Source organism: Camelus dromedarius, chromosome 19 (assembly GCF_036321535.1).
Source record: "Camelus dromedarius isolate mCamDro1 chromosome 19, mCamDro1.pat, whole genome shotgun sequence".
In the NCBI taxonomy this organism is placed as follows: domain Eukaryota; kingdom Metazoa; phylum Chordata; class Mammalia; order Artiodactyla; family Camelidae; genus Camelus; species Camelus dromedarius.
Genome location: NC_087454.1, coordinates 36,592,602 through 36,821,359, shown reverse-complemented (window position 1 = coordinate 36,821,359; position 228,758 = coordinate 36,592,602). Strand labels below are relative to the sequence as shown.

The window sequence follows — 228,758 nt, the reverse complement described above, 5'->3', positions numbered from 1 at the left end:
TGGCTAAGGAGGCTGGGTTTGTAGGAGTCGATGGAGATGAGGTGCAGGAGGTTTTGGCATCCCGTGAGCCAGAACTGACAAATAAAGAGTGGATGCGGGAGCGAAAAGAAAGGATACAAACTGAAACCAGAAGCAACAGCGAGCAACCGGCAAGTGGAGTCGTCCAGGGAACGGGACAAGAAGCACCGAGTGCGATTATCGCTAGGATTGCCAGTGCTCTAAGGATGGCCGGAAAGTATGACTTTAATTTTGAAAGGACATGTATGTTTAGGGAGGTTTGCAGGATGTTTTCAGTGCATACAAAGAATTGTATGCTTGAAAAATGCATGGGAGTAAGCAGTCAAGCGACCTGTCCTGTTTCAAGCGTCCACACCAGCCACACCAGCCACACCAGCCATGGCAGACAGTGAACCACCTTCGACATAGATGGTGTAGACATCAGTGAGCTACCTGCCCTGATGGGTTCAGACGACGATGAGATGTTAGTAGATGGCCCTCTTCCCCTCTCTCCTACACTTCGGTCTCCTGTACGTCCCGCTACCCCACCCTCCAATGAGTGAGCCTAACACGCCATCATCAGCACCGCTCAGCCTCCCAGCGTGCTGGCTGTCTTCCCGATTCTGGTGAGTGACACAACACTGCACACACGTTATTTCTGCTTCGTACAGCCTGGATATTTACCCCATCACTCCTGCTTTTACTGTATGTTAGTGTTACGTTACATCTTGTGTGTTATTTTTGTATGACTTGTATGACTTGGTGGGTTATTTGGGGGGTTTGGAAAGGCTCAAAAATTTTTCCGTAGAAATTGGTAGAAAGTCTATACCTTCTATGTCTCCAATGGTAGTTGCTTCTTCGCTTTATACCATTTTCACTTACCGAAGGGTTTTAGAAATGCTCTACTTTTGGGTAAGGGGGAAACTTGTGTATACACACAGATATGTACATATCTGTATGGACACAGACAGAGCTGTGTATATTGATTATAATTATTAATTATATAGTATAATTAATTGTATTAATATCCATAGATGTACGGATGGAGATATATACAGTCTATATTTACCTTTGTACAATGTGTATATTTATACAGCTGTAAGCACATGAAGTAAAGCACAACAAAGCTCCGTCATAATCATCTGTACTACAGGTCCATTTGAAAATGACTTTGTCAAGGTCCAATACTCTCATGAAAATACGGATGGTAGTTTTTCCCTGCCCCCCATTACAAGGGGCTCCAGAGCATCCTCAGTGTTCTCCATCCTGTTTGGTGTTTATCTGACAAGGAAACAGAGAAAGCGTAAACATTAGCAGGGGAGCACTGCAGGGGCTCACGGGACTCCTTGCCAAGGGGCTGGGATCTGGACCACTCCTGGCATCACATCCAGAACGCATGGTTTCAAATAAATGTCCTCGTGGGACAAGTCAGATCCGGGAACTCGTTTCTACTCACGAATCCAAGAGTTGTGTTCTCTGGTTTGTTCTTTTTTGCTCCCAGTCTTCGTGCTTTCATCTTGTCCAGGAAAAGGGTCACTGTGTTCTGTGGAACTGGTGTGATGGGCTCGCATGAGGAGTTTGGGAAGTTTTCTTTTCAAGGAAACGATGCTTTTGAAATACATTGGCATTTCATTGCTAAGCCCACATCATCCCTTTTAAAAACTCATAGCTGTTTATTAGTCCTGGCTTTTGGGAGTAAAGCCTCTGTTCATTTGCCACATCTGTGCCAAGTTCAAAACCCATGTTTTCAGCGTCTAGTCCCGAAGTGTGCCCGTGGGCCAGTCACACAGATTTCTGGTGAAAGGGGAAAAAAAATTGATCTGTATACTAATATGTTAGTATATGTTTGTATGGTGGATTTTAAATGTTCTAAAACAATATGGAGAGGTTTTTGCCATGAGACTACTTAACTAGTCAGATAAGCTATTCTTGTTTATTTTTTCAATTGAGGTCCCGGGGGATTGAACCCAGGACCACGTGCATGCTAAGCATGCGCTCTGCCCCTGAGCTAGACCCTCCCCACCTCAGATAACCTATTCTGGCTGCAATTATGTACCTTTAAGTGGCCCTCAAGTAACTTTTATAAGACTAAAAAGAAAGACTGTTCAGTACCAGAAGACATACATCTAAATAACATTACTCTCCAGTAACAATGCTATTAAATAGCTCCGGGACCCAGCTCTCACGTGGTGAATTTCTTTCTCCTCTGGGAACCTCCCTCCTTGTCAGATATTAACATGCCTTTAAGACAGAGGTTCTCAATCTCGGGTGGGTATTGGCGTTATCTGGGGAGCATTAAAAATACTGATACTCAAACACCTTTCCTAGAGATTCTAGCTCTGTTGATTTGGATGGGCATTCGTATTATAAAAGGCTCCCCGGTGCCTTCCGATGGGCAGACAGGAAGGTAATGAAAGGCTGAGTGTGATTAACAAGCAACTGAAGGTCAAGAGGAAACCTCTGTATTTGCCCCATCCCTCTGCCCTCCACCCCGGCCAAGAGAGTAAATCAAAAGTGCGTCACAGCTCTGGAGAATGACAGAAATCGTGTCACTTGTAAGAATCTAAAGCCAGGTGGCCCAATAGAGTTTTCTGTAGTGACAGGAATGTTCTCTGCCCATCCTGTCCAATAGGGCACCATTAGCCCCTTGTGACCGTTGAATGCTTGGCCAGCGTAGTTGAGAAAGTGAATTAAAAATTTCATTTTTAAAGTTTAAATTTGAACAGCCACATGTCTTCAGCAGCTGCTGTCCTGGACAGTACAGACCCAAAGGATGCAGAGCGGGGACTCTGTCATATTTTCATTTAGTCTGCAGGAAATGTTTCCTGGCAGAGTAATCTTGTTCCTTCCTATCTGCATGTGTCCTACTGCTGCTAAACAAGTTGCTACCAACATAGTGGCTTAGAAGAACACACATTTAGGACCGTAGGTTCTTAGGTCTGGAGCTTCTGGAGATCAGGAATCCAAAATGGGTCTTAGGAGGCTAAAAGCAAGGTGTTGGCAGGGGCTGTGTGCCTTCTGGGAGCTCCAGGAGTGAATCTATTTCCTTGCCTTTTCCGTCTTCTGGAGGTCACCTGTGTTCCTTGGCTTGTGGCCACTTTGTCCATCTTGCCAACTGCAAATTGTCACTTGCCATCTGCTTTTACAAGGACAAAATCAGAAGCCACTGGGGTCGCTGACCTTTGACACACCCTGAAAGGAGTTCAGGGCAGAGATCAGGAGTGAGGCGCTCGGTGCTCTGGGAGAACTGGCTGAGGAGGCCTTCAGGTAGTCGGATATTTTCAGGAGAAGATTTTATGAGCCCCAATTCTTGCATCTTCTTATATCTACAAAAGCACTAAAATCATTTACAGAGACACCTGCTCTTCCTGATTTAGCAGCAAACTTCTGCCAAAACGTGTGCTTGACTGCATGTGTCCCCCTTCACTGAAATCACATCTATACTGACCTCCTTGCTGCCTCTTCTGAGCAGCTCCTCAGAGCTTTCTGAGATGCTGTCTCCTTGGCTGTAGTCCTCAGTTTGCCCCAAATAAAACTTGACTCGCAATTCTCACATTGTAGATTATGTTTTTCAGTCGACAGTCTTCAGAATCAGCAATGTAAGGTCTTCAAATCTCTGACTCTGACGTTTCTGCCTCTCTCTTTCACTTGAATCACACTGGACCCACTTGGCTCATCCAGATAATCGCCTCATCTCAAAACTCTTAATTTAATCACACCTTCCAGAGAGGGGAGGGAGTTCGGTTGGTGTTTGCAGACTTCCTACTGTCAGAATCCTTTGTTCTTGCGGCTGTCCACGTGGGTCAGATCGTGGTGTCCCTGTAAACCTCCAGCAAAACAAATGTTATATTCTATTCTGCAACTTTTTATCTTCATGTGAATGGAAAAGTATTAATACTCTTAAAAATCAGAGCCTTGAGAATGGGCTCTCCTGTCTACTTCAGGCTCTAGGAACAGTCTTTTACAAAAGGTGCAGAACCAGCATGGCTGAGCCCAGGAAACAGAGCACAGGATGAGAGCTAAAGGAACAGATCTCATATGGAGTCAGATTTGTTCTTTTCTATTACAAGGTGGGGGGGGGGGTCCTGATGCAGCAAATGAATTTTGAGAACTTCATGAAATAGTCACCAATCAATTGATCCACCAGCCCAGAGACTAGACTTTAGAACAGAATTCATCAATCACCAATCAAATGTAGACTGAATAATTGTGCCCTGGTCTGTTCATTTTGGCTAGATATGCGTCTTGGGCTAATGAGGAAATGGAAGCCACAGGCTGTTTGCCTGATTCTCTAGGAATTAAGTCAAGAACAAGGAGGGTGAAGGCCAGTTAATGGCTTCTGTCTCCCAATGCATTCCACAGTATCACCAGAACATTTTAAAGCTAATACCTTATTTGACGAAGGAAATTGGTGTATGAAAATCTGTATGGTTATGTTAGTAAGCATTTACATCTGAGTGAACAACTTAGATTTTTTTTAAAGACAATCCATAAAAAATGTCCAGTTTAGTTTCTTTTCCCTTTTTAAAATTGATGTATAGTTGGTTTACACTGTTGTGTTGATTTCTGGTGTACAGCATAGTGATTCAGTTTTATATATGTGTGTATATATATTTTTTCATTATAGGCTATTACAAGCATTCAGGTGTTGAATATAGTTCCCTGTGCTGTACAGTGGGACCTTGTTGTTTATCTCGTTTATGTACAGTAGTGTGGATCTGCAAAAGCGGGAGATGGAGGGATAAAGTGGGAGTTTGGGATGCAGATTCTAACTACTATACAGCTTAATTATTATACCCACAAAATTTAAACATAGAAAAAGTAGAAAAGATCGTATAACACACCTCATATACCCAGCAACCCCGTTTAGACAGGGTCGTCCCACAGCCCATGTCATTTTAATCTGTGCTTCTTGTCCCCTCCTCCACCCCAACCCTGATTATTTTCAAGCAAATCCCAGAACTGTATCATTTTTATCCATAAATTTAATCACAGATAAGCACATTTGGGCAAATTTGTTAACGAATTTCCTCTTATTCATGCTGGTTTCCTGCGTGTTTTGGCTGCTCCATCATCTTGCTGACACTTGCTCTCTTTTCTTTACCTTTTGTGGACTTTTGTGCTGAAGGGCGAAACATAGCAACTAAATATGGAAAAGGCTAAGCTGGCCAGCCTTGTTTAAGTTTCCTATTATTTTAATTCACATTTTAGAAAGTAGCTTACAAAATGGGAACATATGAGAATGCATATTAGTTAGAACAATATTTGCATTTTTATTTAGGGGAAGAAAGGAGAGCTTTAACCCCATGGAAAATGTGAGGGAATAACCAAGCTGTTTCATTTCCAAGTAACCAAGCTTACTTTCATTTTAGGAACGTATTAAATAATGTTAAGGTAAGACATATATAATCCAGTTTAAGAAGACACATAGCTCCCAGAATTGCAGAAAATTCTGAGGGAAAATTTCTCACAGGAATAATTAGGCGAAGTCAAAACTAGAAGTGAGAAATAAGATATTGTTGAAGATGACCGTTAGGTCAGTAAATATAAAGCTATATCAAATATGGTTTGATAAAATACAAAAATAGAAAATGTTTCTTTTGGAGACTAGCATACTATCTTTTCTTACATATCTGTACACGATGGTTGTAAATCACCTTCCTCAACACATGAAATATATCAAAGTGCACACCATCAGGATTGGCTGGGCTGGAGGAGGAGGTTAACACCATCTCCAGTTGCCTCTGTCTTTCTGCCGTCTTTCTGTTTGTCTTTAACTACCAACCAGAGCTAATTTATCCACTTGATGGATAAGTTGCAGTACTTTATTCATAAGGATACAAATTAAACATGTGGAGTAACCAGGAAAATCAATTTCTGATTTTCAAACCCAGATCTAGCATCCTGAAATGTATCAAGCTGAAATTCCCTGTTACTTCACTGTTCCAAAGCAGAAAGTTTCCATGTACCTGTTCCATTCCCAGACTGGTAATGCGTTTTCGCTGAATGGAGTATACGAAGTGAGCTAATTCAGCTTCATGTTTGGACCCGGAGGTCTCTGGATTACATGAATTTTTAAAGGTCACGCAGTTGAAAAGTGCCAGTTCAGAGACAAGACATTAACTTTCTTGCCTTCGAAGTTGGTGACACCCTCCCAAATGTTACAAAAGGTGGGCTTGTATCCCCAGTGACAAATGAAGAAAATAATGAGATTCTGTTAACCATGATAGTATAGAAATCTTGGCTTTAATAAAATGACTTTGAATGCAAGTTGTTTGTTTCAAGGAGTGATGTGAGTGTTAAGGTCCCTTCAAGCTGTAAGATGATGAATTTATAAGAAGAGGTCTCAGTTTGCATTTTTTAAAAGTTGAACATCGTATTTTTAAAATTATTAATGGAGGTACTGGGGATTCAACCCAGGACCTCATACATGCTAAGTGTGCATTCTACCACTGAGCTATCCCCTCCCCACTGAATACCGTATTTTGCATAAACTCATGTAATAAAACTTTGCCAAATATTTCCAAAAGATCAAATATAAATAGAGGAAAGAAGAAGGGATCGGGAGTCTGCTTCTGGTCTCTATTTTTGGTATTGGAGAAGGTGGTGGTACGTTCACATTGCTGAGCTGATAACAGCAATCTCCCCGCACCCTCAACTTTGCCCGGAAGACTTCCTCCACCTCTTAGCCTTTAATTCAAACTTGGTTCTACCTTGAATCCAGCTCTAGACTCAGGGCTGTGGGTCTGGGGCAGGGAGGGCCTCCTCACTCCCCCATCACTATGTTCAGATCATTTCTCCTCCATCCTCAGACCATACATCCAGCTTCTAATCACACATGTAGGTTTCCTGCAAAATAATCTGCTCCCAACTCCCATCCCCCATCACCCCACTGTCAAATCTACCCTTGACCCATGTTCACTGTCTCAGAGGACGATGCTCCAAGTTTGCAATTGCCCAAGACAAAGCCTGGAGACCCTACTGGGCCCCTCCCGACATCACCTCATTCAGGCAAATTCACATTCTGCTAATACTGCCTGATAACTGTATCTCCAATCTGCTTGGAGCTGTTGAAACCTGGGACTCACATGATGTCCAGTCACCACCATCTCTTTCATGAACTGTGGCCATAGCCTCCCTTGCCGTTAGACTCTGCCTCTTCCAATCTCTTTATCTGCTTGGTGGTGACAACCAACCACAAGCAAGGTATCGTTTTCTTTTAGCATCCATACTACTTTCATAATAGAAACTGAACATCATGACAACCAAAACATTTGCTCACCCTGACACAAATCTTGAGAGTGAAAACAAGATTGTCTGACTCCCTAACTAGGGTTCCACTGACTTCCAGAGGGTCCTTCTGCAAGTCTGGAGAGGTGTGCAGCCCTGAGGGATAAACAGCAGACCTCATCACAGAATGAAAGGATAGAGGCTGTCAACTTTTTTTTTAATTGAAGTACAGCCAATTACAATGTGTCAATTTCTGGTGCACAGCGCAGTGTCCCAGTCATGCAGATACGTACATATATTCATTTTCATATTTTTTCCATTAAAGGTCATTATAAGATATTGAACATAGTTCCCTGTGCTATACAGAAGAAACTTAAAAAAAACCCTATTTTTATATATAGTGGCTAACATTTGTAAATCTCAAACTCCCAAATTTATCCCTTCCCACCCCTTTCCCTGGTAACCATAAGATTGTTTACTAAGTCTGCAAGTCTGTTTCTATTTTGTAGAGGAGTTCATAGTGTCCCCCCCTTACTTTTTTAGATTCCACATATAAGCGATATCATATGGTATTTTTCTTTCTCTTTCTGGCTCACTTCACTTAGAATTTCGATCTCTAGGTCCATCCATGTTGCTGCAAATGGCATTCTTTTACTCTTTTATTATTTCTTTTATTCTTTCGTTATTATTTTAGTCTCAGTAGGTCAGGGTATAAATAAACTATGGTACATCTAGACAGTAGAGGATTACTCAGTGATAAAATGAGCTATCAAGCCACAAAGACACAGAGGGACCTGAAATGCATATTGTGATGTAAAAGAAGCCAGTCTAAAAATACCTCACGATTACAAGTACATGGCGTTCTGGAGAAGGAAAAACCATGGAGACAGAAGGACCAGTGGTTTCTAGGGATTCGAGGGGAAGGAGGGAGGGATGAAATACATCAGTTGTAAGAAATGTATCCCACTAAATAGGATGTTAATAATAGGGGACACTGTGTGTGTGTGTGTGTGTGTGTGTGTGTGTGTAGGAGGAGGAGGGGGTGGATGGAAACTCTCTCTACTTTCTACTCAATTTTCTGTAAATTGAAAAAGGAAGATTGTGAACTTACTTTTCTTCTGGTGGTGCGTTATGGATTTTTGAATCTTAGGCATTGTTTCTGTTTTAACACAAATTTTCTGAGGTCTAATTAATGTATAAGGAACTGCACATATCTAGTTTGTACGGGTTGCAGAGTCTGGACAACTGCAAACACCCGTGATGCCATCCCCACAGTCAAGGTAACAGACATGTCCAACACTTCCCAGTTTTCTTGTGTCCCATTTTTTTTTCCCTTGAACACGTAACATGAGATCTATCTACCCTCTTACATTTTGAAGTGAACTATACTGGATTTTAACAATTATAGGCACTAGGTTGTATGGCAGATCCCCGGGACTTATTCCTCTAGCAGAACTGAAACTTAATACCCATCGAGCAAGTCCCCATTTAATATCCAAAATATGTAAGATATTTCTTATTTTCTTATGGAATGGGAGAAAATGTTTGCAAACCATATGTCTGATATGCATTTTTCCCCAGACCCTTTAAAGTTCTGGTTCCATGGAATTGATTGATTGATGTGAAATTTTGACTGAAAGGGCACAAAATTTCAGCCCTCACACATTGTTGTAAACTCACAAAGATAGCAGAGATCCACTACTTAATTCCTTCTTGCCCTCTTTAATGATTCACTATCAAAATAGAATTGTAACGATAGCTTTATGTAGCTTAGTCAAGTGAAGGTAGGTGCTTCAAATGATTATGATTGGTAGAGAAACAAAATAATTCAGGGTCCAGTTCTGGTTCAACTAAATTGCCATTTCAAATCAATTTTCTGGTTTTATTTTAATTGAGTTTGATTTACCACATGCAGTTTTCACCACACGCACTTTGCAGTGAACCAGGAGAAATTCGGAAAGGAGCCAGCGCCTTTCAGCTGTTACAGTTCAAGTTCAGTTGAAACTTAAAACAGTAGAAACCTTTACCCTTTCATGAAAGTTTCTCATGCCTGAATGCACTTGCTGTAACTAGCCAGCTGTTTGGAAATTGTCTTGTACCTTTCACTTATTGTAATGAAACTTAAAACTTCAAATAATCCGCTTTCATGTGGCTTCTCAATCTTAAATTTTTCTTAATTATTCTTAGATTTCTCTGATAATTTTCCTTTTTAAGTAGGAGCAGGATTTCTACGGTTGTTAGTAACATTGCCTAAGGAAATGAGAATTTCAGAAGGCTTTTAATCTATGATCTCATATTTTATTAACTATCAAAAATTAATAACACATTTATAAGATGGTTTAACACTGGGATTTTTTTCCTTTTAATATAGGCTATCTGGTTTTTTAGTTCCTTCATAGGAAATGTATGGTTATTGTGAGTTACACTTTTAAAAACTGTTCTCTGAAGAATGTCATATGTTTTTGTCAGTATATTTACCCATCAACTTACTTAAATAAAAGAATTCCTAAATGTTATATGTCATGTATAGTTTTAAAGAACTTGAGAATCTCAGAATCTAGGGCTGATAAAATTTTTGTTGAAAATCACCCCATCCACAAGCAAAGGCAATCTGATAAAATCTATGTGTTCTCCCAAGCCTATAGCAGAAATGCCAACCTTTGAATCAAAATCATTGACACCTTTAAGTCTTACTTAATTTTTTTTTTTACTTCAAATTGAAAGAGAATTTTTAATGTTTGGACCTAAAAACTGAACACGTAGGTATATGTATATGGAATGGGATTCTCTTAGTGTATCTTTAAGCTATAAATTTAAAGATGAATCTTCCTGCATTTGAAAAAGGTCATTTTGTTTTCCTTCATATTTTCATGAGTTCTCATCATAGAAGTATACTATAAATTTCCATTCATATAAAATTGTATATTTTATATAAATGTAGAGTTATGCTAGCCCAGATGTGGGTTGATACTCCATTTTAAATGAAGTTTTAATACACCGATGGGAAGGATTGGCAGTTTTCAGGAACAATTATACTTAAGCCTTCAGTGAATTCAAAATGCTAGACTTCACAATGAAAGTTAGGACATCCACTGGGTGGCAGAAGCGCACCAGGAACGTCCTCAAGCCGCCCCGGCCCTGGGGACGCAGGGCGATGCCACCGGCAAGACATCCGGCCACTCGCAGGGAGGACATCTGCTGGCCGGGTACTGTCCCCAGCTGTGCCCCGTGTGGACGCTGAGCCCCGTGCTCGCCCACCTGCTCTCCCTTGGGACGAACGGGCACGTTCGCCAGGTGCCTGCGAGAGCGATTTGAGTTCCCGGACTCACCAGTGCCCCCCGCTGGCGAGTCAGAGGACCCCAGCGTCTCCTTGACCGTCCCTGTTTTGCTGCTATGAGCTGCCCAACCGAAGCTTTAGCATTTTACTCAGTTACTCAAAGAAGGATGAGGAAACAAAAGGATGACAATTTGCTTTTGTTTGTAATACTTTGAAATGGAAGGGGAGAAACAGACAAGGAAATTCTTGGCTTTTAAGAGAACACAGAGCCTGCATTCATCTCTTTCTCCCCCTGAAAACACTCTTTATCTGCAAGACGGTAAACCACCGTGAAGCAGTGGTTTGTATCGTTGGGCGTTGGGGAGCGAATTGCGATTGTTTTAAAGTAGGGTTTGCTGCCAAGCTGTGAACTGAATTGAGGCAACTTGTCTCGAAGTCAGGACGGAGGCAAGAAGCGGGTCTCTGAAGCAGAACCTCTCCTGCTATGATGTGCATAGGAATCCCCTGCGGATCTTGCAGAAATGCAGCGTCTGAATCACCACATGTGCGGGTTATTAAGCTATCGGCTCTCAACTCCAAAACCGCCCCTCCACGCCTGACTATGCCACGCTGGACTGGACTCTGCAAACAGCCTTTGCGCTTTGCTCGCTGGCGCTATACTCAGCTTTTCCAGTAGGAGGCGCTTGAGGGAGCCTGCGAAGCCAGAGGCGGGGGAGGGGACCCGTCTGCCCGCTGGCGCCTCCTTCCTTGCACCAACTTCCAGTTTTCAGTGTCCCAACTCTCTTGGAAGTATGATTTTCAAAACTTGTGAATCACCATGTTGTACACCTGTAGCATATAATATTGTACAGCAAATATACTTTAATTAAAAAAAAAAGGACAGGTCAAAGTGGACAGAAAGCTGAGGCTTCTCTGAGCCTACATTTAGCGGCTAGCCTGGTGCCCAACGCATATCCTTAAGGACTGAGGAACTGGTTCACTTGAGTGAGAATGAATGCATCCACACTAAAGAGTAACGGTTTCCGTTGGCTGGGCCTATACTATGTCGGGGGAGCTTTGCTGGGCACTTTGCATAGGTCATTTCTAATCCTTTGAGGGAAAGTCTGTTAGCTCTGTTGTAAAGTTAGTGGGACCAAGACTCACAGAAGATAAATCACAAGCCAATTTTCCATAGCTAATAAGAGTCAGAGTTTCTGTCCCGTTAGAAAGTGATATCTCTGGATATATTCCATTAAGAATACTAAGGATTTCCATCCCAGCAGTGATTTTGCATTTGCATCGTTTACAGGGGCACAGGCACTGGGATACCAGTGTTGGAGGTGGACCACGGTTGCTAACGAGTACCCATAATGCCCTTCACCGTGGTCCTGCATCCCTGCCCTGTATCCCTGCCCTGCATCCCTGCCCTGCATCACTGCCCGGCATCCCTGCCCAGCATCCCTGCCCTGTATCCCTGCCCTGCATCACTGCCCTACATCACTGCCCTGTATCACTGCCCCCAGTGTTGTGAGCACGGGCTTCTGTTGGGAGGTGGCCAACAGGAAAGTGCTAGCGGGCTCTCAGACAGCTGACCCGGGCCTCCTCAGCGCTTGACTTGCACGGTACACCGAACCCGCACCCGAGACCAGTGGCTATGGTGGGCGTCCGCTTCCTCAGCTGTCCTCTCGACTGTCCCACTGACCCTTATCCTCTGCTGGCCCCTGGCAAGTGAACATGTGTGCAAACAGGCAGCCTGTCTTCAAAGGCAGTGAACACTAAGTCATTTTAAAGTTCATCCATCTCATAAGCATGGCTGCAGCAACCATTTTGATGATGTCAAAACTGTAACACCTTCTCTCCTTTCCTTCTATTTACACCCTCGCAGAGCAGTCCTTACTTACACCCTTATGGCGATGTTTTCCAAATCAGAAGTGCTGTGAAACTCGTGGTGGGCCATGCAGTCAAATGGCCAGCCTTTCTCCCTTCCTTCTTTCCTTCTTTCTTTTTTCCTTTTTCTTTCTTTCTTTCTTTTTTAATGAAGTATGGGAAAGGGGGTGGGAAGGGATAAATCTGGGAGTTTGAGATTTACAGATGTTAGCCACTGTATATAAAAATAAATAAAAAACAAATTTCTGTACAGCACAGGGAACTATAGTCAATATCTTTTAATAACCTTTAATGAAAAAGAATATGCAAATGAATGTATGTATGTATGACTGGGACACTGTGCTGTACACCAGAAATTGATACACTGTAACTGACTAAGTGTCAATAAAAAATGAAGTAAACTGGAATAGAATGAAAAATATCAGAGAGCATTCATGCAGTGCTATTTCATGGAACTTTTGCTTCATGAATATATTTGTATACGGGGCCTGGATTAGGTTCTTGTCTCTCCTGGAACAAACTGCCAAACTTTTTCATGGCTTAAAACAATGCAGATTTATTGTCTTTTAGTTCTGTGGGTTAGAACTCTCATGGGGCTGAAATCAAGGTGTCTGCTGGCTGCATGCCTCCTGGAGGTTCTAAGGAGAGCCCACCTGGCCTTTTCCAGCTCAGAAGGCTGCCTGCCTTCCTCGGCTCATCTCCGCCACTCCCCCATCACCTTCAGAGCTGCAAAGCTGGGTTGACTGCCTCTCACAGCCCGTCACTCTGACCGTCTGTCTCGTCCATCCACTGCTTTTAGGGACTGTGTGATCACACTGGGCTCTTTGTCTCAAAGCCAGTTGATCAGAGTCTTATTCCTCTTTGACCTTTAACCTAACATATTCACAGTCCTAAATATTAGGATGTAGACATTTTTGGGGGGTTATTCAACCCTCGACAGGGTTACAATGTCAGAGTTTGAAAAACACAGCCTGATGATAAATTATTCTGCTTCAAACATAGCAAGTAGCTTTGAAGGGCTTCCCTGTAGTTGGAGATCAGGTTCAACTTCACGTCTCCCATGACTTTGGGTCTCGAGCTGAGCACGGTTTTTGGTTTCTACTAACCTGCCTGTGGCCAGTCCATCCACTCCCAGGCCTGGATGTCGGCAGTAATTCTCAACTTTCTGCCTATTCTTTTCCTGAGAACAATTAGTATGAAACTGTAACATGGAACTCTGAGGTCAAGCCATCATTGTCTTTCAACAAAGTAAAAGCCAAGAAGGAAGCAAAAGGCTACTCTTTTCAGAAAAGAAAATCTGAACTTGTGACCCTTCTGTCTCTCTGTGAACGTTCTTGTTAACTCACACCTTGTCGTGGCTAAAACTGTGTGAGCTTATGGACCCTTCTCACACTTGCCCACGCCTTTACGTCATGCCCTCAGACATCACCAGCTTTGAGCATCCCTGTGACCCAATGAGATCAGCAGGGGTTATTCTCCATAGATTTCAGTTGGGGGAAAACAAGACATTCAGTGATTTGGATAAGGTAGACATACTGATGTTTGAAAACTGTGTGAACATTTTGAGCGACCTTGTATGTACCGAGTACTCAGTGTGGGCTCAGCCTGGCCGATCGCTATGGGCATAGATGAGTAGATGGCATGGTACCAGCCTCATGGAACTTAGAGTCTTGTCTGGGCAGTAAGATGTGAGTGTGTGGACTTGTGCCAGCGTGCACATGCGTGTGTGTACGAGGGCATGAGCAGGTGTGTGTGTGGATGTGTGTGTGCACGTGTGCCTTTGCAACCATGTGTACGCACGTGTGCACACATCTGCACGTGTGCGCATGTCAGTGTGCGCATGTTTTGGTGTTCGTGTACCTGTGACAACGTCAGTGGTGCCAGGTATTCAGGGATGTGCATGCAGCTTGGCATCAAGCTGACGTCCCCTCACTTCCTCTCTTATGAACTTCCTCTTCTCTAACTTGTTTGCAACTTGCCCTGTTTAAACTTTGCGGAAAATCATACCACAGTCTCATTAGAATCCTAAACACTAGCACAATTTCTGATTGGCCCGTTAATGAAGATTCATCAAGGGAGACTTGAAGTCTGCGGCGCTTTTTGAATTTTCCTGTTTTCTGAAACAGACTGAGCTGGTGAAATGCACATTTAATTAACTGCCAGTATAAAAGCCTTAGGGAGAGGCAAAATAATAATGATAATGATGATGATGATAATGATGATAATAAATCAGCATTCCTGTTACCTTTTCATGGAAGAGTCAAAAAGGGAATGGAGTGTGTTGTAGGAAGGAAGGAGTAAGCACGCCGCGTGGGGGAGATTTGCAGACTTGATTGCCTGCCGGATGCTGAGAAGGTGGGCGGCGCAGGGAGGGGGGTGCGGGAGAGCGCTGTCCTGGAGGAGGGTTGTGGGTGGGATGAGCACTTGGATTTGCTCGACAGTGGAAACCAGGGGGCTGCCGGAGGGGAGAGGCTGGGAACCTTTCTATTTAAATATGACATCCCGTGATCTCTTTCTCCTCCGTCTTCGCGGTGGCTGCAGTTCCTTTGCAGGCGTGCGGCTGGTTATCCGCGCCCAGAAGCTACACACCCTCCAGGGGACCGGCCTGGAGATGGCTGGTCACCCGCATCAAGGCTCAGGTGGCCTCGCTGGAGGGCATCGCTCCAGAGAATGGAGTTGTGCTCGAGGCAGACAGGGCCTCGGAGGATGAGGCTGCGTGGCCGGGATGGGGTGGTGGTTCTGACCACCGGGAGGTTCCCGGCTGCAGGCTAGGAGGTCAAGGTACAGCACAAGGAAGAGACCAGACCCTCAAGGCGGCCAAACGGGAGAAAAGGAAAAGCAGCCGGGCCAGGAGGCCAAGGCAGGTCAAGCCCGCGTGGTCAGTGGTGTGACCACCTGGGACGAAGAAGGGCCCCGATGCCAACGCTTCGATCCTTTGTGATCCGGCTGCCCCTCTACAGCCACTTAGCCCTGCCCCCCCAAATAAACCCAAATAAATTCTGCATCACGTGGGTACCAGAGAAGGCTTCACACTCATTTCACAGAGTCCCCTTTTTGGCCTATGTTTTTTCTTCTTGCTGTCCTCACCAAAAAGAAATGAGCAGATTCGACTTCCTGTTTAAAAAAATACATATTCTTCCCTGAAGGAATGGTTGTTCAGACTCAAACTGACCAAGAATAAACCCATTTGGAAATGAAAGTTTTCAAAACTGTGTATTCCTTGTGTTGTCTTTGGAACAAACTCAGAGTTCTAACCCTAAGGACCCTGGATTGTAAGATCCTTTCCGGATCTAAAATATTAAAATTTAGGATAAAGTTAAAGAGAGGTAAGGGTCTGCGATTTTACTGATAACTCTTTAAGAAGAAGCTATTTGAGAGCATGATTCACAGCTGGAGGGTCCTCGCGGAGATTTCAGCGACACAGAACATGGTTTTAATTGAGTTCTTATTCCCTGCCAGGCTTTCTGTTAAGTGCTGGGCGGGCGGGAAAGAGGAGGAGGGGGAAGTCTGATATAAAGATGCAAATGCTTGGCACATAAAAGACACATAATAAATAGTCACTGGATGAATGAATGAACAGCCGAGACCCTGCTGTTGATTGACTGTTTGTCTGGGAGGGGAGGTGCTGGGGAGATGGACACAGAGATAAATGGAGTGGGTGGAGACCAGATCAGTGGTTCTCAACATTTGCCTGCACATTGGAATCATCGGGGAATCAAAAAAAAAAAAAAAAAAACCAAACAAACAAAAAACAAAAAACACACAAAACACTGATGTCCAGACACCACCCTCAGTGAGTCTGATTTGGTTTGAAGGCAAAGGAAAGAGGTGGGGGGAACCACACCTGCTGTTTTGGAGAAGGAGGAGTGTTTTGGAGTAGAAAAAGTGCAGGTGAGCCCATCTTAGCCAGAGGGTGGAACTTCTGGGCAGAAGATGGACAGGTGGGTGGAATTCAGCTCCCGAAAGCACTGGCTTGCCATTGTAACGAGATGGATTTTCTCCTGCAGCCATCTGGGAGCCGAGGCTGTAAGGAAGGGACACCAGGTGATTTGTACCTTGGAGTGGCAGTGCTGGAGTGGGTGCGGCTCGTGGCTGGGGAGGGACCGACACCATTGCCAGGAGGCTGCTGCGCTAGTCCAGATGAGAAAAAGCCTTGCACTGGGGATGGAGGCGGAAAGGCACCCTCGGTGGACACTCTGGGACAGGCTCCCATGGTCCTGCTATCCAGCCCGCTGAGGTCAATGAAGGAAAAAGAAGATCCCAAGATAACACATATTCCAGACTATGCTTTCAAGTCTAAAGGTCACTTTTTAACATCAACCAAGAAACTTCAATGGTCCACATCCTAGGAATTAAGAGTTTTAGTATCTGTTGATTGCGAAAATCAAAATATTTGGCAAGCTGGCTCCAGCTGGGGACTGGTGTGTGTGTGTGAGTGTCTGTGAGAGTTTGTGTGTGTGTGTGTGTGTGTGTGTGTGTGTGTGTGTGTGACCTGCCTTCCTGAGCTTCCTGAGCTTCCTGAGGCTGGATCTCTTTTATTGGCATTGCTGAGTTCTAGCACGCTCTTCCGCTGGGTTTGTTTAAAACGCGATTCTCCCTGCAGATGGCTACTCACCTTTGTGTAGCGTTTTCATTCATGTCTCTTGGAGAGCACTTTATTTCCTTCTCTGCGGTCCTCACACATCGCCCACCAGGATGCCTATCTTTCTGTCCCTGGGTACCAACTGACAGGAATGACTGGCTTTTGGTCCATGTCTTCCTTTGAACGAATAGTACACGTTCATCATAAATAGCTATGAAAAGTAGACGAGCTGAAGGAGAAGTATTCGTAACAGAGCTCTCTCGTCTGGTTAGCGTCTCAGTTTCAAGCATGGCTCTGGTTCACGCCTATATTTATTAATAAACTTATGAGATGGCTTCTCAGTGGATTTTTTATTCTCCCTGTTTTTTTCTCTTAACCTTGGCACTATGAGAATTTCTCCACGTGATTAAATCTTTGTTAAAAAAACAAATTCAATATTTGTGAGTGACCTATTATTCCAATAAATGGATAAATAATATTTTGTTGAATAATGCTCCTTTACTTTTTTCACTTGTATAATAAATCATGCTACCCCGAGAAACTTGCACGTAAATCTTTATGCAAGCTCCGATTCCCTTAAGATAGATGATTAAACGGGGGAATGACTAGGTTAAAGTATATTTATCTTTGAAAATCTTTCATCCAGATTGCTCAGTTACTTTGCAATAATTTTGAGCATATCTCCTGAACTTTAGAATATACTTTGCTTATGTCCATAATGAGTGAATTTCTAGTGAAAATTTTTGAAATGAGAGTAATCCAAAAAAGGATAATTCTGTTGAGAAAGCTGTGGGGAAAAATAGGCATGGGGGAAAAATATGAATAGCCTGGTAAGTGGATACAGCATATTCTTATTTTTTTATAGTAATGAAGGGGATTATTGACAAATGTTTTTTAAGAACTGTAGTTCATTAACTCAGTGGCCCTGCAATAGGTCTGCAGTAGATAAGGAAACCTTCTTACTGAGGAAGGAATGGTCATTTTTGTGGAAGGAACATAATCTATCATCCAGGTTACTAGTGTCCAGACAACAGCCTTCTCTGAAAGATAACAATCAACCTATATATTTCTCGGGAAGCCTTTCTTTTTTTTTTTTTCTCTCTCTCTCTCTTTTTTAAAAAAATTTCTTAACACGTTTGTTGTGGTCTGGTTCCTGTACAGCAAACTACACATATCTCAGGTGTACAATTGGATGAATTTTGGTAGATGTCTACACCCATGAAACCACCACCACAGTCAAGACAGCTCACATTTCCATCACTCCCCAAGAGGTGCAATTTTAAAATTTCCAATTTATCCCTTCCCACCCCCTTTAACCCCTGGTAGCCATAAGTGTGTTCTCTATGTCTGTGAGTCTGTTTCTGTTTTGTAGATAAGTTCATTTGTGTCCTTTTTTATAGATTCCACATATAAGTGATACCATATGGGCTTTTTCTTTCTCTTTCTGGCTGACTTCACTTAGGATGACCATCTCCAGGTCCATCCATGTTGCTGCAAATGGCATTAGTTTTTATGGCTGAGTAGTATTCCATTGTATAAATATACCACAGCTTCTTTATCCAGGCCTCTGTTGATGGACATTTAGGTTGCTTCCATGTCTTGGCTATTGGAAATAGTGCTGCTATGAACATTGGGGTGCATGTATCTTTTTGCATTAAGGTTCCCTCTGGATATATGCCCAAGAGTGGGATTGCTGGATCATATGGTAACTGTATTTTTAGTTTTTAAAGAAATCTCCATACTGTTTTCCACAGTGGCTGCACCAAACTACATTCCCACCAACAGTGTAGGAGGGTTCCTTTTTCTCCGTATACTGTCCAACATTTATCATTTGTAGACTTTTTAATGATGGCTGTTCTGACTGGTGTGAGGTGATACCTCTTTGTAGTTTTGATTTGCATTTCTCTAACAACTAGTGATGTTGAGAATCTTTTTATGTGCTTGTTGGCCATCTGGATGTCTTCTTTGGAGAGATGTCTGTTTAGGTCTTCTGCCCGTTTTTTGATTGGTTTGCTTGTTTCTTTGATATTAAGCTGTATGAGCTGTTTGTTTATTTTGGAAATGAGTCTCTTGCTGGCTGCATCATTCGCAAATATTTTCTCCCATTCTGTAGGTTGTCTTTTTGTTTTATTGATTGTATGCTTAGCTGTGCAAAAGCTTTTAAGTTTAATTGGATCCCATTTGTTTATTTTTGCTTTTATTTCCATTACTCTAGGAGCTGGTTCAAAAAAATACATTGCCGTGATTTATGTCCAAGATTTTTCTGACTGTGTTTTCCTCTAGGAGTTTTATAGTCTCTGGTCTTACATTTAAGTCTTTAATCCATTTTGAGTTTATTTTTGTCTATGGTGTTTGAGAAGGCTCTAATTTCAGTCTTTACAGGTCGTTGTCCAGTTTTCCCAGCACCACTTATTATGAAGCCTTTCTATACTGAGAATTGTGTGAGGCTAGCCAGTGTCTGGAGCTGATTTATTTAATCCAACACACACACACACACACACACACACACACCCCATGCATCTGGAAGACGTCTTCATGTTGTGCTTGCTGGTCTGACCACAGAGGAGTTTTCCCATCATAAGCTTGTACCGGACACACTTTGAACCATTTATACCATGTATCTGGCATTCAGGGTTCCGTCCAGCCGCCCATATTTCGTGGTAACAGTACGATAGAAATATGTCTCTAGTCTTTGTACTTTTGTTTGCAGTCTTTTTTTTTTTTTCCTGGGACTATTTGCTCTAAAATTATTTTCTCTAATTATGGAAAACGAAATTTTATTTAAAAATAAAATTTACCACCATCCCCCACCAGGAGCTGGTGCATCCTTTCCAGCTGAAAATGTTCCAATTTTTTCCTTCAAAGTTCCAACAAAATCCTCACTGCTATCTCTAATACCAACCAACACTGTGATGGAACCAACATTTCTGAGGTGCTTCTGTAATCTGGGAACCCAGACTTTTAAGTATGACTTCAGTCAACAGCTCCTCATCTGACATGCCTGAAAGTGTAATTGGAAAGCACCAGAGTATTTAGAATTCCTCCCAAATATTTAGGATGGAAACTTAGCACTTAGGAAATAGCAATTGTAAAAACCCAGTCTGGACACGTCATCTCTCAAAACAACAGCAAAGTTATTCCATATACTGAAGAAGATTTTTTGAAGAGTTTTTAGAATTCACTATTTCTCCTTTTTGTGGAATTCCCAGATGATTTTTACCACATCTTTTTTATGACACTGAGCCTTTCCTTGGGGAATTGGAGTTATTTACCCACAGATTTTATCTCCCAAGTCTAGGCACTATCTGATTCATACCTCTACTTAGCCTCCCACAGAATCTGTGTTTAATCAGTGTAAGAATTGCGTCCTTCCTTAATCATACAAATCTATTATTTCTTAATTTTTCAACTTGAGACCTGGAGGCAACACTCAACTCACAGGTCCTGGAGGCGATGCCTCAGGTTAGCAGCAGGAAGTTAACTGAGATAAAGAAGGACATGGCGGGGGAGGGTGTAGCTCAGTGGTAGAGAGCATGCCTAGCATGCACGAGGTCCTGGGTTCCATCCCCAAGAAGGAAGGAAGGAGGGAAGGAAGGAAGGAAGGAAGGAAGAGAAAGAAACCTAATTACCCCCTCCAAAATAAATTATATGTATAAAAAAAAGGACATGGATAACTTAGTGCCACAATGGTAAAACATTCACTGTCCGTGATGAGGAAGAAATCAGCAGAATTGGACATTTCATTTTTATAAAATTCTGAAAGTATTTTTGAAGTTCAGATCATGTGAGTGCTTGTTTGGGCTGATGATGATAATGTTGGTGGTGGTTGGGGGTGGAGTTTCTCTCTTGCTTTTTCTCATTACCAAACTAATTAAAAAAAAAAAAAAACTTCCCGAGTGCCCTCCCACAGCGTTGCCACAGTGGGCATTAAATGTGAAATGGCCTCGTAAAGTGTAACTTTATCACTGTTATTTACCATTGTCATTGTCCATGAAAAGGAAGCTATCTTCAAAGACATAAAAAGGCTCCCATTTGCTTTCTTGCTGTTGGACCCATCATGCCAGGCAGTGGTCCTGCATCTGAAGTCTTCCCAGCTGGGAACACCTGGGCTATGAAAGTTGCCAGGAACACAGAGGGCAAGGATGCTGAGCCACGAGGATGCTGGGAGAGAAAGTATGGGGCGGGCAGGGATGCTGAGCCACGAGGATGCTGGGAGAGGAAGTATGGGGCGGGCAGGGATGCTGAGCCACGAGGATGCTGGGAGAGGAAGTATGGGGCGGGCAGGGATGCTGAGCCACGAGGATGCTGGGAGAGGAAGTATGGGGTGGTGGAGTGAAATTTACCTTGGAATCAGACAGACGGGGGAAGTGATTTCACCCCTCGGAGCCTCAGTTGCCGCCCCTCTAGAATGAAGATAATACCGCCTCTCTCAGATGCATTAAGTCCTGGCCTGCTCACACAGTGTGCAAGCTGCAAGGGTTTCTAGCCTCCTTCCCGAGATACCCGTGGCCTTTGTCTGGGCTTCATTCAGCATATCATAGTCACCTCCTGGAATGCGGAGTCCTTCCAGGGCAGGGATGATCTCCGGTCCACTTTTCATCTCCAGTGACCTGTTCAGTTCTGGGCAGAAACTGGAGGCTCTGAAAGGAGCAGTTACAGTGCAATGCATTAAACTGTGCTGGAGAATCCACAATCACATCAGGAATTTGGAGAAGTGTGGAGAAACTTGGACGGGAGAACAGAGCCTAAAAACCTGTCCCAACGCCACTGATTCCGATTTATCTCTGGAGAGCTTAGTCAATCCCTGTGATGTTAATAAGAGCATTTGTAAGTGAGCCCCACAGTGAAGGTGTGTCCAGTTGAGATTAGATGACTTGGCTGAGTGCTTGGCGTGTACTGGACACGGAATAAATCAATATTCCGTGATCCATGAAAAGGTGGTTAAGTAAATAGAAGACAGACAAGAAACTCACGGCTGGTGGTTAGTAAACAGATTATTTGGAAGATAATGTGTGTAGTGGAAGGTGATAACCATTTGTATGTCACCTACAATGTGAGTGTGTGTATGTGTGAGTGTGTGTATGTGTGTATATATGTGTGAGTGTGTAATTGTGTGTGTATATATATGAGTGTGTATGCGAGTGTTTATGTGTGTATGTGAATGTGTATATATGAGTGTGTATGAGTGTCTATGTGTATGTGAGTCTATATGCATGTCAGTGTCTGTGTGTGTATGTGTGAGTATCTTTGTGTATATGAGTCTGTATGCATGTGTCTGTATATGTGTGTGTATGTATGTGAGTGTGCATGTGTGTGTGTATGCATATGAGTGTGTACGTGAGTGTCTATGTGTATGTGAGTGTGTGTGTGCATGTGTGTGCCTGTGCGTGTGTGTGAGTGTATGTGTGTGTGTTGGTCTATAACAGAGAGAGATAGACAGGAGCTGGGGGTGGGGAGAGGAGGGAGGAGGGAAGGGGCGCCCAGGTGAACCACTGAGGGGATGGGTGATTTTTCAGGTTGTGTTTCCTTTCACTGCTGCTAAATGTTAATTTCGGTCCATGGAAGCGGCTGGAGGTCTCAGAGAGCGGGAGAACTGTCACCTGGCTCAGACAGCAGAACGCCACGCTCTGGGCCCTGGTGGGCAGGGAAGAGAGGACGGCTTGTCATTCCTGTGAATATCCCTTGCTGTCTTGCCTGCTCGCAGACAGCTTCATCTACCAGCATGAACTCAGAGAGAGGAGAAAGAACTCCATCTGATTTTCTAAGCAAGGAAATGAACGCAGCTTTTATTTTGCACCTGAGGTTTCTGAGTCACCCATGAATATTTCCAGTGCTCTTCCTGCACAAGCCTGGAGTTATCAAACCTGGCAATGGGAATGAATGGGTCTCCCGAGGCTGCATGGGAGGGGAGTGGCCGCTGCCTCCTGCCAAGAGAGAGATGCTCCTGGCCCCTGCTGCTGCTGTCGGCGATTCCAGGAACCGCAGGGGCCTGGCTGGGGCGTCAGCAGCCAGCACGGCTTCAAACAAGCCCCGGAATCCACTCCAGCCTCATCCTGCTGCCACTCGTTCCTGGCTCGGGGCTGAGCAACTCCGCTGCCCTGCGCGAGCACAGTCTCTCCAAGGACCGGGAGATCAGAGGATATCATTTCCCTCTCAGCGTGTTTAGGGAGGTCTGTGGAGGTTGGAGCAGTGTTGCCACCGTCCCCCAGCCTCATTTCTTCATCTGGATTGTTGTAAAATGTGCCCTGCTTTTCACTGTTCTTGTAAAGTGTACAATGCAGTGTGAGTGCACAGTGTGTATATTTTACACTGTGCATATCTGGAGGAAGGGGAAAGGGGGCCGTGAGAGGGGAGCCTCTCCTGCCGTGATCAGGAATTTGACCCATTGTGGGGATTGTGGGGTGCAGAATTTATAGGCTCCTTGTGGGCAGCAAATCCTGAAAGGAGGACAAGGAGGGATGAACTTAGAAGACCGGGCTTCCAATCAAAAAGTGGGCAAAAGACCTAAACAGACATTTCACTAAAAAGACATACAGATGGTCAACAGGCACATGAAAGGATGCTCAACATTGCTAATTACTAATATCTACTAAGAGAAATGCAAATCAAAACTACAAGGTATCACTCAAACTGGTCAGAATGGCCATCATTAAGAAGTCTACAAATAATAAACGCTGGAGAGGGTGCGGAGAAAAGGGAACCCTCCTACACTGTAGGTGGAAATGTAAATTGGTGTAGCTGTTATGGAAAACAGTATGGAGATTCCTTAAAAAACTAAAAATAGACTTACCATATGGTCCAGAAATCCTACTCTTCGGCATATATCCAGAGAAAACTCTAATTCAAAAAGATACATGCACCTCAGTGTTCATGGCAGCACTATTTCCAATGGCCAAGACAAGGAAGCAGCCTAAATGTCCACTGACAGATGACTGGATAAAGAAGAGGTGGTATATTTATACAATGGAACATTACTCAGCCATAAAAAAGAATGAAATAATGCCATTTACATATTACATGGATGGACCTAGAGATTATCATATTAAGTAAAGTAAGTCAGACAGAGAAAGACAAATATCATGTGATGTCAATCATATGTGGAGTCTAAAAAAAAGACACCCATGAACTTATTTACAAACCAGAAACAGACTCACAGACATAGAAAACAAACTTATGGTTACCAGGGGAAAGCGGGGAGGCATAAATTAGGAGTTTGGGATTAGCAGATACAAACTACTACATATAAAATAGATAAACAACAAGGACCTACAGTATAGCACAGGGAACTGTGTTCAGTATTGTGTAATAACCTATAATAAAAAAGAATCTGAAAAAGAATATATATATATATGTGTGTATGTGTAACTGAATCACTGTGCTGCACAGCGGAAACTAACACAGCATTGTAACTCAACTATACTGCAATTAAAGCAAATTAAAGCAACTGGGCTTCCTTCTCTTCCTTTGCACCCCTCCTCCCATCAAATCTCCTGCTCCCTGTGGCGTCTCCCTGGGCCCAAGTCGGCCGGGATGCTTCTTGAGATCACGAAGGGTGACCCCTAGCGGTTATTTCAGGATTTTTTGACCATCGCCCCATTTATTGTAGCCTATTCGCATGCACTGTGAGGCGGACTTCACGCTCCGTGGGGAGGATGGGGTCGGTAAGAACGCTTACGGGGGAGGGAAGGTGACAGCTGCTGGCGCTTGTTTAATATTGTGTTGGCCAAATGGAAAATGTGCAAGAGAAAACTGCAATCTAAGCGACACAAAGTGTCCAAAATTGTTGTGAAATAAAGCCCAGATTCGGAGGACATAATTTGCCACTTTGAACAGTATTATTATTTCGTGTGCCTACAAATTAAGAGATGCTCCAGAGGCCTTTCCTGTCAACCAGAATGACTTAAAAACATGAGAATTAACATAGAATAATTTCAGTGGGGTCCCTGTTGCCTTCGTACAACTAGTACAAACACCATTTCCTCGTCAGGTTTTAAGTACGTCTGTGCCTTGTCAGCACCTTCACATCTTATCATCTGAATTCACAAATGGTTATTGGCTTCACATCCTGTCTGAATCCACAAACCACTATTGGCATTGCTTTAGTTCCTGTGTTTATCTGGCACATAGCATTCTCTAGTTTTAACGAGGACATTTAAATGTCTGAAATGACTCAACCCAAAGGTGATACAAAGTGGTGCGTGGGTTTCTAAGATCAAGGAGTTTCAGGACATTTAAAAAATCTGCTACACAGTTGGAAAGTATCTACAGGCATTAGCATATTTTATAACTTATTGTGGTCAGTTGTAACAAACAAGTCTCCAAGTGAATGACGGGCTGCGTCTCACAGAGTCTCATTTCCTCACTCACCTGAAGCCCGAAACAGGGAAGTTCTATAGGCAGGGGGGCTCTGTTCCCAAATGTGACTGGGGATCCAAGTTTCTTCCATCTTGGGGTTCTCCCCTCTCTGATAGTGGTTTCTTGGGTTGCTGGGCTCGTCTCCAGCAAATCAGTGAAAAGGGAAAGAGGGAGGGGTTTTCTCTGGACCAGGATGAGTCTGTTGGCTAGAACTCAGGCTGTACCCCTACCAAGAGGGGAGAGCAGCTTTGATGGAGACCTAGACAGTCTGCTCTTGCCACACTCGCCCATTGTTAGCGCTCAGTCAGCGTTGGCTATTATGATTATGATTATGATTATTTTGAATGTCAGTGCATAGCTTTTATAACTCCTTTGTACTTTGGGTGATGTGCAGGATAAAAGGTTTTTGTGTGTGTGAAAGTGTGCCCAGTTGAGAACCAGGACTGCTAATCTAAACCCCTGTTTGGAAGAGAAGTTGAAGAGGACACTCATAATCTGTTTCTTAGACTGAGTCAAGTTTAAGTTAGTGGGATTTTAAAATAAAGTAGATACTTTCAGGCCTTAGCTGTGTGCTATGGAAAATAGATAGACACGACTGAATCAGTAGGAGCTACTAAAGTTAACTTCACCAAGGAGGAGGATGGTGAAATAATTTCCCTTCCTTGGACATAGTTTGAGGTAGGTAACCTCCGTCAAATACATTCTTTAAGGATGATACTTAAAATGAGTTTAATAAAGCACTGTCTTTTATTCATTTCTGTTAGATACTGTAAATGAAAATGTTACATGTGGATAGAAATTCCCTATATCTGTTTGTATCCATCCATCCATCAATCTATCCATCCTTCCATCCATCCATCCATCCATCCTGTATAGATGTCTGTCTGTCTGTCTATGTATCTGTCTATGTATCTATCATCCATCCATCCACCCAACCATCCATCCATCCATCCATCCTGTATATCTATCTGTCTGTCTATCTATCCATCATCTATCCATTCACCCATCCATCTACCTACCTACCTATCCACCATCCATTCATCCACCTACCTACTTATCCATTCATCCATCCATCCATCCATCCATCCATCCATCTACCTACCTATCCATTCATCCACCTACCTACATATCCATCCATCCATCCATGCTGTGTATCTATCTATCCATCCATCCATCCATCCTGTATATCTATATCTATATATATATCCATCCATCCATATGTAAATCATCTGTCTATGTGTATATGCAAGTATGACCTATGTACGCATGTGTATATGCATGTATACACGTATGTGTACAGATACATGTATTGTGTGCACATATGCAGTAGGTATGTGTGCATGTGTCTACCACCTTGTATGCATTGTGTATCTGTCAGCCGTGGATCTATGTATGTACTGTGTATCATCTCTGTGTGTATGTATATATGCATGTATGTATGTGTGTATCTAAATGAGCCCTACAGAAAAGGTTCAAGTATATTTTCTTTCAAAGGAGAGCAGCCGCTCTGGCACAACGAGATTTTGCTTTGCCGCTGGAGCAGAAGTCAGTAACATTTTCTGTAAAACACCAGGTACTAAATATTTCAAACTTCACAGGCCACATAGTGTCTGTCAGTTATCACTGCTCAGCTGTGCTCTTTTCATGGGAAGGCGTCTGTAGATGCTCTGTAAACCCCATCTTGGGGGCTGTGTTCAATAAAGGTTTATTTGTAAACACAGGCAGCAGCTCAGATTTGGTCCATGGGTTGGGGTTTACCCAGAATGTTCAGCACTTTCTAAGAAGGTGACATTTTCTAATTTCAGGTTAGATGCTTATGACCCTTAAGAAGCTGACTTCTCTCTTATGGAGTTTGGGATTTTACTTTCACTTTGATTTTTGGCGGCAAGGAGAACCATGACCTAAGATAGCATTGACTAATACACCATGTCTTTTTTTTAATTAAAAAATTAAAGTATAGTCAGTTTACAGTGTTGGGTCGATTTCTGGTGCACAGCATAAAGTTTCAGTCATATTTATACAGACATATATTCCTTTTCAGATTCTTTTTCATTATAGGCTACTACAAGAGATTCAATATAGCTCCCTGTGCTGTACAGTAGAAATGTGTTGCTTATCTAGTCTATTTATAGTAGTTAGTATTTGCAAATCTCAAACTCCCAGTTTATCCCTTCCCAACTTCTTTCCCCTCTAGTAACCATGAGTTTGTTTTCCATGTCTGTGAGTCTGTTTCTGTTTTGTATATAAGCTCATTTGTGTCTTTTTTTTAGACTCCACATGTGAGTGATATCATATGGTATTTTTCTTTCTCTTTCTGGCTGACTTCACTTAGAATGACAATCTCAGGTCCATCCATGTTGCTGCAAATGGCATTATTTTTTATGGCTGAGTAGTATTCCACTGTATAAATATACCACAACTTCTTTATCCACTCATCTGTTGGTGGACATTTAGGTTGTTTCCATGTCTTGGCTATCGTAAATAATGCTGCCATGAGCATTGGGGTGCATGCATATTTTCGCATTAAGGTTCCCTCTGGGTATATGCCCAAGAGTGGGATTGCTGGATCATATGTTAAGTCTATTTTTAGTTTTTTAAGGAATCCCCATACTGTTCTCCACAGTGGCTGCATCAAACTGCATTCCCACCAGCAGTGTAGGAGGGTTCCCTTTTCTCCACACCCTCTCCAGCATTTATCATTTGTGGACTGTTTGATTCATGGCCATTCTGACGTTTACCATGTCTTGTATTATCCGCATTAGTGAAGCTATGAATCAGAATTGTGTTGCTTGCTTTGTTAGACCTCAGGCGTGTAAAGACTCTCGGTGACCCAGGGTAAAACTGCCCTGTGAAAAACTCTGGGAGAAAAGCTTCTGTGACTCCTAAAGAAATACTCTTTCAGCCTTTCTTGTGAAGTTCAGTCTTTAATGAAACTTTAGTTGTAGGTATTTGCTTGCTTTTCCTTCTCATTGGCAGACAGACTTTAATTTTCTTCCTTCAAAGGCTTTGCAGCTTAAGACTCCAGGCAGCATCAGTCATTTTACTTCATGTCCTCCGACCGTCTAGGAGGGGACTGTTTCTTAAAATGTGGTCATCAGCAAGTCGAGTGAAAAAATTCAAAAGAACCCTGTGCACCTGCCAGAAGTCCATAAAGAGACAGAATTAAATGCTTCAGGTGGAAATAGGCCTCCTGCCCACGGCGTAAAGATGGCGTTATCTGTCTTCTTTAAGTAAGGGGATTTGGACTTGTGATACCCCTGCACTCATTTATATAACAAATGTTTTTGAACTAGACCTTAGACCCACCTTGCAGTGGGTGGGGAGCCTCGTTGCCTGTCCTCGGACCAGACCCTTCTGTAGGTGGGGTAGGGGATGGGTTGGGAGGGGACAGCGTCCTTCCGCTGAAGCTCTTGAGTCGCCGGTTCATTCTTCTTCTTGCACCTTTTTTTTTTTTCGGTTGGGGGAGGTAATTAGACTTATTTATTTATTCCTTTATTCATTTTTAATGGAGGTGCTGGGGCTTGAACCCAGGACCTCGCGCATGCGGTGTGCATGTTCTACCGCTGAGCTACACCCCCCCCCCCCCCCGCTCCTTCTTCTTGGACTGACACTGACCAGCCTCTGGTGACCGACATGTGAAAGGCAACCACATTCTGGCTCCTCGTGAAGAACTTGCGTGCCTTCTATGACCTCTTCCAACTCCTCACTTAGCATCTGCCCAGCGTAGGCCGCTCCAGAGCGTCTTGTGCTTGGGGTCCCCATCAAACATTGTGTGACGTCCACTTGCCCCGTGGCAAACGACAAGCTCTTTATTCCTCCAAGCAGCTTGTAGACTGTTTCACTGCCGGCCCTGTCTGAGCCGTGTCTTACTCCAACTGTCTTCTCCTCATGCTCAGATAAGCCCAGTGGGAAATCCACAAGGCCTCTGTGTAAGCTGACATCCAGCCTCCTCTTCGCGGCGGCATCTCCCATCTCTGCATCTTTTATAGTCTCTCCCTCCCTGGATTGTGAGGAGTACCTTCCCTCCCCCCCGTGTGTAGAGGGAACCCCTTCATCAAGAGTCACTGATGACCTCCGGGCAGCAAGAAAGTCCTTCTCAACATCCTGTTTCAGTATCTTGGACGAGGTTAATGGTGGCCGCGTAGGATAGACGTGGATAGATTAGAAGTATTCAGAACACAGTAATGATCATGGTAAGTAGATTATTCTGGTGGATGAGGTTGAGCGAGTAGAGGGGCCAGGGATGAGAGATGGAGAACACCAGAGTTGGGAGTTCATTATCACAAATTCAGTTCTGATACATGGAGCTCCACGTGCTACTACAGGCAGTTGGATGGAAATGTTAGGCAGGCAGCTAGTTACATGGACTTCAGGGATCTTGGAGAAGATGTACCTTTATGGGTCTTCGGAACAAAATCTTCTAGGGAGACAGTATTGAGTGGAAAGAGAGTGTCCAGAGTTGATCTTTAAGGAGTTCTGATACTTAATGGTTGGTGGACAGGAATAGCATTCCAAGGAGATGAAGAAGCAGTCAGAAGGGTAGAAGGAATACCAGGAGGTAACTTCCAAGGTGGTCAAGATGCTGAAGTCTGCGCGAAGGAGCGGGGTCAGGAGTGAGTGGTGGACGGATGACTTGTGGTTATTCTACAGGTGTTGCTCCTATGGATGCAAGAGGACGTTAACCAAATGGAAATGCAAATACAAATGGAAGCAGTATGAGACTTGTGGATCTTTTTGGGATGTTTATGCTCCTGAGTAAAAATTTATTTCTGTGGTTTGCTTCCCACGTGTGTGATAATCAGTTCCAGAGAGAATTTATTTATCATAAAGACAATACTTTATGTATCACAAGGAAAACATTAGAAGTGGAGGAATAGTCCCATAAAGGAAACAATTTCATCCTTTATAGATTATTAAAAATCTTTGTGTGCATGTGTGCGTGCGTGCATGTGATTCTCTTTATAAAGCCAACGTTATCATTTGTTCTCAGATTTCTTAGAGTATCACTCATGCTGTGTGCTAGGGTAATGATCAAATGTCAGGAACATGTTAAAATAACTGCCTGAATTGTGTAAAGCTTATTATACAGAGAATGGTTAAGCAGCTGTTTTCCATTTCTCCTGATGGAAAGCAAGAACACAGCTTCATCTTAAGCCGCAGAAACTTGGGGAACAACAAGGAAAATGGACATTTGCCTAGAACAGAGCAAACGATGGCGGGTTCCTGGTAGACGGAGTAAGACACGGCTTAGTGGAACCACGGTGTGGCGATCTCCTGGGGCACGCTCGGTTTCCATGGCTGCAGACATCGCCACACATGGGGCTTTCTTTTGAAATACACACAGTTCTGAACGTCTGTCTGACTTAGGCATCTTGTCCACTTTGAAGGTGGCAAAGCTTCCACAATTTTATTCCAAAGTCCTTTTTAAGCCTTATTTCCCACTACTGCCCTCTGTCCTCCATCGCAGTAACATTGCATTCTTCATGCCATTCGGTCAGGTTTTCTCAAAATCCTCTGAATATTTGGCTCGGGTGTCCCTTCTGGAACCTTCCAGAGCGCCCCAATAAAATGTAGTTTCTCCTTCTCATCGATTTCCTCAGGCTTCCTTGAAATTTAAACTTAAATCTCATTCCTGTACTCACTAAATGTTCATTGAATGTCTGTGGTGCCAGACTGTTCATTGTGATGGGTGCTGGGGATGAAGGGTTCTTGCTTTTGGGGAGTCTGCATGCTTGTGGGGGTGTCGTGGCTGAAGACTGCGTGCTTCGAGGCCCGCGCTCCTGGTTTGCATACTGTTATGTTACTCTCTGGCTGTGTCATCTTGTCCAGAGCTTTATATTTCTGTGCATCCGTGAGCCCATCCGAAAACGGGAAGTGAGTCACAGCTACCTGAACCGCCCCAGACCCACGTCTTTGCCTTGCTTTCCAGCTGGAGCCGTCCCTGTGATGGCGCGACGTCTCCTCTCGGGCAGGGAGCCGGGCTGCGGCCACGATGGAGAAACTGGGCTCCTGCAGAGAGGCTGCTTCTGGAGATGGGATGGACTTTTCAGAGACAGTGTTCTTCTGCCTCTCTGAGTGTCTCCTGCGTGCCTGAGAGCACCCAGCTTGTCGCAAAGCCGCAGCCAGCTCTGCACCTGAGACCCTCGTGTATGGCCCCCTTCTTCCCCACCCCACTGCCCCGTCCTTGCCCTCCCTCTTCCCTGGGACTGTCCTCCAAGTACAGGGCTGGCGCGTGCGATTTGGCTGTTTTCTAGGCACGCTTGGGCGAGGATGCCACTTCCTCGTGTTGGCTGATTGTAAGGATTTTGAGTGAGAAGTACCTGGCATCAAGTAGATGATAAATTATTATTTATTACCATTATATAATATACCAATATATTAATTAATATATTGGTATATAAATATATCATATCAACACATTAATATTAATATTAAGCCAACATTTATATTAACATATTGATATGATCAATATATATATTATCAACATACTATAATATATATTATATTATTATATCATACCAATTTATTGATATTAATTTAATATTGATATCAAAATATTGATATATTAACATAATATATAATATATTATTATATAATACACTCTTATTGTATTATATTATATTATATACTATTATTGTGGGAAAAGAGGAGGGTCTAGGTTGAGGGGAGGAGGGTCTAGGGTGAGGGCAGAAGGGTTATTTAAGGGTCCTCAGAAGAAATGCTGTCTAAGCCAAGGCCTGAGGGTTGAGGGGGTGGGATACATACCAGGCAGAAAGGAGCATTATGTTTGAGAGCCTGGGGATAAGAAAGAGCCTAGGTTTGAGGAATTGGATGCAATAATAATGAAAATTTGTGTCTGTTGTATTCAGTTGTGGTTACTTATATACATGCATTTAGCAGGACAGAGAGGTTCATCTCCCTTGGTCCTCCGTCCCCCAAGTTCCCCGCTGTCCTTTTGTGGTTCTGGATAATGAACTGTGAGGGGGTGATGACCTGTGTCCCCTCTGGGTGGGGGCAGGGCAAAGTCCACACTCGTCCTCTGCTACGGGGAATCAGAGAGCTTGTGTTCCAGAGGGACGGGGTATGAGCAGGAGAGCATCCTTTGTGGAGTGAAGCCCTCCAGAATTTTGGGCTTGGTTTGTTAGTGCCGCGTAACCCAGCTTATCCTGACTGATACAGTGATGAATCTCCCTGGTCACCACATTAGCTTCTGGATCAAGGCTGTGCCTGAGATGAGGCAAGAGAGGTGCCCTTGGTACAAGATGGAAGGAGGCACTTACTCTCGGGTTTGTGCAAGTGAGTGACAGCGTGGCCTGGGCAGAGTGAGCAGGTAGGAGGTGAGGTCCGAGATGTGCAGCTTCAAAGACCATTGAACGATCTTTGGATTTGTGGTGGAGTTATAGTTACCTCTTTATTTTCCGTAACATAAGACAAGGAAATTTCAAAAGCCAGAAGACTTCAGATAGACAGTGACAACTTTCTTTCATTGTTTAAAGCAAAACTGTGCTCTAAAAAGGGGCTTCTTTGGGAAGAAAATTATCTTCTGCTTCTTCTTTCTTAAAAATCCTCCCTGGAGAGTCCACAGTATCTGTAATAATATAATGACACCTAAACTTTCATTATTTCCACCTAAGACTTTCTTGAGTTAAGTCCATGGTTACAGAAGGACCACTCTGTCAAGTTTAAAGTTGCTTCTAGAGGGAGGATGAAAAATAAGTTAGCTTAAGTCTAGATTCCTGAATAATATTCTCCTATTAAACCAGACTTCTTATTGGTTTGAGCTCTCTTTTTTGCTGTTTTTTCTTTTTTTTTTGGTTTTGGCTTTTAATTGAAGTGTAGGTGATTGACAATGTTGTGTTAGTTTCTGGTGTACAGCAAAGTGATTCAGTTGTACATACACATATATTCTTTTTCATTATAGGTTATTACAAGATTCTTTTTTCACTGCTGAATTTGAAACACACTGTGTGTGTGTGGCGGGGTGATGTGGGTCACGCCTACACTCTGGGTTAGAATCCAATTGTTCATGTGAGAAAGTATGTCATGCTTTTGCTCCTTGATACAGAGGCTTATCTGAAAATGCCCAGAACGAATCCGGGATTTCATTTTGTGACTTGGAAACCAACAAATGCTGAACTGACCATGCATTTCTTTAAGCACAAGTTATCACTGGCACATACTTGTCTTCTGAAATAATTGGTTTTGCAAAAGCCATGCAAAGCAGCAGCAGTATTCTCTCCTGTGTCCTTTGTAGAAATCTGCTTTTGGGAAGAGTACATGTTTTTCTAAGAAGTTATTAATTGACTTAAAAGTTCCTGTGTAATTGTCCCTGGTGATTGGATATTTGCAAGATACTGCCAAAAAAGAAACAATGAGATGCATTCAGAGAAAACTGTCCATTGGATGTGCTCAATTCTTAGAAAAATAAACGTGGGGACATCTAATCTCACCACAGTTGGATACATATGTTTTTGCAGATGGAATGTAATTTTCTTAAAAAATATCAGCTGGGTATGGCTCATAAATACTGAGAACATACGCTAATGTTTGGCAGTGGCCAAGGGAAGCCATGGTACTTTAAATTTAAGTTTGAATTTAAACCCTCAGTAATGGGAATGTATCAGAGTGACAGCACGGGTGGCGTGGAGTCAGAGATTGATGGGAGGAAAAGCAGCAAGTGGAGAAAGAGGGTGCTGACTACACTCAGTGGTCTGAGTAGGAATGCAGATGGCACACAGCCGAAGGAGGGTGCAGTGGTCCTCGGGCCAGGATGGGGCTGAGTCAGAGTCTGAGACCATCACAGTCCCATACAGAGTGACTTGAGGGACCCTAGAGCATATTATCCCACCCCCCTTCCCCAATCAGCTTTTCTATTGGGGGGGCAGGGTACCCCCAAGAGTATTCTTGGGGACCACAGCTTGTCCTAGACATATTGGGTGTTTATGTGCTCCTAGCAAAGCAAAGGGCAGAGGGGAGGGGATAGCTCAGTGGTAGAGTGCGTGCTTTGCATGCTCAAGGTCCTGGGTTCAATCTCCAGTACCTCCATTAAAAATAAATAAGTAAAGCTTATAAAAAAAAAAGAAAGAAAACAAAACAAAGGGCAGAGGGCAGGGAGTGGGGGAAGGGAGGCTGAAAATAAGTTTAGGATACAATGAATTGAACAACGTTAAATGGGTATCTTTACTTTTGGACTTTGCGAAACCCTAAATATATGTGTGTGTATATATATATATATAAATTCATATTAGCATATACAAATTGTGAGTCTCTAAAATGGAATATTGTCTACAGCATCTCTCAAAATGATCTAAACACAGATATTTCACTCCCTGGCAATATCTCATAGGACAAGTGTTTGTAAAATAGGCTTGGGAAATACCAGCTTGGATGCCTGAAATTTGCCTGTCAGCTAATTATTCAATTGAGTTAAGATATGAAGATTCCAAACCTCCTTTGAAAATAAATATGAAGATATTTCTGAAGGTCCTACAGAGTGAGACATTGTCTGGTGTGTATACCACAGCACTGATACAGCAAGCGACGGGCTGCTTGTGAACTGATAGGAAGTCAGTAGTAACAAGTGAGCTGGAGGGGAGGGGAGGGGCTTTGAATGGCCAGCTTCTGAGGCTGGAAGGGTGCATCTGAGATGCCGAGCTGGATGCAGGCGAGGGGAGATGTTTGGACGTGTTACAGTGCGGTTGGGGGAGGGAGGGCTGCGTGCTCTTGGCGAGAGGTTGGAGGGTGTGCCTGGCTGGGAGAGAAATGATCTGGAGGGAACTCAAATTCAGAAAGATACATGCACCCCAGTGTTCAAAGGAGAACTATATACAATAGCCAAGACATGGAGGCAACCTAAATGTCCATCGACAGATGACTAGATAAAGAAGCTATGGTATATTTATACAATGGAATAGTACTCAGCCATAAAAAGAATAAAATAATGCCATATGCAGCAACATGGATTAACTTGGAGGTTGTCACTCTAAGAAGTAAGCCAGAAAGAGAAAGAAAAATACCGTATGATATCACTCATACGTGGAACCAAAAAAAAAAGAAAAAGAAAAGAGGCCACTGAAACTCATCTAGAAAACAGAAACAGACTCACAGACATAGTAAACAATCTTATGGTTACTGGGGGAAAGGGAGTGGGAAGGGATAAATTTGGGATTTTGAGATTTGCAAATGATAACCACTATTTATAAAACTAGATTTAAAAAATTCTTCTGAATAGCACAGGGAACTATATTTAATATCTTATAATATCCTTTAAAGAAAAAGAATATGAAAATGAATATATGTATGTACATGTATGACTGGGATATGATGCTGTGCACCAGAAACTGACACACTGTAACTGACTATACTTCAATTAAAAAAAAGTAAGGGAGACAGACTGATTTAGGGGCTAACATCTAAGTACTTAAAAAGTACATGCCCCTGAAAGTAAATGAACTGTCAGCTTCTGCTTAAAAAATGGTGTTGCTTAAAAGTTATTCCTAAAAGACAGTGTGGGCTTTGTCAAGAATTTCCAAACGTCCGAAGTCTCTGAGTAATGTCTAAAGAATGAGGGGGGAAAAATGAACGTTTTTAGCCAAAAAAAAGTTGTCCTTAAAATATCATTTTAATCATAAAATCACATACACTTCTTGTAGAAAAGTCCAAAAATATAAAAAATAAAGAATAAAAGAAAAATCATCCTTATCATCCACAGTCTCTTGATCTAGAAGAAAACTCCCATAAATCTTTTAGCATTTTTATCATTGTCTTCCCTCCCCTCCTGTCTCTTCACCTCTGACTCTCTCTGTTTCTCAACTATGTAGTTTTGACTGATACTAAATAATGAACGTAACATTTTAATGATGATACTGTAACTTAATTGAGGGGTCAGCAAATCTGGCATGCCCCCTCTTTTTTTGTCCCATACCTGAGCTAAGAATGGTTTTTACATTTTTAAATTGCTGAAAAGAGTCAAAAGAACACTATATCATGATATTTGAAAATTATATGAATTCACCATTCAGGGTCCATTAGTAAAGTTTTGTTGAGACCCGGCCATGCCCACTTCTTTAGTACTTCTGTGTCACTTTTCTACAATAAGGACAGGGCAGATAGAGACAGCCTCGTCTGCAAGGCCTACAATATTTACTCTTTGGGTCTTTATAACAAATGTTTGCTGACCTCGAGTTGAACCATTTCACAGTCTGGGGGCTTTTGTTTGTTTCCTATTCTTTTGCCCATTATAAATTATGTTTTAACTGACACATTGGCAGATAAATCTTTGCCTGCTTTTCAAATTATTCTATCGGGTATTTTCCTAAAAACAGAATTACTATGTCCATAGGTATGAATATTTTAAGGTTCCTAATGCGTAATACCAAATCTTTCCAGAAAGCTCGAATGAAATTTTACTCCCAGCAGAAATACACAAGAGTTGTAAAGATTTTCCTCTTTACTACCCTGACTTAAACAATTTTTTTTTTTTGGTGGGAGGGTAATTAGGTTTATTTATTTATTATTTTTTTAGTGGTGGTACTGGGGATTGAACCCAGGACCTCAAGCATGCGCTCTGCCACTGAGTTTTACTCTCCTCCCCTTAAGTTTAATAATGAAACAGAGTGTTAATCAAGTCCAGCTTGGCTAGTAGTGAGGATTTGCTGGGATGTAAGTTTCTCATGCTTTGTAATTTTTAGCCCTCCTTTCAATGCAGCGCTGACTGCTTATAACGCGTCCTGCCGTGAGACCTCATGCAAGCTGCATCCTCAGTCATTGTAAACAGGAGTGTTTAATGGAGAAATAGCTCTCGATATTAGGGGAAATTAATGCTTCATCAGAGTTGTAAACCTGAGGTTACGTCTCCTTTTCCTGACTGCATGAATATACTTGGATTTTGCACGATTGATTTTAGACTCAGCATTACAGATTCCACCTGCACCTGCCCATGCTCATTTCTCCTTGGACTGATAACTATTCTTACCCTCTGAACAGGGAGGCGTTGTCAGTTCCACTCCCACGTGGGGCTGACAGGGATGTATCTGTGCCCATGCAAAGGTCTTAGTCACCCTCATTTTACTGTTATTTGGTTGTGCGAGAATAGATATTTAGGCTTCAAAACCTTAAGTCTAGATTTTACCCGTCCTTAATATGAAACTAACCTATGCACAGTGGATACCGTTTGGAGTTTCCTCCTGGTCAAGCTGTACTTTCGACACCGCACGGAAGTTGTGCCTTCGTCCTGTTTCTGTTTCCTTGACAGGTTTTCAAAGATCGAATTGGACACTAATTAAAAACTCTTCATTTTTTTCTATTCGTAGGGGAGATCTATGCTTTTAAGTAAGAAATTTTTTTGGACACAAAACAGATTTTCATCCAGAAAGAAAGTGCAGGGATTAAGATGCATTCTAGGAGAATTTGGAGGGAAAACACACTGTTCTTCATGAAATGAGTACTTCCCACCTCTGTGCACATCCCTGTATCCACCAGGAATAGAGACATGGATCTGAAGCCCTATAAGATCATCCTCGGATTAAATTCCCAGATTTGTAAAGAAGAGCAGGGAGAGAGTGACTGGGACTGAAAAGTGTTATGAGACCATTGAGTTGCCTGTAATCACTTTAGCCTGGACTTGGTCTGGTGGTCGCCTAGAAGACCTCATTCCTTTATTCAGCAACGATTTAATGGGTTAGTCTCTACTAAAAATACTCTAGAGCTCCTTAACTTTTCCTTTAGGAAAAAAAATCAGAGAAACATCATGGGGAGACTGTGGAAGTATCGCCCTACATCCGTCCTTGCGCAGGTTCATCCATCACTAGACGAGAGCCCTGGGTGAGGGTCTTCCCTTGGGCTGAGCCAAGCAGATCTCCAGGAATCGTCACAGTTCAGGTTTGGAGGGAGAGGGTGGAGATCCCCCTGGGCACCCCCCCCCCCCCCATCCCAGGCACCAGCAGAGGTGAGAGACGGAGCTGGACCTTTTTTAAACCTTGTTTTTAGCAGGTGCGTTGCCATTTCCCCCAATTCCGCCCTGAAGGCGTTATCCACTCTGAGCTTTCGGAAGGGCTGAGGCCGATGCCACGTCTCGCCCGCACATGGATTCTGGCAGACGGCTGACTCTGCCCCAGCAGAGGGACCGCTCCCTTTGAGTAACTTGGCATCTTTGAAAACCGCATGCAGCCAGCCAAGGCTTCACCCCCACCCTTTGCTGCCCCAGGAGGCTTCCCAAGGATGCTTTTAGTCAGGGAGAAACCTTGGCAGAGGGTGAGGGGGAGATTTGTCTCCCTGCTCCTTCCAACAGGACGTCATGCAGGCAGGTGGTCTAATTTATGATGGCAAGTTCTAGAGATAGTATCTAATAAAAAAGGCACGTACATTTAGCTTCGCAGGGCTCTGTGCAGCTAGACGGAGACAAAATTATACAAACACTAAATACACAGACACTCTCCCTTTTAAGGGCAATGATCAGTCTGGAAGGTTAGGAAAGAAAGATTTTATACCCAGAACTGAAAAAGAAAGTGATGAATCTAGAAGACAGTTCATTAAAATAAGCTACAATTACTGAGGCATTATGCTAGCATTACCAGAAATGGACACATTGTAAGCTGTGTAAACCTCAATAAAACATATTGAAAAAATAAGCTACGATTTACAGAACATGGGAAGTAAGAAAAATGCAGGTTATAATGTGATTGTAACTATGACCTGACTGTTGCCACAGAGAAAACAGAGGTTCAAGCACTTTAGATCTGGAAAAGGGACCACAGACATCATTTCATCCATCAGCCTAGTTTTTCATATGACATACGATGAAATATCTCTTAAATATGATCAAAGTGACCTTTATAAAAAAGCTTTTGAATTAAAACAGAATTAAAATTGAGGAGACTGAGTGCTGAGTCATTTACCTGGGGAAAAAAATGCAAGTTGGATAATAAATGACTTATTATGACAGAAAAAAAACCATCTAGGGATGATTGGCATGAACTGTGAAGCCACGTAGCATAGGATTTTTTTTAAAGCAAGCCGAATACTGTGGGATGTCTTCTCCAAGTCATCACTGATAATTTCCTGTATGAATTATTACTCAGGGATGTATGCAGCACTGGAAGAAATCTCAGAAGAGTGCCAGAATATGATCGGGGGAATGAAAATATGACCTTTAAGAAATATTAAGGAACTGGGATTGTTAGAATTTAGAAAAATATATTAAATAACTTCAATATCTTCAAATATTTCTCTCTCTCTCACACACACATTCATTGGAACCTGAAACAATTATTTTGTTGTATATTGATATATTAACTTCAAAGTTAATGGAAAGTGAACTCTTCATTACCTATACCAGTGTGTTACGAACCACACCAATTAAGAATTCAGGGACTTTTTGGGGGGAGGGTGTAGCTCAAGTGGAAGAGCGCATGCTTAGCATGCATAAGGTCCTGGGTTCAATACCCAGCACCTCCTCTAAGAATAAATCAATGAATAAACCTAAATACCTCCCCAACCAAAACAAAATACAAAAGAATTCAGGGACTTAAAGAATTCTTGTAGATAGGATTCTATTTCCAATTTTTAAATGTAACTGAACAGAAAACTAGTAATGAATATGTTTTCACTTCAGATACAACATTTCAATCATTAATTAACCAACAAAGAATGTGTCTTCCTTCTACTTTGGAAGATGCCCATGTGTAAATGACTCCAGCACAGAGGACAGTCACATCTTGACTTCCCTCTTCACTGGGATAACCAGAATGAAACATCTTTTGAATGATCTTTTGGATCATAGGGTTAGCCTATTTTCAGTTTTTTAAGGAACCTCCATACTGTTTTCCATAGTGGCCGCACCAATTTACATTCCCTCCAACAGGGTAGGAAGGTTCCCTTTTCTCCACACCCTCTCCAGCATTTACTCTTTGTGGACATTTTACTGATGGCCATTCTGACTGGTGTGAGGCGACACCTCCTTATAGTTTTGACTTGAATTTCTTTGATAATTACTGATACTGAACATTTTTTCACATGCCTCTTGGCCACCTGTATGTCTTCATTGGAGAAATGTCTATTTAAGTCTTCTACCCATTTTTTGATTGGTTTTTTTGTTGTTGTTGTTACTGAGTTGTATAAGCTATTTGTATATTTTGGAAATTAAGCCCTTGTTGGTCATACTGTTTGCAAATATTTTCCCCCAGTCCTTAGGTTGTCTTTTCGTTTTGCTTATGGTTTCCTTTGCTGTGCAAAAGCTTGTACGTTTAATTAGATCCATTTGTTTATTTTTGCTTTTGTTTCTATTGCCTTGGTACACTGACCTAGGAAAACACTGCTATGATTTATGTCAGAGAATGTTTTGTCTATATTTTCTTCTAGGAGATTTATGGTGTCTTGTCTTATGTTTAAGTCTTTAAGCCATCTTGAGTTTATTTTTGTGTACGATGTGAGGGAGTGTTCGAACTTCATTGATTTACATGCAGCTGTCCAGTCTTCCCAATGCCGTTTGCCAAAGAGACTGTCTTTTCTCCATTGGGTATTCTTACCTCCTTTGTGGAAGATTAATTGAGCGTAGGTGTGTGGGTTTATTTCTGGGCTCTTTGTTCTGTTCCATTGGTCCATATGTCTGCTTTTGTGCCAATACCACAGTTTTGATGACTGTAGTCTGTAGTATTGTCTGAACTCTGGGAGGGTTATGCCTCCAGCTTCGTTCTTTTTCCTTGGGATTGCTTTGGCAATTCTGAGTCTTTTATGGTTCCATATAAATTTGTTTTTGTTCTGTGAAAAATGTCGTTAAGTGATTTCATAGTGATCACTTTAAATCTGTAGATTGCTTTGGATAGTATGGTTATTTTAACAATATTAATTCTTCCAATCCAAGAGCATGGGATATCTTTCCATTTCTTTGAATAATCTTCTTTGAATTGATAAATAATCTTTTATCAATGTTTTATAGTTCTCAGCATATAAGTCTTTCACCTCCTTGATTAGATTTATTTCTATTTTTTTGATGCAATTTAAAAAGGAATTTTTTTTTTACTTTCCTTTTTTGATATTTCATTGTTAGTGTAAAGAAATGCAACAGATTTCTGCATGTTCATCTGATATTCTGCTACTTTGCTGAATTTGTTTATCATTCCTCACAGTTTTTGTGCAGAAATTGTAGGGTTTTCTGTATATAGTATCATATACAGACAACTGCATATAGTGACAATTTTATCTCTTCTCTTCCAGTTTGGATATCTTTGATTTCTTTTTCTTATCTGATTGCTGTGACTAGGACTTCCAGTACCATGTTGAATGGAAGTGGTGAGAGTGGGCATCCTTTTCTTGTTCCAGATTTTATCAGGAAGTCTTTTAGCTTTTCACGGTTGAGTGCTATGTTGGCTGTGGGCTTGTCATAAATAGCTTTTGTTATGTTGAGATATGTCCCTCTATACCCACTTTGGTGAGTTTTTTTTTTTTTTTTAAATCAGGAGTGGATATTGAATTGTATCAGATGCTTTTTCGGCATCTATTGAGATCATCATGTAGTTTTTGTCCTTTGTCTTGCTGCTGTGGTGGAGCACATTGATTGGTTTGTGTATGTTGAACCATCCTTGTGACCCTGGGATGAATCTAACTTGATTGTGGTGTATGATCTTTTTTTCTGTATGGTTGGATTTGGTTTGCTAATATCTTGTTGAAAATTTTTGCATCTATATCTATTAAAGACATTGGCCTGTAATTTTCTTTATTCGTAGTGTTTTTGTCAGGTTTTGATATCAGGATGATGATGGCTTCATAGAATGACTTTGGGAGTGATCCCTCCTTTTCAATCTTTTGGAAGAGTTTAAGAAGGGTTGGTATAAATTCTTCTTTGTATATTTGGTAGAATTCCCCATTGAAGCCATCTGGTCCTGGGCTTTTGTTTGCAGAGAGGTTTTTTTTTTTTTTTTATTTAAATTACAGATTCTGTTTCACTTCTAGTGATCAGTTTATACAAATTATCTATTTCTTCTTGATTCAGCTTTGGAAGACTATATGTTTATAGAAACTTGTCCATTTCTTTTAGGTTGTCCAATTTGTACTTAGTTTTCGCTCATTCTGTAACAAGTTACCACAAACTCAGAAGTGTAAAACAACACATAGGAGTTAGATCACAGCTTTTGTAGGTTAGAAATCTGGGCTTGGAGGATTTGAGGCAGCAGAAGTTCAGTGTGGCTGGTGTTCAGAGGATAAGGGGGTGGGGAGATGGGGAGGAAGTGGCAAGTCTGGAGGGTGGAGAGGTAAGAGTCTTGGAGACCATTCAGGGGTTCAGACCTGATTTTAAGAGCAGTAGGAACCATGTCAGCTTTTTAATCGGGAGAGGGTCAGATTTACTTTAGAGAGGACTTTGGCAAAATCTGATCTTGAGCAATTGGACATATGGTGGTGCCTTTGAGAAAGAAAGGGGAACAGGCTGTTTTGGAAGGACAGAAAGATAATAAACACAGGTTTGACCACATTTTATTCCCACGGCCTGTCATTGACATAAGTGAAGATGTCCAGTGGGCAGTTGGGATACTGGCCAAAAGTTGGAGAAAGAGACCTGGGTTAGAGAGGTAGACATGGGACTGGATGAAGGCCTTTTAACATTTTTATGGGGTCAGAGGGCCATGCTCTGAGAACCTAAAATGTCTTCCAGGTTAAGAGTGAAGCCATGCAAAAGGATAACATGGTTCAAGGAGAGTTCGCTGGGAGAAGAGAAGGCTGAGGGATGGGCACCTGGAGGTGAGCAGAAGAGGAGGACCTGCAGCAGAGAGGAGTAGGTAGGCACAGAGCCAATAAGGGCAGGGGAAGAACGTATGTCAGGGATGGGGTAGGAGCTAACTAGGTAAAGAACTGATGAGAGATTAAGAAAAAAAGAACTGATATGTAGTCTTTGCAACAGTTCTTAACAAACCGTATGTACTAGGATAACCTAAAGGAGAGTGTCTGCAAACTCCTCCCGAGGCCCCGTCACCAGCATCCTGAATCAGTACCGGCATCCTGAATCAGTACCGGCATCCTGAATCAGGACCGGCATCCTGAATCAGGATCGGCATCCTGAATCAGGACCAACATCCTCAATCAGGACCAACATTCTCAATCAGGACCAGCATCCTGAATCAGGATCAGCATCCTGAATCAGGACCAACATCCTCAATCAGGACCAACATCCTCAATCAGGACCAACATTCTCAATCAGGACCAGCATCCTCAATCAGGATCAGCATCCTCAATTAGGACCAACATTCTCAATCAGGACCAACATTTTCAATCAGGACCAACATTCTCAATCAGGACCAACATTCTCAATCAGGACCAGCATCCTGAATCAGGATCAGCATCCTGAATCAGAATCTGGTAAAGTACCCCTGGTCCATTGATACATTTAACCCTCTGCATCCATGGGTTCTGCATCTTTGGATTCAGCTAACCATGGACATAAAATATTTGAAAAAAAAATTCCAGAAAGTTTCAAAAAGCAAAACTTGAATTTGCTGTGCGCTGGCAAATCTATATAGCATTTACATTGCATTTACAACTATTTGCTTAGCATTTGCCTATTAGGTATTACAGGTAATGTATAGATGATTCAAAGTATATGGGAGGATATGAGTGTGTTATATGCACATACTACGTCATTCTACATAAGGGACTTGAGCATCCGTGGATTTTGGTATCTGCTGGGGTCCTGGAACAAATTCCCTGGAGATAACCCAGGGGTGACTTCATAAGAGATCATTAGCAAACTTGACTGGAGCATTTCAGGGAGTGGTAAGAGCACAAGCGTGTAACCAGTTGGGATGGAAGAGCCTGGAGTGTGTTCAAATAAGCTCTTTAAGAGGAAGAGGTTAAAGATACAAGACGAGATGGAATCATCAATAAGGTGGTTCCTAAGGAGACAGAAGGAGGTGGTACACAGAGCGGAAGTGGAGGTACCCTTTGTCTATTTTAATGAATGGGAAGCAGAAACAATTGGGGCCAGAGCTGGTCTTGGCAGGCTTCAGTTTCCTCTGCAAAGTAGGGAAGAGGCCATTTGTTACAGAGAGATTGGGATGTATCCTCTTCGTTAGTAGGACTATTACTAGGAAATATTATTGTTCTCCATGTCTTCATATTAGAAAATCAGCTTATTACATTTTCATTGAAAAACACACTTGCATAACAACGTACTCTAACGTGAACAAGTGAATGGGGAGATGAGGGAAATGGTGAGTATCCCAAGAGGTTTGCATCTGACCTGAAATCAGTAGGCTTCAGTTATGGACAGAAGGCATTTCTTTGTGAAGGCTCTCCCCCTGGGGAGAAATCAGTTCACGCACTCACTCAGCCCCTACTTACTGAGCGCCTGCTACATTCCATATACTGAGGATAAAGCTAGAAGGAAGACCAAGCCTGTGTCCTCATGGAATTTCCCTTGAGATGGACGCGAGACGCAAGAACAGCTAGCAGAGAGTCAAGTTTCAGGTCGTGTTAAGTGATCTGTTGAAAACGGAGTGGGGTCAGGGGATGGGAGTGGTGGCGGGGGTTCCATCTGGAGGGAACGTGCAGGAAGGGCTCTCTGGAGGTGACACTTGGGACCTGCATGAAGAGACGGAGGCACCTGTGAGGTCTGGTACAGCGCTTTGGAAGCATAAGAAATAACTATACTAGAACCCACCGGTGTGGATGAGGAGAGCCAAAAAGCCCTATTAGGGGCAGGGTGGGGGGTGGGAGGAGAAACTTGGTGAAAAGTGGGGAGAGTGACAGGTAAGGGCCAGCCAGAGCCAGAGCACGCTGGGGTCTAAGCACATGAAAATTCAAGAGCTTTCTGGATGCTCCGTGTGGAATGGACTGAAAGGGGCAGAGCATCCCTTTATGGTCTGAAGTCAGTCAGGAGACTTCCAGGAGACTTCCCTGTAACTCCTCAGTTCTCGAAGGGAACTGCCTGCCCACCTATTTGAACTTGAACTCCCCTCAGGCTGCTACAACCTTAGGTCCAAGGCAAGTCCACCGTCCGCGGCGGGGCGGACCGGGTGGCTGACCTCGGCGCCCAGAGGTCGGGGAGGGGGCCTCCTTGGATCTGCGCAGGTGCGGCTCGCGGGTCCTGCCTCCCTCCGCGCTCGCCCCGGCCACCTCCGCGTGGCCTTTCTCCCTTCAGCTCCCCGGAGTGCCTCATCCCGCCTCTCCCCAGTCCCAGCTGGACGTGATCCGAGCGTGTTTCTACCCGGGTTCCCTCGCAGCTCGCACTGGGGATCCAGTTCCAAAACCCACCCTCTGGCCGCGGCCCCCGGAAAGGGGGCGGGTGGGGGCGCGAACCTTATCTCGGGCTCCGCCTCCAGGGGCCGGGAGCGTCCCGCGCGCTCTGCACCGGCCGCTGCGGGCAGACGGGCTCCGGGCTCCTGGAGGGCGGCCGCCTCGCTTCCAGCCCAGGTTCGGTCCAGGGGCTGCGGCCGGTCACTCCTGGGACACCCGGCCCCCCGCGGAGCGCGCAGCGGCTGCGAGGGCACCCCTGACCCGGGACGCGCGCCAGGTACGGTGGCATCTCCTCTTCCTCCTCTGTCCCCCCAAGAATGACAAATAGGGGACTTCAGGCTGGCCCTCCCGCAAACGCAGTTTGCATTTTGCAGCCCCGAGGGTGCAGTTACTTCCCCCGCGCGCGCGGAGGCGGTGGGTGAACCGTGAGGTAAAGCCCGCGCTCAGGCCGGAGGCTGGGGCTCAGGATTTGTCTTGCAAAGTGACCGGGCGGTAGGTAATGTAATCTCCGGAGTCTCCCCGGGCGCTGATTTCTGCTCGGAGGGTTTGGCCTCCGGGAATGAAGAGTGCGCGGCGATTGACTCCCCTGGGCTCCTCCTCCTCGGCCTCGGACTTCTGCAAGGGGCTGCGGCGTCCACACGTGGGGCCCCCCGGGGCGTGCCGCCGAGCGCGCGGGGCCGGGGGCCGTGCGGGCTGCACGCGGGGTCCTTGGAGGCTGCGGCCCAGGAAGCGCACTTCGCGAAGCTTAAAAAATCTGGTGCAGACCAATTAAATCAGGATCTCGGGGAGTGGGGTTTAGGGCACCCACAGTTTAAAAACTTCCCAGGTGATGCCACGTGGAGTGGTTTGGGAGCCAGTGAGTTAGAGCAGAGGGTCTAGGTGCGGGTGGGGTGGGTCTCTGGTCTCTCCTTGGTGAGTCACCACGGAACTTTTAGAAATGCAAAATCTAGGAGCCGGCTCCTCCCTAGATCTCCTGAATCAGAAACTCTGGGGGTGGGAGCCCCGTCGCCTGTGTTTTAATGGGCTCTCCAGGTGATGCTAGGGGTTGCTCACGTCTGAAAATGACTGGGCTGGATCCCTGTGGAGGAAAGGGCAAACATCTTCGAAATCCCCCTCCAGAGGGAGGAGGAAAGAGATCACTTTTCAGAACATCTTAGGTATTTATCAGTAGGATTTTACCCATATAAAAAAAAGACTTTGGAGGATCCTGTAAAGGACTGAGACTTAGCCATCATCTTGAGCAATTTTTACATAGTAGAGAATATTTTCTTTTCTTTTGTTTTTTTTTTTTTCAGTGAGTTGAAAGGAAGCCAAAGAAGAAATGTTCATACGTCTTCTGGTTGTAATAACATGCATGTTTGGCCCCTGATACCTGTCCTCAGTGCACATTACAGGACTCAGATGAAGTTTTTGTTTGTTTGTTTGTTTTAGCAATTGGAAGTTGAAGAGATTCATGCCAATTCTCCAGAGTAAAAGGGAATTCAGCATTGCAGGTCTCTGGATTATCTGAGTGACTCTTTTTTTTTTTTCCTTTTAATAAAGATCTGAGATTTAAGAATTTTGGCTAAAAAAATTCCAGCTGTTCCTAAGTCGTTAGTACAGAAATAGAATGACTTTGCAAATAAGCTTACATGGATTAGAAAATCTGCAGTTGGAATAAAAAGCTAGATGAGGCATGACTCCAGTCCCAGCCCATGTGTGCCGGGGTGAACACCGTGCTGACTGTGCCAAGACTTTCTGTGCAGAGAATGCTTACCTTCCAAGCTTCTGAGCATCACAAATTTCAGTGCCAGTCTGTGAAGAGGTACATAGACTTATGGGACAGGTACTGAAGTTGTGTTTAGAGATCTGGGGGAAATATAGGTGCTGGTTAGAATGAAGTGCCTTGATCTGAGGCCCCAGCTGCGGGTTCCGCCTTTCCATGCTCTGAGACAGGCGCCTAACTCCCGGAGCCTTACTTTCCTCATCTGTAAAATGGGGACTCTTGTAGTACAATGCGTACTCTGTAACTCTCCTGTTGTCCGAGTGAAAGGAAACAATGCTTCTAAAAGTATCTAGCATAGTAAATTAAATATTTGTTAGCTCAAGATGTTCACACACAAATACACAAACTAAAAAACAAAACCGAAACCCAATCCCCAAACACCTTGGAATGAAAAATCTGTTGCTAACATGGTCACATTCTTTATTGACATGTATTTACGTACTAACTTCTTCCTTAGAATGTACAGATTCTCCTTCTTCCTAGAATGTGAACATATGGACACCATCGAATTATCTTCATACTTTCATAGCATATTTTATATAGAACATTCTAGAAAAAAATTTTTTTTAGTAGATTATCTTCAAATCAACAGCCTAGTTCTTTATCTACTCAGTGTCTATGGTAATGGTTTTCACCATCTGGTGGAATTTATGCTCTATTACCCTTCACTTTTAAATAGCCTTAAAATTTGGCTCTCCAGAATATCATTCCTCATAAGAGAAAATTCAGATGGTAAGAGTGGCATGCTCTGGGCTCCAGGAGAACCAGTTTAAGAAGCACTATCTGATGTTTTGTAGGTTCCTGAGAGTGAGAAAAAAATGAAACCGTATCCAGTTCCATCAAGGTTTGTTTAAGACAGTGTAAGAGAGAACAAAATGAGGGCACAGAGCAAGGACAGGCCCAAACTGGCAGAAGGGGTAGGTGAGGAAATTTAAGTGTCCTTTTCCTCCTTCACTGTCATCATTTCAAAATGCTTCGAAACCACATACAGAAGAAGCAGTTCTTTTCATGGTGTTTGAGTGGAACTGAGCTGGATGGTCCTCTTAGGATCAAATAGTTCTCATAAAAAAAATTTATGGGGATTACTTCCAAAAAGGGTGCCAAGTAATTCTGGACTTTGAAATTAGTCTGGATTCTCCTTCCATTCCAGGGACGCTAGTGATCTGAGATTTAGGACCCATCTCCCATCTTTAAATGTAAGAGGTTGTACTCTTCCTGTTACCAATCTTCTGCGCAGATTATGCGCAGATTCCAGCGCATAAACATCTTAGTAACGCCTCCATGTGAGAAATCCGGTCTTCATTAGGATCCTTTGGAGATGACAATTTAATGCTATTAAATTGAATATAATTGGAATGTCATGTTGTTAAATGAAATGTAATTATCGTTTAATGTAAGGAGGGTTTTCTTTTTGGCTCACTCCGGTAGAAGTGAGAAGCAGCCCTGGGCAGGAAAAGGAAAGACCAGAGGCACATCTCTTGATGGGAAAAATGAAGGTGCTTGGAAGCAAATTCAAACGCTCAGTAGTCAAGTTATACATTCTGGATAATGTAACTCAAGAGCTGAGAGTCTGTGATGTCGCAGGGTAGTGACAGGCTGTCACTGTGTCGCAGCAGAGTGGCCCATTAGGAGTGATCGTTCTTACAATGCCCCACAATGATCTTATGATTCTCCATTAAGAGACACAAAGGCCGGGAGCAGAGACAGCCATAAAGAGGTGAGCGTAATTGCATTTGATTTCCATAACCTGGCTCATGGAGAAAGGCTGAGAAGGCATTCATTTAGCTTCCCTTATTTGGAGGGCCCCAGTTGTTCCAAAGTTGATGGTTTTACCCTTAAGGCCAATATGGAAAGTCTCATGAATTAAACCCATCACAGGAAATGGATACAAGTCCCTTTGTATTTGTTATCTTTGGATTGTGTTTCTCAGCCTGAGGTAGTAATTCTTTACCTTGATTCATTATCATTCTTGGGAGGAACAAAGCTGAGATGTTTATTTCTGGCAGGTGAGCCGGTCTCAGGCAAAGAGAATTGTCCATGGAGGTTGGGTTCGCCAGCTTCCTCTGTCTCATGGTTAAGGGCACACACTCTTCAGCCAGACTGCCAGGCCTTGAATCCTGATTCTGTCACCTAGTTGTTTGAACTTGGACGAGTCGCATAACCTTTCTTTGCTTCTGTTTCCTCATTAGTAAAATTGGGGTAATGGTGCCTACCTCAGTGGGATTGTCATAAGGACTAAAGTTAACTTACAGAAAGTTCTACCAACAGCGCCTGGCTCATGGTAAACGCTTAATAAGAATTTGCTCTCATCTCACGTTGGACGTTAACGAATGGTTTAAGCTAAAATTTGCTTTACTATTTTCACCTCTGAAAATTGGGATCCTAAAAAGGAAGCCATCGTTTAGGTTATGTTCATTGGATGGTTTTTCTGTTTTTGCAAGGGGGACACTTTGTTTCCGAATAAGTGAACTACTTCAAGTTTCTCAGAAAATATTACAGCCTTTTGAACAATGTTCTAGAAGTTTCCAGATGCTGGCCTGAGGCCATACTTTGAGAGTCACTGCTTCAACCCCCTAGTCCCCCAACTGGACTGCACATTAAAATCACCCGGGAACAGTTTTCTAGCATGTTGACGCCCAAGCTGATTAGAAAAATTAATCAGTTTGGTTAACTTATTGTGAAAAGAGTCAAGTAGTCACATACCTTACAAAAGAGAGATTACTTAGCATTACATATTAACTCTATACATGGGATTCCCATGGCCTCATGGAATTTTTAGAACGATAAGGAATACTAGAATCTTTCTAACGCAAATGAGGAAACAGAGGCTTGGAGATTGTCACTCTAGTCTAAGGGCTCAGGAAGAGTCAGTGGTGACACCAGGTGACGACTCAGGTTTCCTGCGTTCTACTCGGGACATTTTCCATTCAGTTATCTTGTCTTCTGAAAAACCAAGTAAGGTGACAGAGTCACAAATCCAACTTAGCAATCCCATTCAGTAGTGGGGCTGCTGTAGACCTGCCTGTCCCACTTGGCCCAGACTCATTTTGGGGTTATTTATTGAAAAGTTTTTCTAAATGAGAAAAAAAAAAACTGCTGAAGCCAATATGGCCAACATGTTTAGAAAATAACTTGATAGCTCTCAGTCGTGTAAAGGATAATTTTTGTTTTTCACTGGTGTATCATCTCGAAGGATTCAATCTAGCTTTTTTTCTCTCTGCTCTTTCTTTAGCATTTTGGTTTTTACTAATGAAAAACCTGAGAGATAGCTCTGAAAATTTCAGGAAACCTTGACAGTTTCCTCAAGTCCAAGTTTGGTGACCTGGGAATCCCGCCAGTTGCCTGCGCTGGATTCAGGGCTGAATTTTTGCTTTGACTTGTCTTGTTTGGATCTAGGTGGATTTCCCCATGATTGCAGTGTTACACTATCCATTAACTGTTTGTTTTTATGGTTATTGGTGTCATGAAAAGGTTAAGGACCAACAAAATTTTCTTTTTAAATTCGAAGTCAGAAAGAAGTTCTAGCGAAGTTTGAGCTTTATAGGAAGTCCTTCTAAAAACGTTCTTTGGAAATTTAATCTTTTACCTTTTTTCTGATGTAACAGGGGTAAATAAAAAACAACGCTTGCAATATGTGTATTATATTTTTATGGTAACTTTCAAATCCATAGGTGATTCAAGGATTGAAACAGCTTATTGAATTATGTACTTGTAAAAATGCTAAACCTTGCTCAATATGTATTTTTTACCTAGTTAGGGAGAGTTAGATTCTGCCTCCTGGGGAGTGTCCAGGCACGTGTTTTCCAGTGGTCCTGAGAATTAGATGCTTACAGATAAGACAGGGAGGAACATTCCTTGTGAGTGGTCAGCCGTTCACCATACAGCAATGAAGTGCTTACCAAGTGCTTGGTTCTCCTGGGGGATTCAGAGAAGTTGCTATGTTCGGTTTACTAAGTCTATTAATTGCCAAGTGGCCTTTTTCTTTTTCTTTTTTTTTTTAAATGGAAAACTCCCTGGAATTTACTATACAAAAATAACACTTTGTGCATATTTTCAAGTGAAAAACTGTATAAGGCACAACGAGTTCTGATTTAAATTTAGAAAATGCAACCAGCCTAGCGTGATGTGTCACTTCGTGTCTTCTCAAACCATTTTTGAGTCTCATTTCACAGAATGTCAAGGATCAGTCTTTAGAAAGGGCTGACTACGATTTGAGTTTATATCTTGGTGAGATGTGGAGAGGTTGTCCCAGAGAGAGGTGCCGCGGAGAAGAGACGTACCCGTATTGAGAATGGAGAGAGATCTTCTGCCTCCCTGTAGAAGCCCCCCCACTTCCCTCTGGCAGCCTGCCTTTTTCATCTTTTCATAGTTCCTTTGTTTTCATGTCCCATTCAAATCGCATGTTAGCCAGCACCTCTGAACTGAAGTTTGAAATGAGAGAGAATGAGACGTAAGCTATGGGAAGCAGGGATGCCCTGGTACCTGTCTCAGCTCGGATGGTACAGGCAGTTTCCACGTAGGTCCCTTTGGAATGAGGAGGGAGCAGGGATGGAAAGAAAAGGTGGGATGGGATATGGAGGCACATGGAACCTAATTCAAGCCCCTCTGTATTTTGTGGCTGTAAGCACATAAATGTGGAGTGTGAGTGAGTAGGTAGGTACCTACCATCTAAGTTAGTGTCATTTCTATTCAAGCATTTGAATAATAGTCATGATGATAATTAATGTCTGTGGCATCCTAAATAAATGGACACTCATTGTTTCCAAGAAGGCTGTGGACCAGGAAATGGGAAACCTTGTTTTTCATCCCAGCCCACCACCAACTTAACTGAGAAGTTGGTATCTCAGAGAAGCCTGCCGTCGTGGGGAGCTGGGCAGGTGTGATTGCGAAGTCTTCTTTTCACATATTTATCTTTTTCTTGGTGAAAAGCACCATTTAAGACCATCACGGAACTGTAAAGAATTGCAGCTTTAGAGCATCTGTGTACAGATTTCAAGTCAACTCCAAGTAGCGTCCTTCAGGGAATTAGTCTCCTGAGAAGTGGCACATTCATTCCTAAAATTCCTATAACATACTTCTGGAATGTTCACTGAAAATGGACGCTACTGTGAATGAGAAATAATGAGAAAATGGATCTTTTTATTTCAAGAGAATTGTATTTTCCTTTCACAATACCTAAACGAAAGTTTTTTTGGCCTCCATGTGGGGATCATATAAAAAATATGTTCATTGGGCCTTTCAACATTTGAAAAAAATTTTTTCTGATTCTTAATTATGGGTTTTGTGAGGGCAATCATGTTTATATGAGCAATCAAATTATTTTTGAGCTCTAAATTGCATGTTTCCCAAAAATGTTAACAATTGTATTTTGGGGAGAGCATGATAAATATTTTCCTTCCTGCTTTTCTTGGTGTTCTTTATTTTTTAACACACACTTTACTTTTATAATGCAAAAATGAATGCATAACTATGTGCTTTGTAGATGAGACCATCTGAAATTGACATTGTGAATTCCCATACACATGAGACTGATGTTCCAGTGTGATTAATTTATGTTCCTATAATTCACAAAGCACACATTGTGCCAGATGGACTTTTAAATACCAGACACACTAATTACAGAGAGTAAAACTTGGCTAAAATGATACAATAATTTTTTTTAACAGCAGAAAGTCACTTTATGGCTCCTTGAATGCCAAAAGAGTGTTTGACTCTGATATCTTAAAGCTATAGAAGGTCAGTGCTGAGATCAGGGGTGCTCTGTGGGCGTGGCCCTGGCCCTTAGCACCTGTGTGACCTTCTACACGGTATTTAACCTTTTTAAGCTGAATTTGCCCATCTGTCAAGAGAGGATCACAGGACCTACTTCAAAGTGGGGTCAGGAAGGTTAAATGGATTAACGTCCATGAACCCTTTAGCATAAGCGCTTGGCAGTTAAAAATCCTCAAATTAGCTCAAATAAGTATAATGGTCTCCCTACATCGAAGCCTCTTCATGCTTGTGAGTGGCTTATCCATCTCGTGGAGAGTGTGTTGCTTCTTTCAACGAGAATCTCCTTCATGCAGCCTGGGCCCCGGCCCCGGAGGAGAGGCAATTCCGGATTCTCACCATTCTCCGTGTCGTGCTGGGGGGAGAGGAGCCTGCGTGCAGGTGAGGGTGTCTGCAGAGGCTGGCAGTGCACTTGCAGCGACAACAGAGGCTCTCACGAGCAGCTCCTGTGTGAGTGTTGGTCCTGGAGTCCTGAGGCTGTCATCCTCTGCCGTATGGCCCACGCCGCAGTCACTGTGGTTGTTGGGTGGGGTTGACGGTGCCCTCGGGTCTGTCTTGCAGCTGCAGGTGGTTTGTCATGAGCTCTTGGACTTAGCAATCGTAGAGGTCCCTTTGATCAGGGCACATGTCCGGCTTTGTGACATTAGAACATAGCTTTTCTTTGGGTGGATGCAGCCCTGGCTTTCGGTATCAATTTGCCTCCTCGATCAGGTGCCTTGATGCTGCTGCAGCCCAGACTTCGGTGCATCCGTGTAGGGTATGCATTAATTCATCCACTGGGCAAACCGCATTTCAGCTCTTTCTATAGGTTAATTTAGATCCTAGGGATGCAGCAGTATACAAGACAGGATCCCTGTCCTCAAGGACCCACAACCTCTTTGCAAATTTCCCCATGGCCGCTTTGTATGTCAGGGCTGGTTGTCAGACCACAGAGCTCCTAACCCTATTCCCTTGATGCCTCAAAGAGTTCCTTGTGGTTGAGTTCATGTGTTAATTGCCCCCACACCCACTAATCTGAAGATTTATTATTAGGGTCCCTATTGGATCTATGTTCTCCTTAAAACTGTGATGAAATCTACATATACAACGTACCTTAGTAAGTTTCTACAAAGTATTTAGATTAGGCATGTGGTCGACTAATCCAAAAACTAAACGAAAACCGTGATGCACTGAACTGAATGGACTGAGACAGAAGGAAGTTACGGAGACACTGGGAAAACCAGAGTCAATTATTTTTAGACTACACGTGTCACAGCCCTGGAAAAAGTGTAAATACTTTCTGAGCTCTGATTCATTCTCCATTAGTTAATTAAATGAACGCTTGGCCAGTTAGCGGTATAGGATAGTCAGAGCCATTTGTGCATCTGTGTTTCCTTAACTGTGTCTCTAAATATTTTTAATTTTTCAGTTAGGTAATGTAATTTCACATTGGACTTTTTTTTGGCTAGCCCTATGACATCATTCATTACATGCTAAGCTTGAGTAGTGCAATGAGTTTGTGCATTTTACTATTTCCTTATTTTTTATTGCAGGATGGTTGATTGACAGTGTTAGTTTCTGGTGCACAGCATAGTGAGTTCAGTTATACATATATATATTTCATATTCTTTTTTATTATAGCTTATTACAAGATATTGAATGTGGTTCCCTGTGCTATACAGTAGGACCTTGTTGTTTATCTATTTTTATATATAGTAGTTTATAACTGCTAATCCCAAACTCCTAATTTATCCCTCCCCCACCTTTCCCCTTTGGTAACTGTAAGTTTGTTTTCTACGTAGTCTGTGCATTTTAAATGTTTACATCATTTTGGATAAGATTGCCGAGTTGAATTCCGCATCTCCCCTCTAATATCCTGCCATGTTTTTGATCTTTGGGCTTAAAGCAGAATAAGTAAGACGAAGGGAAGCAATTATAATTTCATATTTTCAAACTTGATTTGAATACTAATGACTTGAATTTAAAAATAAACGTGTGCGTGCTTTCCACTTTATCCCCTCTTCCAGATTTTCCCCAAAGATGAGCACTTACCATAAAGTTGGCTGCGGAAGCAGCCTTTGATTTTCCTTTCATCATTTTAGCTTTGCCAGTCCTTAGGCAAGACCTATCTGTTTTACCCTCAGGACAGCGTCCTCCGCGAATCCATTTGTTACAGGGCCGCAGTCTTCCCACAGGGCAATGAAGAGGAGACGCAGCGCTGCTTCTCCAGAGTGCAAGACTTTACTCCAGACTCTAGGGAACTTCAGATTTTGACTTGTTTTCCTTCAAAGTCTTTCTCCTGGGATTTCTGTTTTCTCAGAACCATCTATGGGTATGTTCTAAGGCAAAGCAGGAGGGAAGAAGGCATATCTTCTTATCTGCAAAAGCTGCAGAATGTGTTTCAGTGACCATAACCATGGTCCTCATTGGGGAGTTGGGAAATGTTATATGGAAAAGACAGGAATTTTGATCTATCAAGAGGGAAGAGGGGGCAGAGGAACTCCCCAGGAAGCTGTTTCTGTGCATTTCATCAGTTTCACAACAGGGACCTGTGGGTGACTGTAAGAATGTTGATTCCGTGCTATATGGGGGAAAAAAAAGCATCGATGAGTCAGCAAGTTAAATTTCAGTGGCTCCTAGGGTGCCTGGTAGATTATGGACATGACCCTGGGTCGCTTATGATATGCTTGAGAGATGGGCTGTTTGAAATGTAATTTTTGGAAGCAAAGCAAGACTCTAACTGAGTTCCGAATGGTCTAATACGGAGGTGGGCATTGTGGAAGATACGGTCTGTCGTGATTTGCTTTGCCTTGAAACTGCTTCTTGAAACATGGTTCGGTTTAGACACACTCTAGTCAACGTCAATCATAGGGCTGGAAATTCACTTACAAGTAATTGTGGCTTATAGTACAAATAGTGTTTTAACCTCTCTCTATAGCATCCCTAATGAGCACACGATCTGATGCCGGACACCTCCAGTGATGGGAAATTTTTAGTTTTAGGGACATCCCTATTTATGGAAGACTGTTTTCTTAAATTCAACTGAAAATCCCTCCCTGGGGTTTCCAAGCACTGGTCCTAATTCTGTGCTCTGGGAGTGACAAGGACAAAAAAAAAATCTTTTCCACATGGCAGTCTTGCCGGAATTTGAAGACACGTAGAACCTCATATTCTGAAACTCTTTTGCTTTTTTTTTTTTTTTTTTTGCAGTGGTTTGGAGTTACATCTCCAGTCTGGACAGCTTTCCCTGGACACGCTGAGTTTTGATTCTTTCTTACCATTGGTTGCTGAATAGAAAGGGTGTAGCTCTGTTCTTTTCTTGCTGTAGCCCAAGAGCAAACTAATTGTTGGCAGCCAGTTCACTCTAATGACTTCAGTTTACCATTAGCTAAGGCCTTTTTGTCTGCTCAGCCCTCCTGCTGTTAGGCCAACTGACTCCTCTTAAGCATTCTACAGTCCAGATTTTGGATCCCAGGATTTTTGTGTGTTTCTTTGGAATTCCGTCTTATGGCAGTTGGTTCATTATGGATCCAGGTGAGATCTTTTGAAATTGACAGGCTTGCACTCAGTCAGTTAGAAATCTTCCTTAGCTTTGCTTTGTCTGGAAATTTGATTTGCAGACCATCATTCTCCTCACTCAAATTGTGAATAACCAATGAGCGGGACAGGGCAGATGGCAGAAGGCTAAACCCTGCCTCTAGAAACCTCCTGCTGGGTTGTCGTCAGCTGTTACTCTCCACTGGGGAGCCAGTTAATTACTTTTATATCCAGATTACACTTATCTGCTTTCATTGTGGAAGAACAGTTTTCTCCTGATGTCAGCCTAGTACTCCGATCAAAAAACTACAGGTCGGTGTGATGTGATCTCTTCTTGGCAGGTAACAAGCACTGTGTAGTGTTTACAGCACAGTCCGTTTGTAGGTTTTGCAAGTGCTCACAGACAGGAGTGTGGTTTAGAATTATTTAACGACCAGAAAAGCCAGGGCATCAACCGCCCAGCGTGGGCACAGGGCAGTCAGGAGAGATCACTGCTGTACAGCCTGCACATCAGTACTGCTCTGTGCTGGCTGACAGGCTGGGCTCACGCCTGCCCTTAACCATCAGCCTTGTGGGTTTCCCAGAGGCCCATGTGCTCTTGGTCTTCAGATCTTAATTTCTTCTCTCCTTTCTGTAAGTTTCTCCTGTTTATTGCTCAGACCCTGAGCCCTGGTCTACATTTCACAAATTAAGATGTGTCGTTGAAAAGAGGCTTAGAACTGGGGATGGGCATGGCTTATGGATGGGGTTTGGAGTGACTTGCCTGATGGGAGTGGAGGGTTTAGTGTGGGGAGAGTAGGAAATAAGAGTCCATACATGGGACCTGGAGCCCTTCTGTAGAAGTGGTCACTGAAGCAGTGAGGGTGTTGTCATTTCTGGATGCAAGGCCATGGTCAGTTGGCTGAGCACAGATCTGTCAATAGCCAACCAAAGAGGAAAAATCCAGAAGATGACCCATCAAAACATGGGATATCTTTCAAGAGATACGGAAGAAAAACTGCCAAGTGTACTGTAAAAGGAGGGTATCTCGAAGAGGAATAACTCTCATGCAGTGTATTTCTTAAGCAGAAGGTGATAAAGGTGAGGGATGCAGGTGATGGAAGCCATTCGTTGGGAGAGAAGGAGGTCATCAATATTCAGGTGCACCTGTCCACTGGTGATGAGTAAGTGCAATTTTATTGAATTTTAGGAAAAATGAACGATGCGCTTTGGAAGCTGTAAGAAGTGTGTGGTAATTGCTCGGAATGTTTAGTCAACGAGAGCAATAGGGAAAATCTCGAGAGGGCAGATTTCAGCAGAGAAACATACCCTTTCTGCCTTTCAAGTTATCATTACAGTGTCATTCCTAGAACAGATTCCTTCATTAAAGAAAACGATGCACGTGTCAGTGTGAATGCTCAGTTCCCCTGACAGACTACACCTTGCTTGAAAAACCCTTGCAGCTCAGCTGTTCCAGTGCTGATTAATTTGTGGAATCTCCTCCAAGCAAAAGTACCAGGCACTTGTGCCCCTCCAGTTGGAGAAATACTCAGTTGTGGCCATCTCTGAATCTGCGAAGGAGAAGGGATTTTGAGCAGAAGGAAGAAGGAGGGCAGGTATGAGGACCCACTGGAGGAGCTGTGGAAAGTTTTCTGTGGACCACTGTGAATTTCCAATAAGTCTTCCCCAGTGGTTCTAGGCAATGGTGGTATCTCGCTTTAATACCTGAGCTAGAGTCCTCTTCTCCCCGAATATTTGCCTTGTGTTTACTTTACAGAGCTGGTATTCTTATGAAAAGAAATGTTAAGAGGGAAGACAAAGGTTTGCAATGCATTGTTCAGCTTTCCAACATACTAGTAGAGACAGTACCGTTCATGGGGAAGAGCACGTGTCTGCCATTAACTGTTGCCTGGTGTGCGTGTTGTGGCTCTGAGCTCTTCAGAAGTGTCCGGGCTGAGCTGGAGAAGACCAGTCAGTTCCCGTGTTACCAGTGCCAGTTTATCTTTCTGGGGGTCTGAGGATCTGAGGCTCCTTTGGTTGGTGGATCTGTCAGTTGTGTTGTCAATTTCACCACATCTGTATTCTTTCTTTTTTTTTTTTTTCCCCAGACAGACTACTTCTAGAGGTGTTTATTATTGTACTATTTGTGTAAGTTAGATACAGAAAATATCCTAAATGTGCAAGACTAGAGAGAGAAGGTTGATGTTTACATTGATTATGCAACAGTGTTAAAAATGATGTTTAACGGTGAATGTGTCTTTAGACATAATAGGTAGGGAATAAAGTAAACAAATTTATATACAGAAATGTTCATGTCAAAATAATCAGATACAAATGGATACAGTTTTATAACTTATTTCTTAGGAAACGGATCTCTTATAGATGTGAAATATTCCTTTCTTGGTCTTGTTTAATGCTTTTTTTGCCTTCAGTTCTATTTTATGTGCTCTATTTTGTTTTATTAGCATTATTTCTAATAAATGCTTTCTAATAAGTAATATAATATTTATAGGCATATTTTTCTGCCATTTTATTTTCATCATTTGTTGTTACTGAATTATAAGTGGGTTTCTTGTAAGAAGCATATAGGTGGGCTTAAAAACAATCAAATATTTCTGAATTCTAAATAGTCGAATTTAATGCATTAAATGTTATTATGATTACTAATATGTTTGAACTCCTTCTTTGCATTTTCCTTTCTATTTTTATCATGTTTTCTTATTCTTCATTGTAACGGTTACTGTTAGTTTTTCCGTCTGTTTAGAATTACTTAAGTTTACTTCATTTTCTTCCTCTACCAGTTATCTCTGGAAGTTATATTCCTATTTATAGAATAGTGATTGCTGTATCATTTCTATATATCAGTTAAAACTTGCATATTCCTACTAATAGCTAGTTGGTATCTATCTCCTCCCTCAAGATAATTTACTCATCTTGTTCACATTTGCATCCTGTGATACACTGCTCCCATCCCCCATTCCATAGCCAGCTCACCATCTGAGAGCTTGTGTTTTATTTCTAGAATGTTATTAACTTTTTTTTTTTTAGTAACAATGTTAGAATGAAGTTTATTTTGAAGGAATGCTTAGGAGAGGGCAGCCAGTTTTGTTGATTTTTTTAAAAAACAGTTTCTATCCCACAAATAGCCCTTAGTTTTATTTTCTGGTAATTTTTCTGGAGAGTGACTAGATGGTAGACTTACGAGTTCTTTAATGTTCAGATGTTCAAAATGTTCAAAAATGAATGTTTCTTTGGCTAGGTCCAAAACTGTCTTCCTGCAGAACTTTGAAGATTTTTGACCCATTGTCTTTTAGCTTTTCTTTTGTGATAATAGACTTTAGACAATCTGAATTTTATTTTTTTTGAGATTTCCTTCCCATCCCTCCTCCCTCCCACGACCCCTCCCCCACACTAGAAACTCTTAGGATTTTTTGCTTTATCCTTTGAATTATGATTTTTCATCATTATGTGTCTAGAAGGTTTCCCCTGACTTCCCGCCCCATTCAAGCAATTTGGTACTTGTGAGACCCTCTCAATCTGAAGGTTCAAATCATTATTTAGCTCAGGAAGGTTTTCTTTGACTTTTTCTTCTATTATTTCTTCAATATATATGTCACTGTATTTTTTTTCTCTTCTGGACACTCTTTTTTAATATTTTGTAAGATCTGCATCCTTCTGCATTGAAACCTGGTAGAATTCTTCAGCTTGCTTTTTCCATCTGGCTACCTCCCTCTTCAATCATTCTCACATATACCTCTGAATGTATTAATATACATACTCAAATATTCTTACACATCTCTCTAATTACATGAACGACAGTGAAGCTAGGCTTCTTTGTGCTGTTGTTAACTCTGCTTCTGTGGCTGTTAGTCACTGTGTTTGCTGAGTTTCTGGGCTTCCTCCACGATGCGGGTTTTTTTTGCTCCATCTTTGTGTTTGCAGTTTCGTGTTTCCTGCTTCCGGGGTCTGTTCTCTTTCCTGTAGCTTGCCCCTAATGATTGTGGGTCAGACAGAGTACAGTGCCATGTCGTCTGGACACGGCTGCTTCCTGTTCCTCTTGGGTTTGTTCGCGGGGGAACCCACCTGAGACCGGCTCTGCCCATCCAGTCCAAGAGCCCAGACTCATGGCTTCCCGAGAGCTGCATAGTGTCCAGGAGGCCACGGTTCTTCCTCATTTGCGCAAACCACTTCCTTCTTAGTCTGAGAGGCACCCACCTCTGTCAGGGTGTTTTTCCTTCTCCTGCTCTGAGCATCTTTGTTCTTCCAGCTCTGAGAACACTGTTCCACTGACCTCCCCAGCAATACAGGCCGTGGAGTTCAGGGTCACACCAAGTATTCATCTGACAGTCTTCTAAAATACCTGTAATTGTGGAAAGGAACAAAAGTCATTTTGGTGTCTGCTTTATTACTTCTGAACATTCTGGACCAAGCAAATATGTGGACAGCCATTTGGCTCCTTTGGGCCATGGGTGATATGGCTTTAGAGATCTCATTCGCAATTTCTTCTGAACAGCATTTGGATGATATAGAAAAGAAAAAAAAAAAAGAACATCTCCTTTTGGATAATGTCGGACTGTAATTCTGAGCCTGTACTTGGCACTTGCTAGAAAAAAGTCAGTTTCCAGCAGGGACAGACCAGTGCAGCTGTTTCTGCTTTCACCGTGGAATTTGGAAGTCTGCATGAGAGACTGTAACCGACCAGCTTTGGAGTGAACAACAAGGGATGAGAATTTCCCTCCTGACTTTCTTGCCTTGCAGATGGACAATCTGGTGATAAAAATACTATCTTGAGTTTGGGTCTTACGTTCCCTTTTAGGGCCCCTTTCTGCAAGAATTTTTATAATGATTTAATGACAGTGTCACCTCCTCTAATTCAGTCTCTTAATCCCCCTGGTCTCACATAACAGGGATTGAAAGATAATCTTTTTAAACATTGCTCCCTGTTCTCGTTGGCCAAGGTGTGACCCAAAATATTTATAGAGTGGAACGTTTTCTAGTTCCCTGGGGTTGGTTTTTCCTAGGAAAGTTTCATTATGTACGCCATCTGAAGTACAGTATTGTCACCTTCCAGAATGCCAGGCATACTTTTTTTCCCCCCCAGATATAAGAGTAAAAGGCATTCCAGTGCCTGATTGCACATGTCCCTCCACTCTCTGCCGTTTAAGATTATCAGGACTAGTTCTCTCTCACCATCCGAGTTGGCAAATAATCCGAATTTGACTGTGGTATTTATTTGCTAACTTTTGTGTGTGTGTGCGTGTGTGTGTGTGTGTGTTGGGGAGAACAATATAAAACAGTTCAAGAAATCCCACATTTTAGGATCCGAAACCATACTTGAGGCATTCAGTTGGATTGGTGTGGTACTTGTCAGTTGTTTGACAGGAGGACGGTTTTCAGGGGATTATTTTTTGTCTGAAATCTTGGCAGCAATGACAATGAAACTTTCATGGGAAGAGAATGATCAGAATGGTACCGGGCATCTCTCTGGAGCTCTTTGAATACCATAGAAATAGACATGATCATTTGAGTACAAAATGCGCACTTACAGAAAATTCAGAATGTATTAGATCTAGTAGATTCAGTTGGGAAAAGTGGAAAGAAATGACCGCCGGGGGAGGTCGGCTTTAAGAAGCTAATTATTAGCCTTGTACTTAGTGGCAAACGTAAGAAGATAAATTTCAAGAGAACAGAACCATGGCCAATTTGAAATGGAAGAGCTCCTTTGACTCACTCATGTCTTCCCCTTGGGACTTTATAGAGGAGGTACTGAAGTCCAGCCAGGCTTAAAGTTGTCTTGCCCAGATTCCTTTGGTGTCTTAGTGGCCTCGCCGGGCCTGGGAAACAGATGGTCCAGCTGCCAGGACAAGCCTTTTCCTCCACACCTAACTGAGTAAGTCCAGGAAGGAACTGGGTATGGTGAGTCATCACTTTCAGACAAGTCGCTATTCTTGATCTGAATATAATGCTGCTTTAATTAACAAATGCAGGATGTTCATCGGCTTTCCCTGCCCGGGGTTCCTTTTACATGGTAAGAAAGTGCACACGAGCGTATTTTTGAGGATGGTCTTTCCATTTTCCGTTCTTTCAGCACAGCTGGTCATGTTTTATCTGGTTCTCTTGAACGTCAGGATGGTCGATTGTATTAGTTTGTGTCGGCTCGTTTTTCCCCTCCGGAAACCTCTCTGACCTACCTAGGGAGGCAGTGGGGCATCTGGGAGAGAAGGGAAGGCTGGATTGCATGAGGCATTTGTCTGTGATTCTTGGCAGTTTAGCAAGCATTTTCCCTGTAAAACAAAAGGCTGTCTTTTGAACTGGCAGTGCTGTGATGGGTGGGTAAGAAAAAGCATGGCAGTGTATTTGAAGGGAAGGGAGAAAACACTGAAATGGGTTGAAATGCTGGCTTTTTAGTCAGTGCTTTATAAACATTTCACATGGAAGATAGAAAGTAAGAGTTAAGATGAATTCACTTTGGAAAGGAGAAATTTAAAACTCAATAAATACTGCACCCCCCTCAACCCCACATAGAATGTGCATATTTCAAATTTGAATTTTGTTAGCTGGCCATATAAAGTAGAATGTTGGAAATTGGGAATATTGTCTGTGACAAGGAGTTAGAGGCAATAGGTATTTTCCAATTTTGAAATACGCATTCTGCCCTGAACATAAGCCTGATAAAGCTCATCCATGACGTTGTGTTTTAAGTTTATCAACTTACAGCAAGACAAAGTAAAAGAATTTTTATTACCATTCATCTTGGTCATGGATGCCATTTGATTAATGTAAGAATTGTATATATTCCTACCAAATAAAACGAGGCTCTGTAGAATTATCTGCAGAAGTGTGGAAAAATCTTTCGAAGCTTGAAATCTTCTTATCCATGATAATGACCACATTTATTGCTAACACTGAGTGTTTATTATGTGCAAGGCACAGGAGGAAATAATATAACACATATGAATATTCAATATCATATCCACAACACCCCTACGAGATAAGGACTGTTAGTTGTTCCTTTCTTATTGACATATAGGTAATTTATGTTTTGTTAGTTTCAGGTGTACAGCAAAGTTACTCTTTTTGGATTCTTTTTGGATTCTTTTCCATGATAGGTTATTACAAGGTATTGAATATAGCTCCCAGTCCTATACAGTAGGTCCTTGAAATTTTTTGTTTTAGGAGAAATAAAAAGGTATGGAATTCTTAATACTTGAAAAGTGTTAAAAAACAAGTCTCTTTATTTACTTATTATTGAGAGAGCATTATATTTAAAGAAAGGGTAAAACTTGGACTCCGTTCTTTGACATTGACACTATGGAGGAAGACCAAATTTCCCTTCCAGGGTAGTCACAGAACATTGCATCAGAAGAGCCAGTTTGGAAACTATTATGTTTCTATGTATCTGGCCTAATTGGGGCTCCCATAGAACAATGGCTTTAAAATTTTATTTTTTTTTTACAGGACCCACAGGAGGCTGTTTTACATTGTGGCACAATCTGTACTTTTTGATAGATGTGTATCGAATCTTGTTTCATGATAAATACCTACCTTTTCTACATGCATTATGTTCTGACATTTCCTCTTCCACTGATTCTGTTGGAAAAAAACACTGGTTATGACACATTGAATTGATTTCACATCCTACTGATGGGTCAGGGTTTGCAGTTTGAACAACACTGCCATAAAGTTCCCTCCATGGTTTCTTTTCTGGAGGTGGGGGGTGATGAATTTGTAGTTATATGTGATCCTTACTAATTCTCTTTGCCCAGTATATTTCAGGCACACGATAGGTTGACCTCTCCTGGCCCCATGTTAGTTCCGGTCAATGAGTTCAGTGGAAATCAACATGTTTTTCTGGACTGGAACATTTAATTGCTCGTTTGAGACCCTCCAGAGGTCTTTATCTATGCCAAGGTAAATGGCCGTGCTCCTCAGGATGGGTCCTAACATGAGTGATATGAATAAGCAGAGCCCCTGGCCAGCCCATGGTGGAAATATAATATGAGCACAAAATAAACCTTTGTTGTTAAAAGGCACTACCATTTTTGGATATATTTGCCATTCAGCACAGCTTAACCTTTCCTGATTGGAAGAGAATAATTCAACTATGTGTTCTGCTGGTGGCGGGAGAAACCCTCCTTTTGACATATATTACCCGTGCCTAAAAACATTTAGAAGTTTAAATGTAAGTTAATTATTTCTGATTTTAAAACAAGATATGTTCTTTATAAAAATACTGGGAAAACACAGGAAAACACAATGAAAAAATTATGTTGATAATGCTACTATCTAGAAAATAATTTTTGACATTTCTAGAAAGAGATATATATATATATATATATCTACGCAATCAGCTTACTGTATAGTTTTGTATTTTGAATTTTGTTCTTATTTTTTACAATATTAAATGTTCTTGGAACACATGCATTTCATGCCTCTATATGTGTGTGTATCCAGCATGCACATGAACCGGCGTTTAGTTATTCTTGCACTGTTAGAAATTTATTTTTGTTTAATACAGAGATTTTATTTTATTTATTTATTTTTATTGAAGTATAGTTGACTTACAGTGTTGTGTTAGTTTCTCGTGTACAGCATAGTGGCTCAGATACACACACACACACACACACACACACACATTCTTTTTCATTATAGGCTGTTACAAGTTCCCTGTGCTCTACAGTAGGGCCTTGTTGTTTATCTCTTTTATATACAGTAGTTTTTCACAGGGACCTTTCTGTTTTCTGAACATCCTCCTCTCTTTTGCTGCCATAGGGAGCTTTCTAAAATTTGAATCAGAATCTGTCCCCCTCTACCGAAAATCTGTGTAGAATCCTAGAATGATCTTTAAAGACAAAGTCCATTCCTCTTCAGTCTATTTAGAAGGTTTGTTTGCTCAGTACCTGCTCCACCATCGTCATTTGTGTCCCTCACCGCCTGCTGTGGACTGAATTGTGTCCCCTCCACATTCAGGTGTCAAAGCCCTCACCTGTGTCTGGAGAATGGTCCCATGAAGAAAGAACTGAAGACGTAAAGTGAACATGAGGACATAAGGGTGGGGCTCCAATACTACAGGATTAGTGTTCTTAGAAGAAGAGACGTCAGAGAGCTTGTCCCCCATCGCCCAGCACAGACACACAGCCAAGCAAGATGGCGGCCAAGCCACAGAGAGCTTGACCAGAGCCCAGCCATGCTGGCGCCCTGATCTCGGACTGCCAGCCTCCACAGCTGTGAGGAAATACATGTCAGTTGTTTAAACCACGCCCAGGCTCTGGTATTTTGTTACAGCAGCCTGAGCTGACCAAGACACTGCCCCTCTTCCCCCTCCAGGGACTTCACTCCAGAACTCCTACTTCAGGGAGGCTGTTTCAGTGAGTGCGTCCTGCTCGCTAATGTTCTGGGGCATAATCAGGTACTGTCTTCCTCTCCTGAGGTTATCTCCAAATCCCTGGCTCTCCTTCCAGTCGTGAGTCAAACTTAATCTTCTCTTGGAAAATTTCCCTTTTTCCTTTCTTTCTTTTAAATGGACGTACTGGGGATCGAACCAACTAGCTCACACGTGCTGAGCATGCGCCCTACCAACTGCGCTATACCCACCCCCCCAAAAATAAATTTTCTCTTTCCTTTCTTATTTTCCTCTTGGAGAACTCTGCCGTCTCCTCTCTGGTGGGTGGATTTAGGTCTTCATTTCTCTGAGTTCCCCTTGCACACAACTCCTTTCACATCTCTCTTCTTTGATGGGAACTGCCTAGTTGTTGTGTTCCCCTAAACCCCACGTGTTTAAAGGCCATTAACTAAGCTTTTCCGTCTTTGAATTCCCAACGCTTCAGATTAATGCCACGTTGCCTGAAATGTGGAAGTCGTAAATATTGTTGAATGAACAGACAAATAAGAGTGGTAAAAGAGTCATTCCTTTATTAACTTCTCTCTCTTGAAGACTTTTCCCCCTCTCTGTTACAATCCAAACAACCAAGCTTCATGTATTCTTATCAAAACCAGCTGTCAAGACAGGATTTCAAATTCATTTACTGAAGTATAAATAACTGATTAACAATTTATGTCTCCTAAGGGAGCTTTCGTTTTAACAGGGATAGAATTCCTCATCTGAAGAAGTAAATCTTTCTTGGCGGAGTTGCAGGCTCACCAAGGATCTGGGCTTGGTTTTAATTGGGGGGTGGGGGTGGGGCTTAAGAGGGTTCCTGTGCTTCCAAATCACACCTCATCAGCTCTGCCTAAAGGTGAGACCGGGCCTCTCACCTGCCAACCCACTGAGGGACTGGCGCGTCAGATTACACAGCAAATTCCCGTTTTGTTTCTACTGCTCAGCCTAGATCATAGGAATCCCACATCTGGTAAATGTTTGCACATGAAATGTGCATCTGCCCAGAGTTGTGGTTTCCTGGTACGTCCCAGTGGCTCCAAGTCAAGGTCACAAAACCAGCATTGCAGGGTTTCGGTGATCTGGAGGGGCGCTATGCTCTTAGTTATTGAGAAAGTTGCTTCCCCAGTGCCTTTGAAGACCCTCCATGTTGCTGTTACAGGCTTGGAAAAGCCGTCGGATGATTCAGAGTCCATTCAACTGTTGGAAGCCATTCCACAAAGATGAGAAACTGGTCTTAAAAAAAAAAAAAGCCAGAGAAAGCGTTTCTCAGTTTTTCTTAATGACCCATTTTCACGTCTAATCGTCTCATCAGAGGCTTCCTTCTCCTGCTAACATAAATCTTGCCTCTGTGAGCTTTGTTGCCTTGTTCTGTTCTTCGTGGAAGTGAGGACCGTCTGATTTTCACATAAACGGTGACACTGAAGACACCAGGCGGCAGACAGTGTCCCGTAAAAGCAAAACAAAGCAGAGAACACATCGCACAAACAACGCAAACTAAATTAAGTTAGGAAAATGGGGTTTTCTGATTACTGTGTGACTCAAAACAGACCTGCTAGTTAGCAAATCTGCTGGTTAGACTGCAAGGCTGATGTTTTGGTGTGTTGTTCATCTTCTCAATGTCCCCAGTGACTCCTGTCCTGAAAAGCCAGATAACATCAGTATGATGGAAGAACTGGTTTATTTCATGTTGTTTCAATTCAGAAAGCAGTGAAGACATCTCAGAGGGGTTATCTTTCCCCTCCAGGATTATGAAGGAGAGGGACAAACACTTATCTCTCAAAAAGTGGAAAAATTTAGTAGATGGATCCGTGTCAATTAAATGATGAGGGAAATTTGGTAAAAAGGTACCATTCTCTAGTTTCTAGAAAGAAATAATACAACGTTCCTATTATTCCAGGTGAAGAAATCAAAGTGATTTATCTTACTATAGACCTGACCGAAAGCTACCCGGTGGGGTATCCTGCTCTGCTGATGGGTTCAGCACTTTGCTACTGGGTGAGTGAGTTAGCGACGGGTAGCACTTCTGATGTTGGGTGTGAATTCTCCTGGGAAGCTTCTGTACAGTGAAGGAGATCATTGCAGCGTGGAGGGGCAGCCTACTGAGTGGGAGAGGATGTTTTCAAGTTGTACATCCAATCGAGGTTAATGTCCAAATACATACAGAACTCACGCAACTCAAGAACAGCGACAAAATAATCCGACTGAAAAATGCGCAGAGGATCTGAATAAACGTTCTTCCAAAGAAGACGTGCAGATGGCCAACAGGCACACGAAGAGATGCCCAACATCACTAACTATCAGGGAAATGCAAATCGGGACCACAATGAGATGTGGTCAGAATGGCTGTTACCAAGGGGATGAGAAACGAGTGTTGAAGAGGATGAGGAGAAAGGAAAAAAAGTGAAATTCAAGACATAGGGATTCTTCAGACAGTTCTGTTTAGTATTTGTTCTGTTTGGTGTTTGTACACTGTTGGTTCTTGGGAAGAGTATTTAAAAAATGGTGAAGAAAAGCACAAAATACCAGGCGTAATACTGATTGTAACGTCTAGAAATATAGACAACCTTAAAAAAGATAAGAGGATCTGTTAAATGATCAATATGTTTAAAAATGAAAAGCCATGAATATATTGAACATTTTCAAAATTGTGCCTGTGATTTATTTCAGTGACACTTTCTTACCCTTTGAAGTCCTTTTTTTTTTTTTAAATGATCTTTTGTGCCAAGTCCTTACCAGATTCTCTTATAACGTAGATGATTTTCTTTTCCGTGAGTACCCGAACCAGCATCTTCCTTTGGCCAGGAACAAGCTGAAAATTCATGCAAGTAGTGACTTCGAGGCAGCTGGGTGCCAGGCTCTGCGGTCAGAGTGGAAACCTACTGGCCCTCATTCCACCGATTACTGTAGGTTCTCTCTGACTTGAGCAGAGACTTTAGCCACGTCAAGCTGTCCAGTTTCCTTACTGATGAACTAGTAGCAACCACCGAAAGTGAGTTTTGGAAAGCGCTGCAAACCCTTGGCATCGTTGCCTCACTCAGCAGCAGGTGTTCTGCATCAGTGCGATCAGTCAATCAAGTGGTTAGATAGTTTCTTGTGAGCTCAGGGTTTCAAAATGACTGAAAGACACGGCCAGTTAGCACAGAGGAAGTTGTTTGCTTTACTAACAGCCTTATTGTAACTTGCATCATGTTAAAGGAAGATGGAATATTTTGAGGGTTTTGTGGGGGGAAAATTGAAATTGTGGTTTTGAAGGAGTCAGTGGTGTTTAAACTAGTTTAGTGGTTAGGGTGATCATTTTTAGAATTTTGAGAAAAGGGAAATCTTTCTGATTTTGTTTTCCTGGAGGGTCAGGATTTTGTCTTCCTTTCCCTGTTTATTGACTTAAGTGTTTGTTTTATGTTATAATTTGCATTGCATGGTGTCTTTGCTATTCCCATCACTGTCAGAGGGGGTTAGGGAAAGGGCTGGGCGTGATTTGGTTCACTAGCTGTCGAAGTTAAAACAGTATTTTTGTTAAATACCTTGAATACATTAAATGTTAAATACATTTAAATAATAATCTATGGAGTTACATAGATGGGAGACTGTCCAATGGTAGCATTTCATTATGGTTGTCCAAATGACATCTCCCATTCTTTTCATCAGATGGCTCCTACTGATGTATTTTTTTCCAGTAAAGGACTTGGTAAAATAGAGCCATGTCAAGAAAACAGCAGCCCATGGTGTTACTGTTTTTAATGTTTTGATTCAGTCAAATCTATCGATTCTTAGAAACACAATCTTTTTTGAGCGTTAAATACGATTTTTTGTTTATGTCGACCATGTTCCAAAGAGATTGAGACTTGAGTAGCAGTCACTTATTGAAATCAAGTATGTAGATAACAGAATGGAAAACATTAAAATCATTAGAATTTTGTGTTTTAATTGTATCTAGCACAAAGTATAGGCTATCATAGATACTTTTGCTAAAGAAGATTGTAAATATACATAGTAAATAATGGAGTTCAGTTTTATATGTAGTGATTTGGCTTGCTTATTTAACAAACAATTATTATTTTTTCTTTTTTTTAATAGACTTTATTCTTTTAGAGCAGTTTCAGGTTCACAACAGTACTGAGCAGAAAATACAGTGTTTGCACACAGCCCTCCCCCCTACTCATATATACTGCCCTACCCTCAGCCTCCCTCATCAGTGTGTCATATTTGGTACAATCAGTGAACCAACATGGACACATTATTATCAACCAAAGTCCATAGTTTACATTAGGGTTCACTTGCTGTCCATTCTATGGGCTTTGACAAATGCATAATGACATGTAGCCACTATAGTATCATACAGAATAATTTCATTGCCCTAAAAATCCCTTGTACTCCATCTGTTCATTCCTTGCTCCCTCCCTCTCCTCAAACCCCTGGAAACCATGATCTTTTCATTGTTTCTGTAGCTGGGCCTTGTCCAGAATGTCATTTGGTTGGCATGGTATAGTTTGTAGCCTTTTCAGACTGGCTTCTTTAATTTAGTAATATTTCTTTTAAGTTTCTTCTATGTCTTTCATGGCTTGATAGATCATTTCTTTTTTACTGCATATATTTTTTTAATTTACATATATGTACTGTTCATTTTTTTTAACATTTTTTACTGATTTATAATCATTTTACAATGTTGTGTCAAATTCCAGTGTAGAGCACAATTTTTCAGTTACACATGAACATATATATATATTCATTGTCACATTTTTTTCTCTGTGAGCTACCATAAGACCTTGTATATATTTCCTTGTGCTATACAGTATAATCTTGTTTATCTATTTTACAATCTTGAAATCCCAGTCTCTCTCTTCCCACCCCTCACCCCCTTGGCAACCACAAGTTTGTATTCTATAACAAATAATTATTGTGCATTGACCATACTTATGTCAAGAATTGTGAAGAGGCTGAGATTTTTACCCTACTTGGAATCTAACAAGTTAGTCTGCCATGGTTTTAGGTTGGCAGAGAAGAGATTCTTGGGTCAGAGACAGAGGACTTTATTACTTACAACACAGCAAACAGTATGGGCTTCAGATTGGTTTGCATTGGTTTGTCTTGCCCTCCCAACCCCAAGTCCCATAAGAGTGATGTGGAGGGACCCAGGTACACAGCGGTTTATGTCACAGCTGAGGAACCCTGAGCTTGAGAAATCCTTTCATAAAAAGGGTACGAGAAAACTTGCCCAGTGTTTGTACTGGAGGAAGAAATCATCTTTACTCTGCCAGCCAGGAAACAAGTTTGCCCTTGTCCCACAAGGCAGATATCCCCCAAGGCTATCTGGGTATCTCCCAGCATCCTTGGAAGTAGTCCAGAGAAAAGCGGATTTAAGAGTTTCAGAAACACCATGCAGAATTGTCTCCCAGTGCTTTACGGTTGAAAGTCAAAATGCAAAATTTGAATCTATTTTGCATATCCATTAATTTAGTTCTTATTGGGGGAAACATTTTTGGTGACTATCAAGAGGAACCAGGCTGCATTTTGTTACCCTGGCAATAGCTAACGATATCATTTCCCTGAGCATCTTTGATTTAAAGGTGGTTTACCATGAATACCTTGTGCAAATATAGCTTTACACTGACTAAGACGTTTATGTAGTTTTTGAATTATTAGAATTATTCCTTCACCCATGAAAGCCCAATGGAATAACTGTACCAGAAACCATTTACTCCAGGAAATTTTAATGCACGTCGTTTGCCAACATATACAGAAAGTGACGTAAACCTGGTACCTAAATTCTTAGAAGAATTCCGTATATTTTTTTATTTTAAAAATGGAATGATTGAGTTATTTGGAAAAGCAAGTAAGTGGGTGTTTCTGCAAGGCATGTCGCAGAATGAGGAATATTGCCTGTGGCATCCACATAGAGCCTGAAGAAAAATATGACATAAGAAATGACAGGCCTTTTCCCTCATCTTGCCTTTCGTGGAGGACACTTGGCAGAGAAAAGGGAAAGATAAAATCAAGATGATAATTAAAGAAGCAAAGAATATAGAAAACACATGTTTCTAGTTCTCCCTTCTACTGGTATCGCTGTGACCACCTGCCTGTGTTCAGATGAACACAACTATTCTATGACTGATTATTATGGGAAGTAATATTGGGAGGACCATTGATTATCCCAGAAGTGACTGGCCCCACCCTACCTTAGCTAAGGATGGCAAAAGTTTTTTTTTTTTAAATTTTGACTAGACCAAGAATATTTCTTCCATCACTATATACCTTCTCAGCATTTAATAAAACATAAATGTATGAGCCACTCACACGAGATCTCTTGGGTATGACAACAAAAATGGGAAAGAGGAGACAAAGACAGGACAGAGTTCACTGACCTGCCATAGCCAAAGTCATCAAGTAGGCTTAGTTTTTGTTTTTTGAAATATGGGAGTTCTCATCTGTGTGATCCACTCTGAAATTCCCCCAGCCGCCTCCCTGGGAGTACCCCCCCACCCCTTTTTTTGAAAAAAATATAGATTAAAACTGAATGAAAATATATCCAATTGACAATCACGTGAAAATCCTCCAGGCTGAAAGCCAGAGAATCCTTTTGTACATGCCTTTTTCTGAACCTTAAATGCAGCCAGATGAATTTTCCTTCAGTACTATCCTCCTCGACTGATTTAAATGAATGCTGTGTCTTCTGAGGGGAAATCTGCATCTCATCACAGAGATGAATTATAAGCCTTAATCTTTACTCCCTAGAGAGGCAGTACCTCCTTTGTATTACATTCTTTAAATGTACCAAAGACTCAGTTTATGTAACAGTTTCACTCTAGGCATGCGATGTTAGAGCTTCGCAGATGTATGGATTGAGAAACATGAAAAAACACAACCACCAGGCGACTAAGTGAAGTATAATAAGAATTCTCATTGGCAACACTGTTACAACGTTTTACAATTAGTTGTATATGAAACCGGAATAAAATAGAAGGGAAACACTCCCAGTTTTAAAAGGACTCTCTTGTTCATGGCCAAAAAATGACGAGCAAATACAAGCAGTGAAATTGTGTGGCGTAGGCTTATTTATTTCTCTTTAGATTATGATTATTTGTTGAAATATCTGATCTACTGTTTTAAGAACATTTGATTCTGAAATAGAAGCAAAACCCCAGAAACACTGATAGTCAAAGAGTAGAGTTTATATCAAGTCTGAAACAGAAAGGCGAACATCACGTTCTTTTTAATATCTTAACTAAACATAACTTTTTACCTCGTTGCCTTATTCTTTGGGCAGAGGATTATGATCGTGGTGGTTGAGTCCTGCTAGGAAATCTAAGACTTACAAAGTTCAGATGCATTTTCATTCATTAAGATCTTCTAATTGCCAATCCTTGAGGCGAGTCTCTATTGATGAAATCAGTGATTTTCAGTGGGGTTGATTTGGTCCCCAACTACATTTATGCCTGGAAATAATGTTGGAGAAGAGTTAGGAGTAAAAAATTATTGAATATTCATTAAGTGTGTGTTTTCTATACTTTGAGAGAGCGCCGAATCCTAACCACTAGACCACCAGGGAGCGTCGTGTTTTCTATACTTTGAAAGCATGGTACCTTAGAAAAGTTTGGGTACCTTTCTCATATTTTGTACCAAGCTAGTGTTTTCTATGTATATTTTAAATACATTCTTCTTTAAAGAAAAAGGTACTAAATTGTATTCATATAGTTTTTTCTGTTTTTCTTTTTTTACTGAAGTATAGTCAGTTTACAGTGTTGTGTCAATTTCTGGTGTACAGCATAATGATTCAGTCATACATAAACATACATATATTCATTTTTGTATTCTTTTTCATTACAGGTTACTACAAGATATTGAATATAGTCCTCTGTGCTATACAGTAGAAATGTGTTGTTTATCTACTTAATACATAGTAGTTAGTATCTGCAAATCTCAAACTCCCAATTTATCCCTTCCCACCCCCTTCCCCCACTGGTAACTGTAAGTTTGTTTTCTATGTCTGTGAGTCTATTTCTGTTTTGTAAATAAGTTCATTTGTGTCATTTTTTTAGATCCCACATATAAGTGATATCATATGGTATTTGTTTTTCTCTTTCTGACTTACTTTAGTATGATGATCTCCAGGTCCATCCATGTTGCTGCAAATGGCATTATTTCATTCTTTTTAATGGCTGAGTAGTACTCCATTGTATAAATATACCACCTCTTCTTTATCCAGTCGTCTGTTGATGGACATCTAGGTTGTTTCCATGCCTTGGCTATTGTAAATAGTGCTGCTATGAGCATTGGGGTGCATGTGTCTTTTCAAATTAGAGTTTTCTCCAGATATATGCTCAGGAGTGGGATTACTGGATCATATGGTAACTCAGTTTTTAGTTTTTTAAGGAATTGCCATCCTATTCAGATAGTTTAATAGTACAGATCAAAGACTGGGCATCCTCTCATTTGGGGACATACACTTTTCAGTACTTTGTAGAGCATGTCTGTCATAGCAAGAGAAACTCTTGAGCTTTCCTGATCACATTTGGTCCTCATGGAGTAGGGCGGGCCGCCCCTCTCTGTGCACAGGGGGCCTGCAGCTCTCATTGAGATCCAGTGACCAGGAGGATTACGGAGCGGACGCTTTGCAGAGCCAGGACAAGAGGGCGACGGTGCTGCTCCGGGTTAAGCAGTGGGTGGAGTCTTCTTGAGATTCCTAATGCCGCATGTGATTAAGCCAGAGGCTGACTCCGATGGGAAGCTTCTGGAACAATAACATTAAACCTTTTCCCAGTTAAGGGAGGCAGTATGCTCAGTGGAGAAGAACACTGTTCCGGGGACACAGTTTCTGACATTGGCTCTGTCACTGCATTTTATGTTGGTTAGAATATTTAATTTCATCGAGCTCCAGATGCTCATCTGTTAAACAATGAAATTGGGTCAGAGGGACATTCTAGAACCTTTCAGTTCATTGGTTAATTTTCCTTAAGGGCCATTCCCTTGATTTTCCTCTTTCTAGGGAGTTTCTTGTTCATTAAATGTATTTAAGGCATCTTCTTCTGAGTCTCTGAGGAAAGTCAATCCTTGGTTGTCACTGCTGTGGAAGCCACAGTTGGGCTGGATTTCTGGGCTAACGCGGTGATTGGGTTAACTGAGATGAAGCTGGACTTAATCAGTGGTTTGTTTTCAGATGACCCAGCAGTGGGACCCTGCCAACGGGGGCTCTCTTCACTCGCTGGTCCAGTTGTCCAGACAGAGGACACCATTCAGTGAAACTCACAGAATGTCCATTCATAGAACTCTCATTTTAATTAAAAAGCTAACATCATGTTTCGATCACTTTTGAGATTATTACTCTCCAACACTATTTCTTCTTATTTTGAAACTTAATATATTTCATAATTGGCACTCAAACTCTACATCTTAAAAATGTGACTGGCCATATTTTTAGAAAAACTCAGACATATGAAGAACCTGTGTACCCCTGAATAGGACCTATTTGCTTAATACAGGAAATACTTATAAATTAGTTTGAATCTGTAATTAGGACTCACGTTCTAAACATACAGATTTATTTTCTCATGTACTTAATTTTCAGAAAGAAATGACTACATATCTTGTTATTTTAAACATGTGAGAGATGCTGAGGCAAAGGATCTCATACTATTTATCTTGTAGTAACTTGTGAAAAAGAATATAACAATGAATATGTGTGTGTTCATGTATGACTGAAGCATTGTGCTGTACACCAGAAATTGACATGACATTGTAAACTGACTATACTTCAATAAAAATATATATACAAAGGATCTCATACTTTTTAAAGATTATTTAGTTTACACCTGCAAACAGATGTGGAAAAATGCAGCTTAGGTAAGAAGTTTTGACCTGGGTGAAAAGGCAGTGTCAAGAAAATAGAGCTCCAGGACTCTGCAGGTACTAGAGATGGGACTTGAACTGGAATGTTCCCGGAGTCAGAGGCAGCGAATAATGCTGACCTAGCACTGGCTTCGTACAGCTGTCCACCCTCACATCTGTGTGAGGGTGACCGTAATCCAGAGGCTTTGGTGATGATTCCAGTGGGGATTATCTGGCTCACAAAGCGCACAGTAGAAGGAGAGAAAATGTGGGCTTCTCAGCATCTCTCTGAGTCATCCTAGCGTGGATGGGGTTCTAAGGGACCTCCTTGGCCAGAATGGAAGATTCTCTGGATGTAAACAGGGAATGGCTATCTTTTTGCTGTTTTTTTTTTTAACACTTTTTTTTTATTGAGTTATAGTCATTTTACAATCTTGTGTCAAATTCCAATGTAGAGCACGATTTTTCAGTTATACACGAACATACATATATTCACTGTCACATTTTTTTGCGCTGTGAGCTACCACTCTTTTTGCTGTTTTGATATTTTTGTTGTTATCACCACTTTTTGGCCCTACTTGGTTCACAATTTCAAAGCTAAAATACAGATTTTTCTAAAAATCAACTCTTCTCCAAAAATAATAATGTTTGTCTTCTCTGTGGGGTTGGATGGTATCTCGGCTGGCTTGGTTGGTCGATTGGAACCAAGGTCCCACATGCCAGTTGACTCTGTAGAGCTCCATAAACCATAGTCTGTACACTTTGTCTTAGCCAGTCATCCCGCTGATGTGTGACCCCAAAAGAAGGCATCTCGGAAAGTGTAGAGGATTAGCATAACTCTACCACCACTGTGAAAACAGATACAATGAAATAGCTTACCAATGGTGGATGGGCCATCAAAATATTTAACTGATTGCTTACATATAACATGAAAAGCATAGCGTGGCTTAGGGAATTAGTGGCTTTAAACCCTGCCCTCTAGGAACTCACACACATCAGCCAACTAGGAAATACACATGCACGTGAATTACAGGAAACACACTTACAGGAACGTGAAGGATGCCTGCTTAAAATGTGCAGATAATGGCCTATGAATATTCAGGGAATGGGGTATTCTTTTCAACTGTAGCAATCATTGCTTTTTCCACTCATTTTTGTAAATCCTGGTGTTAAAAAATTCAAGGAGAATGGAAGAAAAATATTATTGAGTCTTTCCAATGGTGAGAGCAGCTTTACAAGGTGCTTTTATGCCATTTTGTGCAGCATTTATAACAACACTTCAAGGTAGGTAGGGTAGCTCTTTTTTTAAAAATCAAATATAGGTAGTTTATTGATCTGATGTTTAAGGCAAAACAAGCATTTAGAAGACAGTATACAAAAATATTTTAATAATTTTTTTGGGAAACAAAGTTTATTCTTGGAAGTCCAACTCGTTGAGAGATAAAACCGTTTTAAAAGGTAGCTTTATTTCTGATTTTAGAGAGGAGAAAAGTAAGCCCCAGAGAGATTAAGAAACTTGTTTTAAGTCACACAGTAAGTGGTAGATTAAGAATTTAAATCTGTTTTCACTAAAAACCTGTACTCTTTCAACTATGCCATGGTTTCCAGCAGGATGTAGATGAAAACACAGAAGCGCCTAGATTTGGGCCGGTCTCCCAAAACGTCTCCCTCTTGATCTGTAGGTAACCACACTTCTGTGGTTAGATGGTATGGTCCAAGAGTGAAAGTATATGTGCAGCTACAGTGCAAGCAGTAGCGCCAGGTTTTGCAAACATGCAATCTGGGATAAGTGGGCATGTAGGAGGGGCATGTAGAACCCCAGGGATGGACAAGAGTGATGTCCAATACTTGACGGACAAAGAACGTCTCTCCAAGAACCAAAAGCTGGTGGGAAACAGGGCTGACATTCAGCAGTGGATGTCTGTCTATATCCATCCATCCGCCATTTATTGAATTTCTAATATATGAAAGCTTTATGAAATACCGTTGGGAAGGGGAGAAATCCAGATATATCTCTGTTCTCAAGAAACTCATGAACAAACTAGTGGTTACCAGTGGGGAGAGGGAAGAGTGGAGGGGGCAGAATAAGGAGAGGGGATTAAGAGATGGAAACTATTTTGTTTTTTCAGTTACTGGAAGTTTATTGAGTTTCTTTGATGGTGTCATATTTCCCTGATTTTTTTTTTTAACATTTTTAAATTGATTTATAATCATTTTACAATGTTGTGTCAAATTCAACTTGTAGAGCACAATTTTTCAGTTATACATGAACATATATATATATTCATTGTCACATTTTTTTCTCTGTGAGCTACCATAAGATCTTGTATATATTTCCCTGTGCTATACAGTATAATCTTGTTTATCTATTCTACATTTTTGAAATCCCGTCTATCCCTTCCCACCCTCTGCCCCCTTGGCAACCACAAGTTTGTATTCTATGTCTATGAGTCTATTTCTGTTTTGTATTTATGCTTTATTTTTTGTTTTTGTTTTTTAGATTCCACATATGAGTGATCTCATATGGTATTTTTCTTTCTCTTTCTGGCTTACTTCACTTAGAATGACATTCTCCAGGAGCAACCATGTTGCTGCAAATGGCATTATGTTGTCGGTTTTTATGGCTGAATAGTATTCCATTGTATAAATATACCACATCTTCTTTATCCAGTCATCCGTTGATGGACATTTAGGCTGTCTCCATGTCTTGGCTATTGTAAATAGTGCTGCTATGAACATTGGGGTGCAGGTGTCTTTTTGAAGTAGGGTTCCTTCTGGATATAAGCCCAGGAGCGGGATTCCTGGGTCATATGGTAAGTCTTTTCCTAGTCTTTTGAGGAATCTCCATATTGTTTTCCATAGTGGCTGCACCAAACTGCATTTCCACCAGCAGTGTAGGAGGGTTCCCATTTCTCCACAGCCTCTCCAGCATTTGTCATTTGTGGATTTTTGAATGATGGCCATTCTGACTGGTGTGAGGTGATACCTCATTGTAGTTTTGATTTGCATTAAGAGATGGAAACTATTATGTGTAAAATAAACTACAAGGATATATTGTACAACACAGGGAATAGAGCCAATATTTTACAATAACTATAAATGGACTATAACTTTGAAAAATAGTGAATCACTATGTTGTACACCTGTAAGTTATATCATATTGCACATCAACTGTATCTCAATAAAAAATTACACAATTAAAAAAAAGAAACTCACATTTTGGTGGGAGAAGATGGACATGTAAACCAGAAATTATTGCATCAGAAGTCATCTGAAGTTTCCATGTGAGACAGAATCCTAATTCTCTTTGAGTTGGGAAAGATACCACCATGGAAGGTACCACAAGGACTGTGGACACGGAGGATTCCTGAATGGTAGATGGGAACACATCATGAAAGGGCTTGTTTGAGAAGGAGCTAGAACTCTGTCCTGAAGGCAATAGGAAACCATTAAAGGATTTAAATAAAAAATATTAATTAGAGACTATTTTAAACACATAGGAAAAGAACAGAAAGCCGCAACAAACCCATCACTCATAGTTGCAGATGAACCACTAAAGATCTACCCTCATGTCTTCAAACCCAGAAATAATCACTGTCTGAAGCTTGCTGTGTATTATTCCAATGTATACCTTTGTGCTTTTGCTATATATGTATGTACCTCCAAACAACATATATTATTATTTTGTAAATTAAAAATTTACATAGATAGCGTCTTGTTTATTTCCTCCCAGAACTTCCTGTATTCGCTTAACATATTGGCACGCATAGCTCTAAAACAACCATTTTTACTGCCTTAAAATAGATGGGGTTTGTTTATTCCCCTTTTTACTGACGGAAAATTAAGCTGTGTCCATTTTTTTCTGATGACACACCATGCTGCAGTGACACACACGTCTCCTCCGTGTCTCCTTGTGGACACAGGTCAGTTTTTCAGAGTGTACTCCATAAAATAGAAGCATGAGATTGTAAGACTTTTTTTTTTTTTTTTTTAAATTCTCAGCTTTACTGTAAGCATTGGGAATTGGTTCTCAGAGTGGCTGTGCCACTATATTCATTCTCTCTTTAGGAACAAGGATTTCGATTTTCCTATATCCTCTCTAGCTTTTGGTGTTAATGTATTTTTGTGGGTGTGAGTAGTATTTTGCTTTAGTTGGTATTTTCCTAGTATCAGGGTGGCTCAAGGGGAGGGTCTAGCTCAGTGGGTAAGCGCATGCTTAGCATGCATGAGGTCATGGGTTCGATCCCCAGTACCTCCGTTAAAAAACAAAAAAACAAAAAAAAATCACCTCCCCCATAAATAAAAAAAAAAAAAATCAGCTGAAATAAGAAAAAAAAAAGATGGCTCAATATTTTCCTATTGGGTATTTGGGTTTCTCTTATTTGAGTTTCTTGTTTGTAATCTTTACCCATTGCCCTGTTCGATTATTTGTATTTTTCTTATTGAGTGTAGTCTTATAAAATATATCCAAGGCACCAATCTTTGGTTAGAAATATACATGGCGAATATTTCATTCCGGGTTAGATTTGTCTTGATTTTTAAAATTTATTTAAATTTTTTTTTTTGTGTGTGAGTGTGTGGGAGAAGGTAATTAGGTTTATTTATTTATTTGATGGAAGGACTGGGGATGGAACCCAGGACCTTGTGCCTGCTAGGCATGTGCTCTGCCACTGAGCACTACCCTCCCCTCTTAGGTTTTGTCTTTTAATTTTATGATACCTTTTTAATGAAAATGTAAATTTCTTCCTTTCCCAATGTTAAAAAGATACCTTATATAGTCCCCCAAGAGTTTTACAGTTTCGCCTTACACATTTAGGTCTCTAACCCAGCTGTACTTGGCTTTTGTATATTACACAGCGTAACAGGGCTATGGTTTTATTCACATTAACCCTCTCCTGTGTGATTACCAATTACAGCACATTTATGCAACTGTGCATCTCTTCACAGCTCATTTATAGTGTGACTTCTCTCCTATAACAAGTTCCCGTGTATAGCTGGGTTTGTTTCTTGAATCTTTCTTTAGACCCACTATTCTACTATAATCTTTTATCAATACTGATTCTTTATAATTACTGTAGTTTTTAAGCAAAATTTACGAGCTGGTAGTACAAAGTGATTCCTTCCTTATTTTCCTTCCTCCAAATTGTTTCAGCTGAATTTGGCCTGTTTTTCTTCCATTTAAATTTTTTGATCAGCTTATCCATTCCACAGTCACACTCAGACACGAAACATCTCGGTTTTGATGAGAATTGCATTGAATGCACAGATTAATTGGATGGAAAATCTGTCATCTTTATGATATGAAGTCTTGCCATATGAATGCACATATTTTTCCATATCTTTAGAACATTTTCTCCTTCAACTATAATTTTGTTCTATTGACATGCCATTATTTTATGGCTACTGTGAATAGTATTTTCAAAAATACATTTTGGAATTTCTTGCTGCTGGAATAAGGGAACAGTGTTTGGTTTTAAAAAGCTTAGTTGTGTTTGCAACAACTTTGCTGACATCTGTTGTTATTTTAGATGATTTTTTATGGAAGTTTCTTTATTTAGATAATTTTCCCTAATAATATTGATAATTTTGTTTCTTTCTCAATCCTTTTACCTTATTTTTGTTATCTTATTTTCTTAGAGTGTCTGTTACAGTGCTAAGTAGAGGTGATTGCAGACATGTATTATTTCTAACTTTATTCAAAGAGGATTCTTCTCACATTTCACCGTTAAATACTATGTTTACTCATGGTTTTTGGTTTTGTCATATTTAAAAAACTTGTCTTTTCATTTTAAAATCAGGAATGGGTGTTGTATATTTAGAAATAATGAATACGTGTTGAAATTAGCAAATGTTTTCTTCTGCGTCTATGTCAGTAGCATGGGTGGATGTAGCATGATAAATCCGCAAGCCTACAGCAGTGGCAGTGGATGCAGTTGTTAGCTGTGAGAGAGGAGGGACAGAAAATTGCTTGGGAAGACACTCATGGTTGTGATTTAGGGTAGCGGAGTAAATGGTAGAGTCGTTACTTGAAGAGAGGATGGGAAGAGAGGAGCAACTTCTTACAAATAGACTTTGAGCTCACGGAAAGGTTTGTTGGAACTGAGACGCACGTCAGCCGTGTGAAAGCTGATGTTCGTTACATTTCTGGATATAATTATTTGAAAATCGACTCTTGACTGAAAGAGTGAAGTGTGCTCTGAAGATAAAAATTTGTGATTCAGTGGTATCAACATGGTAGTTAAAGATGTAGGGGAGGCTAAATTTCTCCAGTGAGAGTTTGCAGAATCGGAAAAGTAGAGGCAGACATAGGAAACAAACTTGTGGTTACCAGGGGGTGAGGAGGGATAAATTGGAAGCTTGGGATTCGCAGATATACACTATTATATGTAAGACAGATAAACAACAAGGTCCCACTGTACAGCACAGGGAACTATATTCAATACCTTGTAATAGCCTATAATGAAAAAGAATATGAAAAGGAATATATATGTGTATATATATGTGTGTGTCTGTATATATATATGTATGTATATATATGTGTGTGTGTATATATATAACTGAATCACTATGCTGTACCCTGGAAATTAACACAACATTGTAAGCTGACTTTATTTCAATTAAAAAAATTATTAAAAAAACTCCCATTAAAATAACCATAGAAAAAAAAAAAACAAAGAGAAGGTAGAGGCTCTGGCTAAACCTCAGGAACCCAAATCCATATCGGACAGCAGAGGGGACCCGCAGAGAAGTCTGAAAGTAAGTCAGGAAGCCTTAAGGAGAAAGTTCCAATTAAAGAAGAAAAAAAAAAAAGCCATCTGTCTGAGCCAAACGCAGGCAGGCACGTTAAGAAAGATGGCCAGACAGAGCTGACTGACTTTGGCAGCTGGGAAGTCACCGGAGCCCTTACACGGGAGCAGTTTCCACAGCCCGCTGGAGTCAGGCGCGGGGCTGGCGGGGGTGCAGCTGCAGCGGGAGGTGGGGAAACGGAGGGAGCGGGTCGGAGACCCTGGTCGGGAAGCCTGGCCGTGTCGGGAGGGAGAGAACTTGCAAGCAAGAGAGTCGAGGCAAGAATGATCCTTCCAGAATGAATTGCCAGTTTCCCAGTTTTGAAATTGTCGGGTGCATAAAGTGTAGAAGATGAAGCTTCAGTGAAATGTGATTGTGAGAGAGTTACCGGATGTGATGAAGAGCCGAACAAGGCTGTGTGACAGTTTTAATTCAGAATTGATTGTTCGGGTACATATTTGTCTCTTACGTCTGAAAGCTCGGAGTCACGCCAAAGAAATTCATAAGATGCAAATTCAGAGGCTGGAGCTATCCCTGTATGACAGTGAAGTCCTTAAAGAAGGGTAAATCTCTACAGATTCCATTTTCAAACCAAGGAGACTCGCAGACATAGAAAACAAACTATGGTTACCAAAGGGGAAAGGCGGGAGAGGGATGAATTTAGGGGCTGGGGAGTAACAGACACACACTACTAGATACAAAACAGGTAAACAACAAGGACCTACCCTAGGGCATAGGGAGCTCTATTCAATTTCTTGTAATAACATATAATAGAAAAGAATCTGAAAAGAAAAAATGTATATGCATGTGTATGTATAACTGAATCATTTTGCTGTACACCTGAAACCAACATTGTAAATCAACTACACTTTAATAAAAAAAATTTTAAAAAATAAGACATGGGGCAAAAATATATAAAAAATCATTTTCATGTCTTATTTGTGGCATAACAACTATATACCAATGATCGAATAGATCTCTAATTTGGAAAAAATAATAATCTAAATGAAAAAAAAGTAGCCTTGTCTGTGAGGGATTGGACTTTGAGTCTGTTTTTGATACCGTGATTCAGTAAAGGCTGTTGAGCCCACAGACTCGGCGAGTCTGGGATGGAGGAAGCCCTTGGTCCAGCACTGGGATCAGGAGAACCATTTTCTGGATGCTGTTTGTCCTGGCACAGTTCGGTTCACCGGATTTGTTTCCAATTTAAATGATTTCTCTGCCAGGTGAAGTTGGTAATGATTAAAGAAATTTTAAAAGATGTCTTTAATCCGGTGAGGTGCTTTCCATGTCTTTGGTTGTCACTTGAAAATGATATTCATGGTAAGCTGGGGTACATTTCTGAAGGTGCCAGATGTGTTTTTTGTCGTTGAAATTATCACCAAAATCTCCAACAAACCAGTTCAGGGTTTCCATGGAAATATGATTTCACCCCGTCTATGAAAACCCCTTTTCTTTTTTTTTAACCTCCTTATCATGGAACTTGAATCTCGGCAATGTTTTTCCTGCGATTCCTGCTCCAAGAAAAAGAAAACAGGTTTCCAGTTAGACAAAAATGCACATTTTGCCCATTAAAGTTTAACTCCAAGGGACCTTTTCATTTAGGGAGGTGAACAATGGCCATAGCCTAAAATCTTTCCTATTTAGGTACTAATATGCATTTTTTGGTTACTTTTGTCTTGTAGTTTTTAAATACTTGGTCAACCTCTAGTTAAAGTTGACCCAAGTTATGTTAAAATGACTTCATACTTCTAGTAACCAACTACGTGGTATCTAGCTGGTCTAGAAATCTTCAAAAAGCTGTCACCTTCTTCATTTTAATTTTTTCCCCATGCCTACCCCAAAGCCTGACACAGGTTGATCGTCAATACATTCTTCTCGAGCCAGCGATGCTACCAATATTTCCGTGCCTTCTGTGGACTTAGCACTGGGAAGGACTCTGCAGGGTAAAAACACATAGATAAGAAACTCTCCTGTTGGTCATTAGGGATTAGGAAGGGTAAAGAATGACTATAAATTCGCTTTTCACTATTTAACCTCACATGAGCCAGAGTTTTACTGTCTCATTTAATTTTTTGTAATAGTCCTAGGAGGGCTGTTGGTTGTTTCAGATGAGGAAACTGTGACCAAGCCAGGGTTGAGAACATGCCCAGGCTAGTGATCGATAGACCAGGATGTGAATACCAGCGGCACATTAACAAGATACTTACTAGTTGGAGAGATGATTCTTCACAGTAAACGATTAGTGAATTAGTAGATGTGACTGGTCGTGAGGATCTTGGACAAGGAACGATTGTGTGGATGAGAATAATCGTGCACAGTTGAAAATGAAAGCACTGCTTACCATGCGGTGAACTTTACACAGTATCTCTAATCAACACCCCATATTTGTATTTTATCCGCTGGAATACAGCATCTGAGCTCTTAGACTTGTTTCTTAAATGTCTATGATTTGCTTTTTTTTTAAAAAAGCCAGCAATGCAATGGTATAGTTATACTTTTGTTTAAAAAATACAAAAGAAATCCATGTAAATTGATTTTGCTGATTATCACAGACTCGCAGAATGTCAGGCTGGTCAATCCTTTTCTTTTTGTAGAAAAGAAACCAAGGCCCAGAGACAGTTCCAGCTGAGTTTTTCCTTCCGTCTTGCTTACATTTAAATGATGGCAGAATCAGGCTAAATATTGCCTTCCAACACCCGGGCTATGTTTTTTAAGCCCCATAATGCTTTCACTCATTGATTTGTAGCAGAGAGATATTCATCATTCATGGATAAAAACAATTCTAATAATTTTTGAGTAGATATCCCTTATTTGTCCTACTTTGATAAGCTAGTGTAGAAATTCCTAACTGTGGAAACCATGCATTCAACGTCTTTCTATAAAGTATTCTTAGAAATCCCTAAGGACTTTCAAGTACATTATTAAACTAGGTGATAATGACGCTTCGTATCTATCCTTTGCCTGTTTTTGCGTGTCTTTTCCTTGGTGATATTTTGTTCCTTTGTCAATGATTTTGAATTCTAGTTTTCCCTTGTCTTCTCTTGGGTTTCACACAAGTGCCATGCGTTTTAATTTTCTCCGATTAGTTGTTTTCCTTGAAAGGGAAAAGTTGTAAGTGCAGGAAGATAATTATAATCATTCTTCTACTTAAATGCTGCCTTTATGGATGTGTTACTCATTTAACAAACCTAGAATTTCTCCTGTAAACCTAGGATACCTTAGAGGAGGATCAGTTACTGTATTTGTAACAAAACTATATTATAAAATCGCTTATTAAGTGGCTCTTTTTTGTTATAGGAATCTTGTTATTTTGTAAGGGGCTCTGTTCCTGACTGGCAATTAACACTAGATAATACGTCAATGGTTATCTCACAGTCACAGTCCTAGAGCCATGATAATTAGACAAATAATGATCTAAACCTTTAAAAATGAACCTAAGGACACAGTACATACCAAATTATATGAGGCCCCAAGTTACCATGACGTATTTCCAGGAAACCCTCCAGTGTATCATAACTATGGTTTGAACATAAGAAATGTTAATGAAACGCTTAGCACTGATTCTCTTAGAATTAAGAATGATTTCGGAGTAAGTTATTCAGGTTATACACCACGTCTCTTAAACTCTCCAGGAAATTTGAATTGGCGCCATCTTTTTCTCCAGTGTTCGCTTGACAATTTCACAATCTTTGAAACTCATCAGACTTGGTGACAAAAAAATCAGAAAAATAACTTCTCATATAACATCATGCTTAAAATTGCAGATAGAGGCATGACCATTCACTGAGTTTTAATAAAAGTATAGAAGTGTTTTATTAATTAGGCAGTTTTGAATTAGTTGAATGTGGAACTAGAAATTGTATGTGGGGGGCAACTTAATGAAGAAAAATAAATTTGTATTTTTGGAGCATAACCCAGTGAAATAACATTTGTTTTTAAAAAGGGGGGATTGCACTCATTACTGTGTGTATCACACACACATTTAAGCGACAGCCCCCCTACCCTCCAATTTGGTTAATTAGTCTAGAATAGAAACACTGCAAACCAGAGGAGGGTTTTTTTTTTTTTTTTTTTTTGGCATGGAGGTAAATAACTCACTATAGTTTCTTCCCTCCATGGCTTGGTGTCTACATTATTATCACGTGTGCTCTGTAAGTGTACTGCTGCTGTTAGCCACACCTAGGAATTTAGTTTGCAACATATGTCTTTTAGTAAACTCTGACCATTAAAATGGTTTAAAGTAAGAAAAAGACAGATGAAACAGACTGGGCTTACTATTCATCTTAGAAAAAATGTAGAGCATTTGTGTTCTGGGTACAATGTTTTGTTGATTATGTCTGTTACAAATTTTCTTTCCCCACTGGGTGACTGGTACTTTTATTATTTTTGTATCTATTTATATTGTATCTATTTTTATATTACTTTTATTCTTTGAATACATAAGAAGCTAAAGCAAACAAACCACCATGCTCCTATCACACCCAGTGAATTTTTTAAAACGGTGAATATCACCTAATATCCAGTCCACGTACAATTTTCTCTGTCTCAGAAATATCTACCATTTGTTGTTTGATTTAGGATTCCAACAACTTTCACCATTGCATGTAATTGATCTGTCTCTTAAGTCCCCCTACTTGTGTTTTTGTGACATTTGTTAATTGTACAAGTTTTCATTCTGGCTAATTTCATCCTCTTGGTGTCGTTGAACACAGTCCCGAATTTCTTATAATTGGGTAAATACCAAGACTTGGGTAGATTCAAGTTTTCCTTTTTATTGGCCAAAAATAACTCACAGATGGAAATGTGCTCCATTATGTCATGTCTGGAGGAACATACGTCTTGCCCTGCTTTAATGATGCTGAAGTAGGTGAGTGTGTTCAGGCGTAGTCAAGCCCGGTGCACTTGTCCCGGTTTCCCCTCTCACCTTTCACCCAGTCGCGCTGTAGCAAGGGTGAGCCTCTGCTAGACCTCGTATGTCATTAGCGCTTGCAAAATGTGGTTTCTCTCATTCTGTTGTAGTCCTCTGGCATTTGTTATCTCTTGCCTCATTAACTGTTTTTTTAACCTTAAGTATTATCCATTGTAAGAAAAGGAGGAGAAATGCTAGATGCTTTTTGTTTATTTGAGTCCTAGCAACCTTGAAAGTGATCAAGGGTGGTTGGGTTTTTTTTTTTTTTAATGTTTGTTTTTGTTTTTATGTATCTTTTTTGGACTCAAAGGTTGAGTAAATTGTTATACTTCCAATTCATTGTAGTTCTTCTTTTTCTTATTATTTTATTGAGTTATAGTCAGTTATAGTCAGTCTTTAGCTAATAGGAGCACCTCAGCTTAGCTCTTGGGTCCTTTTGATCTAATCCGGGTAGCTTTTGAGACTTCCTTTGTTTTTAGAATGGCAAGATTTCTCTGTCTCATGTCCTCCAGATCTGGAATCTGCTATTCTCCCTAAGGAGCCCTGGTTTCTTTTAATGGGAAATGGTATTTAGAAGCCACAGCTGGGGGGCCAGAGTTGCGTTTTGATGGTTTTATTTGTATCACCTGAGTATGAATTGCTCATTTCCACCCATTTTCTTTCACCCTGGCTCCTCTTCTGTCTGTGCCATTTATTGTCTGTTTATTACCCTGGATTGCTATTTAGCTTTGCATATGCCTATATTTTATTTTCCAAGTAGGCGCACATCTAAGACGAGAATCACATCGTGTGACTTGTTACTCGGCATTCTTCGTGGTGGATCATGGAAGAAATGGAAGATTAGGAGGTTGGAGAACAATTTGACCTGGGTTAGATGTTTAAAATTTTATTAGCTTTTCCTTTGGGGATGTCTTTGCTTTTCTGATATGATAATTGCAAAAATACGAGCTGTGTTAAGAAAAAAAAATTAGGCTAATATATATTAATATAAGAGGAATTCCGGGATAGAAAAAAAGAGCTGCATTCATAAGCACACTTAAAATGACCAGCGGAGTCCCATGGCCTGATTTCAGCGGACTTGGTGCCACAGGCAAATAAAATACTCTGTACGGCGTGTTCCTTGGGCGTCTTTTACTGGTCTCATTTCGAATGATTACACAGACACGTATATTCTTTCTTTGCTTGACTATTTAGAAGCTGCTATGGCCAGATGGGATTTTAAACCACTCTCCCAAACTACAGACAATCAAATTACTGTCATTCACTTTTTCTTTTGCAGCTTAAATGGATGCTATGTAACGTGTCCCACAAACAGATTAAGAAAGCGGTCTCCCACTTTGCAGTGTACGAAGCAAACTCTGCAAAGCACAAAACAGAAGCTCCCTGAAATCTGTTAGCCTCCTGTCTATTAAATGGGGATTTATAATTACCTGTCTGCCTACCATGCTAAGTTGTTGTCTAGAGAAATAGGATAACAAATGTCAGTTGTGTAGTTAACCGTTAATTGTTACCCACTATCGAGGTGGCATTGATGAATTACATATTTTGGAGGGCAATATTTGATGTATGAAATTCCGAAAGTTCTAAATGTAGTTCTGCTGTTTTAATGATAACTCGAACAAACCAAACTCTACACACAGACGTATATACAAGAACTCATTCTTAATCCTTTCACTGGTTTGCCAGCATTTTGCCCTTCTCACTTCCACCTGTCCCATCTGGCGCTTCCTTCTATTACCTTGATGTTAGAAATACGGAACACAATACATGTGTGTTTGTAAAACCGTGGGGACCAGAATTTCTCTTTCCTCTCCTTTCCTTCTTTTACAGTTTAGTTCAAAGATGAGGGTTGATGTCTCACGAGGGGACTTTTTTTAGTCTTCAAATTTATCTGAAGGTTTTACAACCAAGCTCAGCAATCACATTTGGAGATGGCATTTTTCAGGATAGTCCCTTGTTTTCAAAGCATTTCTGCATTCCTGGTGGTGCCTTTCCAGCCAGTGGACCCAAGGAAAGATACATTAATTGCAAGGAGACAAGGCGTTTGCTTTCATTTGTATCCAGTGTTCTCAGAAATTTACTTATAAGTATCTATTTTGATTTTAATAAAATATTAGTGGTGGTGGCAGTAGACTATGATACAGCAGATAAAGAAATGGAAGAGAGAAGAAAAATAAATAGGATAATCATCAGTTGACAGTTTCTCTGGGAATCACCTAATTTTTTAAATTTTTTATTGAACTGTAATCAGTTTACAATGTGTCCATTTCTGGTTTACAGCATAATGTGCCAGTCATACATATACATACATATATTCGTTTTCATACTTTTTTTCATTAAAGGTTACTACAAGATATTGAATATAGTTCCCTGTGCTCTACAGTATCAACTTGTTGTTTATTTTACATATAGTAGTTAGTATTTGCAAACTTCGAACCAATTCTTAAATGCTGGAGAATTTTGATTTTGAAAGTGGGATGCTCTACTCAGTGTGAAAACCTCGTGGTAATGCACACATGCCTAACACCCTCCAGGATTCATGCTGCATTTAGAGGAAACCGTTCTGAAGGTAACAGACCATGTGGGGTCCTCCTACCTCACTGCAGCCCCTGCCTTTCTTCCTCCTGCTCCCTCACTCCGGTTCCTGGACCTTCCTTCTGTTCCTAGAACCAGCCGCACGTGCTCCATCCGCAGGGGGCAGGGTGGTCCTCAGTTCTGGGCAAGGATGTCTCCTTCCCGTCGGTCAAGATGCTCAGGGTCCCATCGCAGATGCCGTCTCTGACCTCCAAGTGGGAAGCAGCCCTTCCTCTGCTCCTGGCCCAAGTTCTACGTTACTGTTTCCATTTCTTGGTAGCTCCCACCACTATCTGAAATGATGTCACCCAATCATTTATTTAGTCTCTGGCTCATGAACGGCATGAAAGCAGATTCCTTGTCTAGCTGGGTCACTTCCGAATTCCCAGCCCGTAGAAGAGTTATCCGTCACACCATAGGCACTTGATAAATATTTGTCGTTGTATGAATATAGTGGGAAGAATTCAGGAGTGAGAGAAGCTGAGTTGGAGTTGTGGGTCTGTTACCGATGCCTGTGGCAGGCAAGCCGTGGTACCTAAGTCAGAGTCACATTCCTCCACTCTTGCTCAGGTTAAATGACGCACTGTTGTCTCCAGCATTGTAGATTGTAAAATTTCATCATGACAATCCTGTGAGGTTGTGGAAGATGAATCATTGTCTCTGTAGTTGAAAGAAAGGTTACAGATAGCCAGTTTCATCCTTTTTTTTTTTTGAACAGTAGACCACTATAAGAAAGATATTAAATTATAGCTGGTTGGTGGCGGTGTTAAATCTATAACCTGGGTTGCCTGGTGTATAGTTTGCCTCATGCATATTCCACATGAACAGGCGAGCTCAGTTTGATTTTTACAGTCTGTTAAAAGTAATTTCCTCCTTTTTCATTATCCATAAAGAACTCTTTGGATTGAAAGAGTAGCATTGAAAGGTTCCATTTTTCCAAAACAGAATCTTCCATGTCTAAAGCATCACCTGGGAGCTGTTAGATGTGAATGATCCTAGGTTGTTAACCAAACCTACTGAATCAGATTCTGCAGCTTAACAAGATCTCTAAGTGGCTTGTGTGCATGTTACCATTCAAAATATGGGGATGCTAAGGTTGCCTGACCACACATCTAGTAGCCAACTCTTAGAAATTTTGCATGTAAAGATTTTCTGAGTTGGGCTTTCCTATTTGGGGTTGCTACCTTGCTCTACTGGGGGATAGGAGGTTAATTTTTTTCTTATCGTTTCTGCTTTGCCTTATACCAGAATTCCTAGAACTTTGGGGCACATTAGCAAGTGGGAGCATTTCACTGCACTTCACTTCACTTCACTTCATTTCATTTTATATGTTTGGCCCCTTGCCCTGCAATCTGAAACTAATGCGTAGGTGGGGCTAGGGCATCTGTATGTTAACCAGCTCCTCAGGTGACTGAAGTAAATGGTAAAACTGGTTATGCCTCAGTATATATGCATTGTACAATAAAATAGCTGTAAAATACATTTATGGAATATCCCAGTTATGTCTTTCAATGGTTAAATCACATGGCTGTAGTATGTATTTAAAGCCCTTTTCATATAATCTGCTTTAATGGCTGTCAATCTCAAATATAATGCAGTGAGACATTCACTGTAGCCCAAGAATTCTGAAGGAATTAGATGGTGCATACAAATCATGAGGGTTTTTTTGTTTTTTTGTTTTTTTTGGTAGAGGAGCAGAATAACTTAATTTTGAGGCTTTTGGGGAGGAAGTTAGTCAATTTTTATTAGTACACACTGTTGCCATAAAACAGTACATCCTGGTAATGACTCACCAAAAATGCCTCTCGCTGACATTTTTTGACCTTTATAGCTCTTTGTCCAGACAACCAGCCTCATTTTAAAAACGACAGTGATGATTTTGGATTGATTGTTTTTTATTGAGGCATAAATTATATACAACAAATTATACAGGTTTTAAGCCTTCTGCTGAGTGGCTTTAGACCAATTTATGCTCCCGACTATATCACTGCAAATGTAGAATATTTCTCACACCCAGCAAGTTTATTTGTACCACGTTCCAGTTGACTTCTCTCATCAAAGGCAAATGTTTACTGATTTCTAACACCACAGATTGGTTTTGTATCTTGGGACTTCATATTGCTGAAATCATGCTCTCAGTATTCTTTTGTGTTTGGCTTCTCTAATTTAACTAAATGCATTTAAAATTACTCATGTTCTTGGGTATAACAATAGTTCATTATTTTTTTTTTGTTGCTGTGTTCCTTTCTGTGACTATAACCAAACAACTTGTTTATCCATTTTCCTGGGGCTAGCATTTGAGTTATTTTTAGTTTGGCACTATTACGAATCAAACTACTACAAACATTGTTAGAGTCTTTTTGTTGGCACATGTTTTCATTTCTCTAAGTTTTATACTTAGCAGAAGGATTGCTGGTCATAGTTTAATTTTATAAGAAACTGAACCTAACAGTTCTCTGAAGTGGTTACATCATTTTTAACTCTCACCAAAAGTGTGTGAGTTCCAATTTCTCCAATAGCCTCATAAACATTTGATATTGCCAGTCTTTTAATTTAGCCATTTTAGTGAGTGTGAAATGATATCTTATTTTGGTTTTAAGATACTTTTCTCTGATGACTAACGATGAGAAACATTTAATATGCTTAATGGCCGTTTCTGTATTTTCTTATGTGACATGTCTGTTCAAGACTTTTACTCATTAAAAAAATAATTGGATTGTTTTTCTTTTTATTGTTGACTTTTAAAAAAATATTTGCATTCTGTATGTGAGTCATGTTTCATAAGTATTTTATTCTGAATATGGGCTTGTCTTCTTAATGATATCTTTGGAGGAACAGAAATGTTTAATTTTGGTGAAATCTAATGTGTATCCATTTTTAAAATTCATAGTGGTTTTAGTGTCCTAAGAAGATTTGCCCAGTCCCAAGGTTGGGAAGATATTCTCTTATGTTTTCTCCCAGAAGAAGCCTTATTGTAGCTTTTACCTTTAGATCTATGCTTCATCTAGTTTCTATATGTGGAATGAGATGGGGTCAAGACTCATTTTAGTGTTTATACAGTTGATCTGGCACCATTTATTGAAAAGCCTTTCCTTTCCCATTCAATGACCTTGACACTAATGCAAATCAATTGACCATATAAGTGTGGGTCTATTTTTGAACTGTCTTGTGTTCTATTCTATATATTTATCCTTATATCAACAGCACACTTTCTTGATTACTGTAGCTTTATAGTAAGTCAAAATCAGATGGTGCAAATTCAATTTAGCTCTTCTTAATCGTGACTGTTCTTTATCCAGATTGTTCTTCATTTAAAATTGTTCTTGTAATTCAAAATCATTTGCATTTTATAAGAATTTTACAATAAGTTTGTCAATTTCTTTTAAAAATCTGCTGGGGTGTTGACTGGTATTGTGTTGAGTCTGTAGGTCAATTTGAGGAGGATTAATGTGTGACCAATATTGAATCTTTTAACCCATGAGTATAGATCTCTCTATTCGCATTCCTTAATTTCTCTCGATAACGTATTATTGTATAGTTTGATGTAGAGGCCCTTCACATTTTTCACTTGTTTTATTTCTAGGTTTATGATGCTTTTGCTAGTATTTGATATATTACATCCACCGCTCTATTTTGTTGCTAGTATATAGATTACACTTAAAAAAAAAAACAACTATTAACCTTGTGTCCTGTGACCTTGCTAAGTTCACTTGTTAGTTCTACTAGTATTTTGGTAGATTTCAAAAAGTTTTCTATGGAGATAATTATGTTGTCTGTGAATAATTAACAGTTTTCTTTCTTTTTAAATAGTCTTTGTATCTTTTATTCTCATTTTGAATGTGGCGCTGCCTAAGACTTCCTGTACAGTTTTGAAAAGAAGTGATTTGAGAATATATCCTTAACTTTCTACTGATATGGGGGAGAAAGCTTTTAGTCTTTCACCATTCAATATGATTTAAGCTGTCGATTTTTTTCGTAGATGGCATCCATTTATAAAGTTGAAGAAGTCCCTTCTACTGTTAGTTTGCCGAGAGTTTTATCATGAATGGTTGTTGAATTTTATTCAATGCCTTTCCTGCATAAATTGAGGTATTCAGGTGATTTTTCTTTTTTCGTTCCTTAGCAATGTGAATTGTATCAGTTGAGTTTTAAATGTTAAACCAATCTTGCATCTCTAGGCTAACCCTCACTTGGTCATGATCTTTTGTCTATATTGCTAGATTTGACTTGCTAATAATTCATTATGTATTTCTACGCCCTGTTCGTGAAAGATAATGAACTATACTTTTCTTGTAATATCTTTGTCTAGTTTTCCATTAGGGTTATGTTGATCTCATACTAGAAGTTGGGGAGATGGGGAGATTCTTCCTCTATTTTCATTTCATTTCATTTCATCAAAGTATTTGATTATTACTATCATTACTTTCTTTAAATGTTTGGTAGAAATTACTGATGAAACTATTGGAAACTGGAGTTTTCTTTGTGGGAAAGTTTTTGGTTAAAAATTCAATTTCTTTAATAATTTCCATTTAGATCCATTTCAGTAAATAGTGTATTATAAGACTGTCCATTCCATCTGTCTACTCATTGTCCTTTTAATGTCTGTAGGGTCTGTAGTGGCATCTCCTTTTTCAATATTGACTTAGGTAATTTATGTTTTCTGTCTTATTTCTTGATTATTCTTTCTAGGGTTTTTAAGAATATCTATTTGCTCAAAGAACTCTAATTTTATTGTAGGGCTGGAATGCCTTGGAGCGACTTTTCTCCATTCTGTTGCTTCTCCCCTAACGTTCAGCAAGAGAAGGATTTGTACCTGAGGGATTCCCTGGGTTCTTGAACAGGGGGAGGGAGGAAGTGGGTGTCTCTAGACTGTTTTGCACTGCTCTCAATTTTCTGTGCTACCTGTTTATTCCATGTACCCAGTTAAAAGGTGCGGGGAGGAATTGCTGGATGGGGGCATCCTTTCTCTGCAGCCTGGACCTTTCGGGATTCTAAGCTGTCACACCAGCTTTGACTGATTTCTTTCACACTGTAGCAAATTCTCCCTCCTCTTGAAGGACGGCTCCCTTTCTGCTAGAGACAAAAGCACCTCTGAATCTTTTCTGTCCTATGAAGGATTAATAACTTTTGGAATTTAGGTCTTTTAGGTTTCTTTCAACCTTGTTTTTTTCTTCTGTGTTTTAAAAGACTATAGGTTTACAGTTTATCTGACATGTTTGGGAGTGATAGTCTTTTGTAACGTTCCACATTCTAACCAGGAGTGAAGCTCTTGGACTAACTTAGAAGATGTATTAAACTGAGTGTTTCTGAGTTACATAAAATAGATCTTATTGTTTATAATTAACACCCCATTAAAAAAGTTCACTCTTGCCATTCAGCTTTATCATACAGATATTTTTACCAGATACCCTTTGAGTGTTTCTTAAATGAAAATCCATATTTAAAAGAAGGATGTTTGCTACCATTGAGATAATAAAAAATGCGCTAAGGTTCTACAGACTGCTTAAAAGGGGCGATTCTAGCAAATATTTTGAGCAAAGCCCAAAGTTTTAGATAAGTTTTGCTTTCCCAGGGTAATTGTGAATTAAAAGCTAATCACGGGCGTTCCTTAGCTCCCAACCACTGTCGTGTTGTCCTGCATCAATACATTTGCAATGTGGCTATTTTGGGTGCGTAAGTTAATTCCAAGGTTAGTAACTATACTTCGACCGGATATTGTGTTTAAACAATTAAATTTATCACAGTTAGGTATTTGTCTTTATTTTTCTGATATATTTAACTTTTTTTTTTCTTTTTAGGAATCCTAAAACCAAAATATTGGAAGGAAAACAGAAACATGGCTCATCACATTACATTCCTTTGGATAGTTTTGCTTCTTCAGAATTCTGCCTTAGCTGATGATGGGGAGATAAGATCAAGTAAGAACCCTCAACATTGTCTTTTTTGTTATCAACAAATTAATTGTGCAAATCAGATTAGAGGAGCTCAAGCAATGGCTTTAAGAAGCTTAACTTATTCTTCATGTCTTTGATGCTGTGATCCCCCAACATTGATGAATTGCTATGTTACCCATTAACTGAGAGGAAAAGCTGTGAGAGGTCATTCAGAGAAAATTCTATGCGAATCGTTCATTTTATTAACCCATCAGGGTTTGGAGCAAACCATCTGGTATTGAGTCCAAGTTCAGCTGTTGATAAGCTTCATGACATGGAGATAAAGAAGGACAGTTATCAGGACCTCATCCTATGAGGTCATTGCGTAGAGATAATAAGACAGTCCTTGTAAATAAGGTAAGGTATATAAACGTCTCAGCACACAGTGACTAGTACTCTGCCTGTAGGAGGTCTTGTGTTGGAGAAGGTAGGCTCTGTGAGTGGCAGTTTGCTACCCAGGCCATCCTTCACAGATACCATACTTCTGTTTAAAAGTTTGCTTAGATTCATATTTTAAAACTCATAAACATAAACCCTCTGCTGTAAATGAATTATGGTTTCTATCACAGTTAAATCAGACGGTTTGACAGTTTGGTTCAGCTTGGCTTAAAACTTATTGACAATAATATTTAATGTCTGCATAAACACTTTTATAGTTCGGTTCCCCCCCCTCCCCCCGCCAAGCACTCTACAAGGCAGATACTCTTTATTTTTTTTGAGTGGGAAAAGAGAGTCGTCACATTTAAGGGGCTTGCTTAGTGTCATACCTATGTCTGGTTAGAGCTGTAATGACTATTTGAACTACGCCTTGATCTTCGGTGCATCCCTTCCCTCCAGTGATTGCCTCTCTAAGAAGGAGGTCTCTTGGAGTGGCAGTTTGGCTGGGGTTTATAAATGGCAGTGCTTGCTTTCGTAGCCATGTGCTTGGCTAACCTTGCAGTTATGAAATACATGCCCCATGGCTTTGGAAAGGGGTGGAAAGAGCCCAAGAATAACTCTGCAAGAATTTATAACCACTGAATCGAGTGGTACACAAACACTCGCAGGTCCAGGCAGTAACAGATCGCACAGGGTTGAGGAAAGGCAACACTGAGGAATCCTACAAACACGATCTTCCTGTCTGTCTGTCTGTTGCACAGAACTCCAATAAAAGCATAACCCTGTCATCCTGTTATTCCAAAAATAACAGGTGAACTGGATTCCCTTGGGTTAGAAAATTTGCCTCTGGGCTGAATTCCACTTGTGCTGTCCCTGCCTTGAACTCCGGCGGTGGCCACCGTGGCCAGGCAGTTAGACTAGTGTCCCTCACGCCTGTCTACATTCTTCGACACCTCCTGCCATATAGCATCTGAGGAGGGACATCATGATCACAGTTACAGTTTTTAGGCAAATCCATATTTTGGCAAATTTTTAGGGGGGGTGGGTAACTTCTTGGCTGTTAATACGTGTTTGCCTGACAATAGTGTTTGCTTTTGCTGGTTACTGTGATGGATGAGTTGAGATCACTGTAAAATTGAGGCCTCTCCATGTGAGCTTTGTCAATATCCCAGATACATAATTGACAAAGATAAGGAAAAGAATGGAAAGGAGAGGAAGGCGGGAGTGAGGGAGGTGAAGAGAGGGAGAGGTTGATTGATTGATTGGTTTACTCCAAAGAGAGACAAAAATACTAGTACTAATTGTCACCAAGCAACTTTTTTCACCAGTACCATCCTTTGCAATTATGATACCTTATTGGCAATATATACAGAAAGTAAATCATCCTTATTATAACTTTAAATTGGGCATCTGACCATTACTTAAGGGAGACCCTGAGTAAAACCATAGGTTTTAAAAGTTGCCATCTCATTTTCTTCCAACTCATCATCTCCAGGGACATGGGATCCTTATCCTATGGGCCAAAAACAGCAGTATTCTTGCTGCTTTGAGTGCAGAAGTTGGGGAAGGAAAGGGCCAGTACGGTTGTTCCCTCCTGGACCTCTTGTTGGCCACTACAAACCCTTGGAGTTACCCAAACAAACCAGTTTGTCTCTTGGGCTGTGTCTGTCTCTCACCTCTGGACCTTTGCACATGCTGTTCTGATTAGAATGGCCTCCTCTTGACCTGGTTAAAGCTCTCTCCTTTCACGTCTCAGGCTGCCTGTCACCTTTCCCTCAAAATCATCCTGTCTTTCCATAATTAAGTGGCCACCCCCTCCTAAATGTTCTCCAAATTCTCTGAAATTTCTCTAACCAGCCACTTGTCCATCTTCCTAGGCTGTGAGCATTTTGAGGTGTCTCTTGTAGGCTTGAAGCCAGTGCCTCGCATGATGTCAGGCACAGAGTAGGTATTCAATATATGCATCCCGAAAGAATGAAATCAGATTAGGGGCATGTTGTGTACTGGGGAAATGAGAATGAAGTGTTTTTTGTTTTCCGCAGGTGTTTAGAACTCGTCTGGTTATAACTTGCACCCTGGATAGTCTTTTTTTTTTTCCCGGTCGAGTTCTAAGATGTGCCGATCACATATGTTTCCTGGTATCTTGAAACAAGAATCTATCTCTACAGAGAAAGAAAGAGCTTTACAGCCTTGGACACAGATTCACTTCGCACAGGCTAATGTTTTGACTATTTTAGTGGCTGTAGATGAGAGATCAGACCTTCAAAAATTCATCTTGCATGGAGTGCAAGAGTGACTGCTTTTGTGATTTTGGTTCATTAACTTTTATCAACTCAGTCAAGAATATGTACACCAGAAACCGGCACAACACTGTAAATCAACTATACTTCAGTAATAAAAAAGAAAGAATATGGATCTTTGTTGGCTAGTTGAGTCCTGAAGTTGGCAGAAAGTTTGTTTTTAATTTCTTCCCCCCGACTCATTGATTTATATACATTTTATACATATTTCAGGTTAAAATAAGCATATTTTATTGATAAACAATGATGTTAGTGTAGAGCTTAAATCATGCATTTATTTGTTAAGTTTTTTTGTGTTTTTTTAATTCAGTAGAGAACTAGAATAAAATGTCACTTCATGGTAATACCTACCCCTGCAAAGAGATATCTAGATCCCATATCCACTTACAGCTTCCACTTTTTATTCCCTATTTTAAGAGCTGAATCATTCATCCTTAAAATGTAACAAGATAATTCAAACATCTCAACAAAAATCATAGCCTCATTTGTAAAGAATTTTCCCAGGCTAGGCAGTGTATCTTACTTAATCTTCACAAAACTTCTATGAACTGATTACTATTATTTTTTTCTATTTAAAAAAAAAGTCAACTTTCTTGATGTATAATTGACATATAAAATTGTAAGATGTTTAAAGTACACATCGTGGTGACTTTATGTACGCATACGTTGTGAAAAGATTCTCTCCATCTGGTTAGTTAAAACAATCATGCATTTGAAACCTCTCACTTTCTGTTTCTGTTTTTTTTTTTTTTTTTTTTTTTAACGTAGTGAATAAACTCTGATGGTTTTTTTCACCCAGGTTGCCGTACGGCTCCAACAGACTTAGTTTTCATCTTGGATGGCTCTTACAGCGTCGGCCCAGAAAACTTTGAAATAGTGAAGAAATGGCTTGTCAATATCACAAAAAACTTTGACATCGGGCCGAAGTTTATTCAGGTCGGGGTGGTTCAGTACAGTGACTACCCGGTGCTGGAGATCCCCCTGGGCAGCCAGGACTCAGGAGGGAAGCTGGTGGCCGCGATGGAAGCCATTCACTACTTGGGAGGCAACACGAGGACCGGAAAAGCCATCCAGTTTGCACTTGATTACCTCTTCGCCAAGTCCTCGCGGTTTCTGACCAAGATCGCGGTGGTCCTCACTGACGGTAAATCCCAGGACGAAGTCAAGGATGCCGCAGAAGCCGCAAGAGACAGTAAGATCACCTTGTTTGCCATCGGTGTTGGTTCTGAAACAGAAGATGCGGAACTCAGAGCCATAGCCAACAAGCCTTCATCTACTTACGTGTTTTATGTGGAAGATTATATCGCAATATCCAAAATAAGGGAGGTGATGAAGCAGAAGCTTTGTGAAGGTAAGCCGTCATTTCATTTGGAAACGATTAGTAATTCCTTTTTCCTACATTTGGTGTAACCTGTTCATTGTTTTTACACGGGGGGAGATAGGTACATTTAATGTCGAAGTATTTCCGTTAGAATTGAGGTGAGTGCACATTTTCGTGGTGTTATTTATTCTGGATAAGTTTTGTTTTTAGAAACTGCTTCTTATAAAATCTACAGCTGGAATATGTAAAATTTTGTTTTATTGTTTTTTTCTTTTCAGTGACAATGTGTTTATTGTGGAGAAGGTAGAAAAGAAAGATATACAAAGGATAAAAACATATGTAAACCACACATGATCATTTCACTCCTGTTAACAAATTTTTCTGTCTTTTTCATTCCAGTCCTTTCCTTTTTTATTTCAGTGTGTCTGAGAGTTTATTCAAATGCATAAATAAGGACAATATTGTATATGTAATGTCAAACTCTATTTTCATTTTATTATGTACTTTATTGTTTTGTATGTAATTTTTTTCCTCTTTTAACATAAGAGCAGACAATCTTTTCTGGTAAGTTATTTAATAATTTCTCCATTTTTGTATGTTTGGTTTATTTTTCTAATACAAATACCAGTGAATATCTTTGTACCTAATTCTGGATTGGAATCTTTCATCATTTCTTCAGAAAACAAAGATCACATTGCTAACAGTTTTAAAACTTTGGAATTATGTTAAAAATTCTACTTGAGAAAAACTTAAACTCCCACCAGCAGGAGGGAACATTTGAAAATATAGTACTTACCAGTCTATTGATTATGTTTATATTATTTCATAAAAATCTAACTTCATGTTTATGAAGCTCCTTGATGTGGGAAATTTCCAATTCTTGGTAAACATTAATCCTGTCAGGGTATAGACATACTTGTGTTCAGATTACTTTGGGAGAGAATTGTTTATTCATATCTTTTATTTTTAATATTATAGGCATTTTTATACCTAAAAAATAATACCCATGTAAAACAGAAAGGCTTTTTTTCCAGTTTACTTCTGAAAACTCCAAAAAAGTTTGGCTCACATTTGATAGAAAAATCTCTAAATGATTGTGGCTTAGAAAAAAAATGAATTCCTCTATTTTCTTCCTATTTTGGGGAGATATGGTAGAGAAAAACATTTGAAAGTTTTTTAGATTTGTTTATTTTTAATAGTATGGAAATTAAGGATTTTCTTTAATAAAACTTTGTAAAAAGGTGCTAACAAGTACAAATGATCGTTACGGTCATTCTTTTCATAACAGTAAGAATGTGTTGCCTTTTGTTGTGTTGGACACGTCAAAAGGGTTTTTGATTTTTAGTATGTTGTTAGAAGTTTTTCATTTTGAAGCTAGGTATTTCACTGTTAAAATAGACTCTTTATGGTGAAATTTCACTTACCATCCATTTTTTATCCTAAAATAGAAATTTGATATAAATATGTCTGTGTGGTATTTGCTTCAGAGACTTTTTCTGTCGATAAGTATTTTGTTAACTACATTCTCTCCATTTAAAAGCTTAAAAATACACATGAAAGAGTAGAGTCTGTTAATAGGGGTAAAAATTTTTTCAGCTAAAATGTACAGTCTGTAAAAAAAAAAAATCGGATTGGAAATCTTGCCAAATATTTCTTCCTCCACACTCAAAGAAAGAATGTAAGTAATGTCTGTCTATTCAGTTCACATACACACTGTACAATGGTCATCTTTCAAAGTGTGCTTTTTGAAATTGCACTAATGGAAAATATGGGCTTTTTTGCACTTGACTTTTTATGCTGTGTTGGATTATGATTAATGCGCCACATTAAAGCATCGCTGTGCTGCAGCAGCCTCAGAGCATGTGATCTATACTTGATTCTTTGACAATTTCACTTTCTTTTTGGACGTACAGTTAACTTCTACTTTGAGATGCTCATTAGCATATACGATTACCATTTTCCAATACTGTTCCTCTTTATACTCTGCTGTGGTTGATCCACAGTGAACAAAACATTATCCATCCCTTTGTTCCATGTGGATTATTTCATCTTCATGGACGTGCCATTTTCCTGGAGGTGTATTCTGCAATGCATTCCTTATTTCAGGACCACCTTTTTGAGATGGGTAATGATTCCATTATCTGAGAGTCTAATTTTTTTTTTATTTTTTATTTTTTTACTGTGTTAAAAAAACACATAATATGAGACCTACTCTCAACATATTTAAGTGTATAACACAGTATTGTTAACAAGTACCATCTTGTGTGTCAGATCTAGAACCTTCCCTGTGGCGTGACTGAAACTCTATGCCCATCGGACAGCAGCTCCCATTTCCTCTTTCCCCCAACCCTTGTGTTTCGGTGAGTTTGACTACTTTTGATGCTTCATAAAGGTAGAATGGTATTTGTCCTTCTGGGACTGGCCCCTGGGGTTCTGATAGGGATTGCTGTGAATCTGTAGATCACTCTGCGTGATAAGGAGACTTCTACAACAGAAGTTTTTCAATCCAGAACATGAGACATCTTTTTGTGTGTATGTGTTTTATTTCATTTCTTTGAGCTGTGTTTTGTAGTTTTTAGTATTCAAGTCTTCTGCCTCCTTGGTTAAGTATTTTCCATAGTATTTTTATATTATTTTTGATACTCAGGCTAGTACTTCCAATACGATGTTGAATAGAAGTGGTGAGAGTGGGCATCCTTGTCTGGTTCCAGATCTTAGAGAAAGGGCCTTCAGTTTTTCCCCACTGGTATGACGTTAGCTGTGGGCTTTTCATATATATGGCTTTTACTGTGTTAAAGTAAATTCCTTCTATACTTAACTTTGGTGTGTGTTTTTATCATGAAGAGATGTTGAATTTTTTCAAGTGCTTTTTCTGCATGTTGAGTCCATCATATGACTTTTATCCTTCATTCTGTTACAGTGTTGTGTCCCATTGATTGATTTCATGGGCGAAATCATCTTTGCATCCCCAAAATAAATCCCGCTTGGTCATAGTGTATGATCCATTTTCATCCTTTTGATACGTTCTTGTATTCAAATTGCTAGTGTTTGGGGGAGGATTTTTTGCATCTATATTCATCAGGAATGTTTACCTGCAGTTTTCTTTTCTTGTGTCTTTTTCTAGCTTTGGTATCAAGTGATGCTGATATTCTTTTTTTAAATTGAAGCACCGTCAGTTATAATGTGTCAATTTCTGGTGTACAGCACAATGTCCCAGTCGTGTGTGTGTGTGTGTGTGTGTGTGTGTGTATTCGTTTTCATATTCTTTTTCATTAAAGGTCATTGTAAGATACTGAATACAGTTCCCTGTGCTCTACAGAAGGAATTTGTTTTTTTATCTCTTTTTATATGTAGTGGTTAATGTTTGCAAATCTCAAACTCCCAAATTTATCCCTTCCCACCCCCTTTCCCCTGGTAACCATAAAATTGTTTACCATGTCTGCGGGTCTGCTTCTGTTTTGTAGATGAGTTCATTAGTATCCTCTTTTTTCTTTCTTTCTGTTTTGTTTTAGATTCCACATATGATATTCTTATTTTGTTCATGCATCATTTCTTGAGTTCATAGATCATTTTTATGGGGTTATTTTGCATTCTTCATCAGATAATATACCTCCCTTTCTTCAGAGTCAGTATCTGGGGAGTTAGTTTGTTCCTTTGATGGGGTCATGTATTTCATAGCTTTGTTTTGGGTTTCACACATCTGAAAAAACAGTCCCCTCTCAGTTTTTACCCACTGGCTTTGCACAGGGAGAAGTCCCTTAGCAATCAGTCTCACTGGAGATTCTGAAACCTTTTTGAAATGGATGTGATTTCTCTGGGACGATGTGAGCCATTGTGAATTAGAGGGGCCGGTTTCTTTTTCAGTAGCTCTTAATCTTTCACTGCCTTTGGGGTCTGCCTGCACCACTCCAAGTTCTCTGGTTCTGTAGCCATGAGCTTCGCACTCTTCCTTGCTCTCAGTGGTCCCCAAGTGTCCAAGTGTGCTGGTTCCCTGTCAGCAGCCTTAGTCAGGCAAGACCAGTATCATCCCCTCAGGCAGCCCTTTGAAAAGCTGGAATGCTGGGTACATGCTTCCCTCTTTTCTCTTCCTGCGGGAGAAGCTTCAAGGGATGTGTCTTTTGATCACGCTGAACCATGCCAGCCACAACAAGCCACCGCCCTGCTCCATTTTGTTCTCACCAGTCACCAGGCATCCAAGTAATTCTGGTCCCTTCAGTGCTGCAGGTGAGGTGCGAATGGCACCGGTCTCTTGGGCAGCCCTCCAGAAAGCTGGGGCATCGGATGCCCTGCTCTGCTTTTCTCGTTCCCTCCTGAAGGGGGCATTACGCGCTGGTGCGCTCTCTCTGGGCGCTGATTTATGTCATCTTGGGAGGGACTGATGTGGGTGAAGCGATAGTGCTCTTATTACCTGTTTCAGTGAGGCTTTTCTTGGCTTTGTCCTCGCCGGGGGCCTTCAGCTTTCCTACCTGGAATCTGGAACTCGCCTAAAGGAATTCTGGTCCATATGTCATTGTTGGTCAGTGTTCCAGTTGGAGAACGTGGGTTGGGACTTTCCATTCTGCCACCTCGGTGGCATCACTCTTCTGTGCTTTTTATGAATCAGCCAGGCATGGGCTTGGTACAACAGAATGAGGACGGAAAAAGAAAGTAATTTCCCCTGTATTCTGTAAGATACCTTCATACCTTACTTAGATGCCTTCAAGGGCTTCCAACAGCTTGTGGCTTGAGTGACTGGGTTTCTGGACCCATATTTTATTCAGGTGAGCTGAATTTACCTGTACACAGGTGTGGGTAGTTAAAAGAGCCGACCCTCGAAACCTGCCTGTGTGTTCCTACTGTTCCGTTTTCCCACCATCTTGACTTTTGGATGAAGCAGGAAACTTATCTACTTCTTAAAAGAGCATATGGGGTTGACTGAAGGGAAGCCAGAGGTCAGAAGGCAACTAACTGTGTAACTGTGGGCTTACCTTCTTTGAGAAAGAGAGAGAGAGAGAGAGAGAGAGATAAAGACTGCTTGCCTGAGTGGAACTTCGGTGTCTCTCATCCCCTACAACTCTGGGGCTTTTTTCTCTCCAGCACTTTCCACCGTGGTGCACTCTAACTCGGAATGCTGCTCACGGCTTCTCCTGAATTTCTTTTCCTCCCGTCAAAAATTACTACTACTTTGTACGCCCCTTTCCCTTGGCTTGGAGATTGCTGGATAATTTGATTATCTAACTCAAGCCTTATAATACTTGGTAATAATGGCCTGATATTTTACTCCACCCTACTCAGTTTAACTTGCATTTCGATAGAAGCCATAAAAGGTAAAGATACACCTTTCAGGAGTGGTGGCCAGGACAACTGGGATGTTTTTGGAGGTGGTGAGTATTTTGGGTTCCATGATTTCATAACATATATGTGATTAATTTCTCTGCCCTGACATGAAACTGATCTCCTTCCATTCTGCCTCCCCATTGTTGGTACACATACACTTGAATTCCCATCCACTGAGATGGGGCAGGGAGAAATGAGGGGTGGGAGGTGGGGCGAGGTTTGGCAGACGGGACAGGATCTAGTCTACTAGTTCCTAAAGCCTCCTCAGGTATTCAGAGGAATCACTTTGTATTCTAGCTGTAGATTGCGAGAATTTAAATCTAATCTGAAATGGAGGCAACCTACATTGTCAAGGGCTTGTAGTATATCCGCAAGTGTGAATTTTCCATTCATTTAATTAGAGAGGCTGGAGCTATGTTTCAAATAAAGAAACATAATCTGTTTATATTTTATGTAAAAAGTGATGTTTGGGAAAAGCAGAATAACTGTGGCATGATTCAGAAAATTCACCAATTACAGCATGCAGACTTTGCTGACAGTGTTTATGATCTTGATGCAGCTGTGCAAGATCATTATTTCTAGGAAAGGAATAAACAAGAAAACGTGCAGAATAATTTTCTTAGGAATGATAAAACTTGTATGAACAGCTCATTCTCCCATCCTTTCTCTTTCTCTAAAATACTGTGTGTAGTAGCTGTCAACTAATTACATACTTTATTCTCATAGCAGCTTCGTCCTTTGTAAGTCACAGTTGGCATGCTAGTTGGAATGAAAATTGGTACATCCACCTTGGAAAAGCCTTTGACATTATCTACCAGGGCAAAGCATACTGCTATCCTATGAAATAGCAGTTCTTCTCCCAGATACTTAACTATGAGAAATAAATTTGTATGTTCACCAAATGACTATCCAAGAGTGTTCATAGCAGCTTTATTAAAAATAGACCCAAACTGGAAACAGCTCCAATGATTACCCACAGGAAGATGGATAAACACATCATAGTATAATTCATACGGTAGAATCCTTCACAGCAACACACCACCACCACCACCAACAAAACAAATCACTGTTATGTGCAAAAACGTGGCATTATGTTGAGCAAGAGAAGTCAAATTAAAAAACAAAAAGATACTGCTTGGTTCATTTACATGACGTTCAGGAACAGACAAAACTAGGGGAGGGTATAGCTCCAGGGGTAGAGCGCATGCTCAGTTAGCACACACAAGGTCCTGGGTTCAATCCCCAGTACCTTCTCCAAAAACCACTAAGTAAACCTAACTACCCCCCACCTCCAAAAAAAAAATTAAAAATAAAGAACAGACAAAACTAAACAAATTAATGGGGATAGAATTTGTTTAACAGTGGTGGCTTCTGGTGGTGGTGGTTTTTCTCCGTGAAGGAACATGAGATAACTTTCAAGGTGTTGGACATTCCTTGTCTTGTCTGGTGCTAGTTCTTTGATTGTATGCATATGTGCCAGTTGAGCTGTTGAACCCTTGAGATTAGGGCATTTTACTGAATGGAGATTGTATCTTAATAAATGTTTTTTTTAAAAAGTCAGTAAGTGCAGTGTCTATTAAAGTAAAGCACTTGATTTTTTTTTTTTGCTACACCTGAGGCCATATGATTTTATGGTGGTCCAACCCTGTCTCTGGAGTCAGGCCCAGATGCGGGTTTGTTTCCTGACTTTGTCAACATCACTTTCTTGATGCGTGATCTTATGCCAAGTGATGGACTCCAACCTTGGTGGAGAGAGACTACATTTTTAAATTTTGTTTTTGCAGTTTACATAATAGTAATATGTATTATCTTGTACATTTTCTGTGGTTCAGCGACATGGGTGAAGCTGGGCTGAATGGTCCTAACTCAGGTCCTCTTAAGGAATTGAAGTCAAGATGTCATTTGGGGCAGCAGTCAGCTGAAGGCTTGACTGGGGCTGGAGGATCTGCTTTTAAGGTGACTCACAAGGTTGGCAGGTCAGTCCTGGCTGTTGGCAGGTCTCGGTTCCTGGTCACATGGACCTCCCCCCGTTGCTGCTTGAGTGTCCTTACAACATGGCGTCTGGCTTCTTCCAGAGTGAGTGGTCCAAGAGCACAAAGGGGAGCTCAGTGTCTTTGATGGTCGAGTGGAAGTCACATTCCTTTACTTCTACAATACCCTATTGGTTACTCAGGTCAGCGAGACCACATTTTAGGAACATTAATATCAGTCTGCTAGAGAAGTGTAGGGACATGTTAAGATGCCTGGATGTCTGGTTAAAAAAAAAAAAACAGTAGAGTTTGTATGTTAAAATGATGCATAACTAATATCTGACAAAAACTCTTCCCATTCAAATTAAAAATGAAAAAGAGAAGGAGTAAAGAATGAGTTAAAGGATTTGGACACATACTATTGTCTGGACATGTGTAAAGCCAAAACACATTACCTTTCTCCACCCATACTGTTCAGTCAGAGGAAAGATTGACTTAAAAATTTTCATCACATAATCAATGCTTTTAAAATGAAAAATGGCAAAAACAGATGAGTTATTTTTGTAATTTTGTAAGCCTTTTTTTCCAAGTGTTTTCAAGTTCTCTTTATTTTATTTTTTAGTTTTGCTTTTGTTGGGGGGGGGTGTAAATTAGGTGTATTTATTTATTTATTTAATTTTTGAATGGAGGGACTGGGGATTGAACCCAGGACCTTCTGCATGCTAGGCATGCACTTTATCACTGAGCTCTACCCTCCCCCCATAAGCCTTTAAAACTGTATTCTCCTTAACTATTTTCTAAGCCAAGGGTGGATTTCCATTTCTTATGTGTTTTCTTATTGTTAAAAAATAATATATTCGATGTTACTGAGGCCACTTAGCTCGTGAAAAAGATTTTGACTTCTGTTTTGTGCACAAATTGTACCTAAGGCTGGTTGGAGTTTATTGTTCCTATTGACTCATCACTGTAAGGACTGTTGTCAAAAATCTATGCTTACTGTGTCCCACTGTCGGGTGGCCATGTGTTTGCTGGACATCTTCCTCTGATGAAGGACTGTTGACTCCAGATCAGCCTATATTTTAAGGCAGTAGGATTCCTTGCTATTAAAAGAGGATGAGATCATTCAATCTGTAATGCGACAAGAAAACTTGTGAATTTGGGCTCTGGTAAGAGGATGTCTGCTTGGATAATTTATTTTGGGTTTGCTATTGTTATTTTATTGTATTTCCAATAAGTTTCACAATCTTTGCACTAAATTGCAACAGTGGTGCATGTGCCTCCTTTTTTTACGGATGTATACATGACGTTAAAGCACGTGATGGTGTAATAGACCTTCAGGAAGGCACGTGTATCACTTGCCGCTGAACACCATTGAAGGATGTGTGTCAGTGGCACGTGTCCTCATGTTTGCCTTCCCATTAAAACCAGGTTCATCCCAGGAAAGTTTAAAGAAGTCGGCTTGCACAGATCTGAGCTGCACCAGAGGCACCATAGACAACTACGTCTTATTGGGCTGCATCAGTAAAGTTACTTTTGGTCTCTGACCACAAATCTTGTTAGAATTCCCCAGTTCTCAATAAGATATGCGACTTCTGCAGAAGGTGACTTACAAGCAATGGAAGTGTGGAATTGGATTGAATAGGCACTTGTAAACTAGGCTAGGTATGTTCTGGAATAATGTGTACATCAGTGGCCCTGTTATATTAACTTATAAGTAGCAAGGTGTAGCTGGACACATTTGATTGCCCTGGTTAGACGCAAGATATATACAGTTTTTGTGTCCCTCTTCATGGTGGGATTTTTAAATAAAACACATTTTTTTTTTATGATCCCGAGAAGACTGAATTAACTTATACTGCTAAGCCTTGAGATTGGACAGAAAAGCAATTATTACTGGACTTCAGTGTTTAAAATAAGTGGGATAATCTGTACTCATCTCATAAAGCCTTCCTTTTCTGGATGTTCTCTGAACATATTGGAGTGAAAATAAAATTGTAGCCGTGTAGTCCGTGTAGGGAACCAGTTGTGAACCTAGGTCTTCCAAGTTGGGCTTTTTTTTTTTTTCCCATCCTTGCTCCTGAACACACTCCTTTAAATTAACTTGGTTTATCTAGATTGTTCTACTTACCCTGCTGTAGGTGTTATAACAAGCCCCAGCTGACTCTCTTTTAGCGTTTTATTTTCCTGGTCCTTAAAATTATACCTTCAAGTTTCAGTTTTTATTTCCAGTTTCCATGCCCCTCTCTGGATGCTGTTGTATATTTATACATATATTTCTTTTGTTTTTTTTTCTGCACAATGGGGAAGTTAATTATTTACCTCTGTTTCCCTGGAAGTTTGTGGGGAAATTGTTGTTTGGAGATCAAAGAAGTATTTTATATGTGGAAACTTTCTTTTACCTGTCTTTCATAGCTAGGCATACAAACCATATATTTGAGCATTTTAACTACATTTTACTTTTCAATTCCCATGTGTAAGGATATCTTGTTGTTCTTGTAGGTGAGCCAACTGGGAAGAAAAATTACTCCTTGGAAAAAATATTAATTATTTAAGTAGATTTTCCCTAATGAGATGTGCTAGGTAGTCATGAAAACATGGCTACACTGTGACTATTAGTTTACATTCCTGATTTGACAAACCATGCCGCACTGTTTCCTACAGAATTCTAGAGATTAGGGTACAGCACAAAAGATTTTATTATAGAAAAGGGATGAACACAATACTTGCTTTGTCCCCTCCCATTGCGTGCCGTTGTGGAGTTACAAGGCAGTTTCACACACACCATCTCATTTGATCCTCCGACAAACCCCGTGAAGGAGATCATTATTCTCATTTCACAGATGGGAATCCAGAGGTTCATGAGAGGTTAAGAGAAAGGCTTCGTCTAAAACCTCAGGTTCTGGTCTAAAGTTAGAGCTCTTTGTCCAACATCTTATAACTTCTCTTTTGTAAAGCAAATCAAAGGAGCAATTCAAATCTGAATATTCTTATGATGTCATGTTTAACACATTTTCTTTGCAGCTGAACTTCTTTCTTTTGCAGTTTTAAATCAAAATGCATTTGAAGTGAGGCTTCATTTTATTCTGTATTACCCCCCCCCCCAAAAGCAAAGCCTGCATCATAATGACAAAAAAATTAATTTCTTTTATTGATTTATGATTTAAACGGCATAATACAGCATTATTGAGACACTTATGCCCTGCTTCTTATGTTTTCATGTGGAGGGACTTCAGCTGGACTATTTTTTTTTTTGAGTAAGTCATCTTTTAAAACTATTAAAATGAATTTTAAAATTATAACAAATCCCAGTTTTAAGTACAGGTGGAAAATGTTTGCTAAAAAAATACTAGCAAATCCAGTAATGTCGTAAAGGATTAATATTTATCAGAATAAGGATTATTTCAGAATGCAAAGATGGTTCAATATTGAAGTCCAATTTGTCACTCTTCTGCTCCAAATTCACCTGAATTGGCTTTTCCCTTGACTCAGGCAATTTGGTTTTTGGTTCTCATTTTTCAAAATGAAAAGCAGTGCTGCAAGGAGTATGTAGACTGACTTTTCTGATCTCTCCTCACCTTCTTTCACTCCTCACCACTAACGGGAAAGTGTGTTTTTGGGCCAGGGAGTTTGATAAAAGTAGCTGGTCATTGTTTGCAAAATTTTTTCAGCTTTCTTCTCTTTGAATCAGCAGGTCTCTGGAGGTGGTATTCTGTTTCCTCTTTAGACCATGTGTGAGGTTAGTGGCCAGGTCCTGCTCCTGAGATGGGTGGGGAATAAATCAGCCCTGCTGGGTTGCCTGGCGACAGATGTGGTTGATTATGTTGCAGAGTCTCATCAGACTCAGTGGGTCACACCTCTAACCAGCATCCTCTGCCTGGTTCCTATACCTTCCCATCAGTTAGCTCAAAACTTACCAGAGGAAGAAGGGTGTGATTGATTAGGTCCCTTCCCAACTCAACATCTTCAGACCTGAAGGGAAACATACCCACTCCCTTCCAAGGAATACATCTGATTTTATTTATATCAAACCTTTATTTTATTTCCAATATTCCATAGTACACATTATGACGGTATGTTTTGGGCTAATTAAACCCATCTCATTATTTTTTATTGTATTATAAATATGATACCTTTCCCTCTCCTTAACATCATGTAAGAGTGATTCTCGTAAAGTTTGTTTAGTGGAGTTTGTTCTCGTTTTATTCTGTTAGCTGCTCTATAAAATATAAGCAGTCATGCTCATTGTGTATGTTATGTGATGGCTTTGGAAGAATCTGAAAATATTGCAACATTCCTATGGTATAACAGGAACAGCATTTCAGCTGTACAAAATTTTCCACATAATTTGAGACACTCATTTCCCAGAGAAGTGAAAAGCGTAAGATATTTTATAATTTCTACAGATGACTGTATAATGTAAACCTTCATGATTCTTCATAAGGAAAATCTTTATTCATTTATAAATATGATTAATATAATATATAATATAATTAATCATAGATGAGCCAATAGTCCTGTGTAAAGAGTTTCCATGAAAAGAAAGGACCCACAGTTAAGTTTTTTCCAAAGGGAAAGAACCAAGGTAATTGAACTGTAAGATTATAAACTTCTAGAACTAGAAAGACTAAAAGAGCAACACATTTTTTTCCCCCTCAAATGCTGGGATTCCAAGAAAGCAATCAGAGTTCATCTCCTAGATGCAAGAAATATAAGAGTGTTAACCGAGAACACATGACTGACTGACAGCAAATCCTGGATGAGCATCACGAATCTGCTCCATTGCTCTCCTAGCTGACAGGTGTTAGGTTGCCTCATATTCAAATAGTGAATTATAAATTTTGGCGTAGCACTGCCCTTAAAACGATCCATTAACAATGGTTCCTTTTACATTTCTGTTTCGCTTTAATCCTCTTTTTTGGGGGAAAAAGACTAATGAGACTTCATTCTCAAATGCCAAAAACACTTCCACATGTTTTCTCTGAAAATACATTTATATCCTTTCGTGAGCATGTAGAGATTTTATAATTCTATGTTTTCTAAGAGTCCTCCCTTGAGTCTCCTTTCTTGTTGAATAACCCATGATTGATCACCTTTTAGATGATTGTCTTTTGCTTTTGCTTTGTAGAATCTGTCTGTCCAACACGAATCCCGGTGGCAGCTCGTGATGAGAAGGGGTTCGATATTCTTTTGGGTTTGGGTGTCAAGAAGAAGGCAAAGAAAAGAATCCAACTTTCGCCAACAAAGATAAAGGGATATGAAATAACATCAAAAGTTGATTTATCAGAATTCACCAGGTAAACGTTACATGTTGATACAGCTTTTTTCTGATATGTCTGGAGATGTGTTGAGAATTCTTTAAGCTCATACGTGTTCTTTTTTCCAGCAATGTTTTCCCAGAAGGTCTTCCTCCATCCTATGTCTTTGTCTCCACTCAGAGATTTAAGGTCAAGAAAATGTGGGATTTATGGAGAATTTTAACCTTTGATGGAAGGCCACAAATAGCAGTTACCTTAAATGGAGTGGATAAAACATTAGTATTTACAACTACCAGCATAATTAATGGCTCACAAGTGGTCACCTTTGCTGACCCTCGAGTTAAGGTAAAGATGCCTGGGTTATTGACTCTGGTACTCAGGGGGAATTGCCATCAGGTTTAGGGGACGAGAGGCATGATTTTAACATGACTGGAAAGATACTGACTTTACATTTTAACTTTGCTTTACCAAGTTAAAGCAAGAAAAGGAGAAAATGTGTTTCTTTTTAAAAATTTTATTTATTTTTATATTTGAAATTCAATACTTTTTGTCGAAGTATGATTGATTTACAATGTTATTGTGTTAGTTTCTGGTGTACAGCATAGTGATTTAGTTATACATATATACGTATTTCTTTTCATATTCTTTCTCATTATAGGCTATTATAAGATTTTTTTAATTGAAATATAGTCAGTTACAGTGTGTCAATTTCTGTGTATAGCAGTGTCCCAGTTATGCATCTATATACATATATTCATTTTCATATTCTTTTTCATTAAAGGTTATTACAAGATATTGAATATAGTTCCCTGTGCTCTACAGAACAAATTTACTTTTTGTCTATTTTTATATGTAGTGGTTAATTAAAATTTATTTCTTAATTTGTATGAGATTAAGGGGTGGGGAAACTAACATTTTTTGAGTGCCTGCTACGAGGTGGCAGGAACATTTCATTATAACAGCCATCCAAGGAAGAAGTTATTGCTCTCATTTTACAGACAAAGAAACCAAGGTTCAACGATATTAAGTTCCGCTCAAAGTAACACGGCTACTAAGAGGTGACATCAGGAATTTAATTTAGGTCTGGTCAATTTCAAAGTCCCTGTGGGTCTATTTTATACTGCCATTGTCTTACAGGATATTGAGACAAAGTCATATTTGTCATTACATTAAATATAGGTAGATAATGGGTACAGAATTCACATTTATTAGGAAGATATTTTATTTCCCCCGAAGGAACATATATTTAATAAAATTGCAAAATTGAAAGTAAAAGTGTATTTCCCAGGTCAAATGTATTCAGAAGACAGATGCAATGTAAAAGCAATTATGTTTTGATCATTACTTTCATGATGATAGTCTAATGGTACATTATGTAATTTAGGGAATAGACAAGGCTGTATATGAAATGATGTATTTATGCAATTTCTTCGCTTGGTAAATAGATTAAATTAAAAAAATTGTCAGCCATTCTCATTAAAGGCAATGTGCTAGGTTCTGTAGGAAGTGACAAATGAATAAGGCCTATTTCTCACCTTCAGGGAACTAACTTATGATGGGATAGTCAGTGCTTCTGGTATTTAACAGAAGTCCAACGTGTTAGTGGAGCTGTGAAAGAAGTGGATTCTCGTACATGTGGGAAAGTCTTCATAAATGAGATGGTTTTTGGAGTGGACCTTGAAGGATGTATAGGATTTTGATGGAGAGAGATAAGGACGTGTAAGTCCGTGGTTCACTGCTGAGTAGTCATGTGTAGTAAAATGCAGGGTTTTTGTTCAGAGAGTAGGAAGTGGTGGCCCCTGTGTTTGTGGAGTATAAGGTACAGGAAAGAAAAAGCTAGAAAGCCCTAAGCTTAATTTGCAGGGACCTGGGAACCATACAAAGGGTTTTGGACTTCATTCAGTGGGTGGCAGAATTCCATCAAAAGGTCTTGATTACAGGCGTGTCATGGTCAAAGTAACTCTCTCCTCACCTTTTTTTCCTTCTTCTTTTGCAAAGAATACTTTTGACTCTTTCATGGAATTGGGCGAGGTCCTGGAATATAGAAATTAATAAGATGTGGCTTCTTCTCTGACAAAACTCTAATGAGAGAGGTTAATTCTAGTAGTGATAAGGATGACTTGGAGAAGGAAGGGTTAAGGATAGAGGTATGTTTGAAAAGTATTCAGATAAAGCAAGATAGCTATGGACCTAACTCATGGTGATGAGAAAGGAAATGGAGAAGTGAATTTGAGTCATATTTAAGAGACAGACTTGGTAGAATTTTGTATCTAGTTGTTAGTAACGGAGGGAAGGGGCAGGACGTGAAGGCATATGGACACTATTATCCCGGGGAAATCAGGAAGTTTGGGGGGATAGTTCAAGTTCATCTTGTTACACACGCTGTCAGACTGACTGTGAAACATCCTGGTGAAAAGATTCTAGCCGGTGTTAGAGTTCTGGGTACCACATGTGGGAAGGAGGTCCAGGCTGTTGATGGAAGTTATTCCATAAAAGGAATAATTGAGTGGATGAGATCCACTCAAAGGGAAAATGAAAGGTGAAGGACAGACCTGTGTGGAACACCCTCATCAAAGGGCAGATGGAGGGCGCTGGGCCCTCAGAAGGATGGAGAAGGGACAGTTGGAGAAGAAGGAATGAAATGATCAAGATGGTTTGAGTCGTGGAAGTTGCGACTATGAAAGAGCATGGACGAGTTACAGAGCACTTCGGATGAGGGAATGAGAGAAGCCATTTGGATCAGGACCATTTTGGAACTCATTTGTGACCTGGAAGGAGTTGTTTCAGTAAATAGTTTGGTCCAGCTGCTTTGGGCTATGCAATGGGAGCTCCACGAGGGAGTCATAAAATCATTGGTGGGTGGCCTTTGAGGCCCAGCGTGGATCAGGATGAATTAGAATGTAATGCAGCCAGTTTGTGCAGTGTGGATTTATGGTTGATGGCAAAGGAATAGAAACAAAGAAAACGACAGATTGTAAGGGATTTTACTTATGAAATCTTCCATATTTTCTTCCTGTAGACGTTGTTTGATGAAGGCTGGCATCAGATCCGTCTCCTGGTGACAGAGCAAGATGTAACTCTCTACATCGATGATCAACAAATCGAAGACAAGCCCTTGCATCCAGTCCTAGGGATTTTCATCAGCGGGCAAACCCAAATCGGAAAGTACTCTGGGAAAGAAGAAACTGTTCAGGTGGATTAAAAATCATCTGCTTTTCGCATGTATAGAACGGAGCTTTTGTGATAGCGTGTATCGCACTTAACTGTATTTAACTGATTGCCTTTAAGAAGCTTAAGCAACATGTGGCCCAGTTCGTTTGTCAAATTGCATATTTGTGTGTGTGCATGAAAATGAAAAATCAAACTTAATATAATAACTCATAGAAATCCGTTCCCCTGGGCTCAGGGTTGAATTCTATGTTCTCGTGAAATGTTAGTTTCATATTTCCCAGGAGAAGCATAGATTATATCATAAATTTGGAAAAGTGAATAGGATTAAAGCTGTGAGTGAGGGAGTTATAAAAATGTCTTTGCAGCTGTGAGGATACAATTAGATTAATGCATGTCAGGGTTCTTCATGAACAAAACTGTGACCTTTTTAGTTCTCTCTTTAAACTAGAATATCTATGTGTGGGTTGTGAAGTGTGTATGTAAAAGATAGCCGTTTCTTGAAAAATCTTGTATTTGAAAAGGTATGTCTTCCCCACTCTGTTTTCTATTAAGGGAAGACGGTGACATATTCAAATGTATGATTATACACATGGTTTTTATATGTTAATGTCACATATCAAATTATAGTAAATATTTAAAGAGTGGCAGGTGCCGGGAGTACTCATCATACAGAACTCCGTGCCAACGACTGAATCTCTGAAACTAAAGGTGACTTCTTGAGCCCACCCTGTGCAATCAGGGATGTTGGGACATGTTGGCTAAACACAGAAAGCCTGGGAGAGCTTTTAAGTGGTTCATGAAATGCTCTCTAGACTAGCTGTTAATGTAAAGCTACAACAGAAGCTCCATGGGTTTCCCAGAGAAACCAGAGACTTGTCTTTGGTGCCAGGCGAGTTTTCCTTCGGAGTTCTGTGGTATCACATCTTTATACTGTATGTTAAGTATTCACATTTTGTATTTTTATTGTTTCAGCTTAAATTGAAATCTTACACGATTGCTAATTATAGTGGCCACTTCTATATATCCGAGTTTGCTTTTGTGAAACAGTTTGCTTGTGCCTCCAGTTTAATTGGGATGGTTTTACGTTTCCAGTTTGATGTCCAAAAGCTGCGAATCTACTGTGACCCAGAACAGAACAACCGGGAGACGGCATGTGAGATTCCTGGATTTGTGAGTAGGACGGATGATTTTTTTCCCAATTTTTGCTTCAGGTCTTTCAGAGCAATCGATAAAAAGCAGATAATTCGTGAGCTTTCATTTAACATATGGGGTTCTTTTGTTTCTTAATTGTCAATGCAAATGAAACTGCATCGATTAAAACATATTTTGAGGTTCATCACTGAAATAAAATTATAATGAATTATTCTTCAAGTGCAAACGAAGACCACAGGACATATTCTCCCATTGTCTTGGGTTATGATTGTTCCATTACTTGAGTGAAGCAGGGCTGTTCCTGCTTTAGAAAAATAGAATTTGTTGTCTGAATGTCTAGTGTGTGAAATCCATTTCTAGGAGTCATTAAACGTGTGGGGAGAATACCTCAACATGGCACGATTTTCTGAAGAGTAGATGGTACTTCAATTAAAAAAAAAAAGGATTCATTTTCCTGTTCCCCAGCACGTTTTCTTAAACCATAATGAATGTAAATTTTTCTTTTTGTTGCCATTAGCCAAGTAAGATTTTCTTGTATTTCTAGGACACAAGCAACTTTCTATTAATTTAGCTATTTTTATTAATGCATTAGGAAGGAAAAGATTGTAAGCTGAAATGTTACAGGATCTGATTATAAATGTGTGTGTGTATGATTAAATCCCTTTTCCCTTGGGCACAAAAAAAAGGCATATGTTGCTAGTGCAGATAAGGTAGAACGTTGTAAAATTTTTTGAGAGTGTGGATTCTCAGTGATTTTTGTGCCCTACATGGTTCCTTTAGTTGGTACAGTTATACTGTTGTCTTCTTTTTTTTTCTATCAAACTGAACAACTTACGAATCCACATGTTCTGAAAATTTGAGGCCACAGAGCAGGACATTTAAGGGATCTATAATAAAATCAAAGATGGGAATGTTTAGAAATGATTCATTCTGGGTTTTTTTTACCTAGGTAATTGTTTAAACACTGATTTTTATTTTAGAGGCTTATAACTTGGAATATAAATCTCTTTTGTTTAGACACTCTAACGTTTATTGTAGAGACTTATAACTTGGATGATCAGTCTCTTTTGTTTAAACACTATAATGTTTATTTTAAGTACTTATAACCTGGAACATAAATCTCTCCTAAGACCATTAAGTTATTGCATTTTGAGAGTGCGTTATGCATACTTGTTTCATTGCTTTTTCTCCATCAACGTTATGACCGTCCTTTACCCCCTCGTATAATTGAAGTGCAGCATGAGATGGGGGACTCTGGGTTCTCACAAGCACGTTTCTGTGTTTTCACGGCCCCTTCCTTACTCTCAGGTGTGACTTCTGGCTCATTTACTTTTCCATCTTCCTTCCCACCTTCTCCTTTCCTGATCTAATTTGTTATTGTTCAGAAAGATTATTAACCTATTTAAAGTTGTGTTATTCGGTAAGACATAGATTGTTCAGCAAGATGCTCTCCGAAAGTCAAGTGCATAAAATTGAATGCGTGTCATCTGTGACTTGCTTAGTTAGATGCCTTTTGGCTTTTTCTCTGGTTCTGATGGTTTCCAGAAAGTTCAAGAGAGCGTCTAAGTCCCTCATTGTGGCATTTTTGCCCTGCGGGGCCGTCACGCTAAGAATCTTTGATGTTTTCATTTTCCCTCCAATTCTTCACTATTGCTAATTTCCTTCCTTTATCCTATATCTAAATGTAGGAATAACGTATAAATAAATAGTTTTTTAGGACGGTGGCAAGCACATGTTCTATCTCTTGCTGGTTTTGATACATCATTTATCTCTACCCTGGACAAGAGAATGTAAATTAGGAAGCTAACTTAGGACTGCAATTAAAAACGTATTTTAAAACACATTTGTTGCTGTTTCTCTTTCAGAATGGTGAGGTAGGCCTGGAAACGATTATTCTCCTTAAGGTAGTATTTGCATTGTGGGGCTGTTTGTCTTCCTCCCATCAATTGTGAGTATATTAGATACGTAGAACCCATTTTCATGTAGTTTCAGTGTATTTAGTATGCATAGCTTTTTTGTTGATTTGGAATTACTTATTGGCTTATAAATTGGATAAATAAAAATTGGATAGTAAGTGTACGACACGGTTACCATTTCTCACACACCTACAGACACACCTGTGCACGCGAACACGTCGAGCTGCGTCTTTCCGTGTGGCTTAATGTCCATTTTTGTCTTTCAGTGCCTCAACGGTCCCAGCGATGTAGGTTCAACTGCAGCCCCGTGTGTATGTCCTCCGGGAAAACCAGGACTGCCAGGCCCCAAAGTGAGTAAGACCTCACGTGCTGGCTTTGTCAGATCGAGAGCTGAGCAAGGACAAAATCCCCATCACCGTTGGCCCTGCTGTGAAATTTCTGCCTAATACGTTACAGTAGTTTAACACATGAGTTTAGTTGTTTTTTTTTAAAGTGTATTCTAATGTGCAGCTCCTTTTGAACCTAAGACTGGTACCGCAGTTAAGTGAGGGAGCATCACTAATTTACTTGTGCGTTTTTTTTTCCCTCAAATACCGCTGCCGTGTCCCAAGAATGGTACCTCCTTATAACCGGGTGAAAAAAACTGAAGAAAGGGCATTGGTTAAGATATGTTCTACATCCTTCAATGTCTAAATTTTTAATCTGAAAAACTGATTTTCAGGTAGAAAAATGAAGCAAAAATTTGAAGTTAGTTTGGATGATGTGTTGGATGTCCATTCTAAAAATCGAGGCGCGTGTGTGTGCATTTATCTATTTCACTTAATAATGTAATAATTACTTTTAGGAAGTATATTCTTTTAGCCATATTCATATATATGTATGTCCCAGTTGCATTTATATCTTTGTGTATGTGTATATATATTATCTCGGTGTATATGTATTTATGTGTGTATGTGTGTAAGTAAATATTTACCTATTTGTGTGCACGTTTGTATATGATTGGAACTGTGATGTGCATACTATTTTATAACTAGTTACATTTTACATAACAAAATGTTCTGAATAGGTTTCTATGTTATTAAATATGAATGGCTAAACATTTTTAAACAAGTTGACGCTCAGCCTAAGATGCTGTGAAGTGAAGTGATTTGTCCATTATGGATAAATCTTGCTTATTTAATATTATTTTAAAATAGCATGTAAGTAAAAATAGTGTCTAACTTGAAAGCAAGTATGACTGCCTAGCCAGAAAGACTGTTTTGTGTATTGATCACCTATTACTTGAAGTGGCCATAATCAGTTTTGATAAGTATGAATTATAATGTTCATTTAGGTGGAATTTTCTGAGAGTTTCAGTCATCACAACTAAGACATTTCAGCATTTAGACTGCTGACCTGGGATAATTTAATTCTTCCAGTCTTTTGTATATGCTTCTCCATCCATTTTTCGGGTGCTGGTTCATGACCTACTTCATACCTAGCTGTTAAAATCAAGAAAGAAATGCAACTTAAGAAATAAAAATACACATCCAGTACTTCCTTCAAAGTAAACCTATTTGGCTTAGAATTTGATGTCCATACATTATAATCAATTTACTGTTGTAAACTATTTTTAGATTGCATTTAGGAAAGTTCATGCAAATGTTCTTCTGTTAAAGTAACCGTGTTTTTAAGATGCCTTGGCAGAAATGAAACATGCCGATTAAGATGCTCCTGGGAGAATACACCTTGCAAGGCAGCCTGGTGTGACCCACCAGCACACTTTTAAAACATATTTAGACAGCTGATTCATCCTGGAATATTAAATAGAAATGATTTGATCTGCAAGAGATACAATGTGGAAATCAGAGTCCCGTCACTTCTGACCTCCAAGCCCAGAGCATCTTCCAGCCCCTCAGTGAGGTTCAGGCCACCCCCAGGGGCTCCAGGGGGCTGCCCGCTTTGGGAGCGGCCGCACCAGATGCGTCTGATCTTTCCTGATTCTTCATCAGTGGTTTATTAGGTGTCTCACAGTGATGCTGATGTTTATGCGCATATGTTTCTATAGCAAGTTTTTAGCACACCCTTTGCCTAATCTGGTAAAGCCTCTGCTTTTCGGCCTTTCCCAGTTTCATGTGTTCCTCATTTTCCTTCTCTTTTCTTAGTCATAATCCAGCCCCATTGCCACCTCCTACTTTAAGTGAAATCGCAGTTTTCCACCAGTCTTCGAGTTGGCATGCCTGCTTAATCTGCTTTCCATTTTCTTCGGAAAACCTGGCAGGAGGACAGGAACACACACACAGTCTTCCATCCTTTCAGGGCTCTTTCCCCCTGGAGGTGGTTCCTTACCCGCCTCAGGGACCTGGATGTGAAAAACAGAAGCCCTAGCAACACACTGAGGTGTGCTTCCTCTAGAGAATTTCTGGCCTGGAAAGTTGATAGGGTTTTAATTAGTTCCACAGAATCAGATCTGAAACAGATGAGGTGATTTTACTATAGATCTGACCGAGACTCCTTGGCCATTTTTGTTAGGTGCGCTCAGGAAAGTTTTACACATTTCCTTCAACAGAATTACCCGTGCAGAACATTCTAGTCTTCTGATAAGCCAGAAAGAGAGTTCTGGGAGCTGAGAGTTGAGTTGTGAGACTGAAACAGAGGAGAAATTCTTGGGTCGATGGGTGGATAAGTACCTATTCTAAGATAGTCATCTTCAAGTTCATTCAATTTCCAACAAATATGACAACCCTATTGCAAAACCAGGTTAACTCTGGTGTCCCACACTTAGATGTATCATGGCATTTTAACTTTCCAGTAAACATAGAAAAATCTATCTGTCACTGGGCTGTGAGCCCCTGAATAAGGCTGGCTTGCTCATTCTATGTCCCTAATGTCAAACAAAGGGAATGATTAAATTCACGAATCTCTTAGAGTGATTTTTATACACAAGTACTTCACACTGAAGGTTAATACAAACTGAATTCTCCTTTGGAATTCCAGTGGCTAGTGCAGGGCTGAATAGTAATAGTCTTTTATTTAATGAATTATGAAATGGTTGAAAAAATTAAAACTCACCCCTCTGCCGATTAAGCTGTGCTGAACGCCTTTGTTTTACACAAAAGATCCAGACAATCCCCAATTTGCAAACCAGCTCCCTTCCAAAAGATCTATCCATGCCAGTGGTTGCTTCTCCCCCACTTTGAAGCTACAGGAATGGTTGTGGGGACAAACTCCCCGCATTTGATGTAATCTTAAGTGTTTGATCTGTTAGTGCAGAAGTGGAAAGAAAGCGTCCCCCCCCCTTTCTATTTTAGGAAGGAGGCATTTCTTTCTTTTTTTAAAAGTATTTATTTATTTTTTACCTTTTTTTTTTTTTAAGTTGAAGTGCAGTCAGTTACAATGTGTCAATTTCTGGTGTACGGCACAATGTCCCAGTCATGCATGTACATGCATATATTTGTCGGAGCCATTTCTTAATAACTTATTTGCTCTGAAATACCACTCTTTCTGCAACTCTGTTCCTGCTCATGCCCTTTGTTTCACCCTGATAACTCTACCGATTAAAGATTCATTTGGCTTATCAAAGTATCCTCTGTCTAAAATACAAAAACCTTTGGAAAATTTCAGGGGCCACTGGGCATTCAGAGTTTTCTGTTAATTTTCCCAAACGAAGTGGATTCCTTCTAGTCAAAGAGGGTTGGTGGAGACACAGGGTTTTGAGAAGAGAGCTCATAAGCATGGGATTTGGGCTTAGGAGACATTTGTTTTAGAATGAGCATCTTAAAATATTAGCTGACTTTTGCAAGCCCAGCCATTTCTCACTTTAATTATTCATACTTGCACACTTGAGAGGCCACGTGCAGGGATGTTTTAGCTAAGTCCATGAGGTTCCCTGTCAACAACTCAGAAATCCCATGGTGCAGAGTCAGTTCAACATAAGTCAAGATTGCTTTTCAGCTGAATACTTATTTTTTAAAATTGCAAATGTTTCAACTAAAGTAGAAGAAAATAGATTGGAAATGTAGTCACGGTTTTACAATAATAGGTCATATGTCTGATTTATTGTATTTGGAAATTCTTTCCATGTTAAATTTGCTGGCTGCCCCCAGATTGGGTTCTGATCAGTGTATGTATTTTGATGTGGGCAGAGAGAATAGTGTTTAGGAGCATGAATTAAATCAGCATGCAGCCGAATTAGCTGAGCTCAAGTCCCATCTCTGCTGCTGCTGTGTGACCTTGCGTAAGTTACCCCACCTTTCTGGGCCTCAGTTTTCTCACATATACAAAATGAGAATAGTAAAATTACCTGCTTCGTGGAGTTATTGTGAGGATCAAGTTATTTCATCCATGTAAATCTCTTAGAGCAATGCTTAGCATATAATAAACAATCAGTAAAGACTGGGTGTCAGCTTTTATTACAGTAATAAAATTGAATTTTTATTCTAATTGGCCTTGTCTTCAAAGTCAGTTAGAGTTTTACTTTATTCTTCCAATTTTATGGAAACAACAGCAAATCTACCTGAGTTTTTGCAAACAAACCAGTGGAGCAACAGTCAAAATAACCAATAAAACCTACACCTGCAATAATAGAACCTGCAAAAGAGATCACTTTCCCTCTTGGGGCTGTTGGCCAGCGTTACGGTCCTTAAGAAGTCACATTGGATTTGTCTTGCAGGTAATTTTTTCCCCCAACCTGGAAACTTCATTTTGATTCTTTTAAAATGTTATCGTTAAGTCTATTTTGTACTTTTATGCATCATAAAAACACAAATCCCATTTCTCCTTGTGCCAAAGCTTTATTTCAGCCTCATCGTAGTAGAATTTAAACCCTCTCAGATCGTTCTGATAGGCTGGGTTTTGCTGATAATATTCTGCAAGTCAAGAGGTCATTAACAGGAGATCTGATTGGAAGCAATCAGCAAATGGTTACTGAACCTCTGTTTGATAACCCAGCATTGTCCAAAAAAAAAAAGGAAGAAAGGAAAAAAAAGTAGAAAATGTTGACATGCTTTCAAGAAGTCTCAATCCAAATGAGAAATGAGGACCCACCAAGGGAAAACTTTGAGAAGATGCTAGTTGTGCATAAGTGGTCAGTGACAGAGGAGCCACTGTCGCATTTCAGTAGAAAAAGTCTTCAGGAGAAGATGTGTGAACAAGGGAGGTGCGGTTGTAAGAAATCTTGTCATACTGACTCTTCAGTGGAAAAGAAAGAACATCTTCCCATGAGAAAACCAAAGACGGGGTTTGTTGAAAGCCAGTGAGTCCAGTCTGAACACGGTTAAAGAAGGACGGCAGGGAGGCCAGAAATGAATGTGAGTCCTCTGAAAAAAGGAAGAAAAACTTTGAACACCCTGGAGAACGGGAAAATTGCTCCCTCGTGTCCTGCTGACGCTGGACGGCTTTGGATCAGAGTCAACAAATGTACCTCTTCAGCGAGAAATTACACGTTTCTGTGTCATTCTTCTCCCTGGATTTGCAGCCAGTCTTTTTCTATCTCTTTTAAAAATGGCGTTTCCCTTTCCACGGGCTCGACCTCTTGGGCAGCCCCAAGCGAAGAGCCCATCCCTCTTTCATTGGCTCCTTAATAGAGTTCACATAGTACTTTCCACTTTTCCAGTTATATTTCAGGAACAAACCTCCCGACCCAGGAGCCTGAAGTCATATTTCAGACCAGCACATCTGGCTCCGTGCGAGAACCCTTAGCCTGGTGTTCGGTTAACACCACTGGGTTATCACTGGGGTGCGTGTGAGCGATGCCATCGTGCAACGTGCTGCAGTTCCGCAGAATGTACCCGGGCTCGTTGCCAGGCTGTACGGAATAACATCCTCTGGAGAGCTCTAGTTTGTGGTGGCAAAGGTCATTTCTTTGGTATTACACGTATTCAGGGACTATGGGGCTTGGGCAGAGTTGTTTGGCATGGGCCTCGCTCTGATGAAAATATTTGAATTTTAGGAGTCAAAATGAGATTATAAATACAGGCAGAGATGCACTGACAGTAAAACGAAATAACTCTTGTACAGCTTTCAACTTGAGTCCCACGTGTGAGATCGCGTGTCCTGGGCACTGTTTTTCTTTTTTTTAGAATCATGAACTGAATTATTCCATCATAGGTCACTGATATCTGTAGTGTAACATTAAGAACAGAATTAAATCTATACATTTCTGAGTGAAGGGTTGCCGTCATGGAAACCGTGGTTGCTGTGACATTGTGCAGTTTATTCCAAATTCTAAAAAACATCTCCTGCCATAAATACTGACATTTTACACCAGTGAAAAGTACTTCCCTTGGTATATCTGTCATGCTCACAGAATTAAATCATTGAAAGTTTTACATAAGAGAAAGCCTTTCACTATTAAGGTAGATATAGTGTCATTTTTCTAACCCTACTTTGAGATTTCTGGTTTTTGTTTCTGTTTGTTTGTTTGTTTGTTTTCTCAATATATAAAAGCTCCCGGTAATGAAATTGGCTTTGAACCTTGATGGATTCTGCCTGAAACAGTGTGGCTGGTGGTTTTGTGCTGAGAAGTTTTTTTTTTTTCCCTCTCTAGGGGGACCCCGGACAGCCTGGGAACCCTGGCTACCCTGGACAACCCGGTCAAGATGGTAAGCCTGTGAGTACTGAAAGCTTAGTCATCTCCAGTCCTGGGATCACAGTGTCAAAATAAAATTGCACTGGGTGAAGCTGAACGGGCAAGGAAGACTTTATTCAGTACTATTGTAATAGGGGAGAGAGCCAACTCCATTCAGCTGAAACAGAGGAGGGAGGGGCTGGAGTGCTGGGCTGAGCTGGGAGAAGCGTCCTGGAGGGCTTCAGGGGGGAGGGCTGGTCAGTGAGATGGAGCAAATGGAGTTATTCCTGAGCGTGTCAAGTGCCTCCCTTTCCTCTGCAGGTAGGCCACCTGCGTTCGCTAAGTGGCACCTGTCAAGGCTAGGCTCCACCCCCTCACGGAGACGCGGGCACCTGGGGGCTGTTTTCCTAATGGTTACACTTCAGATAGATGGCTCCCGGGTCCTGGAGAAAGCCTTGGGCTGGAAAACTGGCAAGAAGCTTTTAAAAAGATTCACATCTCAAAGGGGGCAGAGAAAGAACAAATTTTCTAAAGTAAATGCTCCAAGAAAAAGGGAGATTAGGGGCCTAGAGGCAGGAAGAAGGCTGTCTAAAGTTTACTCAGGCTGAGGACATCGTGCGGGCCAACCTGGGTGGTAGAATTAGTGTTCGAGTTGCCTTTTAGGTATCTTAAAAATTGCATACATCTTGGCTACATTTAAAAAAATTGGAGGGTATAGCACAGTGGTAGATGTGTGCGTAGCAAGCACGAAGTCCTGGGTTCAATCCCCAGAACCTCCATTAAAGTAAATAAATAAATAAATAAATAAATAAATAAATAAATAAATAAATAAATAAATAAATTTGAATTACCTCCCCCTGCCAAAAAAAAAAAAAAAAAAAAAGAAAAAAAAGTATATGGGGCTAGATGTCAATTATCTCACAATAAAACTGGAAGGAAAAAATTTTTTTTTAATTGTCCAGCCAGTATTCTCAGTATCAATGAATAGTGAGCTCAGAAATCCTTTTATTTATTTATTTTTCCCCTTCCTGACTTGAAGTCTTCAAGCTAAAAGTCTTTTTAAAGGGGCTCTTAGTTACCTAAGAATATATGCACTGGTGTTATAATCAGACTTAAAAAGATCTCCTCTAAGGTTCAAGAGAACTTCAGGGATATTTATGAATTAAGGAAACATAAAGCAAAACCATTTGAAAGCAATTTAGGCAAATATTTACCGGTAAGTTATCTGTCAGCATGTTTATCACAGTAACTAAACATTAGGAATTAGCTTTTGAATATTTAATAATTGTCACCAAGAAAACAAAAAAAACCCCCCGATATCTCCTAAGAGACTTTATCATGAGACATCAACTCTTGCCGTGAAGAATAGGGGGATATATACTGTGAGTCAGCAATTTTCAAGGCATGGAAGAACCACAGGCCTAATGTTAAACCACCAATACCCCAACCATCAGGGCAGAAGAAGAGCTTGCTAAGTCCCTGAGAGAGGTTTGCTGACATATTTAATTCAGAAATACAGCCAAATTTTGAAGTAGCGATGTACGGGCATCTTGTACAACGGGCTGCGTGGAAAAGGGATTAAATAGACAAGTGAGCCTCTCTAGAGAGAGGGTCAAAGAAAGGATCTGAAGGTGACAGACTGGGTGACCAGCTGGGGCTGCGGAGAGCGGAGGAGCCCCTGGGAGGTGGGCCAGTCCTGCTGGACCCACCCACTGGGATTGCTAGCAGGCAGGGGAGCCCCCTAAAAGGGGGAGAACCCCAAAGAGTGGGTTCCTGTCTTCTGGCTGTGAAAGAATTCACAGTGGAGACAAAGGGGCAGGGTGAAAACTGTTTTATTGCCCAGAAAAGGAAAAGATGCTTGAGTGGGGGAGCCTTAAGCCCAGGCGGCTTGATGTCAGAACTCCCGCTCTTGGGGTCTTCGCAGGGTCTTTCTGTCTGTCTTCTTTGGTGTTTCTTGTCTTCTTTCCATGGGCTCCTCTTTTCTGCTTGGTTTCTAGCTCGTTTTGCTCTGTGGTGCAAACACACCGCAGAAACAAGATCAGGTAACTTGGGACCTTCCAACACGGTAGTCAGGCCAAAATTAGGAAACGAGGGACCCCCAGGCAACGTGGTCAAGCTAATGCAACATGGTCAAGCTAGCTCGAGCAGGCGAGACCCTTAAACTAGGTGGTGCTGTAGGTTAGATGTAGCCAGGGCTTTGTAGACCTTCAGGGTGGCTTTTTCCATGACTCAAGCAAAAGTGTCACCTAAGGCCAACTCGAAGTTAATTTTAAACCTTTAACGAAGTCTCTAGGCAACAGGTCCTGGTTCCGGTTCCCTGGCTCCCTGCCTCCTTCAGGATGGCTGCCGTGTGGGGGCTTGGGGAGAGGAAGCGACTTGAACTGGCTCACTGCTAGGAAGAGAAATAGGAATGTTCTGTGGAGAGCAGGTCACACAGGGCGAGAGTGGGAACAGGAGACCAGAGACCACGGAGGAGGTTAGTTCAAGATTCTGAGTGAAAAGAAAGACTGGCCTGGACCAGGGTGATGTGGCGGAAGGGAAGGGAAGTGATCAGATTCTGGCTGATTTCTTTTTTAAAAGTTTTTTTAGAGGGGAGGTAATTTAGGTTTATTTATGTATTTTTTTTTAGAGGAGGTACTGGGGATTGAACCCAGGACCTTGTGCTTGCTAAGCATGCGCTCTACCACTGAGCTATACCCTCCCACCTTGGATGATTTCTTAATGTAAAGAGGGGCAGACTCTCCATCAAATGAAATGTGAGAAGAGTCAAGGGAGCCTCAGAGGATCTGAGCTTGAGCAGCGGGGTGAGTGGTGGTACCATTTCCTGAGCTGGCAACACTGGGGGAGACGGAAGTTTTGCGGGGGAAATTGAGCATGCATTTGTGGACCTGCCGAAGGCGTCTCCGAGGATAGTAGAGGCCGGCATCTTGAGTCAGGAATGTGTTGGAGAATGACAGCACACGGGCTGGACCCTAGCACATAGGTGGATCTAAACCCACCTGGGCTGAGGCGATCATTCAGGAAGGAAGCACGGAGAACTGGAGAAGAGAAGAGGGCAGGGGACTGAGCGCTGGGCTCTCTTACATGGGAAAAACAGGAGAGGGATCCAGCCAAGGAAGCTGGGAAAGAACTCTCAGTGGAGAAGGAGGAACACGGAGAGTGAGGCATCCCAGAAGCCAAGGAAGGAACGCATCTGAAGGAGGGAGTGATCCATTGTGTCACTCACTGCTGCTGTGAGGTTGATAAAAATGAGTTCTATGCCTAGCCCGCTTTTGGATTTGCTTTATAGAATTAATTGAGGACCTTGGTAAATGGGGTTTTGAGGAGACGCTGGATTGAAATGGGTTCAGGAGAGAGTGGGAGATAACAGTGACAGTGACTATAGATGCTTCTGAGGGATGTAGCAGGAAACAGAAATGGAGCAGTAGCGTGGGGAAGATGAAGGTCTTTTTTTTTAAGATAGGAGATGTTATCAGCATCATAAAAAATATGATGATGAAAATGAGGCAGAAGGGGACAACTGGATGATTTGGGAGCAAAGGGATATTTGCAGGAAGAAAATCCTTTGGTAGGTGAGAGGGCACTGGTTCCAGCCACAAGAGGGAAAGTGTGGACTGGATAAGGGCATGGGTAGGCCAACCTTTATATGGGGTGCCGCTCAAGGCAGTAAGTTTGGAAGTAGCGAGGTAGTGTGTTTGCAGGGAGGAGGGGGAGAAGTCTATCATGAGACGGCTTCTATTTGGATTGAATGAAATGCATAGATTCCAAACCCAGCATCTCCCCTTTGCCTTCCTCCTCAACTCCCATGATGGGCCAGCTCTTGCCTTGTAGTTCCTCTTATGACCCATCCCTTTATCGCGACAGCCACAAATGTCATGTGATGGTGCATTTCCTCGATGCAACGCCTCACTCCCGCTGAAGACACGGCCCCGGGGACTGGGGGGGTTCTGCCCTAATCACACTGAGGGGGATGAGTTTTATGAAGGTAGTAGCCTTGTCTGCCTGGAGACCCGTGCCACGGGATACGGAACACTTGGCCTGAAATGTCATCTGCTGGTACCTCTTAACGTCACTGAGACCCTCTGAGAGCGCTGCCAGGTTACTTAGGGTTTTGTTTTCTTCATGGTGAAAAGTCCTGGGCAGTATTGAGAGCTGAGTGCCTTCCACAGGCTATCAGCTCTGGTTGGACCTTTTTTGCCATGAATGTAGTACTGGAAATTAGTTATAATCAGCCCAAGGCAAAATCATACACATTACTCTATGACTCTTATTTGAGCTATCATTGACTTATTGTCTCATCTCATCCAGTACATCTATATTTGTGTTTTTGTGTGTGTGTATATACAAATATGGCCCTTTGGTATCTACTGATTTATTTAAATTGTTTAAATCTTTATTTTATTTTTTAAGATTTATTAAAAATCTTCTAATGGGTATATAGTTGACTTACATTGTTTCAGGTGTACAGCAGGGTGATTCACTTACACATATGTAGCATCGATTTAGATGTTAGATGGTATTGGGGTATCTGATGTCAGAGGAAGACCTAACCAACTGTAGTTGACAGAATAATGTCACATCCTCATCTCCAAGATCTGTGAATATGTTACCTTTCAGGGCAAAGGGACATTGACATGCAGATCTTTTCCTGGTTAAATTGAGTGGCCTGGTGTAATCACAGTCCGAGGAGGAGACGCAATGATGGAAACAGAGATGGGAGTGAGGCTGCCATGAGCCAAGGAATGCAGGCAGCCTCCTTTCCAAAGCTGCAAAAGGGTAGGAGGAGATTCTCCCCGAGAGCCTCTGGAAGGAACACAGCCCCAGAAACACCAAGAGTTTAGCCCCCTATACCTATTTTGGACTTCCGACCTCCAGAACCAGAAGTAGGTGCTGTGTTAAGCCTCTGAGTCTGGGGTCATTTGTTACAGCAGCAACGGGAAACTGATACACAGCTCCTAACCCAGTTTACCCAATGGGATGACTTTTTTCTTAAATATCTCCCTTCCCCCGTGTTTTTTTCCCCTCTGCAGGAGATAGGAGGTTGGGTGGCCAGGCAGGAAGAGAAAGTCAACCTGGGAGCCAGAACAGCTGAGGGTCATTAGCGTGTGTCCAGGGCCAGCGCACAGTAGGGGTGGGAAGGTGTGGGCAGAGCCTCTGGCTGGTGATTGAAGCCATCTGGCCAAGGGAACTTGGCCGAACAATTTGAAGGGAATTCTGCTTTGTTTGGATTTGGTTCTGTGCAACCCCCCCTCAGTAAGCAATCTGGATCTTTTTCACGTTATAACCCGGCCAAGTCAACTGAAGCTTTAAATAGGAAATTATTCCACCCTGGAGAAATACTCATTTTCATAAGGAAAATGCCTTCAACCCAAATTAAAGAGCTCTTTTTCAAACGCTTCCACTGCTTTTTAATTTCTCTATCAGTGAAATAACTTCTGTCAGCTCAGTGTCCAAGCTTATGACTGTTTTATTCTTTTATCCTGATAAAAAGAGGGGCAGAGGAACTATATATCTGTCCTGCTCAATAATTCAGAGTAGCACACCTATTTAAGGCCTCGTGCTGCTGTGACACTGATTTTTTTAAAGAAGGCCATTTACTGAAACATAATAGGGCTATTTTATGATTTGGTAGAAGTTCATGTTTTCATGGTGCTCATTCCTTGTCTTTTTTCGGTCATTGTTAGTTACTTTTTGAGAAGGGGACGACTTCGCTGAAACCAGAGCCCAGCTAGTTGCTGGAAAGATCTGGGGCTGTGTCACCCTCTGCTTTGCTGTTAAAGGTTGCCTTGCTTTCATGGGCCTCAGGTTTCTCATCTGGAAAATAAGAAGACGGTGCCAGATGAGGCCAACGCCGATTTTTCTAAGATTTCAGGAAAGCCATCGTATTTGCGAAGAAGGCAGGCTGACCTGGACCGAGCTGTGGAATTCTGGAGGGGATTTTCCATACTGGCCTTAAGAAGGGGCTTAGGAAGACTGGCCAGCAGTGATGCCAACAGCCAAAAGAGTGGATGGGTCAACAGTCACGCCAGTGATGCAGTGCCCCCTGCCCCCAGGGCGCCTCCGAGTGGTCTAGAGATTCCAGAAGGGGCCAGCTGTCTCCGGAGGAGTAAACCCTACAGGAGTGGTAGTCAGCACGGATGGGGAGTATCAGTCAGAGGAGGAGATGCAAAGATGGAAATGATGGTCAAAGTTACATGAGCTTCTCAGGTGAAAAGAGGATGGGGCAGGTGCTCGGAGGGGAAGGTGTGAGGTAGGAGGGAGGTGGGCGGGGACCCCCCAGAGCTCTCTACGACCTTGTGATGGCTTGACTTTGACTTTCCATTGAGGGGACCTCGGGAGCCTCCTGAGAGGGTCTTAAATAAAGGAATGATGTGATGTAACTTATTTTTAAAGGAAATCACTCCAACTTCCGAGTTGAAAGACTTCTGAGTTGAAAATAGATTTTAGGGCGATAAGGACCAAAGCAAGGGGGCTCTTGAAATAATCTAGGAATGAGATAATGGTGACTAGCGTCAGGATGGTGGGAGTGAGGTGAAGGGAACCTCTTATGTTCCAGGGATATTTGGAAGGTAGAGCCGACAGGATTTGCTGATGTAGAGGGTGGGTTGGATGTGAGTCTGAGACGGAGAAGTCAAGGGTGACTCCAATGAGACATGGAAGGATGGGGTCGAGAAAAATTGGGCAGGGGAGTCAGGAGGATGCTTTTGGATGTATCAGGGTTTTATGTTAGACATTCAGGTAGATATTTTAAGTGAGAGGCTGAATATAGAAGTCTGGCATTCAGAGGGAGTTCTCTTTTTGTGAACTGTCCTTTCTTGGCCTCCACCTGCTTTCTGTTGATGTCATGGTATTTTGAGTATCGATTAATGAGCTTCTTACACTCCAAGATAATCTATCCTTTGATATATATGTCGGAAATGTCCTATGTCTTTATTTGGTTTAGACATTTGTTTTTAAATTTTAGAAATGTTAAAATTTCCCCACAATCAAATATTTCTCTTTTTGTTTCTTCTAGGATTCTTTTTTTTTTTTAAGCATTAGATGGTCTACTATATGCTCATTTACTTGATATGATTTTTAAGAATTTTAAAGTCTTGATTTCATTTCTGGAATTTATTTTGGCCTTTAGGGTGACACAAAGATCCAAAAAGATTTGGCCAACTGGGAGGATGGCTACTCTAACGGAGTGAAATTGAATTCTACCAGAAGACTGGTCTGGGAGATGGGACTTACATGTAACCTCGTTAAAAGAGGAATTAGCATACGTAATGGGCAGCCTGAAAGAATAATGCAAATTTTGGCAACTGTTAGTAAAATAATGATGTCTGTATTAAGAAAAATTACAGTTCTGCTTTTGGAGTGTTGGATTCGGTTTAGGATTCTATGCTTTGAGGGTATATAGGATCTGGAATTCATTCAGAAGAGGGAAGTGCTCAGAAGATGGTCCGTGCGGGGAGGAGTTCAGTAGCTTGGGGTGTAATCTATGCAAGGATGCTGTTCTGGAATTCTCAAATCCTCAAGAATGGTGGTGCAGAAAGGGTGGAAAGGGCGGAAAACTAGCACTCAGTCCTGCTGAGTAAGCTTGACAGGGGCCAGTTGCTAATAACAGAACAATAGGACCCACACACGAGACACGCTTTTTGTGTTTTCCTCTTTTCAGACACTTCAGTGAATATGGTACCAATTGTGGACCCGATGGTTTAAGAGCTGTGGGGAATTTGGGGCTGACTGCCATGGAGATGAAGGATTTGGAAAATGGGATACATTAGAATAAAAGCCAAAGGAATGACTATTATGTAGCTTGGAAAAGAGATTTACAAGAAGCGGTCCGATTATGAAGTGTATGAAACATCCTTCTAGAGAGAACAGTTTCTACCTGAAACTCCTACTTCTCCTCAGTCTGGGTTCCTTATCCGAGATGTTCGTTGTCTCACTGTCTCCCACTGCCATTAAACACACACACAGACAGACGCAGACACACACACACACACACACACACACACACACACACACACACAGACCCACACACAAAACTCCAATGAGAGTGTCACTGATGAACCAAAATGTGGCCCCTTTGCCTCAAACGAAGTATCCACTGCTTGGCCAGTTCACTTTCTTTCTCGCTAATAAAATGATTTTGCCCCACTGTAGGCTGATGCAAGTATTCTGAGCAAATTTAGGGGAGGCTGGACTGTTATGATGCTGGATAGGTTAGGTGTATTCAATGCATTTTCAACTTAACGATATTTTAACCTAAGATGGATTTTTTTCTGGACGCAGCCCCATTATAAGTCGAAGAAGATCTCTATAGTAAATAGAGTTTGCTTTAATTTGAAGTAGAAATTCTGTTTTTTTATTCCACAGAAACATATACCTTCTCATTGTCAAATAGAAATATTAGTCCATGAAAACATTTTTAGACGTTTGTGCTACTTCATATTTTGCAACCAGTTCAACTGTCTTTTCCTCCAGATTCTCTCTCGGTCAGTGACATCAGTAGCCAGAAACCTGGACACCATCCCCAAACTCCAGGCTCCTCCCCTTCTGTTACCCATCGTCAGGGCAGACTAAATACCCTTGAAGGGACTCAGGTTCTGCCTCCCATTGTCTCCCCTGCAGAATCTCCCACCTCCTTGCTGTGTTTTTCCTGCCCCCTCTAGTTTCCCCTCCGCAGCACAGCAAGTGAGCTTTTCAAAACTCAAGTCTGACTGTGTGACCCCCTGGTTGAGTGGCTTGGATAAAGATCGAAGTCCTTCATCATCCTCTCAAGCTGAGCGTGTAGCCCCCAGCTGCCCATTTCGGTCCTGTTTTGCAGCCTGCATCTCCGGGGGTGTGGGCACCCTGCCATGACGCAGGGCACAGTGAAGGGCTTCCTCTGATGTGCTGTGTTCCTTTCCTGTTCCTTTGAGCTTGTCCCTTCGGAAAGCTCCCCTGACTGCCTCCCACAGCATCGCAATTCTTTCTTAGATCTTCGCGCAGGTGTAATTTGACATCTGTTCATTTGATCTATGACTCAAGTACTTTGAGCAATCGCTTAAAGCGTATAAACTCCTTGACTCATATTTGGTGGCCAACAAACTGATACACCTGGAAGGACACAGACCGTATGAATATTCCTAGCATATCGTTGTGTAGAGCTGTAACGTCTGCCAATGACTGGAAAAATCCACTGTGGACGTTAAAACCATACACTTGATTTCGGTTACCTAGCTACCCTGGCTGGGTACCTAAGAGAATGTGTTGGAATTCTGGGAAACATTGACGACAATTATGTAATAATTGAATAAACTTTAAATCACATTCTTACATTTTAAAAAGAAGAGTGACATCCAAAATGATTTCTCTAGATTTCATTCTCATTTTTAAGTTGAGAGAATTTAAAGGAAATGAAATACTCTAGCCTCACTACTTAAAAAAAGGATACGTTTAGATTGGCAGCATATTCTATGGTACAATGAGAATTAGGCTCAAAAGAGATCGTGACCCTTGCACATTCGATGGTTTTCTTAATTTCCTTTTCAAAGCTATACATCTTTCCTGGAGCATCGTAACTTTGAATCATGGAATAAAATAAATTGATTCTGTACTCTTCAACCCTACAATTTGGCAGCGAGAACATTTTTTTCCCCTAAAAAATGACTCATTTACAAAGAGACTTGTGTGAACATGGAAAAGACAGTGTCAGGAATCTTGCAGTCGGGGGTAGGGTGGGTAATTGGACCTGCTAGTAATTGCAAAACGGCGCAATTAACGTTGAGCAGGATTAATCAGTCAACGATCATGGGAAAGTTACAATTCTACAAGAAAACACAGACTTGTATAGTTAGAAAAATAAAAGCTGAGGAAGCTATATAAAAAACGGATCGTTTTTCCCGTTTCGGGGCATTTTCTTGTTCTAGTGTACCCTGCTATGAGTCAGCCGATGTTTGATTTCTTGCTCCTCTTGGAAATTGTTCTGTGTTGTAATAGTCCTCCCTATTAACCTTTATTTTCCTGATTTTTATTTCCAAACCTTGTTTTTCTGAATTTCATCCAGTTTCTTCTGGTGATTTGCCCTGGGATCCCCCAGCTTGGATGCGGTTTTGCTTTTTCCTTATTTTGTTACTAATCATGCCTCCTCTAGCTTCTAAGATAACCTTTGAATTTCTTTATACGACTAAGTTTTCAAGAATGCGTCTCATTGTAAGTTAGAAAAACAACAATCTGGTTCTCACACGGTAGGAAGCTATTATTCCTGTACTGCAGTCTTCCAAAGACAAAGCGAACGGGACCATTGGGAAACACATGTATTCAACATGAGATCCGTACGAAGGCTGAGAAGAGGCCACGTCAGGATGTGATGCCCCGACCTGCTATTCCTCACCCACCAACGGTGGCCATGAAGGCTACAGAACAGTGTTCTGCACGAGTGTTCTTGTGCTCCGTGCAACAGTCGCTGAGTGTGAGGGGAAGGAAGGAGCACACGTGTACTGAGTTCCTAACACCTGCCAGACGTTTTCACCTGTGAGTCCGTGCATTTCTTTCCAGAAGTGACGCGGGGATTGTCATCCCGGCTGATGGGGAGAAGCTCAGGCTTCGCTGGGCAGGATGACTCAGCCCAGGTCCCACAGAAAGTGAAGGGAGGAGCGAAGATCCAGCCCATGGTCTTTTCCAATTTCAGAATTCATTGTCTTTCCATTCCACGGTGTGGCCTCCCAGGACTTGGGGATTTGATGACTTTGCCTGAGGTCACGGTATGAGTCAGAGGTGAGCTGGGAACACTGTCTGGGGCATCTCCACGTTGCCTTAACTCACCAGAACGTGATGTGTCCTCTCTCAGAGATGCACACGTGAACTCCTTCGGCGGGGAGCGATGGCATGGCAGCTTTTAATCTTCTACAAAAGATTAGCTCTTTGCAAAATGCCATAAAGCTGATGTGCCATTTGACTTCACTTTTGAAAACCTGTGAAAGAAAACAGTTCATGAAGTGGGAACTTTGCTGATGACTGACCATTCTGATATGTTGCCAGTCTCCGTGGTAACTTTCTTTTGAGGAATTTTATGAACATTCTTTTCCTCTGGGTCTTCAGAATTCTAAATGATTTCAAAGTAGTCTGGCAAATGGACTTCGAATCTGATGAATCATTCTCGAATCAAAAAGTGTCTTCTGATGAGGGTGTTTCCACCTGTTCTTTCCACGTACGAGTGATGTAACTGTGGGCAAGTTATTTAACTTTCGGTACCTCAGTTTCCTCATCTGAAGATGGGGATAAGGTAGAACCTACAATAAAGGACGGTCGTGAGGATTAAGGGAATTAGCAAAGGTGATGTACTTAGTCTGGAACATGATAAATAATTATATAAATCAGTGCTACATTGATTTCTGTCAATCACAATGGCATGTCGTAAGTCATGTCAGCCTTTAGACTGTGCACACAGGGCGTTGACCCATCTGAGTGGCGTCATTTATAAGTAAGCTAGCTGTGTGCAGGGATGTGGTGGCAGTGACAATTGAAGTACAATTCTAATCCCCTCTGATTCCAAAGTGGTTGCATGGAAGAGATTCTGTGTTAACTGGAGCGGCCGAGCGAACTGTGTAGATTGACTTTCTTCTTTCTTCTCACCCGTCGTGAGACCATGAACCACATAGTATTACTTGGAGTTTCCATTCGAGACCAGAAGCAGCCCACGTATAATGTGGTTCCTTGGGGAAAGAGGTTGTTCACCCTTGTGTTCGGCGTGGATGGGAGGTGGATTTTTCCAGTGTCTGATTAACACAGAATGTGACAGATGCTCTGTTTGGTGCTAGAAATATAGAGATGATACATGAGCCGTCATCTCAAGGGGGCACATAATTCAGTGACAGAGACAGTGCCAACCCAGACAGCACAGGGTGGGTTTGAAAACTGCAGGTTGTTTTGTATGAAATATGTAATGGTTGGCTATGAGACTTCACAAGTACAATATTTAAAGTTTGGGCAGTTGGATTCAAGAGAAATACTTGAGTTTGAGGAACACTAGAGAAGGCATAATGATCCATTCTATGAACAACCGAATGGGATGTGAAGGGACAGATGGTGGCTGATGATAGAAATTATATAGGCATCCTTCTGGGAGTGGCTGAGCCCACTTTACAAAATGAGAAATGTATGCATCAAAGGAGAAAAAGCAATGATGTAAGACCGGTCTCTCTGAGACAACCATTATTATTATTGTGGCTATTATTGTTATTAGAGCTAGCAAAGAGGAGTAAAAGGAATATTTGAAAGTGGGAGTGGAAGACCAGGGAATGGTGATGGCTCTAAAATTGCAGCTAAACATGTAGTGACGAGTGAGTGAATGCCAAGGTCAGTGCAGACACATGGAAAGGAAGCTTCTGGAAGGAAGAATGAAGCTATAATTGGAAACAAGAATTAGACCTGTGTTCGTAACTGTTGACAATAAAAAAGCTGTACCCAAACTGTAGGATCCGAGAAAGATGGGACGTGGATGAGAAAGGTGAATATTTGCAGGGGCCAGGTGGTCCAAGTCAACGTGACATTGACCCGGGGAAACCTACATAAATGTTGAGAGCCTGCAGGTTTGCTCTGGAGTTTAGTTGCTGCGTGCTGAGTAAAGAATGGTTTGCCTGTCTCTGAAAAAAAGTTGTGCTCTTTTACCAAGGCTCCAGTTTCTGGAGGGATGTGTAGGAAGCAGTGGAGAGGAAGGTGACCCTCACCTCGGCAGAATGCTCAGCCTTGGGAGGTGGGGGGACGTGTCCCAGCCACGGTCCTGGGGTAAACATGAGCAGGTTTCTGAACTGGGCAACCCAAAGGCTGTTCTAGACTTACCCTGAAGAATAACACTCATCAAGATGTAATTTATTCCAGAAGTTAACTCGGATGGTCATTCATCAGGTAGTTTAAAAAAATGTGTTACATTTGTTTAATTCTCCAATCTTACATGTTTTTCTCTTGAATATATTGAATCTATTTCTCATGGGCAGAACATTTCTCTAGGAACTGTGAACAGTGGCCCTGTATTTCCCTCCCGCAGCTTTCCTTTTAATGGAAGCATTTCTGGATTTTTTTTTTTTCTTGAACTAGGGGATATTTCAGACTGAGGGATATGAATTCCTTATGAAGCATTTACTATTTGATATTTTGGTTTTTTAAACAGTCCCCAAGTGAAGTCTTTGTGGAAGAAACGTGAGAGGGAGTGAATTCTGAAATGGGGAGCCCGTTCTTTGTGGATATGATAAAACAGTAATTATTTCTTGTTTACTTTTCTTCAGGGATACCAGGGAATGGCAGGGTCACCCGGTGTTCCAGGAACCCCAGGAATACAAGTATGTGCAGCGTTTATACGTATTTTAGAAGCACCATTTCTAGTGAACCGAAAAAACGTAATTAACAGGATTTTATTTTGTGGTTAATTTAGGGAGCACGAGGACTACCGGGTTACAAAGGAGAACCAGGAAGAGACGGTGAAAAGGTAAATACACACAAACAAAAGTGCAGCCAGTCATTGCAGTCACTCACAGTCGAAGGACACGATCTGGGGCGACACCCACTGAACAGTGCTCACCTTGGTGAGTTCTGAGATGTGGGCTCAGACCTTTGCTGGTGGCCATCGCCCGTCAAGCTCCCGGAAGGCTGTTATCACCAGATCGAAGTGGTTGTCATTAGATGCCCACTGTCAAATGGGACAGGGATTGACATTGCCCTGGTACCATGTTCTCTCTCCATGGTTAAGCCGTATAGGAAGCTCCCCCTTTAAAGGAGAGAGAATTAGGTGAATGGAATGTGTTCCTAGGTTAGCCACTGGGCTAGCCCAAAAGCCACATGTCCATCGCCACAGTGGGAACCTGTCTCAGCCTTACTGGACTTATTTCTCTCGTAGGGGTTCAGTGGGTTCAGACAACACTCGTATTGCTAACTTCCTTTTTCTACAACTCTGAGATTTGCCAAGCTTCCTATTGAAGTACAATGTTCTGTAAATATGTTCATTATGTCAGTCCCTCCATGTGGATTCAGTCATGAGTACAGGCAGCTGGTCCACCTCCAAGATGCCCAGTTGAATTTACTCGGATCTCCATAGTGATTGGTTAGCTTGATCCGTAAAGCTGGATCTTATTTCTAAATTCTCTGAAGGCATTCTGCTATTTGCTGATTTAAAAAAAAAAAAAAAAGATGTGAATTTTCTCGCTACTATTCTGGCAAAATTATTACCTTTTTTAGAATAGCGTGCCCAGCACTCACATCTGAGAAACACGGACGTGGACTCCATCCATTGTACGGTTGCTCATGTTGGTTGCAAAAAATTGTAGCAGCTACAGTACCATCTCTGGATGGACCTCTGGCAGATCTCATGATGGCTGGGCTGCTTTTAAGGGTTTTGATCTTGGGCACGCTACTTCATGTGTTTGAATCTTATTTTCTTCATTGAGACAGTGGGGATTTCTTTATAGATTTGTGGTAAGGATTAAATGCGGTGATGTATGAAGAATACTTAGTTTGGTCCCTGGTACAGGGTCTTTCTCACGTAAGCTGTTTCTTTAACATCCTCACAAATTGCCTGATTCGAAGGTGGAGGGGGTATATAAGTGTATGTATGTTTGAGTGAATATACTTAGGAATGGATGAATGAATATCTTAATTTATTTTTTTGCCATTACTTGGGTTTTAGAGACCAAAGATAAAAAGGAGGCTTTTTATTTGTTCATCTTAAAAGAGTTGGAGTAAAATATCTTATTTAAAAATAAAGAGCCGTAATGTGTCTGCTGCGTCTTTAACAGCTCTGTCGTGATGGGTCGTTGCGCTGCCTTGAAAAGAGAAGTGTGTGAATTTTACAAAGCCGTGCTTCTGTGGACTCAGATAGAGTGCGCAAGGTCTATGTTTATGTAAAGTTCTCTGTTTTCAGTCCAGTGCTGATTTCGTGCAGAGTTGTTTCCTGCAGTCCGTTGTCGGGGCGTAAGCTCTGGTTGATGCAGCCCCTGTGGGGGCAAAGTCACCACGTGCTGCTGTCTGAGTCCCTGCCCCCCATTCCGTGTGGCTGCAGGGAATTCTTTATCCAGGTCTACAGTCCCTTTGTGAGTAAGTTAAGCCTTTTCCTTGGTTCTTCCTCCATCGTGCAGTTTCTTAACTTTCAGAAAAGAGGAAAACACACCCCGGTGATGGTCTTGACTTGTGGGAGCTCAGGGCACTTTTTCCGGGCATCGCACCATAGCCTTTGGGGACTGTTCCACACAGTGTGTTCTCTGTTAGGATATTTTCCCAGAATAAATTTCCATCTTGTGGATTTCCTCCGAAAACTCCCATAGTAGGAATTTCCACTTAAGATAATTAAAATGACATGTACTTTCTTGCCGACTGTGACATTTGTTCCTCAGACAACAGAATGTGTATAGATTTTGCAGGGGTCCCCCACCCCAAATTTACAAAATTTACGAATTTACAAAATTGGTTACTCATTTTATAACATGCCTTAAGGCTATTCTTTGGATGCTAAGAAATACTTTTAGGACTTCCAAACACTTCCTCAGCTTGTATGTTTAAATTGTGTGGAGAAACATATTTTGTTAAGACTTACATTCGGCTGTGTTGGTTAACTGATACGTATTTACAGGTTTTCTCATTGAGTATTCTGGGGAAACAGGAAATATTAATAATTTATGTTTTTTATTGAAGTATAGTTGATTTACAATGCTGTGTTAATTTCTGGTATACAGCATAGTGACTCATTCATACATTTATACATATATTCCTTTTCATTCCTTTTCCATTAGAGGCCATTACAAGATACTGAATATAGTTCCCTGTGTAATAGCATCGGATCTTGTTGTTTATCTAATAATTTACGTTCCAATTTAGCCAGACCTTGTACAAACTCATCACTTGGGTTTTCTGGGTTTAAGACATAAAATCTATTAATTCTCCCTGAGGTTTCACTATGGAACAAATGATGCGTTCTGTATGGTTTCTTCGTTAGAGCACTGAGCGTCTGAGTTGTCCTTTGAGGACCTCATTGTTCCGTGGCTCTCAGCATCGGTCCCTGAACATCCTGTGCTGCGTGTCAGCCGTTCTTATGTGCACAAGCCCTGTGACCTGCGCTTCGAAAGGCAAACAATGAAGTGGTATTGCAGGATATCTGTCACGCAGTTGGTTAGACTCCAGGAACTTCAATATACACGCTGAAACAACAGTAATAAAGGACCAAGTATGAGGGTTGTTTGGGGCGGATACGTTAACATTTAGCATATTAGTGGCTTTTCTTCTTGCAGTGTATCTGAAGACACACAATTTTTTTTTTCTTAAATTAACACAAAGCCAAGAGCAACCTAAGAGGGAGAAATGGAACTGGCTTGGTAAAGTGGCCACTATTTTTCCTTCTTTCTCAAACAGGGAGAGTGATCTACCCATGATGCTGTCTGGTGGCACCATGGCCCAGACACAGGTGTACGTCTGTGTGTGTGTGTGTATCTCTGTCTGTGTGTGTTGTGGGGTGAGGAGGCTTAATGCAGTTACGGGTTCCAGGCTGTGCTCGGAGTTCAGACTGCTTAAACCTCCTAGTCATGCTTCTTAATCTCTTCTTTAAAATTATTTATTTATTCATTTATTTATTTATTTATGATTGAAGTATAGTCAGTTACAATGTGTCAATTTCTGGTGTACAGCACGATGTCCCAGTCATGCATACACATACATATATTTATTTTCATATATTCTTAATCCCTTTAAACGTGGTTTTCAAAATCTAGAAAGTGAGGCTCCTAAGCATCTCTTCGTAGCCTTGTTGTAAAGACTCCATAAGGCCGTGCCTGTGAATGGCCAAAATTCAACACCAGATTAGTGATGGTGAAGGGGATGATGACGACATTGACGATTTGCTTCTTGGGACCGCCGTCCTCCTGATTCCCTAAGGCCACCGTTTTGGCAATACCTTTAGTTTATCCTTCGTCGTTTCCCTAAATGCTGAAGTGCCCATCTGAAGCGATCTGACAGGCGTTCCCTAGACCTCTTGCCGCTACATTTACCCTCTTGGCTGTGTCTGCGCCTATACTCCACCCTCTTTCTGGTTAATATGCATGAACTATCCATGTGTAATGGACACTGAAAATTACAAAACATTGCTGAAATAGATGAAAGAAAACCTACACTGGTGGCGTGCAATGCCACGTTGACATACTTCCCCACTTTGAATAAGGGGCGGACTTGCGGACTCGCTTTCAAGGTGAAATGCCAGGAGAGAGAAGGCTCATGGTCCTTCTTTTCCATGTGCACCTGTGAGATTTTTCTGTCATGTCTCAAAAGTAGAGGTTTTAAGAAAGAAAGAAAAAAGCTTTCTCAAAGGAGGAGGAGAGAGAGTTCTGTGGATCACAGATCATCCAACTTTTAAGCTGCAAAATCTTTCCAGTGGAAGACGTTGGGGAATATAGTCCCATATATACGTATGAAGTATACGCTGTGCTAGTGAACAAAGCCAGTGTGCACTGAAAACAGACACATGTCGAGGAATTTTAAAAGAAAGATTTTAAAAAATATTAGTTTTCAAATGAACAACAGGGAACTACCGTGGATCACAAGGGAACAATATTCAATATCTTGTAATAGCCTATAATGGAAAAGAATCTGAAAAAGAATATATATGTATGTGTGTGTAACTGAATCACTTTGCTCTACACCTGACACTAACACAACATTGTAAAGCAACTATACTTTAATAAAAAAATTAGTTTTCATATTCTATTGGTACTCAAATACATAATCTCGACTTCACTTTGGAGACTGGGAGTCTGGATCAACTTGTGAGATGGACAGGCACATCAAAGAAGGCATGTTCATCTCTCATGAAAGCTTTGGAGGCAACCTGTAGAAAATGGAACCATTTTACTGTAAATCGTGGATTCTTACTGATTCTAATCTCTTGTCAACTCAGATGGAACCAAGAGTGTGATTCCCTGAAGTAATTATTTTTTTGGAATTATCTTGGAGGATTCAAGAGTGTTTATTATTTTTTAGAAAATGAAAATATTTTGTATATTCAGTAAGTTATCATGAATCACAAGCAAGACATCAGCTAGAAGAGAGCAGGTTTTGCTGCAGTAAAAAAAAATCCCAAATGCCTGTGCCTTAAAACAAAACCGGTTCTTGCTCATAAAACTACATGCTAATTAGCAGCGGTAAGGGGTCCTCCACTGTCCTCTCAGGAAGTTTCACTGTCTAGGTTATAACTAATCATGGTAGCAGGTGCCCAGAGAATCAAACAGTGGCCCTGAAACCACTTCCATTCACCTTTAATTAGCCAGAGCAAAATTTGTAAACCACAGCAATGTCCAGAGTCAGGAAAGTGTGATGCCCCCATATGCTTGGATGTAGAGAGAATCTGGGCACTTAATAAATAGTGATCATATCTGTGACAAAATAGGAATGAATCGGAATGGATTTCTTTTGTCAAAGATGTTAGGATCTAATCAAGCACATAACACATACAAAGTAACTGTATGTTAAGTGCCAAAGAAGAGAGTTGAGTAAAACTCTCTAGGAGTTTAGAGGGAAGTTGAAAATTCAAAAAGGTTTCCTGGAAGGAACTAGAAACAGAAAGTTAATCACAGTTACAGATGATAGGGGTTCTTACCCAATTTAAGAAATTGTTAACTTAGGAATGTTGTGGTTCCTTACTGTCGTGTGTGTGTGTGTGTGTGTGTGTGTGTGTGTTTGTGTGTCATTAACAAGACTGTAATGAACATCTTTTTATATATTTCTCAGTACATTTTTCTGAGTGTGTCCATAGGAAAATTTCCCAGAAGTGGAATTGATTATAGAATCAATGGGTTAAATTTCTAATTAAACTTTGATGAAAATTGCCTGTTTACCTCCCAGAAAGCTTGTACTCCAGCAATGACTGTGTGGAATTATCTTTCCTCAGACTTTTATTAGCACTGAATTTCATGAATGTTTCTAATTTTCAGCGATGTAACTTGAAAATGCTACTGGTTTGATTTGCAATTCTTTATTAGTAAGTAAGGTAAAGTACCTTGTCATGTGGTTTTTGGAAATATTGTTACTTCTCTGTAGTTTCCTTTTTATTCATACCCATTTTTTTTTCCTACTGGGCTGTTCATCTTTTTAAAAATTTTTTTTTATATGCATGTCATAAATTGTGTGAAAATATTTTTTCTTGGCTTATATTATGTGTTTTGATCTGGTTTTTAGAATTTTAGCCATATAGAAAATTTATATGTATTTTTATATATATAAAGTTTTTTTTTCTCCTGTGTTTGTTTCTGTATAGGAAAGTTCAATGTGAACATTTTGAATATAATTATTCATGATTTTATTTTTATAATTTTTATTATTTTATATTTTAACCTTAAAATATTTGATATTTGGAGTAGTTAGATGAGCATTTGTATTTTTCCCTTTCTTTTTCTAAAGGATAGCCAGTTGCTACAACAGGGTTTGTGAAATTTCATTTTTTTCTCCATGTATTTGAAAAGCCATCATTATCACTAAATTTCCATTTTCATTTGGATCCGGTGTTTTTGACTTTCCATTCTGTTCCATTTATCTGTCTACATCTTCCCCACTGCCAAATTATTTAATTATTGTCACTTCATAATATGATTTAATATTGGCAGGCCTGGTCCTTGCTCAGTATTCTTTATGATCAAAATTTTCCTGGCCATTCTTGCATGCTTATTTTTCCAGATAAAGCTCAGTATTGTTTCTTCAATTTTTTAGAAATTCCTATATACATTTTAATTAGGATTCCTTTGAGTTTATGGACTAATTTTAAAAACACTGACATAATTTCAATGCTGAGTTTTCCTGCTCAAGAGTAGGCTTTATCTTTCTTTTTATTTTGATCTTGAAACTTGATGGAATACTACTAAAATTCTTTTGTACTGTGGGGAATTCACTGATGCTCAGAGGTCTCCAGTGAAATGACCCAACCAGACCGTATTGTAGTGAAGCTAGTCAATGAACAGTCCTCACTGGGAGCTTATTGTCAGCTTCCAATGAGCTGATAATCAGGAACCGTCAAATATCTTAGGAGAGTTAAAGATCAACAAAAAATCTTAGAAGTAACTGATACAAGGCTTGGAGAGGAAGACTTGAGAAAACTTAGCCATTAATGCCCTCAGAGAAGCAGAATCCCTGACGACCCCGCTTCAGCTGTGCTTCTCTGTGGGGAGTGATGGGTCCGCAGGGCCAGCCTAGAGGCACACATGTAGCCCATGACCCCATGTAGACCACACTCCTGGGCCCTGGCACTCCCTGCAGAAATCACCCCAATCCCATTCCCAGGGTCTGCAGGCCTCTTCTCTGTCCCTGTTCTCCTAGGGCCTTCCAGCACAGTTGTGTGTCTGTCTATATGCTTGGAGGTAACTGAGGGAAGCTTGTCTATGTGACATGTGGATGGGGCTGGGATATGTGGCCTGAGCCCATGTGTACAAGCTGAGGTCCCTGTGCATGAAAGTCTTCCACAGTGCCTAACATCATGGGTGGTGCGGACCACGCCTGGCATCATGGGTGGTGTAGACCACGCCTGGCATCGTGGGTGGTGTAGACCACGCCTGGCATCGTGGGTGGTGTAGACCACGCCTAACATCGTGGGTGGTGTAGACCACGCCTGGCATCGTGGGTGGTGTAGACCACGCCTGGCATCGTGGGTGGTGTAGACCACGCCTGGCATCGTGGGTGGTGTAGACCACGCCTGACATCGTGGGTAGTGTAGACCACGCCTGGCATCATCGTTGTTGTAGACCACGCCTGGCATCGTGGGTAGTGTAGACCACGCCTGGCATCATGGGTAGCGTAGACCACGCCTGACATCATGAGTAGTGTAGAACACACCTGACATCATGGATAGTGTAGATCACGCCTGGTATCATGGATGTTGTAGACCACAGCTGGTATCATGGATAGTGTAGACCACACTGGTGCTTAACATTGTAAAAGTCTGAGACACTGTAAACAAAAGATTCTTCGAGAGGAAAATGCTACAGCCACCACCGCCACCAGCCAAAAAAATATTCCTCATTCCTCATACAAGTGATCAGAATCAGAAAGGCTTCAAACATCTCACTGGTGCCACTGAAATCAAGAAGGGACTGGAGCAGAGCCTTCGAAGGTCTGAAGGAAGAAAATTCCAAATTATACTGGCATATGCAAATAATCAATTATATATGTGATTAGTATAAACACACTTCCCGAAATTGAAGGTCTAAGAAAGTTGTGTCTCATGAATTCCAAGGGAATAAACACAGACAGAACAACAAAGTCTGTGCTGGAACAAATGAGGAGGCTCTGGACATGTTAAAGAATATGAAAATTTCAGTATATATATTTAGAAGAGATTTTGACAGTTGGAGATAGTTTGAGGTTTGATAGTGCAGCAAATTTGTAGGAAATTAAGCAGTCGATCCCCACCACCACCAAAAAAAAAAAAAAAAAAATCAGGCTATTTTTAACTGTAAGAAAAACAAGCATTTGGGCAGGAAAAGGCGAGCTGTCACCATGGTTATGAGTTAGCTGTGACTCTTATTATCATAAATACTGACTACTGATGTAACCAGAGCTGTGATGGAAGGTTCGGGGGATTTGTGCTTCTTAGAAATGGAGATGGGGAGATAGTGTTGGTGGCGTGAGAGATTAATTCTTGTCTTTCATCTTTCACGATGAGCAGTAGATAGGGCTGGAACTGAAAATGTGGTAACCACGTGGTTTGGCGATTTGAACTCAGAGAGAGACGAAATGTCAGAGTGAGAAGAGTTGCCTCTGAAGGGTTCTATGCCTTGAGTAACTATGTCACTCTTTAAAACACATTAATCAATAACCTTTATTAAAAGTAAGATTTTAAAGAATTCCATCAATCAGGTAAATAGTCACAGCCTCCTCTCCCCATACCAGACAAACTAAGAATATCATGAATTGTTTGTACGTAGTGTCTTAATTTGCCTAAATAAGAGGGAATTGACCCAAATCGTGCTGTGCTGGCCACTGGTCTTTTCTTAACTGTGTCTTGACAATTAAGATTTTGAAGCTAAGACAGCTGCACCCAGTATTTCCCACAGAAATAAGTCTTAAAACTATGTCCACTGAATACCAAGCTGTTGTGATTTCTCTCTCCTCTTTCGGAGATCACCATGGACCTTCATCCGCATAGACACATCTGAATAGATACCTACCATGAGTCATTTCCTGAAATCAGCAATTGGAAACAAAACAAAACAAAACAAAACTCCTAGAATGTTTTGAGACTTTCAGCTCAGGGTCTGTCCTTACTGAGCGGGACAGGACCTCAGAGGATGGGTCTCGCCAGAGCGTTGGCACTCAATCATTTCTCTTAACTCCTCTGTCTTAGCACTGTAAGAGCCTGAATATTTTTAGAATGGGTGACTACTCTCTAAGGGTGGGGTCAGGATTGCTGATGAGATTCTCTTGGCCCCAGATACTTCCTGGCTCTGATCATAAGTGAAATCTGGACAAAGGAGGATTAGTTTTTCATAGACCTAGGGTTTTTTCTTTAATTGAAGTATGGTCAGTTGCAGTGTGTCAGTTTCTGGTGGGCAGCCTCATGTCCCGGTCGTACATAAACATACATATATTCGCTTTCACGTTCTTTTTCATTAAAGGTTATTACAAGATACTGAATATAGTTCCCCGTGCTCTACAGAAGAAGCTTGTTTTTTTTAGAGATAGGGTTTTAATATAGTTGTGCCTTTAACTGTTTGCAGACTTATTTCCAATGGATTTCGACAAGAATGAGGTTGAAGAATATACGTTGATTTTTTTTTGGCTGACACGTGTTTTCTTTAATTAATTTCGGTTTTATTTTCAGGGTGACCGTGGGCTTCCTGGCTTTCCTGGGCTTCATGGAATGCCAGGGTCAAAGGTGGGAGAAATCTGTTCTTTTTTAAATTGAGCAATGCCGTGTTTTATTGCGAACTGAAAGTCCTTTATGTGACAAATGTGTTATAAATAAATGCTCATAAATGAATTAAAATAAAGTAAATGATTGGGTTAAGATGAATATCATAGTTTACATAAAGCTTTTGACAGATTTCCTCTAAAGTTTTCATTAATCTTACAGATTTTAAAATTTGATTAGCAAGTTTCACAATATATATAAATTCTCTTAACTATAAGCCTTATAGTATAAGCCTCCGTTATAGAAACAAATGTCTTTGCTTTTCTTTGTAAAGCCTGGAAAATAGGACTTTCCAAGTTTGTAAGGAAACTTTATTTTATTTTGATATTGGCTTATCTATTGTTTATAATTGGTGGTGTATTTTTTCTTTAATATGTAAGAGAAATATTCACCTTCCTCTAAAATTCAGGATATATCTTTTGTCTTTTAGGGTGAAATGGGCCCCAAAGGAGATAAAGGATTACCTGGATTTTATGGAAAAAAGGGAAGTATAGATCACAAAACAAAGTGTCCATATTGAACCTTCCGTGTAATGGAAATAGAAAATTTGAATTTCAAGCCCAGCCCACTGTTGCAGCAATTAGCTTTGTTCACCTTTCTCAGGGGATTTATTCAGAACAATGAAAAAATGGAAAAATACCTGGTACCTGTCATGCATGGGGTTCTATAAGAATACTTTGTGTTATTGATCCTTCTGAACTTTAAAAATATTTACAGAGAGAGTTAGAGAGTCTTTGAACGTGTCCGCTGAGAATTCTGTTTTTTCACGTTGAAGGGGCATTATGTTCTTTCTGTATTTAAGATTTGCATCGCTCGTTAGTTTTGCCCAGATGTGGCTTCTGTGTTGAGATGCTTGTCACAGTTCTGCATCCATCTTCCTCTCAATGTCTTGTGGTGTAACAGTGCTTTCCCCAAAGCTGCCGGGCCAACACAAGCTCTGTAGTTCCCTGAGCTCTCACTACGAAGGGAAGTTGGCTTACTTTCCTGTTTAAGTGTGCGCTGCGATTTTAAAACATTACTGTAAGCGTTGTTGTTAAGTGTTTGCTTTGAATACAGGGAGCCAAAGGTGAAAAGGGGAGTGATGGCTTTCCTGGCCTTCCTGGACGTGCTGTGAGTTTGATAGAAAAAGTTCTTAAGTGTTTTACTTTACATAAAATTTATCCTATACTATCTTACTCTAAAAAGAAAAGTTAGGACAAAAATATATTAATATCCATGTATTTTTTTTTTCAGGGAGAACCAGGAAGACATGGGAAGGATGGACTAATGGGTAGCCCCGGTTTCAAGGTATTTACAAAAAAAAGATTTCTGTAACTTGTGAGTGAACATGAGAAAAATGTACAGATATTAGACTTCTTTACATGTGAGTCTGGTATAAAATTAATGACCTAAAATTGTTTTAGAGTAATAGAAAAACTATCCTAAATTTATTTTGAGTCTATCGTGCTGTGTTAGAAATAAAATCCCAGGATATCAGAAAGTTGAGTTTGTTTGACGAGCCATTCAGATGGGTTGGTTTGGTGGGTTGGAGGCAGTGGAACTTAGCTCTGTCTCTCAAGGGATTCAGATTTTTTCCAGAGGGTAGAGGGCTGAACCTTTAACCCTGACAACATTTGTGCTATGAGTGCGGAGGAATTAAAGCACAGTGCCCAGCATTCCCCAATCCTGAAAACTCAAAGATACATTCCCTTATAATGGTGGGTGAACACCATCTTATTCTTACATAAAGAAACTCTTTGGGGTCAATTATCAAATAGAAATGGCTTATCAAATCAAAGAACTTTGGGTATATATATACATTCAAGTCAGTGCATCTGGAATGAGCCAACAGTCCACATCACTGTCCTACTGTAAGTTTTTTTTGGATCCCCGAGGAGAGACTGTGTAATCCACATCAGCCAATGAGGCCACTTGGTCAAGCACTGCAGTTAGAGATGTCATTATGTTTCCTAAAGGGCAGCGCTTTGAAGGCCAAACTTGCTCAGAAATTCAGTCCAGATTTTCTTGATCTATAGTTGTTTTCTCTCCCTTTGGAAAAATTGTCTATTTTTTTTTTTAACTTAAGGGTTATGGAAGTTCTCCAAACATCAATGATTCCTTAAAGGTTATAGGTAGTGCTTCCCGAATGTAAAATACTGGGGCCCATTGTAGAGAACTCAAGTCATGTGTTGTTGATGTATTTCGCTGGTTTTGTAGTTTATTTCCCACTTGTTTGCTGATGATTGATATTTATTGATACTTACTAGGTGCTGAACATACAGAAGAGAATAAAACTCTTCTGGCGTTTGTAATCTATTCTCTCTCGACATTAGAGATCTCAGATTCTTCTCCTTACCTGCAAATTAGGCATTCATCAAACTCAGTGTTTCTTTGTCATCTCTTCAGAAGCCCATGTGTCCCAAGAAATGAGATCAGACTTTTTTTTGGAGTAGCAGAGTTTAGAGAATAGAACCGAGGTTGGATTTCCACCTCTCAGTGACTTTTTCTAACTAGTTGTATGTCCTTTGCCAAATTCTTTGACCTTCAGTGTTCTCCATTTCAAAAATGGAGTGAATGTTACCTACTTACAGTAACCGAGTTACTTGCCTGAGTCAGATAAAGCAGTATCTGGCAGAGAATAAATGTTCAGTAAGGAATTGGTTTATTTGCCTATTTTTTTAATTTGAACATAGCTCTCAGATCCCTTTTTGAGCTTAAAGGAAAAAACCCTCACTTTATTGAGCTATGATTGGCACACAAAAAGTGGTACATATTTTAGTGTATACAGCTTAGGGAGTTTGTACATAAGTACATGCCATGAAACCATCACCACAATCAATGTCATAAACGTATCTGTCACCTCGAAAAATTTCCTTCCTCCCTCTTTATTTATTTATGATTTTGTGATAAGAACACTTAACATAAGATCAACCCTATTAACTATACTGTCTTTAGATTTTACAATACAGTATTGTCATCCCTAGACACTAAGCTGTACTGTACAGTAGACCTGTAGGATTTACTCATTTTGCATAATTGAATCATTATATCTCTTGCCCAACACTTCCCTGTTTCCCCCTCCCCCAGCCCCCGACAACAGCCATTCTATTCTCTGTTTCTGTGAGTTTGGCTGTTTTAGAAGTGGGATCGTGTAATATTTGTCATTTGGCATCTGGCTTCTTCCACTGAGCATCTGTCCTCCAGGCTCATCCATGTTGCTGAAAGTGATGAGATTTCCTTCTTTTTTTTGAGGCTGAAAAATTCCTGTGTGTGTTTATTTATGTCTGTATCACATTTTCTGTATTCATTCATCTGTCGATGGACATTGATGTTTCTTTCCTGTCTTGGCTGTTGTGAATAAAGCTACGGTCAGCATGGGAGTTTAGCTATCTCTTCAAGATTTCCGTTCCTTTTGGTGTATACCCAGCAGTGATATTGCCAGATAATATGATAGTTCTTTTTTTAATTCTTTAAGGAGACTCCGTACTGTTTTCCATCGTGGCTGTGCCAGTTTTTATTCTTACAACAGTTTACAAGGGTTCCAATTTCTCCAAATTCTCAACAACATTATTTTTTTTGCCAAAGCCCCTCATGTGTAAGAAGTGATATCTCACTGTGGTGTTGATTTGCATTTCCCTGATGATTAGTAATGTTGAGTGCATCATATACTTGTTGGTCATTTGTATGACTTCTTGGAGAAATGACTGTTCAGTTCCTTTGCCCATTTTTAAATGGGTTATTTGGTTTTTTTTTTTCCATTGGATTGTAGGAATTCCTTATATATTTTGTATATTAATCCTTTATCAGATATATGGCTACCAATATTTTCTTCCTTTCTGTATGTTTTCTTTTCCTTTCCTGTTTTCTCTTTCTTGCTTGCTTGCTTGCTTGCTTGCTTTCGAAGTACAGTCAGTTACAGTGTATCAATTTCTGGTGCACAGTGTAGTGTCCCAGTCATGCACATACATGCACGTATTTGTCTTTTCCTTGTGTTGATGGTTTCCTTTGTTGTGCAGAAGCTTTGCAGTTTGATATAAACCCTCTTGTCCACTTTTCCTTTTGTCATTTGTGCTTTTGGTTCAGTAATTGAACATATGAAGATTAGGATTCCTTTTTTATTTATTTTAAAAATGCCATTGGGATTTTGGTAGGAATTACATTGAGTCTGTAAATTATTTGTGGTGGTATAAACATTTTAACAATATAAAGTTTTCCAATCCATGAACTAGAGAAGTCATTCCATTTATTTGTGTCTTTAATTTCTTTCATCAGTGTTTTGCAGTTTTCAGTGTACAATCTTTCACCTTTTTGCTTTAGTTTATTCCTAACTATGACTTTTGATGCTTTTATGAATGGAAGTGGGCATCCTTGCCTTGTTCCTGATCTTAGAGGGAAATCCATCAGCTTTTCACCACTGACTATGATGTTAGCTGTGGGCTTTTCATGTATCTGTGGCCTTCATTGTGTTGAGATAAGCTGCTTCTGTCCCTAGTTTGTTGAGAGTTTTTATCAAGAAATGGTGTTGAACTCTGTCAAATGCTTTTTCTGCATCTTTTGAGGTGACCGTGTGATTTTTATCTTCATTCTATTAATGTGGTGTATCACATTGATTTGCATATTCTGAACCATTTTTGCTTCCCAGGGATAAATCCCACTTGATCACAATGTATGGTCCTTTTAATGTGTTGTTGGATTCAGTTTGCTAATATTTGTTGGGAATTTTTGCACGTTTGATCATCAAGGATGCTGCCCTGTAGTCTTCTTTTCTTGTAGAGTCTTGTCTGGTTTTAGTGTCAAGCTGATACCAGACTCATAAAATGAGTTTGGATGCGTTCTCTCTTCTTCTACTAAGTATATAATCTCCCTTATTTGTCATCAGTCTGTTCAGGCTTTCAATTTCTTCTTAATTCAGTCTTGGTAGATGATTTGTTTCTAGGAATGTATCTATTCCTTCTAGTTTGTCCCATTTGTTGGCATATAATTATTCATAATAGTCCCTTTGATCTTTTAATAAAATTTCTGTGGCATCATTTGTAATGTCTTCCCTTCTGTTTCTGATTTTGCGTCTCCTTTTTTTTTCTTAGTCTCACTAAGGATTTGCCCATTTTTTTAAAAAAAATCAGCCCTAGCTTTATCTATTTTTACTGTTGTTTTTCTATTTTCTGCTTCATTTATTTTTACTCTAATCAGTTATTTCTGTCCTTCTGCTAGTTTGGACTTAGTTTGTTCTTTTTCTAGTTCCTTGCCCTTTCTGAGATTAATCTGGTTGGCATATTCACATACCCACAGGTGTAAACTCAAGTTCACCCTTTCTAAACAGCTTATCAATCAATAAGTCAAATATCATACAGTTTACTCATTTAATGTGTACAATTCAATGGTTTTTAAAAATTAAATTTACAGAGATACTCAATCATCACTACAGTCTAATTTTAGAACATTTTCATCACCATGAAAAGAAACCCTGTACCCATTAGTGGTCACACTGTGTTTCCTCCCAGCCCTACTCAAACTCTTATCCATTTTCTGTCTCTATGGATTTGCCCATTATGAACAGTTCATATAAACTGCATGATACAATATGTGGGCTTTTGTGGCTTAACCTCTTGGCTGACCATAACATATCTGAGGCTCATCTATGTTTTGGCTTATATTAGTATTTCCTTCCTTTTTTTATTACTGATAATACTTGATTGTATGACTATATACATTTTATTCATTCATCAGTTGATAGACATTTGGGTTGTTTATATTTTTGGCTATTACACACGTACAAGTTTTGCATGGACATATGTGTTTCATTTCTCATAAGTATATTTCTACTAGTGGAATGGTGGCACTTGTAACTATGTTTAATATTTTGAGGTCAGTTCACTCTTGGTATTTGCTTTCCTGAGAGGTACATGCTACGCTTTATTTTTAACCTTGGTTATGACCACCATTTCTGAGTAGTGTGGACTTAATTAGGTTAATTCCTTCTTGTCTATTTGTAATTTTTTCCTGGAGTCATTCACAATTTTTTTTAAGTCTATTTAGTTAAAAAATAGACTTTATTTTTTCAAGCAGTTTCAGATTCACATCAAAACCAATCAGAAAGTCCAGAGTTCACATATGCCCCTGTCTGCTCCCCACCGTAGATTTCCACAATCAACTTCCCACACCAGAGTGGTACCTATTTTTTAAAAATATATTTTTATTGAAGTACAGTCAGTTTACAATGTTGTGTCAATTTCTGGTGGTGTACAGCACAATGCTTCAGTCACTTACATTTGTTCTCATATTCTTCTTCACCATAAGTTACGACAAGATATTGAATATAGTTCCCTGTGCTCTACAGTATAAACTTGTTGTTTGTTTATTCTATATATAGTAGTTAGTATCTGAAAAATCTCGAACTCCCAATCTGTCCCTTCCCAACCCCTTCCCCATCTGGTAACCACAAGTTTGTTTTCTATGTCTGTGAATCTGTTTCTGTCTTGTAAATAAGTCTGTTTGTCTTTAAAATTTTTTTTTGACTTTTTTATTGATTTATAATCATTTTACAATGTTGTGTCAAATTCCAGTGTAGAGCACAATTTTTCAGTTATACATGAACACATGTATATTCATTGTCACGTTTTTTTCTCTGTGAGCTACCATAAGATCTTGTATATATTTCCCTGTGCTATACAGTATAATCTTGTTTATCTTTCTACAATTTTGAAATTCCAGTCTATCTCTTCCCACCCCCCGCCCCCTTGGCAACCACAAGTTTATATTCTATGTCTGTGAGTCTATTTCTGTTTTGTATTTATGCTTTGTTTGTTTGGTTTTTTTTCTTTTAGATTCCATATATGAGTGATCTCATACAGTATTTTGCTTTCTCTTTCTGGCTTACTTCACTTAGAATGACATTCTCCAGGAGCATCCATGTTGCTGCAAATGGCGTTATGTTGTCAGTTTTTATGGCTGAATAGTATTCCATTGTATAAATATACCACATCTTATTTATCCAGTCATCTGTTGATGGACATTTAGGCTGTTGAAGCACCTTCACGGGCACATCATTATCACTCAAAGTCCACAGTTTACGTTAGGGTTCACCCTTGGTGTTGTACATTCTGTGGGTTTGGATAAATGTATGATGACACATATCCATCACTATAGCATCATACGGAATAGTTTCACTGCTCTAAAAACCCTCTGTGCTCTGCCTATTTATCTTTTCCTTCCTCCAGCCCTTGGCCACCACTGATCTTTTTACTGTCTCCACAGTCTTCCCTTTTCCAGAACGTCATATAGTTGGAATCATACCGCCTTTTACCTAGTAATACGTGTTTAAGATTCCTCCATGTCTTCTCATGGCTTGAAGGCTCACTTCTTTTTAGTACTGAGTAATAATATTCTTTTGTCTGAGTAGTTTGTATTCCCTCTTTGGAATCTTTAAATAATGAATCGTACCTAATTTTTTTCTGATATTTTTAAAACCTATTTTCTTCCCACTCAACTTTTTGTTTAGAAAATTTTCAATCCTTTTATTTATTTATTTATTTATTTATTTATTTATTTATTTATGTATGTATGTATGTATGTATGTATGTATGTATGTATGTATCATTTTGGAGGGGGAGGTCATTTGGTCTATTTATTTATTATTAGTTTTTTTTTTTTAATGGAGGTGCTCGGGATTGAACCCAGGACCTCATGCATGCTAAGCATGTGCTCTACCACTTCAGCTATACCCTCCCCTCCAGAAATTTTTCAGTCCTACAGAAAATTGAAACATGTAAATATATGAATGTTTATTTCTATAATTTTTTTTGTTGAGTAACCAAAAAGTAAATTGTAGACACTGTGCATTTCTCTCCTATACACTTTAACCTGTATCTCCTAAGAATCCTTTAAATGGTGTTATAATGCCCAAGATATTTAATATCATTACAGTCACATTTTCTCATATGAGCCCATATTCAACATTTTCAAATTGTCCAAAAACTGTCCTAACTCGCCATTTCTTTTGACCTGAGACAATCAAGATACTGATTGATTCATTTGCAGGAATCGTCTCATGCAACTGTTGGGACTCTGGTTTCTGTCACTATAATTTTACCACTCTTGCAATTTCAACTAAATATAATCATACGGTATTTAGTCATCTGGACAGATGACAGTTGTTTTACATTCATCAGTTGATGAGCAGTTGAATTGTTTCCTATATTTGGCATTTGTGAATACTATTCATATGAATATTCTTATGCACATCTGGGTTGGAGGTATTTCCATTTCTCTTGGGTTGGTACCTAGTGGAATTGATGGATTGTATGCTGAGTGTATGTTTAACTTCCTAAGGAAGTTCCGAACAATTTTCCAAAGTGGTTGCGTTCTTCTCTATTCTCATTAGCAATTCATGAGAATTCGTTTTACCACATCCTGCCAAGACTTAATATTTTATATTTGAGCTTTTTTAGTTGGTGTGTGATGGTATCTCATGTGGTTTTAGTTTGCATTTTTCTGATGACTGACAGTGTTGACATCTTTTTATGGGCTTGTTGGCCATTGTATAGCTCCTTTTGGGAAGTGTCTATTCAAAACATTTGACTGTTAAAAAAAAAAAACTTTGAGTTGTTTGTTGTTTTATGAATGAATTGTAAGAGTTCTTTATATGTTCTGGCTATAAATCCTTTATCAGATACATACTGGCAAATGTTTTCCCCTGATCTTTGGATTGCGTTTTATTTTCTTAATGGTGTCTTTTGATGGGAAAAATGTTTAATCTGGACGAAGTATAATTTCTCAAACTTTTTTTTGGTCCATGCCTTTTGTGCCCTATTTAAGAACTTTTCCCTAACTTAAGGTAACAAATTTTCTCCTATCTTCTCTTCTAAAAGAAAATATTTTCAAATCTTCAAAACACTTATATTTAGAATGTTATATTTTCTAAAATTATATCATCTTTGCTTGCAAATTTAGTTCTATGATCCATTTTGATGATTTTAATTTCTGTGCATGGTATGTGGTCATTTTTTTGTTTTCCATTTGGAGACCCAGGTGTTCCAGCACCATTTGTTGAAAAGACTATCATTTCCCATTGACTTACATGAGTATATTTGCCAAATATCAATTGATCAATATATGTGTGAAACAATTTTTGGACTCTTGATCCTATTTCTACTCTATTTTTTCATCAACAACACATTGTCTTGATTACCATAGCTTTAAAATAAATCTTGAAATCAGGTAGTGTAAGTGTATAAATTCGTTTTTCTTTTTTAAATTGTAATGGACAGTCTAGGTCCCTATAAATTTCACATAAACTTTAGTATCAGCTTGAATTTTGTTTTTAAAGGCTTCCTGAGCCTTGTTAAAGAAACTTCTTAGTTTGGAATAATAATAGATTTACAGAAAAGTTGCACATTTGGTACAGAGAAGTTTCCTTATATACCTTACCCAGTTTCTCCTGATACTAACATCTTATATTTCTATGATATATTTGTCAAAATTAAGAAATCAGTGTTGGCACATTTGTGTGAACTGAACTCCATACTTTTGAACTCCATTTAAATTTCTTTAGTTTTCCCACAAATGTCTTTTTTCGATTCCAGGAGCTAATCCAGGATATATACCATGTTGCATTTTGTTTTTGTCATGCCTTGTTAGTGTCCTCTAATCTGTGATAATTTATCAGTCTTTTCTTGCTTGTTATAACTGTGACAGTTTTGAAGAGCATTGTTTAGGTATTTTGTAGAATGTCACTCAACTTGGGTTTGATTAGACTGGAATTCTGTTCTTTTGGGGCAAAGAAGGATAACAGAAGTGAGTGTCTTTCTCATCCTATCAGAGAGTATATACCATCCACATGACTGGTCATCAGTGATGTGAACCTTGATCACTTGGCTATGGTATTACAGTTGACCCTTGAACAACGCAGTGTTTAGGGCAGCTCACCCTCTCCACAGCTGAAAATCCAGGTATAATTTATTGTCAGCTCTCTGTATCTGTGGTTCCTCTGTATTGGATCCAAATCCGTGGATTCAACCAACCAAGGCTCTTATGATATTTACTGTTGAAAAAAATCTGCGTAGAAGTGATGCTTGCAGTTCAAACCCGTTCAAGGATCCACTCTATTTGTCAGGTTTCTCCACCGTGAAGTTACTGCTTTTTTCTTTATACATTCACCTTGAAAGCGAGTCCACAAGTCCAGCCTCTACTCAAAGTGGGGAAGTATATCAACACGGCATGTCATTCCACTGATATAGGTTTTCTTTAATTTATTTCAGCAGTGTTTTATAGTTTTCAGTGTACAGATCTTGTATGTCTTTCGTTAAATTCATACCCAAGTATTATATTTTTTGTACTCTGATGAATAGGTTTTTTAAAATTTATTTTTTTGTCGCTAGCATATAAAAATGCAGTTAGTTTTGGTATATTGATTATATATCCTGTTGTATTGCTAAATTCATTTATTGGTTCCTGCAGATTTCTTTGTAAATGCTTTAGGTTTTTCTGGATAAGTGATCACATTGTCTGAAAATAAAGACAGTATGATAGTCTCTGGGTCCATCCACATTGCTGCAAATGGCATTATTTCATTTTTTATGGCTGAGTAGTATTCCATTGTATATATATACCACATCTTCTTTATCCAGTCATCTGTCAATGGACTTTAAGGTTGCTTACATGTCTTGGCTATTGTAAGTAATGCTGCTATGAACATTGGCGTGTATGTATCTTTTCAAGTTAGAGTTTTCTCCAGATATATGCCCAGGAGTGGAATTGCTGGATCATATGGTAATTCTATTTTGAGACTTTTAGGGAACCTGCATACTGTTCTCCATAGTGGCTGTACCAGTTTACATTCCCACCAACAGTGTAGGATGATTCTCTTCTCCACACCCTCGCTAACATTTATTATTTGTAAACTTTTTGATGATGGCCATTCTGACTGCTGTGAGGTGACAAATCATTGTATTTTTGATTTGCATTTCTCTAATAATTAGTGATATTGAACACATTTTCATGTGTCTGTCATCATCTGTATGTCTTCTTTGGAGAAATGCCCATTTATGTCTTCTGACCATTTTTGATTGGGTTGTTTGGTTTCTTGATATTGAGTTGTATAAGATATTTGCATTTTTGGAAATCAAGCCCTTGTCGGTCATGTCATTTGCAAATATATTTTCCTATTCCATAAGTTGTTTTTTTTTGTTTTGTTTTTGGTTTCCTTTGCTGTGCAAAAGCTTTCAACTTTAATTAGGTCACATTTGTTTATTTTTGTTTTTATTATTATTATTCTAGGAGACAGACCCCAAAAAATCATTGCTGCAATTTATGTCTAAGAGTATTCTGCCTATGTTTTCCTCTATGAGTTTTATAGTATCTGTTCATACATTTATGTCTTTAATCCATTTTGAATTTACTTCTGTTATGGTGTTAAAGAATGTTCTAATTTCATTCTTTTACATGTAACTGTCCAGGTTTCCCAGCACCGCTTATTGGAGAGACTGTCTTTTCTCCACTATATATATTCTTGTCTCCTTTGTCATAGATTTAAAAAAGATGTGTTTCCATTAATATTATTTTTTAATAAATTTTGCAATTTTTGGATTTATTTTTCTTTTTCCTAAGAGTTATTTAAAAGTTAAATATATTTAATTTCCAATTGTGAAAGATAGAAAAAATATAAGAAAAAAGAAGAAAGTAGTATAGATAAAAGTTTAAAAAACTAGAAATTTCAATAAAGTTAATAATTAAATTACAATGTTAGATCTTTAAATAAAAACCAACATACTAGAGAAACCAAAAGCTCACACAATCAAGCAAAAAAGTAGAAAGTGAAAGCATAAATATTCAAAGAAATAACAAAATAATCATTGATACAGAAAAAAGTGTTTAAAAATCATGAGAGGAGTTTGCACAATTCCATACAAGTCACTTGAAAAATTTACATGGAATGGCTAATTTTCTAAGAAAATGAAGTTCACTATTATTGCTTAAGCTAAGCAATTTTCATGTAAGAAATGAGGAAGTTATCAAGGAAAAAAACTCAATAAAAAAAGCACCAGGCTTAGATGAGGGAAAACCCTGCAGTGCTTGATTTCAACTGTGACTACCAATAACAAGTCATTATTACAAAATATATACGAGGTCATTACAAATCCTACATCAAAAGACAAGAATAATGTGATGTTATAAATAAAATATGTCAACAAGTTTGAAAATTAAATGAGATGAACAAAATCCTTGAAAGGTACAAATCATCAAAACCTACTTGAGAAGTAAGAGAAGCTCTAAATAGCCTAGTGTTTTGCATTGGAATTAAGTGAATAATTAAAATCATCCTCATTCGTACAAAGCCCAGGTCCAGATGGCTTCACTGATGAAATGTACCAAATAAGGAAGAAATGATACCAGTTCTATAAAAACTCTTTCAGAAAATAGAAGCTAGTATTGCCTTGATACCAAAGCCAAAAATATCACAAGAAAAATGTCTGGATGTTCTGGAATATTCTCTTGGCTTACAGTATTAAACAGACATTGTGTTACAATGTTTCAGTTTATATCTAAGGACTCCAATTATAGACATCTTGAGACTTCTTTGACTGTTTACCACTATCACTTTCTGATCCTTTTTATTTCTTATTAAAATTTTATTTTGGGGGCATATGTTTAGTTTTCTCCTCAGTGCCTTTCTAAAATTTTAGGGTAAATTAAATCTATTCTCCATTGGTTTCTACTAATTTCATCATAATATCTGAGGTGATTCATTCTTTCCTATTAATTTCCTGAATTAATTTAATTCTTATAGCTTCATTTTTTACATCTGAAAATGCTTGTATGATGATGATCTAGGTAACAGCATCTTGTTGCAGCCTTCTGCTTTGTGTTTATTTTTTGGGAAGTAAACTGAAATGTTTTGATTCTCATTTTCTGTTTTTTCTTTTAGTAGTTGTGTTTGGATATTGCCTGCCAATTCTTTTTTAGCTTGAAATGTCTTAAAATGTCTTATGTAATTTAGACCTACCCTAATGGGCATGGGTGTAAACATTTGAACGGCTTAGTAGGTTTCTTAGTTTAAGAGTGCCTCCTTTTTTATGTTTAGTGAAGTTAGATGTTTCTTTCATCAATGGAATTCTTTACTGGGAAGAGTTTAGTTATCTTCTACTGGGGAGGTGCAGAGATGAGAAGTATAATGTGTTTATTTAAGATTCCTGTGCACATCCAAGAGCGGATGCCCAGCAGGTAGTTAGGTCCAGATAAGGAGCTCCATCTCCTTTGGGGAGAACAAGGAATGGGAGACTGAGCAGAGCTGGAGGGATATCTCAGGTTGTATGAGGGACACTTGTTTCACTGTAAAAAAGAAAAAAAGGGAAGGAATGGGTAGATGCAAATGCAGTTAAGAATGTTGAATTTGTGGCAGGATGTTTGACTTTTGTTTTCTCTAAGGAAGTGGGGATTGTCATCTGTTGAGAGGAGGGAAAATGGCAATTTTTGTTGATTGGAGAAGTTTTTATATAGCTGTGGAAATGTGGCAGAGAGGAGATGAAGGAAATACAGAAGATGCTTTTGCAGTCTAATTGAAGCTGGAAGTTACAATCTCAGTGACTATAGTATTTCTTTTCCCCCTCCCATAGCCATATGTAGAACCCAAGTGTGGCTCTGAAGATGTTTTCAGTTTGGTTTATTCAGTATTGGGGTTTTTGCATAAGAAAGTGCAGTAGGTGAACAGTGAGGTAAGGAGGTAACATTTTTAGTTAGAGAGAAATTGAATACTGAAACATGTTTAAATGGAATATAAGAAGAAATGAACATGGGAGATGAGAGAGTATTAACAAAAGACATAATCTATTGGATACTTTCTACCTGCCTGGCTTTTTGCACAGCACTTTATATGCATTCTCACATTAATCTGATAAATCATTATGTGTTACAAGTGAGAAAATTTTGCCCTTTTACAGATGAGAAAGTGAAGGAATGGAGAGATTAACTAACTTGTCAAAGATCCAATTAAAATTTCTTTCACCAAATTGTTGAAAAATCATGTAATACCCAAATAATATTTCCCAAATTTAGAAAACGATGATTGGACTATTGACTCTACATTTTTATGACATTTTAACTAGATTAAAATAAAGATTGACCTTATTTTTTAAAAAATATTTATGTTGTGGAGTCATCAATCAAGATGGCAGAGTAGGACATGGAACTCCCCATCCCCAGTGAACACATCAAAAATACACACACGCGTGGAACAACTCTCACTGGAAACTAAATGGAAACTGACAAAAGGCTTCTGTACAACCAAGGCTATGGGAGGATCCACACAGAATCGGGTAGGAAGGGAAAGGAAGCAATCAGGGTGGGACTTGTGCCCTGGGAGGGGACTCAGAGGAAAAAGGAGATAACACAGGTGGGGAGCTTCCCTGGGAAGTAAGTGGTTCGAGCCACGTATTAGGTGCCCGAGTCCTAGGGCCCCATACAGGGAAGACTAGCCCCCTGGGCCAGCTGGAGGGCCAGTGGGGCTGACAAGAGGGCTATGGGAAGCCAGGGCTCTGCTTGTGAGGCGCATGCACGCTTGCTTACCCCTTGGGCAGGGTGGACAGGGCAGACTGAGGTCCAACCCAGTGGCTGCTCATTTTCCCATGATCACTCTGGTGCACACCCTTGCCCAAGCCAACTGAATGTTCCAGCCTCACTTGCCTCACCTCGCAACTCCCCATTGGAGTGAGGGCTGCTGCAGCTGGGGAGAGAGCTCCTCCTGTTGATTAAGAGGTAACTCGGACCTGGGGAGACATCTAAGCACCGTGGGTGCAGCCACTGCTGATGCTTAAGTGGTCAGTGCTTCAAGGATTGTCCTGATACTGGACTGTGGCTGGACCCCAGCAGCCAATGTCCCGTACAAGCCAAGAGCCCACATGGGCCCCACTTGCCCTGCAGGGTGACTCCACAACAGGACGAGGGCAGCAGAGGCTGGAAGGAGTGACTGGCCCTGAGGGTCAAAGGAGACTCAGACACGGCAGGGGCTACCATTGCTGGTGGTTGCACAGGTGATGCATTGGAAGCAGCCAGGACCTCTGTATGTGGCCAGCCTGTTGCAGCCTGCACCTCATCATGAGTCTAGAGACTGCGTGAGCCTCTTTTTTCCCCAGAACTGCTCCCCTCTGGAACAGGGATCCTAATGCTGGGAAAGGAGAGAGCACATGCTTAAAGAGAAAAGAGCCAGCTCAGCCTGACCCTCAGGGCTTCTGTACCATCAACCTGGGATCTGACCCCAGCCTTGATAGGGTGGTGACAGCCACTGAGCAGAGGGGAGGCCTGCCTCAGCCCTGGCTCTAGCCCACCACCATCTCCAGCCCCACCTCCTACCAGGGTGGTCTTAAATGACACAATAAACCAGTTATATTTAATAGAGATCTATAGGACATTCCATCCCCAAAACATCAGAGTAGACATTATTTTCAAGTGCATATGGAATGTTCTCCAGGATAGATCACATGTTAGATCACAAAACAAGTCTCAAACAAATTTAAGAGAATACAAATTATATCAATCAATTTTTTTCTGATCACCATAGTATGAAACTAGATATGAATTACAGAAAGAAAATGGGGAAAGCACAAACATGTGGAGACTAAACAACATGCTACTAAAAAACCAATGGATCAATGAATACATTGAAGAGAAAATCAGAAAATGCTTCAAGACAAATGAAAATGGAAACAAAACTTTCCAGAATCTATGGGATGCAGCAAAAGCAATTCTAAGAACAACGTAGGCCTTCCTGAAGAAGTAAGAAAAATCTCAAGTAAACAACCGAAACTACCACCTAAAATACAAGAAGAAGATGAACAAACAAAGCCCAAAGTAGGAAGAAGAAGGAAATACAAGAGCCGGCTTTTGAAAAGATAAAAAAGAATTGATCAACCTTTAGCCGTGCTTACCAAGAATAAAAGAGAGAGGACCCAAACCAACAAAATAAGAAATGAAAGGAGAAAGAACAGCTGATACCACAGAGATACAAAGCATCATAAGACAATTCTTTGAATAATTATGTGCCGACAAATTGGACAGCATAGAAGGAATAGACACGTGTCTGAAACACACAGCCTGCCAAGACTGAGTCAAGAAGAAACAGATGATTTGAACAGACTGATCATTCAAAGTGAAACCGAATCTGTAATAAAACAAAAACAAAAACTAAAACACTCCAAGTAAACAAAAGCCTGGAACTGGATGACCTCACAGGGGAATTTTACCAAACAAATAAATAAGAACTTAAACCTATCCTTCTCAAACTATTCCAGAAAGTTGAAGAGGAGGAAACACTTCCAAATTCATTGTATGAGGCCACCATTCCCCTGATGCCAAAACCAGACAAAGTCACTACAAAAAAAAGAAAATTACAGGCCATATCTTTGATAAATATAGATGCATAAATCCTCAACAAAATATTAGCAAACTGAATTCAACAATACTTAAAAAGGATCATACCCCATGATCAAGCTGGATTTATTCCAGGGTCCCAGGATGGTTCAGCGTATGCAAATCAATCAGTGTGATACACCACATTAACAAGAGGAAAAACAAAAATCATATGATTATCTCAGTAGATGCAGAAAAAGCATTTGACAAAATTCAACATCCACTGATGATTAAAACTCTCATCAAAGTGAGCACAGAGGGGACATATCTCAACCTAATAAAGGACATTTATGACAAACCCACAGCCAACATAATATTCAATGGTGAAAATCTTTGGAAAGCCTTCCCACCAAATTCAGGAACAAGACAAGGAAGCCCACTCTCACCACTTCTATTAAACGTCGTATTGGCCTAGAGGGTGTTATGCTGAGTGAAATAAGTCAGACAGAGGGAGACAGATACTGTATGTTATCACTTAGATGTGGAATCTAAAAAGTGCAACAGAAGAATGTATATAACACAGCTGGAACAGACTCACAGACATAGAGAACAAACTAGTGGTTATCAGTGGGGAGAGGGACGGGATGAGGGGCAAGATAGGGACTGGGGATTAAGAGGCACAAACTACTAGGTATAAAGTAGATAAGCAACAAGGATATACTGTACAGCACGGGGAAATACAGCCATTGTTTTGTTATAACTTGAAAGAGTGTAAGCTATAAAAGTATTGAACCACCATGCTATACACCTGCGACTAATACAATAGTGTAAATCAACTATATTTCAGTAAAAATATGTAGGGGGAAAAGACATGAAGATATAGTTCTCAACACCAAAAAAGATGTAAAATTGCCCTTACACGTATGAAAATGTTCAACTTTACTCGTCGTAAGAGAACTACAAGTGAAAACTATGCCAGGATACAATTTCCCACCCATTAGGCTGGCAAAAGTTCAAGCTTGATGGTACAATCTGTGTGGCAAGGCTGTGAGTGAAGAGGTGCTCCCTTACGTCGCAGGTAGCAAGGCAGACCAGAAGACCCCTTGTAGGGGTCTGTGACAGTAATCACGGCAGACAGACTCGAAAGGGGCCCCCACCTCCTGCTGCTCATGCCTTTTTTATAATCCCCTCCTTTGACTGTTCCCTGCGATCTATGGCTTGCTTCTAACCAATAGATGTGACTCCTGTAATTATGTTATGTTACAAAAGGCTCCATTTAGAGCCTGATTGTTCTAGAGACTTGCTGACTTGATGGAGGAAGTAGCTGTTTTTGGAGCCCACAAGAAAGACAGAAAAGGACTATGAAAGGCTTCAGGCAGCTGAAGCAGGCTCCCAGCCCTCAGTGCACAGGAAGCCAGGACCTCAACCACAGCAAAACAGATTCTTCCCACAAAACGAGTGAGCGTGGACGTAGATCCTTCTACAGTCAAACCTCTGGATGAGAACACAGCTCGGCAGACATCTCCATGACAGCCTTGACAGACCCAACACAGAGAACCCAGGAAAGCCATACCCAGACTCCTGGCCCGCAGACACTTTGAAATCATCAGTGTGTGTGGTTTCAAGCCGTTAAAGAAAAATAATTCATTTTGCCTGAGTTATAATACCAAACCGTAGCAGTACAAATAAAAAATAACGTATTATTTGAAAATAGCGTCGCCTAAAACAAATCATAAGAATAAAGAGCTGTTAAAACTCCAGCTCTTTGGCGACAGCAGAGCAGCTGAATTTTCTGGATCTCTCCCTCTGATTCTAGTGCTGGGTGAGCAGTTTCACAAAGGCTCTTATCTTATTTTCCTAAAAAAGACAATCTATGACATTGGGGATATAAGTGCCATTTTGACATGAAGGTCAGATTTAGAGAGATGAGAATTTACCGCAAAGTCAGTAACATGGCATGGCTAAAACTGCAGGCCTCGTTTGTGTGACCCCTTTTACACAAGGTGCCTTCCAAACTGCTTGTTTATTTGGGCCGGCAGGAAAATCTCCAATCTTCTATCTTCAAGATATCCTCTGGCATTCTAGAGATTTGTTTACAGATGAAGAATAAACCATGCAGGGAGATCAAAGTCAAATTGAAGTGGCTAACAGCAAAGGATGGGTCTTCCTCCAAATTTAATTAAATATCTTAATGGTCACCCACCTTCCACCTGACTTTGTGGGTTGTGGTGGCCGCAGACTGAATGACTCCCCATCCTTTTTTATTTTGTGGGTGAGTAGCAAATACCACAACATGAAAGGAAATACGCGTGCAATGCAAGTTTCACATGTCTGTTTCTGGTTAAATTTGCTGTTTAAAAATAACTGGTTTGCTGTGGAATAAACCATCTTTGATGTTAGTGGTAGAGACTGGATTGAGGAATAATGTTTAGCAGAACGTTTTCTCATTTATTTGACATCAAGAAGGAATTAGTAGTAGAATAGCAAAATGCTAAATTAGAGGTAGAGGCATGCTAAGTGCCTTTTAGCAGCCAAACATATTGGCCTTTACCAGCCTAACGTATTGGTCTTTACCAGATTCTCTACACTATGAAAGCAATCAATTAATCAGGTTAAGTTCTGGTTAGAGTACTGATTTTCATATGCTCATTGTGTATTGCATTGGATAATTTTATGGAATGTGACCAAGCAGAAGTCATCCTTTCATCCCTCAATGAAACATTATTACAAGAACAAGGAGGAGAACTTTCCTAGGTGAAGATTTCTGGCCGCCATCTTGTGATAATCGCCCTGCGTAATCTTCCAACAAAATGTTACAGACCTGTCCACAGATGTTTTTCCCACCTCCTTTATCCTCTCAAAACTGAGCATCTAAGAATAAACAGTCTATTCCTCCTTCCTTGATACGCTCCAATGGTTTTAAAGAAGGGAACATACAGTCTTCTGTTCAGCACTATTTTAAGTATTCTAGGTGAAAAGAAATTCATGCAGGATGTTTATTGCCCTTAAAGAATGTGCAAACCAGGAAAACAATGCCTGCATAAATGACACACCTGCTGAACCCTCTGGCCATTGTAAATAAAACCCAGTGCCAGCATTTGCAGCGACATGGATGCACCTGGAGATCGTCATTCTCAGTGAAGTCAGCCAGAAAGAGAAAGAAAAATACCATGTGATACCACTCATATGTGGAATCTTTAAAAAAAAGGGAGAGAAAAAAAAGAGGACAAAAGTGAACTCATCTACAAAAGAAACAGACTCTCAGACATAGTAAACAATCTTATAGTTACCGGAGGGGAGAGGAGTGGGAAGGGATAAATTTGGGAGTTTGAGATTTGCAAATGTTAGGCACTATATATAAAAATACATTAAAAAAACAGATTTCTTCTGTAGAGCGCAGGGAACTATGTTCAATATCTTATAATAACCTTTAATGAAAAAATATGAAAACAAATACATGCTTGTATACGCATGACTGGGACACCGTGCTGTACACCAGAAACGGACACATTGTAACTGACTGTGCTTCGATTACAAAGAAATAATGCAGGTTCAGAAAGATTATGTAACACGTCCACGGATATACGGCTAATTCAAACAGTGGTACTTGGATTCCATTTCAGCTTTATTGACTCCAAGCCCTGTGCCCTTTTGGCTATGGTGTAAACAGTATCAGTAAAATGTATGACTCCACATTACCTTCTCATTGTCTCTGTATGGCAAGTTTCTTACCTTTAAATTTGATATGAAAAGAGACTATCTTTTGTAATTAAAAAAAAAAACACCTCAGTGCCAGGTGTAAAGCCATACAAAGCCTCCAAGCTCAGGTGGAGACGGGCGGGGAGGGCAGAGAGGGTGTGGAATCTCTTCGTGAGATCTGGGCTAAAGCAGTAGTTCTCAAAGTGCGGTTTCAAGACCAGCAGTATCTGGGAACTTGTTAGAAATGCAAAGTCGTGGGATTCACCCCAGACCTGGTAAATTACACACTCTGGGGTGCGGTCCACAATCTGCAGTTTAATCAAACCCTCCAGGTGGTGATCCTTAGGCAGCCAGAGTTTGAGAATTACTGCTGTACGTGATCAAAAAAAAAAAAAAAAAGATGCTGTTTTATTTAGATAATTCGTTCTCATTCTGATGATTTCTCCTGGCAAGAAGTAGAAAGAATAAGAAGAAATTAAATTCTCAAATAACTGTGGAACTTCATTATTGATATATGTGGCTGATGGTTACTTTTTAAAAAACCTCCTAATTAGAATAACAGATTAAGACTGGGTTAATAGAGAAGTAAAAGGGGAGATTTTTACCAGCCAAAGTCATCTTGTAATCCCAAATTAGTTGTTTCTACCATTTGACAACCGTCCTACCCCCTTTGATATACGTGTAGAAGATCTAAATTACAGATTTGCTTAACAAGTCACAGCTGAGAGTCCCTGGAGGTGGGACTTACAGCAATGCTGTGGTTCTCAAATCATTAGAATCAGCTGTTCAGAGAGGCTGCTGGACCCCCACCACCCAGAGCTTCTGACTCAGAAGGTCTGTAGGAAGGTTTGAAATTTTGCATTTTGGAGAAGTTCCCAAGGGAGGTGAGGCTGATCCGGCTGGATGGGGGACCGTCCTTGAGAACCACCGACGGGGATGGTTCCTCCTGATGGTTGCTGTGAGTGTTGGGTTCAGGACCGTTACCATACAATTTCCCTCTAATGTTGGGACCTGACAGCCCTTTTCTCTAACCGTTCTGGCTTTTTTTTTTTTTAACTTGCAGCTTTTGTGACGCAAACACACATCTTTATTTCTCTTTGCTATTTTCATAAGTTTTTCTGTAGAACCGTTGGATCTATGGGATCTCCCCTCCACCTAGTTTGGTTAATTTACAGGAATGCATTATTCTTTCCTCCTTCTATCCTCAGCGATCAGCTAGTGTTTGTAAACAAAGTCAGGACAGATGAACTCTTTGGCTGCAGTCGGTATTTTCACTGTGCTAACGAAATGCCAGAATTCATAGAAGTGGGAGAAGCAGTGTTTATACGATGTGATATGGTTGAATTTTTTTCTAACTGGTGGTTGTGGTCGCCACGTTTTACTGGGTCTTCCCGCTGTGGTTCATTTTGCATAATTTGGGGATTTCATTAGAATATGAAACTATGGCAAAAGCGTTGGCTTGTCTTTCGGGATGTGGACTCTGAGACTCTTTCCCCCTTAAACTTATTTCTACTCAGGTGTTTGAGGTTCTTACGAGAAAAATGTTTTTCATTTTACTTTCTCTCTTGCTCTCAGAGGATATGTTCTCCCTGATATGAGGCACATGTGGCATCATTGTTTCCAGAGAACTTTGCTTGTTAAGATGTAAATAATTTGCTGAACATCGTGGCTCTGGATGACTGATCAAAGTCTCGATGTTTGAGGGGTTGTGTGTTTCAAGAGGCTTTCCCCAGCTGCCCTTTATTTTAGTCCAGGCAGTTTAATAGCTGTTTTGATCAGTGGATATTCTACTTCTTAGGATTAAATTCGGCTATTATTTACCATTTTAGTAGGTATAAGGTCAGATACTTCTGTACACACTAGCAATTGATGCATTTGGGAAAAAAATATTCAGCTGGCCAGACAGTGGGTATAAAGTGCATAAATAATTTGAGCACAGTCATTTAAAGATAGATAACTGAAAACTGTAACAATGTTAACAGCTCCCTAAAACATACATTTTAGATGTTTACTTTAAATAGATACTAAAGTGCCAAATAATTTCAAGTAATAATCTATAAATAACTCCATTCTTTTTTTAAAGGATTTTTTCCTTTTTTTAATTATAGTTTGCACATACACATTATATGGTGTGTAAATACATATATACAGTACACTGCACTTTTTTTTTAGTTTACATAAATGTACTAATTATTGTTTCTAAGAACAGATTAGAGCTTTAGCTTTTTAAACTTACATAGTTATCAAAGGAATAAAGCCAACCACAAAATAAGAATCGACAGAAGGTGGTAATTCAGTCATAAAGGACAGTCAGTGTGCTCGCACATATTCAAGAAATCAAAATGATAATTAGTCTATTTGTGTCCTTACTGTAATTATTTTTTAGCTTCCTCATATAAATGATGTCATATGGCATTTTTCTTTCTCTTTCTGGCTTACTTCACTTAGAATGACAATCTCCAGGTCCATCCATGTTGCTGCAAATGGCATTATTTCACTCTTTTTTATGGCTGAGTAGTATTCCACTGAATATGTATACCACATCTTTATCCAGTCATCTGTTGATGACGATGATGATAACTCCATTCTTAATGCAAGTTTTTGTTGTGATTTTAAAATGCAGTCTGTGGGAGGCAAGGTCACATTATGTCCAACAGGGTGACCAGTTTTAAAGTAAAAATAGAAATGAAAAGGGCTGATATCAATGTGATGTGAGTCACATTTTACTTTGAGGATAATAATCCTGTCCTCATAAGAACGAGTATGCAAGTACCACAATTATTTTAAAACAACTCAGTTATCTGCTGTTATGTATAGATTTGGTATTTATAGAGTCACTTTATGAATTTCAGAATAAGTTGTCAAGAAAAATTAATATCAATTCATCAGAAGTTATTTTTATTTTGTTTGTATCTAATGTGCTTTCCTGTGTAATGTTATAGATTATTATTTTAGTATGCGTACCTGAAAATGGAATTTTCTCTTCTTTTTATTGTGAAAAGGGAGAAGCTGGACCTCCGGGTGCTCCGGGGCAGGATGGATCACGGGGAGAGCCTGTGAGTACCTTCTCGATTCTGTTCTAAAGGACAAAGTTCTTCTCCAGTCATGAAATCCTTGCCTATTTAAATGCCCCTCCAGATGCCCTATTCTGGGACTTCAGGGACGTCTGGATTTGGATGTTGTAGACATTTTTTATGGAATGCTGTAGAGTATTAAAATAGTCAACCCTCTTTTACCAGTTAGGAAGAGGTTTGTGCCGGGGAAACTGAGGTGCAGTGTGAATCACAGAGCGCGCGCCCCCGCCCACACAAGCCACGTGGTCTTGCTTGAGTCTTTAATCGGTGTCACTTTGCCTCTTGTTGTTCATTGTGTTTCCTCTGGGATCATGGGTTCAATCTCATTAAGAAGGTGCTGAATCTGAATCCTGGAAATCAGCATTTTTAGTGAGTTTGCTGGATGACTTAACTTCAGATGAGGTTTGGAAATAAAAGATTTCCCCACTGTTTATTCTTAAAACTCATGGCCAACATAGGCTAACATCTCAATACCAGCAGGTCTCCTTTTATTTGTCCAAGGCACCTGTCTTCAGGGAATTTGCAATTTATTTAGGGGAAATGGGTTAAGAAATTAATCATAGCCAAGATACCATATTGCAGTTTATCACACAGTGTTCAGGTGGGTGCTCAGACGGGAGATACTGGACACAGAGGAGGAGAGGAACCACCAGGGCTTCCTCAGAGGGTGGACGGATAGAAGTGTTTTTAGAATCACCTCATCAAATATTCACTGAATTCCCATCTTGTGTGTTATGATGCACTCGGGCAAGTTCTCTACCTCACTACTGCCTGCAACTCCATCATCTAGTTCAAAAGACAGAAAAAATGATGCAGATAATTACCAACCTGAGGCGGTTCACAGTAGATGCCAAATATGGGTTTAACATGGAGCCAGGAGGCCAGGGTTTGAAGACAGCCTCTGTTACATCCCAGCTGTGTGAGCTTGGAAAAATCACTCCACATCTCTGAAAACCTTTCTCTGCATCTGAACAAGTGGACAGAATCATCACGTCTGCTCCGGAGGGTTGTTGTGAGGCTTACAAAGAAAACACATGAAGACATTTGTGACAACACTGCCTCGACGCACGAGGTTATCCCCAGTGTTGAAGGAGGGGAGGAGGGCAATCTCGTGCCGTGATGTGTCTGAGGAATTTTTACGAAGGATCTGGGGCTGGACTGGTCGTGAGAGCATGACTTTCTTGGAGTGAAGGGAAGGGAAGAGGGAGAGGTCGTAGGAGTGAAGACACACAGGGAGGTGGTGAGAGCTGTGCCCAGGAAATGAAGCGATGGCAGCTGGGTCTCAGGCTGCAGTGAAGGGTCCCCAGTGATGGGCGGTGGGAGCAGAGTTGGGGGTGTGGTTAGGGTCACAGCGTGGAGACCCTTGACGGTGCATTTGGGAAGCCAACGGTATTCACTCGCCATGGAAGTCCTGTGAGCAAAAAAGAGTAACTTGGTGGAAAGAAGTGCTTTCGAGGCCATTATAAGCTACTGCTGTGCAGAGTGGGTGGAAGGAGGTGAGCCAAGCACGAGGATGCCGATTCGTGGGCTGTTTGGACAAAGCGGCATCTGGGCACCAGGCGTCAGTGGGGGTGTCCCGGCGAGTGGGGACGACTCAGCGAGGGTGGTGTGAGCTCAGGGCCCCCGACCCGCAATTTCTACTCTGAAGGGAGAATTCTCAGACTTGGTAACTGGGGATGGGACTGGGTGATTTTTGTCTTTGTTCTTGTTTCAGAGTGTAAAGACTGTGTGCGTGCACATGTGCACACGTGCTCACAGGAAGATGGATTGAGGAGTGGAGACAAAGGAGGGAGAGACAATATCGAAAGGGAAGAGAAGAGAGAAGGAAGGAGAGAGAGAGGGAGGTGGGGGACAGTGGACACGAGAGCTGGGCTGGAGTTGGAGCTGATTGTTTTTGTGTGTGTGAGTCAGTGATTTGGAATCTGTGACTCCTTTTGCCCACAGAAGCAATGTTCCAAAGGGTCAGACTGACCAGCCTGTCTTTGTAAACCATCATGCAACGTGAACAGCCTATATTTGCTTTGAAAATAATACTATTGTAATTCTGGTAATAGACCCAGCAGAGAAAAGCGTCGTGGGAAACGAGGGGTCCCCCGGGGGTGTCCCCCCCCCCCCCCGAGGCAGCCTGCTCCCTGACTGACAGTTGCTCCTGCCCTGTGTCTTCCCTGCTCCCTCCGAATTCATTCAAGCCTGACCCCAACTTAGAGCTATTGCCCTGGCGTCTGTTTCCATCCCGGGCAGCATAGCCCTTCAGATTTTAATCTTTGCTATCTTGTCTCCCTTCCTCGCCACGTTCACTGCATTCCTAGCAGGTGTAAGGCAGTGGGTTTAGTGAGGAGAGAAACTCGGGGACTTACAGCCTCGTAGGAGAAACAGGCAGTAAAGAGATAAACAAGTGAAATCAAAAGGACAGAGTTCTAGAAAAAGACAAGCAAGGCGCTGAGACAAGGAATAAGGGATAGTGGAAGTATTTAGATGTAATCTCTCCTCCGAAAGCAGCCAGATTGGGAAACCAGGAGGATCGGACCAGAGAAGCCAAGAAAGGGCTCCTTACTCCATCCCTCTCACTGCTCCGTCCTTCCCTCTGGGTGGTAGAGAGGAACGCAGGTTTCCTGTGCCAGGAGATGCACTTGGCTAAGAAAGCGATTTAAGCATCTAAAATGTGCCCATGTTATCTGGGTGGAATTTCTCTGATCTGTTTTCTCTTCCAATGAAGAACATATAGCGTTATGTTATTCTGTTCTTCTGATAGTTAATGACAGCGTGGTTGCTAGAAATCTGTCCCACGAAGATAGAGCTTTACCATTAGTGAAAAAGCAGGAAAAAAAAGGAGGTTTTTATACATGGTGGCGTAAAGAAATGAAGGCTCTTCCATTGCGTTTGGATGCTGGTTTTAAGTGTTTGTGATAAGTGATTTGGCCCCAGTAAAAAGGATGGGTTCACTTTATTTGTTCTGTAATGTGGCAGCCAAGAACATTAATGGAGCTGAAGTTGGAAAGACAGAAGCTCTCAGAAAAATGCTTTAAAGCTAATTAAACACAGCTTATAGTAGCTGGATGCTAGTTTATCCCTGTAAGCAGACTGATAAATATGAACACTAACTCTTGGAATTCAGACTGAGGAAACAGAATGTATTTCATTGGCAAATGACTCTCCTGCTTTAAAGTACAATTATATTCACATGCCTGTAGTTTGAAATTTAAATTTAAAGGCTGGTTCTGGCCAGTCCTAGTAATTTAGTCTCTTTTGGTAATTTAGTAATTTTCTAAGTGGCAAATTATATGCAGTTAACCTCAACCCAGGTGATAAACTCAGTTCTAACACTTGCTGGATTTATTATGACTGGTTTCAACCACGTCTCGCTGTGTTTAAAGATGATCATCTTTTAGTCATTCATTCAGCCAGCATCAACCGTCTGCTTCGTGCCAGGCAGCATGCTAACTGAGGAGAAAATGCAGATTAATTTGTCATGGTCCTGCCCTCAATAAGTCAAATGCGCCGATAGATGAGTACATCGTATACACGTTAACAGAGGCAGGCATGGGGTGAGGTGAGGATGGGGAGCCTTGCCAAGTTGTAGGGGACGTGTGTGACACTGAATGGGTTTTGGGGACATTACTGAAGGGGATTCAGCCTTTTTTAAAATCACTATCTATTAAGATCTAATTCACATGCTGCTGTATAAAATTTACCCATTTAGAGTCTAGGGATATATTCAATATCATATAGCAACTTACGATGAAAAAGAATATGAAAACAAATACATGCATGTTCTTGTACGACTGAAGTGTAATGCTGTGCACCAGAAACGGACACTTCATTGTAAACTGACTAGACTTTAATAATAAAAAAACAGAGCTTAGGGGTATATTCTGAAACAAGATGCCCTCTTGGCCAAATTCTGGAGGATAAATTAGAGTTGTCTGGTGGCTGGGCCCGCCAAGGCAGGAACGTGTAACGTGTTCTGCAACATGGAAGTAAAAGGAATCATGACACTTTGGGAGAGGCTGTTACTAGTTCAGATTGCTTAGGAATTCAGGAGGCGATGGGATAGAAATACTGGATTAGCTTGTCGGGGTAAGGAGACACCAAATCAGGAAGGGCCTGTGTGTCTGTGCTGTTTGGACTTAAATCTGAGAGTAGTTGCCACCACTCAAAGGTTTTAAACAGGGAAGCGAGATGTTCAGATTGAGAAAGTTGTAGAAATATCCACGAAATTTTCAAATGGGACAAGAGCAGAGGCATTTAATTACAAAATTTCTTTCTGTAGATATTCGGTACAGTAGGTTGGAAACTGCTCCCCCCGCTAGGATATCAGATCCTAGTAACTAGAACTTGTAAATGTTATTGCATGTGGAGAAAGGGTCTTTGCAGATGTGGTTAAATCAAGGATCATGTGATGGGGAGATTATTCTGAATTTTGTCCAAGGGGAGGGTGATCTTATCAGTTGAAAGGATGTAAGAGCAGAACTGAAGTTTCTCAGAGGAGGCAGTGAGGTGGGAGTGATGCGACCACAAGTCAAGGGATGCTGGCAGAAGTCGGAAAAGGCCAGAGATGGATTCTCCCTCCCCTAGAGCCTCGGTGGGGAGTGCAGTCCCGTCTAGACTTCAGACTTCCAGCCCCCAGAACTGAGATTGAAGAGCGTTCTGTTGCTTTAAGCTACCAAGTTCATGGTCAATTTTTACCCCAGCCGTAGGAGACTGGTCCCCTGGGCTCCTCATCTAGTCTGACCTTGGACAGTCACTTAAGTAGTGAAGCTCTGTAAAGCCACATGAGTACATCCTGGTATGTATCACATCCTCCTTAGATCAAAACATTTGGGCTCAAAGCAAGTCGATCAACAGGTTTAAATGACAATTTGCTTAAAAGGAAGGCTCCGTAATCACTCATATTTTCAGATTCATCAATTTTGTTAAACTCTCTTGTGTTTTTCAAAAACTTCTCTTTGTCCACTTCGTGTTTTTCTACATTTTTACATTATTCTATTTAGTTAATTGCCAGCCCATATGTCTTCTCTGTACTGTTCCTCATGTCAAAAAAATTGGAACAACCCAAATGTCTGATACTTAATGGATTATGAATATAAACTGTAGTGTAAACATATAATACTCTTTGAATATGTGTGCATAAGAAAGGATTTATATGGCAAATATGTGGTTTAATCATGTTCCCATCACTTTGCTTAATTTTTTTCCCCCAGGTTGCTTTTTGACATCTGCTATGTTCCATTTTTGCTTGTCTATATTTTTTTTCTCCTGTGAACCTGTTCTTGTTTTGGTAATACATTATAAAAAAAAAATTAAGGCCTGGCTTTTGAGTGTTTGGCAATGTTTCTTTTTCAAATACGTTAAGCTGGTCAGACTGCATTTGCAATTTTGTGCCAGGGAACGGGGAACAATCAGGTGGCTTCAAGGAATCCTCAGGTGTTAGAAATGCGGTTTCCTACCTTCTCACCAATTCAGTCAGTTTCCCTCGGGCAGGTAGGTGGATGGGGAGACAGGGCAGTGGCCCGATGATGTCTTGTGTTTAGTGTGGCATTTCCCTTCAGGCAGAACCCAAGCCACCCCTCGCTAGCTCTCTGCTCCCCAGCCTGCCCCCCGGTGCACGGGGGGCGATGGCTCACAGTGAAGACTTGTAGACAAGACTTTGGTCCCACTCTTTGAGCCGAGATCCCTGGAACTCCACGACGATGAGAGGAAGGATGCCATGTTTTCTGGACCTACGGAGGTGAGCACATCTTTCTTAGCTAAAGATGTCTTCAGTCATATTCTGGACATGTTTGCTGTACCATGTTTCCAAGGTTGAAGCTGTGGGGATCACTGTGCTGTATCTGAAGATATTGGCTCATAGACACTTTTGTTTCTTTTCCTCTTTTTCAAATTCTTGCTGAACTGCATGTTACCCTGGTCTTTATGGCGTATGTTAACCGCTGAGGGGGGCCACGCCAGTTACATAAGAGTCAAGTAGTTCTTTTATTTTACCACCTTCTCTGCTGTGTGATTAAGTGACATGTCCTTTTATGCACGGAGGCCAAAGACATGCAGTCAGTCCTTGGGGGAGGTTAATGTTGAGCTGACATGGTGGTTTCCCACACAGAATAATCCACTTTTAATAATGTGGAGGTGTCTTTATTTACCCACTTGACTACATTTTTTATTTAGATTGAGAAGAAAAGTAAGAGGAAAAAAATCACACAAGTTGGGACGGGGTTCTTATTTGATTTGGCTTATTTGATTTGCAATTGTGTGGCAAGCTTTTTAAAGTGGGTACATATTTGTAACTTTTTTTCCCCATTCCTCTTTCAGGAACCAGGAGTGGCGCACCCTTGGTGCATGTTGAGTGAAGCAACCTTAACCTGATACCTGCTGTTAAGAATTGCTTCGTGGGAAAGCAACCCACGCTTACCAATTCAGAACATTTTGAACAGTCAGTTGCATTTATTATTGTAATGACAACTTGCTAGTTCCAGGGTTATGTCTCCAAACCTGACTGAGACTGACAGTCAGAATGCCCTTTGAAGTAGGTTTTATCTAAATTAAATCATGTAAATGTCCAATGGGTCTGCGGGAGTGGCTCAATTTTTAAGCAACAGCTACAACGTTTTTGGTCTCCCAAAATACGGCATTTGGCATTTTGTAATGACTGGAAAAATTTTTTTAATCTTTTTCTTTTAACTTTACAAAGCCAATGTTGGCCGATCATCTGTATAAATTAGCTAATAAAGTCCTACGAGGTTGGACTGTGGATCTGCGTACTTTCTACTGTAAGTGATTTCATTGCTATTGTAACACCAGACCGTCATCAAACGACTTCATAAAGCAACACTGTAGACTTGAAATTTAGAAGCTCTGTGCCTGTGCTGATTGTTGTTACTGTTGTTTTTTTGGTGAAATCTTTTCAAATGTGATCATTGTAAGACCATTAATAAGCATTAAAGTACACTTATTTAAATCGTTTTCCTTCTTCTTTATTCATTTCTTTATCTGTGTCGAACCCAGAAATGACAAGAGGAATAAATTCAGCTGAACGTATGAAATGATGCACGATTAATTCTCAGACGAGTAACATCTCCTCCAAGTAAACAGAAAGGCATTGTTGCCCCCCGGGGCTCAGGGTTCCCACCGGCGTGGGGATGGGTGGCGTCCAACTCTGTTTTGAAGAGAGTGGGTGAGAGGAAAGTTACACCACCGTCTGTACCACCATCTGTATACGGTATTGAGTCTGGATTTCATGGTTTTCGACTTTACAGTTTTGTTTGGTAGTCATTCCGGGGGCAGGGGTGATTTTGTGTACTTCCATTAAAAACCTTCGGTACAAGGTACTTATACGATATTCTTGAATTAGTCCAACTACGTTCTCCATTAACAAAGCATGAAAATGCAGAATGAAGAAAACAGTGTTGATCAAGATAAGGCATATTTATTTTAATTCTCGGTTCATGATCCATTAAAATGGCTATTTTTAGCAGACGAAGTGAGGATGTTTTACATTCAACCTGCTTTCACGAGTGTGGAAACTATATTTTTATAGGATCTGATGAATGCATACTTTGGTAACTAGGTCATTTCATTTGAAAGATCTCTTTCTTGTTTTTTATGTTTAAAAAATCTTTTCAAAATGCTTGAGAGTGTGCCACATTGAGCACTACACAGAGGTTTAATGTCTCTGTGAGTTAACACTGTCACGAATGATACAAATCATATTTATGTTCTGGGTGTGTTTAAGGGATGTGAAAACACAGATGGGGAATTTCTGAGAAGGAGCACTTGAAAATTTTGCTTTATATAAAAATGCATTTTTATTGTTGAGATCCAGGTCAGCATCGAATAGTTAGGTAATTGATGGCCAGTAGTTCTAGATATTTACATGGTTTGTACAATGATTTCTGTAACTTTGAATATGAACTGAAGTGCTCTGTTGTTTAGACACAGTTAAGTCATAGGGGTGTTGCTTGGTTTTCATTTTGGTGGTTTAAAAGATTGTGGCTTTGAAATGCTTTTGGCAAAGATACACACTTTGGGGGTTGGAGAAAACAAAGCAAGGTGTACTTTAACAAAAGGTTTTATTAATCATGAATAGGCCAGTGTTTATGAATACGTTCCAGGAGCCATGTACTACTCCGATGGTTCACAATGAGTTTAATCCAATGGAAATTATCAACACAAAATACTAGAATGTAAATTTCTTTGAGTAATTTAATTAGAACATAGGTACCAGGCTTTTTCAGTGAAAATATTTCTGGCGTACAAAGTAGAGAGAGTAATTTGATTAAAGTTAAATCAGGGCAAAGGAGTCGCATATGGTTTCTCTGTTCTAAAAGCTATGAATAATTTCTTTGTGGTCATAGAACTTTTTTCCTTTCTGCTGTCTACAGAAAAGAAGGCACTTAATGGATGGATTTGGGTGAAGTATGAAGAACTTCTGAGCAATAGATCTTAAAAGTGAATTGAAACCACACTAGGGAGCTTTAGAGTTGTTGCAGAGTCTTACTGAGACGTGTAGTTAGGCGCTAATGTTTGCTAAGCAATCACAGAGTGTGCAGCATTGCCCCAGGTGTTTTTGGATGGAATATTTATTCCCCAGGTAGGGAAACAGGCAATCCACTCAGTGAGCATACCGCGCAGAGGTATATACATCGACACCCTCTGGTGGATTACGGCTCTGAAAAGCCGGTAGAGACAAGTGAAGACAAGTGAAGTTAATCATGAAGGGCAGAATATTATGAATTTTGATGAAGGTTTAAAGATTGGTGGGCAAATGATCTATGGTCGTGTTTAACCAGAGAGGCATAAAATGGATTATTTGAAAATTCAATTGGTAGGAAACCAGAAGTCAGACACTTCTTGATGACTATATATTTAAAGACTCAAGAGAGTCTTTATAAAAATATATATATATTATATATATCTATATATATAGAGAGAGAGAGATAGAGAGCAGTGTTACTACACTATGATCCAGAGAACTGTAGCGAGAAACACCAGAGATTGCTTATTAAAATTCAGTTTCCTGGGCTCATCCTTACACATCAGAATCAGCAGCGGAAGCCCAGGAACTGTGTTTTCAACGGCTTCCGTGTGGGATTCTGATGTAAATTTGATAACTAATGATACAGAGACTGATCCAGCGGGGAGGGTGTAGCTCAGTGATAGAGCACATGCTTAGCATACATGAGGTCCTGGGTTCAGTCCCCAGTGCCTCCATTAAAAAAATAAATAAAATTAAAAATAATAATATAAATAGACTTAATTAACCTCCCCCCCCCAAAAAAAACCCCAACAAAGAGACTGTGATCCAGGAAGATCAAAAAAGAGGACACAAAGGTTGTAGAGACAAAAGCTCCCTACTCAAGGAGAACGAGTGATTTTTTGTGACGTTGGTTAGGGAAAATGGAAGTGTGACATCATATCATCCTTTTGGGTTGTGTGTGCTTTAATGTTTTTCTCTGGCTGAATACCCTTTACTATTGCCATAAATGATAATATGAAATTGTATTGCCAAATAGGTTCACTTCTCTTGGCATATTTAAAATACTTTATGAACTTTTGGCGAAATCTCAATTCTATCTATATGCAATTGACCAAGACTAAAACGTGTTTACATGAAGGTAGAGAAACACCTCACAAAGATAGAAATTTGGCCCTTTACATTTGTTTTATCTTCAATTTTGCATGAAAGTGTGAGGCTGTTCATTTTCCTGGAAGTTTACTTTGAAGATGGGTACAGTATTTAAGGGGAAAATGATCGTTAGGTCTGGTGCATTACCATGCTGGGTTTGGAAAAGTTGATTTCCGTTATGGTAGGAAAAACGGGGACGTGCTCCCTGGTGGGGCTCATCTTGTCAAATGCCAACTTCCTAGGCGTTTTGTCAAAGAAATTGCTCCTTAAACACAGTGTTATCCTTCCCTAAGAAACACTGCTGCCTTTTGTCTGGCAGTGTCTCCTTAGCAATGTGTGGAAAATTGTCTGCGGAAATAACTTCCCAAGGCGTGAGAGCCAGGCACACCTGTCACTCTCTGGGGTCACGGTGTGAGTCAGGTTAAGAGCCTTTCAGCAGTGATGTTCCAGTTTGCAGCGTACTTCTCCCGTGTTAGGATTTCTCATTTTTAAGCAAACAGTAGCCACAACCATTAAACAAACTTTTTTATGTTGAAAGACTGATGTATAAACAGTAGTTTCTTGGATGACTTCAACGTGAGGGAAAAAAGAATTTTTTTTCTGAGAATTTTTTGAACTATTAAACTTCATGGGTTAACTATTATTATTTGTACATTTTAATTATATTTTATTATAGAGTTACATTTATTATTTTTATCCATTATTCATATTATTTAATATACATTCTTATTTATTTAACTGCTCTTAAAGAGGCAAGAAATAAGACACACAGAAGACAGCAAATTAGATACAATTTCCAAATAATCCGTTATTTCCTTTTTACCATATGAATTAACTAAGGTTAAAAATTCATCTGTTTGTTGTCTTCATCAAACTAACTTCACCTTTGATTTGGTGTCTTAAAATACCTTTGTTTGGTGGCTTCTGTCTTACAGGAAAGTGCAAAAAAATATTAATACAATTTTCAGACTTCTCTGGAAAGGGGCGTATCACATCGACTTAGCAGCTGAGTCAGCTAGAAAAGTCTTTGAAAAATCCATTTTCAGTTTTCTCCTTAACGAGAAATTCACCACAATTTGTTTGGAGTTACACAGTGACATTCCATGTACCCAAAAGTATAGTCTGCACTTTTTCGGTTTTCAGAGGCTCAGAGCTCATCTTAGAACAACTCTGGTATTCGTTTGGAACTTTTCAAGTTTGAATTGGTTCTCAGTGTCGCACACGTCTGAATGCGTCTGTTCCTTTCACTCATTAAAGTGTTTCACGTGCAAGATCTCCGTTGGCTCACTGATAGAGAGGGGCAGTTTATTTCTCTGGATTTTGGGGTTCAAGACAGTTATGTGACTTTCCCATGACACGGCAATGCAGACTCTGTCTCTGGGTCTCAGTTTTCTTCCCTGCATCCTCTGGTGTATTATTTTAAAATTTGCTAAACCTTTACCTTTTTTTTTTCTTGTTCAGAAAAAAATACTTTTACAACAGCAAAATCATTTAGAATATCTTCTTGGCTTTTAAAAAGTGTAGAAATGACTTTAGGTGCAAAAGAGAAATGTAAGGAAGATAAAGCAACTTGACATGGACCCCCCAGACAGCTCTTTTTTTCTTAAGATATTCCTGGTCTCATTCTGTAACTCATGATGTCAAACTGGTAGCAATTTGTTGTATATACACATGAGTCGATCAAAAATATTTATCAAGGCATTTTCTATTGAAATTATTTATCTTTGGGTGCTTTGGTTCCAGTGCCATCTGAGGCTAGGGAGAATAAATTCATCCAATGTCACTTAGATTACTTTTTTCCCCTTAAAGATGAAGGAGAGTCGTAAAACTGTATTAAAAAGGGAGGAGTAAACCTAGTAATTTCCTTAAGGGTCATTGCAACACTGGAATTTGATACAACATTGTAAAATGACTATGACTCAATAAAAAAATTTTAAAAAAAGGGTTATTGCAAGTAATTGTATATTGGTTTCTTTTGGCTCTGGCCGCTACGATTGTGAGTTATTTCTGTTTAGAGTTATCTTACCCCAGAATGATCTTTTGTACATCATTCATGATGATCTGCCACTTAATGTGGAATTTAAAAAAATTGAAAAACATTGTGGAATTCAACTGCAAATATATTAGAAGCTTTTAGCCATATTTCTTTCTGAAAAAAATAGCAATGAAATATACTTAAATTGTTTAAAAAGCAAGAGTCATGATTGCATTTTTTTCCCTTTTTTATATTGAAGTGTAGTTAACATCTAATACAGTATTACATTTGTAATATAATATTACATTAGTAACGTATAATATGATGTTAGTAATGTACAATATTACATTACTTTCAGGTGTTCAGTATAGTGATTAGACATTTATGTGCAGTGTGAATTGATAACCACTGTAAGTCTGGGAACCATCTGCCCATAGCAAGTTATCATAGTGTTACTGACTGTATTCCCTCTTCTGTACAAGTGGCTTATTTATTTTATAACTCAGAGTTTGGGCCTCTTAATTCCCTTCGCCTGCTTTTGCCTCGCACCCCACCCTCCTCTCTGGTGACCACCACCTTGTTCTCTAAACCTATGAGTATTCTTTGGTTTTGTTAATTTGTTCTCTTGCTTTGTTTTTAAGACTCTGCATGTAAGTGAGATCACTTGATATTTATCTTTCTCTGTCTGACCTACTTCATTTTAGCATAACACTCTCCAGGTCCATCCATGTTGTTGCCAATGGCAAGATTCCATTCTTTTTTGTAGCTGAGTAGTATTCCACTGAACACATACATCATACTGTCCTTATTCATTCATCTATTGTTGGGCACTTAGGATGCTTCCACATCTTGGCCATTGCACAGAATGCTGCAGTGAACATAGGGGTGCATATATCTTTTCAAATTAGTGTTTTTGTTTTCTTTGAATAAATATCCGGAAGTGGGATTGCTGGATCCTATGGTAACTCTATTTTTAATTTTTTGAGGAACCTCTATACTGTTTTCCATAGTGGCTGTACCAATTTACATTCCCACCGACAGTATACAAGGGTTCCCTTTTCTCCACATCCTCAGCAAATTTTTATTTTTTTGTCTTTTTGGTAATAGCCAGACTGGTGTGAAGTGATACCGTGGTTTTGGTTTGCATTTTCCTGATGATTAACAATGTTGAGCATCTTTTCATGCGTCTGTTGGCCATCTGCATGTCTTTGTTGGTAGAATGTTTATTCAGATCCTATTCCCATTATTAAATTGGATTATTTGGATTTTTGATGTTGAGTTGTCAGAGTTCTTTGTATATTTTGGATATTAACCCGTTATCAGATATATCATTTGCAAACATCTCCCATTCAGTAGGTCACCTTTTCACTTTTTGATGGCTTCCTTCTGTGCCAAGAGCTTTTTAGTTTGATATAGTCTCACTTGTTTATTTTTGCTTTTGATATCCTTGCTTGAGGAGACAGATCCAAGAAAGTATTGCCAATACTGATGTCAGGGAGCTTACTTCCTTTGTTTTCTTCTAGGAGTTTTATGGCTTCAGGTCTTACATTTAAGTCTTTAATCCATTTGAGTTTATGATGTAAGAAAGTGGTCCAGTTTGATTATTTTGCATGAAGCTGTCCATTGATCCCAACATCAGTTATTGAAGAGGCTGTTTTTTTCCCCCACTATATTCTTGGCTCCTTCCCTTGTTGTAAATTAATTGACCTGGACTGTGTGGGTTTATTTCTTGGCTCTCTGTTCTGTTCCATTGCTCTGTGGGTCTGTATGCTAGTACCACGCTGCTTTGTTTATCGTAGCTTTCTAGTATAGTTTGAAATCAGAGCATGACGCCTCCAGCTCTGTTCTTCTTTCTTAAGATTACATTGGCTATTTGGGCTCTTTTGTGATTCCATACAAGTTTTAGGACTATTTGGTCCAGTTCTGTGAAGAATGCCATTGGTATTTTATGAGAGATTGCCTTGAATCTGTAGATTCTTTGGGTAGCACGGACATTTGAACAATATTGATTCTTTCTATTAAGAATGATACATACTGATCATCATTGATCTATCTTTCCATTTATTTGTGTCATCTTCAATTTCTTTTCTTTTTAATTTTCTTTTTCTAAGTGTCTTTATCTGGTTTTGGTATCAGGATAATGTTGTCCTCCTAAAATGAGTTCGGAAGTGTTACTTCCTCTTCAGTTTTGGGGGAAATAGTTTCAGAAGGGTAGGTATTAACTGTTCTTTAAGCAGTTTGGTAGAATTTACCTGTGAAGACTTCTTGTCCTGAACTTTTGTTTGTTGGGGTTTTTGTTGATGACTGCTTCAACATCGTTGCTAGTGATTGGTCACTTCATATTTTCTATTTCTTTCTGCTTCAGTCTTGAAGATTGTATGTTTTTATCCATTTTTTCTAGGTTGTCCAATTTTTTTCTAGCATGTAAGTGTTTGCAGTAATCTCTTATGTTCCTTTGTATTTCTGTGGTATCAGTTATAACTTTTTTAATTTCTATTTTTTGGGGGTTCTTTCTCTTTTTTTCTTGATAAGTCTGGCTAAAGGTTTAATCAACTTTATCTTTTCAAAGAACCAGCTCTTAGTTTCATTGATCTTTGCTATTGTTTTTTCAGTCTCTGTTTCATTTATTTCTGCTCTGATCTTTATTATTACCTTCCTTCTAGTAATTTTTGGCTTTCTTTGTTCTTCTTCTAGTTTCTACCCACGCTGATGTGCGGTCTTTTCTTTATGTGCCTTGGTTGTGGAAAGTCTGTGCTGCTAGTCTTCAGGTTGTCCTCAGGGATACGTGTTCTGTGTGCAGTTGTGGTTTTGGTGTGCATGTGGGAGGAGGTGAGCTCAGGATCTTTCTAATCTTCCATTTTGATCTGGAACCCCGCTGTAGTATTTTTCTATAATCAAAGTCAGCCAAACATGAAAAGGCAAAGGTAATGAATGAGGGGCAATGCAAACTCTGTGCGCCCCCTAGTGGGAAGCCTTAGATTGCCAGAGTCACCTTGTATACAACATTAAACTGGGGAATGAGGGTAGACAAAGGCAAGGTGGAAAGGAAAAAAAAAAAAAAAAAAAAAAAGAAGAAGAAGAAAGAAAAAGAAAAGAAAAAAAATGAGAGAAAACTCCTCAAAATGGATAAGGAGGAGGAGGACAAATTTTGAGACATGGAGATAACTGATTTCATCTATTTTGGAACTTTCAAAGGTCAGGAAGGAGCTGTGAAAAGTCATAAAAATTTGTTCATTTTAGTCCCAGTGCTGAGCTAAGCCCTTGAGAGAGCTAATGATATAATGTACCAACCCCATGAGCTAACTTCTGTTATCCTCCCCCATGTATAAAATCGGGACACTGAGATTCCAAATTAAGTAAGTGGCCTGCCGTCCATCAGCACTAGATAGTGGCTGGCTGGCTCTGGTGTCTAAACTTTTAACTGCTTCTACTATGCTCTTTATTAATAATCATTTGGGAGTTTGAGATTTGCAAATGTTAGCCACTATAAATAAAAATACATTTAAGAAACCAAATTTCTTCTGTATAGCACAGGGAACTATATTCAATACCTTATAATAACCTTTAATGAAAAAGAATATGAAAATGAATATATGTGTGTATATGCATGACTGGGACATAATGATGTACACCAGAAATTGACACGTCATAACTGATTAGACTTCAATAAAAATAAACTAAACTGCTTTCTATAAAAAATAATAATCATTGTAATCTTTGTAGCTAATAAGAATGCTACTTTCAATATATGTGTTTTTATTGATTGCATCTTTAGGAATGAACAAATCAATTCCTGATGTAATAGAAGAAAACATAATATACTTCTAATATTTTGATAACTGTGATATTAAATCTATAACTATAGAGAAAGGTTGAAAATTTTGATTTAAAAATGCTATTAATTAGTTTTTAGTACATTGAAATTATTGCATTAATTAAAAGCTGATTTGATCCAAGATGCTCTAATTTCAGGAGTAAAATAAATGCATCCATTGCATGTGGAAAAGTATAAAGTGATACCTGTCTTTTCCAAGTAACGTATTATGGATACATTTCCTTCATTATAAAGTGGCCTCTGGGAAATAGGGGCCAAACCCTTTCTTCTAAATTATGCATTTCTATTTTTAGTGACTTTTTTGTTACACAGCAATGGTTTAATGGTTACAAAGAAGCTTCTAGAACATTTTTTTCATGTCAGCATTCTTTCGCCACAACATTACACAGGATTTTCCACTTGACTTTCTGCTCTTCTTCAGACCCAAACTGAAATCACAGAACTGGAGGAAATATGCACCTTTATTCCTACCAGATAAAATGCTTGTTTCTGTCTTTACTTATACACGTTCACAGTTGCCTGAACCCAAAACCACACAGGCTGACAATGAAATATAAAATAGTTTGCTTGGAAAAACATTTACCCTATGAAGTAATTGTTACTAAATACTTTTGGATCAAGAAACTGGTGACTTTCAAATGATTTTGAATAGTATTTCTACTAATGAAAAATTGGCAAAGTTTAGTCAATTTCAATAAATGTATGAGGAGCCCAGGAAAATATTGTCACGGGGAATTTTATTAACTAATACAGCTCTGAGCGACTTCAGCTTTTTTGGGGAGGCTTTTTCCCAATAGCCTTTTATTCCATGCATGCTCTTGGTATTTATCAGTTTTGCCAAGAATTGCTTTTATAAATCAGTTTTACATTCTGTTTTTTCACAGTATGTAGTTTTATGTGTTTTTGCTTGGTATTTATAAAGTATTTAATAATTCTTGGTAATACCGGGACCTAGAAGATACGATGACGTCTTTTCGTATCTGCGACATGTATTAATGCTTTAGTAACTTACGAAGACAGGCAATAGGAAAAGGAATCTATTTTTTCCTAATCTGAAATCTCCCCTAAATACCCTCAATATCTGATATGTTGAAATATTGTAAGATTTTTGGCTCTATCGTGATGTGGACCCTGCTCAGAAGTAGAATTATTCAGGTAAAAGGTGTTCAATCAAATCCAGGGAGCAGAACTGGGAGGTGGGGGGTCTTAAGGCCTCCTTGGGGGATGGAGGCCAGGGCACTGCTCAGGGACGTCTGGGCATAATTTTGTTTTTCCCAGAGTGAGAGTGTAGCCTGACTGACACTGGGACTGGCTTCAGAAACAAGAGTAACCAGTTGCTCTCTGCACAGTGTGAAATTCAGCTTCAGGTCTGACAGTATCGGGGCAATTGCATGGTCTCTTTAGGATCCTTGGGGCCAAGGGACACAACATCAACACAGCTGCAATCAAATTCAGTGCAGAAACATGTGTGGCCACCTTGCACCTGATAAGATTTTACAGACAGGTTTTCTTTAAATTCAAAACTTAATCATTATGGCGAGTTTGTGTGAGCGTGTATTTGAACAGGAGATGGTTATAGGTGGTTTCATGCCAAATCATGGTCTATTGAAATGAACGCCTTTATTTTGACCAATATTGGCTTTCATTGATTGCACTGAGAGTTTTCATTTTCTGCCTTAGAAGGCTGCAATTCACATCACTCTATTTCCTCGTATGCATGATTCAATTATTTACTTTTGCTTCGTGTTTAGCGTGCTGGTAGGGTACACACTGTGCTCATGGTTTATAATGTTACTTGAAAAGTTTATATTGTTTCATGTTACTCTCTAGTGGGGATGTTCACAAAGGCTTGTGTTTTCAACCAGGATGCTCGCCCCTTGTTGCTAGTCACCGCTCTCGGACGACTTTTGTTCTCTGCAGAAGGTGCAGTGCCGTGGCGAACTGAATTGAGCCGAACAGAATCAAATTGAATTCCAATTTATGACTCAAGTTTCGATCTTAAACCTAGAACTCTGTGCTCTATCTTGCACCATAACTGTGGCCAACACGTGGACCAGTATTGTATTAAGAGTTGAGCTGAGAAAATGAAAATAATGGCAGGTCTTCCCTGTTGTAGAAGACACTTCATCTCTTTGATGGTGGCGTCTGTACCAATTTTCTCAGGAGCGCCGTTATTCTTGAATACCCTGATGATGCGGAAGGCTTTCACAGAAATACTGATGAGCCCCCAATTTTCCTGTCTTTCAAATTCCCGTTTCTGCGAGAGTCAGTGTGTACATACACATGTATACACACGTGTTCATCATTTCAGCTGACGCAAGGATTGGATTCAGAAGTGTCATCAAGAAGGAAGCTAAGAAAAAAATGAATAAGAAATAAAAATTGATTAGTACCATCACTGTTTGGGTGATAAATGGTCATTTTGGTAAATGCAGTGAATAGAACTGCTTTCCCATTAATAAAAGGACTCACTTTATTCTCACATTTAGACAATTAGCAGTCATTTTTCCTGAATTTTGCTAGAGAACTTGCGCATTTGGGTTGAGCCATGTGAACGAACTCTCTCCCTCCCTTTCTTTTTCTTTCTCTTTCCTTCCTTCCTTCCTTCCTCCCTGCCTTTTCTTTCTTTCTTTTTCTTTCTTTCTTCCTTTCTTCTTTTCTCTCCACAAACTGGCCTGCATAGTCGCCACAATTTTATCAGCACGGAAATCATTTGGAGAAAGATTACCATATCTTACATAGTTTCCTGGGTGCCTCAAGGTTCAATTTGGAGGAAATTATTTGCTTTCTTTAGTTTTTAATTATGCTTGTGAGACTGTGAGGGCCTTTGGGACTGCCATACTGAATCTGAACTCCTATGACAGTCTTTTTTGCATCAATCATTGTAAGTAATATAGGAATGTGTTCAAATGAAGTACCTGTCTTATATTGTCATTTGTGTTGGTCTGAAAGAAGAAACAAGGTTAATATCGTCATAGCTTCTCTGTTTTTAAAGCCTGTACTTAAAACTTTAAACATCAGTAAGTGTTCATACCATACTGAATCTCGTAAATTTTGTCTTTTTCAAAATTTGATTGTTATAAGTGCAGTTTTATGCTGTAAACAGATGATATGTTTGATGATTTGCATTATTTGCAAGTTAAAAATCCAGTTGTGACTTATACTTATACTTAATGATGCAGTCTAAAATGTGCTTTTATTAAAAATCTTTCTTTCTTCTTAGGGCATTCCAGGATTTCCTGGAAACCAAGGATTAATGGGACAAAAAGTGAGTATTAATGAAAATTGAAAGATGTTGGCCTGGGATCTGCTTATTAAAAGGGCAAAGTGGTGGTGCCTCTGCAGATAGAATCCATTTTTACCACATTTATGACAACAGTTAAAGGTTCAAATATGAAATAATTTCAGAAGCTATTATTTTGCCCTTACACGTAGATTTTGTTTTTTTTTTATACAGATAATATTAATTTGGGTTTATGTATATGCTTTCTATTTTACTGGTTACTTTTCTGTCTTGTCTGCTTCTAGACCATCCTTTTGGGATAACTGAACTGTATCTTTCCTGTCTGCTTCTAGACCATCCTTTTGGGATAGCTGAACTGTATCTTTCCTGAACTGTATCTTTAGAAATTCTTTCGGTATGGATATCTTGGTAATAAACTTTGTTTTTGTTGAATTACAAATATCTTTACTCTTTATTTTTGAAAGATAATTTTGTAGGGTGTGTAACTCAAGGTCGATGGTTATTTCCTCTTAATACACTGAGAATTTTCTTCTGTCATCTCCCGGCTTCCATGGTTAGTGATGAAAAATCTGCTCTCGTTCGAATCACTCTTCTTTTGTTAGCAGTCTGTCCCTTCCTTTGGGATACTTTTAAGGTATTTTGTTTTTAGTGTTCTTAAAATGCACCATGATGTATCTAGATATGGGCGTTTTCTTATTCATCCTGGTGGGAATCCGGTTTGCTTGCTGGCTCTGTGGAATTATTTCCCTTAACTCTGGAAGACATGGCTGTTATCTCCATGTTACCTCTCTTCATTCCCTGCTGTCCCCTCTTTCTGGAATTCTAGACAGACATATTTTATTCCTCTTCATTTTGTCCACTGCATCTCTAAATAGCTTATCTTTCATATCCTTGAGTCTTAAATTCTGGTTAAATTTTATGGATATATTTTCCAGTCTATATATTCTTTCCTTGACTGTGTCTAATTTACTGTTTAAACCATCAATTGAGTTTTTTAAAAAAAATCGAAACAATTATATTTTTTACTTCTTGAAGTTCAAGTTTTCATAACTTTTTATTCTTGATAGTCACTTGTTCCAATTTTCAGTCCTAATAGTCTTTCGTGAGCCCATTCTTTCATTTGTAAAGATTTCATATGTAGTTCTCAATTCCATTTCCAACCACGCTATCTGTGGTTCGTGATTCCTGTTGACTCTCAGTCTTACAGTTTCTGCCTCCCCTGTCTTTATTGTTGATAATGAGCTCATTGCTTTATCTTAATTGGTGGGAGTCCTGTCAGCCTAACTGGGCATGAGCACCTCCTGCTGGGAGCCGTGGGTACCACTTCCGCCCCCTGTGAGAGTCCTGAGTCATTGGATGTATTAAAGGCTTCCGCCCTCTTCCCATGGCTGGCCCAAGTTTCAGTTTCCTAAATGCTGAGCACGTGCCCTCAGACACCTCCAGCCCTCTTGCTTCTTGCATCTCTACCTTTGGCAAGGTTTCTGCACAGTTCCAAATTCTCACAATCACAGCCCTAATGCTGAGTATATTTTATTAAAATAAGAGATCCTTGAAGATGTTGCTGACTTAAAAGACCGGCACTCTCTCAAAGATGCTGTTTCTAGGGTTTTTGTTCTGGATTCAGAAACTCGCTTGGAGCATGAAGTCAGCCACAGCCCCAGAAGTTGACGTCCAAATGCTATTATTCTGTGCCCTAATTTTTCTTAATTTGTGTTTAATATCAGAGCTCTTAAATTATAATAAATAAGAAGAGTTCTCACTTGATTTTTGTTTTCCTCTGTTGTCTCACCTCATCAACTCTGTGAACTGCTAGGTCTTCCTTCGAAAGAATGACAGTGTCGCTCTTGATTTCCTACAGGAAATATCTGACTTAGTACTTGCACGGACCCTGGGCCTGGGTTGTTAAGATGTCCAGTTCCTGATTTTTCTACCTTGCATTGCTTCTGTCTCTTACAGTCAAGGAAGGGAAGACAGGCAAATTAGGCTCACTGGTATTGAGTTTTCATTCCACAGTGCTTTCGTAGGAAATTCCTTAAAATGAATTGATAATTTATGATTTTAAACTTGACCTTTATTTGATTTTTTAGGGAGAAACTGGGTCTCCAGGACCAGTAGGGAAAAAAGGAGCTCCGGGGATACCTGTATGTTAATGTCATTATTATTGTGTTTTAAATATTGTTTCTATGTATCAGGAGTTCTTATTCTGAAGTTCACAAAATGAGGGGGGATTCAGCAATGAGATTTTGGGGGTCCACAAGTTCCATCCATTTGTATGAAAAAGATTATGTCCATTTTTCAAGAGGAGTCTGGATATCTTCAGATTCTCAAAAAGTTGAACCCCAAGTGCCATGAACAAGTGTAAAACTCAATAAATATCCCTTTTAATTTTTCAGAAAATTTGCAAATTTAAAAACACTAATGAGGGAGAATATATTCAGAACAGATAGTATAGGAAGATCCTAAATTAGTTAACAAATACTTTTGGAAGTTTTGGGAGTGGAAGGGACATACGAGTGTGACAATAGAAATTATGAAAATACTATCATGTGAAAGAAAAAGAAATTTAAGTAAAAACATATAGAACTTTTCATTTATTTATGTGAGTTAAAAAAGCAGATATTTTACCTAATGCTTGGGGAAAGCTTTGGTGAATTGTTCATGTAAGAGTAAATAGGAAAAATATTGCCCATCACGTATGAATTCAATTTTTGGGGAGGTTTAAAGAAGATTCTTCCTTTTTAAATGGAATACTCTTTCTCTGCCATCACAATCAAGTTATTTGTTCATTAAAATACTTGCTTAAAATTGATGATTTACAAATATGTACGTTAGCCTCCAGGAAATGAAGGTAATGAATAGAACTTAACTGAACTTCCAGAATATCTCTATGTAATAGTTCCAGTATTTTATACACTGTGAACTAATATATTTTAACATTTTATGGTTGCAGTAATGTCCTAAATTGACAGCAAATCAGAGTAGTGATGACATGGTATTTTCAATTAATATATTGAATATTTTTGCTCGTCCCATTTCCTTTATTATGTTTAAGAGAAAGGAAATGTTATTTTAAATATATGTAAGAGTCTTTAAAATGGAATCTAAGTTAAATCAGTTCCTTGTCTTATTTTGAATCATGTGGTTAGTTAAAAATAGGGCCATTTGTAAATTGAAGAGAGATGATTATATTCAGAGAATTTAATTGATTTTTTACTCTTTCAAGATATTATTTAAGAAAATAAAAAATGTGAGTAAAATTGACCAAGATAAATGAAGAAACCTAATTCTTAGCCATCGTGACAAAAGGAAGAAAGTAAGAGGGTATAAAAAATAAACTTTTCTTTACATTTGTCTTTTACTAACTCTCCAGTAATTTTTGCTTTTCGTAGGTGATGTGAGCAGCCAAGTCATGAGGGCCTTGCTGGCCGTCACGCTGTCTTGCATAGTCTGATTCTTTGTTACCCTTTATTTGGATGTGCGTAGGGACGTTTCCCATATATTGCGTTGTGTTTTAGTGGATTAATTATTATGACAATGTGTAGCTTGAAAATTGATTTCATATGTTTTAATATTCTTCTCTAAACCTCTCTTGAAATTCCCACTGAAAAACGCAGGGCCTGATGGGAAGCGATGGTGCACCGGGTCAGCCTGGAACACAAGGATCCAAGGTAAAGCAAAGGAAATTACGGTCAGGAGCTTTGTGCAGAAGGACCATTTATGTACTTCACTCAAAGTTTCAACTACACTGACTTGATTTTGAAATGTTTTAATTCTGTGAACCATCACTTTTAGGAATGAAGTCTTAGGCAAAAACTAAGCATATAACACACACTGTAATGTGTAATAATGTAACGCATGCCTGGTTTAAGCTGGAAAGAGTCCACAGTCCCTCACGACTCCGCCCCTCCTTCCTTGCTGGCATCTCCAGTGCACTGAGGGATGCAGAGAGCTCCGCGGAGCTTGGTGCCAGGCCCACCCTCTAGAGCATTAGTAGTGATGATTGAGGATAAGCTTGCCAACCTCCAAGTCCTCTGCTTGGTATTTTATTTAGTGGAATCTGTCCAGAATTTTTATTTGTAAAATGCCTTGGAGTGAGTTTTGCATTCCCTCCCAAAAAACTGGGGATGAGATGGCATATATTATCTTTACTTTTAGAAGAAAAAAAAGTAAGGCAAGCTTGACAAATACATTTAGCTGTCAGATTAGGTTATTCTTCAGGTGGAACTGAAACTCTGAATACCATGGCTTGACCATTTTCTAGGTGTACAGAATCATGTGCGAAGAAAACTTTTTTCTTGATTTATAAGAGGATCAGATCAAGTACCTTCTGGCTTGACTTAAACTATGCTCAACTATTGAATGAGTAGATTCTAGGATAACCTTCCAAAAGGAAGTGATGGAGTTGCTGTTTTGGAAGCATTTAACCCTTAACAAGACCAGGGAAACAGATCTTGACACTCAAAATGAGTAGACGGCCAAATCTGTTCTACTTTTAATTTCTGAAATACTCAGAGAAGAGAGAGAATCAGAAGTCCCGGGAGCCCAGCGATCAGGGAGGAGTAGCTGCCCCCTCACCAGGGGTGGGTACCGGCGGGTCCCACCGGTGTGAGTGCGCTTGCTGAGCTGACGTTCTCCATCATTTCTCAATGTCCTATTGTAAGAAAAAAATAGAGTAGTTTTACACTCTTTAAGTAACTGGGGTTCAGGGGACTCTCCCATGATGTTCTGGATGCTCTGATTCTTAAGAATGAAGCCAAAGGGTTCATCAGCTTCTTTTTCATTAGCCACTTCACTTCCTTGGCTCACACTGAGCTGAAGGTCAATTGAATCTGCTGGCCTTCCCATAGGAGATTTTAGAACAATGTACCTGTGGCATCCACCACATGGGGGATCTGTTGATTTGGCCAGGGAGGCAGGAGATTGCTTCTAGCACTGCAGTGTGTTTGTTTTCACATGAATATACTGTAACATTTTATCCCCCTCACCCTGTATTTGTGCAGTTGTTTTGTTAAAAAATAGACTCAAGATGTTAAAAGTATACCTCTTAAATGTAATCTTTTAAAATTAAAAAAAATTTTTTTTAATTGAAGTATAGTCAGTTACAATGCATCAATTTCTGGTGTCCAGCTTCATGTCCCAGTCATGTGTGTACATACATAGATTCCTTTTCATATTCTTTCTCATTACAGGTTACTACAAGATACTGAATAGAGTTCCCTGTGCTGTACAGTAGAACCTTGTTTATCTGTTTTTATATGTAGTAGTTCACATCTGCGAATCTCGAACTCCCACTTCATCCCTTTCCACCCTCTTTTCAGTGAAACATTAAATGTAATTTTTTCAGTAAAACATTTCTTCTTCTTTTCATGCAGCTTATCAGCTCAGGGGTTACGAACTTTTTCTGCAAAGAGCCAGATAGGAAATGTTTTATCTTTGAGGGCCATATAGTTTCTGTTGCAGCTACTCAACTCGGCTGTTATAATGCAAAAGCAGCCTTAGAATACACTGTGTGGATGTGCCTGTGATGTAAGTTCTAGAGTGGGACCAAAAAATAAGAGACCCTGTATGAAACAGAGCAGGGATAAGGCTGAAACTCTGTGATAGATCTTTAGAAAACTTCCAATTTAGATTATAATACTTCTTTTTTAAATAGCCATTGAACCATTTCTAAGTCAACTTTACCATACTAAATTCCAGTTTTGTAAAACATCTAAATGACGTCAAGGTAGAGTAACATAATCAAGCTGTGTAACTTTCAGCAAGTCCCGGCACCTCTGTGAGTTTCAGCTTAACTTACCACTTGTAAAATTAGAAATTTTAAGGAACCGTTGTTCTGTGGTGTTGTGTTAGCTGGCATGTGCTAAATGCTTTAATTAAGTCCAAATGTTATGCTCACATGTTTCTCAACATGAGCTGAAAATGAAGGTGATTCCCTTTACTGATCGGTGAGCCCTTCCCTTCCAGGTGTCACACCAGCTGCTTTAGTTATGGGTTTTGCCAGGCCGTGACGAAGTTGTGATTTCAGAGGTCAAAGTGTATTTGAAAACCGGAACCACCTCTGACTGTCTCTCCTGATGAGCCAAGGGGCGGGTTCTCTCTTTTTAGAACTAGTCCTCCATTCCTGTCTTAACGTTCTTTGTTCTGTCCACTGCATTTTGCTCTCCAAGTTTCTGTTAGCAAGGCCTGCCTGGAATCTTGAAAAAGAGCACAAACTAAACATTTTCCGACTCATGCTTCTTCCCCCCACCACCCCCACCCCAAAAAAGCCACTGTGCATTTGAAGTTAATTTTCTTTCCTGCAGCTGCATACTAGAAATTAGTGACAGAAAGAAAGATGAAGGTTCCCAGCCTTCAGGGTACCTGGAGGATGCTGTTAAAATCCGTGACTCCGGCCTGTGCAGCACAGAGACCTAGCTGATCAGTGCTGGTCCTTAAAGATCTGAATCTCTTTCTTTACTTGCAGCTACCAGCTTTAAAACATGCTTTTAGAAAGCTTTATATATGTGTGAACTCACTTCCTTGCTTAAAAGGGTTTTTCTTAATAGGAGTCTTAACATACAGATTCTATGTTTCAAACAACTGGGAGGTGGGAAGTGTAAACTTATTTTAAATATATTCCCTTAAGTGTCTGTATCAGATGTAGTGTGACTTAATTTTTAAAAAGTCAAATGGTTTTGATGCATTGACAGGGAAATAAAGGTGAACCTGGACTTCAAGGCATGCCTGGGGCTTCTGGGCTCAAGGTAATTGTGATTTCATGCTTTTGGAAATATCTTTAAAGAATTAAGAGTTCCCCTCATTGTTGGATGAGATTAACCTTTATATCTCTTAAGAAAAGATACATGAAATGAAGGATTACCCCTATCATAAAATTAAGGTACGTGAAAGCAAATGGTGAACGTGGGCCAATTTCATTTCAGATTTTTGGATATTTGATCACAGTTTGGGTAAGAAAGGCATGAAATATGCTTTGGTTTGTTTTTTCTAGAATTGGAAACAGTTACATACTAGTATGAATAGCCTCTCTGGTCCAGAGAACGTTGCTCTCTTGCGCGGCTGAATGCCAGAGGGCTGTCCCCACCACTGGTGCTCTGCTGCTCCTTTGTTTGCTGATTGATGGGAGTTGATTTCCACTATGGGGCTCACACACGACTTACTATTACCAGCTTCCTCCAGACCAAATGGTTGCTGTTTATTTCAATGGGACTTTCAGTTCTCTTCCAGCCTTCAAAAATCTAGACTAACAGTCAGCAGCTCGGGAGTAGTGGACACAGTGAGCAGAAAGAATAGAACTTAGTTTCCACATAAGAGGTTATTTTTCAGTTAATGTAACAGAGTTTGGAACTAATGGTAAAACGAACACCATGGCGCCGGTTAGGGGTACGTCCCATCTCCTACACTTTTAACGTAAATATTGTTGATACATCCTCTTTCTGTGCCTTCAGAAAATTTCCTCGTTTAAGACTTTTAAAAGAAGGGAAATAATCCCTATGAGATGATAGGGAGTAGAAAAATTAAGAGAAGTCATGGAATATTCCTTATCCTGAAAACAGCTCAAGAATTTACTTCCAAGAAAAGAATATTCCACATATATGTGTCACATACATATTCCACATATACACGTATGTAAAAACCATAAATGTGCATATTTACCTATAAGGATGTTCACCCCAATATTATTTATAAAAATAAAAATGAACGTTTAACAGTAGGAATTTTATTAAATAAAATATGGTACATAAACACAGTTGAATGTGATTCTGCAATTAAAAGTTGTTTTAAAAAACAGAATGGCATATGAAGACCTCCCAATATTAATATATGTTGAAGTAAAAGATGTATTATAAAATTATGCATACATAGCACATTTCAGTAACTGAGTTTTGTACGTGTGAGCGGTAGAGAGAAAAATGTACAACAAAGTAAAAAGTGTGCGTAATGAGATTTTCAATAATTTTATTACTTCTATGTACTTACTAGTTTTGTAACAATAAAGGTTTTTAAAGGAGGATTATGAGAAAAAGCAGCCTCAAGGAGGAAGAGAGTGTTAGTAAATACAAAGAGAGATACCCGTGTTTGTTACTTTCACTGCTTTATTTATTGTTGAAGTTATAAATATAATAAAATACCAAATAGCTATAAAATATTAAAATATATGGTATAATAATTAGCATAGAATATCGTAACTAGCAAAGACAGAAAAAAATTTAAGAAGTTTTATTGGGGCTGCAGTGAACTTGTCATTCTTTACTATTTCTGTAGTAATGAGTATAAATGTCAACACATTTTTTTAACTATCAATTTTAAATCTGCCATGTATGTAGAGATGAAAGCAGTGGTGTGTTTCACAAGCAGCAGGTCTGTGACTGTCATGCAATTTCTGTGTTACCCAGGGAGAGCCAGGAGCAGCGGGCCCCCCGGGAGAACCAGGGTACCTGGGTTTGCCTGGAATTCAGGGGAAAAAGGTATGATATTCAGGATATTAACTCAGTGTTAATCAGCTATTACCATGTAAGTTCTCCTTTTGTGAAACAGCACTGAAGGACCAGTTATACACTCAGTGATAAGCTGACCTACGTATTTGGTGGGTGTATAGTGTGTTTGACCCCATGCCAAGCGCTGTGGCAACTTTCACGTCCCCGCACGGGGCCTTGGAAGAGGCAGATCAGAAAATAGAAACGTACAATGAAGTAATGCCCTCTAAATTCGGGTTGTTTTCTAGGCAATCCCGGTGGGTCAAGAATTTTTTCGGGAAACTACTCAGCGTGAGGCACTCTTACCGAAATATGAGTATCACTCCTACCGAGACTGGAGCAAAAGCTTCTGCCGTCCAAACAGAGAGCAGAGTTCTGTCCTCTGCAGGGTAAAGGATAAAAATCACACCCAGAATGTTTGACTGGGACGTTCCTCTCTGAAACAATTCTCTCACATAACAATTCACTTAAAATTAATTTAAGGAGTTTAAAATAGACATCCTGTCTACTCACGTAGAACAGTTTGGTGAGATAAAACAGCATCACTTTGGGTTCTCTCTCTGTCAGGTTAAGTAAAGGAACCCTGAGCTGTGTGTGCATACATATTATTATTGTTGGTCTGAAGGTTTTATGCAGCCACTGACTGACTGCCCATCTGTCAGAGACGCCTGTGCCACTGCAAACGTATACATTTCAGGTTAGAAGGAAGGATGCTGGCGTTGATTCTGGAAAGGATACAGACCCTGATGTCTCCATCTCTGTATCCCTTGCTGTTTCCGTTTTTGTTTCCTTTTTCTGTCCCTTGTGTAGTAACTGCCTGGCCCCCGCACTGCTGTACCCGTGTGATCCTTCTGCCCTGATAAGCTGATGCAGGGGTGACCCTCACAGCAGAATCAAGTGTTAGCTCTTTAGTGAATATTAAGTCAGTCTACTGTGGATATACGTTTGGATTTAAGAGAATTTCCTTGTTCAAAAACTTGCCATTAAAATCTGTATTTTGTTTGCTGTAAACACACAACTCTACTCTCTCTGTTTGGACAGCATGGTTGAAAGGAAATTTGGAGACACTGTCCAAGTTAAACTTTGGGCAAGTGCTTACCTTTCATGATCTGTGGGTTCATTACCTATAAGAACAGGGACATTGAACTAGTTGGTTTCAAATGTCTCTTCTAGCTGAGAAATTCCAGGAAACCTTATCATAGAATATGAATTTCCCCCAAAAGTTAATTTTTGAAGCACATGTTTTCTAAAATATCATGTGTACATTATTTTTTATTTCATTGTTTCCTATTAATTTGTGGCCACTATTAGCTTAATAGTAGAGGATTTTCAGTTTGATTTCATGAAAACGACATTTGTCAAAAATAAGTCCTCTCTTGTTTGTTTCACTTCAGATTGCGATCAATAGAGAAAAGCTTTCCTCTCCTTGTAAAACAGAAATTGTAGTAAATTTTCTTCTGTGTGTAAGAAAGAGCATGAGAAAGTATTCATTTAGGACATGTTGACATACATGTGGTTTTACTCGCTTCTCAAATGCTGTGTTGGAGTCAGCGTTCGTCTATAAGGCACTTGCGGAATTTGCATGAGATCACGTATTTTTCTTTGCTGAAGAAAAACATATTTATTTGAGAGGATACAGAACATACTAGATTATGACGCGCATGAAATCACCTTCCTGCAGGGGGACAAAGGGAATCACGGTGAGAGAGGCATTCAGGTATGTCGCTGCCTTTTCGTTTCGTTTCGTTTCGTTTCGTTTCGTTTCCTTCTGCTTCTGCTTCTGCTTCTGCTTCTGCTTGGCAAAATAAAATCGGGGCTTTGTCCTTTTTCATTCTTACCTTGCTTTCCCAGCTCCTTCCTGTTTCACCATCAGTAACTGTTAGATCCCAACTTTCTGCCTCTGCTACTAAACTCAGAACACATCAAATCTAGCTTTAAGATCCTTTACCACTTCGTCGTTGTAGAAAACTTGGGAACCAAGCGATTCAACCAAATAAGTGTACGGGTTTTATTACCTACTTCTAGTATCTATTTAGTTATATGTTTTATGCTGTGTTTCCACAAATGATTTGAAATGGCTGATGGCACAAATAAATTTGGTAAGAAACCATTAACACCAAATAGAAAACATATTCAAACTAATAAATGGAAGGAGAATGACCAGAAAATAGCCTCAGGCTGAGGAAATCTAGGTGGTGCAGAAGGACATTTGGTTTTGGGTGCTTTAGCAACAAAGGCAGAGAGGAGAAACACGCTGCTGCCTTGAGGGATAAGGACGGGTCTGCCTCGGATTAAGCAGCCCTTGAAGGGCTTTTTCATTAACTGAACCCTGACCCAGAAGCCGGATGGCACTGGCTCAATCAATGACACACTGATCTGGAATGAACTATATCTGATCTTCCAATCTTTTAAGTTTTAGAAGTAAAAGACTTTCCCAACCATTAATTACAAATCTAAGTGGTCTGCTTGAGTCCAGTGTGTCCTTTCCCCCCACACGTCCACCAGCATCAATACTGCTGCCCATCTGCTCAGGAATCCTTCAGTGGTGCCCCACACCTTTCAGGATACAGTCCGTCCATAAAAGTGTCTCCTGGTCTGACTGAGTCCTCCTCTGCAGTCTTCTCTCCGCCCCTCTGCCCGCTGTCATCCACGCCTGCCCTGCTGCTTTGGCCAGAAGGAATCACTTGCCTTTGTCCTGCGTCGCCTCTTCCTGGCTCACTGTCCTGTCCTCTCCAGTTGACTACCGCTTCCACTGGGGGCTGCACTCAAGAGGCAGTCATTTTTCTGACCCTCTTTGTCAGGTGCCCCATCCTATGTCCCAGGAGCACCCGTCCCAGATGGATAGTTACACTCTGCGTCCTTAGCAGACAGCAGTGTCATTGTTCCTGGTTTGGTTGCTTAGCTTTTGCACCACACAATGAGCAACTTGAAGGCGACATTAGGGACAGTTTCAGTGTCCTGCTAGCAAATAGGGCCCTCCTGATAAATATGGGGAATTTCATTTGTGTAAGTAAATAAATGCACAAACCGCCGAGCAGTGGTGATTTAAAATTTTAGTCTCTGGCCCTTTCAATGATTCTGTATCCAGGCACATGTTTTCCTGGAAACCGCTGATTACCCTTTTCAACAGAGGGACAAAGTGATAGTACTTTGGGCGTAGTACTCGCCCAGTGTCTTACCCAGGGTGGACGTCCCAAAGTGCTGATTCAACGGACAGAATGTGTTTATAGCTTTGTGGATTTTTTCTCGCTTACTTGTCCTGATTTAAAGATAAAGATCTTCCTTCAAAATGTTTTTTTTTACAGAATATTTTTAATTTAAAAAATTTGTTTAAAGAGGGCTTCTTGTCCTCACATGTTTATCGTTAGCACTGAACACAGATAATGTCATTGAGATTAATAGAATGATGATAGCTACTAGCTTTCAAAGTGCTTTTCATGCTGTGAACGTGGACTCAGCAGAATGTCCCTACCTGTCGGAAATTACTTCCGTGCTCCTCAGAGCCGGCGGTGGTTCCCTGTCTCTGTCCATTTTAAGTGTAAGATTGCGTTGCCTTTCCCCTCACTTCCTTTTTTCTTCTCCACCTCTTACATCGTTTTACATGCCTGTGTCGCTGCTTTTATGACATTCCTCCTAGACTACAGGGTAGGGCAGTTTGTGCTGTATATGTAATTGCATCATATATGTGCAAACTAATTACTAATGTTTCTTAAATTTTAAAGGGTCAAAAGGGAGAAAATGGACGACAAGGGATTCCGGGGCAACAGGTATGTCATTTTATTTTACTGGTGGAAAATGAAATAATGAATCACATAACTGAACAATGCTGAGAGAGGGTTACTTACCAATAAAGGAGGGTGGGGGCAAGGGGAGGCGTAACGTGCATTCTAGGGCAGAAGAGTGAGTTCGCTCACTGGTGGTGGTGACCACGGCTTGCTTTAATCATGTGTGTTGTATTTTCATTACGCACAGTAACTCTCTGAGAGAAGGGTATTTCCTTTGGAATTCGAGCTCACAACTGAGCTCGCTCGCTGGTTTACTGAGGACACTCTCTTCAGGGTTCTCGCTTCTCACCCCCAGGGCAGGACTTGGGTTCCCTAGAAAGCTTCTGTCCCGGGTTTGTCGGGGGCTCCGTCTCCCACCACTGGCGCGGAGTCTATAGGGAGAACCAGGGCGGAGGGGAGGGCGGAGCGGCTGCTGATTCTCAGGTCCCAAGCTCTCCAAGCAAACAGAGTCCTCGTTACCTGACACCCGACCAAGGGCTGCACGCGTGCGATTTTTTGGCCTTCGTGTTGTGAAGGGAGTCCAAGTGGATGTTTCCCTCGTGAAATCATCTTAGTGGATTCTCGGGTGACAGCTGTTTTCAGTTTCAGCTCTAATTTTGTTCTAGTCCTGAGGGCTTATCTTCCCTCTTACCCTGGACCCAGCTGTAGGATTACGACTGGTAGGAAACACCCCTGCAATTCTTTGGAATCCTCAATATTTAAAGAATGGCCTTACAGAGAGCGTTTTACTCAGTGATAGGAGCCTGTTTTTATGCTTTTTGAGAATCTACCTTTCTCTGTGCCATACACTGATTTTACCTAATTTTTCTCCCCTTTTGTCTAATTTGGATATTCGTATTTTTTCGTATTGAAACGTTGTACACTAAAGTTCAAACTGAATTGCAGAACACCCATTTTTAAAGTTGAATAAATGAAATCCTGCCTGTGTATGTGAAAGCTATACTCTTTTTCCTGAACTAGTATTAGGTGATTTTAGAGCCTGACTACACAATGAATTTAAAAGACAGAAAATTGGAATGCCTGTCCTGAAAGTTCTTATCACCTATACTATATGTCATTGGAATGACTATGTGAAAGATGAGTGGAAGTAATTTAACAGGGCCATCGAGGCGCACCCATGATTGTGATGCTGCGGGTCGTGCGTGGGCTCCCCAGTGTTCCCGTCACCGGGAGGGAAATACCGCACTGCCATCACACTGCTCGTCTTATCTCTGAATTACCAGCAGCGGCTGATTCGGCACAGGCCAGATTGGTCTGCCTTCCCTGTTAATCACTTTGAATGTTACCTTTACTTTAACCCAGCTTTTATCAATAGTACTCAAACAAAATTTAACTTTTAAGAATATAAACTTGGGAAAAATACAATACTCATCTTAATCACAGAATAAAAGAATAAATACACCTTATCTTCCCTAACTGGAGCTTCTTCTATTGAGGTATATAGCTGATGTGCTTTTTATAAGACTTATAAGATTATAAAATGATATGTTATAGGGTTACAATATAGTGATTTGCAATTTTTAAAGGTTAGACTCCATTTATAGTTATTATAAGATATTGGCATATTCTCTGATTTGAATTTTAATTTTCATTAAGATAGTAATACATTTTAAAGTCAATAGAATTTTAAAAGAATTCAGATAGAGTGCCATTCTAATCTACATATTTGACCTGCAGCATATGAAAATATTCATATATAAGAATGACAATTATGTAGATGAACCTTTTTAAATGATCCAGTTAGCATGCGTCCTAGCCATGAGTCTCCTTTTAAAAAGGCACAAATAGGTCTCTTGTATGTGTAACTAACTGTCACCACTCCTATTACTGTTTTCCAAATGTAAGATTAAAGTATGATTAAATCTGTGGTAAAAGGTGCACACCCCAGTACTGGCCCTGTAGCCTGCACATTTATTTTTGTTTTTGTTTTTCCCCATTAATTTTCAAAGGGAATTCCAGGCCATCATGGTGCAAAAGGAGAGGTATGTTTCTTCATGTATTCTGCTGCTTCCGCTCAGTCCTCATGGCTTGACTTTCAAAACTGTATATACATCTAGCTATGGACATCGCAGATAGAAAGTGTCTTTTGTATTCTTCAATAGTTCCTAGTGACTTTTCAGAATATTTATATTATATATACTATTCATATATATTTATCATGTATATTTATATATTAAGTTTATATAAATGTATAATTTTATGTATATTTTATAAATTATAAATATACATTATATAGTTTATTATATAAAAGGTATTATTTTATATTATGTATTATATATTTTATATATTCCATAATATATTTATAAATAACATTATATTTTAGATTCACTGAATTAGGTATGAAATATTACATACTTGCCAATAATACTGATTTCTAAATTAGGAGCTAAGGTTTTTCTGCACATTTTTCAGTGAAGAACACGGTGTTTCCACACATCTCTCTCTAGACTTTAAACCCCCTGGGAGCAGGACCGTGTCACGGTCGTCGCGTCTTTGGCACTATGCGTACTACCTAGTCAGTACACGTAGTAAGTGGTGGTTAACTTGTAGGGCTGGCTGGCTGGACAAGTGGTGGTTTAATACAGCATAAAATTTCCCTCCTGATCAGTAACAGTATTTCCCAGCTGGTTCCTGTGTAACTAACATATACACACGTGTATATATTCTTATTCATACCCTTGAGGATTCTTGTGGTGCAATTATACCTCCCAAAATATTGGAATAGAACTACTGAAGGTTTCTTTTGTTTCTAGAGCGGTGAAAAGGGAGAGCCGGGTGCCAGAGGTGCCACTGGACCCAAAGGAGAGTCTGGGGTGGACGGTCTGATGGGGCCTGTGGGTCCCCAGGGGCAGCCGGGGGAAGCAGGGCCCATGGGGCCTCCAGGGCTGGATGGGAAGCCCGTATGTATCCTGCTGCTTTCGGTTTTCATATTTTCATTGCTTTTCATTTGGTGCATGCATGTTATAACCCCTAATAATTTGATGCAGGGGAGAGAATTTTCAGAACAGTTTATCCGACAAGTTTGCACTGATGTATTAAGAGGTAAGTCTCAAACACAGAGATTTTAATAACTTTTCAGATTTCAAAAGTAATACAAATTCTTTGTAGAAATTATAAAAGAAGATAAAGAAGAAAATACAGGACAGCTATAAACCTGGTTTTTATCTAGATAAATATTTTTATAAAGATAAAAGCAGTATATGTACCCCTTGTTAATCTTTTTCATAAAGCAATTTATAATTATTTCACCATCCGTTAAATTTTCTTTTCTGCCATCATTCTGGTCATTTTACTTATAAATATGATGGCTATAATTTAATTTACAAATTTCTTTTTACGGGGGCACTTAACTTTTTTTCCCCTTGTTTGATGCAATTGCCACAATAAAATCATTGCACAGAGCAATGAACATTTCCACAGGTAAATTTCTAGGAGTGAAATTACTGTCCAAGGGGTAGACATCTGTAAATTAAAAAAAAAAAATTGAGACTGTTAATGCCCATTCACCATTTAAACAAAAGAGATGGGGTTTCTCTGTTTCTAAGCCCAGCTACCAGTCTTACTGCAGAGTGGAAGGATTCCAAGTTGTGACCATTGCCAGTCCCAGCACGGCTCCCCTGGTATTCCTGGGCCGCCGGGTCCCGTGGGCCCAGAAGGTCCCCGAGGCTTCCCTGGTTTGCCAGGAAGAGATGGTGTTCCTGGATTTATGGGTGCTCCTGGACGCCCAGGTGCCAGAGGATTAAAAGGTACTTATGTGCACAGGCCAGTGAACAACAGGAAAGGGTATGTTTTGGATTCACACCCTAAACTGATTTAACAGACAAGAGTTCATCTTTGTTTTCTCGAAGAAAAAACATTTTTTGTATCCTTAGGTCTTTAAATAGCTGGTGAACTGAGTTACAGAACAATTCTTCTATTTCTTGAAAGACTGTTCTAAAGTTAAGAGAGAAAAGTCTAGGTTACAAAGCACGTGAAGCTGTTCATCAGAAAATGTGGACAATGCATGCAGAAATTTTGCTTGAGTCTAATAAGGTCTTTAAATGGAACATCACAGCCCCCATTTCCTTTATTTTGACTTTGGTAACTTCTGTTTCCTTATTTAAAATTTTGTTCTATTATAAGAAAAATTATGTTTTGCGACCAAACTTCCCAGTAGCCCATCACTTCCTCCTCTGTGCCCCTCAATGTCTATGTGAAATGCTGGTGCGTAACTTGTTCCTTTTAATTTAAGATTGTATGAACAACGCAGATGTTCCAACATAATAAAAGGACTACAATTAACAGAAAGGGCTAATGATTCAAAACCATTTTCCTTTCTTACTATTTAATCTCCATCAAATTTTTCTAGACCACAGGTCATTTTAGAATTTTTTGTTTCAAAAATTCTCTTTCCCGTTAGTAATAATAAATTAGTGGCAAGCTATTTTTAAAAGATTTCTTTTTCTTTCAATGTATGTATTATCAACTTTGAAAGAACCGATCTAGGAGGAAGGGATCTTGTAGGCAAAGTAAGCTTACTCCCCTCTCTGGCACTTTGCAGGCCTTCCAGGACGAAACGGAGAAAAGGGGAGCCAAGGGCTTGGGTACCCTGGAGCACAAGGCCCTCCTGGTCCCCCAGGTGAGAACTCGTGTATGCTCAGCAGTGTGGCTGCACATTTTGCTTAAGAAAACCATCATAAATTTACGTCCAAAAATTTGAAACTAAGACTTTTGTTTCAAGTGATTCAGATTCAACACGTTGAGCTCTAAGTAGTAGAATTTTTTTTCTTATGTTCATCAGTCATTCAGGGTTCTCTCTGGCTTATCATTTAGACTCCTAGACTCGTTCTCATGGTTCTAGGCGCTCACGTTACCTAGTGTAGATCGTGTGAGGTCTTCCTGATTCTCAGGGCAGCAGCATCGCGCTGACGTTGACTCTCAGCTCAGCCTCCGCTGGCGGTGTTATTTAACTATGCCGTGCGACAGCTTCCTTATTTGGGAAATAGTGATGTCGTGTCATCTGCACCATGAAACTGTCGGAAGAAGATCAAATGAGTTAATACGTGTAGTGCTTTCAGAAAAGTGCACGACAGTTAGTTATGTTCTCAGTAAATGTGTAGTAGTATTATTATTATTATTTTAGATGTTATCACTGCTTGAGGCTTTTGGGTCGATCAAATGATTTGATACTGTTTGTGTAAAATACTCTGAACAATACCTGCCACTGTAGTTACGCACTGCATACACGCTATTAGCAGCAGTCGCAGGAAGTGTTAGTGGTAGAAAGTGCCCCAGAACACTCTGTTCCGTCCCCAAACCTAGATATTTTGTTTTTGTTATTTTGGGGTCATCAATTTTAAAAGGCCAATATCCTAAGTTAACTTTCCTTTCTTTGAGCATGCTGATTGAACCAACTAGACTATGGTTCACAAATCAGTGTTAGAACACCTCTGTGTATTGATGATAATTACACTGTGGTCATGACAGTGCATTTAGACGAGGAAACTAAAAACCAGGTAGAATGGAGATAGTCGTCTTTACTGCAGAGATGGCACAAACGTGCCTTTATTAGAGTTCCAGCTTACTGATACAGCACTCGGCGGTTTACAATAACATTGGCAAAAGAGAATCTACAAGGAAGAAACAGTTTGGACAGTGTACAAGCTGAAATATTAGAATGTCAGCTGGTGTCTTAACCAGCAACGTGATTCCTACAGTAACACAGTTTGGCCTAGTGTTAGGAAACTTTGTTTGGGATGGTTCTTTTCAAACTGGAAGGCACACAGAATTAGCAAGAGGACACCTCCTCTTTTCACATTAGTGCAAACATGTAAAACCTTCAAGAGATTCTTTGTCCCAGTTTAAATGTTTTACAGATTCAGTTGCGTCTGCAACCAAAACAAACTCCTCTGTTCGTGTTTTGCTAACGCCCCATCCTAGGTCCAGAGGGCCCTCCAGGAATAAGCAAAGAAGGTCCTCGGGGAGACCCGGGTCTCCCCGGGAAAGATGGAGATCACGGGAAACCCGGAACCCAAGGGCAGCCGGGGCCCCCGGGCATCTGCGACCCCTCGCTGTGTTTTAGCGTCATCGTGGGAAGAGATCCCTTTAGAAAAGGACCAAACTATTAGTGTCGGATGCCTCGCTCAGCAGCCCAGGCGTGGTGCTCTTCTTTTGTGGTCTTTGCATCTCAGGAAGATAACAACAGTAATCCTTTGAAAAGAAACTTAAGTACCTCGGTGTTTTCACTATTGCTTTTTCCTTAAGGAAGAAAGGTCACGTGTACTGATTTTAAAGGCTCCCCAGTTATTCAGAGCCTTTGGATTAGCAGCATTAACTAAATCTCAAGGGTCTCTTGTAAGTCCATTCATTTTAATCAAAGTCGAATTAAAAAAAAAAAAACACCATTGCCTGTCAGCCAGTCAATTTCAGTCACTGTGAAGAATTTCACATTCAGCCTCCGTGCAGCGGAGGGTCTGAGTTCAATTTCTTGTCTGTGTGAATTTCATGTTTCTTATCTCGTAGCTCATGCTTCTACAGCAGCCCCAGTGCGGGAGGGGGGATCAGGGCTGATACTCAGCTCGGGACAGACCATTTCAGTTCTTACCCCAGTGTCGGTGCTTCCCAGGCAGCCGCGAGGCACTGCTGGTGGTTCAGTGTTCTGAATATCTCCACTGAGAGAGATTAACGTGCTTCTGATCACACTGACAAATTCTCAAAGCATTCCATGAGTGATTATGCTCAAGAAATCAAGAAAACATTGATTACATTGGGATGGGTCAAAGTATGTAACCTTGAAAACATTCTGGAAAAAAGTTTCATTGTACCTGGTCAATATGTTCAAACAAAATCCTAAGTTTAGAAAACTGAAAAGATTCCTTTGTTCATACTTGCTTGGCAATTGGAATGTTTGTTGTATGCCTTCATTTTCCATTTCACTTATTACATGTGTATGTTCATATATGTTAACTTTTATTGTAGCAAAGTTAATGGGAATAAACACTCTAGTTGACAGGAAAGGTAACAACACAGATCCTAGTGTGTCTTGATATTTCTAGCAGACTTTAAAATATTACAAACAGTCTTTATGTACTGTACTTAATGCTTCTGTAAGGAACATAATTTGGAATCTTTTATCCTTATCCTGCCTGAAACTTCGTGACATGCTTGTTATTCAAAGTACAATAAAGTTTTGTACAGGCCTGAATTCTGTGTCTTTTCTTCTTTATACTTGATGTTAACTGATGGTTGAGTATATTATTCATATCACACGGCCATTTATTCCATGGATATAATAAGTTATTTACCCTATTTTGAAATCACCGGTAAGAACTTAGAAATTCACTGGGTGTGCTACTCACCTGGGCAGGTGCAGGACCTGCTTCCTGGCCCAGGGATGGCTGGTGATCCGAGCTTAGCTTAACTGACGTGTCCTTTCACGACACTGGTGAGGACCATGGAAGGAGCTTCAGCCACGACGTTCGGCAGCTGACTCAACTGAAAACTTGTTTTGATGTTCTGTCTCCAGCAAAGCCCAGGCACCTGCTTCACAGCCTGATGATCCTACTCCCCCTGGAATGACAGCATTTTTTTTTTAACACATTGAAATACATTTGATCGTATACTCTTAACACACAGGAAGCTCACAGTGCATTACTTTTTGCCGTCGGATTGTCATTGCGTGTATCTCAGATGAAACATTTCTCTGTAACTGAAGAGTACTCTGAGATTGCAAGGCAAATTCTTACACATCTGAAAAACTGTTACCATTTGGGAGGTGATGGAGCATGATGGTTAAGCAGAATGGCTCCAGAACCAGTTGAGGTGTTATTTCGATCACAGGTATTTACCACGTGACTTTGGACAAATTCCTAAATTTCCCTGTACCTTAATTTCCTCATGTATTCAACACAACAGTACATACTTCATAGGGTTGTAAGAAATAAAGGATGTAAACATACACTTAGAAAAGTGACTTGGGCATTAGAAGTGCTCAGTAAATGTTAGATACTACAATTTCAATTGCAACTACTTACATCAACCTTTTCTTGTTACCATGCAACCAAAATAAATATGGAATTACATTAAACTGTAAGCTCGATATGCAACTGGAAACCCCATTTTTCAAGTTCATCCAACAGCTGAATTACTGCTGATTACTTTTACAACCTGTGAGACCTGCTGAGGGAGCAGAACAGAAGCTTCGTTCTGCTCTGTATTCACCCCACCAGCTCTGGCAGGGACTGAGCCAGGGAACAGTGGTGACAGTTACCTGGTCTGGCCCGAGGGCACTCCTGTCTGATGAGGCACAGGTAGGTGAACAGGTGATTCCAATACATTTGTTCTAAGGAAGGAAAAAGTGCTAGAGAAACGTATGGGATGATGCTCTGGACTGAACTGTGTCCCTCCCAAATTCTTATGTTGAAGCCCTAGCTCCCATGTGACTGTGTTTGGAGATGGGGCTTTTAGGCGGCGATTCAGGTTAAATGAGGGCATGAGAATAGGGTACTAATCCAATAGGACTGGTGGCCTTATAAAAGGAGGAAGAGGGAAATCCCCCTCTCTCTTCACTTGCACCTGTGGGAGGGAGGGCCATGTGAGCATGCAATGATAAGGCAACTGCCTGCCCGAGAGCCAGGAAGGCAGCCCACCCTGATCTCAGTACTTCCTGCCTCAGGAACTGAGAGCAAATACACTTCTGCTGTTAAAGCCTCTCTGTCTACAGTGTTTTGTGTGGCAGTCCAAGCCCAAGTTAAGCAGAGGAGGGTCGGGAAAGCCTCCCTAAAACGATTATAAACTGAAAGGTGAGGAAGCATTAGCAGATCACCAAGTCACGCTGAGGGAATGAAAATGAGCAAAGGCTGGGGGATTAGAAAATCCTGGAGAATTCTTAGGACAAAACCTAGGGAATACAAACCGTATTTACTTTCAGTATCTGCTTTTAAAGTTGGCATCTCAAGATGAAATGTTTCAGTAATTTATCATGGTATGTTATGTCTTAATGTATTTGTGCCTTGGACGAATTTGAGATTAACTCATAATACACCGATTTTTTTTTAAGAATGAGCAGGTGAATGATTTTCTCCTGCAAGTATATTTTGCACCGGAGTGGTGTATCAGCACGTTCCATGCAAGGACTTCTGGTGTAGTTACAAGGACATGGCGTCTGTAGTGAGGCAGCATAGGTTCGAGTCCCACTTTTCATAGGATGAGTCTTCAGAAAATCTATTTACCTCATTGAACTTAAATTTCTTCCTTTATCATATGGGGGGATATAAATACTATGTACCTAAGAATAAGGATTCGGATTATGAAAATTAAATGAGGTAAAACAAAAAAATTAATCCATGGAGTAATTCCAGAATAACCTGGAATTTACCAGAGCCACACAGAAAATGTGGGCTTAGCAAATTTTGAGATGAAATATTTAAAAACTCATTCAAAACATGTTATATTTGTGTAGCTAATCCTGATAAAGCTAATCTGGATCACTGCCATTCAGAGTGGAACTCTCAGCCTTCAGGGTAACATTTCAGTAAAGGCTCTCTTGCCCAGATTTTCCTCATCTTGGTCTAGAATGTCAAGTGGGAACAATTTAGGGGGAAAAAAATCAGCAAACCCTTGGGGTTTACAGTCTTGGGGTATTTGGTCTGTATTTTATTTTACTAGCTGTAGTTATATCAACTGTATTTTATTCCTGGTTCTTTGAACTTTACCAGATAATTATCTAATTTCCATCATGGAGAGATTTTCCATTGAGATGGAACTGAGGACCGTCCTTTGGTGCCCAGTAGAGGGCAGCAAAGTACACCTATACACGGCTGTACCCATGAACCACCTACAGTAGCTTGGTCTCATTCCATTAATCATATCAACTACCACTATGTATATTTAGCCCGAACATTTTCTCAGTTTTGTAAGTAGGGTTAGATTTATTTCCTTAAAACTTACTCATTCCAAAGAAGACAAAAAAATCACAAAGTTTTTATAAATGCAACACCTAAGCCACAGTGAATGGAGTTGTTTATATTTTGATGTCTTGTCTAACTTCTTTATCTTGGTATGATTTAGTTTATCTAATGAATCTTCAGATTGATGACTGTATTGTCAAGGGAGAGGTTCAAGCTCACGCCTGCTATTCCTCAGTTAGGATCTGGCTGTGCTGGGGGAAGCAGAAAGCTAGAGATTACAGTGAACAGCCACACCACACGTCCTTGTACATAGTACAGTACACTGTGTAAACTGTCAACACAACAAATCAGCAGCTCTGTGTCTAAAATATTAAGAGCTTATCTTTGAGGGCCATGGGGCATAAGGGGAAATAGGGAAACTCAAGAGTCTGTTGTTTGAAAAGATCAGATGTAAACTGAGCTTTTAGTTAACTGAGCTGCGAAGAATTTCTTTTAACAAAACTTTATCTTAAAAGCTACGCAGAGGGGGAGTGCCAAGATGGCAGAACAGAAGGATGCACAGCTCACCCCCTCCCACGAGTACACCGAGAGTTACATCTACAGATCCATCCATTCGCACAGAACACCTACTGAGCTTTGGCAGAACATCTTCTACTTCGAAATACAAGAAGATTCCTTACAAAACGCAGTAGGAGGAAAAAAAAAAGAAAAAAAGAAAAACGAAATTGGTGTGGGACCTGTTCTGTGGGGAGGGAGTGGCAAAGAAGGAAAAGTGCCCGCAGGCTGGGATGCCCCTCTCCAGCCGGGAGGTCAGCGGGGACAGAAGTGGCGCTTCCAGGGCTTAGAGGGGAAAACAGCGGCCACTTGGCGGACATAACTAGGAGAAATCGGCAGAGGGCCCCTGGGCTCCCCAGCCCTAGACGTGAGCTGGCAGGGACAAGCCGGGGCTGGCTGCTGGGGATAGGTGACGAACCTAGGGATAGGGCTGGGCTCACTGCACAGACGAGCCTCAGGGGACTGGAGGGCGCTGTGAGCTCTGGCTGGGGGGCGTGCGGAACAGAACAGCCTGGGGCCCCGTAAAAAAGTGCCACTGCTGAGGCGCGTGGCGGGGAGGGGCACGATGCAGCCGCGCCATTGCTGCTTGGTCTGCTTGGCTCCGTTGTTGGTGTGCTCTCACGGGAAGAGGGGCAGGGCTCGGCCACAGCCAGCGCAGCAGCTGGTGCCCGATCCCGGGAGGAGGTGAGGCTGAAACCTGAATCCACATCCAGGTGGCCCACAACCTCCCCAGCAGGACTGAGATCTGTTCACAGCCCCAGGCAGAGGGAGCGGATTTGCTCCGTTGGCACCTTTGTGCACCCGCACCGCTAAGATGAACAAGCCACAGGCGGAGCTCTGGCCCACGGCAGGGGCAGGCACGGCATTCACAACAGGCCTGTGTACCTGCCCGTGCACAGCAGGGCTGGAGTCTGCACTGACCCTGTGGTGTGCTGTGCATCCCTGTGTGTGACAGCATGCTCCCTGTGGTGGGTCCTAATGCCGGACATCAGCGGACCTGCACTGGTCGCTCTGCAGGTGCAGAACCTGGGGGACACCAGAGCAGGTGACTGACATTCCCATGACTAAGGCAGGGACAAGGGCAGTGTCAACAAAGAGTACTTTGTAAGCCTATGTAACAAGTGACAGAGAGCACCACAGAGGGCACTGCCCAATGGACGTCTCCTGTGGAGGTAAACTTAGCAACTCTCCTTCCCAGCTGAAGCACTCTAACCCGGCCTACCACACAGTGCAGCTCAGACACAGGGCCACCAGCCTCTATTCCAACAACAGGGAGCAGACCGGCCCCTGTCAGGGCTCTGACAACCACAGAACAAAAAAGGAGGCCATGCTCAACAACAATCAGGGCAGGATCTGATCACCACAACACCAATCACACCCCCAATCAAAGGGATGGCAGCCAATGTACATGGAAGAAAGATGTGTCAACCATCCATATAAAAACAGCCCTCGCAACGAAATTATTAGACACTCAGTCTACAGAGGAATGCTCCCACTTAAAATAAAAAACAGCCCTTCAAGACCACAGTAAATAATTGATACTCCTAAATCCATAGAGTCAGAGAAATATAAGTAAAATAAAGAAGCAGAGGAACCACTGTCAATTAAAAGAACAAGAGAAGTCCCCTGAAAGAACGAAAAATGAGGCAGACCTAGACAGTGTACTAGATCATGACTTCCAAAAGGGGGTGATAAAAGCACTGAAGGAGATAAGAGAGACTATGAATATTTTTTAAAAAAGGAATAGAAACTATAAAGAGGAGCCAATTAAAAACAGCGACTAAATGGCTGATACAAGAGCCAAACTAAAGGCAGTCAAAAGCAGCCTAGATAATGCAGAGGAACGAATAAGTGACTTAGAAGACAGCATAAGAAGTCACCCAAGCAGAACAGGAGACAGAAAAGCAAGAAAGCAAGTAAAAATCAGTGAAAGCAGTATAAGGGACCTACGGAATAATATAAAGCGTGCCAACCTACGCACAATAGGGATCCCAGAAGAAGAAAAACAAAAGGGGATAGAAAAGGTATATGAAGAAGTCATGACTGAAAACTTTCCAAAGCTAAGAAGAAAACATATCCCAGTACAGGAGGCACAGAGGGTCTCAAACAAGAAGAATCCAAACAGACCTACACCAAGACATATTATAATTAAGATGGCCAAAGTTGAATATAAAGAAAGGATTCTAAAGGCAGCAAGAGAAAAACAAAGAGTTAGTTACTAGGAAACCCCCATAAGGCTTTCAGCTGATTTCTCTACACAAACATTGCTGGCTGGAATGGAGTGGCAAGATATACTCAAAGTCCTAAACGAGAAAAAGCTGCAATCTAGGATACTCTAACTGGCAAGACTATCCTTCAGAATAGAAGGAGAGAGAAAGAATTTCACATACAAGCAAACACTAAAATAAATCAGCAACACTAAACCCACCCTAAAAGAAATATTAAAAGGTCTACTCTAAATAGGAAAAAAGCAGGAAGCTATAGAAAAGAGAAAACTGCACTTGGAAATGTTAAAACTACAATAAAATGCAAGAGAATAAACATGAAGATGTAAAAAAGGACATTAAAACCATAAAAGTTGGGAGAGGGGACCAAGGAAATACTGATTTTTTTTCTTCTTCCTTTTTTTTTTTTTCGTTCTTTTCAGGATGTGTTTGAGCCTACATGACTACCAGTCTAAAGCAAACAGATATAGTAATGGTTTAACATACTTGAAAAACAGGGTAACCACAAATCAAAAGCATACAAAAGAGTCACAAAACCAAAAAGAAACCAAGCTAATACAAAAGAAAATTATCAAACCACAAAGTAAACAAAAAGGAAAAGAAAGGATCAAAGGAGAAATACCAAATCAACCAGAAAACAAAGTTCAAAATGGCAATAAACACGCATCTATCAATAATTACTGTAAATTTCAATAGACTAAATCCTCCAATCAAAAGACACAGAATGGCAGACTGGATAATAAAACAAGAGTCTACAAGATGCTTCCTACAAGAGACCCACTTTACACAGATTGATAGAGGATGGAAAAAGATCTATTTCATGCAAATGTAAATGACAGGAAAGCAAGCGTCGTAATACTCGTATCAGACAAAATAGACTTTAAAACAAAGGCCATAAAGAGAGATAAAGAAGGACACTACATAACGATCAAAGCAGCAATACAAGATGAGGTGTTTACACCTGTTAACATACGTGCACCCAATATAGGAGCACCTAAATATAGAAACCAAATACTAACAGACACAAAGGAAGAAATTGATGGGAACACTAACAGAGGGAGACTTTAACACCTCGCTAACATCACTGGACAGGTCTTCCAGACAGAAAATTAATAAGGCAACAGAAATACTAAATGACACAAACAGTTGGACTGAAATGGTATTTTTAGGACATTACATCCCCCCAAAACAGAATATACATTCTTTTCAAGGGCTCATGGAACGTTCTCTAGGATAGACCACACACTCAGGCACAAAAGAAGCCTCAACAAATTTAAGTTCTGAACTTTCCTTAAGAATTATTAAGGGGGGAGGGTATGGCTCAGTGGTAGAGCACATGCTTAGCACACACCAGGCTCAATCCCCAGTACCTCCGTTAAAAATAAATAAACCTAATTACCCCTCCACCCCCCCAAAAAAGAGAAAAAAAATTATTAGAAAGGGGAGGAGCTTAGGCAACCATGTTTAACTCACAAGTCAGTCATTTGTGGCATTAAAAGGTAAACTGAGACACAGTAAAAATGTTAAGCATTTTCTTGAGCAGAGGTTAATCTTAACACAACAGCAACAAACTGTAAGTGGCTAGTAGGACTCCACGTATGGAACCTGGACAAACTTTTACCGAGAAGAGGTGGGAGCAAAGCAAGGAAATGATTTGATTGGCTTTTGCTGAAGCCACCTCCCTGGGAAAGCCTTGTGGCTGTTTGTGATTGGCTATCCTTAGGTGTCAATTCCTTAACTTTGAGGAGTTTCAGGCTTAGGTGTTGGTTTGCTTGGGAGAGGGGTGCCTTTAAGGCACTGAAGCTACTTGGTCTAATGGCCTCCTTGCTTCATTTCTTGAACAGTGGTTATCCCACCCCTGCAATATAAGAAAATAAGTATTTCCAGATCCAGAGATCCTGGAAAGAAATGTATTTAAGAATTTCTTATAAATGACAAGGGAATAAAATGATAAAACACTAAGAAAGTCAGGAGTATTTGAAGTCATTTCAGAAATACTGTTGGAAATGTATTTCCTTTTCACAAGACTCAAACTTTGGTACTAGAAAGAATTCACTGGACAGCTGAGCCTTTGAGGATTGCTCAGTGCTTTGGAAAAAGGGCTGTTTGGTCCTTTCACAACTGACAGGCAAAAGGGCAGAGGGCAGCTTGTTTGGTGAGGAGGAGAGCACATCCTCGAGGCAACGTGGGCGAGGCATGGGGGACTGGGAAAATCTACTGCAGGCACAGGTCAGAAAGGAACCAGTGAGGACACAGACTAGGGGTGATGGAGCTGGAGTCGCACTGCCACGGAGGAAGGCGTTCATCACAGTGGTGGCCTCACCTGTATTCAAAGGAAGAGCCTCTGTCACATAAGTGAAGAGATGAAGTGTAGTTGATATTTCCCTGTGTTTTATTTCTACAATTATGGGCCCAGGGAAATAGAATCTCAGTTTAAAAAAAATAAACAAACAAAAAAACGGGGAGACTAGAGAAGGGTAAGGAGTGGAGTACACTGTTAAAGGACTGCTTTTCTCACAAATCGTGGGAGTTAACATCATTTTTAGATACAAAATGTTATTGCAAATTAGCTTTTTATGTATGCAAATAAATAATGCAGAAGAAACAGGAAGTCTGTGGTTAAGAAAGGTGTTTGTTGAGGATAAAAGGAAAGAATGTTAAAAGTCAACAGATATTTTCAGAATTTATTTTCTTTTAAGATTTCAGAAACAGTCTTTATTTCTAATCTACCTGTACAGGGGTCCCTTGGATAATAAAATATTTAACTCCACTTAAGAAAATTTACTTTTCCTTTTTATAAGTGTTGCCAGCTAGTCCGGCTTTCATTTTACTGACAAGTACTCCTTCTCACCTTATCAAGAAATGGGGTTCACCAAAACTGAATCAAGAAGAAACAGATGATTGGAATAGACCAACCATTAGAAGTGAAATAGAATCAGTAAAAAACAAAACAAAACAGAAAAAAAAAAAAAAACCTCCCTGCAAAGGACCAGATGGCTTCACTGGGGAATCCTACCAAACATGCAAACTCATACCGACCCTTCTCAAACTCTTCCAAAAGATTTAAGAGGAGGGAATACTCCTAGACTCATTCTATGAGGCCACCATCACCCTGATACCAAAACCAGACAAAGACACTACCAAAAAAGAAAATTACAGGCCATTAACTTTGATGAACATAAAGGCAGAAAATTCTCAACAAAATATTAGCAAACTGAATCCAACAACATACAAAAAAGATCATACAGCACAATCAAGTTGTATTCATCCCAGGGACACAAGGATGGTTCAACATACATGCAAATCAATGAACAAAAGAAAAGTCAAAAGTCACATGATCATCTCAAGAAATGGGAAGTGGGGAAGATCTTTTGAAGCCTTCATAGGAATAAATGGTATCCATGTAGGAAAAGGGGGGAAAAAGACAGGTGGCTCTTACTGGTTTTATGCTGCATTATACTATGATTCTATTGTTCATTTTAAGGCAAACTCGTGAAAATTTTAGAAACGTTAGCTCACGGAAGAGATGACTGCTGTCTCAGGAACACTCAGAGAGTGGAAGATAAATGCTGTTCTGTCTCCAGGAAGTGTCAGTGGCCCCAGACAGGTTCCAGAGTCCTCGGAACTGGGAGCGTAGGGAGCGTAGAATTCATGAGTTCTGTCAAGGAGGACAGTTACATTAGGAAGTCAGAAGAGAGACGTTAGTAATAGCAGTAATCGAATTACTGATTTCATGTCTTTGAAAACGTGTCCCCTTTGGTATTTACAGATTCCTTGGGCGGAGGTAATATTATTTTCATTTGAAAAATGAAAACACTGAGCTTCATATGATTAGACAGGATGAATCCAAGATTCAAGCCCACATCTGTCAGGCTCCAAAGCTCATGTTTTCAATCTGATTGTGACTAAAACGTGCTCTTTCTCTCTCTCTATCGCCCACGTTGCAATGCAATGTTTAGTTGGTGACCGGAGGCCATCTCATCATTCCATGGCTGTGTTCATCTAGCGGACTGTTTCACGGCCTTACAATTTATCTAGCTCAGCTGAAGACCCATCCTTTGCTGTTTTCCCATCCTTTGCAGGATTCCTTCACAGTGACTATCCCAGCTCAATTTGGGGATCTCTCCCAAGTGTTCCCCTAATGTCCTATGCATTCCGTCATGATAGCCTTTTTGTTTTTAACCCTGTTTTGCAATTTTGTAATTGTTCTTTGTCAACTCCCAGGCCTCTTCTACCAACCTCCCCCACAATGAGTCTGAACTTAAGGGCCAGCTTCATGCAGTGTTTGAAAATATGTACCTCTTACCAAGGCTTGATTTGAAATTATTTTTGAATCATATTTGTTAGTATGAAGATCATATAAGGGAGGGTAATGGTGGTGCCTACAAACCTAGGATGTTGGTGAGTAGAGTAATATTCTTAAAAGGGGACCTGGAACACAGATGAATCATCTTTGGCAAGAGAATGGCAATAATACCAATGCGGGACTGTGTTAAGATGCGAAAATTAATTTAAAAGTACAGAACAAGTGCCCAACCTATGGTGGATACCTGGTGGAGGTGAGCCGTTACTATGGTTACCACTGGATGTCCCAGGCTAGCTACCATTGCGTCATTTGTGACTAATCCCAAGGTTATCAGGACAAGTTTGACCCATACAGACAATTGGCAGATCTCATCTCAAATTTTGATCCTAACTCCTCCTCTAGTCCTCTGTGTAACAGAATTAAAGAAGCTTCTTCATAGGAATATCCTACCATTGAGTAACTGTAAACGTGTAAAGCAGAATTCCTCTTTTTGGCCCTTGCTGCTTTAATGCCATCATCACCATTAGCGGTACCTCCGTTACCGCAGCCAACAAGGGAACGGCTCTTTTTTAACACTAACTAGACAGGCTGCATGCAATCCAGGCTGTGGCTTCTGTGCTCATTGCTGGCAGTGCCAACGGGCAATGCTGCTCAGTTCCTTTGCTTCCTGGAGGAGGTGATAACATTTTTCTCCTGAATAAATCCATCTGACTTGATGAACATTGCGTGGACTCAAACCTCATTGTGGCTGATAACTGCAACTAATTTTCCTATTTCATCCTCATGAAATTCATTCATTAAATAACTCCTTGGAAATCAGTAAAAATTCTCACTTTCTTCAGTGATTCTGGGGAAACTGGTTTTTATTCTTTGACTGAAACTTGCCATATCTAGATAAGAAATCATGTACTCAAAACATATTTTTTCCATTTAAAAATTTGTGAAAAACAAAAAGCACTATGTGATGTCTTGGTTAAAATCCCCAGATTCCATACTGTCTTCCAGTAAGTAGGAAAATAGGGCTTTGAAAAAGTTTAAACATTTCAGGCTAATTAAATGCCTTGAAAACGTTGAACACGAGGTAGAAAATTAGTCAGTTTGGGTAAAAAGTAGGGGAGTAGATAACAGGAAAAAAATACTTATGGTGCTAAGGAAAGTCATAATTCACAGTTTCATTTTTCTGATGTTTCATTTAATATTGGTGCTTTCAAAGGACATGACCACATTATCTAATTGTCAGTGGAATGATGTGGTTTTCTGGTGCCAAACACAGCATTCCACAAGACTAACCGCTGATGAAATTATAAGAGCTTGTTGAATATTAAGAGATTCTGGTCTTTTGGCATGGAAATTAAAGAGAAGTATTCAACCACATAACTTTTTATGCCTGTTATTATCTAATTTCTGCATTGGAAACTGGCAAAGAAACATCTTTTCCCAAATATATGTATTTATATGAAAATCTGTATAAATGCTTATGAAATGAAATCTGTACAGAACGTTTCTCAGTGGGAAGAAAATTCTGAAGGCAAACATAATTGTAATGGTTGTATTTCTGATACACAAAAGATCCTTCAAATAAAAATAAACAAATCAAAATGACTATTTCCCTCTCTCCTCATTTCACAATTTCAAAACTGCCTGAAATTGATCTGTATTCTATTTTTAATTGTTTTTACTTTATTTTTTTGGGGGGGTAATTAGGTTTATTTATTTACTTATTATTTAATGGAGGTACTGGGGATTGAATCCAGGACCTCATGCATGCTAAGCACGCCCTCTACTACTGAGCTATGTACCCTTCCCCCTGTATTCTAGTTTTCCTATCTCGTCTTTCTCTTTCTCTCCTTTTCTTCCTAAAGTCCAAAATATAAGCTAAAGCTTGACTTTGTTTACCGTATATATTCAGTAAATAGGCTAACTTAAAAAAATTTAACTGAGGTATAATTTACACACAATAAAATGCATCATCCATTTTTAAGTATATATTTTGATAGGTTTTGACAAATGTATGTGACTGTGAAACCATCACCACAATTAAGCTATGGAATAATTTCATGGCCTCATAACATTTTCTTGTGCCTTTCTCCAGATAATTGACCCCTCATCCAGCTGTAGTAACCCCTAATTTGCATCACTACAGATTAGAATCTTCTCTTCCAGGGTGCCATATAAATGGAGTCATACACTATCTAGTCTTTTGTTCCTGGCTTCTTTCATTCTGTATAATGTTTCTGAGATTCATTCAGGATGTTGTGTCTACCAATAGTTTATTCCTTTTTTTTGTTGGTGAATAGTATTCCTTTGTATGACTCTGTATCATTTTGATAATTCATTCACCTGTTTAGAGGAAGCTGGGTTATTTCCAGTGCAGAACAACACTGAACACCACCGCAGTGAACACTCATTTACAAGTCTGTATAGAGATGTTTCCATTTCTCTTGGGTAGCAGGAGTAGAGCTACTGGATTAGACTGTAAGCATACTCTTAACTTTATAAACAACTGTATTTTCTGAATACAAGTCCTTTGTTATATATTGCAAATATTTTCTTCAAGTCTGTGGCTTGCATTCAATTTTCTTAATATAGTCTTTCAAAGAGTAAAACTTTAAAAATTTGATGAAGTACAATTTTTCTATTTTTTTTTAACATAGTCTGTGTGCTTTGTGTTTTATCTGAAAAATCTTTGCCTACCCTAAGATCTTATAGATTTTTTTTCCTTTCTTTTCTACTGGGATAGCATCATCCAACAGAAATTCTGCAGTGATGGAAAACTTCTATATCTGTAGCCAGTAGCCACACATGGATACTGGCATTTGAAATGTAGCTAGGGAAGCTGAGGAACTGAATTTTTAATTTAATTTGAATTTATCTATATTTGAAGAGCCACATGTGTCTAGTGGCTACTATACTGGACAATGCAGGCCTGTAAGTTTTCATATTTTCTAGCTTTTATGTTCAGGCAGGTCTATGATCTATTCTGAGTAAGTGTTGTGCAGCGGTCAGCAAGATTCAAGATGCTGTCGTTTCCCTGTTGAGTAACTGGCAAATTTGTCAAAAATTGATTGGTCATAAATGTTCCATTGATGTATATGTTTGTCCTTAGGCTGATACCACACTGCCTTAGTTTATCCTGTTGGAAGTCTTGTCTGCTTCACTCCCGCAGCTGGTCCCCGGATGGAACAGGTCTGATTGTTGCAAGTTCTTTTTACCCAACTGAAATCTGCTTCTTGGTAATTGCTACCCATGGTTGCAGACTCCGCCCGTCACATTCCTTGCTAGGTGACTCATTCATTTATTTGAAAACAGCTCTCATGCTTCTAGGAGTCTTCTATCTCCTAGGCTACATATCTTCCTGAGTCATTCCTTGTAGGGTAATTTTCCAGACATCATGCCACCCTAAGACACTCTGGACACGATCTCACAGTCAATCAAAATGCTTGACTTTCTATCACAAGAAGTTTGACAAACCAAAGGCTTACCTGTACTGTATTTGCGTAATGAGATTCTTAAATCGAAACATTATTAAATGTTTATGTTGCCAAAAGGAAAGTTTCAAATCAATGATCTAAGAAATTACAAAGAGAAGACAAAATTAAACCCAAAGCAAGTAGAAGGAAAGGAATAACAAAGAGCAAAAATCAACGAAATAGAAAACAGGAAAACAGTAGGGAAAACGCAATGAAACCACATCTGCTCCTTTGAAAACAACAAAACATCTATTTAATGGAGAATAAAAAAGACACAAATTACCAGCATCAAGAGTCAGAAAAGGGCTACCACAGCGGACCCTAGTAAGAGAACACTGTAAACATCACGCCCACAAACTGCACAACTTCGGTGAAATGAACAAATTCCATGCAAGACAGAAACTAACAGAGCCCCCTCCGGAAGAATCAGATAAGCTGGTTAGTCTTATATTTACTAAAGAAAAGGAATTTACACTTAAGAAAAAGTTCTCGTAGGGACTACCACTTCTGGAAGATGGAGTAGACGAACTTTTCCCTATTTCTCCTGCTCAGTACAATTAAAACCCCAGGGCCTTATATACACAAAACAAACATAAACTCGGAAGGCAGAGGGAAGGAGGCAGATCAGCCAGGGAACTCAGGCCCCGAGGAATGACCGTGATAGTTCCTGGGGCTCTCTTCTTCCTCATATATCCCAGAGTTAGCTCTGGAGGAGTGGGCAACACAGAAACGCCAACAGGCACAGACCGGGAGCAGTTCCAAGGAGAGTGGCTCTCTCTGACAAGAGGACCAGGGACAGGCTGCTGAGCAGTCCAGACTTGTATGTGATAATCATTTGGCTACAGCCAACCCCACAGGACACACTGTGGTCCACCCCACCCATCCCAGCAGGGCCCAGGGGGAGCCTAGGCTGATGGTAATTAGGTACCCACCCCATCCCTGGTGTCAGTGGAGGTCATGCAGGGAGTGGTAAGAAAGCACCCTTGTCTCACCCTACCCCCACCCCCCCAGTATCAACTCGTATCAACAGACCTAGGGTGGGGAACCTGGACTCCCACCCTCACCTGAGATGTCCATAGGACACCTGTTGTAACAGAAGATTCTGAGTCTCATGCCCAAAATGTCCAGGTTCATTCAAAAATCACTTGTACCAACAACCAGAAAAATCTCAGCCTGAATGAGAAAAAAAGCAATCATTTAGAAGTTGACACTGAGATGACAGATTTTAGAATTATCTGAGAAAGACTCAAAGTAGAATCATAAAGTATTTCAATAAAAGTTATGAACATGCCTGAAACACATGAAAAAATGAGAACTCAGAATAATATAGAAGATATTAGAAGAACCAAATGGAAATTTTTGAACTGAAAAATAAAAAAACATAGAAAAAACAAACAAACAAACCCTGACTGGAAGTGCTCTACAGAAGAGTGGAGAGAAGAAAGAAAAGACTCAGCGAACTTAAAGATGGAATAGAAATCACCGAATCTAAAAAAACATGAATGGGGGGAGGGAATGGCTCAGAAGTAGAGTGCATGCTCAGTGCTCAGTATGCAGGAGGTCCTGGGTTCAATCCCCAGCAGCTCCTTTAAATAAATAAATAAACAAACCTAATTACCACCCCCCCCCAAATTAAACAAGTATGAACAAAGTTTCAGGAAATGTGGGGCTGTAACAAAATATCTAACATTTCTGTTACAGAGTCCTAAAAGGAAAGAGAAGTTATGGCTGAACAAATAATGTCTGTAAGAATAAATTTTAACCAAAGAGGTGAAGGATACGTACACTGAAAATTATAATATTTTGATAAAAAAACTGAAGATGACACAAATAAATGGAAAGGTATTCTGTGTTCATGGATTGGCAAAATTAATACTGTTAAAATGTCAATACTACTCAAAGCAATCAACAGATTCGATGCAATCCTGACCAGAATTCCCATGGCATTTTTCACAGAAATAGAACAAATAGTCCTAAAATTTGTATGGAGCCACCCAAGACCTCCAACAGCCAAAGCACCCTCGAGAAAGAAAAACAAAGCTGGAGGCATCCCACCTCCTGATTTCAAACTATATTACAAAGCTGTATCATAATCAAAACAGTATGGTATTCATATGATACCACTTATATGTGGAATCTTAGAGAAAAGACACAAATGAACTTACAAAACAGAAACAGACTCACAGACATAGAAAACAAACCTATGGTTACCAGTGGAGAAGGGGTATGGGAAGGGATGAATTGGGAGTTCGAGATTTGCAGATACTAAGATTACAACAAACTAAAAAACTTCTGCACAGCAAAGGATACCATCAACAAAATGAAAAGGCAACCTACCGGATGGGAGAAAACATCTGCAAATCATGTATCTGATAAAGCACTAATATGTAAAATATGTAAATACCTCATACAACTCTATAGAAAAAAATCTGATTGAAAAATGAGCAGAGAATCTGAACATACATTTTTCTAAAGAAGACACAGATAGCCAGCAGGTACATGGAAAGGTCCTCAACATCACTAATTGTCAGGGAAATGCAAATCAAAGCCACAGTGAGCTGTGACCTCACACCTGTTAGGACGCCTATGATCAAAAAGACAGGAGACAACAAGTGTTGAGGAGGATGTGGAGACAAGGGAACTGCACTGTTGGTGGGAATGCAAACTGGTGCAGCCCCTAGGGAAGACAGTGTGGAGGTTCCTCAAAAAATTAAAGATAAAAATATCATATAGTCCAGGATTTCTACTTCTGGGTATTTATTGGAAGGAAAACAAAATCACTATCTCAAAAGGATGTCTGCACTCCTATGTTCACTGCGGCATTATTCACAGTGGTCAAGACATGGAAACAGGTTAACCTAAGTGTCCACAATTGATGAATGGATAAAGAAAATGTGGTATATATATACATATATATATATATATATTTACAATGGAATATTATCCATCCATAAAAAATAAGGAAATTCTCTCATTTGTGACAACATGGTTGGAACTTGAGAGCATTAGGCTTAGTGAAATAAGTCAGACAGAGAAAATACTGTATGATTTCATTTACATGTGGAATTGAAAATAAAACAAAACAAACCCCAAAGTCATAGACACTGAAAACAGACTGATGGCTGCCAGGCGTGGGGGGTGAGGAGACAGGAAAAAGGAGTGAAGGTGGTTAAAAAGAAAAATGAAAAAAAGAAAAAAAAAAAGAAATGGTGCCTGAACATTCCCCCAATTTGTCAAAAGATACAAATCTACACATTCAAGAAACTAAATGAGGCCAAGTCAATTTGGGGGGAAAAAGATCTGTCTTTTCCATAACAGATGCAGGGACAATTGGTATCCAGGTGCAATAGAATGAAGCTGGGCCCCTTCCCTGCATCACACACAAAAGTTAACTCAAAATGGATCATCCATGGAAGAACTAAAACCATAAACTCTTGGAGGAAAACACAGAAGTAAAAACGAAACCAAAATAAACCCCCGACTTTTGTGCTTCAAAAGGCAGTATCAAGAAAGCGAAAAACCCACAGCCCACAATTTCCTTCAGGGAAACACAGAGTACGCCACGTGAGATATATTTCACACTGATTATATACCCCAGTAATTCCACTCCTAGGTATTTACAAAGAGTAAGAAAAACTGATGTCCACACCCAAATCAGTATGTGAGTGTTTACAGTAGCTTTAATCATAATTGCCAAAAGCTGGAAACAATCCAAATTCCCTTCAACAGATGAATGGATAAGCAAACTATGGCACAACCACACCACCGAACACTACACAGCAATCACAAGGAACACACACACAAGCCCACGGACGAATGTCGGGTGGGTTACACTGAAGGAAGGCAGCTAGACTCAAAAGGTCAATGTCGAATAAAGCCGTTCTGGAAAGTGCAAAATCAGAGCGCTTGCCTGGGGCTGGGCTACAACAGGAGTGCTTCCTGGAGTGATTCAATTCATATCCTGATGACAGTCACAGATTGCCCGAATTTGTCAAAACTAAGAGAATGACACATCAAAACGGGTGAATCCAGTGCTATAACCTTTAATGAAAAAATATGAAAATGAATCTACGTATATATATGCATGACTGGGACGTAATGGTGTATGCCAGAAATTGACACCTTGTAACTGACTACACTTCAATTAAAAAAAAAGAATGGTACCTTATGTAAATTATAACAATTAAAAAGCTAATAAAAATTTAATGTTTGATTTAATATTTGTCTCTCGGCTTAATCCTTGCTGTTTGTACCTCAGCCTTCAAAACTTTGAATCCTGATTCTGAGTTCAAGGAGCTCTTCTCCTAAGCTCTGGGCCAGCTACAAACACCACTCTGTCCACGCCTCCACCTGTCACTGATAAAGCGCTGAACCTGTCAGGGCGGCAGGGAGAACCACGTGTGGCTTCCACCAACCCACGAAGCAGAGCTTTCCGAGTGGGCTTGCTGAATTAGGTAAGAAGCCACGTGGCTACACCACTGTCCATATCATATTTCTGGGCCACATGCCTAGAAATACGTAATAAAGGAGAAAGGTGTAGTAAAGGAGTTAACCAAGGGCCTGGGTGGCACTCCACAACAGGGACACGTCCCTCCTCTAAGCTGGGAATCTATACAGGTCTTTTCCCAGGGACTAGAACCTGCCCTTTTTATTCCTTTAAACCAAAATTTTAAAGTCTTTGGCACTTCTACTTGCCAGGATTTGTAAGAGATTACCAAGTAGGTCCTCCCATGGAAACATTTTTTTCTGAAAAAAACAAACAAACAAAACAAACAACACCCCTGTGTCTTAGGCTTCCAATGTCTCTGAATGATTCTTGCTGCACTTTTTCCGGATTGAAGACCATTCCTATTAGCACTTCAGCGCCTACCCAAAAGTAGGAAGCATGCTCTGTTCTTGGTAATTTGTTTAAAAACACAGTTCAGTGATGGCGTATTTTTTCGTTTGAATTTTTTTTTTTAAGTGGAGAGACTGGGGGTTGAACCCAGGACCTCGCGCATGCTAAGCACGCACTCTAACACTGACTTATATTCCCCATCCTTGTTTGTTTTTTAGACTTTCCTCTTTCCTTGACATTTTTCCAAAATTCTTCCTAGTACTGTTCTATGAAAGAAACCAGATCAAATACCGACTTTCAAGCAAGTTTTTCACTCTCTCTGCTCCATTCTCTCGTGTAAACAGGGAATGACAGCACCGACTGCATGGTAACATTAAGTGAATGTATGTGCGGGGCCTAATTCAGTGTCTGGAATAGAGCAGGCCCTCCATGAACAGCAGCTGTTATCATGTTGTGTGTTCTATTTATACTCAGTGTTCTTTGCCCCTTTTTGTGTCAGGCCTTGTACATTTTGAGCTCTTTGGCATTTCCTACGTACTGACCACCATGTTTACTTTCACATTTAAAATTTCCCTTCTTCCTTTCTATTCTTTGCTAGGACAGCTGCAACTATTTCTTTGTCTTCATTTAGCTCCTCTGCATGTAGCAACAAACCATTGTTACAAACAAGCAGTCTCTGGTCACTTCCTTGCTTCGTTCCTCCCATGGCCTCTCAACGCATCGGATATAAGATCCTCTTTCCTTGGGGCCCTTGCAGAAGCTGGTCGATGGCTGCTTTCTCTTGCAAAAAACAAATTTCAGGTGTGATGGCCTCGCCCCCTCCCTTGGACAGAGGACCCCTTCCCTGACTTGCTCCTCTGCTCCCCAGCTCTTCCCTGTTTGACCTTGAGTTTCCACTTAAAGGTTAAATCCTCAGAGAAACACCTGCTTCCTAACCCAATACCTGGTAGGCCTGGCCCGTCGCACTGAACTGCAAGCTCTGTGATGGCAGGGAACACACCCTTTCTCTGCCTAACGCGGTGCTTGTACTTAAAGGCACTCGAGTATCTGCTACATGAAAATTCAGAGTTGCTGAGATGCACCTTTGGATACGCGGCACAGGAAATAACACATGTAACAGTAAAATGTTTGAGTTGAGCAGAAATACAAGAATGTTCATCACACATTATTTAAAACAGTGAAAAATGAGAATCTTAAAAGTCTAACAATACAGCAGTATCTTATTTTATGAAATAACCTATAATGGATATTTCCACTGAAATATTTTAAGGGGGGGA

The 228,758-nt window shown here is 40.2% G+C and overlaps 1 protein-coding gene across 2 annotated transcripts; it reads left to right on the top strand.

The window, feature by feature from the left end:
• The first annotated feature begins 45,643 nt into the window (after positions 1–45,643).
• COL21A1 (collagen type XXI alpha 1 chain) lies at positions 45,644–209,376 on the top strand. 2 transcript variants are annotated; one of them, XM_031434482.2, is made up of 30 exons: positions 45,644–45,804; positions 95,825–95,944; positions 99,437–99,988; positions 112,370–112,538; positions 112,628–112,844; positions 115,519–115,692; positions 116,763–116,840; positions 118,688–118,696; positions 119,005–119,088; positions 125,265–125,327; positions 138,539–138,592; positions 138,685–138,738; positions 148,090–148,143; positions 148,610–148,667; positions 149,240–149,289; positions 149,413–149,466; positions 171,198–171,251; positions 189,922–189,966; positions 192,030–192,083; positions 193,557–193,610; positions 196,632–196,685; positions 198,336–198,407; positions 200,098–200,133; positions 202,139–202,183; positions 204,151–204,183; positions 204,955–205,101; positions 205,189–205,243; positions 205,747–205,947; positions 206,742–206,819; positions 208,121–209,376. In XM_031434482.2, the coding sequence occupies exons 2-30, from the start codon at positions 95,863–95,865 to the stop codon at positions 208,306–208,308; spliced, it is 2,868 nt and encodes a 955-aa protein (XP_031290342.1). In that variant the 5' UTR covers positions 45,644–45,804; positions 95,825–95,862; the 3' UTR covers positions 208,309–209,376. The 2 variants fall into 2 exon arrangements, with proteins under 2 accessions (XP_031290342.1, XP_031290348.1); XM_031434488.2 differs by lacking the exons at positions 45,644–45,804; positions 95,825–95,944; positions 99,437–99,988; ... (3 more) ...; positions 116,763–116,840; positions 118,688–118,696 and having other exon boundaries at positions 119,066–119,088; positions 125,265–125,319.
• The last annotated feature ends 19,382 nt before the right edge of the window (positions 209,377–228,758 follow it).

Coding starts and splice junctions, on each gene's coding strand:
- COL21A1 (XM_031434482.2), top strand. CDS start 95,863: ATGGCTCATCACATTACATTCCTTTGGATAGTTTTGCTTCTTCAGAAT. Junction 112,845..115,518: donor TTGCTGACCCTCGAGTTAAG/GTAAAGATGCCT, acceptor TTCTTCCTGTAG/ACGTTGTTTGATGAAGGCTG. Junction 125,328..138,538: donor CCGGTCAAGATGGTAAGCCT/GTGAGTACTGAA, acceptor ACTTTTCTTCAG/GGATACCAGGGAATGGCAGG.